This window comes from Python bivittatus, unplaced genomic scaffold (assembly GCF_059951505.1).
Source record: "Python bivittatus isolate LINGU-HERP-01145 unplaced genomic scaffold, Pbiv_v1 ctg000740_np1212, whole genome shotgun sequence".
Taxonomy (NCBI): Eukaryota; Metazoa; Chordata; class Lepidosauria; order Squamata; family Pythonidae; genus Python; species Python bivittatus.
In genome coordinates this window covers 1983863-2259636 of record NW_028277106.1, presented here as the reverse complement: position 1 = coordinate 2259636, position 275774 = coordinate 1983863, and the positions used below count along the sequence as shown (strand labels likewise).

The window sequence follows — 275774 nt, the reverse complement described above, 5'->3', positions numbered from 1 at the left end:
CTGGCGTGGCACGGGGTCCCGCGGGACTTCGTGCGGCTGGTCCAGCTGCTCTACGCCCGGGCCACGGTCGTCCCCCAGGTGAACAACGCGCGGGGGGCGGCCATCCCGGTGTGCTCGGGCGTGCGGCAGGGATGCCCCATGAGCCCCCTGCTCTACGTCCTCGCGCTGGACGTGGCGCTGTGGGCGCTGGAGCGGGACGGCGGCCTGCGCGGCTTCGACTGCCCGCTGTCGCTGCGCCGGGGAGGCCCGCGCCCGGCCGTCCGCGCCGTCAAGTTCGTGGCGCACGCGGACGACGTCTCCCTCCTGGTGCGCTCGCGGGAGGAGGCGCGCCGGGCGCGGGAGGCCCTCCGCGCCTTCGAGGCCGTCTCGGGCGCCCAGGTCAACGACCGCAAGAGCTGGGTCGTGGCGCTCGGGGCGGCGGAGGAGGAGGGCGGGGGTGGTGGCGGCGGCGGCGGCGGGCTGCGCCGCTGGCCGGTGGCGGAGTGGTGGGCAGCACGGGAGGGGGCGGAGGGGGCGGGGCGGGGGCGGCGGCCGCGCGCGGCCCGCGGGGCCCGCGGGCCCGGGCGGGCGGCGGCGGCCGCGCGCGGGAGGGGCGGGGGCCGGGGCGGCGCTCCTCGCGGAGCTCCGCCCGCCGCGCACCGTCCGCGTCCTCGGCGTCCGCTTCGGGCTCCAGCGGGACGCCTGGGAGGAGAATTGGGAGCGGTGCGCGGCGCGCTGGGAGGCGCGGTGGGCGCGCTGGCGGCGGAGAGGCCTGTCCCTCTACCAGCGGGCCGTCTACCTCCGGACGTACCTGCTCTCGCAGGTGGCGCTCCTGGCGGCGGTCTTTCCGCCGCCGGACACCTTCCTGCGGCGCACGTCCCGGGGGTGGTTCGGCTTCCTGTGGGGCACGGCCTTCTTCCCGCTGGCGCGGGCGGTGGCCCACCTGCCTGTGCGGGAGGGCGGCCTGGGCCTCCCGGCGCTGGAGCTCTCGCTCTGGGCGCGCTTCCTCGCGCAGAACGTGGGGCGCGTCCGCGCTGCTCCCGCCGCCTGGCGGGGACGGCGGGGGGGGAGCGGCGGTGGTGGCCGGTGCTCGGGGGTGGCCGGCGGGTGGCTCATGGGCGCCGGCGCCGACGCCGTCGCCGCCGCTCTGGGCGGCGCTCTTCCTCGAGCACTGGTGGGGCAGCGACTGGGGCGAGACGCGCTGGTGGCGCGGCGGCGCCGGCGTGTTCCGGGTCTCTGGCCCGGACCGCGGCTGCCTCCCCGCTTTCCTGGCCGGGTTCCCCGCCGTGCTGCGCCGCTACGCCGTCCCCGCCTCCCAGTTCTTTCCTTCTTACTTGGATGGGGGCGCGGCGAGCGGCGGGCCCGGCGAAGAGGGCCGTGCGGTGGCTGTCCTGCGCCGCGACATGCGCAGGGCGGTCTACGAGGAGGGGCTGGAGCGCGCCGTGCTGCGGCCGTGGCGGGAGACGTGCCGCAGACGGGTGGCGGAGGGGCGGCTGCCGGCCCACCTGGCGCGCCCCGCGGGCCCTCTGGAGCCCTTCACGGACCGCCGGCTGCCTTACCTGTATTGGGAGGCACGCTGGCGGTTCTACGTGCCCAGGGAGCAGGTGGCGCAGCCGTGGGCGCGCGGCGCGGACCGCCTCTGTCCAAGGGCGGCGTGCGCGCTGGCGGCGGCGCGCGGCGGCGGCCCCCCGCCGGAGGACTCCGTACGGCACCTTGCCGCCGACTGCCCGGCGGCGCGCGCCCTCTGGGTGGCGGTGGCGCGCCGCTTTGGCCGGCCGGAGCTCGCCGACCAGCCCTGGCTGGCGCTCGTCTCCGGCCTGGAGGAGTACGCGGTGCCGCCACAGGGCCCGGCTCCAGGGGTTGGCCTCTCCACTGCTCCTCCTCCTCCTCCTCCTCCCGCCCCTCCCGCCCCTCCTGCACCTCCCGCCTCGCTCCTCCCTGGCCTCGCCGGCCCCGCCCCCGTCGCCCCGGACTGGCCCCTGCCGGCGGCGGCGGCCCCGCCCTTCCCCTTCCCCTCTCTCTTCCTTTCGCAGGTGCCACGGGGGGGGGCGGGCGCCGGCCGGGCGCGTCCCCCGTGGCGGGAGCCGGTGGCGGCGGCGACGACTACAGCGACGGCGCGGATGACGGTGGCGGCGGCGCCGGCCGCGGCGTCTCCGGTGCGAGCGGCGAGGACGTGGCCGGAGACAGCGTCGGCGACGGCGACCTCGGCGGCGACGGCGGACGTGGCCGCGGAGCAGTTGCGGGTGGCGGCGGTGGCGGCGGCGGCGGCGGCGCTCCTTGTAGCGCTGCGGCTGGACCGGTGGCCGGTAGAGCCGAGCTCGGCGGGCCCGCGGACGGCGGGTCGGCGGCGGCGACGCAGGCGGCGGGCGACAGACGACGGCGGTGGGGGCGGCAGCGGCGGCAGGGGCTGCTGGCCCTCCCGTGGACTACACGCCGTCTCATCAACACCGTCGTCCTGCACGTCCTCTGCCTCCTGCGGACCCGTCACCTTCGTGTCGAGAGGGGCGGTGGCGCGCTCCCGCTGGACTGGTCCGAAAGGGCGGCGTCGGACGTCGTGGACCGAGTGGCCTGTGTCCGGGAGGCGGAGCGAGAGCGCCTGCCGGAGGATAGGTGGCGGCGGCTTTGGCCATGGCGGGAGCGGCCTCCTTCACCGGCGCCCGTCACCTGACCGTGGGGGGTAGGTCCTGTCCTTTGGACATTCGGGCCCGGACTGTTCGGCTTGGGGCAGCCGGGGGGAGGGGGCGAGTTGGCCTTTATTTTCCTTCTGTGTGTTTCCGGTCGGAGTGCTTTTTGTTGTCTGGTTTGTTGTTGTTTTTTTTATGTTTTATTGTAATTTTATGAGCCCGGCCGCCCGTTTTTAGGGGCGGTCCGGAGGACACTGTAGAAGGGTTTTACTTTATTAAAATATGTCTGTTTCCTAAATATGTCTGTTTCCTAACCCTAACCCTAACCCTAACCCTAACCCTAACCCTAACCCTAACCCGGTCGCTCTGCCGGTGGGCTCCCTCCCGCCAGTGGACAGGAAGCTACGGGCAGAGTCCCGGGAGATGGTGCCAGACGTTGTACCGGGGCCTTTCCTGATGCAGACGACGACGACGATGCTGAGACGGATGACCCTCGTCGCCGTTATGTGTTGCGGTTTAGATACCGTGGGCAAGACACAGGTGTGGATGTGCGTCGCCACATCAAGACCCTTATCCGGGCAGAGCTCCGGTTTCCTCGTGAGCGAGTGGCGGCGGTGATCCACCCCGCGGGGTCCAAGGAGGTGGACGTCTGCCTCATAGATTTCCCGGCATATCTGGCCTTCTCGCGTGCCTGCCGGGATCTCTCCCAGGCGCGGCCGCAGGTCCTTCAGGGCTTCGCGTGGCAGTCACTGGTGCGGGAGGCCACTCGGGAGGTACGAGTGACTTTCCGCACATCCGTCATCGCCGCAGAGGATGTGGCGACGTGGCTCGGCCACTTTGTGATCCTACGAGCAGGCCCGGACAAGATCCTTGATGAGGATGGTTTTTGGACGGGAGCCTTCCGGGCCCTGGTCACCTTCCCTCCCACAGGGGGCCGTCGGCTCCCTAAGTTTTTCTACTTAGGCGGAGATCGGGGAGAGACCAGTTACAACGGGCAGCCGGCGGCATGCTTCAGTTGCGGGGCTTTTGACCATCGCCGCCGCGACTGCGCAACCCCGTTGTGCGCCAAGTGCGGCGTCCGGGGGCATTTGGCCGGGACGTGCCTCGCGGCGCTCCGCTGCAACTTGTGTCAGCGAGCGGGGCATGCATTCGTGTGGTGTCCATGGGCAGTCCACAATCGCAGGTCGGAGGCTCGGTCTCGTCGAGCGGAACAGATGGCCCAACAGGGAGCGGAGGCCGCCGAGAGGCGGGCCGGTGCGGGACGCCAGGGAGGCAGCCGTCATCGTCGAGACGCCCAGATGGCCCGTGCCCCCGAGTCGGACGGCGGTGGTCCTGACGGGGAGCGGAGGAGCCCCCCTGCGAATGGTTGTGGTATGCAGACCGGCAGACCGGCCTTAGATGCCTCAGTCGTGGCTGCCGCTCACGGTGTTAGCGTCCCAGATGGCTCAGCGCCCCACGTGCAGGTAAGTCGGCAGGGTGGTGGAGGGCAGGGGTCCCTTCCGAAGCATGATGTGTCGGGGGAGTTGCCTACTGGCAGTCCCTCTGTTTCTGTCTCCGGTCCTTCCCCTACTTCTCCTGTCCTCTCCCCCCTCCCTCTCCCTCTTCTGGACCCCACCATTGCACCTCACACCTTCGTTGCCCCTACTCCTCCCGCTCCCTTTGGCCCCTTCCCCCGCCCTGTACCCTGGCCTTGCTGACGTCCCCGTCCCAGTCCCAGTCCCAGTCCCAGTCCCTGCCCCTGCCCCTGCCCCTGCCCCTGCCCCTGCCCCTGCCCCTGCCCCAGGCCCTGACCCTGGCCCTATCCCTATCCCTGGCCTTGGCCCTGACCCTATCCCTTATCCTCGCCCTAGCCCTAGCCCTGGCCCTAGCCCTGGCCCTAGCCCTAGCCCTAGCCCTGGCCCTGGCCCTGGCCCTAGCCCTAGCCCTAGCCCTAGCCCTAGCCCTAGCCCTAGCCCTAGCCCTAGCCCTAGCCCTAGCCCTAGCCCTAACCCTAACTCTAACCCTTACCCTAACCCTCGCTCTGCCCGTGACCCTGCGCCTATCCCTCACCCTAGCCCTCACCCTACCCCTCCCCTTGACCCTGTCCCTAGCCCTCACCCTCGCCCTCGCCCTCCTCCTTGCCCTTGCCCTGACCCGCCCCTTGCCTCCCGCCCTGACCGTTCCCTTTCCGTTGGCCCTGGCCCTGGCCTTTGGCCTGGCCCAGAGCGTGGCCATGGTCCTATTTTTCCGCCGGTTCCTTCTCCCGGTCCTTCTTGTGTCCCGGGCTTGGGCCCGGGTTGCCTCCCGAGTCCTTCCAGTGTTTTTGACGTAGGGCTTCCGCAGCGGGACGGCTGGATGCGCCCTCGGAGTCGGTCGGTCCGCAGAGCAGAGGGGGCCGCCAGGGTCACGGGCCGGAGCTCCGGCCCTTCCTCGGAGGACACCGGTAGGCCGGGGAGTTTGTCCGGCATCCCTCTGTCGAGCAACCCCTTCGCGACGTTGTCCGATGACTGCGACGCTCCGGGCCAGACGTGGGGCCCCACGCAGGCTGCAGCGCCCGACGGTCGGAGCCCATCGGAGGGATTTGGTTCGGTGGCAGTGGGCACTTTTCTCCACTCGTGGCCCCTCCTCTCCTTCTACGACACCGAGCCCGCAGGTCGGCGGGGCCGGCAGGTCGCGGAGTGCTTCGTCGGGTTCGGAAGGGGGGGTAGTGGCCTGTCCCTTCTCTTTGGCGCTCTCCCCTTCTCCGCCCTGCTCGGCGGAGTGTCTCGGGTCACGTGAGGCTGAGGACGCCTCGCGGGGTGGATCTCGGTGAGCTCTTCCTTCCTCGCTATGGCCTTCCCACAGACAGGGCAGACCCAGGGGACGCGGAGGAGTGGGGCAGCAGCGCGCCCCGATTCGGAGCGGGAGGGCGAGCTGCAACCGGCTCATGGAGGTGGGGGTGTTTCCCCGGAGGTCGGTCGTCTGTCGGCTTCCTCCTCGCCGGCTCCTTCCTCCCACTCCCTGCGTCTTTGCAGCTGGAATGCGGGGGGACTTCGACAGCCCACCCGCCGGGAGGAGATTCTCACTGCCCTGGCGGGCCTCCCCTTTGACCTGGCTGTGCTCCAGGAGACGCGCTTCGTCTCCGAGCGCCAGAGGGCGGCGGCCCAGCGCCAGTGGCGTGCCGGCCCGTCCTTCTGGAGCTACGGGGATGAGGCGTGGGCGGGCGTCGGGGTGCTGGTCCGAGCGCGGCCGGGCCTCCGATTTGGCCGCTTCGTGGAGCTCGTCCCGGGGCGGATGGTCCAGTTGGACTTCTCGCTTCCGGGGCGGGAGCCGGGGAGGGCGGGCCGGCGGCGGTGGGTCCCGGGGCGACGGACGCCGGCCCTGGCCCTGGCGGGGGACAGGCCTTTCGCCTGATCGGTGTCTATGCCTCGGCCTCCTCCGCGGGGCCCGCGCTGCCCTGTGGGGACGGTTGCGGCGGGCGTGCGCCACGTGGCGGGACGTATTGGTCGCCGGGGACTTCAACAACAGGGCCACGATGTCTGACCGCGTGTCCATCTGCTTCGGACGCCGCGGCCCCGGCGGCGGCCCGGTGCTCTTCGAGGCTGGGTCGCGTCCCTCGCAGCCGTTGGCGGTGGAGGAGCGCTCGCTGGAGGCCATCCGGCGGGCTCGCGGCCTCGCCGATGCAGCGGAGGTTGCCGCACCCAACGTCCTGGGCTTTTTTCCGGGGCGGCGGCGGCGGCGGCTGGGGCGGGACGCGGCCGCGGGCGCCCGTGCCGTGCCGCGCGCAGGTGCCGAGACGTCTGCCCCTCCCCGGCCGCTTCTCACGTGCTACCTGGCGGGCACGGCGAGCCGGGTGGACCGGGTGTGGGTGCCGGGGGGGCGGCCGGTGCGCTCCTGCGAGGTCCTCGTGACGCCGTGGTCGGTGCACGGGGTCCTCGCGGTTGCGCTTGAGATCGAGGGGTGGCCGGGGCGCAGCGGCCGCTCTGGCGGCTCGCCCCGTCTGCTCTCGACGAGGACGGCGCCCTCCGCGAGGCGCTGGCGGGCCTCTTGGAGGACCGGGCCTCGCTCCTGGACTTGTATGAGGGGGAGGGGCGGCCTCGCCGCCTGGTGGGAGCGGGTGAAGGTTGACGTCCGGGCCTTCTGCCTCGCCTGGCACCGGCGCCGGCAGGACGCAGAGTTCGCCCGTTACCGGGCGGCGGTTCGCACCTTCGTGGCCTGTCACGCGAGGGTGCGCGAGGGACGCCCGGTGCTGCTCGAGGACCTGGAGGCGGCGCGCGTGGGGATCGCGCGCTTCCACGTCCGGCAGCGTCGGCGGCGCCTCTGGGAGCGCTGTGCCCGCTCCAAGGGCGGCGTGGTAGGGGAGCGGGAGTGGGAGGCGGGCGCGGAGGGCGGTGAGAGCCGGCTGGCCGGGGAGGACGTCTCCTTCGTGCGCGTCCCCGTCTTCATGGAGGCCTTGCGCGATGAAGTGACGGCCCCGCTGCGCACGGACGTGCGCGGCATGTTGGCCGTCATGGAGCGTTATTACCGGCGGCTCTTCGCGGGGCGCGGGGACGTGGCAGAGGAGGACTTGGCCGCCTACTTCGCGGCCTTGCCGGCCCCGGGCGCCGGGCTCTCGTGGCGGGAGGCGGAGGACGTGCGGCACGCACTCGGCGGCCTGGTCGCTCCTCTGAGCGCGGAGGAGGTGCGTGCGGCGATCGCGCGCGGCGGCGGGCGGCGCTCGGCGCCCGGGCCGGACGGCCTGGGGTGGTCTTTTTACCGAGCATTCGCGCCGCAGCTTGCCGGGCCGCTCGCGGCGCTCTTTAATGAGAGCTGCGGGCGGGCGCGGGCGGCGGGGGAGGGGGGCGGCGGGGACGCTCCGGCAGCAGAGGCGGCGGGGCCCGCGGACGCCGGGCGCCTGCCGGGCTCCATGTACGAGTCCTCCCTGCTGTTCTTTGGGAAGCCGGGGGGCCTCGACCCGACGTTGCCCACCAGTTGGCGGCCCATAGCCCTGACCAACGTGGACTACCGCGTGCTGGCGCGCGTGTTGTCCGACCGGTTGGCCGGGGCCGTGGCGCCACTGGTGGTGCGCACCCAGATGAGCGCGGTGCCGGGCCGCGCCCTGCCCGACTCGCTCTGCCTCTTGCGCGAGGTCTTCGGGGCAGCGGGCGCGGGCCGCTGGTCGGGGTTCCTGGTTCAGGTAGACCAGTCTAAGGCCTTCGACAGGGTCCACCACGCCTTCCTGTGGCAGGCGCTCCGCTGGCACGGGGTGCCCCCCGGATTCGTGGCCATGGTGCGGCTCCTGTATGCGGAGGCAACAGTGATGCCGCAGGTGAACGGCAGCCGCGGGCAGGCCCTGCCAGTGCGCTCCGGCGTGCGGCAGGGGTGCCCGTTGAGCCCGCTGCTGTACGTCATCTACCTGAACGTGGCGCTGCGCGCGCTCGACACCGACGGCCGCCTGGCGGGCTTCCCATGCCCGGTGCGCCGGCCGGGGGGCGCGCGCCAGACACAGTCGGTCAGGTTCGTGGCGCACGCCGACGACGTCTCCCTACTGGTGGGGTCGGCGGAGGAGGCGTGCGCCGCCTGGGAGGTCTTCCGCCGGTTCGGACGGGTCTCCGGAGCGGAAGTGAACGCCCGGAAGAGCTGGGTGGTCGACTTGCGGCGGCCGCGGACGAGCGGAGGCAGGGGGGGCCTGCGGCGCTGGCCGCTGGAGGGCTGGTGGGACGGGAGGCCGGCGGGGCGAGGACAGGTCGGTGGCCAGGGCTGCGGGGATGCCGCAGCGGGGAGCTGCGCGCAGGCGTCTCCGGCGGGGGTGGCCGCTGCCGCCGCTGCGGCCCCTCCGGCGACCGTGCGCGTCCTGGGTGTGCGCTTCGGCCTGGGGGCCCAGGACTGGAGGGGGAACTGGGACCGGGCAGCCGAGTGCTGGGAGGCGCGGGTCGCCCGTTGGCGGCGCACCGGCGCCTGCCGCCTCAGTATCTACCACCGCGCCCGGTACATCAGTACGTACCTGCTGCCCCAGGTGTTGCAGCTCGCGGCGGTGTTCCCCCGCCGCGGGCCTTCGTACGCGCCATGACGGAGCTGCTGTTCCGCTTCCTTTGGGGCTCGGCGCGTTTCCCACTGGCGCGGGCGGTCGCCCACCAGCCAGTGGCGGAAGGCGGGCTGGCGGTGCCGGAGCTTTCCCTGTCTCTTTGGGCGGTCTTCCTCGCCCAGAACTTCGGGGGGGCGGCCGCGGCGCTGGGCGGGGACGCGGCCAGCGGGGAGCGGCACGTCGGAGTACGGGGGCTGTTGGGGGCCGGGGGGGACTCGAGGGGCGGGACGGGGCTTGGGCTCGGGGGCGTGCCCTCTTCCTCCTGCTCCTCCTCCTCATCTCCCGCCGGCGTTCATGCGGCCGGCCCGCTCTGGGCAGAGATGTTCCTGGGCCACTGGCGGTCAGAGGAGTGGGCTGGCCGGGAGTGGTGGGACGAAGGTCGCGTGGGGTTCCGCCTTTCGGCGGTGGCACGGCGTCGCCTGCCGGACTTCCTCGCGGAGCTGCCCGATGTACTGCGGCGCTTCGGGATACCGGCCGCGCACTTCCGTGAGTCGTTCCGGACACGCACGGTGTTGCCCCCGTCGCCCCCCTCTCCTCCTGCTCCGCGGCCCGGTGCCGGTCGAGCGGGCGCGGCCGGGGCGGCGGGGCCGGGCCGCGGCGACGTTGAGGAGTCCCGCCTCCAGCGGAGGACTGTGCGGAGGGAGGTCTACGGGGAGGCCCTGGAGCGCGCGATCGTGGGGCCCTGGCGAGCAGCCCGAGTGCGCGCTCAGGGAGATGGCGAGGTGAGCGGGAGCGGGGCGGCGGAGGCTGAGCCGGGCGGTGCGGATGACCCGCGCACGGAGGCGTTTCGCGACCGCCGCGTACCCTACTCCCTGTGGGAGGTGCGGTGGCGTTTCTTCCACCGTGTCCCCGGGGAGGTGGCGGCCGCGGTGCGGCCCTGGCGGACGGGGGACGCGCGCCTATGCCCGCGCGCCCTGTGCCGGCGGGATGCTGTGGCACGCGGAGTGGCGCTGGAGGATACTGTGGCCCACTTCGCCGCGCAATGCTGTATCGCGCGGGCTGTCTGGGCGGCGGTCGCGGGCCTCCTGGACTGGCCGGACCTGCTGCGGCAACCGTGGGAGGCAGTAGTGTCGGGGTGGAGCCGGCTGGCCTGCTCCCCCACTGCGCGGCCCTCGGGAGCGGCAGAGGGCGGCTGCGGTCGCTCGCGGGCAGTCTCCCGCTCGCTCTTCTGCTTCCTTTGCAGGGCCAGGGGGCGGAGCGATGGCCAGGGGTGCGGGGCACCCGACGCCCGAGGTGGCAGCGGTGGTGCCGCACTGGCGCGTCGGGGAGGCGGCTGAGGTGGAGGAGGAGGGCGAGACGGAGTGCGACGCTGGAGTCGGGAGTGGAGGATGGAGAGGTGGCCTTCCCGCAGCGGTGCCCGCCGGGGCGCGGAGTGAGCAGCGGAGAGAGGGGCGGCTGCGGACAGTGCAGCGGCAGCAGCAGCAGCAGCGGCAGTGGCCTGGGGTGCCTCGGGTGCCCAGAGGGCCAAGGCCAGCGGAGCGTGGAGGCGACGGGTCAGGGGCCTGCGGGCTGCGGACGGCGCCTTCTGGAGCGACAGCAGCGCAAGCAGTGGAGGGTCCCTCCCGGCCCATGGAGTTTCCAGAGGGAGGCGGCGACGGAGGCGGCGGCGGCGGCAGGTGCCGCTTCTGGACAGTGCCCTGGAGCACCGTCCGCCTCGTGAACTACGTGGTGCTGGCGGTGCTCTTGGCTGAGCGACGACGGGAGTTGCCTCGGGAGCGGCGACGCGGCTGCGCTTCTCCGGACTGGTCGGCCTCCCGCGCTGCGGCGGATGTGGTGGCCCGCCTGGACGTGTTGGCCGCCGCCGAACGGGACCGTGGCCCGGCCGCGCGATGGTGGCGCTTCTGGCCATGGAAGGCAGCCGCCTCCACTCCGCCCATCACTTGAGGGGCTGGCCGGCTGGCGGTCATCCCTGCTGGCATGCCGTCCTGCCATGGACTGCGTGGGACTACTGTGGGCCTGCGGTTCGCTCCCCTCCTCTCCTTGGGTACCCTGATTCCTCCTGCTCCTCCTCCTCCTCCTCCTCCTCCTCTCCTGGGTCCTCTCCGGGGATTTTTGGGGGGTGCTTTTGAGGTGCGGGTGGGTGGTGGCTTCGGTATCGTGGGAGTGATGGGGGAGGTGGGGGAGTTTGTCCGGTCCCGGGGAATGGACTGTTCTGAGGTTTTTGGTTGTGGGGGATGGTGGGTGGCATGGGATTGGCATCGGGGGGGGACGGGGGGGGTTTGAGTGGGGTTGATGTTTTTCGACTTCTGTTGTCAGGAGGTGTATCCCTTTTGTTTTTGTTTTTTTTGTGTCTGTTTGTCGCCCGTCCTCCTGCGTAGAGGGGGTTTGGGTGTCTGTAGCAGGGTTGCTTTGCAATAAAAAAAATGGTGTGTTACCTAAAAATGGTGTGTTACCTAACCCTAACCCTAACCCTAACCCTAACCCTAACCCTAACCCTAACCCTAACCCTAACCGAGTGGCCTGTGTCCGGGAGGCGGAGCGAGAGCGCCTGCCGGAGGATAGGTGGCGGCGGCTTTGGCCATGGCGGGAGCGGCCTCCTTCACCGGCGCCCGTCACCTGACCGTGGGGGGTAGGTCCTGTCCTTTGGACATTCGGGCCCGGACTGTTCGGCTTGGGGCAGCCGGGGGGAGGGGGCGAGTTGGCCTTTATTTTCCTTCTGTGTGTTTCCGGTCGGAGTGCTTTTTGTTGTCTGGTTTGTTGTTGTTTTTTTTACGTTTTATTGTAATTTTATGAGCCCGGCCGCCCGTTTTTAGGGGCGGTCCGGAGGACACTGTAGAAGGGTTTTACTTTATTAAAATATGTCTGTTTCCTAAAATATGTCTGTTTCCTAACCCTAACCCTAACCCTAACCCTAACCCTAACCCTAACCCTAACCCTAACCCTAACCCTAACCCTAACCCTCTGGGCGGCGGTGACGCGCCGCTTCGGCCGGCCGGAGCTCGCCGACCAGCCCTGGCTGGCGGTCGTCTCCGGCCTGGAGGAGTACGCGGCGCCGCCCCGGGACCCGGCTCGGGCGGACGCCCCCGCCACTCCTACTCCTGCTCTTCCTCCCGCCCTCCCTCGTCCTCCACCTGCCCCTCCTGCCCCTCCTGCCCCTCCCACTTCGCCCCTCCCCCGCCTCGCAGGCCCCTCCCCTGGCGCCCCGGGTCCGGCCCCCGCCGGTAGCGGCCCAGCCCTTCCCCTCCCCCCCTCTCTTCTTCCCGCAGGAGCCGCGGGGCGGAGCGGGAGGCGTCCAGGCGCGTCCCCCGTGGTGGAGGCGGGCGGCGGAGTGGATGGTGGCAGCGCCACAGCGGACGGCAGCGGCGACGGCGCGGACGGCGGAGGAGACGCTGCGGATGGCGACGGGGGCGGCGGCGCAGACGGCGGGGGCGGCGCGGCCGCGGCCAGCGATGACGGTCGCGACGGCGCTGGCGGCCGCGGCGGCGCTGGCGGCGCCGGCAGACGGGGCCGTGGAGCACTGGCAGGGGACGGCGGCGGAGGCGGCGACGACGGCGCATGTAGCGGTGCTGCGGGGCCGGCGGACGGCGGAGCCGTGCTCGGCGGGGCCACGGACAGCGGGGCGGCGGAGTCAGCGGCGCGGGCAGCGGATCGCGGACGGCGGCGGTGGAGTCGGCAGCAACGGCGAGGGCTCCCAGCCCTCCCGTGGACTACGCGCCGTCTCCTCAACACCGTCGTCCTGCACGTCCTCTGCCTCCTGCGGACCCGCCACCTTCGAGTCGAGCGTGGCGGTGGCGCGCTCCCGCTGGATTGGGCCGAACAGGCGGCGGCGGACGTCATGGACCGAGTGGCCTGTGTCCGGGAGGCAGAGCGGGAGCGGCTGCCGGAGGACAGGTGGCGGCGGCTCTGGCCGTGGCGGGAGCGGCCTCTTTCACCGGCGCCCGTCACCTGACCGTGGGGGACACGCCCTGTCCTTTAGACATTGGGGCCCGGACTGTTTGGCTTGGAGCAGCCGGGGGGAGGAAGCCAGTTGGCCTTTGTTTTCCTTTTCTGTGTCTCCAGTCGGAGTGCTTTTTGTTGCCTTTGGTTTGTTGTTGTTTTTTTTTTTGTTTTTTTTTTCCGTTTTATTGTAATTTTATGAGCCCGGCCGCCCGTTTTTAGGGGCGGCCCGGGGGACAATGTAGGAGGGTTTTCTTTTAATAAAAATTTGTCTGTTTCCTAAAAAATTTGTCTGTTTCCTAACCCTAACCCTAACCCTAACCCTAACCCTAACCCTAACCCTAACCCTAACCCTAACCCTAACCCTAACCCTAACCCTAACCCCCTCGGCGCAGGACTGCCCGGGCCTCGGGGAGCAGCGCGGTGCCGGCGGCGGCGGCGGCGTCGGCGAACGGTGCGCGGCGCCCTCGTCCGCGGGGGCCGCCCGCGCCCCGGGGCCCCGTCCGCGCGTGCCGCGCGCTGCGCCGCGCGCACCCCTCGGGCGCTTCTGGGCGGCGCCGTGGTCGACGGTGCGGCTGCTGGCCCTCCTCGTGCTGCAGGCGCTGGTGGCGGACCGGCGGCGAGAGCTGCCTCGTGAGCGGCAGCGCGGGACACCGTCGCCGGACTGGTCTGCGGCCCGCGTGGCCGACGGGGTCCTCGCGCGCTGGGACGTCATCCGCGAGGCGGAGCGGGCGCGCTGGCCGCGGCGCAGGTGGGCGCGCTTCTGGCCCTGGTCGGCGGCCTCGGCCGACGGGCCCATCACGTGACGGCCGCCTCGGCTGCTGTGGACTGCTTTTTCTTTCTTTTTTTTGCTGGGTGGACTTTGTTCCGCTGCGGCGGTGGACGTTGGGCCCTCCCCTGCGGTGGTGGGTTTTTGTTTTTTTTTTGTTTTTCTCGCTTCCCCCCCTCCCTCCCTGCCCTTCCGTTTTTTGGTTTTCGGTTTTATTGTTTCTCTATGAGCCCGGCTTCCCTGTTTTAGGGGGAGCCGGTTGACTTTGTAGCAGGGTCCTATTTTACCTAATAAAAAATTGTGTTGTCCTAAAAAAAAAAATTGTGTTGTCCTAACCCTAACCCTAACCCTAACCCTAACCCTAGCCCTAGCCCTAGCCCTAGCCCTAGCCCTAGCCCTAGCCCTAGCCCTAGCCCTAGCCCTAACCCTCACCCTCACCCTCACCGTTGTTACAAAAATGATTGATTGAATCCACTCCAAATTGAAGTTAAAAATTAGTTCTTTTATTCTTGTGTTATTTGGACAGAAAACAAAGCAAGTGTTTAATCAGTGTTTAATCAAAGTTGATTAATACATACAATTTCTTTAGTTTCCTGTAATATGTATTACAGTAAAATATATGCCCACCAAGGCTAGCAATAAATGTAAGTGCCCGACTAGGCTAACAACAGTGAATCAATAATCAATTGCCCAACAAGGCTAGCAATAAATGTAAGTGCCCGACTAGGCTAACAACAGTGTATCAATAATCAATTGCCCAACAAGGCTACCCAAGTTGCTGTAAGTATTCTTGCCCAACAAGGCTACACATTCACACAGAATACTTACATTCACTCTCAACACAGTTGATCAGGCTATGCTAGAGTGGGCTGGGAATCAGACTCAGGGCGTCCCCTGCTCCAACAAGAGTCGTCTCGCACTTCCAGGTGGGTATAGTTTCCATACTTCCTTTTATACCCAACCTGTTTACTTAGAATTCATCTAAGTCATCTCCATCCATTCTCATCCAGGTACGGTACATGCCAGGAACAGTTCGTGTTTGGTACAGCTGGGTAGCTTGTTACAATGGTACCTCTCGTCCTGTTTTCTTATAAATTTATGATGTGTCACTTTATTCCTTACACCCACCAGCATTCCAGCCTTATCAGTGTTGAGAACTCATTCGTACAAGGTATCTAGCGTACATTCCAACATTCCTTCATGCCAGCAACGTGAGTTTCCTAGTAAAGTTCATGAATAGGATAAACATGGCTGTTCTATGGCTATATGATTATATAGATTTATATATATATATAAGGCTTAAATTCATTACACCGTCACCCTAACCCTCACCCTCACCCTAACCCTAACCCTAACCCTCACCCTCACCCTCACCCTCACCCTCACCCTCAACCTCACCCTCACCCTCACCCTCAACCTCACCCTCAACCTCTCTCTCTATATATATATACACACTGTAAATATATATTAAAGGAGATTGAATTGGAGGAAGATGAGTGTGGTTTTAAAACTGGAGGAAAAATGTCAATAGCCTTTGCTTGTTGATGACATTACTCTAACTAAAAATGCTACTGATCTGCAAGTTCTAATAATAAAGTGCAAGTGATCTGCAAGTTCTAGTAATAAAATTAAGGAACACAATGAAAAAAATGGGACTATGTTTAAATATAAAGAAAACCAAACCAATGACAAGAGCTTTAGAACTGACAATAAAGACACTGAAGTGGTGGAGAGCCTCTGTCTTTTATGATCAACTGTCAACAGTAAAAGAACCAGCAGTCAAGAAATATGCCACAGACTGGTATTTATTAGGGTAGCTACCTTAGCAGGAAAAGATATCAGAATCCTCTACCTATTAGTCAATTAAAACCTATAGGACAAGCCCCTCATCTGAACTATGGGAGGGGGACTATCTAACAGGAGGCATCTCTGGGGAGTACTATGCACTTGCTCTATTAATTTGTTTTCTATTTCATGAAACTGCCTCAGCTAAATTTTCTACCAATGAAGGGGAAAGTCTCCTTAGGTAAAGGCTCTAATTTTTCTTTGGACATTGCTTTTGCTACTTTCTCTTCTTTGATTGGTAATAGCGGTAAAGATTTCTCCTGGAGTGTGGAAAATGTAAAAAAAATGCTATAAGAACAGGAACCATGAAAGACAGTCCTAAAGTTGTTGAAGTTATTCCAGGAAGCAAACAAGAACTTTGCCAGCCTAAATTGCTTGTATAAAGAATCTCATCTGAAAGCAAGGTATTCACTGGAATACTTAACCTTCCTTCTAATAAATGCTTTTAATCACATTATTTGGATTGCTTCCACTCTAGACTGAAAGGAGTGGTCTGATGGTTTGTATTATAGAATGAAAAGAATTATGTCTGAGAGTGTCAAGGAAAGAAGTTTCCCTGGTACTCTGAAGGACAGGGTGGCATTTGACCCGGCTTTGTAGGCAGGCTTCGTCAGGTGCAGCTGCTGGCTTCTGTGTCACCTCCAGGCTTCCAGGATAGAGCCGTCACTGGCCCTGCCTGGGATGAATGCAGTCTGTGATTGTGATGTCACATATGACATATAGTACATTGGAGGGAGTTGGAGAACCGAGTTGCCCTCAAAGGTCTGGAAAATGTCAGCTGGGTTGAGGCAGATGACACAATTCGCCAGAGAACATGACTCTCTGTGGGAGGTAAGTAGAGAACCGGGGGAGGGGGAGGGTTCGGGGTCAGGGGCGCAGCAGTGGGACTACCAGCTAGAGCTTTGCCTACTCTTTTGAAAGGAGGGGTGATGCTGTATGGGAAATGTGCTTTGCTTCAATTTAACCTCAAAGCAATAGCTGAGGAGTGCTTTGAAGTTGTTTTCTAGTACTGTGACCACAGGGTATCTGTCTCAGGAGAGGACAAAATGTACGTGTCCTTTTATCAAGCTGGTTATACATGTCATCTTCTTGTTTACCTTAATAGCAACTCACAATAGTTATTAAACTGTAATTGGTTGATTTGGGAAGAGAAAATCCTTACCCTTGGTTATAGTCAGTTATCATGAACTTGTTTCTTTCTCAGGGAATGAAACAAAGACAGGATAGCCTATGCTTCTCATCAGTTATTCCCTTCCCTGCTGACACATTGTCTTCTGCACCTTATCTGATTCCCAATGGCTTCTAGCACCCTTTCTTCCTCTGGAAGCCCCTCTTCTCGTCTTCTGTCTTATGCTGTAAGTGGCTTCAGTTTGCTAACGTTTGCTGACTTGGACAGTAATAAGTTGGAATAAGTCCAGAGAAGAGGTACCAAGATGTTGAGGGTTCTGGGAATCAAACCCTATGAGGAATGGACCGGTGGGCATAGCTGGTGGTTGTGTGTGTTGCCCCTTCACCCAACAGGGTGATTGAGGCTGTCAGAGTGGCAGTATGTTGAAGGAGGCTTTGAATGTGCTGTGCCGGGGAGCTGCCATTTGACATAGTGAAGGAACAAGACGATACAGAGGGAAGGAAGCGTGGGCTGCTCATTATGAAGAGACCAATTCTTGAGTTGGATGGTGGGTTCTCTTACCCTGGCTCATCTGCAGAGATTTCATCAGAAGTCCACCAGTTTGAAGATCACAGAGGGTTGGCAGGAGTAATTGTGACAGGAAGGCTGGCAGCTGGAATGTGTTGTTTCTGTGGCAGGAGAGGCCCTGTTGTAGTGCTACAGTGAGAAGCTGGAACAGGGAGACCAGGGTGGGGTGGAGGTACCAGATCTAGAGTCGTATGATTTGCTGGGTTTCCAGCCAAGATCCTGGCTGCCTAGCTTATTTTCTGTGAGCTTGGTTGTTTCCTTGCAGACGTTTCATTACCCGTCTAGGTAATATCTTCCCCACCAACACTGACAGGGCAAGCTACTGTATATAAACAGGGAGCAAACCCCACTCCCTTCTAGCACTGAAGATGTGACCTAGACCTTTTTCTGCTGCTCTGGGTTACTGCAGTGTGTTTGTGCTCATCTGAATAATGTTCTCAGACCAACTCAAACTGGTGGTCACACTTTAGATCTGGGTTTTGTAACAGGGCAGTCGCAATGTGATTTGAAGTACATTACTATTAGTCACTTGTCATGGCTGGATCACTCTCTGATTGTTTTTGGCTTGCTGCTGCTGCTATTCTCCCCCCACCCCTACCCTGTCCCAGGGAGCATGGGCCTATTAGATCGGCCCATCCCAGGTGGCTAATGGTATTTGATGGGTTTCAGGGGGAGCATCGGATATTCTAGTCCATACCTAGTTCAATTATTGCTTGTAGCCTAATATAGTCAGACAGAATACCCAAGACCCCATAAACTAATAATTCACAGGAATAGTCTAGACCAGCCAGTTTCAGGCTCTCCAACTGATATTTGAGATGACCATAATGACCATAACATAATAATAAATAATAATCATTTATTAAATTTATATGCCAGCCAACTCCCAGCCACTCTATAATGGAAATATGAGAAACTTCTGAACTGTCTGACATAAAATGTCTTTACCTGGAGGGGAAACATTTTGTTTCTCAATTTTGTTCTAGGATCTGCTCAGTTTTCAAGAGAGTGAGCCATAAGAAGAACAGAGTTCGTGCTCATCCTTTAAGGGAGGAGACCTGCAATTCAAGCAGAGATTGTGCCTGGCAGAAAGAAAAGGCAGAAGCCCCAGAGGAAGAACTGAATGAAAATGGTGATGAACTTTGCCTTAGACCTAAGACATAAGCCCTTAAAATCTCATGAACCTACTACACCAATAGCAGCATGTAAACACACTGACTGCCTTTGTTTCTGGAGATATGGCTGCCAAACAAGAACAACTCTTTGTCTGGTATTTACAGTATTAGTCTCCTGTCTCTGACCGTAGACAGGAGAACAGACCCAGAGATGCTGATCTTAAATCTCAGGCAGGTTTGATGGGATCCGAGCTGGCCAAAACTGGCAAGTCTCTACTCATGGGATATAAATGTGTGGTGCATCAGTACTTTGGAAAAATTGCGCCACTCTGGGAACAGTCACAAAGATTCGATAATGCTTAAGAAAACCCAGACAAGGTTAAATAAAAGAGCCGAGTGTCAAGTCCACAATGTCCACGCCCCAATCCCAAAGAATTCTCATGCAACCAGGCCTGGTTCAGAAAATGCTTCTTTATTTTGTGGTACATGTAGCTTTGAACAAAACATTGCTAAAACTAAAGCCTTGACAAAATTCCCTCTATTTATCCCCCCTCCCCTAATTGCCCTAGCGTCTCAATTCCTCTTCACCTGGTGGTGACCTCTTCCCTTCCTCCCACGGATACATAGCTCCTTCCTGGCCAGCAGGCCCCCACTGGCCTTGCCTGCAATTCGACCCGGCCTCATTGCCCATATAAGGTTAAGCTCCTCAACATCTCCCGTGACTACTCCTATTACAACCCTTAACTACTAGCCCCCCTCCCCAGTCACAATTGGCAGAAGCAAATCAAGCAAACTCCCATTGACTGCTGTTTTGTAAATTAACAATTGTTGGTTTGATGCAGGTTCTGACACCGAGAGGCTGGAACAACTTCCCAAGAAAGGTGACAACAGTTTGAGTTCTTCAGCACAGAACAGTCTTCCTCAGTCTGGACACCCTTCAGTTTCTAGCATTCTCCACCAACATGGCAGTAACTGAGAATGTTCAGGGTTGAAATCCACATACCTACAGAAGATTATCAAACATTGTTGCTGACTTTTTTTTTTTTGTTTACCAGAATCACAGGTCTGCTTTTGCAACTTGAGGAATCTTCGAGAAGGAAATGGCCCTTCCCTGGTACAAGAGTCCACCAACAATTTATGCATCTTGGCAGAGACCAAACTGGCTGGAGTCTTGCGGGCCATTTGCAAATATCGTCATAGCATCCATAAGGTAGACATTCTTTAAAGTGCTCTGAACACCTCAACATAGGTGTAACCCTGCTGAACCTGCAACCTCCAGTCAGCAGCCTCTTGGAGCAGCTGAACCTTCTGGGCCATCTTCAAAGGCAGCCCTAAGTAGTGTGTGTTACAGTGCTCTGTATGTGAGCAACAAGAATTTGAGTCAGTGTTACCAGGGCATCTCAGTCCAAAAACTGAGGCACCAGCCAGGGCTGGGCAAAAATTCCCTGGCCATGATCGCTGCTGAAACCTGGAGTCAAGCATCAGTACAGGACACCCAGACTGTGAGTGTAATTACCAAGGTTCTTGAGAGAAGGAAGAGTTTCAGAAGTTTGGGGGTGAAGCTTTTTAATGATAAGAAAAGCTAAACAGTGGCATATTCATCTAAGAATAAATCGTGTTTCTCATCTCACGATTTCAGATTTCAAACACTGATATTGATTCTCTTTTGTATTCCTGCAGATCTCTCCAAAACACCGGTTGCATATCAACCAAATCCTGCAGGCTGTGATCAGATCTGCCAGTTACATAGACCACAAATTAGCCAAAGTGATAATCAAGCTGGCTGCTGAAGATATGCTAAGAACCACAGTAAGGACTGATGTGACAAAAGAGAGATGCTAGATATTCCATGAGCCCTGCTTCCCCTCCCCACTTCCCTTTGAGTAGAATCCTCAGCCCCTGGGGATGTGGAGTCCTTGGGGTTCTCTGAGCTTGGTTCTTTTCTCAAAAAGAACCCCAAGCTCAGAGAACCCCAAGGATTCCACAGAGCTACATATATTCACCTCTATTGGTACCTGGGCATGTTCACAGCCCAAGGAAAATCTCACCCAATCACTAAAGGAATGCCAAAGGATGTGGATCCCCAAGAATTCATGGAATGTATATGCATGCGTATGTCACAGTTCTGATGGAAACAGGAGCTCCACCTTGATCAAGATGGAGAAGGCTAAGGGGAGGCAGGATCGCAGCCTTCCAGTACAGGTAGGGATGTCACAGGGAAGAGGGAGTAGATTTATCCTCCCTACCACCTGAGGGTAAGACAAGAACCAGTGGGTGGAAGCTTTACAGGGAGAGATGCAAACTTGAACTAAGGAGGAATTTCCTGACTGTGGAAGCTATTAATCTATGCAACAGCCTCCCTTCTGAAGTTGTGGGTGCTCCATCACTGGAGGTTTTCAAGAAAAGGCCAGACAGCAATTTGTCCAGAATGGTCTGAGGATTCCTGCACTGGGCAGGGGGTTGAACTAGAAGACCTCCAAGGTCCCTTCCAACCCTATAATTCTATGATTCTATGACCATTTTAATTGAACAAACTGAGTCAAGCATCAAACCTGACTATGGCAGCAATTCATCGTGTATGTATTTAATTCTTGCCCATACAGTTTTGTTTTTGTTTTTTTAATCTGCCAGGTCAGTGTTGAAAAGTTCAGTCTTAGGTGTCTTAAAGCATGCTTTAGTTAACCCGAATGTATCTCAAGTCCAAGCACAAGTTGGACAGCCATCTGTCAGAAAGCTTTAATTTAGATTCTTGCACTAACCAAGGATTTGAACCCCATGACCCTAGTGTTCTTTTCCAAATCCAGAATTCAAGGTAATAAATGTTTTTTGGAGGGGATGGAAGGAAAGTTTGAAGCCATCATTTGATCTAGCAGACTTTTAAAAACCACTTGGGCAAGCTCTGTCACTGTGATAATAAACCAGTTCTAGATCTTCCTGGAAGAAATATTTATTAGATCTTCTCCAGTCTTGTTTCTGGAGATCAACATGGAGAGCAGGCTAGATTGACCATCCTGGGCTGATTTATTTACTGAAGGATTCCATCATGTTTTTTTTATCTTGACACAAATATTTGGGAAGAAATATTTTAATTTGGTTATCCTAGGCATCAGGGTGCAGCTAGTTCTCAGGCTTGAAGAGGCAGCAGAGCTTTGAACCAATTTCTGGTGCCATTTTGTTAGGATTTTCTCATGGGAAAGGATGCAGCTCGTTATCTTCACTGAAAATGTTGTGTCTAGAGAGAGATTATATTGCTATTTACTGCCACCTATTGGCGTGTGTATGCTAGTTATTCAGTGGGGGGGGTATGAAGTGGCAATATAACTGGAGCATTATATGCCCAGCCTCGCAGCAGTTGTTTTAGCGTTAGCCACCATGTAGTTATGTAGTTTTGTGGGCTATGTAGTTGTAACTAATAACCAAGTAATGTACCTCTTCTCTGAGAGTTTTTGGCTAGAGACTTTATGTTTGTAGATAAGTCTTGGATGCTGAATTTATGAGAAGACATGTTTTTTCCTATATTTTGTATACAACTTGTATTTTATGAAGTTTTGCATTTTTATCAATAAACAGCCAGATAGTATATATTTTCTGGCTGAGTTTCTTTGGAGAACAAGATATGGACATTGCAGTTTGCAAACCTCTCATGCTGGTGTGTATTTTTTCCCTGGGCAAAATTTTTCTGGGAGCATTGCTGCACTCTGCTCAATACATTTTGGATTGTGTGAGAGTAAACAAGCAGAACCACCAGCCAAGAAAACAAAGGTGTTGTTTAGATGTTCTGTGCTTCTCCTGCTTTTTAAAGTCTCATTGCTGGTTTTCTGTTGAATTTATACTGCATTTATCAAAACTAAAGGATAGTTTCTTTCCCAAATAATTTATCTTTAAAAATGGGATGGCCAGGTTAGATTCCCTAACAATATGGAACAGAGGCAAATATAGCCTTTATTCTGTTTAATCTTCCTGGTGAGGGTGGAGTTCTTTTAAACTTAGATTACTTTTTGGTAAATGTGGTAATTGTTCTTACAGTACAACTGTGTGTTTTGTATGATTTTTTTTTTAATTGTTCAGTTGTGTCCGATTCTCGGAGACTGCCTGGACAAATCCCTGCAGTTTTCTTGGCAAGATTTAGAAGGGGTTTGCCATGGCCTCCTTCTTCCTAGGGCTGAGAGAAAGTGATTGGCCCAAGGTCACCCACAGCTGGTTTCATGCCTAAGGAGGAATTAGAACCCATGGTCTCCCGGTTTCTAGCCTGATGCCTTAGTCACTACACCAAACCAAACTATAAAATATCTAATTTTATAGTATTTATGGTTATAAATATGGAATCAATAACCTCTATTTCAGGTATGCACACCTAAGGGATGATTACAGGAACTATAAAAGAGAGGATTAAAAGTTGGGAAGAGATTTTATTGAAAAAATGGAGAGATCTAAAGGAGACTTCTTAAGAAACTAAAAAGAGGTGGCACTGCACTGGTGTTCTGTAAATCACAGAACTTCAAAGTTGAAAGCTACCATAGAGATGATCTAGTCCAACCCCACCCAGTGCAGAAATCAAGTACTCCAGTATGTGCCAAAGATGGCCATCCAGCCTCTGCTTGAATTCCTTCAGCAAAGGAAAGTTTACCACCTCCTAAGACAATCTAGTCTATCACCGAACCCCTCTTACTGTTAGAAAAATATTCTTGATGCCCGACTCAAATATATTTCCTTGCAATTTAAACAGATTGCCTCTTATCCTATCTTCTAAACAACTCTGAACAATTATCTCCTGACATTTACCTGAAACCAACTTTCATGTCTCTTGCAGACTCCTCCAAGCTAAACATACCCAACACCTCCAACTGTTCCACATGAGTTTTTCCTTCCAAACTCTTTATCATGAAAGTTGCTGTCTTCTGGGCATACCATAGATTGTTCATGTCCCTCCTAAAAAAATAGTGCTCAGAGCTGGACAAAATATTTTACATCAAGTCTGATCAGCACAGACTACAGAGTAACCACGATTTTCCTTGATCTTGACACAGATGAATCCTAGGACTGGATTTGCGTTTTTTTGCAGCTACATCATGCTCGTGGTTCATGTTCTGCTTGTGCTCCACCAAGACACTCAGATCATTTTTGCATGTGTTATTGCATAGAATGATCCCTTACTCCACTTCCTTTGCAGAGACTGCATTTGTCTCTGTTAAAAGTAATCTTGTTGATTTCTGCCTATTGTTCCAGCTTGTCAGGATTGTCCTGTACCTTGATACTGTCCTCTAAGATGTTTGCTATCCCCACATCTTTGTGTTATTCAACAATTTGATATTCATGATTTGTTACCTCCTGTTGTCATGGGTTCTTTTTTAAACTGTATCCAATTACATTGACACAGACTCAAAAGATCCACCAAGAGCACTGGATTGGAGATTTTTATATCTCCCTATAAGGGTTGGGGAGATGTTTCATTTTGAAAAAACCAAGATACAAAAGTGAAATATGAAACTTACAAGTCTAAACGTGAGTGTTTTCTATTGCCTCTATTTATATTTCATCCTATTGCTATTTTTCCTATAGTACTATGGCATAACAATTACAATTACTACAATCTATTACTATTTAATTACTATTATTATTTCAATATTTCCTCTATATTCTATTGTTTAACTATTTTTAGTACAACAATTCCTCTTTACTATCACTATTGCTATACTACACTCTGTAGCAATACTGTTGTTATATAACAATGCTTTCTTCTTACAAACCCTGTTCTGCCTTAATTCCTCTCTTGGGCATTTCTTCTGCTTTCTTCTTCTCTGTTCCTGGCCAGCATATAGAGCGTTTGCAACTTTCCATGTTGTGCTTTCAGACTTGCCCTTTTCCTTGCTCTGCCTCTTCGTGTCTTTTCCCCTGGACCATCCAGTCTCTGTGAAGGAAAAACGCCTGCTTTTATTCGGTTGCTGCTCTCTGTCTTCTGCTGCTGCTGCTGCTGCAGAGCTTCCAAAACACGTGCATCTCCTCTGGTCTGCTCCCCCACCTGTCTCAAGGTTGCTGCTTCTATAAGCAACTCTGCCGTGCTGATGCTGGGGAGGAGGCTCAGATAGGAGGGGAGGCAGGCAGCACAGGGGCCTGCCATGGTTCTCAACAGACTGCTCTTCCACACTCATCCAACTCATTTATCAATATATTGAATAGTATACAACCTCTGAGAGAACTAACAGAGGTGATTGCAGAACTAAGTAATCTTTGAGAATTCTTGTTGAGATCCCAGAAGACTGTAGGAGAGCAAAAGTTATCCTACCTTCAAAAAAGGGCATGAGGAGAGCCTAGGAAACTATAGACCTATACTGGACAAAGAGATTTTGAACAGATGATCAAGCAGCATGTTTCTGAGCACAGACAGACATGCTGCTATAAGCAGAAGTCAGCATGGATTCATTGCAAATGACTTATGCCAGACTAACTTCATCTCTTTCTCTACTAATGTTATTAGCTTAATGGATCAGGGAATGCCATAAATGTAGTGTACCTGGATCTCAGCAAAGCCTTCAAGAGAGTCCTTCATGAGATTCTCCTGCATAAAATGGTAAACATGAGCTAGATAATATCAGTGTTAGATGGAGTCACAGTGGACTGAATGGCCGCATCCAAAGAGTGCTTGTTAACGGCTCCACTCCACTAAAGCCCTCCAAAACATCTCAAGCAAACCAAAAGACCCAGTAGCCCAAGAAGAAAAAACAGGAGTCATCTACAACATACAGTGTAAGGACTATAACAACCACTATGTAGGACAGACAGGCAGAAGGCTTGCCGAGTGCATCCCTGAACTAGCGATCAGAAGACAGGATGAAAACTCCTTAATCTCACAACACATGGACAGACTCAACCATAGTTTCAACTGGGAAACTGTCAGCATCTTAGACCAAGCTAAATCCAAACATGCAAGGGAATTCTTGGAAGCTTGGTATTCAGACAAGGCAGCCATCAACATGCACGTAGTGTCAGATTCAGCTGGCACTGCACGCCTAGGAACTTGCCCAGCCGTGCTTCAGTCAATTTCACCGCTCGAGCGCTAGCGCAGAAAGAGGAAATGCGAAACCGCAAGCTAATGAATGGGCCCCCTGGCGCCACTTCACTAATCTGGAGCGGATGCCGCGGGCGCTATAGACAAAGGAGAGAGCCGCGGAATTGAGGAAGAGATCAGCGCACGAGGGGATGCTCCCGGCTGGGCGCGCGACAGAAGCCCCAACGAAGGCAACGACCATGCAACAATCAAAGAAACAAGAGAACTGGGCTGAACCTGCCATTCCAGTAGAAGCGGGGGATTACAGGGGGCAATCTGCAATCTAATTTGTAATATGTAACCTAGCAACGGGGCCCGCGGGGGGGGGATTGAGACAACTATAAAGGAATAATGTAAATGTACCAAGCCAGTCCTGGCTTTGCTTGTGACTGCTACGTTACGCATGAGTAAACCTCTTTTGTGAACCACACGTGTCACGGGAGTTTCTCTGTCGAACGGGGCAAACCTTACACGTAGAGATAAACAACAGACCAGAAGATCACCTCACCAGCAATCATCACCCAGATAAGCAGAGATTACCACCAGGCACACAATCAAGCAGTAAACAATACCCTAATCAAGGAACTACCAGAGGAAAAAAATAAAACAAAACCCCCACCCCCACCAACACTGGCAGGGCGTGCCACTGTATATAAACAGAGAGCAACCCCATTCCATTCTAGCATTGAAGGTGTTACCTAGCCAGGTAACGAAACGTTTGCAAGAAAACAACCAAGCTCAGAGAACCCCAAGGACTCCACGGCTCCACTTCAGTTTGAAGGGAAATATTGAGCGGAGGCTACAAGGTCTGTCTCTATCCTGTGCTGTTTAACATTTTTATTAATGACTTGCATAAAAGAATTGAGGGAATACTTAAAAGTTTTCAGATGACACAGAACTGGGAGGAATGACTAATACTTTAGAGCAGAGAGAGGTTCACAAAGATCTGCACAAGCTTGACCAGTGGGTTGAAAATAGCATAATAGATGGTAACAGGGGAAGGGGGAAGTCCTGCATTTGGGTAGGAAAAATCCAAGACATTGGTATATGTGAACGGGATCTGGGTGTCCTCACTGACCACAAATGGAACATGTTGCAGTTTCTACAAAGGAGAATGCCAGCTTGGGTACATTAACAGGAACGTAGTCCAGAGCGCAGATCACAGGAAGTGATTGTTCCCTTTTACTCTGCCCCGGTCAGACCACCGTCTGAAGCCCTGTGTCAACACCATAGTTCAAAACAGTGACAAATTGGAGCAAGTTCAGAAAAGGGCTATCAAGCTCACAAGGGGTCTGGGAAACAAGTCCCATGAGGAACATTTAAAGGATCTGGGAATGTTTTGACTACATCAGAGGGGAGGGGAGGTGACAGAATAGCCATCTTCAAATATCAGAAGGTTTGTCACACAGAAGAGGGCAAAACCAAAAGCTGTAGGTTAAAAGTATGAAGAAAGTATTTCAGGCTAGATGCAGGAGGAACTTCCTGACTATACAAACTGCCAGCCAGTGAAAGAGGCTGCTGCAGTAGTGTTGTAGTAGTAGTGGATTCTTTTTCACTGGCGATCTTTGAACAAGGCCTGAATGGTTATCTGTCAGAGATGACCTCGTGGGTCCTGCACTGGTTAGGGAGTTGGACTAAAGACTCCTAATGACCCTTCTGATTCTGTGATTCTTTTAGTCTGGTTCATCGTGGGACGGCATTGGTCATGCTTGTGGATGGCCTCTGGAGGACTCAGGATGAGGATGGTGCCACTGTCCAGGCCCTCCTGGATCTCCCAGTGGCCTTCAGTACCATCGACCATGGTATCCTTCTGGGCCGGCTTTGGAGATTGGGAGTGGAAGGCACTGTTTTGCGGCAGTTCTCCTCCTTTCTCTGTGGCCAGTTGGTGTTGGGGGAAGGCATGTAGAGGTCGAGCCTTGTGGTTGTTGTTGTTCAGTCATTAAGTCATGTCCGACTCTTCGTGACCCCATGAACCATATCACTCCAGGCCTTCCTGTCCTTCACTGCCTCCCTGAGTTGGCTCAGTTTCATGCTCATTGCTTCAGTGATGCTATCTAACCATCTCATCCTCTGCCGTCCCCTTCTCCTTTTGTCTTCAATCTTTCCCAGCATCAGGGTCTTTTCCAAAGAGTCCTCTCTTCGCATTAGGTGACCAAAGTATCTGAGCTTGAGCTTCATTATCAATCCTTCCAATGAGCAATCAGGGTTGATTTCCTTTAAGATTGACTGGTTTGACCTCCTAGCAGTCCAGGGGACTCTTAAGAGTCTTCTCCAGCACCACAGTTCAAAGGCATCAATCTTTGGCGTTCAGCCTTCTTTATGGTCCAGCTCTCACAGCCATGCATTACTACCGGGAAAACCGTAGCTTTGACTATGCGGATCTTTGTCGGCAAGGTGATGTCTCTGCTTTTTAATATGTTATCTAGGTTTGCCTAGGTTTGCTCCCAAGGAGCAAGCGACTTTTAATTTCATGGTTGCGGTCGAGTCTTAGGCCCCTGCAATGTGGGGTCCCTCGGGGGCAGAACTCGCACCCCCTCCCTTTTTAAACTACTAGGTGAGGTCATTTGCCAGCATGAGATGAGCATACTGATGATACCCAGTTATATGTCTCCATCCCGGGCTGGACAGGTGATGCTGTTGTGTGCTGACTGAGTGCCTGGGGTCTGTGAAGGTCTGGATGAGGAGGAACCCACTTCGATTCAACCCTGGCAAGATGGAATGGTTTTTGGACCTCCAGGGTCTCGTGATATGTCATCTTTGACTCTGGATGGGTTGCACTCCCATAGGCTGAGCTGATGCACAATTTTGGAGTCCTCCTGGACTCATGGCTCCTGCTCAAGCAGCAGGTGGCAGCTGTGGCTGGGGGCGGTGGGGGCTTTGCACAGATTTGTCATATATGCCAATTGCTCCCTTCCCTGGACTAGGAGGCCTTGCTGACAGTCACTTTCACCTTGGCTGCTTCCTCTTTTGGTTTAATGCAACACACTGTATGTAGAGCTGCCCTCGAAGACCACCTGGAAGTTATAACTGGTCCAGAATGCAGCAGCTCATACCCTGCTAGGTGCCCTTTCATTTGCCCATGTTACACCATTGCTGTGTGAGCTGCACTGACTCCCAGTTGTTTCTGAGCACAATTCAAGGTGCTTGAAAGATTGTTATCACCTTTAAAGCACTACATCGCACAGGGCCAGGTTATCTGTGGGACTGCCTCTCCCTGAGGGTATTTGCCCATTCAACCAGATTGGATAGAGTGGGCTTGCTCCAGATCTCTTCCCTAAATGTTGCCATCTGGTGGGACCTAGGAAGCATGCCTTTTCCGTGGCAGCCCCTGCCCTGTGGAACATCCCCTTGAGATCCAGCAGCCCCACCCCCGCCCCAACCTCCTGGAAAGCTGTAAAGTGTCAGCTTTTCCCCCAGGCATTGGGATAGTAAGGTTGGAGGCCAAGGACTGCATAGATGAATGGGTGGAGATGATGGATGAGGCACCTGGTCTTTCTTGATTTTTTGCTTTATTGTTTGTGATTTGATCACTGTGTTGACTGCCCCTGTCTTATGGAACACCCTCCCCCAACAATCTGGCAAGCCCCCACCCTCTTAGCTTTCCGGAAGGCCATTGAATCCTGGCTCTTTACCCAGGCTCTGGGGTAGAGTGGGGGAGCCTGTGGGTGGTTGTTGGGGCACCCTTGGAGGATGACTGAGGCGCTGGGCTTTACGTTTTTTTATATGGTCTTTATGGTTTTTGTAGTTTTATTGTTGTTGTGAGCCGCCCAGAGTTGTTTCAAGATAGGCAGCCATGCAATTCTTTTAAATAAATAACTAAATCACATTATATAAATGAAAAAGCTTTTTTTGAATATAGACATTTGCACAAATTGCGAGCTTTTGCAACATTGGAGAGCTATTAGAACAATTTCCCCCAGTAACTATAAGCTTCAGAAATATTCCAGACTTTAAAGTTTTCAGTGTTGTATGATTGCCACTTTTGCTGAGGACCCGAAAATCCAGCAAGCTGATTCAATCTCATCCAAGCACCTTTGGCACAGAGTCTGGGCAACTTCTTAGTATGCCCTTGAGTTGAAGACAATGAAGCAGGGTAAGAAACCCAGGCTGAGTGAAACTGGGTAGAGAGCTAATGATGGGTCCTGTTCTGGGGTGAAGATGGTGGTGGACTTCTTTCTAGCAGCAGCAGCAGCAACAACAACAACACAATTGCAACCACTCTGGAAGGAAATCAAAGGCTCATCTAGCCGGACAAGCTGCTCCCCACATTGGCCAGCTATATTTTTTTGATTAAACCCGTAAGTAGGACACGAAGGGAATAATACTGTATACATCACTTCCTGTTCTCCAGCAACTGGTCTTGAAAGTCTCTCAATACATATCCTCTGCTGATTTTGTACTGTGTTACATCTTAAAACTTGTATTATCTTATTTTCATATCTGATGGTTTAAAGTTATATTGTAAGACTGAGAACCTTTCATTATTAGACAGTCTCTGTCCTTCCTTTGGAAGAAAATCTATGCTAAATCCCCTGTATCTTACACAAAACCTTTGATACGGAGCTTCTGCTGAAGCAGAGTGAGACAGAAGAAGACCACTAAACCATTTCTGCCCTCTTTCCTGCTGCAGGATCTTCAGGACTTGTATCAGGATGCAGCTGGTGACATCCTGGTAGCCCTTTGGAGCCATTTTCCAGCAGAAGTGCTCACTAAGCTTTTGGAGGGCTTTCAAGGGAGACTGATTCCATATCGCAGCATCCTCTGTGTGTTGGGGAAACTGGCAAACAAAGGTACAATCTCTCTCTTCTCCTAGAGGCTTTTCAACTTTGTTTCCAAATCATTGAAATAAAGTTGGCCTTGAGTTCTTATATTTTTTGGAGTAAGGGGTGCCCCAAGAAAGGTGGGGGCAAGCCTGAATTCAGAACCTTTCCAGGAGCTTCAGTGATGATTCTGCCTTCTGGGGGAAGGAAAGCTTCACGAAACATAGGGAGACCCTAACCCTGATGTAGCCCAATAGAAGTTCTTGCTTTTTTTGTTTATTTAGAAAATGTATATGGCTGCCCACCTTAAATGAGTAACTCTGGGCAACTAACAACCAATACTGTACACCCCCCAAAAAACCACTATTACAAAGCCCGCATAAAACAAACAAAACAAAACAAAAAATACAATGAAAAAACAATAATTTTGATACAATAATTGAGGCACCACAGGGCCAGTTCACCACACAAAAGCACACATACGATATCAGCTCCACGAATATCCTGGCCCTAATGCCTGGTGGAAAAGCCAGTTCTTCACAGCCTTCCAGAAATTCAAAAGGGTTGGGGCCATCCAGATCTCTGGGGGCGGGGGGGAGGCTCTTCCATAGAGCAGGTGCCACAACAGAGAAGCCACGTCTCCTGGGTCCCCAAAGCATGCCCATCCTGTTGGGGCTGGTGGGAGAGACAGAAAGCAATAAGAGGTCCTGCAGGTAACCTGACCCTGTGCCTCCCAGTAAATCCTTTGGGGGCTAGTTCATTCCAGTAAAGATTTCCTTATTGAGAAGAAGCATACAGCGTTCCATAGATTGCTGAAACTGAAAACCCCGCGGTCAGAGGCTTCCTTTTAACCCCCTTCCCTGCTTTTTTCCTGCTTTCAAGTTCCAGTCCTTTTCGCACCTTTCTTTGGATCTCTTCTTGGTCTCACGCTTGCACGACCTTGCGGATTCCTGAGAACCTGATAACATCCCATCTGTCTCTTACTGTCTCCCCATTCTCTCCCTCCCCTGTTTTATGGCAGGAACAAGCAAGCAGTCTATGTAAACTAACATTCCTAATAAAACAACACTTCTACTTTATGGCCGGAATAAGCAAACATTCTAACTAGGTTAATAGCTCTAATAATTCTACTAGCTGGACCCAACTGACAATTGATTGCGAGGATCCTGACAAACACAGGCAAACTTTGTTGTACCAATATTACATGTGCTGCTGCATTCTGGACCAGCTGAAGTTTCCAGATGCTTTTCGTGGGCAGACCCACATGGAGCATATTGCAATAATCCAATTGGGAAGTGACCAAGGCATGAATGACGGTGAGCACAATGTCCTAATCCAGGTACGGGTGCAATTGGTGCACATGATGGATTTGTGCAAAGGCCCCAGAGTACTCACCAACACTATCTGGGGGAGTGCTTCCTTATCAAGAGTTAATGATGGAAGATCTCCAGATCTGGGGACCCAAAACCCACAACCACTTGGACTTGCTAGTGTTGAGTCTCAGTCTGTTCTTTTTTCATCCAGACTCTCACCACCTCTAGGCACTGGGTAACAGCCTCAATAGCATTACTTCTGTAGCAGGGGGATAGGGGGCTATCAAAATTTGCTGAGATCCAGGAGAGCAAGGACATGCACACCACCTCATCCCAAGCCCTTCAGAAGTCATCCATAAAAGTTACCTGTGCCATCTCAGTATGATCACTACACCTGAACCCCAATTAGAAAGGGGTTCTAGATAATTCACTTCCTCCAGGGCCCTTTGAAGCTGCATGCCTATCACCTTCTCAACAACCTTCCCTAAAAAAGGAAGGTTGGAGGCTACATAAAAATTGTCCAGTGCTGTTAGATTCAGGATTTGGCTTCTTGAGGAGTCATCTGCTTCTGCAAATAAGCATTCACCACCACATGGACCCACTATATGCCACCTACTGAGAGGACTTGACCAACCAGAAGGGGTGTGAGTCTAAAACACAGGTGGCAGAGCCCCCAATAATATGGATTAGATTTGTGGTTGCCATAGTGGCCATGAACCCCAATCCACCTCTGACTCTGTGTCCAGAGCAAGTTGAAGCAAGTTCTCTGGGTCCATAGAAGCAAGTCTCCCAGACCCATCAGACTTGGGACTGCTCAAATAGGGAAACCACTAGGCAGCAGGGAGGCTGGCATGTGAGCAGCACTCCCAACTGACCCCTATAACCCAACTTCACAAACAGGGTCTCACATACAGTTACGTCCACAGCAGCACCCCTGAAGGCCACTGGGGATTCCCAGATAACCACACCCCCACCCAGCCCCCAAATTGTGGCTGCTGCAACACTTGAAATACAGGAGCAGAACCCGCCCTCGTGCCCAACTAGGTCTCAGTAATGTATACCAGGTCAGCCCTCTCTCACAACTAAAGTACGGATGAGGTGAGTCTTACTACAGACTGCTCTTGCATTAAACAGTAACTAAGACTGGGGCCACTGAAGCTCCTTGGGGCTGAGCACAGGATAGCTGCAGTACTAAATACCAAGGCCCCTGTCCCCAAGAGCAGACCACTCCGGTCTCCTATCATCTCTCTGCTTCTCTATCAGCATCCTGATGTAGCTGCCTGTCCTCTCTCCCTCACATCATCCAGCACCCCCAGCCACCCTCCCTCTCCCATCACAACCTCTCTAATGCCACACCATTCAGAAGCAAGATATAACTAACCAAACCTAGCACTTGGGCGCTTCTGTCTAACATTCAGCATCTGTAATGTGGGGGTGCAGCCACCTCCGACTCCACCTTTAAACACCACCCACACCATTGCCCAGCCACCCACTCTCATCCAGGTCATCAAGGGAAAAGACAAACAGGCTGTACCCTCACCAGGCCAGATGAGCAAGATCTTCCCCCCTTCACATCTGTCACCTGAGGGGGGCAATCAACTCCAGTTCCACCTGGCCCCCTCTCCCAAAGCTGCCTTAACCAATGGTTGTCAGCCCGGTCCTTGTTCCTCAGTCTTCCCAAGCAGCTGATAGAGCCAAATTGGGGCTGCCCCAGCCCCAGCCCCTCTTTCCAGAGTCCAGAAAATAGAGCAAAGGAGACCACCAAAACAGCTACTGCACCACATGATTAAAGCATAAAACTATATCTCTGTAAAAGAAGCAAGCTTCCATAAAGAGTCTTGTCTCAATGATGACACAGAAATTCTATAGTATCCTCAGTGTCTCGCAGATGCTCTAAAGGGCTTCTGTCTCAGGTACCTAGTATCCCGTTTCTCTCATATGCAGCTTTCACAGAGAGTGACTCCCTGAAGACTGATGTATGGGAACGAAAGCTGGTGGAGGTAAGGTGAGAGCTCTTCTACCTTAACACGTGGTCTTTTTAGAAGATCTAGGCATTTCAGCTGCAGGGCTGTGCAAAAACCTTTAAAAGCTAGTCTTCAGGTACACCTGCATGAAGGTGATGGGAGCAGGAAAAAGGATGCCTAGAAACAGAATGTAGTAAACATTCTGCTGGATAGTTTTTCCAGCAAAGTAGTGGCTGATGGAAGTGAAGTTACAAACTTATATTTGGTGGTGAGCAGATGACCAGCATTGTGCTTTCCCCTAAATTCTCTGGCTGACAACAAAGGGTGTGAGATAGTAAGGCAAAACTCAGCAGATGTTTACTTCCAGTGATATGGTTCCCACCCAGGTAAGCATTTCCCTTCCTTCCTCTGGGGTAAAAAGTCCTGGTACATTCTTGTGCCAGCGACAATACTGAAAGTCGTTCCCTTACAGCTCTTGCTACAGTACTGGTCTTATCTTGCCCAACCTGGAGCTCAGACCAGATCTGTACACCTTTTTCTTCTCCTCTCACATAACGCCCTGTGACTCCCATACCTCTGGTTCATCAGTTAGCCCAGCACCCAGGAACACCACTCTGGATTTCCCACCTTTGGTAAACTCTAAACTCCAGGAATGTCTGTTACCAAAATGGGCCCAAGGAATATCTCTACCAGGAAGAGCTCCACCAAGACTGATTCCAAGACACCCTGCATTTGCTTTCTCTCTGACCTCTATCACGTTAGGGCCCTCTTAATCAGTCCACTTCATCTGGCATGTCCATGCTGCAAACGTCCAGTAACACCTTTCATGCTCTTTAAGGAAGTTGTGCTCATAAGAATTAAGAATTAGAATGTGTGTTTTTTCCCCTAAGGCTTCATAGATGGCTATAAGATTTGACACCCTAATCTCAGAAAAGGGAAAGAGGAGAAGGTCAGGAGGAAGCAAGTCATGGGGAAAAGTCTCTAAAAATGAAGTGGAGTGGCTTCCTTTCCATGGTCGGATGTTAAATCCTCACCATCTGTGGCAAAGTCAGGAGACTCTTACATTGCACTTCGTTGGTCTCTCCGAGGCAAGATTAAATGGAGGAGAGGTTGCTGGGGAAAAGCAGGAGCCATGAAGCCAGTCCATCCAAGGGAGTGAAGGAATCTTCCTTCCGGCATTGCACTGGACACAGAGCCACATCTTGGCACACACTTCTCACTGGGCCTTACTCTACCCTACTTCTTCATATAAGGGGCCACCTCCTGTCTCCTTCTTTCAAACGCTTCTCCGCTTGCACAAGTATTTATCCCAGCGGCTGGCTGCTGTCAGACTCTTGCTTCCTGCTTTAGCTTCTTGTGGTCAACCAGCATCCTGTTAGGTACTTACAAAACCTATAGAAGGCATGGGGAGGGAGGGCAGGAAAGTAGCTCAGGGGAGGGGGCCTAGATTCTAACAAAATGCACTTTTGCAACCATGTATCAAAGCAAAGCAAAAGCTAATATTTTACACATCGCTTATTTCATTTGTATCAATCAGTCTCCTAGAGGAATTCTATAATCATTGCCCTTAGCAGGTCAAGCAACTGCAGTGCCTCAGAGGAGGAAAGCTGCAAGTGTAAATAGTGCCTTGGTTGAAGGTTTGTCATACTAACGTGGCCATGTCCTTAGCCTTACTTTGAGCCTCTCAGTCTCCCTGGGGATGCTGGGCTGAAGGATCATCTTTCTCTTTCTTCCATGTCCTTCTGACAGTTTGCAGAGCGACTTTTAATTGATGTCACAGACAAAGCTTGTTTTGAGGAGCTCAATCAAGAACTAAGGAAAGTGGACCAGAAATACAGCTACCAAGGCCCTGAAAGGGTGAGTGAAAACTTTGTTGTTTTCTATCATAAAATCATAGAACGGAAGGGTTGGAAGAGGCCACCAAATCCAGGTGTGCCACCTGTGCAAGAGGAAGGCCATGAGTGTTTTCAGCCACTTGGCCAGCCTCTCACAGCTCCCAAGAGGTACCATGCAGCTTCTATATCAACACCCCAAGGGAAGAAGACTCGCCCACCTCTGAGGCTGCCTGTTCCATTGTGGGATAGTTCTTAGGAAATTCTTCCTCTTGACCCACCAAAATCTACTTCTTTGGAATTTAAACCCATTGTTTCTTGCCCTGACTTCCCCTTATCTTGACTCTGTACTTGCATTCATGCTGCTCAGAATTGTGTTTGTTTTTCTTGCAGCTGCATCACACTGTTGACTCATGTTCATCTTGTGATCCACCAAGGCAGCCCTTTATGGTCCCCCGGACATCCTATAGTTATGCCTTTGATTTTTCTTACACAAATATAGAACTTTGCATTTATCCTTGCAGAAAGTTTGCCTGATATTCCAGTTTGCCAAAGTCATTCTGAATCTTGATACTGTCCTCTAAAATATGATCTGCAAATGTGATAATATATTGATACGTTGAATAACACGAGGCCTAAAACAGAGCCCTGTAGTTTGCCAGTTGACACTGCCCCCGAGCTTGACATGGAGCGATTGATATACACTTGTACAATTGTTCCATCAGTCATCTGTCCATGTAATGATAGTGCAGAGCCTAGTCTATATTTTGCCATCTTCTGTATCAGAATCCCACAAGAGATTGTATATAATGATTTGCAAAATCAGATCCACAAAATTCACTAAACTGGACATTCTATCGAAAGAAAAGAGAGTAGGTTGGTTTGGTATTTGATGAACTCTTGGGGCTTCCTGCCAAGTAATGCGTTCTTTTCTGAATGCTCACAAACTGCTTAATAATTTTTTCCCAGTATTGACCTCAAGCTAACGAAATTATAATTCCCCACGTCCACTTCCTTCCCCCACAGCAGTTTCCCCACTCCAAACCTCTGGCACTACACTTGTCCTCTATGATTTATCAAAGATCCCAGAGATCTGAGGTGGCATCTGCAATGTCCTTCAAGACTTTGGATGTCCTGGAAATTTAAACTTGTTTATGATTGCCAGCTGCTTCCTTACCATCTCTTTATCTACCTTGCATTATATTCCCTCCTTCTGTCAATTATTCTGCTTAGATCCATTTGAAGTAGGGCATCTGCAGGGTGGGGGTCAACTGTGCCAAAATGGTGGGCACAACTGGTGCAATCAAAGTCCTGCCCCTTTTTTACATGTGTGTAATGCATGCAATGCATGTTAAAAAGGGATGGGGCTTAATTGCTCTGTCATGCCCACTATTTTGACATGGTTGATCCTCCCTGCGAACATCCCTGGTTTGAAAATAGTTCACCTTTGAGAAGGAGATCTATTCTATTGTCTTCTCCTTGCAGTGGGCCCACCCCCTCTTTTATCTTCCTTTTTCTTTGGATTGGTTTTAGCTGTGCTTGCAAGCCTAGTTTCTTTTCTGTGGTACCTTTTTTAATCTCCTTCTGCAGTTCCTAGCTACTTGCGGCTTGTTACAAAATTCCCAGGTGTGGCTTATGGTTGCTTGCTCAATTCATGCAACCTGTTGAGGCATGGGGATTCCATAGCCCCCCTTCTTCTGTACCTGAGTGATCCAGATAGATGCAGCTAGAGTGTACAGAACACATAGCCCTGGCTGACAGTGGGGAAATAATTAGGAACACTCACACATGACTTTTAACTGAATGCTGAGGCACTCAAGATTCTAATGGAATACATGTAGACCTGCCAAATCTAAAACCACAGCAAAGCTTTACTGATTTAAGTGTGAAGTTACTCTCACACTCACTCACACATACACCTCCATTTAGCCCAATCCTGCTCAACTAGGCTAGTGTTAGCCCTTAGAGGTAGTCCAGACAAGAAGCACCAACCATGAGTACTAACACTACCTTTATTGTAAGGTTACAGTAACAGAATCTTGCAAGTGTGAAAGTACATCTCTCCCCCTTTGCCTTTACAGTCCAGGAAACTAGGGAGGGCTTCTTCTGAGACATTTTCTATGCCCCAATTACTTCTGTGGGCTAAGCTGCCTCTAATCTAACCATTGCCCAGTCTGCAGCTTCTCCTTCTCCTCCTCCTGTGTCTCAAGGACATTCTCACAGACCATTACAGCTGGCCAAGCACTAGCTAGAGGATGAAAGCTGCCAAGGCCAAACCCAGAATGACTCAAAAACAGTGGGTGGGTTTCAAGACCCCTTTTTATCCCCCAAAGTCTTTGCCTTATTGATTTGCAAATCCAGTAGCTGTTGATGGGATTAGGGTTTCCTTGTGCTCCTCACCCAGCTTCTTTTGTTGTTTTCTGATAACATTTCTTTGTCTCTTAACAACTTGGTTCCTTCTTATCTATTTTCTGAAGGGATCTTTTTGACAAGATTCCTGGTTTTTGTCCTCTCTGATTCATTTTTAGATTATGGCTGCAGTTGTCCATTTCAACCTGGTCTCACATTTTATCACAGGATATACTTTGGTAGACAATGGCAAATCCTCATTCACTCAGACACGGCATGGCAAGCCCTTCGTTCCCCCACATTCACTCAGACATTTGCCCCAGCACACTCAGACATTTGCCCCAGATCCCTTCAAGCCAGCCACAAATCCACCTGAGGTACAAACTTCCAAGGAGCAAAGGTTAAGATGAGTCATGGCCAGCAGTATGCGCACAGGTGAAGGAGTTCACTGCTGCAAGGGAACAAAAGGACATTCTCTCAGTTCTACTCCTGCTGGTTAAAACCTGAAGTTCATGGCAATCCTCAGACACATACTGATGAAGTTCATGGCATACTCAGACACCCTTGCAGCATGCATAGCTCTTGTTCTCTTCAGGGAGGAAAACATACCCAGTCCACCCCCTGCTTGTCACTCAAGCAGCTCCCTCTTTCTCTCTTTCCTCCATGATGAACAACAAACATCCATGTCAAAGTGCCTCTCATTGACCTTCCCCCTCACATCCTGCTTGCCGTCCCTGTTCTCTGGCTCAGCAAGCTCCCTGAGAAAGCAGATCTAGGTTGGTAGAGACATGGCTCATTGCTTCCATGGCCAAATTAAAGTTCAGAATGATGAAAGTCAGTATGACTTTCTTGTCCTTTCAGGCAATTATTAAGGCATTTCTTGGCATTTCTTCTCCACTGAATAAGATCAGAAGTGTAAAAGAAGGACATTAGATGAAGACTTGGAGGCTGCAGAAGGAAGCGGGAGTGTTGCTGTCCTGGGACTTAGGGTTAGGGTTAGGGTTAGGTCTGTCTCTCAGGGTGGGATCGTCAGCTTCACCACCTCGCAGAAGCTATTTTCATTGGATAGACTTGTCGTTTGATCCCTTTCTTCCTCCTTCTCCAACAGGCTTTTTTCCAGATCTTCACCCAGCTTCACTTCAAGAGTCTTGCCCCAGGGTTTCCTGGAACTAACAAGCCTTTATCAATCAATGCTATCTAGATGCCATTTTGGTTTGTCAGCCACCCCTCCTTGAGACACTCATTCTCTCCTCCCTCTTGCCAGCATTGCATCTGCCCCCCTGATCCTTTTTCCTATAGGAAAATTACTGCGTATCAGAAAATATGCTTCTTCTTTTCATTTCTAGTATCAGCTATGAAAGAATAGTGTGTGTATCTGCAAGCTCACATGATGGGATGGCAGATAGGCTAGCCCTGGGCTATTGAATGGTATCACAGATATGTAGATTCATTATTAAGCAGTAGGTCTGTGAGCATTTAGAAAACAATGCATTTTTTGGCAGAAGCCCGAATGAGGTCAGCAAGAAGAAACCAGCCTGATTTCCTTTTTTGACAGCATGACCAGTTTAGTTGACCAGGGGGAAGTGGTAGATATAGTGTATCTTGACTTTAGCAAAGCATTTGATAAGGTCTTCCATGTAGTTCTAGTAGGAAGATGACAAAATGTGGGCTGAACTATGCTATCATGACATGGATATAGGTCTGGTTGAACAAATATCCCCAATTAACGTATGTCAGTGGCTAAGACACAAATTGGAGGAATGGGTCAAGTGCTATATCACTGATAAGTTATGTGGAATGGCTGGAGGTGTTGGATTAGAAGCTCTTAATGTTTTGGAAATAAATGTCATGCTAAAGATGACACCACAAACAGAACTTGGAACAATATGGAGTGCACACACACTGAGGTTTGTCCCAGTTTCCCTGTTGTGTTGGATAGCTACTTATTTCTTCTTTGTGCAGATCTTCCTATATCAATACTGCGGAGCCATCCTGCGTGCTTCAGATGACTCTCAGCTAATCCAAGACCAACTGTCTACTATCTTGGCCATGTCTCAGCGAGGACCCCTGGAGGCAAAGGTGAGGTGGCAATTATTCAATGGGTAGGCAAATTACCACCCTCAATCTCCTTCTGCATCTAGGTTGGAAAGAAGGGAGAAACAGGAGATTATGGCAGGAGGAACCAGAAGACTCTCTGAAGGAGAAAATGAAGGCTGAGGTGGGAGGCTGCAGGAGGGCTATCCCAGAGGATAGAAACTCCCCTGCAAGATACCTCTCCTAGGACTAGGTGACCATCTTTCTTAAAGCTGCATGTATTTCAGAGTTACAGTGAAGAATCTGAATGTTGTCAATAGACCCGGACAATCCCAGGAGTACAAGAAAAAAGAAATGCCTCCTTGAGTCTACTGAAAACCTTATAAGTTTCTTGTCTTGGGTCACCCAGTGAGAAAGAATTAGTTTTTCTTTTTTAAAAAAAATATTTTTATTAAAGTTTATATATATAAAAACTAATACAGAACTAAAAAACCTACAAACGAAAAGAAAGAAAAACATAAAGAAAAAATATAAAAGATTACTTCCCCCTCCCTCCAAACAAGCATATGTATTAACAGTAATTTAACACCTTTTCTAGCATTACTAAAAAAAAAAAAAAACCCTCTTCATCCCCTTTCTCATCCCTAAACAAGTGAATTTTGAAAAATATTCAACAATCAATCTAATCAACAAAAGCATTAAGAGTGCCAGTAATAATAAACTATATATTTTAAGCTTAAACAAATAGGTCTATTTTGCAGTTTAGCTTCTAAGTTTTTCTGAGAAGTGAAACCTAAAAGACCTCTCCCCTTAAGCATATAAAAGACCAATAATAATCACATATGTGTTTTAAACTAAACCAAATAAATCACTTTTACAGGTATAGTCCTGGTCAGAAAAAGAAAATCCAATATTAACAATCTGAGATCAAAATATGGACAATTTAACCTTGATCTGATAAATCCACTTTGAATTCCTTTCTCTTCTTTTTGAAAAACTCAGTCTTCAGTCTCTTCTCCAAATAAAACCCCAAATAACAATCTTTTATCGTTCTCTTCCTATCTATTTTCAGAAAAGTTTTCAGAGATTTGGTATTTTCCTTCTGTATGTCCAAAATAGGATAATTCTCAGTCACTCTTTCGGTCCATTGCAGCTCCTTTCTCTATATCATTCTCATAATCAAGCAACTTTGAGTCCTTCTTCAGATCCACAGCATCTTTTTCCATATCTTCCATTTCTCTCTTATAATCTGGCATTTCTTTAAAGTCCATTTTAGAATCTTTATTCAAGTCGTCCTCCATTGTTATTTTATCCAGTAAAATCTTTTCTTTTCTACAACGTCTGTTAGTCCCAATTTTACAAATAGTTCCTGGGCACACTGATTCCAAGCAGCTAAAAACTCTTCTTTGAAAGAAGAATATGCCTCCATTATGTTAAAAGAGATGTATTTCACTAGTCTCCATTCCCTCCGACCATGAAAACTCAGTCTTATCTTGTGTTTATTTTCAGAAGCAAAACTTTCGCAGGCAGATTTTCTTGCAATTAAATCCAAATTCACTTACTGTACTTTCTTAAACATTTAAAACAATCCTTTAAAAAAACTGTTTCAAATCCATCTAGCCTCTTAACTGTCCCCAATCAACATTCTTAATTCCCTTTTGTTGTTTCCTAACGTTAAAATATTTCTTTTTGATCTTTAAATTTAGTTTGGTCTTCTTTCTCCCAGGATAGTAGGAAATTCTCCCAGCGTACAACAATTTGTCTTTCAGGAGGTTTTTGATTGCCAAATAAATCACAAATAGGCAGTTTATGATGTAGTTAAAAGAGGAAGTAAAGCAAATCTAGTATCCTTTTGCAGGCTCTGCACCACAGCTTGGGGTCAGGGTTTCCCTCAACTCCCAGAGCGCTTTACCCACTAGAGATTGCTAGATTGCAATCTCTTCACATGGAAACTCTGTAAGGAGTATCTGTGGGTGCTCCTGTCAATCTCTTTTATCTGGAGATTATTCTGAAGAGCTGGACCAAGGCCAGCTCCTCTAATTGACATGGGTGTCAGCTCCACAAAGATTGGAGCTATGTTCAGTTGGCCATTTCTTTCCCAGAAGCCAGTGGGAAAGAATTAGTCATGGAAGTGGATGTAGGGGAAATGTGACCTTGGTGGAGTTGCTGGAGTTCTTCATTGTAATGAAAGCTGAATGTAACTGAACTTATATTTTAAGCTTCAAAAAATGGATATTAATTAACTCACAGCAATGATGAGCAGGATTTCTCGGAAGGAGAAAATGGGGAAATGGAAGTGAAAATCTGAAAACAAAACAATACCACTTCTCCATTAAAAGAGTAACCAGGGAAGAATATGCAGAGGTAGCTCAATAGCATCAGAAAGGCAAAATGAGCTGACATCAGCAAAGGACAACAAAAAAGCAACAAAAAGAATTCTTCAAATATTAATGCTCAGTGAAGAAAGTAAACACTGACAGGTAACAAAAGGTGGAACTCCTGATATAGCTCAAACCTCTTCAACTAGAGAGTCTGTGTCCCACCAGGCAAGTGTGAAAAGCTGAATGAAGAGACAGGACTCAAGGTGGAGTCTATTAGAAACAAGGAATATCTATTGACTTTGGATTTCAGTTTCCAAGACCAGATTAATTGCATCTTAGGACAATGAAGGAACTACCTGATGGTCTGGCCAGACACTTTTATATTTGTATTAGTATTATAATCCTAGAGAACAAGTGACATATTGTTAGATGACCAGTGGATATTATCCCTCTCTTCAAAAAAGGGGAAAAGGAGAATTGAAGTGTTTATGCAATTGAAATATGAAATCAATATGAAATTGATACTTGGGAAATTTCTAAACCAACAATTTGTAAGCATCTGCAAACATTTTAACACTGATTTGTCAAAAGTTTTGCCCCATTAACCTTATCTCATTTCTATATTGAGAAATTAATATATAATTTGCTGAAATTAACATATATTATGAAATTATATATGACTATAGCTTTCTCACAATTTACTAAGTATTTATCAAAAACAAAATATTACCAGACTGATCATGTTTTTGATTAGGTAGTCTTTTTAGTAGATTATGGGAAAGCTGTAGACATAATTTATCTTGATTTCAGCAAAGCATTTGATGAAGTAGATGTTGTTGGTTAGATCACAGGTGACAAACGGGAAGAGTGTTTAACCCTGCTAAATTTGTAACTTTAAAGTTTTCACAAGTAATGTCCAGTTTACAAAAACCCTTATTCTACATAAAATACTTCTTTCTAATATTAAATATATCTTAGTCTACGTGCCCAGTGGCCACTTTAGTTAGTCTTGGCCTGCAAATCTTTTGGTTTGTTTCCCAGACATAGATTTGGAAAGGGGCAAGGCTTCTCCTTATGCAAGCTTTGCCTCTCAGTTTAGGCCCATTCAGACCTATCCCTTCCATCCTGATTTGGCCCTCTGAGACCCCTTCCTGCAGCTGCAGCCTGATGCCAGGATCTTTGCGATCTGCAACTACAGACCACTGCTGATGCTGTGGTGTGCTACAAGCGTTGGCAGTGGCTGGAGGCTTGTTGATGCATTGCTGCCGATGCTGGAATTAACTGGTCACTCCTGGTGGTGTTTTGGTACGTCATTGCAACTGCTACTGTAGCCAAATTTCCAGGTCCCCTGAACTCTCTGCTGCTGTTCCTTGCAAAGTTTTCTGCACTGCCATCAAACCTCTGGACCTTGTGAGTTCCCCACTCCCCACTGTTGATACCAAGTCTTCTAGATCTTACCTTTTGACACTTCATCCTTACTGCCACTGCCCAAGTCACAAGGAATCCACTTCAAAGAGGGGAAGATGGAATCACACTCTACCCAGAAAACACTATTTCTTCCACAGATTCCCATTTCAAAAGGGTAAACTCAGTGACACCATATCTTCAGCATCTTATGACCTGGACCCACAAGGCAGCCAGTGGTAGATTGAGAATTAGGGATTTATTCTATGTTCTCTCTTTGTCTATTGCTCTGCCTGTTCTTGTGTATGATATTGTTTCTGCTTTATTCCCAGCATGGAGTACTCGCTGCCTGGCCCTCCTCCTGGTGGGATGTGGTTAGCTAGGTGCTAGGCTTTGCTATCGCTATAATATATTTTCTTAAATAAATACCTTTTCTTTTAGATTCTGGTTAGGTCAGAAATGCTCATGAACATTACAAACATCAACCTCTAACAAGGTTATGGGCCAAGGACTGAAGGGGATATATAAAGAGTTTCCATAAAATTTCCATATCCTTTTAGTCTTCTGGAAGGCCATGAAGACCTAACTCTTCCCCCAAACATTGGGCTAGGGTGAGGTTGAGTCAGGAGGTCAATATTTTGGTTGGTCTGGCACCTGGTAGGAAGGGTTGTTCTGTTTTTATTCCATTGTTTTTATTGTCCTATAATCACTATGGCCATATTAGTTCTATAAATGAATGAATGAATGAATGAATGAATGAAAGAAAGAAAGAAAGAAAGAAAGAAAGAAAGAAAGAAAGAAAGAAAGAAAAAGAAAATCCTGAACATTTAAGGAAAAAAATAGAAAAGATAGCAGACAACTTTCAGAAATGGAAAGTTTCAGGCCTTGGAAAAGCTGTAGGGACTAGAATTCTCTCACCAGTCCTTCAGAATGAAAATGTTTCTGAAGTCCCAAGGAATTACTTTTGTGATGAACCAAGAGAGACCCCATAAGCACGGGAAACTGGAATGCTGCAAATCACAGAGCAGCTGGGATGATCAGCATAATGTGAGTTATTCAGTTCTTATGTATTTATGGGACTGGGATAATGCCAAAAACATTTGAAAACATTCATGATTTCCAAAGTGTATCTTTTCAAAAAGCTGTGTAATAGGTATCAACTTGAAAGGCAAAATATGATTTTACAGCCAGAAATTTGATTTGATTTGATTGCCTAAGTGTTAACAAGCTGTGGTACATGAGAGGAAAGAGAAAGAGAGAGAGAGAGAGGAGAGAGAGAAATAATAAACTGCTTGCAAGACACTGATTTGCATAATTTTGAGGATAGGATGAATCTCTCAGTCAAAAACCTGCTTGTAAGGCCAGTAAAGCAGAAATGAAATGCTTCCATCTATAATGGCTCTGATTATAAAAAATCAATTGTCCTAGGAAAAGAGGACAAAACAAACCTGTTAGACTGCATTCCAAAAATAATGACTCATCTTAGACAAGTGTAAGAAAAGGTCACAAAGGAAAAAGAGCAACAAATGCAAATAGATCAGACAGCCTCTGTTTTGATTTTGCTGCAACCTAATTTCATTAAAGAGAAAGCAGTATATTGAATCGAATAGGTATAAACCCGCCATTCACTTGGCAGACAGAGAAAAGATCACTTCATTCAGGAGATGCCCTGTAAGTTTCTGTTATGCATTAGACAAAGGAGAGGTGCATGCTCAGGAAAAATTGACTATGATGACAAAACAAATACAGCAAAAAATTACAATCACAAAAGTTGCAAATGTATAGTATAGGAGGTTGAGAAACAGATCCAGAAGCTGACTATAAATTGGAAGGCTTAGCCAAAGTACTAAAGTTGCTACCATGTGTAAATCAGCCTAGATATGCTAATGGCCCTAAGCCAATAAATGTGAAAGGAAAAGAACAACAAGCCCAAATTGCTAGGCTGCCTCAGTGCTACCTGAGCAGAAGACAGGACAGGTCAAAAGTCCACAGGCTTGGACAGAGGTAGCTGCATGGAGATGGAGTAATCAGTTAGGTGAACGAAAAGCAGTCAGCTCTTACCCTGTCCGCTGAAGCAGAGTACGTATCTGCAGCACAAGGATGCCAAGAGGCTGTGCGGCCCATAAACTGTTAAGAAACTTTGGGATAGAGCCCTGCTTGAAACTGTCCAGCCACGATATATTTACAGCCCTTTATAAATAGATAAGTTCCAAATTTGGGGAATATAACTTAACAGAATATCAACATCTTTAAATCGTCATTTGAAGAACCTGATTCAGTGTAGTGATGATATCCTATCAAAATGGAACCAACAATGGACATGACCAAAGCATATATACTAGTGTACCTTCACATTTATGCTGTGTCCAATATAAGAAAAACAATTACCAAACTTTTTAAACATTTACTAAGGAATCCAATGAACCTGATTTTTTCTTGCATTAACCTTGTTTTTAGATAATAAATATATTTAAAGTTTCTCAAGATATGAGACTATTGGTTTTGTAGTATAGGAAACTTCCATTCTCTATTCCAAATTTCTTGTGTATTAGCCAAATTTATTTTGTGAAAAATGTCTTAATTGTTGGTAGCTTTGGATTGTTGGTTCAGCCTCTATTTATTACCCTTTTGTAATACCTTCAAAGCTGCCAGGCAGCCAAAGCATCAGGGCCAAACAAGGAACATAGCTTTGGTAAATTTTATTTATTTTGTAAACTTTCAAAGGTTTTTGAAGTATTTTTAATAATTGTATCATGAATAATTAACTGAGTAAGAGTAACCATCCCATTTTTTTACCCATGTTTTCCAAAGAAAGGTTTTTCCCATTATTTCTTAAGTAAGGGTTATTCAAAAAAATAATAATAAGAACTTTGGTCAATTTTTTCTTCTTTTTTACTCTATAATGCCCCAATATGTCTAACTGTCTTTAGTATTGGAAATACCAGAAAGTCCCCACTATACTTGCAGCCAAATTCTTACTGGGATTTCAAGGCGGCCAACTATAACTCTGTAATTGGACCCATAAATGGTATCATTTTCATCCCAATACATTAGAGAACTTGTTTATAGTAATTTTATTAAAGATTACATTTTACAACAATAAAAACACAAACTAAAAAAATAAAAGAATAAAAAGAAAAATAGAAGATAGAGAAAAGAGAAAAGAGAAAAATAGCAAAATAAGAAAAATAAGAATATAGTAAAGAAAAAGAAAAGAAATAAAGAAGTGACTTTCCCGTTCAAGTATAAACAATTTTAGTAACTTATCACTTTCTCTTAAAATACAACAAATGATCTCTTCTTCCCATAGCCTATCTCTTATCTATAAACAAATCCTTAAAGCCTCATCATTTCAGCCCTGATGTCAGCAAAAGTCCATTAAGGGTTACCAGAGATAACAACCTATCTATTTTAAGCCTGATCAAATAAACCAACTTTATATTCCTTTCTTTTACTTCTAATAATCTTGAACTTTAGTCCCTTCAAATAATGTCCTAGAACTTGATTTCTTTTCATTTTTTCTTTATTCCTTCTCACAAAATTCTTCAAAGCTTTAACAAGCTTCTTTTGTAAATCCAATATAGAAAAATTACCCAGGTCACTCTCTTGGTTTGTTATCTGTATATCCTTTTTAATTATTAAAACATCAGCCAGTTTCTTTTGTATGTCCAGTATAACATCTTTTTCCATGTCATTTTTAAATCCACTTTCCGATTAGTTTCAATCATGTTAAGTTAGTACTTGTTCCTCTTCCAAAGCATCTTTTAAACACAGTCTATCTATAGAGGCAGACACTCTTAAAACTAACTTCTGGATCCATTGTTCAAAAATATCCTTTAGTATGTCCAATATTAAAATATTTTGCTTCATTCTGTATTAGTATGTCGAGTTTGAGTTTCTTCTTGTTTAATTGTAATCTTTAGTTCCTTCTAGTTCCCTCCGTGCCTAGTTTTTAAAGTCTTATTATATTTTTTTAAAGAATTTAAAACAAAAGCATTCTCCCATGGGAAAGATTCTTTATAATTCATTCCAAAATCTTAATTCAAATTTATCTGGACTCTTACTCCATTTGTAACTTTCTAAAAACAAAGTTTTAATCAGCTTTTTGCTGTTAATTCCAGGGAAAAAAAATTAAGTTCTTAAACTTGTATTTAAAACTTATTTCGCTAAGGATTGAAGGAAACTCACCTGGTGCTGTAAAACATGTTGATCCAAAGGTTCCTAACAGCTGAAAAGCAGCTAACAAGCAATTTCCAAAAGTGATTAGAAAAAGAAGTACGCAAACCCAGTGTCCTTTTAAAAGTGCCGACTGTAGTTTGAGCAAGATGGCTAATCCCTCATCTCCCAGAGTTCTAAGCCCTCCAGAGACTGCTGTCTTGTGGTCTCCTCGTGGGAAGCAACTATCTGGAGCATTTGTGGGTGATCTCAAGTCCTCTCCTTGTCTGGAGAGGAATTATGAAGAGCCAGCCTACTCGCTGGCTCTTCATTTTACTGTGGTCATTGGCTCTGCTTTTTGCAGAGCCATCTTTAGTTTGCCATTTCTTCCCCGGAAGTCCCAATACATTAGAGAAATTGACAAATATGCCCAAATGCATTATTTAAAATCAGGAAAATTAAAGTCTCCAGTTCCATATGAAAGCTGTAGATTTGAAAGGGAGATTTAACTAGTCAGATTGTTTAAAATATCTGAATAGAATCTACATAACCATATTCTCAGCATCTCTCTCTCTCTTTGTATCTCTTGATGCAACATTCAATTCTTTCCTCGCAAACTCAGTTATTTTCACACTATGTTTTTACATCCTTGTTTATCTGGTATTTTTAACTTTAAAAATTCTTATTTATTTATTTATTTGATTTATAAGCTACCTAATCATTAACTACTCAAGGCAATGTATGGAAGTTTAAAGATAAGTCATAAAAAAACAAAAAGAATGAAACCAATAAAATATACTACAGGGAAATATCAAAATAATTGTAAAATCATGTCACTCGTGCCCAGGGCCTACCGGAAGAACCCATTTTTAAAGTTTAAAAACAGCAACAGCAACAAGAACAAAAACAACAAATAAATAATTACTTGGATAATGTCTAGCTGCTGTGTTTTATTCTTATTTTTATATTGTGTATTTTATGTATTGTGCTTATTTTATTGTAAGCTATCTAGAGTCATGAATGTGAGTTGAGCAGCTATATAAGTTGTATATATAAAAGAAAACTTTCCTAAAAGATAGCAGGGTTAGGGCCACGCACACCTTGGCAGGGGGCGGGGAGGATTCTATTCCCACCAAACAAGATGTTTTCCTAAGAATAATTATTTGCTGAGAGCCTGAACAAAAAAACAAAAGACATTTTTGCCTGTTTCCGTAGATAGTTTATTGCCAGCTGGCAGTTCTGGAGGTGCTCCAGTGTGTTGCACAGCCAGAGTAGTTACCGCCCTACTGCAGCATCTCACGCGTTCACCTTGCCTGGGCCCTTGCTGCAACAGACCCGCGGATATCGCCTAGCACTGCTGCTCGGTTCCAGTGCAGTGGATGACCGGAAAGGGCAGGAGCCCCTGCCCCCCGCCCCATGTAGGAGGAGACTCCCCGTGGGCCTTTCCCCGCGAGGGCAGCCCCCCCATCTGTGGGCTGCTCCCTCCCAGAGAAGCAGAGTGCCAGCTTAGCTGTTCTAACTGCCAGCTCCTCCTCCGCAGGGCATTGCTGCTGCCTGTGGCTTGGCTGCCTCCCGCCACCTTGATGAAGTTTTTAAAGTGCTGGAAGATTTCAGCAAGACTCTTTCAACCACAGAGATCCTTGTGTCAAGAGCCACCCAGGTAATGTTAGAAAACAACAACTCAATCCGCAGAATATCACTAATTCTCTTTTTTTTGGTCAAAGCTTGACAAGCTTGACAGCGCTTGTTGGGGGATATAAAGTTGGGTGTGGAACACTTGTTTTCGTAAGATTAGCTCATTCCTGGAGTGCTGAAGAGGAGCAACTGGGTTAGCCACGATCCTGCTGAAGCTTGCTGCTCTCCCTGCATCTGCTGTAGCACCTTCTCAGTTCCCTTGGGCAAAACTGCCTGATTTGGACGGGCTCCCCTGCGGGCACAGATTCACCAGGCCACTGCACGTTTCCTCGGTAGCCGCGTTGCCTGGAGGAGCTGATGGACAGCTTTGGCTTCTTCCCCACAGTTCTGCCAACGGAACACGCTTCTGCTCTGCTACGGACGAGTGGCTTTGGGGATCAAGGAAGAAGTCCTCCCACGAGTGGAGCTCATTGTCGCCAGGCTGATTGAGTACTTCATTATCAACCCCTCGGTAATGGGCACCATTTTCAGACTCCACACCAGAAAACTGCTTTGGGCATCATTATCCAAAAGGCAAAGGGGCAAGAGAGCTTGTCAGGGGAAAGATCAGCTGAGCCCCACCCAGATCCTCGTGCTGCCAAATGGGGCCTTGAGGGTGCACCTCGGGGGCCATTTGGTGGCCAGGGCAGTAGTTTCTGGACTTGGGTTTTGTTTTTTTATTCTGGGTAAGATTATCTCTTCATAATGGGTGGCAAAAGGCAGCAAACCAAGCTGCTTTGTTGCTTGATGTGAACACCAGATCATTTAAACGAATGCAGGTTTTGGAGACAGCTGTGTCCTGCTTGGTTTCTCCTCCTGGTCCAGCCTTCTCACTGCAGAGCAGGCAGAGTGTGGGTGAACCACAGACCCTGGCAAGCCGGCATTTCAGTCTGCTGCATCAGAAAACCTCCAGTTCTCTGGGTGTCCCCTTAGCACGGGAGGGAAAATCCACCTGGTATAGTGAATTGTGGGGGAAGGAGCAGTAAGGAAAGGAGGGGAAAACAGGACTCAAAAAGGAGTACAGAAACACAGTGCTGCCGCCACCTCCTCCTTCCTCTTGGCCACCTGCCAGCCTGGGGTAGCAGACTGATGTGGCAACTCCTCCACCCCAGTCACCTCCCCAGACCACAAGGCTCCCCTGCAGTAAGGCGAAAAGGCCAACACTGGATTAGCCTTCCAGGATTCCCCGGCCAGCAGGGCCATTTCTGAGGATTCTGGAAGTCGCCTGCACTCCTGGAGGGCGCCCAGTTGGGAGACGCTGGGCTAGACCGAATTACTGGGTGCGCCTGATGTAGCTCCTTGATCAGGCTTGTCCACTATTAGGTCTGAGCCATTTCCCGCTCTTGGATGTAGGACCTGAATCTGAAGAAGAGCTTCTTGATTGCTGTGCTCATGCTCCTCGAAGCCATCACAGCAACGGGGAAAGCCAAAGTGATACGGCTGCACCTGAAATCGCACCTTGTGGAGTGTCTAATAGTAAGTAGGCTGCCTTGACTTCCTGCTGAGAACTCCCAGGACTCGCCCTGGGCAGCTTTATCCAACCCAGAGCCAGCTGGGGATGGGGCTGGCAACAATCCCGGAAGCACACAGTAGAGACACCATCCAGTCTAGCTCATCTCACCAAAGTGGTTGGCTTAAAATATTTATTATCATTTATTAGTCACAGCACAAGATTCATAAAAGGTTTCAGGACCAAGCTCTAGGGTCCTGTACTCAGAACCAGTCAGCCTGTTTTAATTTTGCTGCAGCAGGACACAAGGGGAACTTGAAACAAACTGTCCTCCTGTTGGTTCCTAGGACAGTGGGTCCCAACTTGGGGGGCACGTTTGGCATTTTGTGACAGGCTGTGGTTGCTCTCCCAGGCTGGGGGACAGAGCCAGTGGTCAAGAACCTGTTGTGGAGGAATGAAGCTCTGGCCTTGAGAAGGAGGGAGCGGGGAAATGGTTGGTCGGCCCTGGGAAAGAGAAAGCATGAGAAAAGGACTGGCCTCCTTGGCCTTAAAAAGAGCTTTCGGAGAGGCCTTCTGTTGATATAACAATATAGTAGCATTCCTGGAGCCCCTGCCATGTCTGCTTCTTGAGCTGTCCTACCTCAAAGAGCTGATACCTGTTTACCAATTGACTCACATCTGCCTAGGACAAAAGCATCATTTCTCCCATATGTCTTCCCCTGGGCGATGAACGCATATGATAAGTGTGCGGGGGAGGAGAGGGCGGCAGGATGGAGGAATGCAGAGAAGGGGCTTATCCCCCTTGATGAAGGCCTTGATCTTAAGATCCTACACACTGTAATAGGAAGTGGTTGTTCTTCAGACTGCAGCTCAGTTTTCAGTGATGTAACGTTCCCTACTTGTCTCCGGTTCCTGGATACCTGCAAAGGTGCATCATCCCTCCCTCGTTCTCTCTCTCCCATGGCTGGCAGGTGCTGATAGAAAGAGAACCCCTCCACATTCTGGGCAGCACAGTGCGTCAAGATGCGATGTATATTGCTAAAGAACTCAGGTAGTGAAACGGGAGATACACTTCATGTGGTGTGGGATAGTGAGGGAAAATTTCAGTCAAATGGTCATTCTGCACATTCAAGAGCACCCTGAATACTCTGGATCAGATCATGCCTGGCTTTGGATCTAATCGTGCCTATGTGACCTCTCCCCTCTCGTGGATCCCATCACTCCCTGTGGTTTATGGAGGAGCTGAGTGAGATGAAATGGGAGAAGAGATGTTTAGAGCATCGCTGGCGCTCATCTAAGGACGAACTCAACCAAACACAGGTTAGAGCCACTATTAAGGCCTACCTTGTGGTGACCAGCAGTACTCCTCCACCCTTATTACATCTGCAGATTGCCATCCCACAGCCCTGCTTTGGGTGATATGAGCCCTCTTGGGTAAAGGGGGCCTGTAGAACCTTTTGCAGGGTCATGCAGAGGAATTTGCTCAGCATCTGTCAGATAAAATTGCTCAGATTTGTTCACAGTTGGATGCTGGCTTTGCTGCAGGTCTGGGGGAGATGCCAAGGGAGGATTCTTGCCCAGTTATTTGGGGACAGTTCGAATCTGTTAGACCTGAGGAAGTGGACAGGGTCCTTAGAACTGTGAATTCGGCCACCTGCTCCTTAGATCCATGCCCCTCCTGGCTCGTGAAAGTGGCTCAGGGGGTGTTATATGGGTGGGTTCTAGCAGTGATGAATTCTTCTCTGAGTGAAGGGGTTGTCCCTTTGCCTCTTAAGGAGGCTTTGGTTTGCCTCTTCCTCAAGAAGCCATCACTGGACCCCATGATACTGGACAATTTTTGTTCAGTATCCAACCTCTCCTTTTTGCGGAAGGTGATTAAGAAGGTGGTTGCACAGCAGCTTCAGAGGACCTTGGATGAAGCGGATTATCTAGATCCTTTTCAGTCAGGGTTCAGACCTGGGTATGGTATGGAAACGGCATTGGTTATGCTTCTGGCTGGTCTCTGGCATGGAAGGGATGGTGGTTATGCGTCCATCCTTGCCTTACTTGACCTCTCAGTGGCTTTCGATACCTTCAACCTTGGTATCCTTCTGGAGAGTCTCAGAGGATTGGGAGTGGGTGGCACGCTGTTGCGCTGGTTCGCCTCCTTTCTCCAGGGTTGGTTGCAGTCAGTGGTGATTGGGGCGGAGAGATCCCACCCTCAGCCCCTGCTATGTGGGGTGCCACAGAGGTCAATGCTCTCTCCTCTCCTATTTAACATCTACATGAGACTGCTGGGTGAACTCATCCATTGCTGTGGGGTGAGGTATCATCAGTATGCTGATGATAATTGTACATTTCCCACCTGGTGAATTAAGTGATGCTGTGCACATCCTATTCTGGTGTCTGGAGGCTGTGAGGGTCTGGATGGGGAATGACAGGCTTCAACTAAACCCTGACAAGACTGAGCAGCTTTGGGTTTTGAGCCCCTCTGGTTCTAGGACTTTAACATCTTTGGTATTAGATGGGGTCACACTGCCCCAAACAGACTCTGTGCGCAATCTGGGGGTCTTCCCAGGCTCACGGCTCCTGCTTCATGAGGAGTGGCTTTACACTTCTCGTTACTCCTTATGGCTAGGAGGGCCTTTATACACCTTCGTATTGTGTGCCAGTTGCACCCGTTCCTGGATCAGAGGGACCTATTCATGGTCACTCATGCCCTGGTCATCTCCTGGTTAGACTACTGTAATGCCTTCTACATGGGGCTGCCCTTGAAGAATATCTGGAAACTTCAGCTGGTGCAAAATGCAGTAGCGCAAGGAATTATGTGTGTTTCTGGCAGAACATATGTTATACCTCTGCTTCAAGAGCTGCATTGGTTACCAGTTTGTTTCCGGGTCCAGTTCAAGGTGCTGGTGTTGACCTTTAAAGGCATGGGATCAGGTTATTTGAGGGACTGCCTCTCCTCAATTTCATCTGCCTGTCCTACCAGATCCAACAAAGAGGGCATCTTTAGGGTTCTGTCACCTAGGGAGCTACATCTGGTAGGCCATAGGCAGCGGGCCTTTTCTGCTGTAGCACCTGCGCTGTGGAATCTTCTCCCCCCTGAGGTGAGGTTGACCTCACCACTGTTGAGTTTCTGGAGGTCCCTCAAGACCTGGTTATGCCTGCAGGCCTGGGGACCCCAGGGGACAGGTGAACTAGTGAGGTGGTTCTGTGATTTTTAATATCCCTTCATCTATTATTTTTGTTTTAGTTTGGTTTTTATATCTTTTAATGTATTTATTGATTGTTTTAGCCCTGTTGTATGCCACCCAGAGTCGCTTGCTTGTGAGATGGGCAGCTATATAAATTGTATAAACAAATAAATAAATACTGTAACAACACAAATATTTCTTTTAAGGAGACTAATTGTAGTTAATTTTTATATTCCCTAATAGTATTGACATTTACAGTATGCGTTAGAGTTACCCCTGTTTCTATCGATCGATTGATTGATTGATTGATTGATTGATTGATTGATTGATTGATTGATTGAAAAGATTTAAATGGCCACCCATCTTATGGCACACAACTCTGGGCAGCCAACAACATTGATCAAATCACAAATAATAATTAAAAAAAAAATCAAGAAAAATCAGGCACCGAACCCATCACCTCCATCCATTCATCTATGCAGTCCTTGGCCTCCAACTTTATTATCCCAATGCCTGGGGGGAAAGCCATCACTTTACAGCTTTCCTTTCTTTTTCTTTTTTTTTAATAATATTTTTATTAGAGTTTTACATAGTTAAACACTAATATAGAATTAGAAAAGATACACAAACAAAGAAGAGAACAAGAGAAAGAAAAATAAAAAAGAAAAAGGCATATAAAAAGTGACTCCCCCTTGTCTCCAAACAAGTATAAGCATTTACAGTAACTTAACACCTTCTCTAATATTACAGAAAAAAACACTCATCTTTCCATTTCTCATCACTAAACAATAATCAAATTATAGAAAGTTTCGTCAGTCTTACTCAGCAAAAGCATTAAGAGTACCAGTAGTAATATCCTTTATGTTTTAAGCTTAGACAAATAAATCTCTTTTGCATTTTGACTTATAACTTTTTCTAATAAATAAGACATAAAAGATTTATCCCCATAGGTATAAAGAATATCAATAATAGTAACATATATATTTTAAACTAAATCCAGTAAGTCCCTTTTATATTCTAACCCATAACTTTCTCTAACAAGTAGGAGGTAAAAGATTTATCCCCATATGAAAAAATCTTTACATCAACTTGCAACCCTGGTTAAAAAAAAAAATAATCCAATAATAACAACCCAAAATCAAAATTTATACAATTTATCCCTGGTCAGATAAGTCCATTCTGAACCCCTTTTTCTTTTTTTTAAGAGGCCTAATCTTCAGTCGCTTCTTCAAATAAAGTCCCACATAGTGATTTCTTATCATTTTCTCCCTTTCTGTTTTCAGTAGCAACTTCAGAAATTTAGTGCTTCCCTTCTGTGGATCCAGAATAAGATAACTCTCCAAGCCACTCTTCTGATGTATAATCAGGATATCCCCTTTAATTGTTAAAACATCAACTAGCATAATTTGTATATCCATTACAACTTCTTTCTCATTGTCACTCTTAGTCAAACATTTTTAAGTCCATTTTCAAATCCACATCTTTTTCCATATCTTCCATATCTCTTTTGTAGTCTGGCAATTCTTTAAAGTTCATTTTAAAGTCCCTATTCAAATCATCCTCGCCTTCTATTTTATCCAGTAGAATCTTTTCTTCTTCTATAGCTTCTGTTAGATCCAATTTTAAAAATAAGTCCTGAACACATTGTTCCCAAACAGATTTAAAGTCTTTTATAGTAAAACAACGTTCCTCTATTACTGTTAGGAAGTATCTTTTCTTTTAATTGCTCTCTGGTTCCCTCTAGTTAACCTTCAAAGCCCAGTCTTATCTTTTGTTTATTTTCAAAGCCAAAACTTTTCCACAATAAGTTTTCTTACAGTTAATTCCAAAATCATCTGCTGTATTTTTATAAAATTTAATAGTCCATAAAAAAACTATTCCTTCAAATCCAGTTGGCCCCTTAACTGTCCATACCCAACATTCTCAACTCTTTTTCACCGTTTCCCCAAAATATTTTTTTTCTTTTTAATCTTTAAACTTATTTAAATCTTATTTCTCCCAGAATAGAAGGAAATTCTCCTGGTGTACAGCAACTTGCCTTTCAGAAGGTGTTTAATTTCCAAGTAAATTGCTAATAAGTAATTTCCAATGTTAATTAAAAGAGGAAGTGAAAGCAAATCTAATGTTTCTTTGGAGGCTCCAAACTTACAATGTTTCCCATGACTCCGAGAGCACTCAACCCACTGGAGATCACTAAATTGCAATCTCTTCACAGGGAGCCTCTGTAAGGAGTACTTGTGGGTGATCCAGTCATCTCCTTTGTCCAGAGATGGTTCCGAAGAGCCAGACTTTTCACTGTTTCTTCTTAACTGCCACAGTCATTGGCTCTGCAAAAACGGAGTGAGCTTCAATCCACCATTACTCCCCTGGAAGTCCCACCCATCATTTTACAGCTTTCCAGGAGGTTGAGGAAGGGGGGCTGCTGGATCTCAAGAGGGTGTTCCACAGGGCTGGGGCTGCTATGAAAAAGGCATGCTTCCTAGGTCTCACCAGATGGCAACATTTAGGGAAGGGATCTGGAGCAAGTCCACTCTATCCAATCTGGTGGAATGGGCAAATACCCTCAGGGAGAGGCAGTCCCACAAATAGCCTGGCCCTGTCCATGTAAGGCTTTAAAGGTGATAACCATCTTTCAAGCACCTTGAACTGCACTCAGAAAAAACTGGGAGTCAGTGCAGCTCACACTATTGCTGTGTGAGCTGCACTGACTCCCAGTTTTTTCTGAGTACAAACACGGGCAAACAAAAGGCCACCCCACAGTGCATGAGCTGCTGCATTCTGGACCAGTTGTAACTTCCGAGTGGTCTTCAAGGGCAGCTTCATGTAGAGTGTGTTGCAGTAATCCAAACAGAAAGTGACTGTAAGCCAAACCACTTGGTCCATGAACAGGCACAATTGGCACATATCTATGCAGAGATCCTCTTAGCCATGCCTACCACCTGCTCCTCAAGCAGGAGCCACAAGTCCAGGACTACTCCCAAATTGCTACCCCATCAAGAGTCAAAGATACAGGGGGGCCAAAAACCCAAAGTCACTCCAACTTGCTAGGTTTAGCTGGAGCCAGTTCCTCCCCATGCAGACCCTCATAGCCTCCAGGCACTGGGTCAGCATTAAAACAGTATCACCTGTCCAGCCAGGGATGAAGATGTATAACTGGGTATCATCAGCATACTGATGATACCGTACCCCGTGCTGTCAGATAACCTCACCCAGCACTTTCATATAGATGTTAAAAAGGAGTTCTTCCTGGTAACTAACCCTTGGTGGGAAGTTGGATGTGTTCTCAAAACATGTGGAGGATAAAATGGTATAATGTACATCCTATCTGTGAAGTACATGCAGCTCATACTGCTAGATTACTTCCAGGTTTTCAGACCCAAGAGTGTGGGTCCTTTACAGCCCCAGAATTCAAGCATTTTGTCTTCATGTTCAATGTTCATTTTGAACTTGAAAGCAATGTTGTAAGTCATTTGTTTCATCATTTCTTGTGGCTGCTAAATCTCAGGTGTGTTTCCGTTCCATCAGCAATCTGAAGCCTCTCCTTGATCCAGAGAAAAAATCCAGTCTTCTCTGTGCTTCTTTCAAAAGTGTGTTTTGCCTGGCCCCAATGGAAATCCTAGAAGGACAGTCTTGTATAGATGAGAAAACAACTGACATCAAGGTGAGTCCTGCTCTCCTTTGAGTGTCTTATTCAAGCCAACGTGATCTTCCAGAATGGGGTTTTTTTCCCCTGATTGTTTCTGGATAAGAATTACTACAGAAGTTATGACTCTGCTTTGAGTGCTCTGGCCTAACCAAGATGCAAATCTATGCATATGCATCCAAATTTATTTTCCAGCTTTTCATAGAATCATTTCAAAAAGCACAGGGGAACAAAAAAGGACTTCCCATGGTTGTGTTATAGAGATGCCTGTGGCAGCCCTAACTACTGCAGGAGAGGGTTATGACTCACAGGGTGTGACATCTCTTCCCACCATCTTTTCCCGAGTGCTCAGGGATGCACTGTATGAATCAGGACTTGTTAGGTGTGGTTTGGCACCAATCTGACCATCTCAGGGTCCAGCTGGTTTCCCTCTACCATGTCGGGGCGCGCCGTGCAGCTGGTAAATATGTTGCACGAACAGCCTCGCCAACCTCTCTGCCGTGGGGACTCGCCGGCACGCTACAAAGTGCACTTGTTTGGAGAATAAGTCCGTAACCACCCAAATGGCGGTCTTCCCCTTACTCTCCGGGAGCTCTACTATGAAGTCCATGGCGATCTCTTGCCATGGGCCGTCGGGGTCCGCTACCGACTGGAGTAACCCCCTAGGCTTGCCTTTGGCCCCTTTCGCCGTCGCGCACACCGGGCAACCCCCCGAGTATGCCTCCACGTCCTTCCGGAGTGTTGGCCACCAGAACTGCTGCCGAATTAAGTGGAGTGTCTTCACGAAGCCGTAATGCCCCGCGTTCCGGCTGTCATGGGCTCTTTCCATGACCCTCCGTCGGCACCCCTCGGGCACGTACAACTTCCCTTCATGCCACCACAAACCCTCTTGGCTGGTTAGCGCTTCTCGGTTTTGCTTGAGCCAAGCGTCCCGCTCCGCCGCCTCCGCAAACCCTTGCTTTACCTCAGGCGCCGCGTCCCGTCGCTCCCCCTTGGTCTGGCTCCGGGTCACCGCCTTTGCAGCCAGCCTGCTGGCAGGGATGATGGAGTCCACGATCTCCTCTCGTAGGCTGGCGTGCTGGGGCATGCGAGACAACCCGTCTGCTAGGAAGTTGCGCTTCCCAGGGATGTGTTTTAGGGTGAACCTGAACCTCCTGAAGTATTGGGACCACCGCGCCTGTTTGGGGGAAAGCTTACGCGGGGCCCTCAGGGCCTCGAGGTTCTTGTGGTTCGTCCACACCTCGAATGGTTCAGCTGCCCCCTCCAATAGATGCCTCCACGTGGCTAGCGCCCACTTGATGGCGTACGTCTCTTTCTCCCACACCATCCACCTTCTCTCTGTCTCCGTGAATTTGCGGGAGGCGTAGGCGCATGGGTGGATGGCCCCCTCCGGGCTGGGCTGGAGCAGGACCGCCCCCGTTGCCACGTCTGACGCATCTACTTGTATGATAAACCACCGATCTGGGTCGGGATGGCGCAGGATCGGCTCCGCTGTGAACTGCCATTTTAGCTCCTCAAATGCCCCCTGGCATTCCGCAGTCCACGCGAGTGCCATGCTGGGCTTGGGGGGTTTTCCACTGCCCTTGGTTTTTAGTAAGTCTGTCAGGGGAAGGGCGATTTGGGCGAAGTTCGGGATGAACTGTCTGTAGAAGTTTGCAAACCCCAAGAAGCTTTGAAGTTGCCTCCGGGTTCGCGGCGCTTCCCAGCCCAGAACATCTTTTACTTTCACCGGGTCCATCTCGATTCCCCGACTGGTTATCCGGTAGCCGAGGTAGTCCAGCTGCTCCCGATGAAACTCGCATTTTGATAGCTTCGCGTACAGCTGCGCCTTCAGCAGTCTCTGGAGCACTGTGCGCACCAGGCTCACGTGCTCCGCCAGGGTTTCGGTGTAGATGAGGATGCCGAAAATGTACTCCCTGTCAATGAGGGAGATGGGGGCTCTGCGGGAGTTCATTGACAGGGAGTACATTTTCGGTTTGGGCAGCTTTGCCCCTGGCTCTAGCTCGATGGCGCAGTCACTGGGTCGCTGTGGGGGGAGCTGGTCGGACTCCTTCTCCCCGAACGCCGCCGCCAGGTCTCGATATTGCCTCGGGATTCCACCGCTCGTCGTGGGTTCCCCGGACTCTGGCCCTCGTTTTGCAGCTGTTCCGCCAGTCGCCGCTGCCTTCCCATGCCTCGGGATTGTTGCGAGTCTCCGGGTCTCCGGCGCTGCTGTTGCTGCTGTCGCCGCCCGGGTCTCGGGCTTCGTCTGCTCTCGTCTCGCCTCCCTGTGCCTCGGATCCTCCACTTGCCCTTCTGTGGTTGCAGTCGCACCCGTCGCCACGGCCCGGTCCCGTCTGCTCTCACGCTCCACCGGCCTCTCGACCCCGAATCGCACCGCCTCCGCCGTCCAGTCGACCCATGGGTTCCGTCGCCACAGCCACGCCAAGCCGAGTACCACTGCGTAGTCGACCACCGGGACCACCACAAATCTTAGTTCTTCCCGGTGACTCCCGATCGTCATCTGGACCGGCTCAGTGTAATACTGAGCTGCCCTCCCCGCCAGCGAGCCGTCTAGCTGGCTGAATGCAATGGGTTCCCAGAGGCGCCTCAGCTGTAGTCCGAGTCCCGAGACCACAGCTGGGTGCATCAAGCAGTGGGTGCAGCCTGAATCCAGCAGCGCCTGCAGCTGTGCCTCCCCTCCAGACCTCACCCCCCAGATGTGTATCCTCACCCAGAACGGAGGACAGTCCTCATCCCCGATTGGGTCCGCGCGCCTCGGTTCCCCTGCTCGCACTGGGACGCCATTCAGTGCGAGCGCGCCTCGTTTCCCGCCGGCTCCGAGTCCTCTCCGGAGGACGCCGTCTCCGGGGTCGACCACCCCATCCGTCCTTTTTCGGTCACTGCCGCCACTGCACTCTTCCGCGGTCAGTCGCCGGCCCTTTTCCCAGTAGGATGTGGGGGCTTGACTTCGGGCCGTGGTGAGGCTCCTTCCCGCTCCATCGGGCACTGCGCCGCTCGGTGGCCTCTGCCTCCGCACCGGAAGCACAGGTTCGGGGTTTTGGTTGCCTCTCGCCCCCCGGTGGACTGCCGCCGACTGCTCCGCCTTTCCTCTGGGGGGTCTCTCCCTCGGCCGGTCCCGCGTCTGGTCCCGTCGCCTCGCGCTTTGTTGAATCTGCCGCCACGCCAATTCCGTCGTTCCGGCCAGCCAGATCCAATCTTTCACTGTGGACGGGTCATCCCGCCCCAGTGCCCGCTCTAGGATCTCCGGATTGAGCCCCCTCTTAAAATACTTCACCCTCAGGGACTCCGGCCAGTCCGTGAGCTTCTCTACCAACCTCCGGAACTCCAGGGCGTACTCCGATACCAACTTGTCCCGCTGTCTGAACTGCAGGATGTCGTCCTCAGCCCGCTTGGCGCTCAATGTGTCCTCGAATCTGTCCCGGAGCGCCTGCATGAAGTCCGGGAAACTCCGCAGTTCCACCACGTTGGCGTCGTACAGTCCGACCACCCAGCTAGCCGCTTGGCCATCTAACAGCTCGGCCACGTAGGATACTCTATCCTCGTCCCTAGAGAATAGGTGACCACCCCTCTGCATGAAACCCCTGATGTGCGTCAAGAAGTGCGGCAGCTGTTCAGGGTCCCCTGAGAACTTCCCGGTGATGCCTCGAAGTCTCAGGGCGTCCGCCGCCCGTCGGTCCCCCGACCGGGGCATCGTGGGCAGTGCCAGCTGGGGTGCCGGGCTGCCACCCCTGTTGCTCGTGCCATCGCTCACCGCCGATGGTCCCGCTCTCTGTAGCAAGGTCTGGAGCATCGCCTCCACGGCGTCTAGGCGCCGCTCGACCCTCTCCTCTAGTCGGGCAAGCTTCTCGTCCCGCTCGCAGTTCCGGGCCCCCGAACCCCGGGTCATCGTGACGCCTGAGCTGTCTGGCCCTTGGTTCACGCACATCGACCACCGCTCCGTTGGAGGGTCCCCGGCCCTGGCCGCTGCCCCGTCGCTCCCGGGTGGCTCCGACCGTCCCTCCTCGAGTCCAGGTTCCTCATGTTCCAGCTGACCCACGGATTCCTCATCGCTGGTCATGCCTGTATTAGAAAGGGAAACGCTCCTCAGTGGCACCGGGTAGCGCTAATGGTGAGTCCTGGCTTTATGTAAGGTTTGCCCCGTTCAACAGAGAAACTCCCGTGACACGTGTGGTTCACAAAAGAGGTTTACTCATGCGTAACGTAGCAGTCACAAGCAAAGCCAGGACTGGCTTGGTACAATTGCATCACTCGTTATATTCCCCCCTTCCCGCGCTTCTTCCGCCCCGCGATCGTGTTACCGTTGCGGATTATCGGCCCCCCAATAATCCCTCTTAATTGTCCATGATGGCAGGTTCGGTCAGGGTCCATTGTCCTTGATTGACAGTCCCCCTCCGGCTTGGGTTGGTCCCCCCTCCGTTACGTGCAAGCCCGAGGGTTCTGTGTTGCACGGCGATCTTGTTTCGCTGCCTGCGGCCCCGTTCTTTGTTAGCTCGCGCCATTATCAGTGTAGAGTTAAAACTTCCGCTGCGGTTTTCCTGTTTGGCTGGGCGCAGGTGGCCCATTAATTAGCGGCGCTTTCAGTTCCTCTTTCCCTCGCTAGCTGCCGCCGGTGGAGTTCGCGTGGTCTGGCTGCGAGCTTCCCCGAAGCCCCGTGCTGACCGAACCTGACATACCATGGGTAGCAACCTCACTCAATGAAAGGATGGTCACCACAGAAAGAAAGTCCTGGTCCCTCCTGAATAAATTAAATGGCCTGACAAATATAGAGTTGTGAAAGCAAATGGTGAGTGGCTGTGGTTTGTTCATGTGTAGGAAAAAGGAGGTTGCAGTTTTCAGCAATTCTGTCCTGGGAAGATCTCCAGGGTGCAGGAGGGATTCTTGGAGTTGCACCCAACCACACTGGGCATCTTATTTGCCCCTCCCAGGATAGCTCACACATTGTAGTATGAATGTTACCTGTTGTGCTTCAGGGCTTCTACCAGCAGACCATCGGCTGTTTTGAAGAGATGCTGCAGGCTTTACTCTTGGAGAACCCACACCCCAATGAACTCAAACATATGATGGAGGTATGCAGAAAGGGTTGTAAGGAGAGGGAACTATGCAAAGGAAAGCTGATGCATGAAGTGTGACCCTCTGGGAGTTGTTAGACTATCTCCAGAGCATTCCAGGACATGGGGGTTGGGAGGGGTCTTCGGCAGCCACTTTGTTTTAGCTAGTCAAGGGTCAAGGCCTGCACCCAGGGCTGGATCTCGACATGTTGGCACCAGGCACAGTCATATTCTGGCACCCCCTGTGGTTTGGCTCATCTTCTGATTTTGTTGGGAATTTCAAGAAGGCCCTTCTTGTTTCTTTTTTTCTTCTAGTTATGATTATGATTTTCAGCCCAGGACAATTTTTTTTCCCTCGGGCATTTTCACCCTATTTACGCTGTGAAATTACATTTAACCCTCGAGCGGGTGCACTAGCTCACAGAGAGCTTTTCGCTTTTTTATTGTGTTTTTCAGAAGTCCTTTCAATTTTGCCACCCCCTAAAATTTGGTGCCCCTAGGCCTACTCAGCCTTAGCTTAGAGCCGGCCTGCGTGCCACATGTAACAGCCACGTTTTCCTGTCTGCCTTTCTTTCGACAGCTTATAGAACCATGGATGATATCAAAGTTAAATCATGTGCGTGAAAGAGCTGTGGAGACGGCAATGAAGCTCTTGAAGTTTGTAGCTGAACGTTTCCATCTGGACGTGAGTATCCCTAAATCTACTGCCTGCCTCCCTAAATGGAGCTTCCCTTCCTTAAGTGCTGGCTAGGGCTAGAGTTTCTCTTAATGTGGTACAGAATACAGACAGAACTGCATTTGTTTTTCCCACAAAAACTGTTTTATTTTATTGTACAAAATTAAACTCATACTCCTTACTTCTAAAGTCAATGCTAATACTATGTTTGTTTCTATTTTCCTATCTACTATCTTCCTATTACTATAAGCTTACAACTATTTCTATCTTATTTAATCTATAAATTTCTATCTCTGTGCCTACTCACTCTGGGGGATGAGTTCACTTTTCCACCGCTAGGAGGCAGCAGGAGGTGCCCGACTTCCATAGTCCTGCTATAGTGCAGCCATGTTTCCCCAAACAAAGTAAGGGCATCTTGTTTGTTTGTTTGCTATTTATTGCCACAACTTTTAACCCCAACTTCTGGAAAGCCTGCCCTTGAGTCTTTGGGAGACTGAAGATAAGACACGCTGGTTCTTCCAGCATCCGGCCAGGGGCGCCTTTGCACAAATCCCACTTGTGCGCCAATTGTGCCCATTCCTGGACCGGGAGGCCTTGCTCATAGTCACTCATGCCTTAGTCACCTCCTGCTTGGATTATTGCAACATGCTGTACTTGGGGCTACCCTTGAAGACCATCCGGAAGCTGCACATGGCCCAGAATGCAGTGGCATGAGCAGTTTTGGATGCCTCATGGCTCACCCAAGTAATGACACTGCTGTGTGAGCTGTACTGGCTCCCAGTTGCTTTCCAGGTGCGATTCAACGTGCCTAACCCTAGCCCTAACCTTTAAAGCTCTACATGGCACAGGGCCAGGTTATTTGCAGGACTACATCTCCCCGAGGATATCTGCCCATCCTACTAGGTTAGATAGGGTGGGCACGCTCCAGGTCCCCTCCCTTAGATGTTGCCACCTGATGGGACCTTGGAGGCATGCCTTCTCTGTGGCGGCCCCGGCCCACAGAATAGCCTCCCACCTGAGATCCAAGAGATCCTTACCCTTTTAGCTTTCTGGAGAGCCATGAAGACCTGGCTGTTCCCCAAGCATTGGGTTAGGGTGGGGGTTGAGCTGGGAGGTTGTTTGGTCTGGCCTACGGAGAAGGGTACTTTTGGTTTTAGCTATGTTGTTACAGATTGTTGTGAGCCAGCTAGAATCATTATATGAGAGAGGCAGCCATATAAGTCCAATCAATCAATCAATCAATCAATGAGATGGCCATTCATGCACTGCCTCTGAGAAACAGAGGACATTTATTGAAGGAGCAGCACAGGCTCCAGTGTTGAGAGAGAAGGCAGATCACCTGCCAGGGTGGAATCAGTGCTCTCCGGACACCATTGTCTAAACCTGTTTCCCTCCCATCCACCACCCACCCAGCAGACTGAGGCACCTGGCCAATCTTGTCTGGGCTCAGAAACTATGCTGGATCAGGCCCAGTAAAGACTTGGATGGGAAACTGCAGAAATCAGAGCCAGGATTTCTGTTGGTTTTCATGGAGTTTGGGAGGTTTCTTAATGAAAAGCAAATGATAAGCCAATTTCAGTTTTATGAGTTTCTTGTTTCAGTAAACTCATGCCACTTCAATTTTATTCATTTGTGGTTAGGATTCTTATTTCAAACATTGCAAAGCAATTTATAATAATTACAAATGCAGGGTTGCAAATAAAAACAATCTGCAAAAAGACACATACTGTATTGTGGGGGGTTCATGACTGAAGGTCATTATGCAAAATTAAGCATGGCTTGGCATACCACAGATAGGAAGGTCTTCTCAAATTGCATGAGAAGGTTCTCCAAAGGCCCACCTCTATCCTGCAAAAAATATTTATTTATTTATTTATACCATACATACACACAAACACACACACACATACATACATACATACATACCATTTATAGGCTGCCCAATTCTCCCAGTGACTCTGGGCAACTTACAATTTAAAAAGTAAGAAAAGCACCAAAAAAAAAAAAAAGGAAAGATCATGAGCAGTTCGAAGACAAACATATAGACAAAGAAAAGCCCATCCGGCAGGGGTTCAACCACCACCCTGCCCCAAGGCCTGGGACAACAACTAGGTCTTCAATAGCTTCCTGAACATCATCAGGGTGGGAACCATCCAGATCTTTGGGAGGATAAAATTCCAGAGGGCAGGAACTGCAATTCCACTAGATGACACTGTTTAATTGAAGGGACCTCAAGTTCACCCACTCTGATAGATCTTACTGGATGGGCAGCACCCCTTCCAGTCGAGAAAAAATACTTCTGATGAGCCCCATTTAATGCATTGGCCAGCTATGTTGTGACATGGGAGCACTGGGGGTTTATAGTTTCTATCTAGGTAACAGAAGGATTGGCACCTCCATGAAGCAGACTGACTGCGTATCTGACTGCCAAGCCAGGTATCTGGGGAAGAATTTCAGGAGCGGTGTTGTGTGCATGCCCAATTCAGATTTCTTGAGATGTGAAGGCATCCCATTAATTGTCTTTCCCCTTTGAATCTGGCAAAAAAAAACCCCACAAGATGGCCATAATTGCTGATGACAGGAAAATAAAATATGATCAAGGGCAGTGACTGCCCATGTGCTTCAGCTAGCAAGAAATGGAATTGGGTGGAGACGTGCCCAAAGTTGTGCCCCAGCAGCATCCTTGGATCCACACCAAAAGCTTGGTGTCTGTCTTGCTTCAGTGTGTGTAGACTGAGCTCTTTGCATCCTGTCTAATGTAGAACAGATCACAAACCATTCTTGTAGTTGAGACATCATGTTGACCTTTTGTCACAACTACCCAACCGTGCATGCTCCTGGAAAGTTTGCCAAGTGATGCTGTCAAGGAGGCAAAGTGCCTTACTTGACTTCATGAAGGCTCCAGTGGCAGAAATATTATTCTTCCCCTCCAAGCCAGCATGTGGGTGTTTTCTGATGGAAGTTTTAACATTTGCCAATCCAGCAACCCAGAAGTCTTGCCTGAAGACTTCCAGTACAGTCCATAGTGGGTGCTGTTGAACATGGCATTGGAAGGTTCTGGGCCTGTCCTAATGAAAGATAAGAATGGGCCTCACACAGGAGCTAGCTAAGGAACATCCACAAACACCTTCAGTCAATGATTCCCACTTTTCACTGTTATTTCTTTAGCTTTCTCGGGAGTTCAGCAAGCTGGCCCACCTGACAGCTGTTTTGATTGGTTTGTGCAATGACCCGGTGCCATGCATTAGTTCTTTTGCTGTGCAAGGAGTCAGCTGTCTCTATGAGCTCTTACTGCGCCGTAAAGGTGAGGTCTATAATACTGGAAATCTACACCTGTGTTTCTCTGCTGCTGTTCTGATAATATGTGTGGCAGATTCCACAGCTTGGTGCTCTGTGAGAAAACAACCAAGCTCAGAGCACCAAGAACCCAACAGTTCAACCCTGAGCTACATATATCCCCTTTTATTGAGATTCCACAGTAGCCCATCACAACCTTGTGAAAAAGGCCCTTCATTCAGAGATGTTTGTTTTCTAGGATGTAATGGCCCATGGCTGGATCAGTGGGTGGTGAATCTCTCCCTTGTGGAGTTGTGGATTGAGTATGTCTGAATCAGCAGGCCTGTGAATGCCTGCTGCCTGCCCATTCCCCAAATGGGAGGTTACCCATAATCTTGTAGTTTAATTCATATTTACTATGATGGACAGTGGTTTGCAGCTATTTTAATTGCCCATGATTAACTTCTTATGAAGTGGCCTGTTGAGAGAAATTGACTATCCAAGAGAGAAGGCATGTGCCAAAGGCCCTTGAGCACTGTTATTTCAGACAGCTTCAAAAGACCAAAATAGAAGGTCCCTTTGTGACGACAAAACCAGGTGGGACTACAGGCAACCCTATGCCAATCAGCTTTGTAAACTGTACTTAAAATTCAAGGCCCAAACAGTGAGCACTTTCCAACTAAAGGAAAATAGACACGCTATATAAGAAGCCTTGAAGGATGCTAAATCATCTGCACAGATAATCATTGCAAGATGCAAACTGAGCTCTGTTGCTATGACAGAGAAAATCTTCAGAAGCTTGTTTATGGTTTAACATGTTACAGCTCCATCTAAACCTCCAGCAGTTCAGCTCATTAAAATACCTTTTTCTAAGCTTCCTGCTATATACTAACGTGGCCCAAACTTTAGAGAAAAGGGAAGAAGAAAACTTCATATTTTTCTAATTCACAGCAGGAATGAAAAGGATTTGGATGAAGGTTGGAGGGATCTCTTCCTGCTTAGAAAGCAAGACCCAAATCCTGGTTAATTCTCCTGGAAGGCAGGAGGTTCCAGTGCTGTTCTGCCAGCCTCTTCCCTTCAGTTCTGTCCCTGCCTTCCTGCAGGGGAAGCCTTCACTATTTCCTTATCCAATACTCCCAGGCTCTTCCCTCTTTTTGGTCTCAATATCTCTGCTACTCTAAACAAAAATTAGCATCTTCTTCATGCTCCACAGAACTTCATTTATCTATTTACTAAGTTTTCTATGCCGCTCCATTCCAAAGTAACTGTGACCATTTTTAAGAAAAACTTGACCTATGGAAACCACTGTTTTTCCACTATCAGGTGCCCTCTAGAATGGCCTCCTGCAGGAAGTATATTTTACCCCCAACTGATGGGCTTCATTTTTGTCATGTATTTTGGTTACATCATTTACATTTACTCCAACTACTACTACTACTACTACTACTACTATTATGGTTGGTCACACAGTGAGCCAGATGTTTAGACTGGATTTGGCATTTTTGTCCACCTATCGAGTCTTTCCAAAGGACCTGGGATAGGCAGCTGTTGTTTAATAATATTAAAGGTATCATCGCAGGATATAAGCCGTTCCAAGTAAAGCTGTCTTTTGCAATTGACTGATGGTGATTTTGTCCATGCCAGTGGTATTCAAGTGGTGCTCCAGATGTTTTGGGATTGCACCCAAGGCGCCTATAACTATTGGTACTATCTTCGCTTTCTTTTGCCATAGTCGTACTACTTCTATTTGCAGGTCTTTGTATTTTGTGATTTCCCTTGTTCTTTCTCTTCTCTTCTGCTGCTTCCAGGTTTTGCAATGTCCACTATCCAGACATTTTTTACTTTTTTATCAACAATTGTTAAATTTGGGGTGTTGTGTGGCAGATGTTTGTCTGTCTGAATTCTGAAGTCCCAGAGCACTGTAGCTTCTTCATTTTCTATGACTTTGTCTATTTCGTGGTCCCACCAGTTCTTGCTTGCAGGCAAATGGTATTTCTTGCAGATATTCCAATGCACCTTTGTTGCTACTTTGTCATGCCGTTGTTTGTAGTCAGTCTGTGCGATCTTCTTGCAGCAGCTAACTAGGTGGTCTGCTGTTTCTTCAGCTTCTTTGCAGGGGCAGCACTTGCTGTCTGTTGCTGTCTTCTCAATGCTGGCTTTGTATGCGTTTGTTCTTGAGGGTTGGTCTTGTGCATCCAGAATTAGCCCCTCTGTCTCTTTCTTCAGCTTTCCTGCCAGGTCTTGTTGTTATTTGCTTTGCCTGCTAGATTTTTTCTTTTTTTTTTTTAATGTACTGGCCATGTAATACTTTGCCTTGCCCTGTCTCTTTCTGTTCTTCATTTGGTCTTTCTTGTAGGCCAGTTCGGTCTCTTTGGTGTTCAGTGAGCCTTCATGGTGTACTAGCTTCAGGGCATCGTCTTCACTGTCCTTCAGATATTCTTCCAATGCCCTTTTTTCTTCATGAACTGTCTGGTGTACTTGCAACTTTCCATGCCCACCTATCCTCCTTGGTAAGTAGAGTCTGTCAACGTTGCTGCATGGATGAAGGGCATGATTCATTCTCATTATTTTTCTGGTCTCCCTATCCAGGGCTTTTAGTTCAGCTTGAGTCTAGTCCACTATTCCTGAAACCAGGAGGCCTCAGCACTGATGCATTGATGATGCAGAAGCAGCTCACAGATGCGGGGTAGTTGAAAATCCACCCACCCACCCAGCCCACCTCACCTGCAAGAGACCAGGGCGCCATTATATTGCAGCAACATGATTTTATTCAACGATTCTGGCACTGGATGCCCAGTAGCAAAGCCCAGAGCGGGGTGGGTTACAGAGCCTCTTAGAGGAGGATGCAAATGAATTCCTCCCTTTGATTCACTATATTATTACAGTATGATTAGTTTTTATCATTATACTTTGATAATATTGCCCCTATTGATTGGTCCGGATAATACTTATTTTTGTAATATAATGAGGGACAGGATAAATGAGACTGCCTTTTCCTGCCCAATAGAAGCCTTTACTTAAACAATAGGTCTTTAGGGTGTATCTTAAATTGGTCAATTTCCTGAGCCACTATCTAGAAAACCTTGATTCCCAGCGCCTTTTCTGTACACTCCTAATGGCTGGCTTGCCTTCTTGCAGTTAAGACTTTCCCTTGTCTTTATACAAAGCCAGGAATGCCGGGCTCCAAGTGGCCTGGAACAGCTCGCCACCTGAGGTGCGGGCTGCCCCCACCCTCCTGGCCTTCCAAAAAAGTGTGAAAACATGGCTACTTATTTATGTATTTATTGAACCAATTTATATAACTACCCATCTCACTACAGGTGACTCTGGGTGGCATACAACAAAGCTAAAAACAATCAATAAATACATTAAAATATAAAAAGCAAAATAAAACAGAGAATAAAAGGATGTTAAAAACAAGGGAGCTGCCTCAATAATTCCTGGGGGCCTGATGGGGGCTCACATTGTTGGAATTGGCTGGTGAGATGATCAATACTCCTCCCCCACCAAACATCTTGAATTGTATGTAGGCTTTTTACATAGAATTGTTATTAGTTATTTTAATATGGATATCTATATTTTTATTGTTTTTATTTTCTCTTACTGATTCTACTCTAAAGGTTGTTTAATGTTTAGCACTGGGGTTTCTCTAAAAATCCCCCAAAAATTCTACTTCAGGGGCAAGGAGAGACAAAGATGTATGGGAGGACATGTCAGCCCTATAAGGTAAACCAAATCAAGAAACAGACACTACGTGGGCCAAAATCTACTTTTATTAGAACAGCTATAGAAACAGAAGCTTGCAAGTCTGAATGTGCTTCCCCTCCTCCTCTTTTATCTTCATGTGAATTAGGGGGGAGCCTGTCTTAGGCATTTTTGTAGATCTCTGTCTTTGTATTAAGCCACATTTATCCTTTCTTTGCCTCGGTAATGGATGTTCCTCTCTCTGTCAAGGCCACCCTCTGTTCTCTCTACAGGACACAATCATGCAAGCTCGTGTACAGGTAGCTCTTGCTTAATGATGCTAATTGGGACCAGAAACTCCATTGCTAAGCGATGTGGTCGTAAATCAAAAAACATGTGACCGTGCCACTTAGCGATGACAGTTCCAGCAGTCCTGCTTGCTATCATTAAACGAGGACCACACAGGTCGTTAAGCAAGGACCTCTTGTGACCCTGACTTACAACTTCCTGCTGCCTTCCCCATTGACTTTGCTTGTCAGAAACTGGCAGGGAAGGTTGCAAATTGTGAACGCATGACCGTGGGGACTCTGCGACAGCTGTAAGTAAAAGAACCCATCGTAACTACCACTCATTCAGCACCATCGTAAATTCAAACAGTCACTGAACAAGCTGTGGTTAAACAAGGACCATCTGTACTTCTGTTGTCCTTAATTTTTTGTCCATTGTCTGGACAACGTATACTCAACTAGCCTGAAAGCTTGAGAAAGGTCAAAAAGAAATAGCTGCTTTTCTATTGGGGGGTTTAATAAAACAGTCCTGAAGAAAAGGGCATGATTCTGCACTCGTGACCAGTAGCACTTGTGGGATGTTTGTGTTCCTGCCCTCAAGCAACCTGTCATGTAGTTGCAGCAACTGCAAGTTTGTGACAGTGTCAGAAGAAAAAAAGGTAACAATTAGAACAGCCACACTTCATCTTATCACGGAGGGCCCAGGGAGGATTTTTAGAAGAGATCATAAACTCAGTTTATACGTACTTTGAAACCAACTTGGAGCAATTTATTTATATATTTATAAAATTTGTATGGCCACCCATCTTAAACACAACTCTGGGTGGCTCACAACAATAATAGTAATTGCCTAATCTTGCCAAATAATCTTTAGATACCTTTTTTTCTTTTAATTGGGCAACATCTTAGTAGATTGTGGGAAAGCTATGAAGATAATCTATCTTGATACGAACAAAGCATTTGAGAAAGTACTCTGACAATCTGAGCAGTCAGCTAGTTAGGTGTGGACTAGATAGCACAATAATCAAGTAGATAATAGACTGTAGCTCTAACCCTAACCCTGTACTGGTCAACATTTTTACAGGTGCCCGCTTGCTTTAGCTGAGCAATGGGATGACTTTCATTCCTTGGGTGACCCTGCTGGGAATAGACACTCTGGGCATACACTCCCAGCATTCTTTGCTCATGCTTCCCAGGAACACTCCCACCCTCACCACAATGAGGCAGGACTTGGGGGGTGGTCAGACTGCACATAAAATATTGCATCCAGTTCTTAATCCACATTACATTGACAACCATAGCACCTGAAGGAGCCCAGTGGGGCCTGGATTGAGCCCAGGGCAAACATTGCAGAACTTTTTTCCATTTCTTCAGACTCCACAAGCTCAAGTGATTTCTGGATGATATTGCCAGATGTTGCCACAGTCACCTTATTAGAACCTGCCCAACTGGAAGCCACTGTGAATTATTTTACCTAAGAAGAATCTTGAAACCATGTCACAACAACCAGCAAAAAATATATATAAACTCCTCCACTCTTCCCCAAGAGACTGCAGTTATCATGAGCCTTGAGAAGCCTGAAAGGCTGTTGTACAGAAGAAGACCAACATCCACTTTCCACCCTTCCAGGGGCAGGACAGGAAAAGAATGGAGGGCACTTGGCAGTTGGCTGATAGGAAAACTGTCCAAAGTGACAGAGAACTTTGACAGGGGAACCCATCGCCCCACGAGGCTGTGGGATTCATGTGCTCAAGGAGCAGCTGGACAATGATCTTCAGTGATTCCTTAGCTTGAATCCCTACCCTGAGCATGAGATGGGCCTCAGCCTTCCCAATTCCCCTGAAACAGAGCGCCACAAAGGGACGGCAGAGTATGCGCCTATAGCCTGTGGCAAAGATAAAAAGTTATCTATGTGCACTGCATTGTTCCCTTCTTCCCCACCAGTGATGTGCTGAAGATATGGGTTTGTATGTGTGTGTGAGATCCCTGGGTATGTTATGTCCCTGAACGGTCACACGTGTGTATTCCTCACATCCCCAGGACAGAAAGCGTCTTCAGCACTGAACAGGTCCGTCATCCGTTCTGTATAAGTCCTCGTGGGCATCCCGTTTGTTTCCCCTCTTAAAACATTTTCTCTGTTGTGTGGAAAAATCCTCCTTCCTCTCTGCCTCCCGCCTAGGTAACATTCTCTCCTTCCATTTCTTCCCCACTTTCTGCTCCAGGTCAGCTGCTGTTCTCTCCTTCCACATCCTCCGTCGGTCTGCTTTGCCTGTCCTCTTGCCTTCTCTGCTCATTTCCTGCAGCCTTCCTTTCCCACATCCACCCCAGCTTCTTTGCCTGGGCAGGGTTCCCTCAGCCCAGCCTTCACCCAGCCTTACAATCCCAGGTGCTCACAAAGCTTTGCACGAACCCATTTCCGGATGGCATCGCTGTCCTGCCTGATTCCTCTCCTGGCACTCCCTTCTGCCACTGTGCCAAATAATAACAGCCATTCTCTTCTGCTCTAGGCATGAAGACAAGCAAGCAAAAGAAGCTGAAGTGGTCGATGAAGAGGAGCGTGAAACTCCAGGAACAGGACTGCCCTGCTTTTTTAGCACTGGATAGCAGTTGGCATGTAGCAATGGTACTGTGGCTGGCTCCAAGGGGTGTTGGGTGCTCACTCTGGGCCAAACGGCATATTCTCTCTGGGCAGATTAACTCCATCTGGAGATGTGTATTGCCAGAGTCACAGATTCCCTTAGGCCAGCAGCCTTTGTCACCCAACATATTTCACAGGGTCAGTGCTGGAGAAGAGTATGGCAGGAGCCCCTGCTAACCCAGTCAACAGAAGAGGGACATTTTAACTAAAAGCTGTGCTAGGGCACTGGGAGTCAAACTGTGGAGCTCTGCTTGATAAGCCCCCAAACCCAGTGAACTGAGGGGCTGGGCCCAAGGCCTGCCTTTTCAGTCCACTAAGGAAAAGAGACAGAGTTGTGCAGCAGTTGCAAAAGCAAAAACTCTCGGCTGAGTCCTGACAGCCTTGTGAAGAGGCTCCCAAGCACCAACTGCAGTGCCCAAGCTAGGCCCTGCACGGAGAAGGGCCCGTTGGAGCAATGAATCCTTGCTGGCATTCTCCTAGCACAAGGGCTCATGGGCAGGAGGTTGTAGGCAGGAAAGGTATGTTCCCCAATTGTCCCATTAGCATGCTTTGTGGTGGCGGCCATTTATGTGCACTGGCAGCTGTCTAAGCTAAGTGCGTTTTGTAAGCCAGGCCAGAGTCTTCTCTCTCTCTCTCTCTCTCTCTCATTTTACTCACTCTGCAGCTGCTTGTAGAGTCATACAGTCAAGAGGCCAAAGGACTCTTATCTGCAAGATCTTGAACTTGATGACTGCTCTTTGGGTTCCAAAACATTTAGACGGGGTCAGAGCAGGACACACAGAAGCCCACTAAACAAGCCCAGAGCAGGTCAACCAACTTCAATTACTCTAGCAGAACCAGGGCCAAATTAAGGCCAACTGATGCCCTAAGCACAGCTCCCCAAGCCTTCCATTGCCTAATAGACATCAACATGTGCTGAAGATGAAATAAGAGATTAAAAATTCAGTTTTCTTCCAGGCCATCCCTAGGCCAGATCCCACAACTATATTAAATATAAACTTTTAATAATATATATATTTATTTAACACTAAATAACAGTAAGCAATATAAGCAAATTATTTACTTATAGCTAGGGCAATAGAAGAATTACTTATTACCCACCCCCACGGGTCCCCCACCAGATATGGGGGGAAGGGACCGAGGCCTGCAGTGTAGCCCACAACTTTGTGGTGGCTCCACAAATTACAAAGGCATCACTCTAATGCATCACTGGCTTTGCAAGTCATACTTTTGGAGGAAGTGCAGGTCAGAGGGGAATTGCAGCAGAATTTGAGAAAAAGGTTTCCGCTGAGCATGGAAATCCTCAGAATAGAATGCCTACATTGCAACAGCCCTCGTGTGTCACAATAACCTTTTTCTTGTGCACAGCAAGTACACATTTACCTAGAGCCAGTATCCTCCTTTCATGCTGTTCCAGGGGATTTTAAAATCCCCTGCTTCTTTTAAAAAGTGAGCAGAGCAGACGAGGAAGAATTGGAGGAGCCCTAAGTTCTGAAGGGGTTACCAAACCGCCTTTTCTTTCTTTCGTAGGTATATCTTGATACAATTTCCTATGCTGAACCATCTCAGAGTGGTTTACAGTTACAGGGTTGTCACAACTGTCACATTAGGAGTTCATAACAATCATTGTAGTTGTTTGTTTGTATGTTTGTTTGTGTGATCAAACTTATAGGGCCACCCTACTCTACTGACTCTGGATGGCTTACAATAAAAATGTGCAATGCAAAAGATAGCAAGACCAGATAAAAATGACAAAAACTAAAAAGAACCTGGTCTTATAATAAAAGATGCCCCTTACCCCAGGCCTAGGAAAAGAGGCAGGTCTTCAAAGTGCATTTAAAGGATCAGGGCAACACAAACCTTTGGAGGGATGCTGTTCCAGAGGGCAGAGAACATGCACTTCCTTGGCCCAATGAGGTGACTTTGTTCCAAGGGGTGCCCACTCTGCTTGACCTTACAGGGAGCAGAAACAATGGGAGAAATGCAGTCCCTCAAGTACCAAGCCCTATGTCACAACCAGCACCTTGAATTGCACCTGAAAGCACATTAACAACCACTGCAGCTTGCACAGCAGAGATGTCACATGGGCGTGCCCAGCACACCCATAACTACTTGCACAGCTGCATTCTGTTCCAGTTGCAGCTTCCAAATGATTTTTAAGGGCAGCGCCATATTGTAGAGGGAATAGAGAATGGCCTTGAAGGACAGTGGGAAGATCCATTACCAAGGCAACAATCAGACAAGTACAGCTTAAATCCATTCCAAGAATCTAACTTGATAAAATGTCTCAGGCCCCTCCCTAATTCACTCGAAGATAAAGTGAGGGAGGAGGGAAGCACATTCAGACTTGCAAGGATCTGTTACTATAGCTGTTCTAACAAAAGTAGTTTTAGATCGATATAGCGTTGGTTTCTTAGACCGGTCTACCCTATGTGGTGACACATATAGAGTGCATTATAATACTCCAAACATTTAGGCACAAGTGATTGAGAGGAGGGTGTCCCTGTCCAGGAAAGGTCACAATTGGTGCACCAGGAAAATCTTGCCCACAGCTGCCACCACCTCCTCAAGCAAGAGCTGAGATTCCAGGAGGACTCCAAAACTGCACACCAGTTTGGGATGGGAAAGTGAAATCCCATCCTGAACTAAAAATGTCAACTCCCCAATACTGGAAGAACCAAGGACCCATAGCCACTCCATCTGGTCAGGGCTGAGTTTACCCATCCTGTATCTCACCTAGCCAAAAGGCTCTTCCCTATCCTCTTCTGGCTGGTCTTCCATATCTTTCACTGGAGAAGCTCTCAGGGAAGGGTTCAATGCTGCCTGGAAGCTCTCCGGTCCTGTCTTCTCCAAAGGAAATGATGAATGCCTGTCAAATCTTGTGCTTCTCTTTGCAGCATTGTGGTGACCAGCTCTTTTCAGCTCAGTTGACCAACCTCCTGCTCTCCGTGCTGGACTATTTGAGAGGGTCCAGTCCAGAAGTACTGAAGGCAGCAGAAGAGGTCCTCAGTGCAGTTCTGCAGAACCATGCCATGAAGGTGGAAAGGGTGAGAGTCTTTAGCTGCGGTGTCCATCCCCTCCCTTACATTTTTCCTGCTACTTAAAATGCAGTGGTTTTATTTACAGTATTTGTTTCTTGGTTGCTAGCTCTGAGCTTAGAGGCCACTCCAGTCATGAATGATCTCATTCGATTTTCACTACCTGGGTGAACAAATGGGTCTGTCAGGAGAAGTCCTTGTCTTTTGTCTGTGGTGACACTTGTTTCCTTTTCTGTTCTGGTCTGACCAACACTGGCCTCCACTCAACTGCCACTGAGTGCTACAATTCAGACCACAGGAAATACATTCTCAAGTCCTAGGATACAGCAGAAGCTTGCCCTTTCTTTACTTGCTAAACTGATACCCCATCTTTCCTCTAGGATCTTGAAGAAACTTACCCGGGGATGTCCCTTCTTGTTCTGCCCTGTAAAATGGAGAGGGGGGTTCTGGGGGGGCGGGGGGAAGAGAGATACGTGACTGGCCCAAGTCACTCAGTGAGTTTCCGTGGCTGAGGTCTCCTTGTCCAGCTGCAGTTGGGTCTCCTTGTCCAGCTCCTACCCTCTACCCTGCCCTAGCTCTCAACTGCTCTGGTGGCACATTTCAAGAGGACAGGTATGCAGAGCAGCCAAGGCAGCAAACAGCCTTTGGATGGCTAGCAAGACACCCTGTTAACATAGAGCATAATCTCCCGGGTGACCCTGACAGAACACCCCTTTAAGTGACACACCCGAAGGGCCTTTGCAGCTGGTGAAGCATCGGGTGGATGAATTACCCGGAACCAGCAAGTCCACAGGAGCTACTGCTTCTAGGCTTGGACCTAGGCAGCCTGTATGCAGAGACAGTCTTGAAGAAAATATGACAAAGACATCAGCTTAGCCTGGAAAGATGGGGAGGGGGGAGGAAGAAACTTGAGGTGGCCCCCCTTGACCCTCTTGGGTATAAGAGGGAGGGAAAGAGAAATCCTGTCAGCCTTTCAAGATTCTGTTATGGTCCCCTATCTCAATAAAGTAAAGTATTGCTTGTGGTCTACCTGGAAGAGCTGATGCAGCCTTGATGCTCGATTTTTGTGGTTCTGGGTTCTGCTGATTATTTTCAATGCACTTGTTTTTATCATCTTTGCAATTACTGCAAGCCCCCCACCTTCTGAAGTAGGGCAGGATATAAATGGCTGCACAACTGACTAATAGAGGACGAAGGATTGCAGTAAGCCTAAAGCCCAGCGTGACATGAAACAGTGTTCATCCTCAAACGGTCTGGCCATAAAAAGAAAGCAGAAACCAGCTGGACGGCTTGTCCAGTCTTCCCCCTGCTCAGGGAGGCTGAACGTACCAGTCCTTGAAGCCAGTACATGGCTCTATAAGCTGCCCCCTCTTTTGCAGGTGACAACTAAACTCAGTGTTTGTTCTGCTTGGGGCAGGTCAGAGATGTTGTTGGAGGCATCTACGTGTGCTTGCAGCTACGCCACGCTTCCTACTGGACCCGGAAAGTGGTGCTGAGGGCTCTAGCCTTGATGATCCCTTATCACCTGGAGGAAGTGATGCAGTGCTGCCTATCATTTTCCATACCCCTCAACAGGTAGGACCCCTAAATCAGCCTTACAGGCTGGTTCTGCCCTCTGAGTACCCCTCCCCATTTGCGACTTTCAGGCTTATTTCCCAGGCAGGCCAGTGAACTCTGGACGGCCATGGCTTCCAGTCCCAAGATGGCTGTGCAAATCCTCCATCTCTTACTGAAGAACCTGCAGGTGAAGGACCGTTCTGGGGACAGCGAAGACAGCACAGCCACATCTCTGGCGGTAGGTGATATCCCACCGAATGCCACTGGCCCTGGTCCACGGGATTGGCCACATCCCTCTTCTGAGCTGCGTTTTGTGGCCTGCTGGAGGCTTCGCTTCCCTGATTAGAACAAAAAAAAAAGCCCTCAAAAGCACCCCTTCTCTCATGGGGGAAAGGCAATAATTGCTCTTTCGTTGTATTCTTTAATTATCCTCTGTCACTTTACATCTGTTCCGAACCCTGCCTAGAATCCATCTCAACTGAGTGGTAACTAAATCTCATCCATTAAAAACTAATAAATAAATGTCCTCCTTGGCCAGTGAGCCCCTCAGGGCATTCTATATTGCATACAGTGCCCCTTCCACGTCACTTAGATAGTTATGTACAGCGGTTGTCCTCGAGGCCTTTCCTCATAGCCCCATTAAAGGGATAGCCCCTTCTCCCAAGTCAGCAGAAAACTGGCTGCCCGCTCCCAGGATCTTGGGTTCTAGTGTTGCCAGCTCCAACTCTCATGCAGCGTTGCGACTTCCAAGTGGACAGCGGCTTAAGCAAAGGGGTGGCTGGATAAACCCTCTGGGTTCATTGCCCTCCCCCACTCCTTTTTAATGCATTTTTTTAAAGACTAAAGGTTACTTATCTGAACAAATTTTACAAAACGAAATACACAGAACTAGGAAAAAAGAGGAAAAAACTTATAATAACCCAAACAAAGGGGAAAAAAACAAAAGGAAGAAAGGGGGAAAACGATGTATGCATATCAGATATCCATCCAATATCAAACAATACTTAAAAGTTTCTAAATCTGCATTAAAGAAAATAAGTGATAATTCATTATTGTTATAAAATGTCATGACATTTATGCCAAAGGAGAACTTATTGTGTCAATTTTTGCTTATAAATAAAATTGCCTTTTCAAAAATAAATAAATTATGCATCCCTAGTCATCTTCCGTATAGACTATAAACTATGTAGAATGTGCTCTACACGGGGCTACCCTGGAAAAGTATCCAGAAGCTTCAGCTGGTTCAAAATGCAGCCGCACGGAAAATTTTAGGTGCCCCAAAGATGGCACATGTTACACCTTTGCTGCATGAGCTGCACTGGGTCCCAGTTTGCTTCCGGATCCAATTCAAGGTGTTGGTCATCACCTTTAAGCCCTACATGGCATGGGGCCGGGTTACCTGAGGGACCGTCTCACCCCCATTATATCTACCTGTCCCACCCGGTCAGGCAGGGAGGGTATGCTGCGGACCCCGTCGATGAAAGAATGTGGACTGGAGGGGTCCAGAAAGAGCCTTCTCTGCCGTGGCCCCCGCCCTATGGAATACCCTCCCCCCAGAGGTGAGGCAGGCCCCAACTCTCTTGTCCTTCCGGAAAGCAGTCAAGACCTGGCTCTGCCAACTGGTGTGGGGCGAAAAAAGGGGCAACCAACCCTGGGGCTGGGTAGCACCTTGAAGATGCTCCTATATGTTAACACCTTACTGAACATCAACATATTGGAAGATATTATTATTTGCGTAGATGTCTAGTTTTATTCTATTTTTACTGTATTTTATATTGTTTTTATTGTATCTTAATTAATATTTATTGTTGTTTTATTGTGAACCGCCCAGAGTCACTTTTTCATGAGATGGGCAGTATCTAAATTTGAAATATAAATAAATAAATAAATAGATAGATAGATAGATAGATAAATAAATAAATAAATAAATAAATAAATCTCTTGAATCCAGTGCTTAATATCAGGAAAACTATTTTCATATTTCTCAAAATAATTCTCTTAACAGCACTCCAGGCCTGATGCAAACAAAACTCGTCAAAAATAGTCAAATTCCAAAGTTTTGGAACATAGTTTAGCATAGCATTAACATCTTTAACATTAAAAGATTTCCCCATAAATCTATTACATATGTTAAAATATGATTGATTGATAAAACTTTTTTGAATTATTTATTTATTTATTTCAATGTATTATAGCCACTCAAGGCCTATGGACTCTGGGCAGCAAACAAAATTTTAAAAAAACACACAATAAAAACAACCATTGAACACAATAAACAATGAATGACCATGAGCAGTACTCCCTGGTCTAGGAAAGGGATGCACAAGATGGATTTGTGCAAAGGCCTCCCGGCCCTGGCCCCCACCTGCTCCTTGAGCAAGAGCCAAGAGTCCAGGAGAACCCCCAGACTGCATTCCCGCTCTGACTGATCACCCCAGTCAAAGATGGAAAATCACTAGATACGGGACACCTTAAAACCCACCACCACTTAGTTTTCTCAGAGTTGAGCCGAAGCTAATTCTTCCCCATCAGGCCCTACATCCTCTGGGCGCTGGGAAGGCACCTCGATGGCATCACATCAGTGGCCCTGGGCAGATATGTACAGCTGAGTATCATCAGCATATTGATGGTACTTAACCCTAACCCGACAGATGACATCATCCAACAGATTCATGTAGTTATTAAACAGGAGCTGGGAGAGGATGGAGCCTTATAGCACCCCACAAAGCAGAAGCCTAGGGCTGGACCTCTCCCCCACCCCCCATATAACACAGACTGGAACTGGCCTCGGAGGAAGGAAGAGAACCATTGAAAAACAGTGCCTCCCATTCCCAACCATGATTGATGGTATTAAAGCTGTTGAGAGATCAAGAAGGGTCAGGATGGATACACCACCCACATCCTGGGCCTGCCAGAGGTCATCCATGTTCAATCACTGCTGTCTCGGTGCTATATCTCGGCCTGAAACCCAACTGTAACAGGTCCAGATAATCCACTTCCTCCAGAGACCTTTGAAACTGTAGGCTAAGCACTTTCTCAATAACCTTCCCCAAGAAGGGAAGTTTGGAGACTGGACAAAAATTGTCCAGCACTGCTGGGTCCAGTGATGACCTCTTGAGGAGGGGATGGACCACCACCTCCTTCAAGGCAGGCAGAACCACCTTCTCCCACAAAGAAGAATTTACCACTGTCTGGACCCAGCTACATGTCACCTCTGGGGAGGTCTTGACCAGCTAGGAGGAACAGGGATCTAACATGGAGGCAGCAGAACTCAACAATCCAAGGACTCTGTCCACTTCCTTGGCACTAACTAGACTGAATTGAACCCAGATTACCAGGCAAGACTCAGACAGACCATAAAAACATACAAATAGACCATAAAAAACAACTTTAAAAAACATACAAACAGTACAAAAATGAATATTATTATGAAAACACTAAGAGAGAGCATCAGACTATGCACAATGGAGTCACTCATCAGATTACCGTTCCCTTGCAACCCCCAGGCCTGTTGACACAACCAGGTTATAAGGGACTTCCAGAAGGTTGGGAGAGATGGGGCCAATCTCACTTCAGGGGAGAATGATGCTCCCCAGGGCGGATGCCACAGCAGAAAAGGCTTATCTCCTGGATCCCATCAAATGTAACTCCTTAGAAGAGGGGACCTGCAGCATACGTCTTCTGCTGGACCTGATGGGACAGGCAGATGTGATTGGGAAGAGGCGACCCTTCAAATAACCTGGCCCCATGCCATGAAGGACTTTAAAGGTCAGAACCAGCATCTTGAATTGGACCCAGAAGCAAACTGGCAGCCAATGCAGCTTGCAAGGCAAAGGTGTAACATGTACTGCCCTAGGGGCACATATAACTGCCCACACCACCACATTCTGTACCAGCTGAAGCTTCCAGGTACTCTTCAAGGGCAGCCCCATGTACAGCACATTACAGTAGTCCAGTGGGGAGGTGACCAGGGCATGACTGACCATGAGCAGAGCCTCCCGATCCAGGAACGGGTGCAACTGGCGGACAACATGAAGCTGTGCAAAGGCCCTCCTAGCTACGATTGCCACCTGCTCTTTGAACAGGACTCATGAGTCTAGGAGGACCTCCAAGTTGCACACTGGACCTGTTTGGGGTAGTGCAACCCCAACCAGCAGCAAAGATGACATAGTCCCAGAATCGGCAGGCCCCAAAACCCAGAACCACTCAGTCTTGACAAGGTTCAGCTGACAGCTCACAGCCTCCAGGCACCAAGATGACATTCACAGCATTATTTAATTCACCAGGGGCAGAGGTGTATAATCATCAGTATGCTGATGATACCTCAGCACCCATGGCAATGGATGAGCTCACCCAGCAGCTTTGTGTAGATGTTAGAGGAATGGAGAGAGCACCGAACCTGTGGCACCTCACATGATAGGGGCCGAGGGGGAGAATCACCCCCACTGGTATCAACCCTAGAGAAAGGAGGAGAACCAGCACAACACAGTGCCGCCCACCCCCAATCCCCAGAGCCGATCCAGAAGGATACCATGGTCGATGGTATTGAAGGCCACTGAGAGGTTAAGCAGAGTTAGGAGGGATGCACAGCCTCCTGACTGAAAGGGCTCCAGATAATCTGCTTCATCCAGGGCCCTCTGAAGCTGCTGTGCGGCCACCTTCCCTAAAAAGGGGGAGCTTTGACACTAGATGGAAATTGTCCAGCATGGTGGGGTCCAGCGATGGCTTCTTCCTGAGGAGGGAGTGATGAGGAGCATCTTTTATTCCAAAAAAATGTCCATAATTCACAAAGCCGAATCATATGAGTCAAAGATCTTTCACATTTTTTACATTACCAACAAAGGAAATTTGTCATCCATCCTTTCAGATTCATTCTTTGGACATCCAGTAGACTTGAAATAAAATATGTTGATTATCTTAAATCCATTGAAACAAGGATGATGTTTTTTATGACCTGCAACCATCAATGTTCTGTTATTGGGTGTTCCAGTTCTTTAAACCGTGTCATTAATATCAACTTTAAAAATATAATTATACAAATACAATGTGGGTTTGGTTTCAGATATCAGCTTTATAAAAAAATGAAAGCCCCTCAGGTTTCTAGAAGTAGACAGAAGATCCAATCCGTATTGAGTCATTAAAACAATTTAAGCTGATTAAATTGCCGCTGTTCTGAATTAGGGAGGCAAAAGTGTATTTGAAGTGAGAAAAACTGTTAAAATAATCAACACAAAGAAATTGAAATTGATTTATCTCACAATTTAATGCAAAAACCTCTTAAATAACTGCAGTGTATAGTCAGTCTTAGCTACTGATTTTAACAAACTGATTTGCCCTTGACTTCAAGAGTACATATATTTCCATCCCAATTTATAGCCATATTTTTCTTTTTCTTCCTGCTCTTTCATTCAATAAAAGAACTATGTGTGGTATAGCTACAGCTATAAAGAAAATTAGAAACAGGGTTAGCCAGGGACCCCAAAGGCAGGAGCAGTTTTCCAGGCTCAAGTGAAGTGAAGAACCAGTGATACAAAACCAGTCCTGGGACCAACCTTTAGTACTAAAGCACATTAGCACCCCAAATACAGGTAGCCCTTGCTTAGCAACCACAACTGGGACTGGCAACTCCATCACTAAGACCACATACATGATGATGGACTTACAACATCACTTCCCATTCAGTCATTGAGACATCATGTGGCCATGTCTTGCGATTTTACTGCCAACTTTTCCATTGACTCTGCTTGTCAGAAGCCAGTTGTGAAGCGCCTGAATATCGATCATGAGACTGCGGGGATGCTGCGATGGTTGTAAGTGTGAGGACCAGTTGTAAAGTTACTTTTTCAGTGCCATCATAATTTCAAACAGTTGCTAAACAGAGCAGTCGTTAAGCGAAGACTACCTGTACGTCAAGGATGACCCCTTCTATCTTCAGCAGAAAACCACTCAGTGCCCAAGTAAATCAGAAAATTCCTACTGAAAACTCCTTTGAGTCCTAATTAACCTAAAGTAAGGTGACTTTAAGGTCAGGGTCAACCTAACACAGTAGACCAGACTAAGAAAACAGTGCCATTAGATCAGGACTACTTTTTTTGGAACAGCTACAGTAACAGAAACTTGCAAGTCTAAATGTACTTCCCACTCCCTCCTCTCTATCATTGGGTGAACTAGGGAGGGGCCTGTCAGAGATGTTAGCTTTTTGGCCCAGGCTCAAGCCCCTCTTATCTTGGTAGCAGCTCTTCCTCCTGTCCCTCAACGCCATTTGCTCTTCCCCCTGCAATCAGCAAGAATAAAAGGGAGTTGCTCCATGGGAGCCTCCTTCCCTGAGGGTCACATCTCCTGATTTCTCTCCGTCAGGCAATGAACGTCATCTATGAGACCTTCCGTATCCCAGGATATCGGGCAGCCTTGGCAGAGATGCATCTTCAGCTCTTCATCCCTCTACTGAAGCAGGTCCTTTATGTGATGCAGCTGAACTTGCCGGAGGCCTTAAAAACCAGGCAGGAGATCATCCTGAGGGAAAATCCCACGGCACTCAGCTTCCAGAGGTACCAAAACTGCACACAAGGTGGTCGTGCCCTCTCAGCACCAGATGACCCCTAACTCGGCCCCCCACACAGTGCAGGATCTGCAAGGGGAGGTGGGGCTGCCCCTGCCACCCCACTTGACCCCTCCACCTCAGGACAGCACACCAACTCCCTGCACCCCCCCAGCAGCTTCCCTGCTGGGCCTAGTCCAAGGTTCCCCAACGTAGTCAACATCGACCCCCATAGTTTGATGGGATTATCCAAGGGGTTGATAAGTGGTTGGGGGTCAAAAGGGGGTCAGTAAATGTCTGGGGGTCAATAGGTAGTCCATAAAAGATGGAAGGTCGATTAGAGTCGATTAATATTTTGGGGTCTCTGTAGAGCTCCATGCCAGTCCCTAGTCCTGAAGGTGAGATGGCTAGCAGAAAGACAGTGTTACCCAGGGTTGGATGGTCAGCCGCCAGTGAGAGCAGCCTTGAGTTGTCATTATGATGATGATCCATAGTGCTATTGGTTAAAGTAGTATTTATGAAATTATTTTCATATAATAAATGTTTGGGGGTCTGAAACAGCAAAAAGAGGTCGATGAGCTGAAGAATTTAGGGACCCCTGGTCAAGTCTCTGTCCCCAGGAGAACCCCACAGCATCATCTGCTGGGCAAAAGAAGGCAGCTGCCCTATTTCCCTTTCCCTTCCTCCCCCTGCACTCCTGCAGCCAGACCCCTCGCAGCCACTGGGCCCCCCCTTCTGTATCCTTCAACTGCCTGGCCAGAAGGGGACAAGGTATTCCAAATGTACAATCATCAGCTTAGAAGGACCCGGGATTCTCCTACAGCTTGGAACCAGATGCCCTGCTGCTCTTTGGCCTGATGCTGCATTTTGTAATGAATTGATTTAATTGATTTACCAGTTTCATCCTGTTGAACCTGAGGAAGTGAACAGGGTCGTCCAGATGGTCAATGCCACCACTTGTCAACTAGACCCATGTCCCTCCTAGCTGGTCAAGGCTGCTCAGGACATGACATGTGGGTGGGTCCAGGAGCTGGTGAATTCATCCTTGAGGGAGGGAGGGTTCCCAGCTGCCTTTAGAGAGGTGCTGGCACATCCTCTCCTCAAGAAGCCAACCCTGGATCCTACCAAATTGGACAATTTTCATCCAGTCCCCCACCTCCCCTTTTTAGGGAAGGTGGTTGAGAAGGTGGTGGCGTTGCAGCTCCAGAGGATCCTGGGGGAAACAGATTATCTGGACCCTTTTCAGTCAGGTTTCAGGCCTGGATATGGGATGGAAAGAGCATTGGTTGCACTCTTGGATGATCTCTGGTGGGAGCGGGAGGGCAGTAGTGCATCCATCCTTGCTCTTCTTGACTTCTCAGTGGCTTTTGATACCGTCAGCCACGGTATCCTTTTGGGTCGGCTTGGGGAGTTGGGAGTGGGTGGCACAGTTTTGTGCTGGTTCTCTTCCTTCCTCCAAGGCTGGTCCCACTCGGTGTTGATAGGGAACGAGAGGTCCAGCCCACGGCCCCTCCTTTGTGGGGTACCACAGGGTTCTGTACTTTCCCTGCTCCTTTGTAACATCTACATGAAACCACTGGGTGAGATCATCCGCCACCATGGGATGAGATATCATCAATATGTAGATGATACCCAGTTATACATCTCCATCCCAGGTGATTTGAGGCTGTGGCTACCTTTTCACAGTGCCTGGAGACTGTGGGGGTCTGGATGGGGAACAACAGGCTTCAGCTGAACCCTGGTAAGACGGAGTGGCTGTGGGCTGGGGGCTCCTCTGTATCCAGAAGTTTATCATCTTTGGTTCTGGATGAGGTCACACTACCCCAGACAGACCCGGTGCGTAACCTGGAGGTCCTCCTGGACTCATGACTCCTGCTCAAAGAGCAGGTGGCAGTCATGGCCAGGAGGTCCTTTGCTCAACTACGTGTTGTGCACCAGTTACATCCTTTTCTGGATCGGGAGTCTCTCCGGTCAGTCACTCATGCCCTGGTCATCTTCCGTATAGACTGTTGCAATGCGCTCTACATGGGGCTACCCTTGAAAAGTATCCGGAAGCTTCAGCTGGTTCAAAATGCAGCCATGCAGGCAATTTTAGGTGCCCCAAGGATGGCACACGTTACACCGTTGCTACGTGAGCTGCATTGGGTCCCAGTTTGCTTCCGGGTCCAATTCAAGGTGTTGGTTATCACCTTTAAACCCTGTTCACTTCCTCAGGTTCAACAGGATGAAACTGGTAAATCAATTAAATCAATTCATTACAAAATGCAGCATCAGGCCAAAGGACAGCAGGGCATCTGGTTCCAAGCTGTAGGAGAATCCCAGGTCCTTCTAAGCTGATGATTGTACATTTGGAATACCTTGTCCCCTTCTGGCCAGGTAGTTGAAGGATACGGAAGGGGGGGCCCAGTGGCTGCGAGGGGTCTGGCTGCAGAAGTGCAGGGGGAGGAAGGGAAAGGGAAATAGGGCAGCTGCCTTCTTTCTACATGGCATGGGACTGGGTTCCCTGAGGGACCGTCTCACCCCCATCACATCAACCCGTCCCACCCAATCAGGCAGGGAGGGTATGCTGCAGACCCCATCAGCAAGAGAATGTCAGCTGGCAGGGCCCAGGAGGGGAGCCTTCTCTGCTGTTGCCCTTGACCTTTGGAATATTCTCCCCACAGAGGTGCACAGGCCGCTACCCTCCTGGCTTTCCAGAAAGGGCTAAAGACCTGGCTCTGCCAGCTTGCGTGGGGCAGTAAGAACCCTAATCAATCCTGGGGTGGCTGGTGCCCTGATGATGCTCCCCGAGCTACGTGCCAATTCCATCATTTCTTAGAATTTATTTATTTATTTAAGACTGTTTTTATATTGTATTTTAATTGATTTTATCTTCTCTGTAAACCGCCCAGCATCACTTTTTAATGAGATAGGCAGTGACAAATCTGATATATAAATAAATGAATATATAAATGTGATTTTTACCCTGCCTTTTCGCCCTGGTGGGCTGATGGCGACTGAAATGAAAAACGAAAACAGAATATAAAAAGATAAAACTACAGTTGTAAATTGATCATAACATCAATACTAAAACCATCTAACAATTAAAAGCCAAATGTTAGGATTCTTAGCAGCTTCTTGTCTAAAAAAGGAGAATGGATAGCCTAGGCAGTAAGGAAGGCTAAAACGTTGACCATGTTGTGGCTGGAAAGGGAAGCCAGGGGTCACAGCTTTGTCTGGCTGGTCTGAAAAATAGGCAAGAAACTAAGGGGGCCGATCCTCACCCTGCCAGCTAAAAGGTCTGCACTTGCAACCTTGCCAGGTAGGACAGGCCATCAGATCTCCTTTTAAAAATATCTCAGAGGTAGAGACACGTGGACAGCAATTAACCTACCCCCACCCTCCCGACCTTCTCTAGTGCCCCTTTCCCAGGCTTGGCTTAAACCTAAGCCCCTAGACCCTGAGTGGCTTCGATTCCCAGTCCAGGACATTGGCTAAAGTCACCTGCAGACAGGAGTCAGAATGGTCAGCGGCAGATGAAAGGCCCCAGGAAGGTCTTCCTGTCAAACTCCAGCCAGCCCAATTCCCTGAAGTCTGGGCCTGTATACAATTCTGTTTGCACAACGAAAGCCCCTTCTCAGCAGCCTCTTCCCCACCAAGAGTGACTCCTAAGTGATGCCCCCCCCAGTAGGGCCATTCCAAGGTCAACCCCCGCCCATGGGCTTTCTGCTGTGGCTCTGGCGGCGCTGTCCAACAGGCGAGTGGAGCTCAGCAAAGGTGTGGGAAGCCTGGCTTCGGGCCTGCTAGCCCCACAAACACCTCCCGGCAGCCCCCACCTGAATGGCAACCGAGGAACCCCATTCCCAGGCTGAGCCTCCCCCCTGGGTGGAACCTAAACTGCTTCTGAAAAGGGGGGGCAGAAGGGCCGCTTTGGCCCTGGAAAGGGCAGGCACAGCACAAGAGGAGGACGGCGCAGGTGACTTCTACTTTCCATTTATAGCACTTCGGTGGAGATTGTGAAGAATCTGTTCTCGGTCACCGGGGACTGGGCAGTCTATGCCTGCATTGAGTTCCAGCAAGGATGGAGGGTGCTTAGCACCCCCCAGCACTTTTTGCAGGGCACACGTCTGCTGGCACGGTAAGAGGCCTGGCCGTAAGTCCCTTCCCCCCGCCCCCCCCGGATGGTTCAGCACAGTGTTGCTCCCATCCCGCCTTCCCCAGCCCCCCCGCCACTCCCCTTTCTCTATCGGGGTCCTATGCTGCGACGCCAGGTGTCAAGGAGAGAGAGACACCAGCATGGTGGTGGCCCTCCCTCTCTGCCTAGGCCCAACCTCTGGGAAAGACTCTGGGGCCAGACCCTTTCTCCAGGAGGGGGGCGGGGAACCTTCTTTTCTGGGGCAAGGGATCAATTTGAATCAGCCCAATTGTGAGGAATGAGAAAGTGAGCCGAAAATGAGGTTGGGCTGCCCTTTGGAAAGCACCCCTTTTCTGTCCTTCTTCCTACCGAGCAGCTCGGAGGCTGTCTGGGGGGACAGGGCATGTGAGGTCCCCTTGGGCCCCCCCCCCGGCTCCCTTGTGACAACAGGGCAACCAGGGCAACCAGGAAGCCAGGGCAGAAGGGCAGCGTCCCTCTCTCCCGGCTTCTTTGCTAAGGGGAAGCAGCCAAGCGAAGCCCTCCGGTGCCAGGGGAGTGCCTCGAGGGTGGCTTGCTCCTGAAAGAGACACCTGATGGAGGGGCCCAGGCAGCTCTCCTGGCAGCCCTCTGCCTCTGCCTAAGCGCTGCCCTCAACATGTTTGCCAAGAGGATCCTCGCCCCTTTGACTTCACTGTTCCATCACGCAGGGCCATGACGGAGTGCAACAGTGCCCAAATCCCAGGAGTCTTTGGGGAGGCTGCTCTCATTCTCAGCAGTGAGGAGGACGAGCTGAAGAAGATGACGGCCTTGGCTCTCGTGATTGAGGTGAGACCTCTCGCCTCAGAGGCTGTCTCTCATCTTCACGCCACCAAACAAGGTTGGGCTTTGTGGAAGATGCTGCCTCCAGCTGAGCTTGTTCAAGCTGCCCCATTGTTCACACACATGTCCTCCCATATCCCAGAGCCTGTTCATGGCCTTCAGCCCTTCTGTCCGATGCACGATCATTTGCTAGTACAGAAACGTCACAGGGCTGATCTCTGTTGCCTTTTGCCTCTTCAGTTTCTTAAAAGTCCATCTGCCATCAAGATGATGAACAGATTCAGCCTCAAGGACCATCTGGAGGAGGGCTTGGCAGCACACAATCCCGTGGTCCAAGATCTCTGTGTGAAGGGGCTCAACAGTTTTGTTTTCCAACAAGGGAAGGTAAGAGCTGTTAGAAGAAATTTCTTCTCTGTGATTCATTCCCTGCTCAGGTCAAACACCAGATTGCCATAAATCAGAGTTCAAAAATCTATTAGCACACAAGGCAAGAGCGCTGAGCCTGGCCCCGGCCTAGTGCAAGGGATGTGATTCCATTTTATAGTCAGGTATAAACAACCAGGTTGCACGTGCTTAATTCTAAAATCTTCAAGTTTTACTTTCCTAATATGGCCTGTTTCTCACTGTTCTAACTGGCACATCTTTTCTCTGCTACTACAGCATAATAGTTTCTTCTCATTCCTTTCTTATCTGCCTACATGACTCACTCTCTCACTTCTGTATAATGGCAAAGCATTGACTTCTCTTCAAAAATGTCATTAGTTTAGCTTCCTAATAATTACTTTCCAATACTTCCCTCTTTAAGCCTTTAAAGAAACATCTTTTAAAGGTTCATCTTTAATTCATACTTATCTGCTTAATTTCCTGAATCTCCACGTTCATAAGCATAGTGTGTTCGTAACCCTGTGGTACCCCACATAGTAGGGGCCAAGGGTAGGATCTCTTCTCCCCAACTACCACAAATTGGAATTGGCCCCAGAGAAAGGAAGTTAACTAGCACAACCCCATGCGGCCCACCCCCAATCCTCTGAGCTGCTCCAGAAGGATACCAAGGTTGATGGTATTGAAAACCACTGAGAGGTCAAGTAAGGCAAGGATGGACGCACAACCTCCATCCCTTCCACGCCCGAGACCAGCCAAAAGTGCAACCAATGCTGCTGTTTCCATACCACACCCAGGTCTGAACCCTGACTGAAAGGGATCCAGATAATCCGCTTCATCCAAGGTCCTCTGAAGCTGTTGCGCAACCACCTTCTCAACCACCTTCCCCAAGAAGGGGAGATTCAATCCAGTATAGTGGGGTCTAGCGATGGCTTCTTGAGGAGGGGGTGAACCATGGCCTCCTTAAGAGGTGAAGGAATAACCCCCTCACTCAAAGAAGAATTCACCATTGCCCAAACCCACTCACACGGCACCTCCCAGGCCACTTCAACCAGCCAGGAGGGGCATGGATCTAAAGAGCAGGTGGCCAAGCTCCTGAGGACCCTGTCCCCTTCCTCAGGTCTAACAGGTGTCCAGATAACAGGACAAGACTCCTTCCTAGGCATCTCTACCAGACCTGCAGTGTCCAACTGCGAACAAATCCGAATGACTTTGTCCAACAGATGCTGAGCAAATTCCTCCACACACCCCTGCAAGAGGTTCTCCAAGCCCCCTTTACCCAGGAGGGCTCGTGTCACCTGAAACAGGGCCGTGGGGTGGCTATCTGAGGACTCAATAAGAGCGGAGAAGTAATTAAGCTTCACTGCCATTACTATTAGGCCTTAATAGCAGCTCTGACCCATGTTCAGTCAGGTTTGTCCCTCATCAAGCACCAGTGATGCTCTAGACATCATTTATTTATTTGTTTGTTTGTTTGTTTGTTTAATATTTCAAATTTGTCACTGCCCATCTCACTACAGAGTGACTCTGGGAGGTTTACAGCAAAAACAGAATAAACATGAATTAAAATAGATTAATATTAATTAATTAATTAACATATATTACAATAACAAACTTCCTATATAATACTTCCAAGAGGCTGATGTTAATTATGTGTTAATAAACTCAGGGAGAGTCTTCAAGGCACCAGCCATCCCCAGGATCAGTTGTATCTCTTCTTGCCCCACACAAGCTGGCAGAGCCAACTCTTCAATTCCCTCCGGAAAATTGGGAGGATAGGGGCCTGCCTCACCTCTGGGGGGAGAGTATTCCATAGAGCGGGGGCCATGGCAGAGAAGGCTCTCCTCCTGGGACCCGCCGGTTGACATTCTCTCACCAACGGGATCCGCAACATGCCTTCTCTGCTGGACCAGGTGGGACAGGTTGACGTAATGTGGGTGAGACGGTCCCTCAGGTAACCTGGACCCATGCCATGTAGGGCTTTAAAGGTGATAACCAACACCTTGAATTGGACCCAGAAAGAAACTGAAACCCAGTGCAGCCCCTGCAGCAAAGGTGTTACATGTGCCATCCTTGGGGCACCCAAGATTGTCCGTGTGGCCACATTTTGAACCAGCTGTAGCTTCCAGATACTCTTCAAGGGTAGCCCCATGTAGAGTGCCTGGCAATGGTCTAACTGAGAAATTACCAGGGCGTGAGTGACAGACCGGTGGGCCTCCTGATCCAGGAAGGGGAGTAACTGGCGCACAACATGAAGTTGAGCAAAGGCCCTCCTGGCCACGACTGCTACCTCCTCCTCAGGCAGGAGTCATGAATCCAGGAGGACCCCCAGATTATGCACTGGGTCTGTCTGGGGCAGTGCAACCCCATCCGAAAGCAAAGATGGTAAATTCTCAGATACAGAGGAGCCTCCAATCCGCAGCCACTTCATCTTACCAGGGTTCAGCTGAAGCCTGTGGTTCCCCATCCAGACCCCCACAGCCTCCAGGCACTGCAAAAGGGTGGTCACAGCATCACTCAAATCACCCAGGATGAAGCCGTATAACTGGGTATCATCTGCATATTGATGATCCCTCATCCCACCATGGCAGATGATCTCACCCAGTGGTTTCATGTAGATATTAAAAAGAAGTAGAGAGAGTACTGAACCCTGCAGTACCCCACAACAGAGGGGCTGTGGGCCAGACCTTTCACTCCCAATCAACACCAATTGGGACCTTGGAGGAAGGAAGAGAACCAGCACAAAACTGTGCCACCCACTCCCAACTCCGTAAGTCAGCCCAAAAGGATACCATGACTGATGGTATCAAAAGCCACTGAGAGGTCAAGTAGAGCAAGGATGGATGCTCTACCCCCCTCCCGCTCCCACCAGAGATCATCCATGAGTGCAACCAATGCTGTTTCCATCTCATATCTGGGTCTGAAACCTGACTGAAAAGAGTCCAGATAATCTGTTTCCCCCAGGATCCTCTGGAGCTGCAATGCCACCACCTTCTCAACCACCTTCCCTAAAAAGAGGAGGTGGGGGACTGAACAAAAATTGTCCAATTTGGTAGGATCCAGGGTTGGCTTCTTGAGGAGAGGATGTGCCAGCACCTCTCTAAAGGCAGCTGGGAACCCTCCCTCCCTCAAGGATGAATTCACCAGCTCCTGGACCCACCCACATGTCATGTCCCGAGCAGCCTTGACCAGCCAGGAGGGACATGGGTATAGTTGACAAGTGGTGCCATTGACAGTCAGAGGACCCTGTCCACTTGGGTCCAACAGGATCAAAATGTTCCCAGATAACAGGGTAAGTCCGTACCCTGGGCATCTCCATAGGCCATGCCCCATGCTTAGAATCCAACTGGGAATGGATCCGAGCGATTTTATCCTCCAGATGCCCAGAAAACTCTTCTGCGCAGCCCTGTAAATGGGCTACTGGGCCCCCCTTTCCCAAGAGAGATTGGGTGATCTTAAATAGGGCCACTGGGCAGCATTCTGAGGATGCAATGACAGCAGAAAAATATTGACATTATGCCACTCTTACCACCACAAAGTAGGTCTTAATAGCGGCTCTAGCCTGTGTTCGGTCAGGTTCAGTCCTTGTTTTCCTCCAGCAATGCTCTAGATGTCTCTTAATCCTTTTCAGGACCCTCAACTCTTCCATAAACCATGGGGAGTGTCAGGCTCGATGGGTCAAGAGAAGTCACACAGGCACAATCCTGTCCATGGCCTCGGCTGCCTTCCTATTCCAGGCAGCAGCCAAGGCCTCCGCTGGACAGTGCAGCAGATCCTTGGGTATAACCCCCAGCTCCCTTTGCAACCCGACTGGGCCCATCAGTCGCCAGGGTGGACCAGTTAAAAAAGTCCTGCCTCCCTGCAGAGGGGAGTCACCTGGGAGAATCTCAAGGTCACCAGGGCATGATCTGTCCGTGGCAACAGGGACAGATGTAACTCCCCCTTCAAATCATTTTCCCACTGCTCTGACAAGAAAACCAAGTCCGGTGTGAGACCACCGTCCCGAGTCGGGTCATGAATAATCTGGGACAGGCCCATGGCTGCCATGGTGGCCATGAACTCCCAGGTTGCCTCGGAGACACGTCCCAGGGACAGCAAATTGAAGTCCTCCAGAACCATCAGTCTGGGGAACTCCACCGCCAACCCAGAAACGGAGTCAGGGAGCTCAGGCAGGGAGGGTGCTGTGCAACAGGGTGGCAGGTACAACGGCAACAATCCCAACCAATCCCTACAGCCCAATTTAATGAACAGGTGACCTGTGGTGCAGCGCCCCTGAAGACCATAAGAGATTCCTGGATGACAATCACCACACCCCTATCCCTGGACTCTCAGCCAGAGGGAGGAACCCACACATTCACACCTCCTCACTTCCCACTGACATCAAGACACTCCCGCCCTGCTGCTCCCATCAGCTGGTGGAAGCTCCCATCCCAGGATGTTCACCCCCCCCCACACACACACACACATACCAAATCCACCCCCTGGCTCTCACAGAGGAAGGGAAAATAGGAAGGGATCAATGCACAGTCCACAGTGGAAAACCCCAGTCCAACGCACAGGCACTTCACTATTAAATAGGAGCCGCAGCGCATTTTCCACTCGGGGCTACAGGAGAGAAGGCAGAAAGGCCTGCCCAGGGAGGGGGGTTCACAGTAGTCTGCCACACTACTTCAACCCCCCCCCCCCTGTCCTGCCCGCCCAGCTGCTGCCTGCACCTTCAAATCCCCAGCATCTAACGCCTATCCAAGGAGGCCAACTCTTCGGGCAGCAGCCGCTCGAGGCATGCTCTCCTGCTGCCCCTCTGCCCCTGCTGTGTGTGGGCAAGCAGCTCCTTGCCTGGGCAGCCTCTGGCTCTCTTCCTCCCCTCTTGGGGAAGACTCTGCAGCTGGAGGTGCCGGCTCTCTTCTCTGCCTGGGCCGTGAGCTGAGGGCAAGGCAGGCCAGGCCAGGCTCGGAGAAAGGGGTGGGGGTGGCACAGGCCTGATCCAGCAGGCGCCTTGTCTCTAGTTTTCTTCTTGCTGGTCTCTGGCGCCTGCCGTCTCCTTCTCCCTCCTCCGGGGTAGCCCTTGCTCAGGGGGCCTGGGACTGGCACACTCATTCTCGGCTGCCATGGCTCGCTCATTGGGTGCCTCAGTTCTGTGAGATCAGAAAGCTTTTTTCAGTCAGGGCACAAGGTGTCAATCTTGGTCCAGCCCATCCCTGGACATTCAGACTGGTAATAGCCTTCTGGAAGCTGGCAAAAATGGAGCTTTTCCAGAGGGACTTTGATGGCCACCATTGTGGGTGGGATTGCTTTGGGCTTATTACCACAGTCGTTTTTTCATTGTCTGTAAGCTGCCCAAAATCTGACAGTGCAATACAAACTCGTTAAACAAATACATAATCTGTTTGTACAGGCTGTCATTCCATATTACCATTACACGTTGTTCGTGTCTCCAGAAAGCTTCCACCATATTTATGCCTGACAGCAGTAGAAAGAAGGGGGGGCGGGGGTGACAGCAAAAGGTCCCAATGCAAACCTCTGGCCTGCGGTGTCGAGCCCATTTTTGTGCTATAGCGGTAAGGAACAGATGCCTACAATAGAAGCATTTATTTCTCCCTGTTCCCTTTTCAGGTGAGCTGAGAATCTACTGGCTACTTGGAGGGGGGGAAAGGAGGGAGGGGGGATCTGACTTATATCCCACCTTTTGAAGAGGAGGCCAAGGTGCATACAGTGGTCCCTGTGTGGTAATTAGGGCTGAGAGAGAATCACCAGCTAAGTCTCCCAGAGAGCTTCTGTGGCCGAGGGAGGACTAGAACCTGCGTCCTGCCTCTCCTCGTCCAATTGCTGCAAATGCCCTCATTGAGTCCCCTGCCAAATCCTTCCTCCTCCTAAGCTCACCTTCTGGAAATTCTGGAATTCCTCTCGCGCCACAGCCATCCACAATGGCAATCGCAACTCTGAGGACAGACCCCTCATGCCTTACAAGAACAAGGCAGCAGTCTTGTGCAGCCTTGCTAGGCAGGTGATTGGGCAGTTCAGTAGAAGCCACGTAGATGGAGTTCTAAGTCGGATTTGGAAGGGATGTTTCTGAAGCTGCAGGAGGCAACATTTGCAAAGCCTCCTAAATGCTGTTTCTTTTCAAAGAAGAGTGTAGGAAGAGGCGGGGAAGACAACATCCTGTTCTCCATAGGCAGGGGTTGGAACAGCATTTAGGAGGCTTTGCAAATGTTGCCTCCTGCAGCTTCAGAAACATCCCTTCCAAATCCGACTTAGAACTCCATCTAGGTGGCTGCAGTTCCCCATCTGAGAACAAGAACCAAACTTCCCTCTCAAAACCGTGTTTGTCCTCCCTCTTGTCTGCTCAGGTTAAGTCCCTACGAGACCAGCTTCCAACAATGATCAACTCTATTTTCAGTGGACATGAAGAAGATGTTCTGGAAGGGCTAAATGACATAATGACCACACTCTATGAGATGGATGGCCAGGGAATTGGGCTCCTCTGTGTTGATCTTGCTCTGAATGTCCGCTCATTTTTTGAGGATGTAAGTTTTGAAGAAATGGGGTTAGGGTTTCCATAAAAACATAAGAACACCTGCTGAAATGGTCCAGGGATGTCAAGCCTTGAAGGCTAGCAAATTCAGGAAACAAGAACCACTTGGATTTCTGGAATGTTCATCTTGAAAGTGGAGAAAATGTCTGAAACCATTAAGGGCAATTTTCTAAATCTATATTTTGGATAGAGGAATGTTTCTGGTTTTTTCTTTTTTTTCCCAAAGAACTTGAACATTCCCAAGTCAGACCATTAAAATCTCTCTCCTCTTTTGCTGTCAGGTGAAAATTAGTTCAGGATTCCTAAGAACTTCAGAGCTGGGCTGCCATCACAGAAAATGCTGGCATGGCACCCTTCATACAAGCTTCTTACTTTGTGTATCTCCATCAGGAAAGAGTCGATGTCCGTGCAACTGCCATCTCGTTGTTTGGGCAGCTGGTGATGAGAGCCAAAGAAACTGACAAGGCCCTCCTCAAGAAGGAAGTGGTCTACAGTCTTCTCCCTCTGCTGCTGCATTTGAAAGACCGGGAGAGCACGGTTGCCATGGCAAGTTTAGATGCCTGCAGAGATGGAGCTAAGACCATCTCTTCAGCATAATTGAAAGGGTGATAGCTCAGGGGTAGAATATCTGCTTCACCCACTGAAGGTAAAGAGCTCCTGTCCCAGCTGCAATCTCCAGGTTGGACTGGGAAGGACACCTTCTGAAACACTGACTACCATCAGTGTAGACAGAAAGGACCCTTTCAGGTTCTTTTTACACTATACCCAATTTGATTGACTCAGACTCAAAAGATCCATCAAAAGCACTGGACCCTAGACAACTGGATTTTTATGTAAGGGTTGGGGAGATGTTTTATTTTGAAAAAAACTATCCAAGATACAAAAGTGAAACATGCAAACATATATGTTTGTGTTCTTTCTATGGCTATTATTTTATACTATATTCTATTTCTATTACTATTGATACTATACAATGTTCTCTATACTATATTCTACTACTATTACTATATACTATTACTTCTACGTCTATGCTATATTGCACTATTACTAGTATATGACAGTGCTTTATTCTTACAGACCCTGGTCTCTTTAAATCCTCTCTCTCTCTCTCTCTCTCTCTCTCTCTGGGATTTCTTCTATTGTCATTTTTTCTTCTTTATTCATGGGCAGCATGTAAAGCACTTGTACCTTCCCAACATTGGGCTTGGCTTGGCTTGGCTTGGCTTGGCTTGGCTTGGCTTGGCTTGGCTTGGCTTGGCTTGGCTTGGCTTGGCTTGGCTTGGCTTGGCTTGGCTTGGCTTGGCTTGCCTTGGCTGTGCCTCTTCTTTTTCCTCTGAACCCTTCAGTCTCTGTGAAGGGGGATAAAAAAGCCTTCTTCTGGTGTTCTTCCCAGGTTTTGTTCTAGATGAGGATATCATCTAGATACACAGCACAACATTCCCCTTGACCAGGTAGGATCTTATTCATCAGCTGCTGGATTGTAGCTGTTGCCCCATGTAGACCAAAAGGCATTCTCTTGAATTGAAATAGACCTTGTGGAATGGCAAATGCTGTTTTCTCTTTTGAATGGTGTTCCAGTGGAATTGGCCAATATCCTTTGGTTAAGTCCAAGGGTGATGATAAATACTTGGCTCCACCTAGGCTATCCAAGAGGTCATCAACTTAGGGCATTGGATACCTATAGAATTTTGCCAGTTGGTTTATTTGCCAGAAGTCTATGCAAAATTGTATTTCTCCATTTGGTTTTGGTATTAATACAATTGGAGAACACCAGTCACAGATGGTTCTATAATGTCCATTTGAATTATCTTATCTCCTTCACTTTGTAACACTCCTTTCAGACATTCTGGAATCCTGTAGGGATGCTGTCGAATTGGTCAAGTTTCTCCCATTTCTATCCTATGCTCTTGTGATGGAAGACATTAGCGAGAAGGATCCTGGAATGGAGCTTCAAGGTTACAGGGAGGGGAAGAGACATTCCAAGCATCTCCTCAGCCCCAGCCAGAGTGTGTGAAAGTGAAAAGGAGACTGGCCCCTCCCTAAGGGATTCAGGGTTACAGTTGCTGTCGTTGGGGGTTAGAGTTAGTCTGGCGAGATTCTGTCTTGTAGGTGTAAGCTAATAAAGTAACTGAGCTGTTCCTGGACTGTCTCGTTGTGATTCTTGGGCTGAACCTGACATCAATCTCGCCAGACTCACTCTAACCCCCAACAACAGCAACATAACCCTGAATCCCTTAGGGAGGGGCCAGTCTCCTTCTCTTCACTTTCGCACACTCCAGCTGGGGGCTGAGGAGATGCTTGGAATGTCTCTCCCCCTTCCTGTAACCTTGAAACTCCATTCCAGGATCCTCCTCGCTCATGCTTTCCATCACAGTTCTACTAGATCTCTTAATCCTGGTTGTATGGTGAACATCTCTTTAAAGTCCCATAATGTTTTTTCAATACCTTTTTTTTGACTCTCCAATAAGTCCGAATTAATATGTACTTTTCCATATGATGGTTGCAGTATCACATCCCAAGCTTTGTCCAACAAATCTGGTTTTCTTTATTTTAGTACAAGCAAAGCCATCCCAGCTTCAGTTCTATCATGCCAGTTCCTTAGGAGGTTAGCATGGTAGATTTTCTTTCTTCCATTTTCCAGTTCAATTTCATAATTCACTGGCCAGTACTTCTTACTATGTAGTGACCCTGCCAATTAGCTTGTAATTTGCTTTCTTTACTAGGTAATAACAATAATACTTGGTCTCCTACATTGAATTGCTTTGATTTTAAACTCTTATCACCTTGTCTCTTCTGTCCTTCCCTAGCTATTTCTAAATGTTCCTGGGCAATGTGTCCTAGTGCTTTTAACTTGTTTCTCTGAATTAATATATATTCTATTAAGTTCTTAGGACCTTCTAAGTTTTCACAGCATCCTTCCTTAATAATATCCAAAACCCCTCAAGGTTGTCTCCCATAGAGTAATACAAAAGGGCTAAATCCCATGAATGCCTGTGGGATTTCCCTATATGCAAACAATAAAAATGACAGCCAGTGGAAGTTTATCTTGTTCCCCTTTTGGCTTCATTAATTGGCAAACATGTTTTGAGTCTTGGCCCACATATTTCTTAAGCATAGCCCTCAGGGTCTGGTTCATCCTTTCAGTGAGATCATCAACTTGTGGGTAAGGGCTGGTACACACCCCTTTTATCCCTAAACCAGCATAAAGATATTTCTGAGGAGCTGATTGAAAATTAGATCCTTGATCTGTGAGGGTATGCCTATCCTACTAAAGATTTTGACCAGCTCCTCTGCTATACCTTTAGCTGTCACATTCCTTAATGGAACTGCTTCTGGATAGTGAGTTGCATAGTCAGTCGCAGACAACTAGGATACATTCATTGCCTTTACTGGATCAGGGTAGAAGGCCTACAATATCTATGGCTATTTTAGAAAAAGGAATGGGAATTAGAGGCACTCTCTCCAATGGAACTTTATCTTGTTCCCCTTTTGGCTTTATTAATTGGCAAACAGGGCAGGCTCTACAGTAATGGGCCACATCTTTATGAATCCCTGGCCAATAAAATCTATCTAAAATTCTAAATGTGGTCCGATCTCTACCCATATATCCAGATCATGGGTCTTCATGGGCTAGTTCCAATATAGCCTTGCAATATTCCTGCGGAACTACTATTTGTTCATGTGGATGAAGCCTAATTCGAAACCGCAACCTGATTTTTCTTGGAATCTGGTTGTTATTTCCCTATTTCCCTCCTGGTCTGCCACTAACCAACATTGTTTTAAGGTGGGATCTTTCTTTTGTAAGGGCCCTAAGTCAATTTCCCATTTAGGAGAGTCCATCTCTATGGGTTCACCTCTGGCTTTAGAGCTTTCTCCTTTCTCCTTTCTAGGACATCCCACTTCCCTTGTTAATTCAGTATGGCTAGGAAGGATCCCAGGCTCCTTCCCCTTCAGCTTCTGCTCCTTCTTTGTCTCTGCCTTAGACTGAGCTCTTGTAGTTACTCCCACTAGCTTAGCTTCCTCCCTGAAGCCTTTTGAGTGAATCCAACCGTCAGCAATGGGAAAATCTGTTATAATCGCTAGATTACATGGTAATTTAGGGATTACTCCTACCACCATTACCTGTTCATTACCCTTTGCCTGTATCCTGGCTTTAACCAATGGGACCATCTCACTTGTAATAGGCTCTTTTCCTAAAAATACTGCCTTTTTTACTAAGTGAGGACATACTAACGTCCATCTGCTCGCAGTATCTACCAGGCCTCTGACAGTCACCCCATTAACTTTTGCTGGAATCATAATTTTGTCCCCCAGAGGTACTTGCACTATTGCATACGTTCCCTTTTTCCTCTGGTTTTTACAGCCTTTTAATAAATGTCCACTTTTCTCATAGTTGTAACTGTGAGAAAAGTGGACATTTCTCTCTCGCTTCCCAATGTCTTTATTTGGGCAGGAGCTAAAGGCTTCTTTACACTTTTCTCCTTCAACTGTTCCTGCTCGTTATGGTTCCTCCTTTCTGCAACAGGCTTTCTTACTCTTCTTTCTCCTTTTGTATCTCCCTTCCAATCATCCTCTGTCCTTTTTGCTGCCAGGTAATTCTCAGCCAATTCTACTACCCTTTTGCCTGTTTTTTGGGTGGTGTTCCTGCACCCAAAATCTCACTTTGGTAGGGAATACGTGAAGAACGTGCTCTAAAATTGCTTCCTCTACCACTTTCTCGTGCTTCTTTCATCTGGCCTCAGCCATTTCCTTCCTAGGTCTTCCAGTCTCGCCCACAATGCACAGACCCCTTCATGTTTGTCATAGTGTAGCTCCTAAACCGCTGCCTATAGTTATAAGGAGTTATATCATACCTGCATAGGATTACCTCTTTAACATGATAGTAATCTGTTACTTCCCTAGCTGGAAGACTGCTATAAGTTCTTAGAGTTTTTCCTGTTAAACGTGGGGCCAACCTGGCCACCCATTCACTCTCAGGCCATTTACAAGAGGTAGCAACCCTTTCAAACATAGTGAAATAGGCTTCTATATCTTCTTCCTCTGTTAATTTAGGGATTTTAATATCTTTGGGACCACGTCCACACCCGATATGTTCATGAAACCTTAGAGGTGAATGTGTCCCTCCTGCTGGAGCCTGGGCCCCTTTAAGTAGGTTCATCAGCCCCTTAAACGCTTCCCTCCTTGCATCTCTCTCACTCTTTTCCCTTTCTAACCTGTCCTTCCTCTCTGTCTCCCTCCAGAGCTGCTCTTGCTCCTCTTTTTTTCAATTAATCTAATCCTTTCCTCTCGCTGTTGCCTCAGCGTCCCTGATACAATATTGGCCCAAGTATCCTGGCCTAGCCCCTTTTTTGGCTGTTCTACCCTTTTCTTTGGTTTAACCACAGGCTTAGGCTGGACACCTGTCTACGGTGTGGTAATGCTAGCCTCCTCCGTGTCCAAAGGAGGACCAGCCCCCTCTACCTTTCCCACCCCTGCCTGCCCGTTGAAGGCTCTGCCGAGGGGCTCGGTTTCTGCAGCCAGAATGTCGGCTGTTGCCTGCCAGGTCTGCGGTCTGTGGGGGCCAAATTCCCTTCCTTTAGCAGCCAAGGTTTGTTTTCTTTTCATGCACAGTACTTAAGGAGTCTCCTGCGTCTGAGCCACTCCCACCACCGCCACCCATTTGTCACGGATTCTTTTCAAACTATAACCAATCTGATAGACTCAAAAGACCCGTCCAAAGCACTGGACCCTGGAGACTTCTGTTTTACTGTGTATCTCCCTGTAAGGGTTGGGGAGATGCTTTATTCTGAAAAAAACTATCCAAGGTTTTTTTAGCCAAACATTGTATGTGCGAGTTCTTTCTATGGCTATTATCCTACACTCTATTTCTATCACTACTGATACTATACAATGTTTTCTATACTATATTATACAACACTCTATACTATTATTTCTACTTTTATGCGATATTATACGATTACTAGTATACTATTACTATTGCTATTATACTACCACTATTACTAGTATACAAGTGTCTTACAGACCCTGGTCTCTTTAAATCCCCTCTCTCTCTCTCTCTCCAATTTCTCTCTCTCTCTCTCTCTCTCTCTCTCTCTCTCTCGGATTTCTTCTGTTGTTATTTCTTCTTCCTTATTCACGGGCAGCATGTAAAGCACTTGCACCTTCCCAGCACTGGCCTGGGCTGGGCCGGGCCTCTTCTTTTCCCTCTGGACCCTTCAGTCTCTGTGAAGGGGAAAAAAAACACTTTTTATTTGGCTGCTCTGTTTGTTGCTGCCGCCGCCGCCACTGCAGAGCTTCCAGGAGACGCGGGTCTCCTGGGGAGAAGGCTCAGAGAGGACGGGAGGGAGGCAGCACAGGGGCCTGCAATGGTCCCTCAACAGCCTGCTCTTCCACGCTCTGATAGACCAGTGGTCTCACCTGGCCAGAGGCACATCCTAAATCCTCAGCCATATGTCCCAGCATCGAGAAACAAATTAAGCTTCTAGTGAAGAAGCCCTTCTGAGGAGCTGAAGGTTGAACTGGGTTCAATCGCACCAACACACACATAGAAGTAAGAGGATCTTTCAGAAGATTTGAAGGGGGCACAGCAAATCTCAACAAACATGGTGTGCAAGTGGTGCCTAGAATACATTGTCACAACCCAACACTTAGGTAGATTAATGGATGGAACCCCTGGCTTCAGTGGCACAATAATTAATTGGGGGAATCCAGCAACCTTAATGATTGTGAGAGCAAACAATGAACAAAAATGAGAGTTTGGGTGCAAGCTGTTTGTCCTCGTCCTTCTGTCTAACAAACATATCCTGTCACTAGGAGGTACAAGGACTCTAACAGGCATATAAGGTTTAGAAATGGGTGGCCACTTCCCTCATTAGAGGGGAGGGACGTCAGGGAGCTTGGAAGCTGGACTGCACAGGAGCCCTACTGTGCAACACTCTATTTCTTGAACAAAACTGTTCCCTCTTAGGCTGAGGTGTCTTTGGGTGTCTGGGCGGACTGTACTCTTCTGTATCTCAATATGTAACGACCCCCCCCCCCACCCTTTTCTTCCTGGTTGCAGAGCTGTAAGTTGAGTCTCTTGCACTGTGGTGTCTTTCTTGGATGGGCCCACCTGAAGCTGATGTTCCGCAGTCTGGCCTGGGATGACCTCCGGAGCTGTTTGATGAATGTGTGGAAATACTTGGTCAGTGAACGGTTTGCTTGGCAGTTGCTTTTCCCATTTCATTCCTTCCCCTTTGAGCTGAGGGAGAGGGGACGGGTGCAGAGTGTCCTGAAGATCACTAGTTGTGCAACTGCAGAGGGAACCCCTTGTTTGAGCTGCATCCTTCAAAGACTCAGCTCACTATTGGGTCACTTGCCCAGCCCCCTGTCCCCTCATTGGACCAACCCAGAAGATCACAAGCCATGATCCCTTGCAAGTGCAACAGTGGGCAACTTTTGAGGAGCTGAAAACCACACTTGGGGTTAGATCGTGACTCAAAGAGGGGGGATCTTGAATCCAAAGTAAGTGGGACCAGGTAATTCTTTTTTTCAATAAAGCAAAAGAAAATCCCCAAAAATATTAGCTGAAACTAAGAGACTGGTCCTTTGTCAAATAATAAAATTAATCTTTCAGCTTTTCAACAGCAGTTTAAAACCACACCACTGAATTTTAGCAGAGAACCTGGAAACTTGAGAGTGACGGATGCTTGCTGTCCCCCCACCCGTCCTGCTGCATGAAAACAAGCAGCCACAGAGAGGCTCAGTCGACCAGCTGCTCTGGGGACAGGGCAAACCAGGAACAGAGCTACTCCAGTTCGACTCAGTCTTTTCAGCCAAGAAGGGTGGGTCCTCTCCAGACATGGAGAGGGATTGAAGCTGGAGGTCGACAGAGGCATGGCTGAAAGACCTCGTCTAATCTAAGGGAGTTTGAAAAGCCCTTGGGAACTGGGGAAGCACCGGACGGAGGAGAGCCCTAGTCCCTGACCCTCTCTTCCCGAAAGGGAGGAAGGGATCCTCGGCCCATCAGGCAGCAGGAACCGAGTCTCAGGGAGCCATGGGGAAGAGCGGCGCCGCTGTGTTTACTTTGTCCTTGGGCTTATGCCTGGTTTTGTTTCAGTGCAGCATTGCCTAGTATTACCATTCACTGGGCTTGTTGGCAGTTATGGATCTAGGCTAATTGCTTAAATTGATTTTTAAATTCTTAGCTACTTTTAACTCTAATTTTATTGGGCTGGAAGTATTCCTTATTGGCCCGGGCTATTGTGGGCTCATGAGATCTGATCCAACATGCAGGACTGACTCCAAGCACCTCTTGGCCACCGTTCCTTTCAGAATGCAGAGAACATAAACAGGCAACAGCCACTAAGAAGTGAACTTGACTGGAATAGAAGGCAAGAACCCCATTACACAGGGTTTAAGAGGGAGGGAGGATAAATTCTGTGTCAGCCTCGTGATACTCCATGACTGTCCATCGTTTGCCATGGCTCCCATTCCTGAATTGCAGCAAAGGTTTCGTTCCCTGCCATGTTGATCAAGTCCCCAGGGACCCATGTAAGAGGCGTAAGAAATGGGCTAAAAAGAACTGAGTAAAATGTAACAGAGACAAAAAGCAAAGTGTGTCACAGTGAAAAGAGGAACTGCTTCCATGGAGACTTCTGCAGTCAAACAGATGTGTTCATCTCTGAATTTTTCCTGGCTTGAGGACAAGAAGACCAGTGGAACAGGGGATCCTCCTCCCAAAACCCATTTTCATTTCTCTCAAATGCTTCCTGCAGATGTTAAAAATCAGGCTGATGTGCCTCCCTGTTTTAGAAGACCTAGGCGGGATCTGGGAAAAATTCACCCTCCCATGCAGCTTGATGGGTGACAAAAATGGGGAAATAGGACCGCAACTTCTGGCCAAAGAATTAAATATCCATCAATAATGAATTCCTTTCCTTCTTTCTCTGCAGATGCGGAACAACCACGATAATATACACATTTTTGTATCTCAGGCCTTGGGATTCCTCCATCATCCCCAGACAGAAATAAGGAATGCTGCAGCACGGTTCATGGGTGAATCTCCCTCAAATTGCTGTCTCTTCCCCAGTCCTTCGTCCAGCCCCCAGATATTCTCCTGAGCTTCTGCACGTGAATCCACAGCAAGCTGGACAGACCGTGCTCTGGGGGCTCCATGCAGGGATGAGACAGGGAGGGGCTTAGGCCCAAGGGAACCTTCAGGGACCAGAGAGCGCTGAGTTGGGAACACTTCCCCAAAGGTGGCAAAGCAGCTTTTAAACTGATACTTGAGGGAAAACCAACAGGTGCAAGGCAGCATCTGTTTGGGGAGGGCATATGCCCCAGAGGTATTGCATACAGGACTTATTGCAACAAACAGAGCCCATGTTGGAAGTGGGTCAATGGGTGGCCATGTCCATGAACATGGCCATATTGGCATGAGCCCTTCCACAGACTTTTTGGGTGTGGAAAAGGCTCATGCCAACATTTTGTAACTCCTAGAATGAAAGGGCTGGAAAGGAAATCAACTACTCCAATCTACAGCCCAGTGCAGAAAGTCACCGTGGTCCTTTCAGAAGGTGGTGGTGCAGCACTAGAAGCCTCCCAATTTGGGATAAAGTGGGAATAACCGAAACCTGGTGAAACGGAGAGTTGGTGGGATACCATCTGTCACAAACCTTTGTGGGTTCACAAGGTTTGATGCACGACACGGCACATGTGACACCACTTGTGATTTTCTTCTTCTGTCTTAGTAACACAGCCAGCAAGTAAAACAAGTTCCTACTTTCAGTTTTAGTCACCATTGCTTTGCAAGAATTATTCACAGCTAGATAAGGCCCCGGGTCTACTCATCGATCAAAACTCACCTCCTCCTCTGCTGAACATTCCCTGCTGGTCAGTGGCGTGCAGCAGGAGGAGAAACAAGGCCGGGAGAATCCACCAGTCCATCCCACTTGAAAGCTTTCAGGACAGACCGTTGGCCCGCCTTGTTCCTGAGGGACCATAAAGAGCCACTTTGGAACAGAGCAAATGATGCTGCCTGACTTGTCTTTCCTGCCGCCAGCCAGACAGGAAGAAACCTGTTAAGCAGCTGTCTGAGTACATCCTTATGCCAGAGCAGCTGCTCTTGTCCCTCTTCTGGGCTGAGAGACAGGATGAGGGGCACAAGGGGGAAACTGGCGTTGGCAGGACATGAGTTTGCTGTGTTGAAGGGCAAGCGAGGACAGGACCTCTGCTTTTACTTTCTCTTCCTGTAATCCTGTTAATGTCCCGTAAAATGCACATATACAACCTACCCCTATTCACTTGCCTTATCGGGTCAATGCCCTACTTTTTAATAAAAGGCTCTGTTGTCTGATGTATTTTTGCAGGCTTTGGGGAAGGGGGTTTCTACTTGCAAATGATTTAGGTCTTCAGAAACAAAGTAAAATTCTCAAACTGTTTTTGTGTAGGCTACACGCTCAACTATTACAGCTCAGAACTGTCTAAAAACCTGGAACAGGAGGACCTTTTCTACTTGAACAAAGGTAGGAGAATACAAGTATTTTCAGGCTGTGGAGAGAGGGCTGCCTGCCTGAGCGAAGGCGGAGGCTCCTCCCTTTGCCTAGCGGGTCCAGAGGGACGCATCCCCACAACCGATGAAGGGTGGTGCTGTATGCCACCCTCACCCCCAAGCACTCTCTCTCCCTCCCTCCCTCCCTCCCTCCCTCCCTCCGGGGAGAGATGGGCTGAGGGGGGGCCTCCCACGCAGCCCCAGGGCTGACCTCCCATTTCCTGGTGCCTCTCCCTTAGCTAATCATAGCTGAGGTGGGACTGATCTCCAAATGCTCCCCCAGGCTCCTTCTCGGTTATTGTTAAGTGCTCCAAGTGGCTTACAGCAATAATAGGCTCACCTATAACAATGCAGTAATTGACAAAAATTATTGGAAAGTATCTGTGTATAAAAAATTATAGAATCCAAGGATTGGAAGGGCCTTGGGGTCTTCTGGGCAGGACTCCTCAGATGAAGGGCTATCCAACCTTTGCTTGAAAACCTTTAATGATGAAGCCCCCATGACTCCAGCAAGGTGTTCCACAGTAGCTCTGACCGCCAGGAAATTCCTCTATATTTCAAGTTTGGATCTTCCTCTGTAAAGCCTCCACCTGTTGGTTCTTTTCTTACCCTGGATCCCTCTTCCCTAGGACATCTCTTCTAGCATTAAACTATCAAAAATATATTCATCAAAAAAAATGATGCTGCTTTTAAAAACTTCCTGAATATAAAGAAGTCCATAAAGCTCCATCCTTGGTGGTGCTAAACGACCTTTGAAGATGGTATTATTTTATTGGGCCTTGAACCCAAGCAAAGTTGATCAGTGTTCATCTTGGGGGAAGAGTTAATGTCATATTACTTTTGTTGCTTAGTTTGATTTATTGCTCTCTTTATCATTTTGAGGTGTAGTGACAGTCTTTAGAGATGGGAAGGCTATAAAACAGAAAAATCAACCATGGGAAAGTGAGGGGGGGGGTCTTCTCTCTGCAGAGACACCTCACCTCTCACACTTTGCTCAACAAGAATTCCTGACAAGCACAGTCTTGCCATTTGCTGTAGACTCTGTGTTGGCATACTGACTGACCCAACTGGATAATTTTTTAAAAATCCTAATTTTAAATACCTCAACAAATAAAAAGGTTTCAACCTAGGACCAAACTATACACAGCCAGTACTAGGTGTGCTTCTTGAATGAGAACGTGCCAAAGCAAGAGACCCATCAGAAGGAACTTTTCTCTCTTTCACATGCACAGCGAGCTCTTCCTTGAGGTGAGTGTGGCAGAGGACCTCTTCTGGTGTCTTTATGGCACCCTGGAATGAGAAGGGAGTGGTGGCACTTGACAGGGTTGCTCCAGAACAGCCTCTCTGTCCTCAAGAGACCATCACTCAACTGCAAATTTTAGAAAATTATTGACCAGTTTCCAACTTCCCTTCTTAGGGAAAATTCTTGATAAGGTGGTTGGACTATAGTTACAGAGCCTGGATGAAAAACTCTATCTGGATCCTGTTCAGTCAGGATTCAGACCTGAGTGTGGGACTGAAACTGCTTGAGTCACTGTTGTTGACAAGGCTCGACAAGACCAAGATGAAGGAAATGCAACTATCCTGGTTCTGCTGTTTCTCTCAGCCCTTTCAGCACCATTGACCATGTTATTCTTCTGGACCTAATCAAAGTGGTTCTTCTCCTCCCTGAGGGGGTGAGGAGGAGTCAGGCCATTGGTCCCGAGTTATGAAGTCCCACAGGGCCTTGTTCTCTCCTGCCCCCAGCCCTCCCCTCCCCTCCCCTCCTGTTTAGCATCTACACGTGGCTGCTGGGGGAGGCCGTCCACAGCATGGGATGTTATGATATGCTGATGACACACTGTCATACCTCCACCCCAGGACCACTTAGCTCCACGTTTTCAAACCATCCCCTCCTTGCTACATTTTCAAAAACATGATTTTCCAGAAAGGCGTTTAGGGATGAGTAAGATCATGCTACCCCAAACAGGTCACAACTATATTAATTGATTTTTGTTTTTAATCTTCTGATATTACTGTAAACTGCTTGGAATCTTCAGAAGTAGAAGTAAAAATAAATGCATAAATGCACTTTCAGATAAGGGCCAAAGCTGTTCAGAATTTTAAAGGACTACGCTGAGTCCAGCTCAAGAGTTAGCCAGCACAGCTCCTTCAGAGCAGATGTAACACTGTGCCAGCTTGGAAGACTAGACAGAATTTCAACAGGACGCTCCGCTAATTGAATCTCCTGAGCCTGTTTCCACAGCAGCTTCAGCTCTCATGCACTTTAGCAGTAGAGTTTTCAAATTATGAGACATAATTCGATTTCATTCTGCATTGACCAGACTCACCTTGAATTTTCTGAGCAGCTTTAGGGATTTAAACAAGCACAACGGGGGCATCGTTCAGAAGGCCAAGGTCTGCCCTGTGTCCACAGAAGGCGGGGCACGGAAGGGCAGGTGGCAGGCAGGATAGGAGGCTGCCTGGGATGAGAGCAGTTCGGTTAGTGACGAGGGAGGGAAGGAGCTCCGCTCGGAAACGGGTTCAAGGACAGGCCGCTGCTGTTTTATACAGCGCATCAACACACACGCTGTGGGTTGCATCGTTCAGTTCAGATTGTTTCAACTGATTTGTTCTTTGGTGTTCTTAAAACCGATTTAAGATTTTACAAATTAGTTCTACCAAATTTTACATGTTGCATTCTTAGACAGTGTACTGTATCTTTAAGACTTGAAAGGCAACCGAGAAATGCCTTTCTTAGAAATAGTTAAAACAAATGAATTGGGGCACATTAGGAGCTGAGACAACAGGGGGAAAGCCCCTTGCGGCTTTCTAAGTGCTCAGGCAGCCAAGCTGGAGGAGTCGGAGTCTAGTCTGCACCAACTGGCAGGCCACATAAACAGGGAGCAAACCCTACCCTCCTTCCCACTGACGATGGGACCTAGCTGGGTCATGAATGTCTGCAAGCAAACCGCCAGGCTCAGGCAGTACCGAGTGCCGCACAGCTCAATCCCGAGCTACAGAGATCCGCTTCGCCTGGAACGAGTCTTCATTATGCCCGAGGCAAATCTCCTGTAGCTGCATGGAGGAGCAAAAAGCTGTTTTTTGCTATTGAGACTCCCAGACTGCAATCCATGAGGTTGGCCATTTTAACAGTGCTGTGGGAAACCCCATAAAATACTTGGTTCTGAGATTTTGGAAATGCCTGGCAACATCAGCAGAATGGGAGTGCATTGTGATCTGCTGGGTTCACTAAAACCCTACTTTGTATTTGTTTTTATTTATTTATTAAATTTGTATGCCGCCCATCTCCCCCAGCGAGTGACGCTTGTAATCTGTGTACTCTGTTCTAGTTTTTCAGAAGATGGAATCAAGTTCAGATAGCAGCACGGTCCATTTTGCAAAAACCTACCGGGTAGTTTTGCAGAAACTGTCTGTGAAAAGGAGGTGAGGAACAAGAAGGCATTGAATTCAAATTGTGCCTTAGTCAAAGCAAGGAAATGCAACCCAGGTTCTTCTAGTGAACCCGGCCTCAAAACTGGGATGGGGGGGTTTCTATCTCCACACAAAGAACCGAAGCCAAAGTGTGGGACGGGGGGGGGGGCTGCAGCTCCCTGATGGCCCCCACCAAATGCCGGCTCCAGTGAACCAAAAAGGGTAGGGGCCAGCTGTGGGGGAGGATGGCACCCCAGAGGGAGCAGAGAGGATTAAGAGCATTTTGCCCCAACAGGCTGGCTGGAGCCGGAGAGAAGGATGCCCAAACAAGCGACAGCAACGCTCCAGGTGAGGCACAGTTGGGCCCCCGCCCCCTTCACGTCCCGGCCTCCAAACAGCAAGTCCACTGGCCTTCCTTGGAAGAGAACCATTGTAATGCACAAACACCACGCCCCCCACACACGCTGCTTTTCCAGGAGGTAGCTTGCCACGCTCAGGTAGCACTCTGACCTCCTTGCAGAAGAGCTTATTTGGTCCCTATAAACGTACCAAAATGGTGTTTGGGGCAGGGGGATTCCTTGCATGGAGTAAAATGAAGAGCAAATCCTTTGACGTCAGTGAGACTAGAGTTCATTAGGGGTTGCCAGTGAGCCCATTCTAATTACTGGTAGTCCTCCCTTACTGACTACTCATTTAGCAACCATTAGGAGTTGCGACAGCACTGAATAAGGACACTTACAGCTGATCCTCAAAGATGCAACCATCATAGCACCCCCGCAGTCACATGATCGTGAATTGGGCGCTTGGCAACTAGCATGCATTTACAAAGGTCACAATGTCCTGCAGTCACGTGATTGCCATTTACCACTTTCACAGCCAGTTTCTGACAAGCAAAATCAATGGGGAAGCCAGCAGGAAGTTGCAAGTTGCAGTCATGTGACATCACCCTTAATGATCATGGGTGATCTGCTTACAACCACAGCCAGAATTGACAAACTGACATCGTAAGTCAGGCAGAGTCACGTGACATTTCACTTTACAGCTGTGCTGCCTAGCAACGGAGTTGCTGGTTCCAATTGTAGTCGGCAAGTGAGGACTATCTGTACATCCAGACTGGGCTCCAACCTGCGTGACATACTGCTTGCTTTTCACTTATCATCCAAGCTACGGGCCCCCTCCTTGCTTCATTTTGCCTTCTCTTTTCCCACCCCACTGCCCACAACCGAGGATCCCTTTGCAGGGACCATCCAAAACATCTCTGCATTGGCATTACCCTGCTCCTGGGCACCCAAGTAGATAAAATAGCAAGCCAGACCAAGGGCAGCAGTGCCCTTCTCGCCTCCACAGCTCCTGCCCTGCTCTTAGATCAGCTGTGGGATTCTCATCTGCAGGCCTAAGCTTGCTTTAAAGCTTTAAAGCTTCTCCAAAAGTCTTGGGGGAAGCTTGCCCACTCCGTTTCCCTTCTTTCCTGCCCTTGGCCCTTTCGCCCCTCGACCAACCCCCCCCACTGGGAGGGCCGTTCAGAGGACTGCTGAGGCCTCCATCTGGTGGGCGGAGGATGTCTGGCATCCACCTCTGGGGGGGAAAGGTGCAAGCCTGGCCCTGCCCCTGCCCCCCACCCCTCTCCTTGGCTCAGGCAGCCTGCCTGGGGGTGCACTGGAGCAACCCACTGCATCTCCCACAGGCTGGCAGAAGGAATGGCTGGGTGGGAGATGCGAATCATCTTTCTGTAGAGTCGCACAGTAGCACAAGGGGTAAACAATGCTGAAAAAGAAAGGAAATGACATCACAGAAACTAACAGGGAAAAAATAGAACAATTGCAAGAAGAAAAACACACGGATAGATATGCTGAGCTTACATTAAGTGAAGATAGGTTGCTCTTTGAAACAGGTAGCCATAATTTAATGGGAGAAGCACAAAAGGCAGAGAGCCACCCTACTGATCCCCCCACCACCACATTTCAAGTCTGCACAAGAGCAGAGACTGGGCCTCATCCATTTTCTCCAGTTACTCACCAAAGACCAGTGGGCTGCAAGACTGGCTGAAGGATGGTGTTTGCTTCAGGTGTTAACCCTGCCTTTCTTCCACTGCCCCCAAAGAGAAACGACTCAGGGAGTGCGAAAGCAGAGCTGCCAGCCCACTGTACCTGCCCCCTGACTCTCCACGCCCAGGCCGATCCACGCTGGAGGAGAGGGGAATTCTGATCCTGTCCACCCCCAAGCAAGTCAGACGAACACTTGCCCAGCGAGGTCAGTCTGCAAGGCCCTGGCCCAGCTCCCTTGAACCCAGGAGCTGTGTGTTCACGGTGATCCCATCCTGCCTCTACCCAGGACCTGGAAAGGTCCTCAAGAGTCACCGCTACGGCTATGGCAAATGTCTCTGTACCCTTTAACCCCACTGCAGGCAAGCAGCACAGCGAACCCAGTGAGAGAGAGAGGGCACGTTCAGCTGAAGCTCCACCAGGGATCTTCCCTTCCACGTCTGCTGGCACTGGTGGGAAGCAAAGCCCGCGGCACAGAGGCATCTTTCTGAGCCAGGTGGACGAGCAGCCGTAAAGGTATCCGTTTGGGAAACTGCTGCAGGCCTTCACAGGGGTACAAGTATTACAGGCAGAGTCCCAGTGCAGCCACAACTCTTTATCCCCTGAAAGTCGTAGCCACAAAACCCATTTTTTCTGAGCTTCTGAAGCAAGCCTGAAAACATGGGGCCTAAAATGGGACCACTCACTGGAGGTGTTATTTTTATCAGTATGGATGTCCAAATGGAGCAGCAAGGCTCTTGGAGTGCTAGACCCAATTGAGGGAGGGCAGGACCAGCAGGAACAGGTAAGGGGTTCAGACTCAAGACTGTAAAAATGTTTTGCAATGCCCCGTTCAGCCAACAGGTGATGCCACAGGAACCCCAGCTCCAAAGGGAGGCTAACTGGCCAGTGCGCTCCGCCTCAAGAAACCTCCGCCTCACAGTCTTCACACTCCATCATCAATGGCTGACCTATGCAAACCGGCCCTCCAGAGTCCCAGTGCTTGGACCTGACCAAAAGGCCCAGGCTGTATTCCAAGACAGCCCTGCTCTCCAGAACATTCCCCATTGTTGGCCTGAAGCTTGAAGCAGCTTAGGTTGCCAGTCCTCCCCGAGTGAACTCTCCAACATCTTCCAGCCATGCAGTCGGAAGGGGGAAAGCATCTCCTTTTTTTCTGAAGACCTTCCCTCAAGAGAAGATGTTGACCCCTCCTGTTAGAAATGCCGGAGCTGCTCAATTCTTACCCAGGAGAGTTTTCAGCTCAGTAAGACTGCGGAAGACACTCAAGATCAAGCTGTTCCTGGTCTAAAATAAATCCCCAATCTATGAGACTCTCCATGCAGTAGGATGTCATCAAAACTTTCTAAGGAATTGACTCAGAGAGTTGCATGTGTGCTCGGGCATTGCTCCAACTGCTGCTGCAGCAGCAAGAGGCAATGGATTCACATCAACCAGTTCACGAACCAACAGAACTTTGGGGAGCTGCTTCATATGCTGTTTACGTAAAGTGGGGGTTGAAGCAAACTGAGAGTTTCCTCCAAAAATAGGCCATCACCGCTAAAGAAAGAGCTGCCCCGCTCTTCAACTGCATGTGGGAATCTGATCTGGGTGGCTTGATCTCAGAGGATCCTTCCCGTGGATTCAGAGGAACACAAGAGGGTGGCAACCCACTAGAGCCACCCCGCACCAGCGACACATTCCTTGGCTCGCACTGCGGTCCTGAAGGCCTGGGGGCCGAGTCTCTCGTGCCAGCTGTCCTCCGTGCTAGGACAGCAGGCTTTGGGTGATCCTCCTGCTGCGCAGGGCCCTCACCTTGCCTCACCTCTGCCCTGGGCCATAATATACATGAAGCTGCTTGGACTGAATATCACTTTTGTGATCTGCTTTGTTCTTGTAAGACTGCAGTGTAAAATACATACATTTTTAAATAATATGTAAACCTGGGCGGCTGCAATTTCTGAGAATACTTTCCATTATACCAGTGATGCTTATAAGGTTCAAAGTGACCCTAGAGGTCTTTTCATCCAGGGCAGGAATCCTCATACCATCCCAGACAAGCGGTTGCCCGTTTGCTTGAAAATCTCCAGCGATGGACCACCACAACTCGGAAGGTAGGCTGTTCTACCACTTAATAGGCCTCCCGCTCAGGAAATCCCTCATTTTTCTTGGACCTCCCTCTCTAAAGCTTGGTTGTCGTCCTCCTCTCTGGAACTATGGAGAATCAATCGACGCCCTCTTCCCTGTGGCAGCCCTTCAAGTATTGGAAGTCTGCTATCGTGTCTCCCTCAGACTTCTCTTCTTTAGGCCCAGTTCCTTCCACCATTCCTCACAGGATTTAGCCTCCAAGGCTCTCACCATCTTCTCTGCACTCCTTTCAGTTCCTCAGCATCCTTCTTGCATTATATTGGCCAAAACTGGACACAGGGTTCCACTGTGGTCTGACCAGTGTAGCTAAGGCAGAACTATCACTTCTGTGATCTCAACATTCTACTTCTGTTGACGCAGCCCAAGACCGCATTGGCTCTTTTAGCAGCCGTGGCACACTGCTGGCTCATGCTAAATATATGTTCTACCAGGACACGCAGATGGGTACACTTGGCTCAGCAGTAGTACTGCTGGGCCAGATGTGCCCATGCTTCTGGTTTTTCCTAAGTGCCAAACTTTGCATTTCTTATCACTAGACACAATTTTGCTGGAAAGGGCCCAACATTCAAATATATCAAAATTCTTTTGGACCTAAGCCTGTCTTCTATGGTGCTAGCGAGCATCCCTTCTATCCTCTCATTTAAGTCATTCATAAAAATGTTGAAGGGCCCTGAACAGGACCCCAAAATACCCGAATAGATGTCTGTTACAGAACCATTAGTAACTATGTGTTGGGTACATTTGTTCAACCTGCTGCAAACCCACCCAGTAATGAGATTATCTATCCCACATGGTTTCATTTTATCAAGAAGGAAGCTACAGCCAACTTAATCAAATGCCTTACTGAAGCCTAGGTATACTACATCTGCAGTAATACCTTGGTCTATTAATGGTCTATTAGGTCCATGGTCTATTACTCAAGTAATTTTGTCAAAGAAAGCAGTAAAATGGCACAATATGTTTTTAACAAGCCTTCATGGCTTGTTCCCAAGTGTTGTATCAGAACAGCACTGTGTTTAATCCATGGAAGGGAAGAAATCTTTGGCCCAGGCAAGTGCCCAGAAACTCAGCCTGCAGGTCAGCATGTGATCCTCACTGAAGTAGCCTGAAGCCTTGCCAGGTAGACCAACCTGACACCTCTGGGATGTCCTGTGTTGCCAGGGCTGTTTGAAATGCAGAGTAGTGATCCCCCTATGGCTGCCACTGTATTTTATGGTCTTTTTCCTGTAGGGTTAGGGTTAACAACACATCCTATGCAAATAGCTCCTTAAATTGTCCAAAGTTTCACTGCTCCCTGGGAAGTGATCAGGACAGCCATAACACCTCCTGTTCACTCAAGAAGCATGCAAACTGGCATCCTCAGACTTCCGTATCAGAGGTGTTTCTTTGCTACTTCTTGGTCTCTGTCCACTTTCACCCTCTGCCCATCTTTTGCTGGGCAAATCCCAGCAAAGGCTTTTTTGTTTTTTATCACCTTAGCGTGCAGGTCATGGAACAATGGATGCAAGTGACTGAAAGGCAGATTCCCATGGAAAATTATAAGAACCTTCCAACAGTACAAGCAAAGGTAGAGAGAAGGTGGGCTCCCCTTCACTGGATGTGTTCAAGCAGAGGCTGGGAAGCCTCAACAAGGACTTCCACGCTGAGCAGAGGGCCCCCTTCCAAAGCTGGGGTTCACCTGAAGAGGTAGCTTTTCCTCCTTTCCCCAAATAGAGCAGAAAGACGAAAAAGGCACTGGTTTCACAGGGTGCAAGTAGCCCATTTAGTTCTAGAAAGTTCCTGAAGTTTGGAAGGAAACTAGTGCTATTCAACTCTGCCGAGCTGCATTTGCATTAGAACACGAAGACAGCCAAGTGCTTCTTCTTCTTCTTCACCTCTGTCTCCTTTTGGAAACGGAGATGAGACCCTCCTCCTAAGTCCCCACTGGGTTTTGTTACGGGGAGGAGGAAAGCAGGGAAACAGCTAGGAAAGGCCAGCTGAGGTTATACCAGTTCAGGATCAAGGGAGTCATTTGCTATTCCGGCTGGGAGGCAATTTTTGACATTCTACGCTCGGTATTCCAGGCTTGGCTACTGTCAGCCAAGAAGCACCAAACTGCACAGACCCTTGTTTACCTCGCTCATCCCACTCCCACTGTGTGCGGAGTCCGAGTTTCTGTGGCTTTACAGAGCTAGGTGGATTCTTCACACAAAAGCAAGGCTGAGATATCCACCCGCTTCCTTCCTCCAGCAACTACGCTCGCCCTTACTTACAGGCCTCCTGGCTGTTGACCACACAGCCCTCGTTCCTCAGACACAGGCCCGGCCAGCCATCTGTCCATATGCAGGAGACTTTATTGCACGCACCCTTGGCAGGTAGGTATCACCCGTACTCCACACATCTCAGGGTCCAAATGGAGTCCCATGCCTGTCCTAGCCCCAAACGGTACACAGGGGCAGGACAGAATAGTAAGCATGGGAGGGGGGAGGAATGTGGGCCAAAATGGGCAGGCAGCGGGTTAGGGAGTGAGGAGTTGGGACAGCCGTGAAGGCTCTGGGCAGAAGCCATGCAGTCTACACCACCACTAACGGACTGCCTCCTGCTGGCATGGTGGTCTCGGGCTCTTTCTGCTTCTAGCCTCAGTGCAGTTCTGCGAGGTAGAGGTTTCCCCCTGCACCAGCTACAGCCACAGGCTGCCCTTTGGAAGCTGAAGCCACGACATGAACTGGCTTGTTGGACAGCAGGATCTCCCCGATCACCTGCAGACAGCAAGGGACAACAAAGAGTGGGCGTGGACGGAGATCCTGACTGCAGATCTCCAGTCCCGTCAGCCAGCTGCATTAGTTCACAGACTCACCCCCCGGTTCCAACGGTCTCCCTAAATGCTAAGCCAGGCTCTCGACCACTCATCCACCTTACCTGGCCAGTTCCAGTATGGATAATCCCAGCTCCACTGGTCCCACTGCCCCCAGCCACCACCACATCCTCAGTGCAGAACTGAGCAGAATAGAGGAATTCTCCCTGGGTGGGGTTGCCAGGAAAGGGCACGTTTTGCCACAGTCGAGACATCCGCAGGTCCCAAAGTTGGAGAGCGTTGCGGGGTACCCAGGAGGCAGTCAGAACATGTTCTCTCTGTTTACGGGGGAGGCAAATGTGTGACTTCGCTGCCCTCTCTCTCTGGGATGCGATTTTCCTTTCCATTCAGAGTCTTCCGGTAACAGGTGGAGCGTTAAAACCCAAAGACAGAGCATACCGTTGACGCTCTGAACCCATTTGCACCCGATGCTTCTCGCCACAAGCCCAGAGAACGTAGCGCACAGACTCTGACAGGCTACCCTTTCGGCTCTCCTCATCCCCTCAGAGGAGCTTACTCTGCTGCGAGGCGGCTGAGGCTAACCGGCCGCCTGGCCCACGAGAGCCCCGCAGCTGCTCGGCCCGGAGGGCGGCGCCGGGGAAAACGCCAGCTCCGGCAGCGGGCCATTCGGCCGGCGGCCTCCGGACCCTCCAGCCCCCGAGCTCCTCCCGCCCCGTTCTGCCGCGCAGGAGCTAGGCGGGGACGCACCTGGACATCGATGCCGGGACCGCAGATGTGGGGCCCGTTGATCACGCTCTGCGCCCCTTTGGGCACGCGCTTGTCCCACACCTGGCAGAGAGAACAGGCCGCCAGTCGAGGCCGGGCGCGGGGCCGCGGCGGGGCGGGGCCGGGCGGGGGGCGCCGCGGCGGGCCGGCACTTGCCTTGACGGAGTTGTCCCAGCCGCCGGTCAGGAAGAGGTGCAGCTCGGTGGGGTGGAAGCGCAGCGCGAAGATCCGCCGCGAGTGGCCGCTGAAGGGCGTGAACTCGTCCCCGGCCATGAAGTCGGGCGCGCGCACCACCTGCGCCAGCTGCCGAGGGAGAGAGGAGGCGCGGGAGGCGGGGGCGCGCGAGGGGGCGGGGCGGGGGCGCGGGGGGCGGGGCTCGGCTCACCTGGTGGGTGTGGCTGTCGTAGAGGCGGATGTGCCGGTCCTTGCCGGCAGTGGCGAAGGAGCTGCCGTCGCGGCAGAAGTCCAACGCGTGGATCTCGTTCTCCTCCTCTGCGGGGCCGGGGAGGAGTCATCAGCTCCGCCGGGAGGGCCCCCGGGGTCCCCGCGCCCGCCGCCCGCGCCCGGGACCCACCGGTCAGAGAGGCCGCGGCGATCCCCGCGCGCAGGTCGTAGAGGACGACGACCCCGTCGGCTCCGGCGGCCAGCAGCAGCCCGGGCTTGGCGCGGTGGAAGCCGAGCGCGGTGACGGCCTGGCGCGGGCGCCGGCCCGGCCGCAGGCAGGGTCCCAGCGCGCCCGTCCCGGCGTCCACCAGCTGCGGGGAGAGCGGCGTGAGTCCGGGCGGCGGCTCTCGCCCGGGAGGCGGCCGCCCGCCCGCGGTACCTGCACGGCCCCGTCGCCGAAGCCCGCGGCCAGCTGCGCGCCGCCCGCGCCGAAGCAGAGGCTGTAGACGCCGTGCGCCTCCCGGCCCAGCGGCACCCGGCGCGCCGCCGCCGCCGTCGCCGCCATGCTCCCGGTGAGGCGGAGGGCGGGCCGCTCGCCGCGCTTGGTCTCAGCGGTCGCCCGGGCAACGGCCGCTCCATTGGCGGGGGACGCCCAGCGCTGCGGGGCCAGCCGCGCGCGGATTGGCTGCCCGCGGGGGCCCCTCCTCCTCGAGCCTGGAGGCGGGGCCCGGAGGCCCTCCGGCTCAGTTCGCGGCCGGCGGGCGGACGGACGGAGCTCGCGGCTGGGGCGTCTCCATCTGGCAGCCACCCAGCCTGAGCCGGGACGCTCCGGGGGCCTCCAGAGACTACCTGGTGCGCGGGGAGGGGCCGTCTCGATGGCCTGTGGGAGCCCAGGTCGACCAGGGCCCCGGCGGCGGCGACGGCGGCGGCGGCTCTCTCTGGGGACCGTGGCAGGCCTGCGGGGATGCTGAGCGGCCGTAAGAGCCGCTTCAGGCGCCCCCCGCCGTCCTCGCCCATGCGCGGCCGTCTCATTCCAGCAGCCGAGTGGGCCTCGAAGAAAGGGGCTGCTCTGTGGGGTGGGCTCGGCTCCTGACCCGGACCCTCTGCGCCCCTTTCCGTGGTCCCACGGGCAACGGTCGGCAGGACTTCTGGGGCCCAGCTGCGCAGGAACCGCTGCAGGGGGGCAGAGGTCTTCCCCGCGGTGGCCCAGCTGGGCGCTGGCGGGGGCCCTCCAGGCCTGGGCCCAGGGCGCTTCCCAAACAGACCAGAAGATTCGTTGCTCACCCGTTTCCCCGGTGGGGCGGTTTGTCCTCCTTTCATCTGGTTCTCCGTGTATTCTCCAGGTATCTGTTCAGCCGGGCCGGCTGCCCCCCACCCCCAGTTCCTTTCTGCTCCGCCAGCCATCTCCCGGGCCAGAGAGAAAGGGATTCTCGCGCCCCCTTTTTACAGCTGGCGGTGGCAATGGGACAGCCAGCTTGTGTGCGGCCAGGCCTCCTCCAGTGGAGAACCCGGAGGGTGCCTGTGCCTGTGCCTGTCTCTGTCTCAATGAGGCCGTTTGGCCTTTAGCCTGGGCGACCTCAGCCAGATAGTGGGAGCAAAGGGAGGCGGAGCAGAGGGCCCGAAGCGTGTGGTGCAGTCGGTTGCACTCGCGAGAGATCAGTTCCCACCAAAGCTGATGCCTCTCGCGCAGGAAGCAGCCACTACTTGCGATGACTCCCAAAGCGAAGCAGAAGATGCCAACGAGGGCACCGTAGCTACCATCGGCCCTCACCAAATGGTTGGAGGCCCCCCACACCGGACTCTTTGCATGGGCAGGTGCAGCATCCCGCAGGAGCTGCTGCCACAGTAAACTAACCCAGCGCTCTGCAAAATGTCAGGGGAGGCATCCCAGGAAGAACTCTCCCATTTGCAACGGGACCAAGCAACTGGGGGAGGTGAGGTAGGGCCAGCCAGGCAGACAGCCCCACTGGAACTCCGGCTGCACAGGGCTCCTCCGCCAAGGGGGGGAATGGCATGACGTAGCCCCCACAGCAGCCCCTGATTCAGCAGAACTGCAGCACTGAGGAGGGCACCCAGGCTGTTGGCTCCAGGCTTTGGGGATCTAAAGCCAACAACTGCCAGTCTTTCCCCCTGACCTGAACGTTTGGGTCATGCTGGCCGGGCTGTTTCCTGGTACCAGAGTTATCGAGTGGTGCAGGCAAATAGTTCTCCCTCAAATGAGATGCCAGACACTGAATTGTAGGGACAAAATGATGGGGAGATACGGCAGGAGAGGAATCTGCTCTTCTGGCCCCTAAACCATCTGCCTGCCGTGAGTCGCCTGCATACAAAACTGATAGCAGGCCCTGGCTCAGTGGCAGAGCCCTTCAGCATGCAGAGGGCACTAGGGTCAACCCTGGCAAAGTCTCCCAGTGGAACTGGGAATTGCCCAGCCTTTCTGAAGCCTAGGAAGCTATCCCACTGGTCAGCACAGATAGGACCAAACTAGATGGGCCAGCAACTGGGACTCAGTAAAAGGCAGCTTTCTCTAGCCACGGTGCAGAAGCCAGAGGCCAGGATATGGAGGGTGAAAGACTCTGAAGCCTCGTTAACTGAAGGAGCGATTCCTGTTTCCAGGGAACGTAGAGCATGAATGCAGCATTTGCCTCACCATATGAGAGGGGCCAGGTGGTCATACCTACAGGAATCTGGATGTAGCTGCCCGGTTCTTGTCCCTGAATCTGGGCAAGGGCCCTGTGGCATGGCAGAAGGGCCACCTCCTCCACAGGCAAAGTGCTTGGACGTTTGAATTTAGGAAAAGTAACGGGAGAGAAGCAAGCTAGAGACTGAGGTACGGTAGAGGTCAGTACAGTGACATGCTTCCCTAAAGTAACAGGAAGAACTCGAGGAGAAGCTGATTGACAAGAAATATTGAGCAAGCAGAAGAATCAGACACCCTCTTCATCCCCCGCAAACTGGTTGGGCCGTGAGCCTCATTGTCTCAGAGAGAGCCTAGTCTTTTGTAGAGGAGAGCGAGCACTGGTAGTGAGAACAAGGGCAGTGCTGATGTTCAACCGGTGCAACTTGCTGGTCACGCTGCACACCAAAGGCTGCCCTGACCCAGGCCCAGCCTCTTCCACGCTGCACTCCCACATAGTGACATGGTTGGAATACCAAGCGGTTTTTGTCTTTCCCTCCTTCCCTTAGCCCACCCACATCACCTGTGTGCTTTTCTGAGTCTGTCTGGAACCCCCACAACCACACTGAGCAAAGCTGCATTTGCAAAGCAAATGAAAGAGGCTCACAGCCCCCCTTCCCTCCCATGTGGCTTTGCCTAGACTTCCAAGGATTGCCAAGGTGTCTTCCTTACTCCTGAGTTGCAAATACTCCATAGAAGGCAGTGGCATTCCAGCAGCCTGAGGACAGCTTCACCAAGTCCTTCAAAATGTCGAAAACAGTGCCACTCTTAGGATCTGTGCAACCAGCCGTGTCTGCAGGAAACTCGTCCGCTTCTTCTGCAGCACCCTATGGCCTTCCGTGTCTCCATGAAAACCGGAAGCAGTGCAGGTGTGTTCAGGAGGGGCACAAAGAGCTCCCATGTCAAGAGGCTGCCTCAGCACACAGCCGCAATCATAACCCCATGCAAAGAGCTCACTGGACTCCAGGTGGGCAGGACTGAAGTAGACAGAACGGACACAACGCCAAGGCAGCGTCACCTCCGAACCACACCCAGCATTCTTTCCAATCCGAAAGCAGCTCAGCACTTGAACTGTGCTTCAGTGGCATGACTCCAATGCCCATCTAGTGGTTTTTTCAGAGCAAGTGCCAAATGAAGTGCCAGTTACCTTCCTGCCTCACGTTGCAGACTTGAGCCACATCAGGAACCTTATCACATTGAGGCTATACTCACGTGTCATCTCTGTGGAGAAGTAGACCATGTTGTTTGACCTATCCTTACTCTCCCGTAGAAAAGCAGAGGCAACAAGTTCAGGATCCAGCCACAGAGACAGGACTACGTCCATCATTGCCCACGTCTTCCCATCTTCCCAGCCACATCACAGAATTTTCCATCCAGATGACATTTGAGGGGTTTCTCCTGACCCTGCAGGTGACAGGTTCAGTACCCAGGAAGTCCCTGAACAGGGCACCATTTGAACGATAAAAGAATAAAGAGGCATTAAAGGAGGGCAGATGATGGGGGGAAATCTCTCCCAGAATGCACTTGTTTCAACAGGATCCTTGCTACTAGCTGATGGCAAGTACTATTATCCATATTCTGGCTGGATATCACATTGCATTAAGTTTGTTCACTGGCATGGTTGATGCAACATGCTAAGTCAACATTTCTCCAACTGTGGGTCAGTGTTGGAGGGTTGCCAAATATGTATTCATTCACTTGGTTTGTAGGCCTACCCACTTGCCATGCAGTTTGTAAGAAATTGCAGTGCTCAGTTCCCAAGGAAAGCAACTCCCATTGAAACAGATGTAGGTTCAAAGAAAAGCTCATGTATTGAGAAGTAGTGTACAGTTCTAGAGCACTGCTGAAACTAAAGCCCGCACATACCAAAGTTGCTTTTACCCCCTTTTCCCAATTCACTGCCCCCCTCCTCTCTCAGAGCCCCTCTTGCGCGTGTCACCGGTTCTCCCCTGGTCTCGTGCTGGTGCAACCTCGGGCATTCCTGAGAAAGAGGTAACAGTCCATCTGCGCCTAACAGCTCACCTTCTAACCCTTCTCCCCTCCTCTTCTTTGTAATGGCAGAAGCGAAGCAAGCAATTTAGCAGGACGGTGAGTTGATTGCAAGGGGTCTGACATGCCGCCCCTCTGGAAAAAAGGATCAGGTTCACCCTCTGGAGCTAGGGAGAGAGAGAGGGAGAGAGAGATGCTTCTTGGCAACCCATTTGCACTGAGACTTGGGAAATTGTTTCCATTGGATAAGGAACCGTATTTCCCCTCTGTGTTTTCTGGCATCCAAAATCTCCTTTACTTCAAAATGCTGTTCATCTTCAATCATTATGGGGCCTGGGGGTGGTTGAGTCGCATACCTTTCTGGTGGTTCACTGCAGGGTTTCAGAAGGCTACAACAAAATATGGGATGAATCCTTTTAAGGTTTTTTGGCAACTGTAGCTGAATGTGACTGGGTTGATGATGTTCTCTATTGTGAAAGGTCCCACAAACTTGGGTCCCAATTTTTTTGATGGTTGTAGTCTTGAGGTACTTGGTAGATAAATACACCTCGTCCCCCACTCTCCACTCCTTTTCAGGGGATCGCTTGCGATCAGCGTATTTTTTGTAATCTTCCCTCGCATCCTGCAGCACCCTGTGAATTATTGGCCATGAATCTGTCATTAGTTTGATCCATTCATCTGCTGAGATTACTTGGGTAGGCTTTTGGGGAAGTTCTGGGATCAGCACAAAATCCTGCCCGGGAGCTACTTTAAACAGGGTAAACCCAGTGCTTTGGTGCACCGCGTTGTTATAAGCCACCTCGGCGAATGGGAGGAGTTCTGCCCAGTTGTCTTGCTGGTAATTAACAAAGCACCTTAAGTATTGTTCTAATACAGAGTTCAGGCATTCACTGGCTCCATCCATCTGGGGGTAATGACTCAAACTCAGAGCCTGACTTGACCCAGTTAACTTGGTCTATCTGTTGTGCATATATGAGCATCGGAAACTCTGTGTTTTAGTTTTTTGTTTGGTTTTTTGTTGCTGTTTTAACTGGATGTCAGCCATCTGGAACTGTGTCAGAACCCTTGCAATCAATTAACAGTCCTGCTAAATTGCTTGCTTCGCTTCTGCCATTAAAAGACCAGCAGGTCAGGACCATGTGGATCTAGGGGATACGCTGTTCCCCAGCACAGGTACATTCACAGAGAATACATGTCTCCTGGATCCCATCAAATGACACTGGTTGATGGAAGGGACCCAGAGTGCGCCCATCCTGTCAAATCTTGTGGGATGGGCAGAAATACTTAGAGATAGATGGTCCCACAAATATCCCAGTCCTGGGTCATGAGGGACTTTGTAGATGGAATACAACACCTGCAATTGCATCCAGACGTCCCCTGGGAGCCAGTGCAGTTCACAAGGTAATAGTGTTACATGAACATACTAAAGTGTGCCCCTGACTACCTGCGCTACTACATTCTGGACCAGCTGTAGCTTCTGAGTGGTCTTCAAGGGCAGCTCCATGTGCAGTGAATTTCAATAATCAAAGTGAGAGCTAAGGTGAGAGAGAACTAAGATTTAAATGACCAATCCATCTTCTTTGCAAGTCCTTTCCAAACAGGATTATGAGTTTAATGCCAAAGTCTGCAGAATGCAAAGCAGCACAATAGCGCCAGAGCCTGCTGTGGAGGTAAGAAGTATCTTCCCTCCCTCCCACCCCGCCCCACACCACACCACACCACACCACACCACACCACACGACACGTGTAAGGTGCATTCACTACTCGAGATCGGTAGTGGACTGCTTAAAGTGCCCTTGTGAAAAAACATTCACAGCAAGCTGCGTTGACCCTGAGTGGCCATGGGGAGAAGACTCAGTCAGGAACTGTGGTCCAGTAAACCAATCTGTTTCTATTTACTGACCATATCTCAAGAATAGTGTGGCTAGCATGCTGACCTAGTGGGAAGGGACAAATAATAAAACGGTCACTGAAGCGAAGCAGCACTTCTTTTCCTATGAGCTGATAGCCATAGGACGTGGGGTGGGCAGGGGCATCTAATGACATTACTGTGCTAGAAAACTAGTAGGGCAGGAAGGTTTCTAAGAACTTTCCCTCATCCTGTTCCTCTTTTCCCACCCCCGCACCCCCCAGGTTAGGATGTTGACTCTTCAGGTGTCGACGGAAGACAGGCCAGGAGGACAGGCCAGGTGAACGGCGGACAGGCCAGGTGAACGGCGCGCCCGAGCTTCCCGGAGCTGGCTCTCCTCCGGCGGGGCGGTCCGCGGCGAGCGGCCGGAGAGTAGCCTGAAGCGGCGGCGAAGAGCCAGCCGAGACCGCGGAGAAGCGGGCGGGGTGGCGCGGACGCAGCGGCAGGCAGCCTCGGCTTCTCTCCGCGGGCCGGGCCCGTCTGCCTCTCGCCCTCTTCCCACGGGGCTCCGTCTTCCCGCGCCGGCTCGTCCTCTGCGCCCCGGAGGTTTCTCCCGGCCGTCGTCGGAGTCCTTCCCCCACGGAGCGTGGCTTTTGCGGTGCCCCGGCCGGCCTTCCCGCCCTTCAGCCGAGGCGTCGCGGCGCCCGGGCGAGGAAGAGGCACAGGGCAGTGCCGCTGCCGCCTCCTCGCCGGCGCCGGAGGGAGGGAGGGAGGGAGGGAAGGGCGGGAGAGGAGCTGGGTGCCCGCGCTCGTGCTCTTCGGGACGGGACAGAGCCGGCCGAAGGGGACGCTGCGGGCGCCTTGGTCTGTGCGGGTATCTGCCGAGAGTGACCTGGCGCAAAGCTGCATCCTGACACCGATTTAACTGAAGGACTTAGATTTCTAATCCTTCGTTTATGATACGGCTGCTTCGCTGCTAGTTTCTTCCTCCTCCTCCTCCTCCTCCTCCTCCCACCCTTACTCAGCTTCCAGCTTCTCTCCTTCGAGCTCTTTCTTACCCAGCACCTGCACTGGGCTGGGGGCTGCCCTTCGCTTCCTGCGGGTTGTCGTCTTCAGCAGCCTCAGCCCCCTTCCCGGTTCTTCTCACTGGCGGAACCTCTGCCTTCCGGCTCCCCCAGCCTCCTTGTCACCTCACTCCAGCAGCGTCTCGTGCCAACCTGGAAGAAACCCCTTCCTTCTGCCACCTGTCTGGCTTCCTTTGTACTTCATCCTTTTGAACCCCGGCACAGCCTGCAGGTGTTTCTAAGGTGTTTTAAACTTTTCTCTCTTCCTCCCTACAAGTGCCCACCTGCCTAAACTGGGTAACTGACAGTCAACATTACTGCTGAAGTAATGTTTCACCCTTCCACAACCAGTTGACATTTTACAGCCTCACTAAGCTGCTGCTAAACATTTTTCTTTCTTTCCCTTTTTTTTTTTTGAGAAACAAAACTAAACAAAACCTTTTTCTTTTGCCAGCCTCAGTGAATTCTAGCTTTTAGTTTTCTACTACCAATTCTGCTCTTCCTCCTGATCTATTCCTCTTTTCACTTCCCTTTTGCTCCCAATCTCCAGGAAGGTTTTTCTCTCACTGGCTTTGTGTCCCCTTTGTGTATCCCATAGTGTTTGCAATTGTGTACTCAGGAACTCTCACCACCTTCAGCTGTGTTTCCCAATAGCTTTTCCTGCCCTGGAACTCTGCATCTCATTGCTCTTCTGAATTCATTAAATTTTACTTTCTTGTAGCCCAAGATACATGTTTGACTGCACTCAGCTTTAAATTCCCTGTCATGCTTGTGCATCTCCATTTTGTCAGCTGAGTCTGTGGTTGTTAGTATCAGATAAGGACAGAATTGTAGCATCAGAGACACCTAGTAGATCAGAGTTGGAAGAGACCTTGGACATCACCTAGTCAGGTGCAAGAAGGCTGTACTACAACCCGAGCCCCTGCTTAGCCCCTCGTGCAAAGGAGGATCCACCTCCTCCCCAGAGGGCAATGGGTTCCACCATTTCCTTTGAACTGAACCCATGCTTACCTTGCCCCATCTTCTGGAACAGCTGTGAACAAGGCTGTCCTGTCTTCTACAGGACAACCGTTCTGTTCCTTGGAGGCAGTTATCGTCTCTCCCCATAGGCTTCTTGAGGCTAAACACCCAACAACTCCAGCAGTTCCTTGTACATTTTTCCTTCCAAGACTGAATGGTGACTTCTCCTGAACTTGTCACAAAGTTTGTGTCTGTTATTGCAGCCTAGAACTGCATTTGCTTTGCTTTGCTTTCCTTTGCTTTTTTTTGTGCAACTCCATCACAAGGATAGCTCAGATTCAGCTTGTGATCCAGCAAGGCACCCAGATCCCTGTTGTATGAACTGCTGTCCACCATACCCGTATTTTTCCGTCAATAAGACACCCCCATGTACAAGATGACCCCCACTCTTCCAACCCAAAATTAAGAAATCAATATTTTAAAGATAGTGCAGAACACATTTTTATTTAGTCATTAGGTAACATTGACCTGATACACTCGGTGGGAGGAGGTCCAAACCGTCTCTCTCCAGCTCTATTTCCAGGCTCTTTTGCATAACTGATTACATTCAAGCACGAGTGAAACTGCAGATAGCTTGTCTCTGCAATCAGCCTTCCTCTAATTGGTTTGTTCAGCATCAGCTGACATCAGTTACATTAGGCTCGTGATTGGAGGAAGTCTGTTTGGGAGACAAGCTATTTCACTCGTGATTGGAGGCTAGAAATAGGAGGAAGCCTCTCTGCAGAGACAAAGTATGGGCAGTTTTGCAACCGTGCGGTTCTCTCCTTGGCTGACTTCCTTGAATAAGACGCCCTTCGATTTTAAGGGTAAGGATTTTAGAAAAAAGTATCGTCTTATAGTCGGAAAAATACGGTGTTGCCTACACACACAGACGTAATGCTCGTGCCTTTGAGTTTTTCTCCCCAAATGTAGGTACCAATGGAGGCGAACATGTTTATGTTGGCAGGAAAAAAACCAAGCTCAGAGAACCCCAAGGACTCCCCAAATGTAGCTCTTTGCATTTGTTCCTGTTGAAATCCAGAACCTGTTTATTCTGAGGTCTTGACCTTCAACTTCTCATTTTCTGCTATTTATTCTGTTCCTCATGGAGAATCACTTTCTCTGTCATTTCCTGTTGTAGTGCCCTTCTCCCTTGTTAAATGTTAAACCTCTCTTATAAGTTGAAATAAAGCCCTTGGTGCTCCAATTCTGGCTTTTGATTTCTGTGTCTATTAGATTGATGCCATTTTTCTTCCAGGAGCTCCAATGTTTCCCCAAAGAACTGCGTGGAGTAGGTTGAGCTGGGGGGGGGGGGGGCTCTTAGTTGAGAATGGCTTGAACTCGACTCTTCCTGGTCCCAGTCTGGAGGTGCTGCATCTCCACCATGAAAGAGGTCATAGGAGACTTTTGCAGCTGGATCAGGCCAAAGGCCCACCTACTCCAGAGCCTAGGCCTCAGTTGAGTGACTGTCCATCTGAGAAGTTCACAGGGACAGGAAGGTGATCCGGTTGCTTCCTTGGCAACTGGCATTTATGGTGCGCTGCCTGGGACACTGGAGGGAGGGAGAGCAGGTGAAGTTTATGCATATAGGTGGACTACGCAGTAAGGTACCAGGTTTTGAGGGAAAAAATCAAACAAAAACAGTAAAACAGGTGATAGTTTTTTCATGTTTTCCAAACATTTTATAGTGCTTTCAACTGTAATGGCTTATTTAGCTAGTGGGGAACATAGCTTCTCAAACACGTATCTGCTCTCAACAAAAATGCAAGAAAGGCTTGTTGGAGTTGCCACAATTTCAACAGCGTATGAACTTGCTGGAAAACTAGAAAACTGCATTTTCAGACCTTAAAGCAAGAAATGTCACGGCTTAAGAAAAGAGTGGTTCTATTTGGAGTGTTTCATAATTACCCTAAAAATGTGCTGGCAGCTCTCCTCAATCCTTTCCGCACCGGATGCTTCGGGGATGGCAACGGGAGCGGAACAGTCCCAGCGCGACCGGGGATTAGGGGAAAAGCGGGACTCTCCGAGCCCCTCCGGCTTCCTCCCGCGCAGGGCCCCGCCCGCTGCTCGGCCGGCGCGCGGGTTCAAGGCGCCCCCCGCGCGCGAGCTGCTGCACGCGTCTTCGCGGGGAAGCGCCCCGGCGAGCTGAACCCACCCCGAGGGCGACCGGAGGAGACCGATCGGCCGGCCCGCCGGGCGGTCCCGCTCGCCGCGCCGGTCGGAACCCGCGCCGCCCCCGCGGCCGAAGGCAGGCGGGTGAGCTCCGGCCGGCTCTGGCTCCTGCTTGCGCGCCTCAGGAACTGCGCCCCATCCTTCAGGCGAGCCCGTCTCTCCGCCGGGCCTCCCCCCGGCGGCCTGAGCGGCGGCGGGCGAGAGCAGACCCGGACCGGCCCCGGGGGGCGGAGGGGCCCCGGGGTCCCTCGCGGCCGGGGCAGGACCGGCGCGCGCGCCGCGGGCCTCCCCTCCGCCGGGCGGGCCCGGCCCCTCGCCCCGGCGGGCCCAGGCCGCGAGGTAGGCCGCGCGGCGTTGCCCGCGCCGGCGGCGACGCGGTTAGGCCGGGCACCTCTGGGGGGCCTTGGTCGCAGCCGCCCTGCCCTCGACGCCCCTGAAAGGACCGCGGGGCCACGCCGGCCCACCGAGACTTTGGGTTGGGCTGAATTAGGGGCCGCCCGGCTCCAGGGGGCGCACCGGGCTGCGCGCCGCAAAAACCCGCGAAGCCCCTCGCTCCCTGTCTCCGGGCGGCCCCGGGAGAGTCCTCGGCCGTCCCCGCAGCCTTCTGCTTTGAGGCCCCTCCTCACCTTGCTGCTCTCCTCTGGACTTGGGTTTGGGGTGCCCTTCCCAAAATGCGGTGCTCTGCCCTGGATGCAACGTTCTTTGCCCGGTGGAATAGCAGTGCTGCAAAGTTAAAGGAAAAAGTCACGGGCTGGGTCTTGAAAATGATTCTGCTTTTCCTCCCCTTTGCCATTTCCCCATGGGCCATTGTGGGTGCATCCCAGGTATACTCGTTGCAGGACCCCAGCCCAACCCTGACCTAAAGCATTTTATAGATTGCATGGCCCCGTTTGCCCAATTCTGCCCTGAAATCAGAGGTCTGGCCCTTCCGTTGGTAGTTATCACCAGACTATTGGCTCTACAGCTCCCCAACCTACAAACAGCATATTATTCACAAGGAGAAAACGATGTATGGAGTTCCCTCCCTCAAATTCCGCTAAATGCACGAACAGCAACAAACCGTTTTCTTCTGCTTTCCCTGTGGATCTCTACCATTAGTTCAGAAGCTTCGAGTTCCTCCAACACTGAGCATCGCCTTCCTGGCCCTCAACAACTCTTCTCTGCAAGTAGATGGCCCTAGTGGGGAGGAAGCAGGTTCCAGACACCTTTTGCTGAGCGGGAGGATCACTCATTGTATCTCCTGTGGTTGGCGTGGAATGCACATTTTAGAACATTGTGAATATTTTGCCAGCTAGAAGTGAGTCTGGAAAGGACACAAAAGAGAAAGGTTTGAGACTAGTCCAGTCTTTGTGCTGATACAAGGGAGAAGAGTGGAATGCAATGGTTCCCCATGTGTTCCTCTGAATTGCACATTGACAAAAAGACCCTTGATTCGCAATTAGCACTCTGTTGTAATGAAGCCGTACGTAGCGAGCCTAACGCTTGCCAGGGATTCTAGTTGCTTCCTCCTCTCTCTCACTCTGCAGCTGGGTGTCTTAAAACAGGCACCTGAAGGCATCTGCGTGGTTTCTGTAATGTTATCAGAGGCGGGAGTATCTCAGTCAGACCTTGACTAAGTCCTGGGCACAGAATGATGCCCTTTTCATCAGCAACTTTGGTTTCATCAGCAACCTCTTGGTTCGGTTATGGCTGATGCTAAGCACTGTGAATTTCAAGGCCACTTGAAGACTTAGCTGTTCAGCCTGGCCTTGGTTAACCCCAAATAGAGTGATGTCTCACAATTGGTCAGCTCGGGTCTGAATTATAACAGCATGCTGTATTAAGGACTATTTTTAGGCTGCAACTACTGTCACGGCTAGATAGATAACTGAAAGGGAAGAATGCAGAAGTCCCACCTATTCTGAATGCGCTTTCAGTAGCTTCCTGAATGTTCCCAAGCCAAGTTCAAGAGTGAGACACTTGATCTAGATGTTTAATGATCTTTATGTGACTATCATGCAAACCATGATCCAGTGAGACCATCCTCCTGAGCGTTCTGCATCTGCCAGTGGCTCATTGTGTGTTGATGAGGAAGAAACGTCTTCATCTGAGTTCCTGATTGTGTAATTCCCTCTTGGTTCGGTTATGGCTGATGCTAAGCACTGTGAATTTCAAGACCACTTGAAGACTTAGCTGTTCAGCCTGGCCTTGGTATAAAAATGCTGCTGTCCTCTGCAATCCATTTTAACCCAATGCCCCATCCTGTTAACGTTTTTGCTGCTTCTGGTTTTAACTACATGAGGTTTTAGCCACTGCTGGGACTATAGTTAGCAGGGAAGATCTTGAGATAGAAGGGGAAATCTCTCCTACTTCCAGACTAATGACGGCAGAGAGCAATGAAAAGAAAGACTGGAAACTGAGGACATTCTTTCTTCTGCATTTTCTCTTCTTAGATTCAGTGTTGAATCTAACCCAATAAGGGTCAGGGGGAGAAACCACAAAGTTTCCTGGTGGCTTAAAAAACCTTTTAAGCTGGCCTAACACTAACTTGGGTCTGACTAACTCACAACTGCTTACTCGCCATAGAGTAGAGCTTTTTAGGCATTGGTTTGCTTTGGCTGGAGATGCCGTCAAATCTTGAACCTGGAACCTACTGTTGCACAGTAAATACAGGTAGTCCTCGCTTATTGACCACTTGTTCAGCAACCATTCCAAGTTACAACGGCACTGAAAAAGGAGAGTTATGAATAGTCCTTGAACTTGCAGCCATCACAGTGCCCCCACAGTCAGGTGATCGGGATTCGGGCACTTGGCAACTGGCACACATTTACGATCATCGCAGCATCCCACAGTCACATGATCACCATTTGCAACCTTCACGGACAGCTTCCAACAAGCAAAGTCAGTGGAGAAGCCAACAGGTAGTTGCAAGTTGTAGTCACATGACATTGCACTTAACGACCTATGTGATTTGCTTAACGACCACAGCCGGAACTAACAAACTAACATCGTAAGTCGGGCATGGTCACATGAAATTTACTTTACAACCACCTCACTTAGCGATGGAGTTTCTGGTCCCAATTGATAAGCGAGGACCACCTGTACAACAGCCTCTCACATCTAAATGTGTTCCATCACTTTTGATCTTGTAGATCAAGATCTTGTAAGTAACCTCAGAATGCGTTCCTAGCTCTGACTGAGGAGAATCGAAAGGTGCGATGTGGCACAAGATCACTTCTCAACAGCTCTCTGGACAATGTCACTGGGCTGCCCGTGATCTTGAAAAAAATACAGGAAGGTTGCTATCTTGGCAGTCGAATTCACTGTCCCATGCCTGTCTTCTAGAGAGATGTGTATAGTGGAGTTCACACATCACTCTTTGATTTGGATTTGGCTTAACATATTGTGTGTGAACCCAGGCAATTCAACAAATCATGATTAAGCAAACCATAGCTTAAAGTATAAACCTAGCCTGTTTATATATAAGAATCATTTTGGTATTGTTGGTTTGTATAGAAGAACCCCCACATCAGTTGAAACTATAGCAAGCAAGATTTCCAACAAGAACCCCGCTTCACCTCACTGTCCGTGAATCCTGGGAGCAGTAGTATTTACACATCTAGAGGGTACCAGGTTTACCAAATTGGGAGAGACTGAACTAAAACAGACCTCAAGTCAGGAACTGCTGTACGTAATGCCCACTTTCCTACCTCGTGGCTTCCTCTCTTGGGACAGGCGGGGTGCTGCCCTGCCTTTCCTGCCTGTCCCATCAAATATGAAGCTGTTTGCATTTCCAGCCTGATGCTCCTCTTCTACCCCTCCAACATTTGTCTCTCTGACATCCTCTACATCTGTCTTCACAAGTGACAACGCACTACGAGAAAAGAGTCAGCTCTTGACTTCTCCTTTCCCAGGCAGCCACAATCTCATCTTCATTCAGAAAACCATGAGTCCTGGAAGACAGAGGCCTAGTGCTGCCGAGAAACATCCTGCCGCCACCGCTACTCATTCCCGGCAGTCCCCGCGGATCCTGGTGGTAGACATCCATCCCCCGCAATGGGACCACACCTGCCACAAACTCTGTGAAGCCCTGGAAAATGTCTTCTGCTTAGCCTGCAGCTTGACCGGCCCACCCCGCATCCCTTCATTCAGCCTCTATGTAGTCCAGAACCAGCAGGAATGCCTGCTGCCCTTTGTGGTGAGTGAGTGCTCCGTTACACACACAAACCTGTTTAAAGCAGAGCGAAATAGCTGAAGGTACCTGTCCTTCTTTCTCAATGCTGTTCTTGTTCTCGCTCCTGAATAAGGTTATAATCTTTTGAGGTCTGATTTCTTTTCCTTGGGAGCTTTTATGGTTTACATTTAAGGATCTCTCTGAGTTTAGTTTTCCTTTACTCGTGGTGGTTGGCAGACTGCAGGCTTAACAACTAAGATACTCAGGCCTCACAATTGGTGGCCACCTGCTGTTGTGGTGAAGCTCATATCCTGAGCCCACCTTGGCCATGTTTAGGTGTGACATCATTCTTTGCCAGCTCCAGTCTTCATTTATATGTTAAGCTTGGGCTTCCAGCTCTGTTTTATGAAATATGCCCACTAAGCTATATTCTGTCTAGCTAAAGGTCAGAAGTAGTTTAAATTGCGGGGAGACGGGGAAGGGAGGGGAACACAGGTTGGTAACAGAGATGCGGGTCTCCAGTACGCTACCTACTTTAGTGTAGCCACTCAATGTATTTGATGAAGCAAGCTGCAGGTCACAAAAGCTGATGCCTTTTAATAAAATGTGTTAGAAAGGGTGCTACCAGGCTTCCTGATTTTTGGCCACCATAGACTAACATGGGTCTCTGCCTAAACTGTCCAACTAAAGGTTATTTTTAATACTTTATGTCCTCTTTCATTCTTTAATAATCCATTCTGTAACTTTCACCTTTGGAGTCCTTGGTACTCTCTGAGCTTGGTTGTTTGCTTGCAGACGTTTCATTGCCCAACTAGGTCACATCATCCGTGCTGGTGTGTGTGGGGTTTGCTCCCTGTTTATGTACAGTAGCTTGCCCTTCCAGTGTTGGTGGGGGTGCGGTTTTCCCCTTAGTAGTTCCTTGATTAGGGTATTCTTTTCTGCCTTCAGTTTCTTTTGTTAATGTTCCAGTTATAAACCATTGCCAGGTTTTATCTTTATTTATTTATTTATTTATTTTTTAATTTATTTAATAGACTTGTCCCCACTCATCTCCCCACAACGGGGGACTCTGGGCGGCTTACAACAAACTAAAATCAGAAATACAACTAAAAGTTATCCACTTTATCCACTTTACCCTCAATTTTTGTAGAAATTGACCATGTAATGCTTTTGCTTGCCAGCATTTTATTCATGTTTTTATTACATTATTTCGATATTCACATTCTCACAATATTCACAATATTCACGTTTCATTATTTCAATATTCACATTATTATTATTATGGCTGGTCGCACAGTCAGCCACATGTTTAGACTGGATTTGGCATTTTTGTCCACCTATCTAGTCCTTCCCAAGGACCTGGGAGAGGCAGATATTGTTTGACAGTGTTAAAGGTATCGTCGCAGGATGTGAGCTGTTCCAAGTAAAGCTGCCTTTTGCAGTTGACTGATGGGGATTTGTCAGTGCTGATGGTCTTCAAGTGGTGCTCCAGATGTTTTGGGATTGCACCTAAGGCGCCTATAACTATTGGTACTATTTTTGCTTTCTTTTGCCACAGTCATTCTACTTCTATTTGCAGGTCTTTATATTTTGTGATTTTTCTCCAGTTCTTTCTCTTCCCTTCTGCTTTCTCCAGGTATTGCAGTGTCCACTATCCAGACTTTTTTGTCTTTCTTATCAACAATTGTTAAGTCTGGGTGTATTATATTATTATTATTATTTAAACTTGTATGCTGCCCAACTCCCAACAACTCTTGGTGGCTCACGGCAATAAAACAAAGAAATTACAATAAAACCAATAAAAGGTAATAGATTACAAGTGCAGCAGACTGGATGGAATGGAGCGAGGGGTCTCGCTCTTGCTCTCCCTCACCAAAGGCCTGGGAGAAGAGCCAAGCCTTTATGACTCTTCTCAACAATGGCAGAGTGGGGGCCATTCAGGATTCAGCTTTGCTGAAGTCAAGGTTATTATATCTGTAGCATTCCCCTTTTCCACTAAAGTACTTACTTTGACAAAGAAGAAAATTTCATTCCTGATATATAATGCTTCAGCGCTTCCTGTCTTATTTTGTGTTTTCCTCTTTAATAAGGTGTACAAGCCCAATGTTCCACTGATGGAACTCATCCAATGGTTCTTTAATCCCTATTGGGTGATATAATTGCCCTGGTGCCTTATGACATCTGGCTGACTCCTTTTTAACTTCTTCTGATGTGAAACATAGTTTGCAGACAAGCTTATTTAGTCCCAAACATGTGTCACTTCTTTCTGCTACATTTTGCACTAATGGAAGTTCTTCAAGAGCAGTTCCATGTAGACCATATTGCAGTAGTCATATCAGCATGTAACCAACATTTGGGTAACGGTTCTCAGATCCAACCAACCCAAGAAAGGTTCTACGTAGCGTACCACAGGTTGTTGTAGAAGTGCCCTCTCTGCCACTACTGCGACCTGGAGATCCAGAAATCCCTCACAAGAAAGTAACGCGTGCTGCTTCCCCATTTCTCCTGCAGGCTGTTAAAGGAGGCTTTGCTCGGCTCCAGAGCTGCATCGCAGAGCTTTGTGCCTTGCCGAGGGAAGGGGTGTTCCCGCCAAAGGAGGACGCTGTGGTTCAGGCAGTGCTGGATGGACTACAGCAGTTTAAACAGTACACTGGTCAAGGCATGGCAGGAGCCTCTCTGAGCAGCTCTTCTGTGGAGGTAGGAAGTGGACGTGGCAGCAAAGGCAGAGGGGCCACGCTCTTCTTAGGGTCCGGCACATCTGGAGAATGGCCAAAAGCAGAAAACCAGGCAGAATAGCCAAAGCATCTTTTCTCCTCTCACCATTACCAGGAGCCAGCATGGGGGTGTCACAAACAAATCCTGTCATCTCTCCTTTTTGACAGTGATTTGTCTTCCTCACAACTTTCACCTTCAAAGAGTGGAGGAAGGCAAATGCGGACCGGTGGTCCTTGAGTTGATACTAATCATAGAAAGTCTTAGCTGACAAAGAGGAAGTAGCAGGACATTGGGGAAAGACCACACAATGCTGCAGTTTTTGATTTGAAGGGAAACTGAAATTGAGCAGGCAGTAAGCAGAAGATGAGAGAACCTAATGGCAGTGGTGGGAGGAGGGCGAGAATCCAGTGCTTTTCACCTTATGCGCCAAGCTTAGGAAAGAGATTTGGATGGCACCCTGCTCAGCAATACACAGAAAGCCAGTTAAAGCTGAGCTTTGCCACAGAGTTTTTAATTTATATTAAGTATTTGTGATTTTTAGAACACTAGGGGATTTGGAAATTTATATAGATTTGAATTGTTTTAATGGTTTGGTGTCAGTTTTGTAAACCATTGGGAAGCCTTGTAGAGTTGGCAGCATATAAATGGTGTAAATAAAACTGAAGGATCTCAAGGTGAGTGAGAGTTTAAAATAAAAAGGGGATACTAAAAACATCATTTCAAAGAATTCCTATGCTCCCTCCTATTTTATTTCTTTATTTCAATTTATTTATAGGCCACCCAAGTCCAAACAACTCTGGATAGCATTTTTTCCTTGGGAAGTAGACTAGCTTAACCAAAAGCAACTTTGCACCAAGGAGCTTCTGTGAGGTTTCTGACTAAATAAGGGCTTGAACCAATCTCCCTTGGACAACCCACCTCTTTCTGCATTGCATCTGACTGGCATTGTAGCTGCCCACTGGGTGTGGCGAGGGTTGAGAAGCAGCCACCATGCCGGGGTTGTGCTTGGAGCTGGAGTGTACTATCAGGGATTGGGAAGGATATGCTCCCTCTCAGTTGCCACAGTTTGACTTTTCTTCCAGATTACAGTCCTGACTAGCCAGCCCAGCAGACAAGTGGCCAACCAGCTGGATGCTGGCTTGCAGGGTATTGACTTGGTTAGCCTCCACCAACTGCAGGTGGTTGAGATTTCCCAGAGGGAAGTCCAGGAACTCTCCGGTGCCGAGTGGGGCAGAGAAGGACCCAGCAGCAGTGGTGGTGAGTACAGCAGCCTGATGTTTGTGCCTGGATGTTGGAAAACCTGACACAATTGCACCGAATGCTGAGAAGTGCATTCGGTCTGCAAACCCCCACCAAAAATGGAATCTGAGCCCTAGAACACGCGACTGTGGGCCTTGCCCCACTGATTGCCTGAAGGGTTCTCCATCTATCCTTGAACTCTCAGAAAAGCATGCTGGCATCAAAGCGGCTGCCCCTATTGCCAGAGCATGTGGGTCAGGTGCAGGTGGGGAAGGCTCCTGTGACCCTGAGCCTGTTTTTTGGATTTTTTTACTTCTTCCCCCTTTCTTTCGTTTTGTAACATCCTGTTGATGAAGAACTGGAAACTTGGCACAATCTTTTGTGCATTTTAGCTGTTCCTAATAAAAGTACTTGCTCAACTGTTGATTTTGGAATTGATTCAGAGGAAGTTTTTCTCATTTTTAAGAGTGAATCTAAAAATGGGCTAAGGTGCTGATGGTTGCCACCTACTGGATAAAGACAAAATCTTCTTTTGTTCCATCTTACAGTATCTCCCTTTGTAAAACTGTCCTAGACTCCCTAGTAGAGTGGATCTCTTTGGCCATTTCTCCAGCTGCACCTCATCACAGCTCAACTTGCCATGAAGCTTCTTTTTATCCTATTTAGTTCTTATTTGATCTATAAGCCATCACAATTCCACCACAACTCTGGGTGATTTACAAAATAAGACAATATAAAGCAATAACATACATAGCCTGAAAGAAAGCATCTGGAAAAAATGAGAGCATCTAATTTTTAGATTAATTAATTTAATTAGAGAGCATCTAATTAATGAGGAAATGATAAACCCCACTCTCTTCAAGGTTTGGTCCATGGACTTTCGTTGCAGTTTGCTCCAAGTTCTGCCTGGAGTTTAGGAAAAAAACAAAGTCATTTTAAAAGGAGATGCTGAGGTGATCTGACTCAGTACAGGTAGTCCTTGCTTAATGACTGCCCTGTTTAACGAACATTTAAAGTTACGACGGTGCTGAAGAAGTAACTTTATGTCTGGTCCTCAACTTATGACTGTCGCGGCATCCCACGGTCACATGATCACCAGTGAAGCAGAGTCAATGGAGAACCCAGCAGTAAAATCACAAGTCATGGTCACATGATGTCTTGCTTTAACAACCATGTCATTTAGTGACAGAGTTGCTAGTCCTAATTGTAGTCGTTAAGCAAAGATGACCTGTATGTGACTAAGGGCTGCATCTCAATCAAGAGAATATGGATTAGGAATGTATGCTTTCTTTACAAGGGGATTAGTATTCTTCATGGGTTCTGCCAACTGGCAAAGGAACCACACTCACAAAGTCTGCAGTTGGAGCTTTTCCTGATGGAAAATAGCCCATTTTATTTTCCTTACAATCCAGTGGTTCTGAGTTCAATTTCCTTGAGACAAATTTATCAGTGGTAGTTGAAGTGGAGGGAACTGATAATTCGGAAGGAATGCAGACATTTTCTCAGCAGTAAACTGAACTTCCACAGCTCCTTAATTTGGAATGCTTGAGGAGCTGATTGAAACAGGCAGGGATAAGGAGAGCCACACAGTTTTCCAGGTATTCTCCCTCCTTTTTTCCTTCATTTAAAAGACAGAAGCAATTTTAGCACTTTTATCAAAATAGTCAAGTGGTTTCACTTTCTCACCTTAAAGCTTCACTAATTGTTTTGCAGTCTTCTGAATGCAGTTCCCCTCCCAAATGATAACCTGGCACAACCTCATGCCAAAGTACAAAATGAGCAATTTTTTTCTGTTCTAACTTTTAGTCCCCATTCTCTCTACTTTTAGAAAGGATAAGGAAGTTCTATTTAAGCTCATCTTCCCTTGCAGAGAGCGCCACAATCTTGAACACAGAGATTGACCTACACACTGTGGAGAATGATGTGGTGGCCTTAGAGGATTTTTTCAAAGCCTGGCTGCACAACCACGCTCCTGATCAAGAGCACCTTCATCTCCTCCTGCCCGCTGGGACCATCAGCTCCTCTGCTGCACCTAGCACCGATCCAGGTAATTTGCCCTTACTTTCATGTGCCATCACTGGCATCCGTGGCAATCTTGGCGAGCAGCTGAAGGCAGTACCACGCATTGAACGCTGGCTTTTTACCCAGGGGCTGGAGTAGTGGTGGAGTCTGAGGATGGTGGTTGGGGCGCCTGGGAGATGGATTGAGGTGCCAGGTTTTTAGTTTTTGATGTATGTTTTTTATGGTTTTGGTAGCTTTATGGTTGTGAGCCACCCAGAGTTGCTTCAAGATGCGTGGCCCTACAAATCTTTTAAATAAATAAATTTGTCTGTCTGTTTGTTTATTTCAAGCTTCCTTCCATGTTTTCAGCTATGGTATGACTGTATCTTGTCCCAAACAGGTTTAGGGAATTTCTGCTCCATTTTGGTGAGGGTTTCTTAGCTTGCTGTTCAAACCCTGCTGGAAATCCGGCTCCCTCCACCTCCTCAGGCACACAGACCTGCTGCAAGGCCTTTTGCTGCTGGAAGTCGGGTGCTCCGGTCACTGGGGGCCATCAGATGCGCAGCTCTGTGAGAAGCGCAATGGGTGTCTGATCCGGAGGGGGGAGCAGGTAGAGTTCAAGAAAGGAGCAGGCTGAGGACGAGCACCTGGCAGCCGGCCAGCCAGTGGCCAAGCTCAGCCGTTGCTCTGTCCTTCTTGGGCTGACCTCTTTTACGCAAAGCCTTCTTAGAACTGGGCGGGTTGGTGCAGTTTTCTTGGCAAACAAATGTAATAAGCCGAACAGCAAAGCATATAAGAGACCAGCAAGAAAAGGTGGGTGCTGTCCAGGATAATGAACCCATGCGGTGCTTTCTTGCTAGCCAGAGACTGAATATTGTGCACCAGGTGCTCCTGGCTCTCAGGATGTTTTTCTGTACAGCATTTGTCAGAGAGAAGCTAAGAAGACATGGCGAAAGAACCTTTAGGGACATAGGAGTATCCCAGGAAGGAAGGTCTCCCTTGCAGAAGCCCGCGTCATGCTGCGCAATCTCTCTGGGAGAGAGTCAGAGTTTGGAGCAGTCCAAACCGGCAGTTCTGCCTCTCCCTTCCCTGCGCCCGCAGTGCCCCCCCCCACTGCCCCCCCTGCACTGGGTAGGTCTGCATTCACAGCAGCACCACCAACCGCTTAAGACGATCACTTGAGGCACCTTGTCTGTGCCTCGGTCATGTAGGAAGGCCTTTAGGCACGTAGTAGATCACAAGTCATGAAAGCAAATTCTAGCCAATAATGTAGGCTTCCCCCTAGATGTCCTTTTAAGGCCCTGTCCCTACTTGCACCCACAATGCCTCTTGGCCCCCATTTTTGTTCTCTTCTCAACCTTAAACAGATAAGAGAAACCCTACAGTTTCTCTGGCATAAACTTTTTTTTTAGATTTTTTATCCCGCTTTTATTATTTTTATAAATAACTCAAGGTGGTGAGCATACCTAACACTGCTTCCTCTTCCTGTTTTCCCCACAACAACAATCCTGTGAGGTGGGTTGGGCAGAGAGAGTGACTGGCTCAAAGTCGCCCAGCTGGCTTATTAAACTTGTTAAATAAATCAATAACAAACTTGCTGGTAGTAATAGCAGCACTCCGGATGGTAGTATTTTACGCCTTAAGCCAACCCTATCCCACCACAGCCCCCAGTTGTGTAACATCTGTAGCGTTCTGCCCCACGCTATCATGGAGGTGAAATTAAGGTTACCCACTTTGGAATGGTCAGAGGTGAGTTGGGGGAGTGCTGGGCAGTGTGGGCACACGCCCCTCCCTCTCTCTGGTCCATGGCCAGCCTCCCTCGCAGCCATTTCTCTCCCCATTGGCACCTCCTTTCCCGAGTCCCTCTCAAACCCGTCACCTCTCCTTCCCACCTGCCCCACTGGGACATCTGCTTCTCTTCGCTACCGTATTTGGAGAAGAGGAGGAGGTTGTCTTTTTGCACTGATCCACTGTGATGATATTCTGAAATGTATTAGTTAAATTTGGATGCACCTTCACCGAGATGGAAAGAACAGGAATCAGCCTCCTAATCTAAGTTGGCCCTAGATCTCAAATTCATGTTTTGCTAACCATGTTCCAGCCCTCAGGTGGGGAGAGCAGGTCTCTTCCTTCTTTTTTTCCCCCTTTTCTAGCCATACCAGGCTATTACATTTTACAAAACACAGTGAGACCACACTCACTACAACTACATCTCAGGAAAGGTGCAAAGAATGCAAGTCTTCTTTATCCAGTTGCACGTGTTTTCTTTTTTATTCATTTTCTTTCTTTTAATTAGGTAAACTGCCCAGTGTCACTTGGGAATCAGGCAGCCTTCTAAATTTAATTCATAAATTCATAAATAAAAATGATCCTCTCTCTGAAGTAGGGTCATCCTGCAAAGCCATACAATGGGAAAGCAAAGACAGATAAAAGGAAGGACTTCCTCACTTCTTTGGAATTTGCTCAGACCGCCAATTTGGGCAGTTTTAAAAGGGGCTTGGGCCATCTAAAGAGAACAGGCACCCGTCGCAGGGGAGCAAGGTCAAGAGAGTGCTGTCAGATTCGCGGATGACTCCTAGAGCCATCTGGTTAACCCCTGTGGGAAAGGGGGCTGGGCCAGGTGGGACTCTGGGTGGTGCATTCTCAGGCCAGACATCCCCTCAGCTTCACTAGGCTGGTGCTGCCTGTGCCCACGGCCAGTAGCAGCTCCCGCGTTCTTCCACGGCAGCTTCTGCTGGCAGCAGGGCCTGAACTTAGGACCTCTTGTGGCCCAACAGGGCTCTGCCACCATGCTGAGTCCCTCCCCCAGGCTCCCTTTACAGGGAGGGGATGCTGGGTAAAAGCTCTGGAAGCAGACGGTGGCCTTCTGCCACCCACGCTTGTACTGCAGCGATGCGCGAAGCCTCGTGCAGCACCTCTGCAGACACAGCCCTTACCTCTGCTCTCCCGCCTCTGCAGCATGGGTGAAGTGTGATGTCCGGGAGAGATTTCTCAGTCCTGCCCAGCTTCCTGCAGCTTGCGATGGTGGAACAGCAAGAATGGACAATGCCGCCAGTCCGTTCTGGATGGTGTCTGGCCTGGCCCCACGCAGACTGAGAGTCCTCAGGTATCTGGCTGGGTGAGGGTTGTTGTGGCTGCACAAACCTAGGTTCATCACATCCTGCTGCCTAACGGTGTTTTAGAGTGTGCCTGCAGGACGTCTCTTCCAGCTCGTCCGTGGCCCTGCACAGAGACAGCCTAGAGTCATCTTTCACTGCTCTGCCATTAAGGTGGGGTTTTCCTCTTCACTCAACATAAATCTTGCCATACAAACACCCTGCCTTGTTTTGGTAATACTGCTGGTGATGGCAGAGTTCCAGCTAGGAATTGCCCGTCCACATTGGCTCAAATCTGATGCAGGCACATTTCGGTCCTGCCCAGTTCCTGGGCACTGCCTTCCATTGCCATTTTGGCTTTCACTGTGACAGAGACCGGATACCTAGGCTGTGCATCCAGTTCTCGGGTGGGGGGGGGGGATTGGTCATCGGACTATCAATTTCACGGAAGACCGAATGCAGTCTTTCAGGAAATTATTATTCTTACGTCCCAAAATTAAAATCCTGAAAGTATTCAGGGTCCTAATGATCTTCTTATGGATGGCTAGACCTGTCAGTTTCGTGATTCCAGCTTATCCAAGAATCAGCATCCTTGGTGCTACGCTGCCCTCCCAAAGGGCTCTTCCTCGTGGCTGTGCATTCCTCCAGTCCCTGGGTCAGCAGAAAAACCACGCTGCCGTGATTTACCTTGCCCAGACAGCTGAACTCCGATCTGCCTCAGTAACCAGGCAGTCCGTACAGCTTTACTGTGCGACAGTGTAAGAGCAGCCTGTGGTGGATTCCCCTGGCATTACACCCCTTCTCCCCAGTGTCAGCTGCTGAAGGAAAACCCATCACCAGTCACTCTCCTCAAAGAGTAGCAGGGCAGGCCTGGAGAGGTTCCTGGGGAAGAGGAGATGCCCCACAGGTGACCCATGTCAAAAATGGCCCAACTGATAGGCCAGTTGCATGAAATTTGGCTGAGATGAGGGAGGTCTCTCCACACACCATACGAGCTCCCACCCTTCACCCCACTGAATCGCGTCTTCCAGAAAACTAGTAGGTGGGTTTAGCAGCCTTCCCGGAACTTTGGCCAGAAGGGGAAAGTGGCAGAACTCTTGTCAATTCCACACCAGCCCCCAAATATGCCAAATGACTGTGCTGGGAAGTATTCCATGGGGTACCCAGAATGCCGTCTGCAAAGGCAAAGGGGCACCGCCTCCCCCCCACCAGAAGCACGGCCACACAGAACCCTCATGGCAGAGGCAGCAGCGCTCATCTTCTGTTTCAAAGAACCAGCAGCCCTTCTTTTTCACGGATGAGCCAACTGGTGTTTTGAAAGACCACTGAATGTGTGTGGATAACAGGTCTAAGGCTGGTACACCTGGGTGTGCAAGGAGCCCACTCCACAGGCAGAACAGGCCACTTAGGGAGCTTCCCCCAAATTCAAGGTCTGTAATATTTATTGAAGAAATTAGGAAGCCCAGTTTCACCAATTGCGGCCCTGCATTGGCCTGGGAAAGGGCAGCCGTGCCGCCCAGCCTCGCTGCTGAGGTGCAGTCAAGCTCAGCCGACGGAGTGGCACAAGATGTGGCACGATGTGCTTTTCTGTTAACCCCAAGACCAAGGGAAGCATCTTAAGGGGCTGTCTGGAAGGTGGCACTCGGGAGGAGGCTTCTTCCGCTGGCTAGACTGGAAGCAGTTAAACAGACGTGAAAGAATCCGGGAACTTCTGGTTTTATTATAGAAAAGCGAAGAGGCTCTTTTGAAAAGCTTGCAGCAACTGCGGCTCTCATTTTGCCAAAATCAGCATTGCAATTCTCGCATCTCTTCCTCTTCCCCAAGCTGGATGGTCCTTGCTTTGGGGCACAGCTGGTTTCCATCCACCTCCTTAGTAGCAGACAAATCTGGTTGGTTTCCTCTGACCACATGAGAAGTGTTTCTCTTGGGGGGGGCAGTTCAATCTAGCAGGGAGCCACATCTGTGTGGTCAGAGATGTTCTTTCCAAGGGTGGGGGCGGGGGGGTTGCCACAGCCGATGCCTCCTCCAGGCCTGGTCAAGACAAGGACCCATGGCAGCCTTTACTTTACAGCTCAGCCGCCGCCTCTCGTGGGGCCCTGAGGATTTGGTCTGGGGGGGCTGCCTGCCCTCCACTCCCCAGCACCTGTACAAGGCATGTACCATTACAGCATTTTAGGCTGCACAGCTTTTGAGCCTCCTGTTCTTTCTTGTGGGGTCCATCGGCCCACCCATTCATTCCCCTTTGGGTCGTTCAGTTAGCCAGTCCTAGAAGAGCAGAAAGCCCACCATCACCGTGGGCTGCTGTGGAGAGCTGCTCCCTCCCAGCTGAAAGCAGCTTTCATCCTAAACAAGAAAAGGGGAGCAGAGAAGAAAGCTCTGTGGATAAACCTCCTCCTGCTTCCCCCAACCCACCCTAAACGTAGCCAGCCATGTTTGCAAGGCAGGGAACACCCCCTTGCCCCCCCCAACCTTCAGGGGAGGAAGCACCATCACCGTGGGAGTAAGCCTGCCATGTTCTGGTAACTGCACCAGTTCCTGCCCCTTCCTCCAGGTTCATCCCCCACCGAGGCAGGCCCTGGAGGGTCTGCAGAGCTGTGGACAGACAGGGCCTGCTTTCCCCTTTCCCCTCAGAGGCTCTTTCCACCGATCTGCAGGAAGTCCCTCTGTCCCAGCAATTGCCTTGCAGAGATTTTCTTTTGCATCTTCCCCAGATCTCCAGCCACTAATCTGCTGGGTGCCATCTTGTGAGCAAAATGGTTCACAAGAACAGCAGCAGTGTTGAACTGCTCCAGTGAGCCCTCTCGGCCAGCCGCCTGCTCCGCAGATGACAAACTTTGCTATTGCAGGGCACTGAAGGCTGATGGGGTATGTGCGTCAGTGCTTTCCGGTCTCCCACTGGTCATCAGGCCCACGAGCTGCTGGCATCTGAGCTGGGATGAACTGGAGGCCAACCAGCAGAGTTTCCAGGCACTCTGCCATTGCCTACGGGTGAGTCCTAAGCAAGAGGGTATGCAACAGGCAGGGGCAGAAAGGCTGCCGTGCTGCCTCTTGGTGGTGCTCACAGCTGCGCCCACAGCTGGCTAGGCAAGGTGCAGAAAGAGGCGCAGCAGAAGCCACCCAGCCTCTTGGGCAGAGGGGAGATCTTCCCAGAGCCTGTAGGTACTCCGGCAGGCCAGCGGCACCGCTGGCCACGTGGCAATGGCGCCTCGTGCCCATTAGGCAGGAGCACCGCTCTTCTTTGGCCTGTGATCAGCAGACAGCCCCCAGCAAGGGAAGACGCACACACCATGCACAGGACGCTGGTTGTCTTTCAGAAGCGGGAATGGCTGCTGCTGGCCAAGTACGAGAGCCAGGGTGGGCCAGATCTCAGCAGAGGCCTCTCGGCCAGCACCTTCCAAGTCCTGCTTCCCTCGGACTCCTCCACGCTGCTGCTGCACCCAGTGGTGGCCCGAGAGCTGCTTCTGCCTTGCAGCTTTCCTCTCCTCCCTGCTGACCCCCCAGAAGCAGCGCTTGCTAAAATGGAGGTAAATGCTGCCAGGGGAAGGGGCACCCCACCTGCTGCTCCCCGGTAAAGTGGCTTTCCCTGTGGGACCTGCCTAGCTTCTTCCCCTTTAGGGCATCCTCAGCAGCTTGGAGCTGGAGGCAAGCTACGATCCCCTGCAGGCGACCAGTCATCTGTACCAGGCCCTGAAGAGGCACCTTGGTCACTTGCCTGCCTCCCGGGCTCAGCGCTGGGCACCAAGGCAGTGGCCCTGCCAGGTACCAAGGGGCACACGACCTGGGGGGGCAGCCAAGGTGGGCCCAGCAGCCAAGAACTAGCCCAGGAGGTGGGGGCCAGTTACGGGTGCAAGCGAGGCAGCCCTCCCAGAAAGGGCTTTAGCACCCAAGGTGCCTTTCAGCCTTTCTGATGGGCAACACAGCTAACCGAAGCAGGCTTCCTGCCACCCCAGCAGCGGGAAGGTCAGGACCTTCCGGAACCCTCCTTTTACCCCAGCAGTGACCGCGGTTCTTCCCCCACAGCAGGGGGGTCGCATGCATCCCAGCAAGGCCAGGGCCACAGTGGCTCCGCTGCAGGTGGCCCTCCCCCTTTTTCCAAGCAAAGGAAAGGAGAACCCAGAGTCCACGCAGCACCCTTCATCCACGGGTCTCGGCAGCGGAGGGAGCATCCCGCCTTGCTCCAAGCCACAGGGAAAGCGTGGCCGAGGGCTGGTGCCCATCTTCTGCTGAGAACACCAGAGTCAGATGGCCCCAGGCCCCCTTTCCTTGGGAGCAGCCTCCACCTCCCCACCCTCGCCCAGAGGACAGCACGGCTCCCCAGGAAACCTGGGGACCCCTGAATGTTCCCAGCAAGCCTTTGCAGCCGCAGGGGCTCTCCCCACTGCCCCCAGCCCAAACACTGGGCGAGGTGGGGAAGTATCTGCCGAGGCCAGCAGGGGAGGGGGGCGTTGTTTGTGACACTTTTGGCTTCCTCATTTCTGTTGTTCAGCCCTTTTCCGGCCTCGGCTCAGCCACATCCTCTGCGTCAATAAACAAACCTCCTTGTTATAGCCCCAAGCGATGGCGTCTTCTTCAGCTCCTTCCCACAAACACACCGCATCCCGCCCAAACTCTGGAACGGCTTCCACTGCCCCAGGAGCCCTCCTCAGCATCCTGCAGAAGCCAGGCAGCAGCCAGGGCTCCCCGCTGCACCACCAGGCACAGTCCCCAGGGCCTCAACCCACCCGCTCAGGCTGCATCTGGCACGCAAGGGGGTGGCGGGGGTCAGGCATACAGAGGTGGTTTCCCCTGTGCTCCTGCAGCAACCACAGGAGGCGGCGACCTTCTAAATGGTTTATAATGCACTGAGGAGACTTTTTCTGGACTCGCTGCAGAAGGCTGCAGTCCCAAAGAAGCTGCGTCTCGAGGGCAGGAGGAGGCCTCACCTGAGTGCAGCGGCTGCACATTCCCCAGGGGCTCCATCCTGCCTTCGGAGGCCTAGGGCAGAGCACCGGCCTCCCCACACGGCGGCTCAGCCACTGTGGTGCTCCTCAGGCTGGGCCGGGGGCCCTCCTGGAAGAGGCTGCCCTCGGTGCTCAAGAGGGCCACACCCCCCCCATCGCTTCCGGCTCGGCCCACCTCTTCTGAGGGAGTGCCTGGCTGGGAGGAAGGGGCACGGGAGCAGGCAGTCGTCAGAAGAAAGGTCCCCCGAGCTCCAGCACAGCTCCAAAGGTCACTTCATATCTCCCCCAGGTCTTCATACACAGCAGCTGGCCGGCTCTCGTCCACTGACTGCTCGTGTCCTGAAGGGTCGGGGGCCGAGGGCGGCTTGAGCACACGGCTGTAGATGGGGTCTCCACCATTGTTGCTGTTGTTGCTGTTACGGCACCCCTCCAGACCCAGGGCGGGGGCTGCTCTGGGCTTGCTGGCCTCCAGCTGAGAGGACTTCTTGTGTGCCCGGGGAGGCTTGGGGGCAGGGCTGGGCCTTGGGGGCTTCAGCCCGGCCTTTTGGTGGAAGGCGGGGACGGCATAATCGCCGGTTCCGGGAAGGCAGGGCAACTCATAGCCAGCTTGGCTCTCCAAGCCCTGAGTCCGCCAGGCCTCGCGGGGGAGGCGTGCCTCATCATAGATGGCAGCCGAAGCGGGAGTTGGCCACGGGGCCCTTCCCTCGGGCTCGTCGTAGATGTGCAGCTTGCTGCTTGGGAGCCCGTGGCCCCCACCAGTCTGTGACCTTGGCTGCTGCTCCACCAGGCTGGAGTCCCGGGCTCGCCCTTCTTCCTCACGCTGGCTGTCGACCGGGTCGGCATAGAGGGAGTCTGGCCTGAGCCGAGCACCCTTCACAGCATCCAGAGGCTCAGAGTAGACGTTGGCGGTGTCCTCCAAAGGGCCAGGCACCCCGGGGAGGGGGGACCAGAGAGAGGAGCTCGGCCACTGGCCAGGTGAGTCCCAGAGGCTCTGCCCTTTGGCTGGTTCCTTCTCCTCCGCAGTGACGCTGGGCTTGGCTGCCGGAGCGCTCCTGGGTACTCGTCTCTCAGGAGCAACAGTGCCCTCGCCCTCCAGGCTGAGGGAATTTGCCATGGCATTCTGGAGGTAGAAGACGCCAGGGGCCTCCATCTCAAGGGAGCTGTTGCTCTGCCGATGCTCTTCCACCTGGGCCTTCTGAGCCTGAATGGCCGCCTCCACAACATGGAAGATCTCGTTCCCCTGCTTGGTCTCAAAAGTGAAGTTGCCAGGACCGGATTCACAGCGCCGGCCAGCTTCGAAGGAGAACATCACCTGCAGGGAGGAAGTTGGACTCCATGATCAGCCAGGGCCAGCTCAGGGTATGTGGGGGAACACCCTATGAGCCCCTCATTCATAAAGCGAGCATCAGGGATAATAAGCTCATAGGGAGTTCCCCTCTGGCTGAGCAATTCCAACTCTTCCCTGGTTCCCAGGTCTCCACAGCAGGACAAGGCAAAACCTAAACGCCCTCTGCCCCAAACTCCCAGTGCCCTTCCTGCCCAACAAGCTCACCTTGTCCCTGCCATATCTGCGGAGGAGCCGATAAGGCCACGTATAGAGTGGCAGGTTGGAGTGGGCCTCTCTGAGGAGGAGACTGCTCCGAGAGGCCTTCAGCACATATGTCCCTTGCAGCTTGCAACGCTCAGCGGCTTCAGTCTTCTGCACCGTGACCCAGAATTCATTCACTGCAGCAAGGGGGAGAGTCAGTGGAAGGCGGTCCTTGCGGAGGGAAAACCAGGCACCACCACCCCGTCCCTTGCAGAAGTGGGGGTGGGAGAGCACATAGCTTCCCAGAGATAATTTAAGGGCATCCTGTCCTTCCTGCCCACCTCAGTAGCTCCCAATCCAGGGTGCAGTTTTAAAACAGGGAGCAATCCCACCTCCCAGCCGTGTCCTACAGCAGCTGCGCCTGTGCCACTGAATAAAGGTTTCCGAGGGGGACCAGCTGGAACATCCAAGGTACAGAACAGAACATGCCAGCCACCACTCGGCCATCAAGTCCTACCTTCTTCTCTTGAGTAGTAAATGGAGTTCATGGCCATTTCCAGGTCCCGTTCCCCAACGTTCTCTGTACCAGACAGGGTCGTTTTCCCAGGGTTAGTCTGCAATGAGGTTCATAAAGTGTTTCAGCGACAGCCCTGGCCTAATGCTTAAGCAAAAGGAGCTGTATCTTCCTTCATCCCAGAGGCCTTGACAGGATTGGCAACTGCTCTGGTGTCAAGAGTTCAGATCCTAATTTTGGGGGCCCACAAGTTGACTATCTGCTCTGTGCAGGAATCCAAGTAAGCTCCCCAACAGAGAGCTTTCTAGCCTCCAGATGAACATATCTGGTGACGGGGAGCTCACAAGAGCACCAATCTTGCCACAGGGAGTTTTTCCTAACATTTAGCCAGCCTCCCTCCCTGAACTTGCGGTTCCGGAATGAGAGAGAATGAGCCGTGACCTTTAGATGCTTGAAGACAGCCCTTGCATCACCCTCCCAATTTCCTCACTGTCTTCTTACAGGACTCCTGTTACAGCTGGTTCCTTTCCACGAACTTGCTCCAGGTTGGCTGCACCCTTTTTAAAATATGGTCCCCAGAACTAGACATAGTACTAACTTCGGGTCTGACCAAACCCAGAACACCTTACTTGGCAACATAAAATCTGGAGGACTCTCACAACAGGCCAAGTAGGGCATCACTTGGTCACCTCACCCTCACTCCCCTCAGCTTCTGCATGTAGCAGCCCACCCATCAATGTCTCAGGGCCTCCTTTTCCTTACCTCCTGTTAGCTGTTGTTGCTGCCAGTGGCCTTGACTTTCTCCCACCTTCCCACCCCAAAACACATCTGCTCAGAACATGCACATTTCAGGCCCTGACAAGACACCACACACACACACACATGATCCATCCCTGGACAAAAACATCTTCTGGTCTGGGCAGAGGCCACCCAGAAGCGTTTGCCCTTGCACGGGTGGGTCTGCACCCAAAACGCTTATTGTTTTATCTTTGTTTTGCCCGCTACCCCTCATCCACCACCTCACGCTCACCAATCCCCACTCACCAGAAAGGCCGTCTCGCAAAGCTTAGCTACCCAGTCCGCCGCCTCCTGTGGGTCAGTGGCAAAGACGTACGCGCGGTCACTGGTCTCCAGGCGGAAGGCAGCCATGCCCTCCTTGGGGCTGCAGTCCGAAACAGGAGCCACACTCACACAATCTGCCAGCCGCACAATCTTCTTGTCTAGTCTCTTGGTACCAATTCGGTCAGCTGCAGCAGCCCCCTCCTTGCAGTCAAAGAACTCCAAACGAGCAATCCCATGAGGACTCGCTGGGTACAGCACAAACCAGCTTTTCTTCCACCGCTGCAAACAGAGACGGCCTGTGAAACCAGGTCAAGAACAGGGGGGCCAGCAAGAAGGCGGCCTTCCTTCCAAATTCATTCATTCATGCATTTTACATAGATGAAACAATGCCCAACTCTAACCCTAACCCCAACCCTAAACCTCAGGGAACCAGGCCCCATACCATGAAGGTCTTTATAGGTAATAACCAGCACCTTGAATTGCACCCAGAAGCCAACTGGTAACCAGTACAGCTTGTAGAGCAGTGGGGTGACATGGGCATAATGACATATGCCCATCACTGCCCACACTGCTGCATTCTGAACCAGTTGAAGCTTCCAGGTGGTCTTCAAGGGCACTTGAAGAGCATACTGCAGTAATCCATTCATGAGGTGATTAACATATGATTGTCTGAAGGGCCTCCCTGTCCAGGAAAGGGTGCAACTCATGTACTAGATGTACCTGTGCAAAGGTATTCCTGGCCACAGCAGCCACCTGCTCTTTAAGTCCAAGACAACCCGCAAATTGCACACCAGTCTTGAATGAGGAAATGCAACCCCATCTAAAACAAAACATGGAAGATCCCCAAAACTGGGGCTCCAAATTTCTCCTGCCACTCACTACTGTCAGCATGGAGTCTGAGTATGTTCTGTCCCATCCAGACACTGGGACAGGACATTAAACGCATTGTGGGGTTGAGATTTATAATTGGGCATCATTTGCACAGTGACTCCAGACCAACATGGTTTCATGTAGATATGTTGAAAAAGAGAGTGTTGAGCCCTGCAGCACCCCAAAAATGACGGGCTGTGGACTCAATCTCTTCCCCCTCCCCCCAGTACCAACTGGATCTGGCCACTCCAAACCCCCACAGCCTTTCCAGAAGGATATTGCAATCCATGGCCTTGAAAGCTGCCAAGAGATCAAGGGGCACAAGGATGGATACATCATCCTCATTCCAGCTCCGCCAAAGGTAATCAACAAGCGTGACCAATGCTGTCTCAGTACTACATCCCAGCCTGAAGCCTGACTGAGACAGGTCCAGATAATCCATTTCCTCCAGGATCCCCTGGAGCTTTTCCCGGACTACCTTCTCAACAACCTCCCCTAGAATAGGAAGGTTGGAAACTGGATGAAAATGCTCCAGGACCATGATGGCTTTTTAAGGAGAGGGCACACCACTGCTTCCTTTAAGGCTGAGGGAGCCAGCTCCTCTCTCAAAGAAGCTGACACCAACAAGTGGGCTCAACCAGAGGTCACCTCCCAGGCAGCTTTAAGAGCCCAGGAGGGACCTGGATCTAATACACCGGTTGCCAAACGCACCATCTGAAAGACCCTGTCCCCTTCATCAGGAGTCAGACTCAAACTCACTCCAGATAAACCCACAAGAATGTGCCCCAGGCACCTCAACTGGGCTCGCCCAGCTAAGTCCAACTCTGAGCAAATCTGAGCATCTTTATCCGCCAGATAATGAGAATCTTCTTCACAACAATCCAACAAATGTCCCGGTGCTTCGCCCTTCCCCAGCATGGATTGAGTTACCCTAAATAGTGCTGCTGGACGGCTAGTGGCAGACACAATGAAAGTGGAAGAATTAACACTTTAATTCTTAGCTCTTTCAAGCATGTGATTCAGGAATGAGTCAGAGGTCACTGAAGAGGAGAAAAAATGCTCAGATAATTAGGGGCTGCTTCTTAAGAACACCTGCAGACCCAGGAGCTGCACTGGCCAAAGGCGTCCCCAGTTCTAATCCCAGAGAGATCAACAAGATGCGGGAAACCGCCCACCACTCTCTTCCCCAACTGCTGATATCTCCACCCTGCCTACAAGCCACAGAGAGCCTTCTCTTCTGCGACTGGTCTAGTCACTACATGGTGGGGTAGGAATTCCACAACCAGAGTACCGGTTGTCCTTCCTGTCCCCTGCCCTGAAGCGCACCATTCAGTTTTAGGCAGGGCTCTCACTAGACCTGGGGGGGGGGGAACCTCCTCTGTTCAGAGCACACATCCCACCCGTCCACGCCTTGCCCATCTAAGCCGAAAGGCCAAGGATCGCACACAAACTACTGCAGTCCCTTGCTCGCTCAGCTGGCTCTCTTCGGTCCCTCCCACGCTCTACAGTACAACAGCAGCCGTCTAGCAGTTTGGCTCACTCTGCAGGTCTCTATCACGACAGGAGAGCATTAGCCTTTCCAAATTATCCCCAGCATGGAATTTGCCCTTCTCAGGGCAATGCGGGGGGGAGCCAGCTCTCATTTACAGGGTTTCAAGGTCCCTTCCCTTTCTAGTTCAGATCCCACCGGAGTGTCGGTCATATCAGAAACACTTTCCCTCAGGACACCTCTCTTCTTGCTTGCTTACAGGGAGGTAATTCCATTTACCACTCGGAAACCTATTCCTTCCCTTGTGGGAGAGTCGTCAAACTGGCGTCCTCGGTATGCTCTCCCCGATTCCGCACACTTGGGCATTTCATAAATCACCAACGTCAGGACAGAACCATGAAGACTTCTGCCTCTTTCTGCTGCAAGCATTAGGTGCTCATACCCGCCCCAAAGTGGAAGAACCCGCTTCGGCTTGCAGGCAAGGAAGGGGTTTGGCGTGGCCTGCAGAGGAACCGTTCCCTGGGCTCAGGTCGCTGAAACATGCTGAGGCCCTCTTGACCTTCACCTCCATCTCGAGAAGGTTCTTCTTTCAAAATCAACTGGGACTGTTTTACAGCTCCTTATGTCCTGAGCTTGTTGCCACTGGGATCAGCTTCCAATCAATACAACAGCTCTGATACTTTGCAAACAGTCCCAGGCGTCGCTGAGGATCGAGTCCAAAGCTACGCAGCATACCGGGTGCAGGATCGTCACTTACGGCACACACAGTAACATCACCTCTCTGTGACCAAAATGTGGCTGTGTCTAATCTGTGGCCGCTGGGGTTAACCATTATTAAGACATTTCTTTTGGGGTACCTCTCTGATTTTGTTCTGCAGCTCAGTGCTTCCCAGAGTGTTTTGGTCTGGGGGATGAAAGAGCTCCCTCTGTCTTTTTTTCCAATTTTTCACCACCTTCCCATTCCTAGGGCACTAAAAATGGTTAAGCTACTTTGAGGGCTTAATAGGGTCACTTGAAGGTAGTCTGGGGAGCACCTACCACTTTTGAGGACTTTTATTTGTCACCTGTCCTAGCCTTCTTTAAGAGGTTGGATCCAGAAATACCATATCAACAACCATCTTCTCCATCCCACCAGGTTTCCTTTTTCCATGGTACGGTTGCTCCTGATCCACCCTCCCGACCTACAGCCTCCTGGCATTGACATAAAATGCCTCTCAGGAGATGATTTCACCCAACAGAAAGTCCCCAGGGTTCACTTTCAAAGCTAATTAGTCTCCTTGTTGTAACCGCCCAAAAATATATGGATTTATTTTATTAAAATTATAAGGCCACCCAACTCTGCAGCAACTCTGGGCAGATACAGTAAAAATGCCGATGGAAGACAGATAAAATACCAGTAAGAATCCCCAAAGATCTGATCCAAACACATCATTCCTGACAGAAAGACACAGAGGACACCCCGCTCGCTCAGCCAGAGGCCTGAGGAGAGCACCACATTTTCAGTGCTCTTTTAAAACAAGTAAGGTGGGGGTCATGCACGTTTCTGTGGAAATGCTGCTCCCAAGGGCAGGTATGGCAACAGAGAAGACCTGCCTCCTTGATCTTGCCAGACGCACTGCTTGGTTGGCGGGACCAGGAGGAAGCCAGCGCTGCCAGATCTTCCCAGCTGGGAAAAATTTCCCGGTCTGGTCTACACCCCAGTGACCCAGGCTGCTGCTTTCTGGGCCAGATGCACCTCCAGAGTCGTGTTCAAGGGCATCCCCACATCGAGTCCACTGTCACAGTCCAAAGCATGAGTCGGTGTCTAAAGGGTCTCCCGGTCAAGGCAACTGACACGCGAGGTGGATCTGCACACAACGGCTCTCCTGGCTGCAGCCATCCCCTGCTGCTCTAGCGGGAGCTGTGGGCCCAAGAAGACCCCAAACTGTGCACCAATCCCAAAGACCTGGATGTGCTCCAGGGTCTGGAGATCTTCGTTGTTTATTTTGTCTGGGTTTACCCCCACTATAAAACTATTTATTTAAATTGATTAAATATAAGAGGAGAGCGCAACCCTGCTCAGGACTAAAGATGAAAAGTTAACCAGCTCAGTAATCCGCTCTTCGACACTGGGGAACGAACTCCACGGGAGAAACTGAGCCAACAGAATCCTGGGGAGTTCAGCAATTTAGCAGCAACCTGGTAAGTAAGGCCAAAAGATGACATGCTGTAAAGCCCAAGGCTCCTGAGATGAACTGGAAACGGATAAGGCGGGCACCGTAGCCACCAGCAGCGCTGCCCTCTGGCTCCTGCTTTCCTTCTGATTCCCTTGCAACCACCCCCACAAATTGAAGGGCTGCGGGGATGCGCCCCTTTCACAACTGACCTCTGGACTGGAACGGCAGGAGCTGCCTTCTACAGCCCCGGGTCTTGGGCTCCGCCACTCTGGAGACCAAACCCACGTGCAGGAGGGAACAGCCCCACCTCTACAGAACAAGCCCCCCTCCCCAGGTGGGAGATTAGTTCCCCCTTTAACCCGCATTCAGGAAGATCTTTGGGCCCAGAGTGTTACCGGCTCGCATCAGTTCTTTTTTTTTTTTTAACGGTTAGCCTTGGTTTTCTCTTATAATTACACCGCGTGTGTGCTGTTTCAAGCAAACGGAGATACTTATTGCCTACATGGCTCATGTACACCAGCGGCTTTCAAACTTTTACACGTTGGGCAACATGGCCGTTGAAGAAACATTCCTGGACCGCGCAGCCAAGAGGCAGAGCTGCAGGGACAGAAAACGGGCTGGGGCTGAGAGGGCTCGTCTGCGCTCCCCCGTTAGCCTGCCAGGAGCGCCGCCCCACACACGCCGGGGCCGCAGAAGAGTCTGAAGAGCCGAGCTACGCCCCCCCGTGGGAAGCTCTAGAGGACGCGTCCCGAGAAACAAAGCGTGCTCGACCCAGGAGCCAGGGTGCCCTCCGCCAAAGGCCGAGAAACAGCTCCAGGCCGGGCTGCAGAGAAGGAGAGCCAGCCGGGCCGGCAGCCCAGCCAACGGCCGGGCGCTAACTTCAGGCTCGCGACGCCCGATGCTCCGCACAAGTGCGCGCGGCCCTCGCCTTCTCCCGGTCGCAGCGTCCTCTCCCAGTTCGGCCGCCCTGCCGATGGCACAAGGGCGGGGCACCGGCCGCGGGCATTCGCTGCGAACCCCAGCGCGGCTCGTGCCTGCGCAGACGCGCCGAAGACCCGAGTTTGGCTCAGCCTGCCCCGCAGCCCAACGATCAGGAAGTGCGAGCGCGCCCGGCTTCCTCCCCCATCCGGGCCAGCTCTCCGAGCGGTGGGGAAGCCGCCCTCCCGGAGCGCCCCGTCCAGCAAGGGGAAGGGAAGGGAAGCGGCGCGGCGCGGCGTCGGCGGGGCTTCCTTCGCGGCGAGCGCGACCGGACCCCCGGCTCTCCCCCAGCCCGGGAGCCTTCCAGCCGGAGGAGGCGGGCACAGCCCGGAAGGCGCTTCCCCCGCGCAGCAGGAGCGAAGCCAGAAGGCAGCGGCGGGGAAACCGTTTCCCGAGCGGGACCGCCCGCTCCGCCCCCCCCCCCCCGCTGCATGGGCTGGGAGGCGCGCGGGAGCCCGGAGCCCCCCCGCCAGCTCCCGCCCCCCCCCGCGCAGGCTACCTTGGCCCCGAGGAGCAGCCCCGGCGGCTGCTGGAGCAGGAGCGGTCCCGCCTTCACCGGGGGGTCCATTCGGAACTGGGCTGGGCGCTACCGGGCGCGGCGGCGGGCGACGGCGAAGCGGAGCCACTCCGGATCCGTCGGAAGAGGGCGGGCTCCTCGAGGGCGCGTCACGCGCTCCGCCTCCCCCGGGCTGGGGCGGCCGCCAGAGCGGGTCCGCGCGCGAGCTCGTCGGCCTGGGAGGAAACGCGCGCCCCCGAGCACGTGCAGAGCGCCTCGTCCTGCTGGACGAAAGCGGCGTGGCCGGCCCCCTGCGGCGTGCCCGCGTGGTTCCAGACCCGCTCCCTCGGGAAGGCTTCCGCGAGCGACACCAGTCGCGAAGACGCGAGTAGCCCCGGGGCCAAGAGGCTCTTGGGGGAGGCACGCTTCGGTCCGGCGTAGGCGGCCAAACGCCTCGGCCCCGCCCTGGCAGGAGGTGGGAGTGGAGGGAGAGAGGAGAGGAGAGGAGAGAAGAAGCTTCGGCGGGGCGCCTTCAGCCTCGCCCGCCGTTGTGTCCTCCTGGAGGGGTCTCTGAGCCAGGGCAGGGGCCGTAGCTGCGGGCGCTCCCTGCCGGTGGGCTTCCAGGAGGCTCCTGTCACCCCCCTGCATCTGAACATTGAGGTGAAGCCCCCGGTGAGATTATTGGAGGCAGCGGAAGCGTGAATCCGATGTGGACCCACGGACCCCAGGAGGGCCCGGAGGCGTGGTCCGAGGGTGGCTCTCATCCGAACCGCCCTGGGAAGGCCTGTGCTCCCCAAGGGGGTCGCCCGTAGCTTGGGGCTGCCCTGGGATCCCTCGCTGCCATTATACTCTGCCCGCTCTTTCAGGCTCAGGGCACTTGCCACAGAAAATCTGGGGCACGTTTATGAATGATAAACGTCCTCAGTAGGACCTAAACCAACTGACCTCAGGACAGCATAACAATGTCCACAGGAATAAGCCAACCCACCCCAACCAATAGCATCCTTATTCGAATAAACTGAAACCCACATCACGATCCTCCACTTACAGTTATAACGTGACGACATCCCAGCAGCAAATATTGACTGCCACCATCGAGAAGACCACCCTCTGCCCCCAAAGGGCCTTTGCAATCACGCCATCCTCGGGGCTCTCTCAGCGGGGTGAGCTCGGTATCTCTCATCCGTCTGGCGCTGCGGCGGAGAAACTTCACTTCCATGCGTTGCCTCCTAGAGGGGAGTGGGGCACTGCCAGCTGCTTCTCCCCAAGGAAGCACCCCATTGGAGAAGCAGCCTTGGTGTCAGGCTATAGGGCTTCAGAGGCCCAAACCAGCCCTTGCAACTGGTGTCCTGGCTGCCACCGTCTAGGCCTCCCTTGGACAGATGGTCCAGCCAGGGAACGGCAGCTCACTGAAGTGGAATCTGCCCTTGAAAATGCTCTGAAGCTTCTCTGACAGACTGGACCTGGGCGTTTTGAGCATACTACTCCAGTCTTACACGCTCCTCGCTGGAGCTCATTTCTGGTCCCAATCCGGGCGCTCTGGGGCTCAGGACCGACAGCAACACCTCTGAGAGCAACATGGGGGACCTCAGTCTGGATGCCCTCCTTCGGGGCTACCTGGGATTGAGCTGCTCTGTGCCCCCCCCCTGGAATGTCACGCTTAGTGCCAATTTAATTCTGTTCAATGCCAGGTCAATACACTTTTGTTCTCCCAAGCCTTTAAAAAAATATTGTTGATTTCTAACATGCCGCCATTCAAATCTTTTTGTAAATTAAGGCTGTTTTTTTTCTTGTCCTACAGTTTAGTATTCTGCATCTTAATCCTTGAGTTACACAGCACAACTCAAAAATTATCATTTTAATTATGTTAGAAATGTGTCTGATTTTACCTGTTGTAAGCTGCCCTGGGAAAAAATGGTTTTAAAGGGAAGACTACAAGTACTGTACTACAAGTACAGTAAATGAGATGTAATCCTGCTAGTTTTCACACCAGCCACTTCTGTGTGTCCTTCTACACAGGGCCTGACCTGGATGCAAGAGAAAGCTCAGAAAGCAGGGGGTGTCGTGGCCCGACCAGAACAGCTCCCTGTGGCCTCAGGAAGGGAAGCAGCACCGAGACTCCACGCAGAGTCTCTCCCGTCCCGTCCCGTCCCGTCCCTTCCCCACCCACCCCCACTAGGCAAAGCTGCCTACCCAGAAGGAGCAGGGTGCGGAGCCTCGAGAGAAGGCGCTGGGAGGTGGCCGGCCATGGGTGGGCCTTGGCCTGGCTGGCGTGGAACATCCTGCAGCCCAGGAAGGAAAGCGGGCCCAGAATGAGCAATGAGCGCTCGCCAGGGACTGACTCTGGGGGCACAGTATGTTCCCCAATGAGAGTGTGGGAATATGCACTGTGGGAAGGCTGTGCATCTGTCCTGGTTGAGATCTTCCTGGGGGTCTTGCAGAGGTCAAGGGACAGCGTAATCAAGCTTGATTAAAGGCATTTATCAAAGTGCCTCCCTTAGAGTTGGAACGGTCGGGTTACCCTGCATGGAGAAGATGGAAAGAGGGGGGCATTTTGGCCTCACTGCTCTCCAGCATTTAGTTCGCTAGCAGAGAGATTAACAGGAGAGGATTTCTGCTCTCCCGACATTGCTGGCACACGTCCTGCACTGTGCCAGGGTCCCCCTCCAGTTCAGGGAGGCCCATCTTAACCCAAGGCCTGGGAGGAAAGGTTGTTTCTTAAAGAATGCTTGGAAGTGGGCAAGGTGAGAGGCGCTCGGGTCTCCAAAGGGCAGGTGTAGCGACAGAGAAGGCCTGCTTCCTGGGCCCCGCTGGACAATAATGCTGAACCAATGGGGCCAAAGCAAGCCAGCTTTGTCGGAGTGCACAGGATGGGCACACACCATGGGGGCCAGGGGCCCGCTCAAATAGTTCCGTCGTGGGCCATGAAGCGCTTTATGGTGATAACTGGAGCTTAGATTGCACCTGGAAGCCAGCCGGTGACGAGCGCAGCTCCCACAGTAAGGGTGTTATTTGGGGTGAGGAGGCTGCTTACGCGCCACATTCTGCTCCAGGGGTAGCCTCCAGGTGCTCTTCAAGGGCAGTCCCACATACAAGGTAATCAAGGCATGAAGGAGCATGAGGAGGGCCTCTCCACCAGCTGCACCCGTGCACAGGCCTTCATGGGCACAGCTGTCACTTGCTCCTTGAGTAGAAGCAGGGAATCCAGGAAGACTCCCAGACTGCACGCCAGGCCCGAATGAGGATGTGCGACCCCATGCGGGGCCAGGGAAGGGGAGTCCCCAGCAGCAGAGGATTGACCTCCCCACCACCGCCAGCACCTTCCAGCCACTTGGTCTGGCTAGGGTGGAGCCCAGTTCAGGCCCCACAGCCTCCTGGCACACAACAGTGTCTCTTGGCAGGCCAGGTCAGCCAAGTATCACCCATGGCCTGACGTTACCTGACCCCTTACTGATGGGTGACCTCCCCATGGCTTCGTGCTGAACAGGAGACGCAAGAGCATCAGGCTCTGAGGCACCCTGCATGTCACGGGCTTCAGGGTTAACCTCTCCCCTCCAACCAACACCGAGCGGAACCAGCCATCCTCACGCTCTGCCCCTTCTCCCCACAGCAGTCCAGAAAGATACCACAGTCGGTCGATGGTATTGGAAGCTGCTGAAAGATCAAGAAGGGCCAGGACAGCGGCACTGCCACCGTCCTGGTCCTGCCAAAGGTAATCAAGCATACCAATGTCTTCTCCATACATACATAAGGTTTTCCTCTTTGGTGCCCACAACTGAAGAGGTTTGGCTGGCGACAGGTTCCGTGATCCTGCTGAAGAGGCCACGTGGCTGGTTGTCTCAGCAAAGAGTGGGTTCTTGCCCACCCCCGCTGTCTGCTATTGCCCAGATGGGACACACCTGCAGCGGGTCTTCCTGTATCCATCAGCTGCAGGGGGAGCTCCAGGCTGTCTCTGAACTGACAGACAGCGCCTGGCAGGGCAGCGGCTGGGTTGCCCTTCAGGCCCCTTGAAAGGAGGGGCACGCCCAGCTGCCCACCTTGCTCACCCCTCCGCACAATATCTTTCCCTGGGGCCTCAGAGGGAACCGCCCCCAAGCTTTCGGGTTGGCTGCAAGTAACGACTCTGAGAAGCCCCGAAGCGCAGACTCCAGAGATGCCCTGCAGGAGGGTGGGTAGGAGCGCCGGTCCGCCGGCCCGCCCGCCCGCTGCCGGGCAGCTCGTGGCGAGAAGGCGACTCCGCCGCGGCGGCAGAAGAGGCCGCCCTCCCGGGCCCGCGGGCGGCGGACCCTCCGCTCGCTCCCCTTCCCGCTGCTGCCCCACACCCTCCTGGCTGCCCCCGCCGCGCTCCCTCGCTCGGGGCCGGCTGCTGTCGAAAAGCCCCGCCGCCTCCGAGGGGCATCGCGCTCAGTTCCGCCCTGGGCTGGACCGCCGCTCTTAGGACGCCCCCGGCCAGGCCCCGTCAGGACGGGGGCGGGGTGATGAAGAGGCCGGCCGGGGCGGCCCTTAGTCTCTGGCCTGCGAGCGGCGGACGGAGCGGCTGGACGGAGCAGGTCAGCCGAGGGAAGGGAAGGGAAGGGAAGGGAAGGGAAGGGAAGGGAAGGGAAGGGGGTCGGGCCTCTCTCGGGAACAAAGGGGGCTGTGGCGCGGGGGCGACGGGCGCGCCTTCTTGCTTCCCGGCTGCCGGGCAGGCCCGGCGACAGAGGCCGGGGAGCGAGCGGCGGTGCCTCCGCCTTGCTGCAGCTCTGCGGGAACTCCGTCGCGGGGGCGGCAGGGAGGCCTGGCGAGGGTCGCGAGCAGGGGCCCCCGCCCGGCTCCACAAGCGAGGCGGGAGCGGGTGGCCCGGGAAGGCTTTCGGGCGCTGCCTGTTGGAAGATGGGAGACAGAGAGAGCCCGACGGGGCTTCCTCACCGAGCTTTGTCATTCGGCCGGGGGGGGAAGGGGGCTTCGAGGCGCAACGCTGGGCTCCAGAACAGGCCAAGTCTCCTCTCCGAAACGTCCACGCGGGACGTAAAATTAGCCCCGCTCGTGGAGGATAGACTGCCTCTGAGCGGGGAGGTTCTGTTCGATAGCTAGGCTGTCACTGCCTCCTTGCGGGCGCCCGGTGAGCCGGTTCCGTCAGGAGAGCTCGGGGCGGCTCCGGCCCCGCTGGCTGAGCATCCAGGACGTTCCCGGGACGGCCAGCCTCGGCTGGGCTTTAAGAAAGGAGCGATGGGGTCAGCAGCCGCCGCCGCCGCCGCCCTCGAGTTCGGGAACCGTCCGTCGCCCGAAGAGACCCCTTTGCACACCCTCCAAACCCCCAGCACAAGCGAGAGCAGCGGAGCTCGTAGTGGAACGGGGCGGCCGACGAGCGCCGCGCCCACTTCCGCCGCCCCGTCTCTTACTGCAGCCGCGAGAGCGGGAGGAGAACTGCGGCCGCCCCGTTTCCCGAGCCCGCTGGGCGCAGTGCTCAGGCGAGAAAGCCCCGGATGCGGGAGTCCTGCTGGGGAAGCTGCTCCAGCCTCCCTCCCCACCCTTTGGTTCTTCTGGGGGCCTCTGGAAGTGCGGTGCCCCCAGCATCGACACGATTATCCTGGCCGTGGGGGTCTAGTTCCCCTCCTAGGGGCCCCAGGGCTGGCCTTGGTCTCCTTGTGGCGGATGAAGTTTCCCTGCTCTTAAGCCTTTTCCACAGGCCAGCCCTGCCCCCACGCCCCCCGCCAAACTGCAGCACAGTGATGACTGATGACGATGATAGCACTGTGGATCTGCCCCATCTGTGTGTGTCAGGTGGGAGCTGGTGGGGAAGAACTGAAAGCCACTGAACAAGAGCAGAAATCCAGGTGGGGTGGGGTTAGTCTAGGCAGACAGGGACCATGTCGGCTCTCCCTTAGTGGAGCCAGTCCCCTCCAGAAGAGCAGGCTTGGCCATTGTGGGACCTGGGCAAGGGGATTTTGGTCCCTTCTTGCTTTGCAGGCCTTTTGGATTTCTCCTTCTTGAACCTCTAATCTTTCTTCAAGGTGCTTTTCTCTGACACACAAGGGACAGGAGAGGGTTGAGAAAACTCATGAATACCTATGTGGTGCTCTGCTGAATTTCCTGTTCTTTTGTAAAGAGGCTGACTTTGTGTTAGGAAATAAGATTTCTTTATAGCTTGTGGGTGAGTCTTGCCATCTGGTCCATTAATTTCCATGGAATCAATCATAAGAGCCGGAAGAGAGGTTGCAGAGGTCTCCTAGGTCAACTGTCTGCTCGGTGCCAGATGCACTAGAGCATCTCTGTTGGAGACCTCCAGCGAAGGTGAATTGACCACAGCCTGGTCCACTAGATGATGGCTCCTGCCATCAGGACGTTCTAGTATTTAGCCTGAACCTCCTTGTAGTTTTAACCCACCAATCCCACTCCTGTCCTTTGGGACAACCGAGCATCAGTCCACTCCCTCCTCTGTACAACTTTAGGATTCTGAAGATGGCTATCATGCCTCTGCTCTGACGTCTTTTCTGTACAGTGAGCGCAACATGCCCATTTCCTCGTTAGACCGTCACCATCTTGGTAGCCCTCCTCTCAACCCATCCCGCTGTGTCCCTGTCTTTATTGAACTGTGGTGCCCAGAACTGGGAAAAGGACTCCAAATGGGGTCTGACCGGGGCAGAGGGGAACAATCACTTCCCATGATCTAGACTCTGCACTGTCCTGTTAATGCGCCTTAAGACGGCATTTGCCTTTTTAGCAACTGCGCCGCATTGCTGGATTAAGCCCTGCTTGGGGACACTGGATCCCTTCATATGTACTTTTGCCAAGTCAGGTCTCCCCAGTCCAATATTTGTGACCTTCATTTTTTGTGTCTAGAATTTTATATTTCTCCCTGTTAAATTCCAGCGTATTCATTTCAGTGTACTGCTTAAGCCTACGTAGATCTTTTGGAATCTTCTACCAGTAGAGAAATCAAGCTACCGTGTCTATAGTTTCCTTTCTTCTTCCCCTATTTGAAGGTGGGGATGACATTTGCTCCCCTTCTGTCTTCTGGGACCTTGCCAGTTTCCCAAGATTTCTTAGTGACTACGCAGAGAGGTTCTGTGATCACCTCCGCTGGTTCCTTCAATACCCCAGGATGTAATTCATTGGGCCCTGGGGACTTGAATTTGTTTAAAGTCACCAAGTTCTCTCTTATCCTACCCAAGACCATCCTGACGCCCAGCAGCATGAGGACCACCATCCTGGGCTCCATCTGGCAACCCAGGAGTTAAGAAGTACCGTCCTGCCCAGCACCCATTCAGCCTGTTCTGCTCCCAGTGGACCAACACCCTCCTGGGCTTTCCTTTTATTTCTGACATATGCCACGGACACTCTTTTGTTCTGGTATCTCCCACAAACCTCCACTCCTTCAGGAGGCCCTAGAGACCCATCCTTTCTCACCAGTTTTCCATACAGGTGTTCCTTAGACCCAGTTTCCTCAGTGGCCCCATTTGCCCCCCTTGTTAGTTCTTCTGAAACATTTTCACAACCCTTTCCCTCTCTGAGCGCTGTCCTCTCCCTCCCACCAACTTTCTCACTTCTCATGCATTTGCAGACCTACAATCATAGTCCAATGTAAGTGCCCAGGATTTAACTGCAAAATCCCCGACAGATACTGCCCATCTGTGAAGCCCCTCCTGAATTTCCTGGTTGATTTGGGGGGTGGTGCTTTTGCCTGGCCCTTACAAGCTCCCCTTGCCTTGCCAGCATTCATGATCCCTCCCCCAAAGTTCCCTCTATTCTGCTTTTCCACTACTGTACAACCTCTACTATCCTGTTTGCACATTTTTAAATTGGGTGCATACTTTCTATCAGAATTTTAAAATAATCTTAAAGTTGAACAAATTTGACCTTCTCTTTTCAGTTTCAGTTTCCTTTTAACCATAACATTCCTTCTTGGGATTGAGAGAGTGGGCTTCCAGGGCAAATTCTCATGTGTGAGTTTCAGTTGGGTGGTATCATAGAAATTCAGAGTTGGAAGCCCGTCAGTCCAGCCCCCTGCCCAGTTCAGGACCCAAGCTGAAGCACCCCCATAGGTGGCTGCCCAACCTCGTCTTAAAACTCTCATTCTAAAAAGGAGAGGACGGTTGGTGACGGCGCTGAGGCTGCATTGGGGGTCTGGATAATGGCCAAAGGAGGATCTGTGAAGCCATTTTAGGCTTCTAGGGATTGCAACTTTGAGCCTGCCAGGGACGGTTGCATCCTGAAGCCACCCTGATGATAGAAACTCAGCTGGAAAGAATCAGACCCCTGAGTTTACAGAAGACCGCCGCCACTGCCCCATAGAGAGGTTTTTCGGGTATTCAAATTGTGCTCCGTTTTGCAGGTATGTCACAATGTTCAGGGTCGTTGCCACCCCTGCTGGCTCTTCCATGAGACAGAAGTTCTTTCCCACTCAACTTGTAAATGGGCAGCAGTAATCACAGGATGCCAGCCTTCTCTAAATCCCAGCCTGGCACTAGGCCATTTCCTCATTGTGCTCTGGAGTGCCGGCCACCTCCTCCTGTCAGAACAAGAGGCCAGCAAAGCCACAGCTCCATGCCCAGTTTCCCCCAGGACTCGAAACTGTGTAGGTGGCACCACTTAAGAGCTGTAGCATGAATGGCGGGGGTCTGGCATGACTGGGCAACTCCACAATTTCAGAACTCCACCTTGGTTTGTCTGCCATCCTTCGGACATGCTGTCTGGGCATTTCACAAGTGGATCTAACAGAACTGATGGGCAGGTCCCTCTCATTCCTAGAGATACGTCCAGAGGCTTTCTTAATACAGGGAGTGAGGGAGGGGTAAATTCTGGGCAGGGAGAATCAGACTCACCAAGGGAGACACCCGAGCAGGCAGAGTCTGAAAGAGGAGGGGAGCACCTCTGTGGTGGACGCACTGCTAGCCAGGCCTGGTGGAGAACAGAAAGGGAGCAGGCGCCCAGCAGCGGAGCCCAGAGAAAGTGACTGCAGCTGGCAGAGGGATACCGTGCCAGAGGCCAGTTCGGTTCCATTCATTTCCAGGTGGTGCCACGCAGACAAGCGCTGCTTCTGCGCCTTGCGCCGCTGATTCCCCCCCCCCCACTTTCCTCAGTAAATTGCCAGAGCGCCCTGGAGCTGAAGGGAAGGTGGCGGGCTGGGGGGGCCTAGAAACCAGCACTAGCTGAGAGGGTAAAGGGGGCGGGGTGAAAGGGCGGCAGCAGCAGAGGGGAGGGGACTGGCCGAATCACCCCACCTGCCCAGGACACTCCTCCGGCCATGCCCACGAGAGGTCAGTGGACCTCGCCTGCGGGGCCGTGTCCAGTGCAGCACCCGGAGTCTTCCAGGCGTCGAAGCTCTGGCAGAGCAGGGTCCGATGCCAGGGGCGAGGCCGAGAAATTCCCAGAGCCAGAGGCTCAGGCAAGGCACTCAAATTCCGAGCAAGGAAGGGGCCTTAGGGCGGTCGTCTGTCATCCTGCTGGTGCTGAAGATGAAAAGAGCAGCTTCCTGCTTCAGCCAGCGGGATCCAGCCATCACAACGTGAAGCGTAAACTGCATTCTGCTTCAAAGCCTCTTTTCAGGGCAGCTGAGTCGGGTGCCTGCTTCTGGGCAGTGGCGTTTCCAGGGTTGTGGTCGGGCCACTTCCCTCAGGCCTGGTCACTAGCCAGCATCCCTGGGTGCCGGGTCTCCTCTAGCACTGGCCTCTCCATCGGAATGCCTGCCGTCTGCCCGCCCCGCCCCGCCCCGCCCCGCCCGCCCTTCTCTTGCATCGAAAGCCGGAGGACGTTTAGCGTCCTGTAAGCCTCCATACTTCTTCCAGCCTCCCCCAGAAAGGGAAGGCTTTACTGAGCGATGAGATATTAGTCAAGGAAAGGAGGAAGGGATATTTCAAAGTCGCAAAGAGAATCATCACTTTCAGGAACTTTCCTTAACACGATGCAGTCGTTTTCGCCTTCCAGGCAAACCGCTCCGTCCTTTGGCCCCGTGAGTCCCTAAAAGTAAAAGGAGGAAGATGGGGGGGCAGATGAGCCAAGGGGAAAAGGCAGGAAATGGTGGCTGGGTAGCTGAGCAGCCCCTCGGTCTTGCTCCTTCCCCCTCCCTCAGTTGCGCATGTCTCCCACCAGCAGAGGAAAAGTGCTTGAAGCGGGGAGGGGGCTGCACTGGACACTCCCCACAAAAGCAAGGCAGTCGGGCCATCCCACAGCCAAATGGAGTCAAGGCCCAGACCCCCACATTTCTGAAGAGGACACCGAAGGGGCGGGGGCAGCCGCCTTGGGATCCTGAAAGGGCCGTCAGCGGGGATGGGATTTGCTGCTGCAGTGAGGCAGCCACGTGCCTGCTCTGCTGCCTGGGGGTACCCTTGGGGGCTGGCTCCACCTTGCCAGGCAACTCCCATCTTCTGCAATCTCGGGTCCAGAAACAAGACTGGCATAGCTGCTGCCCCTTGCAGGGCCACAGGGCAAAACGGAGGCCCAGAAGGCCCATAGTGGCCCGCCAGCCAGCAGAGCAGTTCAGGCAAGAGTGAAAGTGGGTCAGCCACAGGGAGGAGGTTTTGCAGACTTTCTGCCCCTCTTCTGGGTTGCCCATTGGAGACCTTTGTGACACAGGCAGGACTGGAATCTGCCACCCCCAGGGGACTGGCCCAGGGGGTACTTGCCCCAGGACAGTGCCCAAACAGGTGCATCCTGAGGCCATGGCACCCCACATGTACCAGGCTGAACTGGAAATAAATCACCGAGGTGGGACCTCACCCAGAAGGGTGGCTCTGTCCTGCCTTCTTCCTCCCAGATCTCGGAAGGGAGGACCCCTGGCCAAGGAGCTCCGGTCACAATCCAAGCCCGGGGGAGCCTAGGTCCCTGAGCTCCCCCCGTGGCTGCCGCACGGCCAGCTTGCTATTAGAGAACAGCCCTAGCAGCTGGAGCAAAGCTGTTTCGGATTGCGGGGGAGACTAGCTGGGCCCACCCTCGATGTGAAGTTTTCCAACAGGCAGTGCTCGGAGGGTGGTGGAATTGTTTCCAGAAAGACTCAGTCACTCAGACTGAAAGCTGCCGTGAGAAACTGCACGTCATCTCCCCTCCCTTCCCTTCCCACACAGATCTAACCCCCCCTCCCACCCTTGAGTAGGCCAGGAAATTCCACAGCGGGCGCTCCAACTTTCTCAGCCTGTCCTGGCCCCATTTGCTGAAGGACCAACCCTGGGCTGCCCAGGGACTGGCACCAGAAAGCTGGACCAGGAGATGCACCTCCAAAGACTGCCGGCCTGGTGTCTTAGGTGCCCCCACCCCACTGTTTTGCACACAGGAGCATCTCTCTCCATCACTCATGGAAACACAACTTCCTCCCTCCGCTGCGCAGGGGTGGCAGGAGAAAATACCGAGATGCCTCGGCAGCAAATGGATAATCATTTCTCATCCAGCACGTCTGCCATCTCAGACACCAGAAGGGCCTGGCTGCGCACATTAACTAGGCTTGACAGTTGGGCCCACTCACTTGCTCCACCATAACAGAAATGGCCTTATTCCCTCCTCACCAGTCCCCTGCTCCTTGGGGAAGCTGTTGCCCTCCTGAATGCAAAGGGCTCCAAGGAAGCTCTTGGAATGCACAGGTGTGAACAGCCCCACCACGCTGTGTGCCCAACGTATCTTCTGCAGCCAGGGATGAGGAATGTCCCTCCTGCAACCTGGGGCTGCCTTTGTGTCACTGCAGGGCTAAGCTGAGGGAGGGGCGGGTAAGGCGGGAGGGGGAGAGGGAAGGGGGCCAAAGAGGAGGCAAGAGCAGTGCTGGGGGGGGTGTGCATGTGCATGTGTGTGTGTCAGGGAAGGCGAGGAGGAGGAGGAGGCCGCCTGCCGGTTTTGCCAGATGAACCCGAAAGAGGTCCTCCTGCACCGTCAGGGGGTGGGGTGTGCTTTCTGAGGGCTCTCAGCTCTGAGCACTGGCAGGCTGCTGCTGCTGCTGCTGCTGCTGCTGCTGCTGCTGCTGCTGCTGCTGCTGCTGCTGCCGCCGCCGCATGGAGGGCAAGGCCGAGAAGGACCCGGGCAGGCGGTCCTTGCTCACTTCCCGCCCCACACAGGCCCTGGCACGAGGAAGATGCGTGCTGTTCAGCGGCCGCTCCTGGGCTTCCTGTGTGGCCCCTGGCTGTGGGTGAGCCTGGCCCAGCCGCCCACACGGCCTCCCACCAGGCAGAGCCCGGTGTCGCCCACCCTGCACTTCCGACTGGCCGGCTACCCCCGTAAGCACAACGAGGGGCGCATCGAGGTTCTCTACAACCAAGAGTGGGGCACCATCTGTGATGATGACTTCACGCTGGCCAACGCCCACATCCTCTGCCGGCATCTGGGGTTTGTGGCTGCCACGGGCTGGACTCACAGTGCGAAATATGGCAAAGGTGTCGGTAAGCATCCCTGAGCTAGGGCAAGGGAAACCATGGGACAGAGGGTGGGCCATTGAGGGCAGATCTGCCTGATCCTAGGCACTGGGGCTGGGCAAGTTGTGTTTTGACCGGACAGCCCTTCCCTCAAACTCCAGGGCTCAACCCCGAAGCATACTGAAGGCCTTACCTGAAGTAATAAGCATGTCTTTAAGCATGTGCAAAGTGCCTCCCCTATGCAACGGGGCCCCCAAAGGCCTGACCCATCGGCCCCTGGTGCTTCTGACTCCCAGACATCCTCCTGGCACGTCCCAGGCCTGAGTTCCTGGTGGTCACTCCACAGGGCGCATCTGGCTGGACAACGTGAACTGTGGTGGCCACGAGAAGAGCATCGCGGAGTGCCAGTCACGGGGCTGGGGCAACAGCGACTGCTCCCACGACGAAGACGCAGGCGTCGTCTGCAAGGATGAGCGCATCGCCGGCTTCATCGACTCCAATGTGATTGAGGTGAGCTGGGACAGAAGGGCCTTGAAGAGGGGATGGCGCCTAGAGCGAGATTCCTAAGAACAGCGTAATGAACATCAGACCAACACAGAGCAGTAACACCCTATCTGCAGTTACACCTCCAACCATTTCAGGGATATGGCAACCCCGTTAGAGGCCTGCAAAGGAAGCCGTGGCCAGGAGGCTAACAAACCCTCCCTGTCCCTATTCAACCTGTTCTCACGGGTGCTGATCCTGGAGTGCAGGCTGGCCGAGGTGGTCCTTCAGGCCGTGTGATCTCCAAAAGCGTGGAACACAAAAGGACCGTTGTTAAACTGAGCCTGGGAGCCACCCTGGCTGAAGCTTTCAAGACCTCTTGAAAGACACCCCCCGCCCAGCAAGACCTCCTCTGGGCTGCTGGCTCAGTCTGTAGGGGGCTGAGAGACGGGCCCTCCCTGTGCCCAGATAGAGTGGCCCTGGAGCGGTCAGAAGCACACCGAGGCACCCACACCCCCCAAGCTTCTCTGCTTAGCATGCATGAGGCTACCCAACATGCAAATTAAAATGGGGTGTCTTTGCTTCTGGCTTATTGTGTTGTGCAAGTCCAGACATAGCAGCTTATTACACTAACTGCAGTTTAACGTTATGGGTTTTGATCAGCCCAGTTCCCACATTGTCTCAACTGTGCCTTTTTGTCTTTCAGAAGATAGAGATTTTTAGCCTGCTTCAAGGCAGCCACAATGTCTCTGTCTTGTCTGGGTCGATTCTTAGTTTCTTTGCCAAAATAGCCACTTGTCATTTCCACTGGCCAGATGTTGAGGTGTCAGGGGTTGTATCTAGGACAAGACCTATGTCCTAGATACAACCCCTGACACCTCAACATCTGGCCAGTGGAGGCTAGTAAAAGGCCTTCGTCAGCATCAACCATCCCACACGCCCTTCCCTTTCACCAGGCAGATAACACAACTACTGCATTTAGCTCGCTGTGTTCATGAAGAGATGTTTGACAGTTGTTTGGAGGCAATGATGGCCAAATGTGGGGCAACAAATGAAAGTTAAGTGCAGATGATGGAGTTGCTCTGGATAGGTGGTTCTCAGGCCTAGGAACTGAGAAGTTGGCCTGTTTTGGATAATACAACATACATTCCAATGGAAGAGGTAAGTATCTTGAAACGTGTGCTTGGCTCCAAAATGTCATTGGAGATCTTTGTTCTGGCTGAGACTGGCATAGTGCTATGGTCCTGCTAGGAGCAAGATCCTTGGAACATGGAGTGTAAGGGCTGGAAAGGGCCTCGGACATTAGCTAGTCCAACCCCCTGCCCAAGCGCTACAGCGTTACTACAGCATCTCCATCCAGCCTTTGCTTAAACAGCCACAGTCAAAGAGGGCCCACCAGCTCCTAAGGAAATCTGTTCTGTAGTTGAACAGCTTGTAGTCTTAGGAAATTCATCCTTATGTCCACCCAAAATCTACTTTCTTGTAATTAAACCCCTTGTTTTTTGTCCTCTCTTCTGGAAAACCTCCAAACAATTATCTCCTGTCTTCTACATGGCAGCCCTTCAGACACTTGGTGACAGCTGTCATGTGTCCCCGCAGTTATCTTCTCTAATCCAACCTTCTGCACTGTGCAGAAAAACCATTTAAACCAGGAGTCCCCAAACTCTCCAGCTCATCAACCCCTTCATGAAGCTTCAGATTGTTCAGCAACTCCCAAACATTTATTATATGTAAATAATTTAATAAATGCTACTTTAATAGTACTACAAATAATAACAACAACAACAATGGATAGTCCCATCAACCCTTGGGGGTCGATATGGTCCACTGTGGAGAAACCTGATTTAAACTATCCATGGACTGCCTCTTCTTAAGAATCTCAGAAATGGAGAAGCCACAATCTCCATAGGTAGATTGTCCCTAGTTGTACAGATTTTATCATTTTGACGTTCTTCTTTATATTTAAATGAAATCTAGGTAGTGCGACTTATACTGTTATTTCTGATTTTAGTTTCTATGGCCATGAAAAATAGTTCTTTGCCATCTCCCCTTTATGCACCTAAGCAGAACTATCATGTCTCTCCTGAGGGTTTTTCTTTCCTCAAACTACATATTCCACATTCCTTCAGTCAGACCTCATAGGACCGTCTGTATCATCACTGAACCTGTACTGACCCATCAAACACCGGTTGGAAATGAGGTGCCCAGAATCATACACAGGACTTTTGGTGTGAGCTCAGCAGTGCTGCGTACAGAGCAATAAGGACTTTGCGTGTTTTTGCATGCTGCTTCTGACGCAGCCCGGGACCGTGTTAGCTCTTCTGACGGCTGTCCCTCACTGCTCGCTTATGTTCAGCTTGTTGTCAGCAACCTCCTCCCAGTCCTTCTCAGATGTAGTGTTCCCAAATCATCAACCCCCACCCAATGTGTGTGCCCTATATTTCTCCACCCTAAATGTAATACTTAATGCTTCTCCCTGAGAGGACCTCTCCTTCCTCTCAGCCCACTCTTCAGCCTGCCCAGACAAGATGGCAGGGTTGCTCTGCCTTGGCTCCTCCATTCCATCCAACACCTCCAAATGGCCTGCTTCATTATTTGCTCTAACATCTTTCCAGGTATTAATGTCAGACTTACCTTCTTTCCTTCTTGCAGGAATCACTCTCTTGCGTGCATTTCCTCCGTCTATAATCTCTTCCAGATCCTCATTCCATCTAGCATCCGTTTTGATCCTTCCCCTTGTGCAGATACTTCTGTGACATTGGCAGTGTAATTCATTTCACTCTGTTCCAGGCTGCTTCCACAGCCTTTTTCCTTATATCTGTTGGCAGATATTTATTCTCCACTCCCTAACTGTAGATGCTCCTTAATAATTGGGGGTGGGGGGTGGGAGAGAGAAAGTGTTTCTTGAGCCGAGGGCCACGAAGCTAAGTACACTGAAGGAATGCTTGCATATTGGGGAGGGGGCAATTCCTCCCCGGAGGCTCCCCTGGCTTGCCTCCCTCTGCAGCCCCACGGAGCTCATGGTCTCCTCTGGCGGAGGAGCGGAAGACTCCCATCAGCCGCTCTGGCCAGGAGAGACCAGACGGGCCCTTCCTAGGTGGAGCCCGGAGCTGGCCTGGCTGGGGTTGGGGATGCTGGCCTGGGTGACGCCTTCTCCCTTCTCCAGGCAGAGCAGAACCAGGTGGAGGAGCTGCGGCTGCGCCCAGTGGTGTCCCAGGCCAAACGCCCACTGCCCATCACAGAGGGCATCGTGGAAGTCCGCCACAAGAACAGCTGGGCCCAGATCTGCGACGAGAACTGGAGCGGCCGGGAAAGCCGCGTGGTCTGCGGAATGCTGGGCTTCCCTGCCGAGAGGAAGGCCAACCGCAACTTTTACAAGTGAGCATAGGGAGAGGGCGCCACTTGCTCAGCAGGGGGGGAGCATGGGAACCTCCAAAGGACACCGTGTCCCCCTTCCCTGTTTTCTGTCCTGGTGGTGACCTTTCCGTGCTGGCGACCCTGGGCTGCTCACCTGTTGCACAGCAAACTGCCTTGCAGGAAGAAAAAGGGAAGGGGGTGTCACGGACCTCACTCTAAGCTCCTGGGGAAACAAGGGCTTGCTCAGGAGTTGACAAATCTAGCCCATTGCTGTGGGGCTGCCAGTCAGGGACAAAAGCAGGGGTGGTCACCAACACCACCCACCCCCTCCCCCGAGCTTCCATTTAATAAAACTGACCAGCTCCTGGAAGCACGGGCAGTGGGAGCGCCTGGGGGGAACCCAGGCGTGTTTCAGTGGGGCTGTCCTCCTGAAGGTCTCTCTTCCCTTCGGGTCCAGCTGAGTGTGAAGGGGGGGGGTCTTCCCTGGAAACTGCCTGGAGGGAAGGCCAGATCTGGAGGGAGGAAGAGGCGGCCAGGGTTCCTGAGACAAGGGCAGCGCTCCCACCCATGAAGGGGCTCCTGCCTCCCCTTTTCCAGGCAGCTCAAACAAGGAAGCCAGGCCCCCCCAGCCAGCATATGGGCCACGCAGCTGGGCTGCCTTGGCCCCACAGCCTCTGAGCCCTTCCCAGATGTGGCTGAGACATGCTGCGTGGGGATGGCAGATGCAGCCTGGAAGGGCGCAAGCCTCGCCCCCACGGCATCACTTGGGGCCCTCTTCCAGCAGACTGGGCCCCCAGCAGCCTTCTGGATTGGTGGGCGTGAGGTCCATCACACACCATGGGGGCTCCGCTCACCTCCTGGCTGTGCTTTCTGCCCCTCTGCTCTCGCGGAGCGGCATGCTTCTGGAGAGCAAAGGGCCCCTTGCTGGGACCTTCACAAGGGCATGTCCTGGGCACTCTGTTCCTTCGGGGCTTCCTTAGGAGCACCAAGATCGCCCTCTTTGGCCCACGAGACCTGAACTGGGAACGGTCCCAGGGTCACAGAACAGGGGCAGGCCCTTGGTGCCGTCCAGCCCAGCCTGCTGCTTGGCGCAAAAGTTCTAGTTGAAGCCTCCCGTGCAATTGACTCTCCAGCCCTCACTTCAGCACCCCCACGACCACCCTGGATCATCAGTTCCCTGGGAGCAAACACCGAGAGGAGCCTCCTGTTCCTGGAACCAGAAGGCACCTGACAGGTGATGGCTGCCATTTGGTCCTACCCCCATGAGGTCAACCAGCTCCGGAGGGGGCGCTAAGTGTAGAGCTTTGCAATTAAGTGTGGGATGAAGATTAATTCACCTAATGAGCCTCAGAAGTGACAACTTTAAGTGGGGCTGGTGGGCTTGCCAGCTGTCCCTGATGGGCACCACAGTCTTTTCTGCTATAAGGTGCCCAGCCAGGATCCATCCAGAGAGTCACTGGGCACAAGTGCAGCATTGGCACTTCTGAAAAGCCGGCTGTGCGAAGGGACTTCCTGGCTGGGGCACCAAGAACCCTTGCAGCAAGAGAGCCATGTTGGTCTACAGTACCAAAAATCTGGAGGAATCTGGTAGCGCCTTTTCCAACTAGCCAATTTTATTGAAAGGCAGAAGCTTCTGTGAGCCGTTAAGAGAAGCTTCTGCCTTCAATTAAACATGTCAGTCCGAAATAATGTCCTGATTCCAGAACTTTTGTGGTGAAGCGCACGTGGGAGGCCTTTCCCTCTGCGCAGAGCCAGAGGGGAGTGCTCAGAAGTCAGGAGGCCCCAAGACGGGCGTCTGGAAGCCGCTTCCAGACAGAGCGGGCAGTGTGTTCTGTCTCGCCCAGAGGAGCTTGAGCGGTGACTCACTGGTGAGACAAGGGCCCTCCTCGGGTAGCAACTGCATTTGGAAGAAAGGTGCTTCTTTGCCAGCCGGGTGGGGTGCGAAGAGAAGGCCCGGATCCAAGCAAGGTGGCCTTCCGCCAGCCACACACAGATGACGGTGGTGTTCCGTCCTCTGCCTCTGCCCCCTTGCAAAGCAAGGCAGCGGGCCAAAGCATCTGTGGCTTTCCAGGAACCGGAGAGCTCCAGGATATCGGGAGAGCTGCATAGGTGGAGATTCGGGGCATTTTCAAGAGACCGGCCTACTGTGCCACATTCGGTGGGCTGCTCTGAGGGCTGCTGGTGGCTACCACGCAGATGGCTTGAACAGTGAACCAGTTCTCAAGCTCACCTCCTCGGTTCGCCTACCGTGGCAGCACTTCTACCGAAAAAGGGCTTCTCTGCAGAAGCTGGGCTGAGCTGTGGATTTTCTGCATGCAAATCACGCACTGTGCCAGGAAGCAATGACCACATTTTTTGCCACGAGCCACGCGGGTTGCACGAGGCACCTGCTTCCCTGGCGGCAGCCATTTGTGACGACCTGTTGCGAGGGACCAAAGAAAAGCAGCCGTTTGCTCTACTTCGACCCTTCAAAGCTCTCGAGCAGCTGAGCGGCCCATTTGGAGGCAATGCTGCAGCATCGCACGCCAGATCCTGCAAAAGCTTTTCCTGGGCGTTGGGGGCAGCCCAGGGCCCACAAGCGGGGTTGTGCCTTGGCCTTCGCTTGCCTCTCACACCGGCCTGCTCCAGTCCAGCAGGGCTGCTCTGCGCATGGCCAAACTGACCCTTGGCCTGGACAACTCCCAGCTGCTGATGGCGATGCCACAGAGCACTTGCAGGAAAGCAACTACCATTACTTTGGCTTTTGATTTTCCTGGGCTTGCCAAGCCTTACTCCAAGGAAATTGCAGGGAGGTCTGTAGGGTGCCAAGAGGCAACTGAGCAGTCCCTGGGTTCAACCAGGCATCTTCCCAGCTGCTAAAGGGCCCAGCGCCTGCTAAGGGAGACCACCCGCAGCCCTCCAGCCCTCACCCAGCGTTCTCGGTGCCCCTGGCGCAGCTGAGGGGTGGGGGCGGAGGAGCCCAGGGGACCTGTCTGTGGCCCACGAGGCTCCCACGCAGCTCCCCAGAGACCTGCTCTTTCTCCTGGCAGGTTGTACCTGCAACGCCAGCAGCATAACTACCACCTGCATTCGGTTGCTTGTGCTGGGAACGAGGTCCATATTTCCACCTGCTCCTTCGAGTTCTACAAGAGCAATATCACTAGTGTCTGCAAGGGCGGCATGCCAGCTGTGGTGAGCTGTGTGCCAGGCCCCCTTTTTGCTGCAGGGAATGCCCAGAAAAAGAGGCGGGGGCAGCAGCAGCAGCAGGGACAGGTGAGCAAAGGGGAGGGTGGAGGTGGGCTGCTGGCACATGGGAAGCCACAGGGGTGCCTCTGGAGAAGGCAGGCTGGCACAGGAGCCCCCTGGAGCTGAGCCTCCCTGTGCTCCCCCACAGCAGCGGGTCCGGCTGAAAGGGGGGGCCAAGGTTGGCGAGGGCCGGGTCGAGGTGCTGAAGAACGGCGAGTGGGGCACCGTCTGCGACGATCGCTGGAACCTGCTGTCAGCCAGCGTTGTCTGCCGTGAGCTGGGCTTTGGCAGTGCCAAGGAAGCCCTGACAGGAGCACGCCTGGGCCAAGGTGAGGAGGGGCATCAGCCAGATCCTCTTGTGCCCCCAGCTCAGGGCTTGAGGCATGGCTCCTCTGGTGGGCTGGGGGTGTCACCCTACCAGTGGGGGGGGGGCTGCTGGCAGGGTTTCCCCTTGTGCCTCCAAAGGCCTTCCAAGCAGCCCCCCCCCGAGGACCTGGGACGTGGTAGGTGGGGGGGGGTCTTGGCTGATTCCCCTCTCCTGGCAGGAATGGGCCAGATCCACCTGACCGAGGTGCAGTGCCGGGGCTCAGAGAAGTCGCTCTGGAGCTGCCCCTCCAAGAACATCACCCAGCAGGACTGCAAGCACTCAGAAGACGCAGGGGTCCGCTGCAACGCCCCTTACATGGCCTACGAGACCACGGTTGGCTGGACAGCAGGAAGCAGGGCCAGGGCAGGGCAGGGCAGGGCAGGGCAGGGCAGGGCAGGGCAGGGCGAGCACATTGGCCTTCCCTCTCCAATTGCCTGCTCAGCCCAGCCAAGACTCTTGGGGGCAGCCCCAGAGCCAGGGACCCCTCTCCCCACAGCCCACCAGATGGGGCAAGGCGCCCTTGGCTCCTGAGTGCCCCCCAGCCAGGCTTCTTGGGAGGGATGGAGAAGGCCTCTTATAGGCGAGCTTGCCTGAGCAGCCCACCCCCCACCCAGCTGGGAGCAAAAGCTCTCAGGGCACCCACACCCACTTTTAGGGGGCACCATCGGCAACCTGCAGCAGTCCTGCACGTTGCTGGGCACCAGCCAGCTCGAGGGCTTCTTCCTTGAGAGTGGCCCTCTTCCCCACCAAAGCGTGACTGCCACGTGTCTAAGAGTAGTCTCTCCCCAATGGCATCCCAGGAACTCTCCTCACCCCCAGCTCTGCAGTAACCCCTCCATTGCTCCCCCCTTTTACATTTGGGCCAGGGTCCAACTCCGGTGCCCCTGTGCCATCCTTGCCACCCAAACCTGCTCCACCCCTCTTGCTCTCTGGGAAGCAGGGTCCAGATCCAGGCTCAGGGAGGAGGCTTGATATGCATCGGGGGGGGGGCTGCCTTTCCTCCCCCTCTCCCTCCCCTGGAAGTCTCCGGCAGACTAGAGAGAGGAGGCTGCAAAGGGGCACCTGAGGGCCAACCTGGGAAGGCCAGAGAGGAGGGGGCCAATCTGATCGCAGGAGAGCCTTCCCGCTCCTGGCAGACTGAAGGGATGGCAGCCAGGAGGTGGCGCGCCATCTGCCCGGGCGACTGCCACATCCCCAGCTCAGGCACTGTCGCCTCCCTCCCACCTTTCCCCACAGATCCGCCTGAGCGGGGGCCGGAGCCGTTTTGAGGGACGGGTTGAAGTGGCCGTGGGGGCCAGGGGCAACCACGCCCGCCAGTGGGGGCTGATTTGCGGAGAAGGCTGGGGGACCCTTGAAGCCACGGTAGCCTGCCGCCAGCTGGGCCTGGGGTATGCCAACCATGGCTTGCAGGTACGTTGCTGTCGCCGCTGCCGCTTTGCTGCTGAGGTGAAGCTCGCCTGCTGGGAGGGCCACATGACCAGCTACCCTGCCTGGCCATCTACTCGCTGGGGGAGGATGGGCCCAGCCCAGGGAGAGGCAGGGGCCCACTGTTGATGCCCACAGGATGTTACCACAAGGCCGCATGGCCCAGAGCCAAGCCAACTTGGAGGGGCAACTGGGGGGGGTGTCTGAGTTTCCAGGGCAGGCTGCAGACCCTAGAGACCTGGTGGGATGTTGCCAGCGGGCCTGGGCTACACCATGGGTGGGCACCAACAACTGGCCTGAAGGAGAAGGCAGGATGAAGGGTAATCGTTCCCATCACATGAAGGGAACCTGAGGAACTCCCCGCCACAAGCCCAGGCAGGGCAGCGGGAGGAGCACCCAGAGGGACGAGGCAGGGAGGGGGAGGCCACCCCAGGTGGGATAGGAGGGCAGGCTCCCGTGGGGGCTGGACCGTCCTGGAAAACAGAGGCTGGGGTCAGGCCTGCTCCACCATGGCTGCTCTGTCCTGGGGGGGCGCTGGAGGGCCAGCCACACCAGCCAGCGAACACAGCTCCCGCACCTGGGCAGGCCAGCTAGTGGCCCAGCGCCCCACTCCCCTTCCTCCTGCACTGTCCCCAAGGAAACCTGGTACTGGGACGGCAGCAACGTGACCAGCATGGCGTTGAGCGGGGTGAAGTGTGCCGGGCACGAGATGACGTTGAGCCATTGCCGGCATGACAGCAGGGTTTCCTGCCAGAAGACAGGGACCCGCTTCGCTGCAGGCGTCATCTGCTCAGAGAGTAAGAGGACTGGGGCCCGGGGGCCCATAAGGGGGCCATCTTCTCAAGCACAAGCTCTCCCCACAGCCCTCTCCTGGCAGGGGGCTGGTAAGGGGCTCTGCCTCTATCCTTCAGGGAGCTTTGACCCGCTTCATTCAAGGAATGGGAGGGACTGGGGTTCAGGGGCCCTCTGGCCAAACCCTCCCACCCCAACCTGCTAACCAAGCGCTGGTGACCTCCTGGAGGGGCCCTCCCTCGGCTCCCCCAGGCACCACCTGGCTCCTTCCACCCTCGCAGCTGCCTCAGATCTGCTGCTCCACGCGGCGCTGGTGCAAGAGACAGCGTACATAGAGGACCGCCCTTTGCACATGCTCTACTGTGCTGCGGAGGAGAACTGCCTGTCCAGCAGCGCCCGCAACGCCAACTGGCCTTATGGGCACCGCCGTCTCCTGCGCTTCTCCTCCCAGATCCACAACAACGGCCGGGCTGACTTTCGTCCCAAGGCGGGCCGCCACTCCTGGGTCTGGCATGAGTGCCATGGGTAAGGGCAAGGAGCAACAGCAGTGGCCCAGTCAGCTTGGCAGGCTAGGCCAAGAGAAGGCGGTGGGGACCCACCCTGCCCCTCCCCGCCAACGCAGGGGCTGCTCACGCTCCGCCCTCCCGTTTCAGACACTACCACAGCATGGACATCTTCACCCACTACGACCTCCTGACACCCAATGGGACCAGGGTGGCCGAAGGACACAAAGCCAGCTTCTGCCTGGAGGACACAGAATGTGAGGAAGGTAGGTGACTTGGGTGGGCAGGGCAGGGTAGCCCAACAGGGCCAGGGGCCAGGCCACACCCGCATCTGCAGGCAGGGCCTCCCCACAAGGCCCAGCCCAGCCCCAGCCCAGCCTTCCTTCTTTTCCCCCCCCCCCCTTTGGGCAGAGGTGGGCAAGCGCTACGAATGTGCCAACTTCGGAGAGCAGGGCATCACAGTGGGCTGCTGGGACCTCTACCGGCACGACATTGACTGCCAGTGGATCGATATCACAGACGTCAAGGCTGGGAACTACATCCTGCAGGTGAGGGCTGCAGGGATGGGCGGGAGCAGCCGTGGGTGGCTTCAGTCACCAGCGCCAGGAATCTGGGCATTGGGGGTAAAATGCAGACGCGGCCTCCGGCACGCAAGGCCTCAGCCACAAAGCTGGGCGCAGGGTGGAGGTACATCTAGAAACCAGGCCTTCCATCCCAGAGCTGGCTCGGAGAAATGGTCCATAGATGAGGGGGGAAGCCCTACCTCAACCCCCACCCTGTGGCCCTCACCTTCTGTCACCTTGGATACGAGGCCCCCATCTCACCTTCTGCCCCCCAGGTGGTGATCAACCCCAGATACGAAGTCGCGGAGAGCGATTTCACCAACAATGCCATGAAATGCAACTGCAAGTACGATGGGCACCGAATCTGGGTACATCGCTGCCACATAGGTACTGCAGAACCTGAGGGGGGATGCAGAGGGAGCAAAGGGGGATGTGCAGAGCAGGTGGCCAGGGATGGGGTCTTCAAGGTCTCTCACACCACAGCAGTTCACACCTTCCCAAATGCCTTGCTACAGGTGATGCCCTGAGCAATGAGGCCAACGGGGTCTCCGAACAGTATCCAGGACAGAGCAACAACCAGATTGCGTAGGCGGCGGCTGCCTCCTCCTGGGCAGCAGGCAGACCTAGATCGTGCCAGTGGTACAGCAGCAGGCAAGGGGGTCTGATGGCCCGTCTCCCAGCAATTGTCTTGCCCGAGGTAGGAACGTTTCCTGGGCAGCTGAAAGGTGCCACCCACCGCTGGCACATTGTCATCTCACAGAGCAACCAGGACCAGACTGCAGCCAACACAACTCTCCTGGCTTTCTTCTCGGTGCTGACCACAAAGAGGACCTGCTCCTGTGCCCAGCTGGGAGGCAGAAGGCAAAGGAGGGCATCTCCTCAGCCGCCTGCCCAACTGCCCTTCAGCACTGCCTGCACTGGGGCAGGTCTCATATATAAAGTTAATTGTTTGGGTCCCAACGTGTGTACTGACTTGGTGTCTGGGAGAGGGTCCAACGCAAGCGCCCACAGGCATTTCCTCCATCCTGCCCCAGGTCGGTGCAACATGATGGGGCAGCCCCATGGGAAACCGCGGGGCTTACAGGCTGCCACAGGGCTCTCTGCAGGGCAATTACAGGGGAGAAAAGCTGACTGACACAATGTACCAGTTCCCCTGAATTACTGAACGACCCACAGGAACCTAAGAAAAGGGGTGGACGCTGCCGGAGGACAGCACACAACCACCCTGTACGTAAGCCCCCCACCCCCACCAGGGCTTAGCTGCCCCTTCTGTGGCAGCCCTCCAGCCCCCCGCCTGGCTCAGCCAAAAAGAAATGCTCTGTTGCATGATTTGGGAGGAAAATTCTGTTTGGGCTACTAGGAGGCGAGGCACGGTACCTCCCCCACTGCCCACCCCCCAAAAGCCCAGGATTCAATCTCTCTGGCTTCCTGCAGGGAACCACAGACAGGGAGGATGCAGCACCAGCCAAAGGGAGAGCCACCCGGATGCCCCACAACCGTTACCTCCCCCCGGGAAACAGAACGGCAACCAGAGATAAAACAGAAACTCTGGCTTCGAAAATGTAATTGACTTTGGCCACACGCCCCCAGCCCTTACATCACTCTTTCCAGAGTTCACAGCTGCCAGAAATGTTGGACTCCAACCCCCAACATCCCCAGCCGAGACAGCTAATGCCTCTGCAGATGGGATACAATTCCACAGGCTGGCACAAGTCCAGCACCCTTCCTGCTGCACAGCCCCCACTCTTGGTTCAGGCAGCCCCCTGCTTCAGAACACGCAGAGCCCCCCCACCCAATTCCAAGGAGAGAAGGGGAAGCCAACCCAGCTGGCTGGGGGCTTCTCTCTCAAGCAGGGCAGCCTCCCACCCGCACCAGGGCAAGAAGGAATTCCCCTGTGGCAAACCAGTCACACCGCCTTCTCAAGGCTGGCGCCCAAGTAGAGTCCCAAACGCCCAGATTAGAGGGCTTAAGAACACCCCAAGGGACAGGCCGGGCAAGGTTGCGGTCCAGGAAAGACCAGCTACGGCCAGGTCCAGCGGGAGCACTTTCAGAAGATGCTGCCTTCACGGGCAAGGCCATCTTCGACAAGTGTTCGTTACAAAGGCAAGATGCAGGCTCTCCACCAAAAGCTTTTGGGGACAAAGTGCCCCGTGCGTCCCCTGCCCCTCTTTGGGAAGGGCACTGTGCGATCCTTGAACGAGGTGACCCCAGCAGAGGGACGAGAAGCTCTGCCGTGCCAGCCGGGCTCCGGCCACTTCCAGCCCACAGCCACGTGGCACCGTCAATCCCCTGCCAAGGTCATAGGGAACAGAGGCCCAGCCCACCCTCTGCTCAGGGGAAACAGCTTTTGGAATCCGGGGGGGGTTGGGGGGGCCGAGTCCTGCCTCGACTCCCCTACTCTGTGACTTCCGGGGTGATGGTCAACAGCAGCACCTCATAGCCACGGTGGACCAGCAAAGTGAGGCGGGTCTGGGTCCGCACGGCCTCGTAGATGTCTTCTGCCCGCCGGGAGGCCTTCCCATTGATCTCTGTTACCACATCGCCAGCTTTCAGGCCCGCCCTGCCAGAGAAGAGAACAGCCCGGCAGAAGAGTCTTTCCGCTGGCCCCGGCCTGGGGTACAAAGAGGCCCAGCGACCCTTCCCCCCAAAAGCCCAGCACCTACTGATGAGCAGGGGAGCCCACAATGACCTTGTGGATGAGGACACCGTGTGGGACATCAGGGAAAGACGGATTCCTCCCTTTCAGCTCTGACAGGATGCTGGAGAGGAAGCAGAGGGAGGGAGAGATCATAGGGCCTGCCCGGTACAGAGGGGATCAGCAGCAGCCCCGCTGCACCAGAGGGCCCGTCCCACAGCCCCTTCCTCTCTGTGGCCAACAGCCACCTTGGCTCCTAGGCCTGAACAGGCACGCACCAGCCCCCTCCCTCAAGAGCTGGGCCTGGCCTCCTGAGCAGGCCTCCTCACCTGGCTCCCCCAAGCAAAAGAGAAAGGAGAACAACCCCCCCCGGCCCCCCAGAGCAGCATCGCCTCTTCCGCTGTGGACGGCCCAGATGTCCCCACTGTGCTGCCACCGCCACCGCCGCCGCCCCCCCCCCCCCCCGCAGCTATGGCCAAAGAAGAGGCAGAAGTCGAGGATGCCCATCTCCACCATCGGGAGGAAGCCAAGGGAAGCCAAGTTGCTCGGGTACTGCACCGAGGCCCTTGGCCGAAAACAAGCCTGGAACAGCCAGCTTTGCCAACAGAAGGCCCGCCCCACCGTCTGAAACTGGATCGACTCAAACCACAGGTCCTACCTGGGAGTCAAGGTCAGCATCATCACGCCAATGTAGCGGCGCTTGCCCTCGGAGCGACCAAACCAGGACTCTGCAACAGGAAAGGCGATGCTCTCTACAGGGGCACTGGCCTGCTCCCCCGCCCGAGCCACGACTCAAGCACCTGAAGCGCTGCTTCAGGGGCAGAAGAGCCGAGAAGAGCCAGGGAAGAGGAGCAGGGGAGCTCTGCAGCAGCCTTTGGGATGCCTGCAAGGAGGGAGGGAAGCTAAGCCGGAACACCGGTCCCCCACCTCCCCAATCGACCTCGAGAAGCAACCCCGGTCCAGCCTCTTCTTCCCAGCTGCGCTCACCCCTCTGCTTCTCCTCCTGCTCCAGGAAGGCTCGGAGCCGGTCGGAGGGAATGGCAAAAGAGATCCCAGGCGTGACCTTCATCGTGTTGACGCCGATCACTTCCCCATCCTAAGAGATGAAGGGGGGGTGTCGGGAGGGAAGGGAAGCCCTCTGGTGCAGGAGTCAGTCAGGGGCGCCCACCAAGGCAAAAGAGCCAAGAGCCCTCAACGAAGCACCCATGCATCAGCCCTTCTGGGCCTGCCCAGATGAGGGGGGTGGCGCAGAGCGCAGGATCTTTCCACCTGGGCACTCCAGCTCCCTGGGCGCGGAGGAACCAGCTCCCGGATCTCCCCAAGCCACCTCCAGGCAGAAAACTTACGAGGTTGACGAGGGGGCCCCCGGAGTTCCCAAACTGCAGAGGAGAAGATGGGGTCGGCCAAAGCAGCACCGGCTCAGGCCCGCCTCGCATACGACGCCCCGGGTAGCCCCCGCTTATTCCCCCGACCGCCTCCCGGGGGCTTACGTCGATGGCGGCGTCCGTCTGGATGTACTCCATGTCCGAGGACGCCAAGCCCAGCTCCCGGCCTCCGCGCTGGGCCGAGCTGACGATGCCCGAGGTGATGGTGTTCTGCAGGGCGAACGGGCTGCCCATGGCCACGACGAACTCCCCCTGCCGCACCTCGGAAGAGCGACCCAGGCGCAGCGTCGGCAGCGGGTGCTGCGCGCGGGGGGAGGCCTCAGCGCCGGAAAGCAGCGGCGGCGGCGGCGCCCCCGACCCCAACCCGTCCCCGCACCCGCCAGAGACGGCGCCCCTCCGCCGCGCCCGCCCGCGGTCACCTTGGGCTCGATCTTGAGCGTGGCGATGTCGGCCACCTGGTCCACCTGCCGCACCACCGCGTCGTACAGCTCCCCGCTGGCCAGGCGCACCCGCACGCGCCGCCGGTTGGCCACCACGTGGGCGTTGGTCACCACCAGCCCGTCGGCCGAGACCACGAAGCCGGACCCGTTCGAGATGGGCACCTCCCGCCCCGAGAAGGGGTGCCTGCGGCGGAGCAGAGGCGTGGCTCAGGCGCGCCGCGGCCCCGCGCCCGCGCCCGCGCCCCCCCGGGCGGGCCGCCGCCCCACCTGCCCAGGATCTCGATGTAGACCAGGGCCGGCGCCGTCTGCTCCACCACGTCCGCGATGAAGTTGTAGGTGCTGCGCGGGGAGCGCGGCGGCGGCGGGGTCGGCACGGCCGCGCGCAGGGCCCGCAGCCGCGCGGGGGGGCGCTCCCCGCCGCGACCCTCGCCGGCCGCGCCGCTCAGCAGCAGCGCCAGCGCCGCCCCCGCCACCGCCCCGCCGGCGGCCGCCCACCGCAGGGACGGGGCAGCGGAGCGCCGCTCCCCGTGCGGGCCGCCGCCGCCGCCGTCAGGCCCCCCCGCCGCCGCCGCGAGCGCGCCCCCTCGCTGCCCGGGGGCCGCCCGCAGGGCCACCCGCGCCGCCGCCGCCGCCAGCCTCGCCGCCATTCCTCGCTGGGCTGGGCCGGGCCGGGCCGCGGGGCAGGCCGGGAGAAGCAGCGCGGGCCGGGCCGGCCTGCCCCGCGGTGCCGGAAGAGGCGGGGCCGCACGGACGCGCTTCCTCCGCCCGCCTGCCAGGTGCCTAAGATGGCCGCCGTGCCCGCGGCCCGCCCGTGAAGGGAGGCGAGGCGAGGCGCCCTCCGCGCAGGCATGGAGCCGCACCCTCCCGCCGCCGCCGCCGGCCCCGAGCGCCTCTTCGACTCCCACCGGTGAGGGCGGGGCGAGTCCCCGCAGGGGGAGGCAGGGGCCCGCCCGCCGCCCGGGAATCTCCCGCCGAACTCCATGCGCCTTTCCCCGCAGGCTGCCGAGCGACGGGCCGCTGCCACTGCTGCTCGCGCTGCTGCTGTACGCGCCGGTGGGGCTGTGCCTGCTTCTGGTGCGCCTCTTCGTGGGGCTGCACGTCTTCCTGGTCAGCTGCGCGCTCCCGGACGGCGCCCCGCGCAGGTGAGCCGCACACCCCTCTGGGGGGAGGGGAGGGGGAGAGGAGAGGAGAGGAGGGGGCCGCCTTGCGCCTCCCCGCCTGCCCGCCTGCCTCCCTCCCGCCCGCAGGTTCCTGGTGCGCGCCATGTGCTCGGTGCTGGGCCTCTTCGTGTGGCAGAGCCGCCCGCGCAGCCTCCGCGCCCGCGTCTTCGTCGCCAACCACGTCACGCCCTTCGACCACAACGTCCTCAGCCTGCTGGCCTCCTGCAGCGCGGTGAGTGCGGCGAGTCCGTGGTGGGTGGCCCCCCTCCCTGCTCGCCCCCCGCCGCCCTGACCGCCCGTCTCCCCCGCAGCCCGTGCTGAACGGAGCCGTCGGCTTCATCTGCTGGTCCCGCGGGTTCCTGGAGGTCGCGGGCGCCGAGAGCCGCGCGGAGCTGCTGGAGTCGCTCAAGGGCTACTGCTCGCAGGGCAGCAACCCGCCGCTGCTGCTCTTCCCCGAGGAGGCCACCACCAACGGTCGGGTGGGGCTCCTGCGCTTCAGGTGGGCCCGGGGGCGGAGGGGTGGGGGGCCCCCGGCGGCGGCACCCGACCCCCTCCGCCCCGGCTAACCTGCCCCTTCCGTCTGCAGCTCCTGGCCCTTCTCTATCGCAGACACGGTCCAGCCGTTGGCGTTGCGGGTCTGGAGGCCCTTCGTGGCCGTGGTGAGTGCTGCTCCCGGGAGGAGGCTTTGCGCCACCTCGCTTACCCTGATCCTTGGCTTTTAACGGCTTCCTTTTTTCCTTCCCTCCCTCAAAGAGCGTGGCTGGTGCTTCCTGGGTTACCGAGCTGCTTTGGACTTTCTTTGTTCCCATCACTGTTTATCAAGTAAGGTACTAAAACTCTCTGATTTTTGGTGGGGTGTGGGCTAGAGGGCCCCTTTGGATCCAGTCTCAGATGTCCCTCAGCCCGAAGGACAGCAAGGAGTTGGTGGTGTGGTGCTGAAACTCTGGGGGCTCCTCTCTTCTCTAGGTGGCTTCCATCTGTGTGCAGACGAGCCGAGGAGACCCGGGAAGAGTTTGCCCTGCGGGTTCAAGAGGTAGGAGCAGCAGCCTGGGGTGGTGGGGATGGACACCCGGCTGGCAGGCGGTTCAGAACGTCTCAATTGTGTCTTTGCTCTTTGCAGCTTCTAGCTTTGGAGCTCGGCGTGGTGTCTACGTGTCTCACAGCCGCCGACAAGGCAGAGCATCTGAAGCGTCTCCGCCACAACCCTCCAGCTTCCCGTCCTCCCCCACGTGAGTCTCTGCATCCGCTCCAGGTGGATCATCCGGCCTTGTTAATAGCTGCTCGCTGCCTCTCTGCTTTTGGGTGAGCAGCTCCAAGCTGCCCTGACAGTTTGTGTGTTGCAGCAGCAGCAGCCGGAAGTTCTCAACGAACCTTTAATCTCACCTTGTTGGAAGAGGCAGCCAGACAGGATCTGCCAAGGATGGTACCAAGCTCAGCAGCGGCTGGGAAAGGAGTCCATGCTGCAGGGGCAGGGGGGCTGCAGGAATCAGCCTCACTCCTTCCTTTCTTTGCAGCTCTAAGCCAGCCCGCTGGGGGCCGGCCTCAAGCCTCCCGCAGCGCGGGCTCTACAGAGGATGTACGCTTGATAGGCATGGCTCAGCGTGTCCAAGAAGTCCTGCCCCACGTGCCTATGGCAGCCATCCGCAAGGACTTAGGTGAGGGATCCCTGGAAAGGGAAGAAGCAGCAGCAGCAGGAGGGTCTGCACGTGTCCTCGTGCCCTTCGGCTGAGATTGTTCCTGGGGTCTGCATAAGAGAAAGGCACGGGACGGCAGTGGGAAACCCAGGAATAGTAAGCAGCCTTTTGCAACACAGAGGGCTTCAGGCAAATTTTGTGGCACTTTGTCAAGCTCTAAAGAGGGCAGAGCGTGTCTTTCCAGGATGTACACATATCTATGATGGGGCAACGGTTGTAGGCGGAACACAGCAAGCAGGTGGCAAAGGTGCATTTGGGGGAGAGGAAGTATTTCCAGCGATAAAATAGCGTGTTTGTTTCTGCCGTTTTTCATTTGAGGTATTTCAGGAATATTGAGAAGCGTTTTCTCTGTGCGCGGGCACGTGTTCGACTGAGTTCCTTAAGTACATGTGCTTCATCCTAGGACAGAGTACAAAGCAAAGAACGTGTAGGGCATCAGCGTAGCTCAAGCGTTTGTGGGGAGGGAGGCCTTTGCTATGCGGGATTGTGTGGTTATGAGAGGGACCTTGAGTCACTGCTTGTCTTCACTAAACAGGGCTGCTCATTTTTTCCTTCCTCAGCTCAAACTAACTGCGTGGACGCCACAATTGCCAATCTTTTGGAGGGGCGAGTTCCCTTCGCACCCGAGGCAGAGACTGAAGATTTTTCGGCTGCGGCTCCATCCTTCTATGGCACTCAGTGTCCTTCCACCTCCCAAATAGCCCCGGTACTTGAAGTCAGGCCCAGAAGGCTGCGTGTGTTTTTCTGTGGGAAGCATGCATGGGCGGGTTCCTAAAGAGGCCTCTGTTTCCCTCAGGCAACGGGGAAGGTCTTTGCCAGGTCTGCGGAAGTGAGGCACCTCTCTCTCCAGGAACGAAAGCAAGCGCTCTGGGACTATGCCAGGAGGTGGTGGACCCCCTTTTTCTGTGGGCAGAGGGTTGCACGTGGAATGGGAAGCAGCCCCTCTAGGGGTGACAGAGAGTGGCACCTTGTGCTGAAAGTCTTTCTGTCTCTGTCTTCGCAGGAGATACAAGGAGAAGTACGGAATGGCCCACGCTGAGGGGGGCTGCTGACCAGTGCACGTTGTATCTTGAACTTGTGGCTCAGTTAACAATGGGTCTTTGTGGGATCGCTGCTCTCCTGGGGTGACCGTGGTGGCAATTCTCGACAAGTATTGCGTGTGCCGTCCATGGGCTGTCTCTGCAGACAAGGAGGCTGTATCTCCAGCCAAGGGGAGGCTCTCGGCCCGCCTCTATTTTCCATCACCACGCCTGGACCTAGCATTGTTAGGCCCAGGAGCCTGCACCAGTGGGGGGGGCGGGGGACTTTAAATATCAAAATAAACATGACTCTTAGTGCTCATCTACTTGGTCAGGTGCTGTTCTTTTGGTATGAGAGAGATCTGGAAAGGTCGCAATCCCTGTAAAATGTTTGGAGGCTTCTGACCGCCACAAGCATTCCCCTGCTTGGTTTTCTGCACTACCTGCATTATTGTATCAGAGGAAAGATTCTAGCCCAAACTGCTAACCTTACATCGATGATAGGTAGGCAGGACGGTTCTAGGGCTCCCACTGTGTTCTTCGTGGGCTTCTTTACGGAAAAGGTTCCTGAGAAGCGTTCTACAGTCTGAGGATCTTCCAGGCGTCTACACCAACTCTCTGAATTTTTAGGAATCACAAAACTGGCTTGGAAATTCTGAGGGTTGCTTCTGGAAGGTGTTCGATTGTTACCAAGTGCAGAGAGGGATTTTTGTATACTATTGTTAGCTGCTCTTGCATTTTGTTACCCGTCTTCTGCTGATGGTTACTATTTCCATGGGATGAGCATCTGCCTTATTGTTTAGGTGGTCTTATCTAGGCTGCCTAGTTTACTGGGCTTCACTGTGGTTGGCTGGTTTGTGGCTCTGAGTTGTGTATGCCCAGGTACAGAGTTGGAAGTTTGTAGTTGCTTTCCAGACCAGCTGCCTGCCATGGCTGTGCTTAGAGCCCTCGGGGTTGAAAGGGCTTTCTGCGTTGCTTGCCAGCAGCCAAGTGGGTTGAGGCTACTGAGAGCAGTAGTTAAGTTTGATTGCCTAGCTGCTAGTTACCAGTCCCTAACTTAACAGCTGTGTTTGCATAGCAACTTTACCTATAGATTGCTTAACCTAGACTTTGAGGGTTGTGGGGCACCTTGAACCATACTCAGCTGGACTGACTGGGGTCACACAGTGCACGAAGCTAAAATAGGGTTGAGTTGTTTGCAGTTCAGCACCATGGGGGAACCCAAACAGTGTTCTGGGCACACCTCCCAAGCAAGGCCATTTCTGGAAGGGCTTTTTTTAGCTTCCCCTCTTTGGCTATTATTGTTCATTGTGTTCCTGTCCAAGAGCTCACAAGTGCACTGTGGTTCTGTCCAAAGAACTTGCCCCATACAGTGGGGCAAAAAAGTATTTAGTCAGCCACCAATTGTGCAAGTTCTCCCACTTAAAAAGATGAGAGAGGCCTGTAATTTTCATCATAGGTATACCTCAACTATGAGAGACAAAATGGGGGGGGGAAATCCAGAAAATCACATTGTCTGATTTTTAAAGAATTTATTTGCAAATCATGGTGGAAAATAAGTATTTGGTCAATATCAAAAGTTCATCTCAATACTTTGTTATATATCCTTTGTTGGCAATGACAGAGGTCAAACGTGTTCTGTAAGTCTTCACAAGGTTTTCACACACTGTTGCTGGTATTTTGGCCCATTCCTCCATGCAGATCTCCTCTAGAGCAGTGATGTTTTGGGGCTGTCGCTGGGCAACACGGACTTTCAACTCCCTCCAAAGGTTTTCCATGGGGTTGAGATCTGGAGACTAGCTAGGCCACTCCAGGACCTTGAAATGCTTCTTACGAAGCCACTCCTTCGTTGCCTGGGCGGTGTGCTTGGGATCATTGTCATGCTGAAAGACCCAGCCACGTTTCATCTTCAATGCCCTTGCTGATGGAAGGAGGTGTTCACTCAAAATCTCACGATACATGGCCCCATTCATTTTTCCTTTACACGGATCAGTCGTCCTGGTCCCTTTGCAGAAAAACAGCCCCAAAGCACGATGTTTCCACCCCCATGCTTCACAGTAGGTATGGTGTTCTTTGGATGCAACTCAGCATTCTCTCTCCTCCAAACACGACGAATTTAGACCAAAACGTTCTACTTTGGTTTCATCTGACCATATGACATTCTCCCAATCCTCTTCTGGATCATCCAAATGCTCTCTAGCAAACTTCAGACGGGCCCGGACATGTACTGGCTTAAGCAGAGGGACACGTCTGGCACCACAGGATTTGAGTCCTGGCGGCGTAGTGTGTTACTGATGGTAGCCTTTGTTATTTTGGTCCCAGCTCTCTGCAGGTCATTCACTAGGTCCCCCCGTGTGGTTCTGGGATTTTTGCTCACCATTCTTGTGATCATTTTGACCCCACGGGGTGAGATCTTGCGTGGAGCCCCAGATCGAGGGAGATTATCAGTGGTCTTGTATGTCTTCCATTTTCTAATTATTGCTCCCACAGTCGATTTCCTCACACCAAGCTGCTTGCCTATTGCAGATTCAGTCTTCCCAGCCTGGTGCAGGTCTACAATTTTGTTTCTGGTTGACAGCTCTTTGGTCTTGGCCATAGTGGAGTTTGGAGTGTGACTGTTTGAGGTTGTGGACAGGTGTCTTTTATACTGATAACAAGGTCAAACAGGTGCCATTACCACAGGTAATGAATGGAGGACAGAGGAGCCTCTTAAAGAAGTAGTTACAGGTCTGTGAGAGCCAGACATCTTGTTTGTAGGTGACCAAATACTTATTTTCCACCATTATTTGCAAATAAATTCTTTAAAAATCAGACAATGTGATTTTCTGGATTTTTTTTCTCATTTTGTCTCTCATAGTTGAGGTATACCTATGATGAAAATTACAGGCCTCTCTCATCTTTTTAAGTGGGAGAACTTGCACAATTGGTGGCTGACTAAATACTTTTTTGCCCCACTGTATGTACGTATGTATGTATGTGTATATATGTATGTGTGTATGTATCTCTGTGTGTGTGTGTGTGTGTATCAAGATTACAGGTCTGTCATTTGCTGGGTTCTTCTTCCCGTTTTTTGGCAATAGAAACAATACTTGCTCAGCGTTCTGGGACCCCACCAGTTCTCCCAGAATTTATTACACCATATGCAGGATCTTAAAGGCAATATGGGACACAGACAGATGGTTCCACCAAACAGTCTAGGAGTACGATGATGCAAACAGCTGTGGCTTGTTTGTAAATTGCAACCATATTCTGCAAACAAGCAGGCAGAGACATCCTTTCACATGTGCACAATACGCATACCGAGAAGAAGAGCAGAGAAAAAAATAGAATAACTTTCTCCTCCGCCAGCCACAGGAGCAAAAGGGGGTTGGGAGATATCAAGATTCTTTGTGGGAGAATTTCAACCTTTCCAATGCCAGGCTGCCATGCTCTCTACTATAACAGACCATGTGCTGATTCTCACAACTTTGTACATTTAGTTCTGGCCTTGTTCCTTTTCTCCTTTTGTTGTGTTGGTTCCTTTCTCAAGGAAATAAAGATTTATTAGTTTCGGCCAGGCAACCATGATAGAGGTTTCCTTTCATTTGTTTCTGTTTATCAACTCTTAATATATTTTCCAGCTCTCTGGTTCTTTCTCTTTGCTCTTATTTTTGGCCAGTGAGGAGGAGGGGGAGGAGACACACACAGCATAGTATCATTCAGAGGGAATATATAACAGGAGGATACAACTAGCAAATAGAATAAAGAGGGACACGTTATAATGAGAACGCAGCTATACCTTTTGCATCACGTTCACAATGATGACAGTTTGCAGTTAACCTGCACTAATTCCTACAGTACCCTGGGCGCAGAGATTTGATTTCATTTAAACTAGCTAAGTTCTCTCCTTGTTCCCTGGTCCATCCTGACCCATGGTTCCCTCCTGCTCCCAGTGCCATAAGGAGGACCAGCCTGGGCTCCAATTCTGTCCTGGGTGAAGACACACATAAGAGGAGTTAAAAAATTCTGCCCTCCCACCAGCACCCAGCACCAATTCAGCCCTTTCTCCTCATAACCAGGAGGCTGGCTTTTCCTTTTTGGTGACCACCTGAATTCTCCTTTGGAAGGACCTCCTCCTTTCATTTCCTATACAGTACATCTCCTTTTTTTGCATTTTAGAAAGCTCAGTGTGTATTCATCCTGGTCTCTTTAGATATTTCTCATTTCTACCAGTAGGAATTGTTGGCAGTTGCCTTATCTCCTTTAGAAGGATTTCCCATCCTTTCAAGGCACTTTTCTCCATGGATTTCAAGCCATTAGTTTGGACCTGCCTTCTGCCTGAGTTTGTCAACCTCCACTTTTCTGAACCCCAAACTCTGTGTCAGAATCTGCAGCAATCAGAATATATATCAGCTAGAGGACTGTTTTATTAGCATAGTAAATGCCATTTGTATACTTTAATTATAGGGAATGTTTTCTCAGCTTGGATTCTGCCATTCTCATTGGTGGGGGGGGAGTGAAAGAAGACAGAGCCGGAGGAAGATTGAAGGCCAGGAAGAAGACATGTTATCAAAGTGAGAAATGCACAAGGTCACACCTCTGTGAGAACCCAAAAGTGGCGCCTAGAATGAGTGGGGGGACTACGGGGGTAAAAGTAGAGGGAAAATTACGCAGGCTTTAGTTTTAGCAATGCTTTGCTTAGAGCTGCATGTATCCTGCAATAAATGAAATCTTTTCTGAATCTACTTTGGATTTCAAGAGATATGTCTGTACTGGGGTTTGAACATCGTAGACCTGACACTGTTCCTCTCCCCTTGATTTCATGAACATGAAGCCAACATTTGCCCAAGGTTTCAGTCACCTTCACTTCGACTAAGGATTATGTCCAGCGGGGCAGATCATCTTTTTCGTTCTTCCGCCTTCTCACCAATGAAATCAGCAAACAGAAACAGGAGTTCCTGGACTTCTGATTCTTGGCGGACGTTCATTAGGCCTCTGAAAAGTCAGTCCTCTTGACACAGAAAGAACTTGTCCATGTTGTTCCTCCAGGCAACCTATAATAAACCCCCTACTGCTTTTGTTTCTCCCCTTTTTTATACCCAAACCCTCTCAACAGGATTTTTCTGTTCCAGTTTATGAACTTATGTGCAGGTCTTCACCTTCTCTAGGCACAGCCCTCTCTTTCTGAGGAGCCTGTCCTTTGGAATATGCTATGACGTTTCAGGGATGTTCCAGTTGTGTGCCACCCCACCATCTTACAGGGATGCCTATGACATATGGGTCCTTGTGTGTTAGGACTTCAAATAGAGATCTACAAATTAATACATCAAAAACCAAGTAGTTGAATTTGACAAAAGGGAGTAAATTATTTCATTTTGCAAAAATGGTGAAAAACCAGTAAATGAATTTGTGTATGCCAATTTCCTGGGACGCGATGGCGCAGTGGCTTAATGACGCTGAAAGTTGCCGGCCAGAAATGGTCGACACTTCAGTGGTTCGAGTCCAGCCTTCACATTAACAGGGTGAGCTCCTGTTTCCTCCCCAGTTCCTGTCAACCCAACAGTTCGAAAACTCACGTGAGTAGATAAATGGGGACTCTCACTCCGGTGGGAGGAAAAATGCTGGCGGCGCCTTGCAAAAGGAGTCGGGAGCAGTTGCCGGTAAGCGCGAAACCGTGCTCGCCCGAAAAGGGCACGAAGCAACGGAAACCCCACCTCCTGCGCTCACCAGCTGGGCTCTGCTCTAGGAAGGAGGCTCTGGCAAACCACTTCCGAAACACCTTGCCTTGAAAACTGCAAGGACTCATCCAAGCAGTCACTGCAGAGTCGGTAACAACTGAGCGCAGATTAAAAAAAAAAAAAGACAATTTCCTAAAGATGGAAAATGGATGGAGAAGTATTTACGCATGCAATTGTTGAAAGAAAGATGGTGGGTAGAATGTGGTCTCATGTGAGAAATGAATGTTTGCCAGAAGAAGCAACAATAGCGACAGTGTAAGAGTTTCTGCCCTCTTTTATACAGGAGTGAGTTGGGTTTGGTTCATGCAAAAATTGAATGCAGTGGAAATGGAGTATTTAAAAAGTATGTGTGATAAAATACAAAGCGATAGAGTCAAGAATGAATTGGTGCTGAATAAAAATGGATTGAACAGAAGAACTACTAGAATGGAAGAAATACGTTGAGATGATCACATCAAGAGAATGAACAAGGGTTGAATTGTAAAACAAATATGTGAAGGAAAAGTGAATGAGCTGAGAGAAAGGGAAGGCTGAGGAAAATTACAATTAGGTGGAATTGATGAAATCCTTCGAAAAAGGTTTCGATAAGCAGAGACCAGTGTAGGAAGTGGTATATAGACAGGGCAGAAGCAGCGATTACTTGCAAGAGTCGAAATACATAGTTAATGCCCTGGGGATTTTTAATCTCTTGCCTAATTCCTTTGTCTTGCTACTTATAACTCTTTTTTTCTATATTTTGCACATTACTTACTTAGAAAGGTAAGAATAATACAATTTACTTATTTTCTGGGGCTTATGTGCTGCTCCAATCCAAAAGGTCTTTTGAGTAGCTTTCATTCCCTCCTTACAGTAAAAGGAATAAAATGCAAAAATAGTATAGTACAATGGGAGACAATAACACAAGGTAATAATAACAGTGTAAAAGAAAGAAACTAAGGCTGTTGAGAACAAATCATCCAACCATGATCCAAGTGCTGCTTCCAGCTTAGACTGGACCCCCTCTAAGACCTTTTTTAAAATGATATCAGCCACACACGCACATACAATGGGAGGAGGACTTACGTCGCTATGTGCCTTCTGCCATCTGGCCTCTTTTGACACCGCTGGGGTGCATGGAGAGAAAATAAAGGGTTCGGCTATTGACCTAATTCTGTCCAACATATAAGAACCGTTTGATGGACTAAGACGTCAAGCACCCTGCGCAAAGTGGACCCATCTCATCACAAGTCCATGGCAAGATTGGGAGGAAAAGCTGTCCTCGCTCACCACGAGAAGCAGAAAGAGACACCAGGAAGCAGGTGCAGATTGGCGGACAACAGTCAATGCCAGTTTGTAAGAAAGAATAGCAGCTGGTAGCTTGAGCCTCTGTGGGTGGAGTCAAGAAGGCTACCGCTTGGAATGAGGCGAGGCTGGCGGTAAATGCAAAAACGAGGAGACTGGAGAAGTGTTTGGATTTAAAAAGCCAAGGAAGCTCTTGCTCTATCATGCAGGGAACACAGTGGGGGCTAGGGAGAGGGCAGAACACCTCAGCACCTTCTCTGTGTTGTTTCGCAGAAAGGGAAGGCGCCCTTCCCGTCAGAACTTGATGCACGAGTGGGATGAATAAGGGACTCTTGGAGAATCCTCCTGCTTTGCCCACAGGTCGTTTCCAGCAGCTCTGGGAAGTTCTGTGCCTTCTGATACAGAGGTGGATCTTGTTCATACCCTCGTTTCTCCCTTGTTTTGCCTGCTTCTTGTCTTGCTTTTGCCAGTTAACTGTTTCTGGCATGTGACGGATTAAAGCCAAGCTATGGTTTTGCTAGCCGAACTGAATGGCATGTATGCTTGCTCTGAGCTGGCCACAGGGACTGATGGGGAGTGTGCTGGGTGCAGGCTAAACTGGAAGCCACCAACAATAATTCAGCAACACTCCCCAGTAAGCCTCTTGGATCTATACCCCTTGGACCCACGCTGTACCCTGCTTGAGATTAGTGACTCAGTAATTCCCCCATCACACCCTGTCTTCCAGAATCACCTCACCTAGTGTTTCCCCCTAACCCCAGTGGGTGCCAGAAAAACAGCTGGGCAGCTTTTCCAGCAACAAAAAATAAAAATGAAATTTCCATATCACAGTGCCACTTCCTGGCCATATAGTGTTGTGGCCTGTGACTAAAGGGACCAACATCTCTTCTATCCGTCCCCCCTTGGGAAACAGAACAAGCTTTCACAAGAAAAATAAAACCAAGTTTTAGTAAACAAAGTAAAAACCACTTTCTAATTTTAAACATTAAAATGCAAATATTCATTTTGCAGCCGAAAAAAAGGAAGGACAGAACTGTTACAGCAATAGGGACGCCATTCTCCACCCTTCAACCAGGGAGGTGTTTTATTTTTTATTTGTACAAAGGTAATCCTGTGTGAGAAAACCACTCCTCTGCAGATGCCAGAAGTTCAGTTTCCAAGTCCGTTCTGAAATAAGAACCTTCCCAAGGTCTCCAAAGGCAAGGAGCGGTCTTTGAAAGGTTCTCCCCTGAATGTCCTCAGGGTGGAGAAGGTGGGCGTTTAGGCTTTGCAGAAAAGTAGAGGGTGGCTGGGTTGTAGGGGCTGCATTCAGCTTCCACGAGCATGCAACACCTCTGCTCCCAGATCCCCCCGGTATTTAAAATAAAAGAAAACCAGCTCACCAATTCCCTCTTAAATCTTTTTTGCTTTTACTTCTGCCAGCTTAAAGAAGAACTTCAAAGTTCCCTCTGAGGGTCAAAGAGAAGAGATGGCCGTTTTCTCAGCAAGAAACCTCTAATTCTGAATCTGTGGCCCAGAGAAGGGAGGTTGGTGGATGCCCCCCCGCCGCCGGAGCTGAAGTCTGGCACACCCAATTGAGTGGCAAGGGAGCAGCGCCCCCAGGAAATGGGTTGCGGAGATCTTTCACCCGTGCAGGAAGTTAACAGAGGACTAGGAAAAATGGGGAATGAGCCCCTCCTCCCAATAGCAGTCTGTGGGCAGAGAAATGCCCTCCCCATTGGAGGAAGGCTGGGTCCATGGGGCAGGTGTAGGGATCTCAGAAAATGGAGGTTATGGCCAGCCCCTCCAGAAGAACGGCCATGATGCGGACAATGAGTCCTCTCCCCGGGGATCTAATGCTTCGACCCAGCAGCTTTTTGGAGGAAAGGAAAGCTGCTGTAATGGCAGCGGGGGGACCTTGTGAGGGAATTGTCCAGTGAAGATGATGAAGGATTCACTAAATGGCTCTAAAAGGGATGTGAGTGGGGAGGGGGGTAGCCGCGGTTTCTGGGCTTCACACGGGACCTTCAGAGGTGGAGAAAATCCACCGCTAAAGTGGGAAATGCTGCTTCCAGGCTGGCTGTCCCTGTGGAAGGCCTTGGGTGTCATTCAGGCCCCTTGTTTCCTCACAAGGCTGAATCTGAACTAACTGGGCAGGAATGGTGAAACTCCAAGCAAGTGTGGTGGAGCAGCCCCTAAGGTCCGAGATTCTCAGAACAGCCTTGTTCTCAGGCATGGGCCATGGGGCTGCTCCCTTTGAAAGGGGTGCCCCAAACCACTGGGATGCCTGTCATGTCCTGGGTGACAAGCCAGAAGAGGAGACCAGGAGGAGAAGGTACCCTCTCCGCAATTCTGCTGCCCACCTACCCCAACCAGTCCTGCCATTATCCTTGGTCTGGTCCTCTGTGCAGCTCCCCACCCTCCCCACGCTTTCTTGAGCTGCTGGAGCTTCCCCAAGGCTCGAGGGAGCCACCTGTGGGTTGGCTAACGAGCAGGACCACCATGGAATCCCCATCCCAGGAAATCATGCCCTCAAGTGAGCTGAGCCACTGCCAGACACCCTAAGTGCAGATCCTGAGAGAAATTCAGACTGACTGTGGAGAATCCGGGTCAGGAAAAACTGGTGTGGCTTATCCCCATAGCCACCCGGCCCCCCACCAGCCAAAAAGCCAACTCTCACCGGTTTGAAAAGGGTCCCAGGCGTGGAGGAGGAAGAGGGGCACCAAGTGCAGCCTGGGAAGAAAGTGAGCAGGTTGCCCCCACAGGCTCCCTCCCAGACGCAGTCCGGTTTGCTACCATCCTTCCCAAGATGCAGTGCCCAGAAGTGGCCACAACATTCCAGCTGTGGCCTGACCAACGAAGAACAAAGAGGAACAGCAACCTATCTTGATCTCGCCACTTGACTTGGGTTGTGCAGCAAAGGACTGGCCTTTTTTTGCTTCTCTTTTGCAGCTGCATCAAGCTGTTCAACCTGTGATCCGCCAACACACACATGCTGCTGCCCGGTGCGGTTCCTGCCACCAGCCTACGCTCACGCCTTGGATTCGTCCTACTCAAATGTCGGGCTTTACCTTTATCTCTTTTAACATTCACCTTGCTGGCTTTGGCCCACTGCCGACCTCCTGAATCTTGATACCCCTCAGTTGGTAATCATATTTGCTGGTACCTCAACAAAAACATTGAAAAATGCATTGAGCAGCTCAGAGCCCTGTAGTTTCCCATTCCAACTTTCCTTCCAGCTCGCTCTGGAACGACGGATAGATGTCCTCTGGGTACGATTGTTCAACCAGCTCCACCTACGGATAGCATCGTTCTGCCAAACACTGTCCTCTTCTTTGTTGTGGGACGTGACAACAGTGTTGGCGCGGTGACCTCAGGCAATCTCTCCCTCGTTCAGGTGGCCAAGGGAGACCTCCCCCAGACAAACCTTGCAGTGGAGCTGGGGGTTGGATGGCTACACCTAGGCCCCTTACAAAGTGCAGAAGGCAGGTGAATGCCACAGGCCGCAGCAGCCGGGGGTGTCCTTGTGCGATGGGAAGGGACCATTGCTCTGCTCCCTGGCTCCTACACCACATCATCTTGGAAGCAGCAGAGGGCCCATGTCTGATCTGAAGACTGAACAACCTCACCATCATGACTCTTGCCCTTTCCACCCAGGTCCACATCACTAAAGCTGAACTTTAGGACTCTCTTTTCTCAACCAGTTTTCAGCTGAGTTGCTTGATACTCCCCTGGTGTTCTTGGTCAACCAAATTCCGGAGGAAATGTCATCTGAAGCCAGCCCTCTTTGCTTCTGCTGGAATTGGAGGGTGGGCTGCCCCCTTCCTAGCTGCCCCATAGGTGCCTGCAGTGGGTAATCCATGGCCGCCCAAGGGGGGGACTGGTGGGGGTCACCTCAAATTTGCCCCTTTAATCCAGGCCCGGCCCCTCTGGGAGCCTGGGAGCTAGTCAGCCAGGGTCTCCCTCCTCAGCCTGGGGGCTTCTGGTTCTGGACGGGAGGCCAGGGCCTTACACTGGCTGCAGAGGAGGCACAAGTTTCTTCTGCCCTTTCCTCCCCTCCTGAGAGACCAACCTGCCGACTGAGGCAGCCCTGGAGAGTGTTCTGGGTTCGGAAGGCCAGAGTTGTCTCCAGGGTGGGCAGCCGGGGCCTGCTTCTGCCCGCTGAGTTCAGCCGCGGCTCCTGAGGCGCTTGCATCCTGCGGGCGGGCCCCTTTTAGGAAGGAGAAGAACCATTCGGTCTCTCTCAGCTTTATGAAGTGAAAGCCGTGATCCAAACTGAAGTGGGCACTTCACCAGGAAAAGGTTGCCCATCAGAACCTGGAGCTGCCCTGCTTGCCCACTGCAAACCAGCCAACCCACCTGCGTTTCCTCCCCTCCCTCCAGAGCTGCCAAAGGTAAGTCTGGAGCATCCGACGTTCGCCTCCCTTTCATGCGCCTCCTCGTAGCGAGAGAGGCCACGGGAGGCGCCGCGTTCAAGCGCATCCGTCCTTCTTCGCGCCTGCCCGGGACGCTGCTCCGCAGAAGCGACGGGGCCGCAAAACCAGGCATATTTCTTCGGGCTCGCCTTTCGCTAGCCCGCCACCTCGTTCCGCGCAGGCCGGGCAGCTCCGGGCTCTCTGCCTCCCGAGGCGCGGCGCGAGAGGAACTCCGGGGGCGGGGCTTCGGAGACCTGCCCCCGCCAGGTGTGCGTGGCGCGCAGAAGGGGCGTGGCGCAGCGCCGTAGGCCCCTCCGCCTCCGCAGCCTCCCCGAGAGGCGACGCGAGGCCGCGCGAGCGCCGCAGGTGGAGGCGGCCCGGCCGGGCCAGCGCGTCGGGGACCTGCTGTGAGCGGGCGAGGGGCAGGGGCAGGGGCGGGGGACGGGGCCGGCCGGCCCTCCAGCAGCCGCCCCCCGCGCAGGATTCCCGGTGCCAGGCCTCGCCCGCCCCACCATGGCGGCGGCGGCGGAACTGAGCGCCCTGCCGCTCCCGCGGGACGAGGCGGCGGGCGGCGGCGACCTGGAGGTGAACCCTTTCGACGGGCTGCCCTTCTCCTCCCGCTACTATGAGCTGCTGAGCCGGCGGCGCCGCCTCCCCATCTGGGCCGCCCGGTTCGCCTTCCTGGAGCAGCTGGAGGGCGGCGCCGGCGCCGGCCCCGTCCTGGTCTCGGGCGAGCCGGGCGCCGGCAAGAGCACGCAGGTCAGCTAGGCCGCTGGGGGGCTGCTGCGGGCGGTGAGGCCGGGCCGGGCCGGCGGGGCGACCCTCGGCGCGGCAGGGCGCGGCTCCTCTGGCCTCGGCGAGCGAGCCGCGGCGGCGGGACTTTGCCCGGGCGGGGCCTTTCCCTTCCCTTCCCTTCCCTGGCGGGCGAGGCAGGTGGGGGACCGAGTGGAAGCGGGGTCGCTGCGCCTCCGAGCCGCCGCGCCGGTCAGGCCCTGGCCCCCGGCGAGGGGTGTCCGTGCCCCGCGGCTTGCAGGATGGCCGGGCTGGCGAGGCTTGGGGCCCTGCTCGGCCCTTCGCTGCGGACTTCCCAGGCTTGCGGGTCTGGAGCTGCGCGCAGGGCCGCGACGCCCCGCAGTTCGGCGCGCTGGGACCGCTCGGTGGCCTTTGGGCCCCTCGCGCGGGACCCAAGGAGGTGCAGGGTCGCTGCCTGGAAGGAGACGCTTGAGGCGCCTGGAGGCCTGGGCGGGCAGCGTTGGAGCCGGTCGGCGCAGCTTTTCAGCTGCCTTTCTTCAAGGGCTGGGGCGGCGGGCAGTTCGGTCTTTCGGCGGATGGACTCTGCCCATTAGCAAGCCCCTTAGCAGAGCGGGGACCGTTTAGCATACCTGACCTCGTTTATTTCCTGTGTCTGGTGGCAAGGAATTGGGGGTGACATTTGCAGCGCTGAACTGGTCGTCTTCTCCTTGCTTTCCTCACCCTCCCTCAGGCAGCCTGGGGGTGGGGGGGTGCGGCCGAGAACCGGGGGCTTCCCTACTGGTCACCGCTCGGTGATAATTCCTCTGCTTTGGGTGCAGAAACTGGCAAGTAAAAAGGGTCTGGGTCTACAGTGATGGCAGTTGGCGTCAGCCGAGTAGGCCATCCTGGGCTGAGGCCTGGCCTGGTGGCGGGCAGGAGGGTGTTGGGATTCTGGCTAAGGATCTGCGGAGCCAACCTCAAGATCCCTCCCCAGCTCCGTCTTCCTGGCGTGTCCATTTGCCGTACTGAAGCGGGCAGCTTTTCTCTCTCCAGCCCTGAGCTGACCGGTTCTGCCTGTTGCTGGGGCGGCAGGGAACCGCCGCTCTGCTGGGCTGGCGCATTGCGAGGGGAACGGTGCTGTGCCCTGCCATTCTGCCCATTCTTCCCAGGTGCCCCAGTGGTGTGCAGAACAAGCCCTCTCAGTGCAGTTTGCCCATGGCCGGGTGGTCTGCACCCAGCCACATAGTTTGGCAGCCCTCAGTCTGGCATTGCGCGTGGCAGATGAGATGGACCTCAACGTGGGCCATGAGGTTGGCTATTGTGTGCCCTATGAGGACTGCTGCGTCCCAGAGACCCTGCTCAGGTAAGTGGGATCCGCTCGTCTAGGGCATTTGCATTCTGGGGAGCCCGTTTCCTCTCAATTCTCTTTGGCTGTCTGGGTTGGGGCCTAGTGTATCTCGACCAATGTTGCTTGCGCTGAAAAAGCCCTCCATTTTGGGTAAAGGGGGAACTCTGGCTGGAGGCCAGGCTGGCAAAGCTGCTGGGCTCGTCTGCTCCTTCAGACCGGCTGCCCGTGCGATGCCCCATAGTGCTCTTAGTGCAGCGCTCCCAAGCAGGATGAGGAGCTCCCCGGAACTCCGGTAAACGGTCCCCTGCCCTGCCCTGCCCTGCCCTGCCTCGCCTCCCTCATCGTTGGTGTCTGTCAGCCGGAGCATTTGCCCTCCTGACTGGGGGCAGCGAAGTAACGGCAGGTCCAAGACTTGGAGATTACGTAGGGGGCCCAGACTGAACTGGGTATTTGTAAAGAGGTGACTGGCAGCCATGTTTCTCAGACAAACCAGCCTCAGATTAAAGGAAAATTATTACTGTCATTAAAAATAAACGCGAGAATATTAATTCATGACCGGGAACTAGTAGCAGTTAAAAAACCGGGAGACCGGGAGTTCCAGTCCTGCCTTAGGCATTAAGCCAGCAGGGTGACTTTGAGGCAGTCCCTTCCTGTCGGCCCCAGGGAGGAGGAGGCCGGGGCAAACACCCCTGAAAATGCGACCAGGAAAACCGCAGGGACTTGTCCAGGCAGTTGCCAGCCAGCAAAAAGCCTCGCGCTAACTCACAAAAAAGCCCTAAGAGAGAACACTAAGATGAAGCGCAAACACTTCCAGCCCTCGCGTTCAGTCGTTCTTTCAGAGAAGACGTTTGCTTTGACAAAGGCACCCAGTTGTCCAGAAGGGGCTGCAGGAACCCGAGCGCAGAGGCGGCGGCGGCGGCACCAGAGCCTGGCCGAGGAACCCCCCTCTTCCCCGGCTTCTGGCCCCTCCCCTTCTGCACGTTGCGGTGGGTGGCTCCTCCGGCCCCTTGCTGGTGGGGAGGCATGTGTGTGCTCCTTTCCTGTAGGAATCAGGAGGGTGTGTGCAGGGGACGCCCCCCGCCCGCCCTCCCATGTTTCTGGGCCGAGAGTCCCCCAGAGGCACGGAAGGGTCTCCCTGCACACGGGCCGGCTGCAGCCTTCGGCTCTTGCTGCACGTGCAGGACAGGGGACTTGTGCGCTGCAGGTTCTGCCTGGACGAAGTCCTGTTGCAAGAGATGACGTCGGACCCGCTGCTGCGGCAGTACGGGGTGGTGGTGCTGGACGAGGCTCAGGAGCGTACCGTGCCCACGGAGCTGCTGCTGGGGCTGCTAAAGGACGTGCAGCACCAGCGCCCGGAGCTGCGCCTGGTGGTGGTGACCGAGCCCCTCCTGGAGGAGCCGCTGCGTCATTTCTGCCAGGATGCCCCCGTGGTGCGGGTCCCGGGGCTCGGCCCGGCCCCACGCCTGACCTACAGGGAGCCCCGCCCAGGGGGGCACATCCCTGCCACCTGCCAGGCTGTGCTGGAGCTTCATCGGCAAAAGGAGGTTGGCGACGTGATGATCTTCGTGGCCAGCGAGCAGGTGGGATTTTGGGTAAAGCCTGACATGGTGCAGAAGCTCCCCTCTAAAGCAGTATCGCAGGAAGCTCCGGGCACACTGCCGACCTGTGAGGGCGCTTGGGAGGAATTTGGGCTCCTGAGCTTAGTTTCTTTGCGAGAGAGGACAGTGTGGCCAGCCTTAGAGGAAGATGGCGGATGGGCCCTTGGAGAGGCAGACAGGCTGGGCGACGCATGACTGCGGCCAGTTGAAGAAGCAGCTTCGGCTGTCTTCGAGCATCCTGCCTGGGGCTTTCCTGGGGTGGGGGCGCTGGTTCTGTTCACAGCGGAAAGGAGCATCCTTTAGTCCCGTGTCCTGCACGTCTTCTTCCAGGAGATCAGTGAGTGTTGCGAAGCCCTCCAGACAGAGGCTGTGACCTTGGAGCCCAGCCTGGGACCCCTGCTGGTGCTGCCCCTGCACCCGGCCGTGGGGAGGGACATTCAGAAGTTGTATGAGAACAGCCTGGGTGACCGGGCACGCCGAGTCATTGTCACCCACTGGCTGGCCGATGCAGCCTTCTCTGTGGGCAGCGTCAGGCACATCATCGACACGGGGATGGAGCTGCGCAACGTGAGTCACGTGAGCGGGGGGGGGAGGCGTGGGGTCAGTAGCAGCCAAGGAATCTGCTGCTGTTGCGTGCTCTCTGGGACAGCACTCTTGCCCTCTGACTCAAAGGAGAAGGCCTGGCGGGCCTCCCAGTGTCTCTGAGCGCTGGCCAAGCCTGGCTGGGACTAATGGGAGCTGTTGTCCGCTAGCACTGGAAGGGCCTCCCGAGCCCACTCAATAGAACTGAGACATCTCTGGAAGACCTGGCAGCCTCAGGGTGTAAGGTGGAGGGGCAGCACATGGGATCCTGTGGCCCATCCCATGCAGGCACACCCCCCACCATCTCCATCCTAGCACATTAATGCCCTCCCATTCTGCCTGCGGGAAGCTCCCAGGGGCTTTAATCCAGCCCTAGGAACGCTCCAGGCAGTCGAGGTGGACACAGTATCCCTGGGACCTTCCTCTGTGGGCGGGTAAGAAACGAAGGCAAATGCAGCCGTGGGTCCGCCTCCCAGTTTCTTTGTTTCCTCCAGCAGCCAAAGGCACCAGCCTGCCGTTGCTCCCAGCCACTTTGGCCCCCCAGCTGTGGACGAGAAAGAAAAGCCCCCTTCCCACAAGGTCTTCCCTCCCTCCTGCCCAGCCCCTCTTTAACAGCCACCTCTGGGTGCTCTCTCTGGACAGGTGTACAACCCACAGATCCGGGCTGCATCGCAGGAGTTGCGCCCCATAAGCAAGAGGCAGGCAGAGGCCCGGCGGCTCAGGGCTGCTGGTGTCCCTCCAGGTGAGCCCCTGGGGTTGGGGTGCCGGCTGCTCCTGCAGGGCCCCTGGCCAAGCGGCTGCTTCCTCCTGTTCCCTCCTCGAGAGACTGTGCCCTGCCCCACAGGAACCTGCCTGCGCCTCTATTCAGAGGCCTGCTACGAGCAGAGGCTGCCAGCCGTGTCTCCCACCCACCTCATGGAGGCCGACCTTCGCCGCCCCATCTTGCTGCTGAAGAGGCTGGACATCGCAGATGTGGGCCAGTGTGATTTTCTCGACAGGCCAGGTGCAGCCAGGGTTTGGTGCAGCGTCAGTTTGGCTTTTGGAGGGGCAGCCCAAAGAGTTGTCCCTGCCAGGCTCCAACAGCCATTTCATGCACATCTCTCCTCCCCTGCCAGCCCCCGAGTCTCTGATGCAGGCCCTGGAGGACCTGGACTACCTGGCGGCCCTGGATGATGATGGGAACCTTTCCGAGGTGGGCATCATTATGTCGGAGTTCCCTCTGGACCCCCAGCTGGCCAAGGCCCTCCTGGCCTCGTGCGAATTTGATTGCGTGGAGGAGATGCTGACTCTGGCCGCCATGCTGACGGGTACGGGGCTCGGTGCCTCAAGGGCCAGTTGGACCACCTGAGGCAAGACCCTCAGCCCCTTCCTCAGAGGGAAGATGGGTGCTCCTTGCACAGCTGTGGGAGAGGCCCCATCCAATCTCCTGACCTCTGCTGCCCTTCCTTCCTGCAGCCTGGCCGTGTTTCCAGACCCCGGCTACGCGCTGGGAGGATGCTGTGGTGGCCCGGCGGCGAGCCCTGCTCCATCCCGCAGGGGACCATTTCACCCTCATCAACGTCTTCAACGCATTCCACCAGCGTGAGTGCCAGGCAGAGGGGAGGGTGGCTCTGGGGGGGGGTGGAGGGTCAGCGGCCAACCCCCCCCCCCCCGATGCACCTCTTCCATCTCTTTTCTTAGAGAGCGACCCAGAAAGCTGGTGCCGGAAGCACGCAATAAGCGAGGCAGCCCTGCAGCTGGCCGGAGCCGTGCGGACAGAGCTCTTGGACGTGATGCAGCGAATTGAGCTTCCGGTCTCCCCACCGGCCTTTGGCACCGACAGCAACATCCTGCAGCTGAAACGAGCCCTCCTCACGGGCTTCTTTCTCAAGGTAGAGCTCCTGGCACGCCCCAGTTTACAGGCAAGGAAGATTGGCACGCCTTGTTGCCGCCGCTCAGGAGACGTGGGTGTCCTGAAGCAGGAGCAGGGTCCCTGCAGAGGGGAGGGCCAGGCCTAGCTGCTCGCCAGGCAGAGCAAGAGCCTTTGAGGAGACCCAAGGCGGGGCCAGAGCTGTGGTCCCAGGAAGGGCCGATGGAAGCCCTGTGGCAGATTCCTCTCCAGCGGGGCAGGTGGGAGTGGAGCTCTGCCATCAAGAGGGAGGAAGCGACTCAGCCCAGTCAAAGAGGAAGCATTTCAAAGTATCCCAACTGGGCGGGGGGTTTGCTCTTCTAGCTTCCAGAGGTCCCTTGCCACAAGGTCTTGACCTCACCCAACTGAGGGGTTTGACTCTCCTACTGAAGTAATGGAGATGACCCTCCCCCTTTCCAGGCTTACTGCATCGGTGCTCCAGAGCCGGCTGGGGAGAAATGGTGGAACGGCCCCTCCCTTGCCTGGGGCCACTGCGGCCCTTCCTTTGCTTTCCTCAAGCTGCAGCCTGGCTCTTGGGCACACTCGAAGGTGCCCCTGAGTATTCCCCCGTCTGAGGAGCCCACCCTTTTCCCCTTGTGCAGGTCGCCCGGGACATCGATGGCTCAGGCAACTACCTGCTGCTGACGCACAAGCACTTGGCCCAGCTGCCCCCCGGCTGCTGCTACCGGCTGCGCCACCCACCCCCACGGCCCCCCTCCTGGGTGCTGTACCACGAGTTCACCATCTCCCAGGACAACTGCCTGAGGATTGTCTCTGAGATCCAGCCAGACTTGTAAGCTTCCACTGGGGACCTGGGGGGCGGGGGCAAAGTCATGCATTTCTGTGCTCGCTCCCTCCCTCCCAGAGGTGTGGAACACGGTGTCTTTGGGTGGCCGAGGGGCAAAGCGGATTCCGTGCCATGCGCCAGCGCTCAGCTTGGTCCAACTGTTCCTTGACTCTAGCGTGGCTGAACTAGCCCCCCAGTACTTCCTGACCAATTTGCCCCCCAGCGAGAGCCGGGACTTGCTGATGGAGCTGCGTGGGAAGCTGGCAGGAGATGCGGAGTTACCTGCCCCCCTCTCAAGTCAAGGGGAGAGCCCCCAGGCCCCCAGTGCTGCTGAGGACGGGGAGGATTCCTGTGTGCTGCAGTGACTGTGGAGAGAGAGAGGAAGATGGGCTCGGCGGAGCCGCGTTGCCCCTCCAGGAGAGCGAAGGCCTTGGGCCTGCCAAGAGTTGCCCGGGTTTCCCCCAGCACACAACTCAGGCTGTCCAAATGCCTGCCAGGCTTTGGGAAGAGGGCAGAGCAGGGGCGTTGCCACCCTGAGCGGCGGGGCCCCAAATTGGCCGCTTTGGGGATCATGCCTTAGCTGGGCATGCTTGGACGGTAGAGGGTAAGAGGCGGCCTGGGCATCTGGCTGTCTTGCAGCCCTATCCCTCTGGCCACTGCTCCTGCTCCCGTCTGGGCAGAGACGGCTGGCTGTGGGTCTGCTGTCTAGTGGTGCCAGGAGGTTCTCCACTGGGTCTGAATAACCTTTCTGCCCCCACCCCGTTCCTCGGGCAGCTGGGTCTCCCTCAGCTCTCCTTGGTGTCTGAGGTTGGCAGCCTCGGCGAGCAGCAGGGCTGCTTTCACCTCTCCACTGGGGGGTTGTGGCAGGCCCCGGAGACCCCCATAGCACTCTTCTGCTCAGTAGGGGAAGAAGCTGCCAGCCCCCCCAATTCTCCAAAGGGGCCCTCTCCCTTTTTCTCAGAAGCAGTGTGCTGGGAGGGGGCTTTTGTTGTCCCGCCCATTCGCTTTCAGCTTCAACTGGAGGTCCCCGCTGAGCTGTCTTCAGTGTCTTTGTTAATTGTGGAGGGGTGGGGGAGAAGCCTGGGCGCGGCCCTTGCCTTTTCTGTATGTGCCTAAAAAGCATTTCCTGCGCCCTTGGGAACAGTGGGCATGCGTCCACTTGTGGGGCAGACCCTAGCAGGCTCCATAGGGCCTGGGCTTGCTCTCCCCCTGCTGCCCCGGACGATCCTATCTGCAGGGATTAAATTCTTTTAAACATCCAAATGTGTCTGATGCAGATTTGAAAGCGGAAGGGGGCCGATGGCCCTCTGGCCGTCAGGGCTGAAGCGCTGGAGAGAAAGAGGAAGGGGCACAGGGTGGGTGGGAATAGGGCTGCTGGCCCTGGTGCCCTAAGTGGCCCTGCCCTGCCCTGCCCTGCCCTGCCCTGCCCTGCCCTGCCCTGCCCTGCCCAGGACCAACGCCATACCTCCAGTTTGAAGGGGAGGAGGGCTTCCTGCGCAGTTTGCGGGGGGGGGGGCTGGGTGTGAATGGAATGCCCAGGCCCTGCGAGTCTGGCTGGGCCCCCCTTGCGCTGGCTTTCTCCTGCTGCGCCTGTCCTCAGTGAGGCAGCCGAAGGGGAGGGGACAGGAAGAGCGGCCGCAGCTGCCCTTACTCAGCTCCCCCAGGGGCCAGCCTGGCCAGGCGGCTCCTCTGACCAGGACTGGCCTGTTGGGAAGCTGGGGCAGAGCTCGCCGGAGGCTCCTCTCACCAGAGGCCGGGGCTTCCTTCGCCAGGCAGGCTGGAGGCCAGACCTGGGCAGTCTGTGCCCCTCTAGGCCTTCATGCCCAGGAGGCCCCGTGGGGCAGGTGCCGCCAGAAAACAGCCCCAGCCCTCTGGGGGCTGGCCTCTTACGCCCCAAGGCCTTGGGCAGAAGCAGAGGGCAGGCCGTCAAAGTGGTCTCAGCCCCTCGGAGAAGCTGAAGCACGTCCTTGCAGGTCCCCGGTGGTGCTGCCTGCAGTTGGTGGAGGCTGCCCTCAGCCAGTGCGTGGGGTGGCCAGGATCTCCACCTCCCCTCCACCGGGGCTCCTGGGAGTGCTGGGCTCCGGCCATTGGCAGCTTCCTAGGCCCGACGCCAGCGTGGTCGTGTGCAGCTGGAGGGGCGCTCGGCTGAGGAAACAGCCAAGGCAGCCCCACTGAACCGCTTATCTAGAGCATTTATCTCCAGGCATCGTTCCGTGGGGCCGGGGTGGCACGACTTCCTCAAGGAGGTGGGCAAGAAACCACAGATAGGCGTCAAAGTAATGCTCGTAAGCATTTCAAGGAAGGCAGCGGGGGAGCCAAGCCACGCAGCGGCATCTGTTTTGAAAGATCAAGCGATGGGTCATGTGGGAAACCCCCAAGCCAGCTGAACCCCTGGCTGGGCTGAGAAGACGTCCCCTGCCCCGGTCCCTGGCAGCCCAGGGGGGCTGGCTCCCTCTCGGCCTCCAGGCGGCCGTGGAGGAGCATTTATGCAACAGGTCAGGGCTGCCCTCAGGCCTGCTGTGGCATGAGAGCTGTCGGGTCAGGTGGCTGCAGTCCTCCCCCAAAAAGCAGGCGCTCCTCTGCGCTCGCGCTCCTTCCGTGTGGCCCGCAGTTCCTCTCTGCCCAGTGCCTGGCAGACGGCAGGGGATATGTGGGGCCCTGCAGCCTGACTCCGAACCTGCTTCCTATGTCTGGAATGCCCCTCCTGAGTCCTGCCCACCTGCTGGCAAGAGTCCCCAGAGAGAGGGTTTGCCTCCTCCAGACCCGGATGCCAGTAGCAGTGCAGGGCTAGATGTAGATTTGTGCTTAGAGGCGTAACTAGGAAGGCAGGCTGCAGTGAAGCCCCAGGACCCCTGCCTGCCCTGGCCTCTCTGCAGTTGTTCTTCCGTGGTTCATTTGGAAGAAGAGAAACAGCTTTTCTGCGGGGCAGCCGGAGGGTCCCTGGCACCCTGCCCGGACCCCTGTGGTGTCCGTACAATGAGCTGAGCTGGGAAAGTGCGGTCTGCAACCCGGATGGGCATGGTGGCAGAGAGGCCTGTTCCGTGAGAAGGAACCCTAGGCTACCCCACTCCTGTGGGGAGAGGGAGGGCAGGACGCTGAGCCCTGAGGGCCCAGGGGCTTCCTGCCACTGCTGCTGCCCCCACCAGCCACAGGCTTCCAGGACCACGCCCTCAAAGCTTTGGGAAACGCACCGCTGTGGGGATGCGGGCACGTGAGCTGAGGACGACAGGACAGGGTCGGGTGGAGTTCCCCATCCCTGCCACGGTTTCCCCTTTGGCAGAAGCAAGCCAAGGGCGGTAGGAGTACGTGGGCGGGCAGGGAAGCCCCTGGAGGCTCAGAACCATCCCACGCAGAGGAGCCTGTCTGAACCGAGGGAGCGGCCAGGAAAGGGCTCCAAAGCCCAGGGACTGGCATCCGAGGAGTCCTGGCCACGGCCAGCGAGGTTGGTGTCTCTCGCTTCGTCTTGATACGGCCAGCCAGGTTGGTGTCTCTTGCTTCGTCTCACGGCAGCCGACTTCCGCAGGCAAGCTCGGTGTGGCATGAGGTTGCCCCTCCTCTTGGCTACTGGAGGACCCCCTTTAAGAGGGCAAGGGGGATTAACTGTCCTCAGCAATCGTGTGTCCTTTTTTCCACGTCCTGTATCAAGTCGCATTTCTTCCCACGGAGGAGCTTCCGTTCTTTCATGGCTTCTCTGACGCAAATCTAGGTTGGGCGCCTGAGGCCCTTCCAAACGCGTTTTTCCGTTTCCCACCCCACCTCATGGCAGAAATCTTCCACCTCCGAACTGAAGAGTCCAAGCAGCTCCCGTGGGCATCGTCGGCCTGGAGAGCTGTTCAGTGCAGTTTTCTGTCTTTTTGTGGGCCGTGTCCTTCAATACAGAAAATACAAGTGGTTCCAGCTCCTCATTTTCCTGCCTAACACTCCGTAGTTCCTTGCAGTTTCTTCAAGGTTATGTTGTTTGTTCCCCTGCGGATTGTAAGACAGAATATTTGTCAGCCACGTTTATGAATCCGGAGGGCCGGCCACCACGTGGCCCTGGGAGGCAGCCCCGCCGACCGACCGCTGGCCCGAGGTCCCCCCCCGCTTCACCCGAGGCTCTTCATCCAGGCGTCCATAATCGCCGCCTGAAGGCCTGGAGCTCTTCTCCGCAGCCCTGCCCCCTGGCGCTCTCCTCTCCCCCCCGCGAGCACTCCTGGTACCAACCCCGAGATTCACTGCCTTCTGTGATGTTGGGGGGTGGAGAGCGTTGCCTCTGGCCCCCTTGCTTTCCCTTCCTGGAGGGCAGTCGGCCCACGCTCGCAGTCTGCGTCTTCGGGGAGGGGAGCAAGCGTGGCAGATGTCACGCGGGCAGCTCCCTCGGCCTCCGGGCTCCTCTGATGAGCGAACAGCACTGACCGCAAAGGCCTCCCCCTGGACCCCCCTGCCGGCCCCCGCCAGGCTCCTGCGCCTTTGCTCAGTGAACCCTTTGCTAGCTCCCCTCCTTTGGTCGCCGCAGAGTCGGCAAGTCCTGTCTTCTGCCCCTTGTTTTGTTCTGCTTTTAGCAGTTTATAAGGCCGCTCAACTCTACCGTGACTCTGGACAACATACAATAAAGCCAGTCATCAAACGGACAAACCAACCAACCCGAATTCTTCCAGGACGGCCACTAAAAAGCAGGACCCGCCACCCACTCTGAACCCAAGCTGGGTTTCCAGGGCTCTCTCACCCACGGCCCCATCTTCAGGGGCGGCAGCCCAGAGAGGGGGCGCTGCGGCAGGTCATGGAGGCACGCGCCGAAAGTCTCTCAGTTGTTACTTGACCCACACCTCTGGTGTCACACAGAGCCATTGATGGACTTCCAGAAGGTGGCTCCGCCTCGCGGCAGCGCGGTCACCCCACATTCTGTCCTCTTCTCCTGGGCGTCTAATCCTTTGCTGAAGTCGAGGAATACCATGTCCAGGATATTGCCATGGTCAACTAGACTGGTCACTCAATGAAAAGAGAGATCAGTTCATTTCGGCATGATTTCTTCTTGATAAACCCCCGCCGGCACCTGCCAAGAAATGCATTCTTTAGGCATCTGATACTGTAATTTATTCCTCCTCACTGCTTCCTGCTTTTTGCTGAGGAATTTGGATTGAAGGATGTTGTGAAAAGCCATTCAAAAATATGAATAAAGTATGCTAATTGGATCACCTACATGCATAGACAGTACACATTTCTGTTAGCTCCACACTGTCCTATTTGAGTTCCTTAAGGACTCAGAATTGGATGCCACAGTATCTGGACCAAATATTTATTTTTAATTTTTGAATAAGCTGTAGAATACTTTTCATGACATTACTATTGGTTTTGGCTCTTCAGGCTTTATTTCCTGAAACTATTCATTTGTAATTTATTCATTTATTCAGTTTGTACACCACCCAGCTCCTAACAACTCTGGGTGGTTCACAAGAAAACATAAACTATAAAGTGAGCGATTAGGAGCAAGACATCCACATCCCAAAGACTCTGCCAATCACATCTGTTGTCCCTCAACGAGCCCATCATGTTAGTGAGAGACGCAGCCACCCTGGAAGACATTTATGGGGTCCCCCCAACCAACTTTCTAGACTGAAGAAGCTGCTCGGACGAGCAGCAAAACGTATCAAGCCAAAAGAAAAGAAGTCCGGTTGCCACGACTCAACCTCCAGACGATTCCACCTGGATGGCTGAGAAACTTCAACACGTAAACTATAAGCAACACAACAATAAAAGAATGGCACAGCCAAGAAGCAACAAAGCACGGCTGCTCCTTGAAAGGGGCTATGCCCCTCCTAGCCAGAGGCCCGGGTGAAGAGCCAGATTTCAGGGCCCTTCGAAGTGGTGGTGGGGTGGGAGCCACCCAGATCTTGGCAGAGCCTCGTTCCAGAGGGCAGGCACTGCTACAGAGAAGGCCCGCTTCCAGGGTCCTGAGAGATGGCACTGCTTAATTGGAGGAACCCAGAGCGCGCCAGCCCTGCAGGACTGAATCGGCCAGGCAGGCGGGCCCTGTGGGAGACGGGCAGTCCCCAGATGACCAGGCCGTGAGCCGTCTCCAGCTGTCAGCCATACGCTTTCGGCAGGGCAGGCACACGCAGTTCGTTCCACTTCTCAGCACTCTCTCAACTGTCCTTCAGCACTCGTACAACGCTTTTATAATCTATTGGTCCAGTGATCTGTCTAGCTGGCTTTACTGTTGATTTTCATATAATTATCCATGTATTCCTCCTCAAAGCCAGTTCTGTGTTCTCCCTTGTTCTCTGTTTTCATCTCCTTCAGGTGAGCTTTAAAATCCTTTTTGCTGGCATCAGGGAAAGACTTGTTGTCCTGTCTCTGTGTTGAGGGCGGCCGGGTAGGACCCCTTCGGTATTTCCTACTGAAATATCAGTTGAGGGTCAGCCTGTTCCCAGTAGGTGCAACCAGAGTTGCATTTGGCGTGAGGTCCTGGACGCTCCTTTGGACAAAGGGCAGTTTTCCCTCCATTTCCCTAAGGCTTCTTTTACCTCTGGGCTGGCTCCATCTGGGTGAGAAGAACTGAGGTCATCCAGCACAAAATCTGTTTTCTTAAAGCCTCCCTGATGTCCTTCCCCAACTCAAGATCACACTGAAAGTTTTGGTCAGGAGAATGAAAATGCTTCCCAGAACTAAATGACTTTCCCCCCAGCTTTTTCATCCACAGCATAGATCCCATTGCAGTTTGCTCTGCCACCTCTTGTAACAATTGCCCCTTCCCTAGAATCAAGGACTGTTAGAAAAGGGGGTCTTCTATCCTGCACTCAGCGAGGCTATGGATAAAGTTCAGTGGAGATGACCCAAGGCAAGGATCTTCAAACCGTGTCCCAAAGGACCTGGTGGGGTTCAGGCAGACCACAGGCAAAAAAAGTTTCCCTCAAATACAGCCCATTTTCTATGCCTCTTGGTTGGGGGTTCTGGAATCTTTTTTTTAACTAACAGGCTCCATGGCCTAAACAAATTTGAAAGCCCCTGCCCCAGGAATCCAACTGGCACAGCAGGAACATCCTTTAGCTCAGGGGCCCAGGTTTGCTCTTGGAAGAACGCATGCCTCTGGTAGAAGGAGCTTTCCATTCCCCATCCCAACACATTCTCTCAGCACCTCTCACTTCACCATACTCCAGAGCAGGGTGACCTGATGCCCTCCAGAGTTCTGAATCCCAAGCTCTGTCATCCAGCCTGAATTAAACTTCAGAGACCCCCTGGTCCCCACTCTGTAAGCCCAGAACAGGTCTCTATTGGGTAGAGTCAGAGTCCAGGAACTAAACTGGCCAGCTCTTCAGGTCCTTTCATGGCATCATTTCTACAGCATCCCCATAGCTTTGCTCACTTAGGCATTCACAGCCCTCTCCTTGGCTTCCCTCTAAGGGCTTCTGCAGTGCTGATTCTCATCGGCTGCCTCATTTTCCAGTCATTTCCGTGGGACCTTATCCTTCTCAGTCCTTTGGTGGTGGGAAGAAGCTCAAAGAACCAGCTCTCATAAACTCTGAGGATTCAGTGTACAGTTTCTGGAAGTCTCCCTCCCTCCCTGAGTCCAATTTTATCCAGCTCCGGCTTTTCCTGCTTCCACTTATGCACATTGCTGAAACTCATCAGTGGAATGTGTAGATTGAAAGGAATGGGACAGACGAGATAGGAGCAACTAATTTTACGTGAAGGAAAGGCTTGCCTGCAGTCAAAAGCATTTGGATCAGAGAGTAAGGGAGGTGAAACAGCATGATGACCAGGAGGTGTACAATAGACTGCTGATCCAGGCCAAAAATCCAGACTGGATTACATAATTTCAGGGAAGGAGGAACATAGTAATAATAGGGGACCTCAGCCAGACATCCCAAACATTCCTCAGTGGACTTAAGAACATAAGAGCATACGCAGTGCTCTTCTGGGTCAGTCCGGCAGCCTGCTCTCCCAGTGGCCAATCAGCTGCACAAGGAAGCCACTGGTCTCCCAGCAGATGGCTGTCAGAGACTGTCCCACCGCCATCAAGGCTAAAGCCATGGATCCTCAGGACTTCCATGAATTGGTCCAACCTTTTTCTGAAGCCAGTATCATATCTCGTGGTAGCAAATTCCAAAGTCTGATTATGTGTTGTATAAAAAAGAAAATCTGTCCTAATTCTTCCAGAATTCAGTTTCACTGGGTGACCTCTGGTTCTAGATTTTGAGAAGGGAAAAATAGCTTCTCCATGTCCACTTTATCCACGCCATGCATAACTTTTTATACCTCCCTTCAAGACTAAAAAGCCCCCAACCTCCACCTTTCCTCATAGGGAAGCTGCTCCAGCCCCTGGATCATCTTAGTTGCCTTCTTCTGAACCTTCTCTAGCTCCACTATGTTCCTTTTGAGGTGCAGCAACCAGAACTGCACCCAATGCTCCAGATGCAGTTGCACCATTGATTTATAGCAGGGTATTATGATATTGGCATCTCTATGTCCACTACTGTTTCTTATTGTCCCTAACATGCCATCAGCCTTTTTTACAGTGGACGCACACCTTCATTGAACTGTTTCCCATTACTCCAAGATCTCTTTCCTCATTGGTCACCGCTAGCTTTGATCCCATTAATTTGTACAAGTAGCTAGGATTTTTGGCACCAATGGGCATCACTGTACATTGCACACATTGAATGACATCTGCCATTTTGAAGCCTGCTCCCCTAATCTGCAGAGGACCCTCAGGAGCTCTTTGCAGTCCTGTATTGTTTTTACTACTCTGAACAATTTAGTGTCATGAGCGAACTTGGCTATTGTACTGGTCACGCCCAATTCCAGACCATTTATAAACACATGAAAAAGCACCAGTCCTGGGACAGAGCCCTGGGGGACCCCACTAGTTACATCCTTCTGCTGTGAGAAATGTCCATTTACTCCCACTGTTGTTTTCTGTTCTTTAGCCAGTGGCCTGCCTTCTTATTCCATGTCTGTCTTGCCAACTGTTTTCTTTGCAGAAGGTTTCAAAAGACACAAAGGGGCCAAGGCAGAGAGATTGAAGTGGTTAAAGTCTGTAGGAACGTCTCAAGGAAGTGACCACATTGTCTTGGGTGTCACAATACTACCAAAAGGGAAATTAGACTTTAGTCATATGCACTCAGTAGATTTCAAAATAGCCAATTTCAGCACACTTAGAAATGTACTGGATAGGATCCCGTGGACAGAAATCCTCAGGTCAAAGAGTGTGCAAGAGTTTATTGTATATTTATTTATTTTATAGATTTATCTGGCTGCCCATCTCACATACATGATTCTGGGCAGCTAACAATATTAAAAAGTGATAAAAAACATGCAAAAAACATGAAACCCATAGCCACAATCAGACATTCAACGTAACCTGGAGACAGGCTCCGTCCCACAGGCTCGAGCACAGAGCCGCGTCTTCAAGCCCTTCCAAAAGGCCAGCAGGCCAAGGCCCTGAGAGCCTCCAAGAACCTCCACAGCATCACTCAGGCGGCCTGGGCTGCAAATGTAAAGCTGGGAGTCAATCGGCCTGCTGATGATGCCTCTGGATGACCTCACCCAGCAGCTTCATGTAGTTGTTAAACAGGAGAGAAGAAAGCACTGAGTCCTGAGACATCCCACAGTGCAGGGGCCACAGGCTGGACCTCTCCCCCGATCAACATGAACTGGAACAGACCCTGGAGGAAGGAGAACCAGCACAATACAGTGCTGCCCACCCCCAACTCCCAGAGCCGGTCCAGAAGGATACCATGATCAATGGTGTTGAAAGCTGCTGAGAGGTCAAGAAGAGCAAGGACACACCACCCCCATCCCACTCCTACCAGAGGTCATCCAAGAGCACAATCAATACAGTCTCAGTCCCACACACCAGCCTGACCCCCAACTAAAAGGGGTCTAGATAACCTGATTCTTCCAGAGTCCTCTGTATTTGCAACACGATTACCTTCTCTAAGCAGGGAAGGTTGGGAACTGAACAAAAATTGTCCAGAACAATTGGATCCAGCAAAGGCCTCTTGAGGAGAGGACAAACCACCACCTCCTTGAGAGACGGTGGAACCACCCTGCTCCTCAAAGAGGAGTTAACCACCACCCAAACCCAGCGTCATGTCCCTTTCTGGGTGGTCTAGCACAGAGGTGGCCAAGCTAACACCCACAAGAACCCTTTGATCCCAAAGGATCAACCCACCCACCCCAGATAACTGAACCAGTAACCTCCACAGGACCTGCATCAAGTCCAATCTGGAGCAAATCCAATCGACTTTATCTGTCAGTTGCCTCACATATTCTTCACAGTGGCCCTTAGAGTAGTATTAGAAGTCAAGAGGATCATGTCAGGGCGAAATGATGGGCCAAACCCAGCTAGCTGACTTCCAACAGGCACATTTGCAGAGGAAAAATCAAAGGCCCTTGGATAGGATTGGAGGGACCCTACTGGACCACAGTACTCGTGAAAAGGGTGGCATACGGGTATTACTTCTTAGGGAGAGTTGTTAGTCAGCAAATGCCTATTTGATAGCTGCCCTTAATGCGTGCAACTGGATCTATATTGATGGTGTTGCTTTCTGAGGTGGCCCTCGCTGTTATTTTCTGCCTGTACCTACCTGTCTTCCTTCCATGGATCCCGGGTTCAGGGTGGATCTCCAGGGACGCCGCTGGGCCAGCAAATTCTCCACGGTGTCGGAAGGGAACGGGCTCCAAATGGCTTCCCTTCAAACTCTGCAGAGGACTGGAGTAAACGGCTCCGGCTGCCAGCGGGTCCAAGCAGAAAGAAGCAATGCTTCGGCGTGCTATGGCTTGCATCTTGATAGCAAAGAGGCATGGGAGATTTGCCACATGCTTCATTTCTCACAGGAGCGGATAAGCAAAAACTGCAAATAATAATGGAAAAGTTTGCTGCATACAGTATTTTGTTCCTAGAAGAAACATTACTTTTGAGAGAAAGATGTTCTTTACTAGAATTCAGAGAAGCAAAGGAAAGTACTTTGCATGTTATAAACAGACTTTCCCAAACATGTTCATTCAGAGAACTCTGTGAGTCACTTATAAAGAACAAGGTTGCGTGCGGTGTGCATTTAGCCATGCTGAAAGGGAGACTGTGGAGAGAGCCTGATGTGATTCTGGGTAAAACAGTAGAGATAGCCAGGGCAGGAGAAGCCTAATCTCAAATGCAAATTGTGGGCGCCTCTGGAAGCAAGATAAACCCCTTGCAAGTCAGCTCACTTGGGGCAGACACCCAGTGGGCAGCCTTCCAGGCCGCTGAAGCCTGCGGAGGTTCTGGCTGAGTCAACAGCTTGCAAGCTCCCAGCAGAAGCGAGAGGCGGTGCATCGACCTGCAATCTGTGTAGAAAAGCTCATGCCCCAAGAAACAGGCCAGGTGTAGATGCTGTGTGGCACAAACACTCTGGCAAAAGCGTGTGAAACAAAGCAAGCCTGAGTCAGTAGGCCAAAAGAGATAAATATGTTGTTTGAGGGGCTGCTACATTCAGCACATCAAGCACACCAAGTCTCCCATGTGCCCCTCTAGCTATGGCTGGCACGTCAGGTTAGATGTAGGACCTGAGCCCAAAGTTCTTCTTCAGCAGACAGAAAAACCACCGCCAGAGCTGGCATGAAGGAGGCATCCCTTGGCAAAATTGGGGGCAGGGGAAGGGCGTGGATAAAAGCAGTGAAGTTTATGTCATTAGAATAGGGGGAAGTGCAGTTTGCACACCTTAGGTGCTGTTCAGAGAATGTATGACATTACCATGCCCCTCTCAACTGATTGATTTATTAAAGACCTGGCTCTGCCATCTTGCGTGGGGTGATAACAACCTTACCCAATCCCGGGGGTGGCCAGTGCCTCGATGACACTCCCTGAGTGACTGCAATTATTCTTGGATCTATTTATTTTCTGTTTATTATTGTAATTTTGGAATTTTAATTGATTTTAACTGTTTTGTAAACCACCCAGAGTCGTTCAGCAAGATGGGCAGTGACAAATTTGATATATAAATAAATAAAATAAACAAATGTGCCATCAAGTCGGCAACCACATAGGTCGACTTCCTCCAGGATGAACTGTCTCCAACCTTCAAGTCTCCCAACAGGGCGCCCATCTTTGCCGTGACTGAATCCATCCCCGTCTTCTCTTTCCTTCCACCTTTCCCAGCATTACCATTTTCTCCAGAGGGCTAGGTCTACACGTAACGCATCCCAGGTGGGAGAGTTTGAGCCTGCCCATTTATGCCTCTAGAGAGAACTCTGGATGGATTAGTTCTGTGATCCAGAGGACAGTCAAGAGGCTCAGATGGTTCAGATAAAATCTCCCCCCGGTAAGTTAAATACAGGCAGCTCTGCTGCTGGTGTATCAAGCTGTCCACGCCAGTAGTCCTACTTCCCATTCACAAATGCGTGTTTTCCCTGCAAGATGACTTGGCATACCCTGTGCCATCAGTAAGGCCAAACGTTGCCTCTTTTTAGTTTATTGAGATCTTTGGGATCCAAATACAAGCACAATGATCCGTTTTCCTTTTGTGCAATGACTAGGCTGTTTACCCAAGGCTAATAACAAGGGATATAATTCCTGCTAACTTCAATCTCTTTATACTCACTTTTAACAGCTGGTTGGAGAAAATCTATCTCTGTGGTTGCTAAGAGCTGACACCAGCTTTATGGCACTTAATCATCAGTCAATGTAGTTGTAGTCCACCGGAGTTGGGCAGCTAATATATTTAAATTAATAATAATAGTAATAAAGAATTCTAATATAGTAAAATGTGCACAATACATGTATGCAATAATGTATGTAACAATGTAATGCATAGATTAATGTAATATATGTAATAATATGTAAATGTATTATATAAATGTAGGAAAAACTTTCTCTCTTGATATGAATTAATCCACAAGTGCTTTGAAGTGCTATCGATCTGTAGCTATAGGATGTCCTCTTAGAGGAAAAGACAACATTTACATACAAACAAGCCTTTTATCAGGTTGATTACAGATGTCACATGCCTACTTCCCTTATTAGGAACAAATGCTAATGGTTAATTTGGGAAAAGAAAAGCCTCGATCTTGACCACACATTTCTATTTCTAGCTTGCTTCTTTCTCTGGAAAATGTGCAAGGCAGCAGATCGAACAATGAGCGGCTTGTTTCTAATCCTTGTTCAGCCTGTGCTCCTGACCGGTTGTTGGTGCCACTCCTCCGCCACTGCTATGGCTTCTGGATCTTTCTCTTGTGCCTATCTTGGCTCATGTTTGCTGATTCTGGGGTTCTGGAATCCCCAGTTTGTATTCATATATAAGAACAACCTTACCCTATTGCTATTTGCAAAATGAACAACTTCCTGTTGAAATTCCTCCTTTCCTGGCGTTGGTGTCTCATCGCTTTCAGAGGTAGCATGAACGATTGCCTGCACCAGCCTTATCATGGAAACTCTGACTTATTCTAGTAATAGTATTGTTTTCTATTTCTAGAAAAAAAATCACACCCCCACAAGCCAGACTGAGTAAGAATCCCCTCCCAAAAAAATATTCCTCCTCTTCCCCACCAGCCTCCAACATCTGGTATCCTGGGGGTTAGCCAGGACCAATCATCAGTGTGGATTTTCTTGGCAGCTCCCTTGTGGGTCAGCTGATTGCACGGGTCCTGCGGCTGGTGGCCAGCTCCGGTGATTTCCCCTCTGTGGCTGGAATACAGGTGCAACGACAGCACCCATCACCCCCTGGACTGCTAAAGCCATAACTGACACCGTTCTGTTCTGGAGAACGGCTTCCCAGCTAATTCCTTCATCAGTCTTTGGGGTCCGCGTCACAGCTTGCTCTACTGCATTACTTACCCTGCTGCCTCCGTGATGCATACTGCAGCCTCAGGAAAAAGGGTGCCAACCTATTTCCCCATGTCATTGCATTACATATGAGGCAGATCTAGGCCATCCATGTTTATAGCCTGCTTAAGTGCACGGAGATTACCTAGCTGAGGAGGGAAGGTGAGGTTTGGAGAGAAAATTCAAACAGGTGGCGGAGCTCCAGCCACGTGACACCTCCCACCCCAGGGTTTGGAGGGCCACTTACAAGCCTTCCTCCTGCAGACCCCGTGCCACCTCCGCCAGACTTTCATGGCATCCAGAGTAAGACAAGTGCCTCTGACCCGCAGGGTGCCGCCACTGTCACGTCCTTTGTCCGAGGAACGGGGGGTAGGCGGCTGCTCCCTCCCGTGGGCATTTTGCCATTCTTTCCTTCATAGCAGAGTGGACTTGGGGCGGGTGGGGGGGGCTCAGCAGTAAAGCAGGAGGTCTCTTGGTGGAGCCGTACCTGGGAACTCCTCTCCCCCCCCCAATATTTATAATTCCTTACCCACACCCCTTTCTTGCAACAAACTGATATTTTAGTTTGTGATCTGCTGGTCCAGGTCTGGGGAGACCACAAAGGATCCACCTTCTGCTGCCCCAAGGAAGAAATGAGCACAGACAGGTTAATTATCTTCCCCATTTCATGGGCATCTAAAATCAAAGAATTGTGAAGGCATCTCAAAGCTCAGTGAAAGGAATGAAAGGTAAGAGCAAACACAGAGCAGAGTTGGCCTACTCCGCCCAGCTCGTCAGAATTTCATAGCTGAATTTCACCCTTTTCCATCTGCTTCCTGGGGTGAATTCACCCCTGCACTGTTCCCACAGCTTCTGTTTCTCTCTTTCATTCGGTCCCAATTTCAAGGCGGCTGGGTGACTGGGTCAGCGGCCTCTGCCCATGGAGTGACCATCTTCCCCGTTTCTCTTGGCCTCTGGAGGAGCCACCTGGGACGTCTGGGCCTTGGCTGCAGTGTCCGGGGCGAGAAGGCCTTGGTGGGGGCCCTTCCCCGGGAGGCAAAGTAGCTCTAACGTTAGTGGACCTTGACATACACTCATTTTGCTGGCTGGAGGTCAGTGGCTGGTGCAGCGTGATCAGCCGTGAGGGTCTGACCCACAGCCCTGAGCCATGAGCTTCTCCCTGTAGAATTGAGATCAAAGCTCATAAGTAAGACCAGATTATACACATCTACCATAGGAAGGGAGAAATCTGGTGTATTTGGGCCAGTTGGGACCTGTGGCATCCCGTTAATATCTCGTGTGAGCTAAGTCAAAGGATTCGGCTAGGATGGCTCCTTGTGCTCAAAAGGGTCAAAGGAGAGCCCGCTTGTGGCACATTTGGTTCGGTTTCTCCATAGGGACCAATGCCCGAAGGCATGAACTTGGCTGGATGCCTACGCCCTTGATTGTGGACCCAGATTCACAGGAGAGCTTTGGGGATGATGCTGGCGTCAGCAAATGTCACAAAAGGATCGGGGTGTCTTGCTGGACCACAAGCTGAGCATGAGCCAACAGTGTGATGCAGCTGCAAAGCCAAGCCGATGCAACCCCAGCTGCACCAGCAGAGGTCCAGTATCAAGCTGATCAGAGATCACAGCTCCTTTCTAGTCTGCATTGGTCAGACCGCGCCTAGAATACTGTGTCCGGATTCTGGGCATTGCATTTAGGAAGGACATGGACAGACTGGAGTGGATCCAAAGAAGAGGAGCCACGTGGATCGGGAGCCTGGAAAGAACAACCCACAAGGAATCGCTGGAGGCAGCAGGCGCGCTTAGCCTGGAGAAGGGTCATCTGCTGGGGACGTGGTAGCCATCTTCAAATGTCTGAAGGGTGTTAGGCAAAAGGCGGGCCAGAATTGTTCAGAGACGTTCCAGACAGCAGGACAAGAAAGAATGGGGCTAAATGACAAGGAACAGACTTGTCCAGGCTGGATATTGGCAAAACTCTCCTAAGAGTCAGGTCCTTCGACTACGGAAAAGACTGCCTTGGGAGACAGAGGATTCTTCTTCATTGGAGGTACTTAAGCCACAGCTGGACAGCCATCCGCTGGGAATGCTGAACCGCAGTCAAGAATTTCTCACCTGGCAGGAGGCTGGACTAGATGATCGAAGGTCATCTCCAGCCCTTCCATTCTACGGTTCTAGTGAAGCTCTGGGATCGAATAACCCCGAGAACCTGGCCCAGAATCCATTCCGAGCCCACCAGGGGTTCATGAGGATGCCCAGCAGCCCCTCCCATGCGGACCTTCCCCCAACCTCAGTCAGTCCACCACCTGACTTTTACTGTGGCCGCGACGGGTCCTGAACAAGAAGTTCCATTCCCCAGGGTGCCGGTTGCTGGAAACGTGACAGACGGGGAAGGACACCCGTTTTATTCCTGCCAATACCCGGTGCTTCTGCCATCGGAAGCCCCCTTTGGGCATCAGCCCCAGGCCCAATTGTCAGCCGGGTGGGGGGGTCTGCGGAGGCCGTAGGGAGGGTCTCCGCCAGGCATCCCCAGCACCACCTCTGCAAAAGGGCAGTCCTGGGGGTGGGGGATGACCCACCGCAGCTTCTTCCTGCCCTGCCTGCCCCCTCCTCCTGGGTGAGAGGTTTCCTTTCCCCACCCACTCTCTTCATCCAGAAAGGGTATATGAGGCCAGTCCTCCTCCACCCTTCCTCTCACAGGGACCCGCGGAGAAGGTAAGTCAAGCCGGGCGCTTGAATGTGCTCTGGAGGAGGAAGAGCCTTAAGGGCGGCAGCAGGCGCTCTGGAGGGCCCACGGCCCCCTCTGCTGGGGGCCTCGGTTGACAGCAGGGAGTCCTCGTGGGTTTCGGGCTTTTTCCCTGTCTTCGTGCTGCCTTCAAGTCATGTTGGCTCCTGGCAGCTGATCCCTGCGCTTTCCTTGCCCAGGTTTCCAGAAGGGGTTTGCCCGGGCGCCTCCTCCCTGGGCTGAGGAGAGGGGCCGGCCCAAGGCCACCCAGCCGGCTTCATGCCTGAGGTGGGACCAGAACTCGGGGTCTCCCGGTTTTTAGCCCGGAGCCTTTAACCAAACAGACTGCTAGAAGTCAAAAGGAACTTGGTACCACTTTTTCCAACCAACCCATTTTACTGAAGGGCCTCAGCTCTGGAGGGCCACAGGGAGTGGCTGGACTGGTGTAGGATTCAAAGCGGGGCGAGTCGGGGGTGAAGGGAGGGGAAGACGGGTTGGCCCGGCAGCATACACGATGCAACAACACAATGGAGGTTTTAATAATAAGTAATGTACCTTAAGATTGAAACTGTTATTGTGAAACAAATACCTTGATGTATGCTCTTTTCTCATTTTTTCATTTTATTATATATTCATTACACAATATTTAATTCTGAAGAAAAGTTAAATAATTATCATGCTTGGAACATCGTTATTTAAAATTGTAATTAATACTTACAGAATATCCATTTTTTTCTTTTCTTTTTACTTATTTATATGTAATGCTCTAAGGCATTTGCATAATAGAATATGAAGAATTTAAGCATATTATATAAATATCACTGTGTCAGAATAACATACTGTACTAAGATTGAGAAGATGGAGCAATAGATGGTCTATACAACTAAATTAAATAATACATTAAAGGACTGACTATTAACATTTGATGGTTATACTCTTAATTTCTTCAAATGTTACTCACTTATTCATTATCTCATATATCCTTTTCTGATTTTACTAGCACTGTTATAGTTTTGGTTGTACTTTATCATATCTTCTGGTTGTTATACTTACCAATAAATATATACCACCACCACCCCCAAAAAATCCTATGCCTGTCTAGCCACTCTGCATCTGATGAACCAAGCTGCAGATCCGGAAAGATTCAGCCTTTTCATAAAACTGGTTCGTTGGACAAGGTGCTCCCAGACTCCTCCTGATTTGGGGCCACCACAGACCAGCACAACTTCCTCTGACAAAGGTTGTGCGAGGTCTCTTCTCTTCTGAAAGAACTGGCAACAGAATGGCAGAGCTAAAGGGTGAAGGGCATGGACCCAAATTCTTGGGAAACAGCTTGCAGACAGAATGCAAATCTTCACTGAGAAATTGATTAGGTTTTCAAAATGCGAGCTGCATTGTTTTTCTCATTGTTGCTGCTGGAGTTATCTGCATTGTTGCCCATTTTACCACTTCTTGTTCTGTGTATAGTGGTTTTACTTTTAGGCATTATGTGTAGCTTGGCCGAATTTTAAAATTACGAAATGAAAAGGCAGCCTGGGAAAAGAGCAAGCAGCAGGAAGACCCAGTGGCCCCAGGGTTGGGATCGTCCCCTTTGCTCTAGGACCACGGGAGCCAGAGTTCTGCTTTGCTCTTCTGGGGATGGGGGAGAAATGGGTGCCCGGGAGCTCAGTGGACGCCCCTGGAATCCCAAGGCACCTTTTCTCCCCACCAGTTCCTTCCAGCAGGCGGCTCCGGCCAGTTTCTCCCAGTCCTCTTGCACAGCTTTGATTGGTCTTTGCATTTTCTAGCTTGTGACCCAGCGTGGACTCTGGAACCAGGAGGCTGCCATCCAAACAGCTGCTCGCTGAAAAGGTAACTCTGCTAGGGCCTCTCAGAAGAGGTTGGGTAGAATTGCAGGGTAACCCTTAGCATCTCACGGCTGGCCGCAGCGGGTTCCAGGTCATGCTGACCAGCCCTGGCCTGGGGTCATTTCGGCAACTTTGAGAGGTGACTGCTCAGCTGGGAAAGAGGAGGTCCAATGACCAGATGACCACCAGATGATGTTCCCTGGCAGGGTGGGACCTTTGCCTGTGCCTTTACTTTCCGTTGACTGAAACTTGAGTTACATCCTTTGGCCTCAGGACCCAGTCTTCTCCCCCTTGACTAGTCTCCGGGGACTGCTCAGCCACTGGGTGTGAAACAGAAAGGGGGTTGGGCTAGGACAAGGGGGGCTTCCTAGCTGCAACTTCACCGCAGAATGTCTCGCCTTCCTCCCCAGTCAGGCCAAACAAGCCGCTCAGCTCCTGCAGGTCTCCTGTGGCCTCTGCTGGTGGGCTCGCCTCGCACAGATGCTGCTGGGAAAGTGGGCAGCCCTGCTGGCCGTGGTCGTGGTGATGGAGGGCACGGCTGCTTTCCCCTCTCCGTGTAAGTGCCTTGTTTGCAAGCTCTTTCGTGTGGGGGGGGCAGCCCTGCTGGCCGTGGCTGTCGTGATTTAGTGGCAGGGCCAGGAGGAAAACACAGATCTCTTTGGTCCTCTTCGGGTGTCTCTGACCAAAACACACTCTCTAGAGGTCTTCCTCTTAGACGTGAATGAAAAAACCAAATATTACCTACCCCAGAAATGGTGGAAATTTTACTTTCCGACAGAGAAGAGATCATCATCTTTAGACAAAAAGATGCAGGAGAGTTGAGCCGCCTACCCTCAGAGTAAATTTTGCATTTTTGCCAGAATTAAATGAGTGTTGCAGCTCTGATAGGGCCACTAAAGATTGGGCCCATAGGCACAGGAGTCTTGGGGAGGGTTAGAAACGCCCAGCCTCCCCTTGGTGGCACATGAGGTCAGGAGAAAGGCAGAGAGGGCAGAGCCCAGCCCTCCCCACCTTCTCTCTGGTAGCACTGCCACAAGGGGACAGCTGGCAGGGAAGGGGTGGCCAAGCTTGGGGACCCCTCCGGGAAGCACAAAACTGGGGGGAGGCATTTCTGGAAGGACAGGGGCTGCCAAGCCCCTCCTGGATTGCGGCAGCCCTTCTGAGATGCTGCACTGAGCAGACCGAAGTGAGGACAGGGCAGTGCGAACACCTTCTGCACGAGGGGTGCCCCTGGGCCTCGTGATGGCACCAGCAAGCGTGCTCCACTGCAGGAGCAGCAGCAGGGGCCACCCCTATACTTATTTTGCACGACATACTCTGTAGACTTTCATCACAACACCTCCCCACCCAGAAATTTGGGGGAGAGGTGGAGCCTAGAAAAAAAGTCTGGCCAGTCCCGAATGCTCACATCCGAAACAGCCTCAGGGGTTAAAAGCAGACCAGCCACAGGAAGCCGGGGAGGCCCAGCCACCACTGAGTCCCCGTTTTGCCCTCAGTGCTGATTCGGAAGGTGGGTGAAGAGGCAGCCCTGGACTGCACCGGTGCCCCTGGAGAAAAGGTGGAGTGGCAGCATGAGGGCAGGACGCAGCCGGAGTCAGGCCGGCACTTTTCGCTTCACCACCTGGACATCCCTTATGCTGGGAACTACTCCTGCTGGGCGGAATCCCGGCTGCTCCACAGCGTCTACGTGGCCGTGTGGGTTCCGGAGGTCTACCTCATCGATGAGCGAGAAGGTGAGCAGGGGGGTCCCTTTTGGCCAAACAGAGGGGGGCCTCATCCCTGGGGCTGCTCCAGCACCAGGCTTGCAGCTAAAAGCTCCAACATCGCCCCCCACCCCCTTCCCCCACCGCCCCACGGCCGGCCAACTGCAGACGTCCTGGACCTGGCCTTCCAAGGAAGGGGGAGAGAGGCTTGGGGCCTTCTGCCCCTCCTCCTTGGCCCCCTTCCTGCTAATCCATCCTAAACATCCGCCCCTCCCAGAAGGCCAGAGGAGCACCTCCACCTTCGCTTGTAGGCTGTGTCTCCAGGCCCCTGGGGAGGACAGGTGGGGTGGGGGTCCCTTCCAGCTGGGGCCCAGACTGGGGGAGCCCTATGCGACTCGTGCACTTTGGGCTGGCCCTGGTGCACCTGCCTTTCTGCTCTACGGGTACCACCTCCACCCCTATTGCTCCAGATTTGGATTCTTGGGGCACCGGAGGTGGGGGAAGCCCCATGGGCATCTCGCGTCTTGGGCTGCTCCAGGAAGAGGGGTCTGGCCTTGCCCTGAATTCCTTCACCCGATTCTTGCAGGAGAAGAGGGAGAACCTGCCATTACCTGTTGGGCTCCGTCTTACAGCGGCATCTTGAACTGTTCTTGGAAATCTCTGCACCAGGCCACCTTTCAGGTCCACCTGAGACGCACGTTAGTAACACACACCCTCCTCTTTTTCTGCGGCACACTGAGCATTGCCACAAGGAGAAGGGAGCCTCTGAGCACAGGGGGAGCATCTGCCCATTACCGCTGCGGTCAGCAGGTGCCTCGGAGTTGAGGGAACTGAGTGCTCACTTCTGCTTTCTCTCTGCAGAGAACCAGACGCGGCGCTGTGCCCCTCAGTGGAAGTGGCTGTCCCTGGGAACAAAATGGTGCACATTCTGTTGGAAGACTGTTCCTTCTGTCCATATGCTGAGGAAACGCCCCTTGTTCTGGTGTTAAAGGGGCTCGCTGAAGACGGTGGCTACACCGAAGTGAGGAAAACATTCTTCTTGCGGGAGATTGGTATGTGTGGCACCAGCCCTGCCCTCTCCCCTCATCCTATCCCTGACCTTTGAAGGCCCAGCCAGGGATCTGGCCTGAGCCAACCACCATTACATCTGTGCCCCCCCCATCCCCTCCTGCTCTCTTTTCCCCGGCTCGCAGCTGATCTCTAACCCAGGTTATTTTGCATGGTGCTTGCAAAGACCTAAAGTCGATAGAATTTCCACTTTTGCAGAGCATATTCTACCTTAACTGGCAACCCTCTGCCTTAGGAAGGATGATTTGGGGAGGGTCTTTCCAGGAGGGGTCTCCTTCCAGGCTGGCCAAGGAGTCCCTTTTGCCTTTGGCCTCTTGAGGGAGGAGGGAAGGGGGACCGGCTGGATGAAACCTGATGGGGCTCCTGCCCTCCTTGCAGTGAAGCCTGATGCTCCCAGCTACCTGAGTATCGTGGGGCAGAGGATATCCTGGGCTCCCCCAGTCTCCTGGAACCTGCCTGCCGCCTACTTCCCTCTGCAGTACAACCTTCGCCTGGAATCCAGTTCCAGCAAAGAGGATCTCTTCATCGTGAGTAACCCTCACGGGCTTCTTATTCGTAACATTTAGGGGCTGCTCTGATACCTTCTGGTCCATGAGAAGCCTCTCAGAATCACAAAATTTGTGTGAACCACTGACTCTTGGGGTGAGGTGGTATAAAATGTGTGCAATCAAGAACGGATATGTTAATTTCCCTCCTCCACCGGCCAGCACCTCCTGGCTCAGTGAGGTCCCCAGCTAATAGCCTCCAACCAGGGGCCTGGGACAGGCTGCCCGGCATCGCCCCTACGGTGGTATCCTGCCTCTGCACGGAGACGTTCTGTTGTGCTGCTGCAGCTCCTTCTGCAGCTGCCTAATAAAGCAGGACCCTCCTTTTAGTTGTGCCTGGTAGTGGGTGCAGGTGCTGGCCCTGTTCAAAGGGAGCAAGGACAACCAACCTTGCTGGTTGGGGGTATTGGCCCCTTCCCTGCCCCAGTTGGGAAGCACGTTGCAGGACTCCCTTCTGCCCGTTCAGCTGCGCCCTCTTTCTGTTGCAGGATGGGCTGGAGCTGACCACGAAGCAGGAGAACTGGCAAAAAGGGTGGATCCGCTGCCAGGACCGTTTCATGAACTCAGCCTGGAGCTCTTGGCGGGAATGGGTGTGATGGAAAAATAATGAAATAAAGCTGAAAACTCTTGCCTCCTGCCTCTCTTTCTGCAAACTCTTCACCCCCCCCACTCTTGCTCCCCCCACTTGCATATGTGAAATAGGACCTGACCCAAGAACAATCATGTTTCTGCTGCCAAGAAAAGCCCTTGTAATCCTATCACAGCAAAAACACAGAGAAGGCTCTTACCTGTCTACCTAAAGGTTTGTCTAGGGGGCAGCCCACCCAGTGAGGACCCTTTGTTAACAAGGTGAGAGACCCGGGCATTCCACCTGATCAAGCGCGGGCACCCGGTTATCTCAAAGCTCCGTCCTTGTTAGCGCTGGAGTCCTTACTCACTGTCTGTCTGTCTGTCTGTCTGTCGCAGAGGTGGGACTTCTGTTTTACAATAGAAACACACTTTCCCCCTGTTTAACACCCATCTCTCTTCCCCCAAAACTTGCTCGCAAATCAGACCCCGAGGATTTCCTGCCTCTCTACCTTTCTACTGTTCTGGGTCCCTTTTTCTTGGAAAGCAGGCACCCAGCAATGGTTGCAATAAGGTTTGGTTCTTCTCCTCAGCGTTGTGCTCCTTCTGATAAATCCACAACACGGAAGCCACAGAGCTCTCTGAGCTGACGATGTGACCTAGTCAGGTGCAGCCCAGCGCAGAGAGCACCAAGGATGCCACAGTTCAGCCCTGAGCTGGTTCGCTTTGGTTGGAATGGAACCTGCGTGGGATTAGCCTCCCTGGACGGCTCCCGAGGACCTTCCCCCTCCATGACCGTCCCCGCCCATGGCAGGCCCACACCTCTCACCCCAGTCAAAGGGCTTCTGCTGCCTTCAGGCTGGGCGCCCTTTGCCGAGCTGAGAGCCGCTGCAACAGCGCTTCTCTGCCCAGTCAGGGCAGACTCCAGGGGCCAAGGGAGCCTCAGAGTGATGGGAAGGGGGCCATCCAGGCCAGAGCCCCCTCGGGCACACAGGCAGGGCTGTCCTACGCTGACAAGGAAGCGCTGGCTGGGGACCCGGGCTTCTCGGAGTCCTGCAGGGCAGCCCTAGTCCAGATGGCTGTGCCAGCTCAGCTGTTCCTCTCACAAGACCCCAAAACACATTTGAAGGGAACCTAGTTTAACCATTCCACTTTTTAATTATTTGTACAAGAATGTATTTAAGCAGTGTCACATTTTGCAGAAGAAAAGGGTAGCCAAATTAGCAGCTGCCAAGGAATTTGCTTTTTATTTGTGTCATCCTCCTGGCTGAATTGTTCTAAATGGCTGCTTTTAACAGTCTTGTTTTACAGTACATATTTATATCTGTATGCTTTAATTCTTTGCACCAGCTATTTGGAAAGGAAGGGAGGTGCCAACGCAGACTTGCCCATCAAGCATGTTCCAATAAAGCGGGTGATGCTCGCCTGCGGCAGTTCTGTGAGAGTGGCATCTCCGTCTCCTCCTTGGCGTCTGTCTGAGTCTAGAGCCCTTTCACACTCCGCAGGCCTCAGGGCCAGCGGGTCCTGCTGCGGAGCACCCCAGACAGACCCTTCCGGCCGCCTCCTTCCCCGGGGGGCTGGGGCACTGGAAGCCCCCTCGCACCAGGCCGGTGCTGGGGCGCCGCGCGGGAACACCGCCTGGGCCCTCAGCCCCTCGCAGCCTGGCTGCCCCACCTGCGGGGACCCTTCCCCGGGGGGCGGCTCTTCGGCTTCAGGAGCGATGCCCAGCGGGGGTCCAAGCGGGGCGAGCTACCCCGGAGGGACGTCGCCCTTCGGCCGTCGGCAGCCCCGAGGCCCCCGCCCAGCGCCCCCCTCCCTCCAGGCCCAGCGGGGCAGCCACGCGCGGCAGCCCGCCGACCCCGGGCGGCTCTTCCCGCGGCCGCTCTCGGCCAAGCCCGGATGCTGCCCCCCTGCCTGTGCCCAGCGGGCGGGCGAGGGCTCAGGCAAGACCCGGCGCGCGGAGCGGGCGAAGAGTCGCTCCCAGGCATCGGTGCCAGCAGGGGGCAGCGCAGGCCGCGCGGCTGGCAGGGAGAATGCCCGGCGCCCCCGCCTCCGGGGCACAGCGCCGCAGCACAGCAGGCCGGCTCGCCCCGTCTTCCGGAGGGGGCGGGCGGGTGCGCCCGGTTGCGGCTCCGGCCTCCAGGTGTAAATGCGGGAAAGCGCGAGGAAAGGCCGTCCTGCTGCTCTGGAAGGCAGGCGGCGAGAAGGGGCCGAGGGGCGTGAAGGTGCGCCCGCCCGGAGCCTTTCCACTTAGCCCTCCTGCCTGGAGAGGGAAGGGGTCCGTTGAGGCGCAGCGCGCTCTTCTCCCTCCAGCCCCGGTCAGCAGCACCCTGCCAGCCCCAGCGGTGCCACTTCCAGAGAGAGGGGCTTGGACCTGGGGAGGGGACCCTGCCCGGCCTGAAGGCCAGGAGAGGGGGCTTCCCCTCCCTCGGGGCAGCCGCAGGGCGAGACCAAGTCCACAGGGGGTGGGTGGAGCAGACCTTCCCTCCCCTTGCCCTCCCCATCTCGGGCCAGGGAGGCCCTACCATCCCACGGCCAGCAGGGGGTGCACTGGGACAAGCAGCTCGATGAGATGAATCAGATGCCCGCTTGCCCAGAGGAGCCACGTGGCTTTCCTGGGAGTGCTGGGCAACCCCCCCTTCTCCTCTCCTTCCACCAGTTTCTGAAAAAGAGGTGGCAAAGCTGTTTGTGCAGAAGCCCCCGGCGTCCATCCCTTTCTCCAGACCCCAAACTGTATCTCACCTCACAGCAATTGGCCAGACCTCCTGCCGCAGCGCCACATCTTGTTGTGCAGCAACGGGGGGGGGGGGGGGGGACTTGTACTCCCTTATCCCCAAAGTCCACCTGCAGCTGAGTGCTTCCCAACTGGACGCACGATGGATCCAGAGCTCCTGATCCCCCCTCCCCACAAGAATCATGCTCATTCCTGGATCCTGAACTGTTTTGCCTCCATGCCAAGCCCAAGGCGTGGGTCTGAATCCTGGCTTTGTCCAGGTTCTCCTGCCTCAGGTTGGCCTCGGGTAGCCTGCCGACGGCTCCCTATCGTGCAGTCATTTTGATTTGCTCCACAGGTCTATTTCTTTAAACTAGAAGCATTTCTTTGGGAGCCACCTAACTTTTGTTTGGCTCCCAGATGCTCAGAACCGAAGCAGGTTGATATTGTTCAAACCACAAGGAACGTGGGGCTGCCCTGGAAGACCACCCAGGAGCTGCAGCTGGTCCAGAATGCAGCAGCGCCAGCGGTTACAGATACCGCCCATTTGCCCACGAGGCACCTCTTCTCTACAAACTGCCACCGGTTACCAGCTGGCTTCCAGGTGCCGGTTGTCACTTTCAAAGCCCTTCCTGGCCAGGAGGCTGGATACTGGCAGAACCACTTTTCTCAGATTGTTTCTGCCAATCCAGTAAGATCCAACAGGGTCAGGATCCTCCAGGTCCCTTTGGCGAAGAAGTGGCAGTGCCACCTTACAGCACTCTGGAGGCACCCTTTTTCTGTGGCCACCCCTATGGCCCTAATCCTGTTGCCCTTGAGGAAAGCCTTGAAGACCCTGGGCAGGGTTTCATCCTGCTTGTGATACTGGTTTGTACGCCATGTAACCAGTCATTTCTCTGATGGGAGCGGTGTCCTCCCCACCACCCATTGCTTTTCTGTTGGATTTGCCTTTAATCTGTTATAGCGTTTAGAGGTGCTTCGGCAATTGAGGTGGCCAATTAATTGACAAAATCAATCAATCCAATTAGCTATCTAAACAACAGTTGCTGCCCTGCCTGAAATGTGATGCCCTCTGATTTGCGGGTGCGCCAGTCATTCTAGCCAAGGCACTGGCTTCCTCTTCAGGCTGCCAGCTGCCCCTTTCAGCACATCGCTAGCCCTCACAAAAGCATCCACCCACAGGAACCTGGCAGAACAAACAAGGTGCCCCTGCCACCGTTGCACCGTGGCACAATTTCAACTCTTCTAGCTGTTTCAGGATGGTTTGTCTGGTCATCATCCTACCCCTAATGGGGCATCTTACAAACTAAAATGAATATGACATTGAGACGCATGGGGGTGACAGTGACTATATAAACCATTTTAAAGTAACCGAACAAATAGATTCTCACTGAGGCAGAGAAAGACCAGGGCAGGAACAGCACCAGATGGGAAGGAGGGAGATCCTGCTGGGGTGGAGACCTTGGTCCTATGGAATGAGAGTACTGAGGCTGACCAGCTGTTGAGCAACCAGTTTCTTCCATGCTGGAGAAAGGGACTGAAATTGACAAAATACAGGGAAACTGTCAAATAGACTCAGAGTTGAAACTGACCTTAGAGGTGACCTTGTCCAACCCCCTGCTTAGTGCAGGATGGTCCTGGACAGACGCCTGCCCTGCCTCTGCCTGAAGACTTCTAGTGAAGGAGAGCTTGCCATGGCTTGTGGCGGCTGTTCCCCCGGTGGGCAACTCCTACAGTGAGGAAGTTCCTCCCAATGAACCTCCTTCCTTGTAGGTTTAACTCAATGGATCTGGTCCCGCCCTCCAGGGCATGGAAGAGTCAGTCCGCTCCCCCAGGGAAGCTCATTAAGCCCATTTAACACCCTCCGTTATTTCCAAGAAGGCGAGGCACGCACAGAGGAGAATCCCAAAGCCCAGCTCTCCACCCCCTTCCTGGAAAGGGCAAGAGAGGAGAGGCACCAGCTCTGAAAGAAGAAAAACCCAAACAGGGAGGACGAACTTCAGAAGAGGTCTGGCTGTCCTGGAGGCCGGCCGGCTGGCCGGCCAGCAACCAGGGGAGAGGGGCTGGCCCACACCTCGCCCCGCTCCCTAGCTCATCTCGCAGGCCAGCTGAGGGGCAAAGTGTAAACGATTACACACATCTGGAAGCTGGAATGGGATAGTGTTGGCTTAAGGGGGTGGGGCGGGGCGGGGCGGGGCGGGGGGTCACTCTAAATTGCAAGGACCTGGCTTTTCCCGCCAGCCTTGGGGTGATGCGAGGCTGGAGCTTCTCCGCATCTCTGCTGGGCTTGGGGCACCGGATAAGGTCCGTTTCGTTGCTTTTTGCCGGTTGCTTTTATTCCCACATGAGCAGCCCAGAGTTATGTTACATAAGACGGGCAGCTGCATGAACCTTTTCAATAAATAAATTAAATAAACATCCAATAACAACAAGTTAAGGATTCATTTCAAGAGGTTCAAACACTGAAGGTGTTAAGAGGACAGTTAGCTAAAAAGTATCCGAAGACTGAAGGGGGGGCTTTTAAAAGAGGGGAGGGCAGCCTCTGTTTTGGCTTTCTCTTTCGTATTTTGCGTTTTCAGGATGAAATCAGGTTAAGGTAACCCCAACCAGCAGCACCCAAGCCAGGATCAAAGAAACCAGTCATGGTTATTTTAGGAGTTATTTTGCACTCCGGAGCTGAGGGAGCAGCTCCTTCAGAAAGCCACGGCGGTTCCTTCTCCATTTTCTTTTTCACTTTCTGTGACCTTGCTAGGTTCAGGATTCGGAATTCTTAATGATGGGGGGGGCGATGGGGAGCATCCACTACCTCATCCTGGGAAAAAGAACTGGCCCCCAACCAGCCTGCCTCCCTACCAGGCCAGCCGGCCAAGGCAAGAGCGCTCCCGCTGACTTCCTTCCTGGGCAGCCGGGCCAGAGAGGGTTTTCTCTGGAGTAAAGAGGCTGGGGGCAGCGCACCAAACTGGCTCTCCGCAGGAGTGGGGGGGGCGGGATGCAGTAGGGAGCATCCCACGAGCAGGAGCCAGCCACCTCGGTCCATCCAGCACGAACCCGCTGTGTCCGTTACAGCCGGAGCGGAGTCGGAGTCCTGCTTCAACTGACGCATCAGGTGTGCCTGGTGGGATGAAGACGGTCCCACTGGCCTTACCTGTATGCTGCTCCCTCAAGGTCTGCTTAGCAGCTCCTGGCAGCCAGGCCTTTCCTCCTCGGTCTCCAAGGTCTCTCCTTCCAGGTCTGCCCCTCGTTCCTGGGGAGAGGACACAAAAGGAGCTTGAAGTCCAGTGCTGACCACAGCCCCAAATGTTTGTGATGCGTCTCCACAAACATTACCCTGAGGAAGCACTGCAGGGAGCAGGAGGCAATTGCTCCCCTTCCAGTGATCCCGTGAGGGATTCTGCTGAGTCCTGTCCCTAAGGGCCAACGGCGCCTCGATCAGACAGCCAGGAAGCAGAGCAGCTCTTAATCCCAGCGCTGGTGGGGAGGGGTCTGATTCCTCCTTCCACGCAGGTGCCTGCACCCTCCTATAATCACCAGAGGGTGCAGCAACGCCATTGGCCTGTTCATGCACGGGGTGGGGGGCTCATCAGTGACACAGGGGCCAAATTGCATCCAGTCTCACCAAGAACTGCAACTTCAATCTGAGCCCCCTTCCCACCCCACCACCCATCTCAAGAGGACACACCTTTCTGCTCTTGTTGCAGATGGACTTTTGCCAATTGCAAAAATCCCCAGATGGATATTTGCAGGCGGCTTCCTAGAACAAAATGAACAAAGAATTTTGTGGCATCTTAAAATGAATACATTTATTATAAGCAAATGTTTGTGGACTTCAAGCCGTTTCACCAACAGACACATCAAGATATGTCCTTATTTAGGTCTGTATACATACATGTGCATGTGGTTTGGAAGGGGGTGCAATGTGGACAATGGATGAGGTCTGAGGACCTTGTGTTAGGGGTGCACATGCTCTGCTTCCTGCCACGAGAATAGTTTTCATTCACAAACCAGCTGGGGAACACTCAGACATCCTTGAATTGGTGAGCTGCAAAGCACATGCAATGCCATATAAAAATCTGTGTGTCCTTGTTCGAGGAAGGAAGGTTGAGATGAAGCACAGGATCAGCTGGGGCTCATTTGTGTGGTCGTCCTCCAGGAATCTGCACTTTCTTCCAAAAGCCCCCCCCCCCCAAGGGAGTAAAAGAGGCTCCTGGAGAGCAAACATCCTTTCAGAAAGGCCCTTTTCCTGGAGAAGGATTTTGTATGAACCTTTCCGCACTGGATTAGACTTTGTGGCAGACACTGCCTGCCCCGCCCCACAGCATAGATTGCAGACAAACAGCAAGAGAAGAACAGCTGCTACTGGGGCTCCACTACGGGGGCCCCCATTTTGCAGTCAAAGCTAGAAGGAATCACCCTGTCTAGTGAAGGGGTCTCCTACAGTAGGAGCAGAGGATCAAACGGATGCACAGATGTGCCAGATCACCCCACAGCCGCGGGCACTCACTTGACACCACAGCAAGCCAATCACAGTGGATACCTCCAGAAGCCATTCATGGACCTGAGTGCTGAATGTCCTGGACTTGCGGGAGAAGGTCCCCTGGCCAACTCCTGTAATACTGTTCTCTCCAAAACATTGGCAGTTGGGCCACAGGTGACAGAAATTCATTAGCTGTACAATGCAGAGTCTAACTGTCCCTCAGCGCAAGAATTCAAACTGAAAGATGGCTATCCAGCCTCTACTTGGACGCCTCATATCAAGGGGAGCCCCCCCACCCCGGGTCATCAGCTTCACTGTCCAACAGCCCTTCCTGTTTGCTAGATAACACTCAACCAGAACCTGCCTTCCTGTAACCGAAATCCATTATTCCGCGTCCTGCCTTCTGGAACAAGTCAGAAAGAGGGGGGGGGCTTCTTCTGGGTCTCATCAGTTCAAGCAGGGGGCTCTCGGCTCTCCCCTCAGACGCCCTTTCCCAAGGCTAGCGATTCCCAGTTCTGTCACTCTCTTTTCAGTGGCTTCGCTTCCAGTCCCTTCTCCGAATCCACAACTTCAGGGGCTCACCTCCCCATGGAGCATACCTCCTTCCCCAGCCCTCTTCTTAGGACAAATAGGCCACTTGGATACAAAAGCTCAGCCTGCCTTCAGCAATGGAATATCCAAAAACTGATGGGGAAGCCCACCCCAGCCCCTCAAGTGGCCATTCTCCAGCCAAAACAGGAGGAGTCGGGCAGATGAGCCAGTAGATCAAGAGGTTGGCTCCATCCTCTGTTCATTTTTTGCCACTCAGTAGCAGCTTAGCCTTGTAGTAATTGCTCATTTTAATTCAGCAATTACTACAGTCTGTGCTTTCTAGAGTTCATTGCCCAGAATTCATCAGGATTCCCAAAACCCACTGAATTATAAATGAGGAAACTCCGTTTTGGTTTAGTGCCACAAGTGGACCCATCTGTCCATCATTTCCTCACTTGAGATTTCTAGCTCCTTCTAGCCTCAGCCGACCATCCTTGGGCCTCAGCAACGCTGTGTTCATGGTGGTTGCATCTGTACAGGTGTGACCTGCTCTCCTGCCCCTTCCCTCTGCCCCAACCCACCTTGCCTCCACAAATACGACCCACTTCCAGAGCCTGCGAAAAGGTGCCGGACCCTCAGGTCATGGAGATGGGGGAAGGCAGCTCTGCGAGGAGGTCGGGGATCCAGGCCGTGAAAAAGAATTGCCTCGGGAAAGAAAACTGGTCTTCCCACCAGGCCCAGAAGTCCAACCCAGACACTGCAAGGCAGGCCAGAGCCACGAGCAGCAGGGGATAACCCTAGGCCCTTCCTCAGCTGCTGGTGCAAAAGGGTGACCCGGCCCTGAAGAGAGGTCGAGGAAGAGATGCCAAGACCAACTCCTTCCTGGGATCGTGCCCCAGGTTTTCCGCTCTGGCCTTTCCAGCGGAGAAAACAGGCCTAACAGACAAAATGGCGATTGCACCCTTTGCCCCCGCCCCCCATAGGCTCAAACCCAGTCCATCTCCCTTCAGACCCAAACTGACCTAAAAAGGGAATTGCAGCCTAGGGGACCCCAAGGCTCCATCCTCCATCTGGGACACCCAGCCCCCATTATCTCCACATTCCACCTCCTTCACGAGGGGCTTCCCCAACTCTGCTGCCCTCCTGAAAGGCCCGTTTTGCCCAACAACAGAACTCGCCCCAGAACTCACCCTGGCCAGGACCTGCCCAGCTTCCTCAGACTGGCCAGCCAATCTAGGATTGCCCACTTGCAGCCCTCAACTTCAGTAAAAATCTTCTACTGCCCAGGGTCCCTCTTTCTTGCAAGCAGGCACCCAACAGTCATTGCAATAAACATGGCTCTTCTCCTCAGCGTTGTGCTCCTTCTTCAGGCCGAATCCACAACAGCTTTTGCTGGCAAAAAGTGTCACAGCACCTAAAACGCCTGAAAGACCTGCCCCAGGAGTGCTCAAGAGGCACAGACCTATCCCCATACTATGCTGCGGGCCTGCACGGGAGGGGATCGGTTCCCTGAGCCCAGCACGCTTGCCCTTGTACCCACAGGCAATCAGAGGAAGTGGGGGAGGAACAAAGGGGGCACAGATGAAGGAGGTGGCACTCTGTCCTGGTGCTCAGCCTGCTGCGAAGAGTGATCAGCTGGAGCTGCAGGCAGGGAGAAAGACGACGGGAGCTCCTCTGCCCTCATCTGGCAGCAGGCCATCGCCCTGCTCTGCCATCTCCAGCTGCTTGTCGAGCCGGCGGGAGGCCGCACCCAGAGCCACAATCGCTGCCAAGTGAGGCTGCAGCCGCCGCCCATCCCGGACAGCCTCCCACCCACTGCCGTGCGCAGCCTCCTGATTGCAGCCGATGGCCTTTGCTAACAGGCAAATTGGGAGCAATGCCCTTTTCCGGCATAACCTTGCTTATTGCCTCCAGGCTCTCGTACTGGGCGCGAGTGGCATGCAGAGCCACAGACAACTCAGGCTGGTCTGTGTGGTGCCTCCAGCTGCTGAGTGGCCAGAGCCAGCTGCTGTGCCTCAACCTCTGGGACAAGCTCCAGCACTCGAAGTCCCGCCCACGCTTCACAGGGGTGTCCAAGCAGCCATGGAGCTCCATCAGTGGCCCCTTCTCCTGGGCCCACAAGTTCGGCCTTCAGGTCACCAACCTACACTAGGTCAAGGTGCTCTGGCAGAGGGGAAGAGAGCTGCCGATGCCCGGGCCCGGGAGAGGCAAAGCTAACCAGGGGGAGTACCAGTGGCCACCATGCCCTCCCTGCCAAGCCTCTGCCCAGCCAGCACAGCAAAAGCATCTGCTGATTCCCAGCGTGACACTGGGAGGAGAGAGCAAAGCACTCTGAAGACCAGCAGCCTCGCGGGCAAGGGTGCTAGTTGGGGCAGGCACCTTGGCTGGTGCTTTTGCAGACCTTGACGTCACGAAGAGCCTCAGGGCTCACATCAAGGAAGACGCCCTCATGGATGCCACACTGTGCTGTCTGACCTCTAAGGCAGAAACCCAACCGTGGCAACTCCGGAGGTCACTCCGTTCCTCCTCCATGACGATGCCACCTGCCACCATACAGTATTCCTCCCCAGCCAGCTTCAGGCCTGGTCCTGGGGGAAATCCAGAGAGCGGCAGGAAAGCAGGAGCAAGCAAGAGGGGCAGCAGCGGTCTGGAGGAGCAGCTGGGGTGTAATTTCCATTCACTCCGCAGGGCCGGCCATGGGGGTGAGAACGGTGACTGCTGTACTTCGGGCCGGCTCCCGTGCAGTCTCTTTGCAGGCTGCTGCCGATCCAAAGAAGGCGGGCTCATTAATTTCTGTCAGGCAGAGGACCAAGGGGACAGGCAGCGTCCTTTGGACTTTGAAGGGGAGAGGCAGATGTCCCATTCCCGGCTCACCGCACGAGGCATTCAAATGGAAGGTCATGGAAAGACACGCTGGCCAGAGGAATGGGGCCAAAACTGCCAGCCCTCCCCGTCTGCCTTGTGTTGGGCTCCTGCTTCCTGGACTATCCGTGTGGAGGGAGAGGCAGCCTTGAATCCCCCTGTAAGCCCCACATCTCCTGTGGGTGTGGACTGCGGAGCACACAAGCCTGGCTCTAACCCAGCCGCTCTGCAAGGTGTCCTTGCCGCCTGGCATCTGGGGCACTCTCTGCTGGGCGTAGGGGGCTTGGGAGACGCCCTGATGAATCCACTCCTTCCCCAGCAAGCTACTCCCTGTGACCTGATAGCAGAGGGAGTGCAAGTTGCCTACGGCAGCCAGCAACATGAGCGGAAACTGGGCCAGCAAGGTGCCCCCAAGTCCTCTGCACACGGCTCTGCTCACACGAGGGCAGCGGCCCCTGAGACTGAAGTGACCTCGTGGTTCTCTGCCCAGGGCTGCAGGTTCTGCAGGGCAAAGAGCGAGGCGTTGTGCAAGCAGAGAGGGTCCTGCTGCAGCGGCTGCCCCAGACTCTTCGGGAAGGCGTCCGGCTGGAGGTGCAACATCAACCGACTGGCCTGCTGGCGCTCCGCCTCGCGCTCCTCCGCCGTCTGTCGCCTGTTGGAGAGACCGGCACGGCGGCGTCAGCGCCTGAAATCACGGCTGACGGGACGCAGGAGCTGCTGCTCTGGAACCGGCGACGGGAAGGGGACTCCGAGCATGAGCAGAAGGGAGCTCACCCCGCCGCCCGCCCGCTCGCCATCGGCCCTTTATCCAAAACCCTCTGAGGGTGCTGGAGCGTCGGGCGCCTCCCCTTCTGAATTTAGCCCCGCCCGGCAAAGTCGCCGGACGAGAATCGCGCTAAGCAGCCATCCCGGCCCCAAGAATCGCCGCAGACGAGGAGGGGAGCGACCGCGCAGCCCAAGCGCCCTGCAGGCCGTCCCCGCGGCTCCTTCGGCGCAGCCCCCTCCACCGCCCCGGTACCTCCACTTCGTACGACGATTCTGGAACCACGTCTTGACCTGGCCGTCGGTCATCTTGAGCGCTCTGGCCAGGGCAGCTCGCTCTGCGGACGCCAGATATTTTTGTCGATGGAACCGTTTCTCCAGTTCGCAGATCTGCGCCCGTGAGAAGGACGTGCGCGGCTTCTTGCGCTTGGGCGGAGTGCGATTCTGGTACGGATGGCCGACCCGCCTGGCCACGGAGAAGGGCTGCAACGCGGCTACGGGCAGACCGAGAGAGCGGAGATCCTGAGGATTCGGAAGCGCCGAAGGCGACCGCGGGCCGCTACCGATGGCAGGCGACCTCAGCTTCCGGACTCCTCCCCGGGACGCGCCCCACGATGTTCCGTTGGCCTCCGAGAAAGAGAGGAGGGTGGGCTGTATCCCTGCCACCGGGGAGGTGGGGCGGGGGGGTCAGAGCGATCTAGGCGCCGGTAGCTGCCTTCCGTCTTGGTGGTCGGCCTCGTGCTCGGTCTGGGGCCTGGCTGCGTGTCCCACACATGCAGAGGGACTGCCGCTTGCCTCCCTAGAGAGTGGCGCTTCGGGGTGTGGACTCTTCTCGGGGGGGCTCTAAGAACCCTACTTCTCTGTCGGAGCCACAAAGCTGGAGAGTTGGGATGAGCCAAGCCCAACGCGCCCCCCCGCCCGCCAAATGCAGGTCTGCTTAGCAAAGACTTGCTGGAGGAAGATAGAAACGCCCTCCCCCCTCCCCCAAGAAAGCGGTCCCTGCTGCTCCCAAGGTCTCTCACGAGCACCTTCCTCGGGGCCTGTCCCTTGCCGGGCCCCGAGCCTCAAGTCCCCTCTTCCTGCGCCCCTCCCAAACCCTGGTTTCTTTCTGGGGCAGCTTCGGGGAACAGTTCCTGGTTCTCGGAATGGAGGCTTCGTCCGGCCCGGCCATTTCCACAGGCGCTGCTCCCCGGCCAGAGAACGTGAGCCTTTGTTCCCGGCCGTCTTAGGAAGTCCTCCGGACCGAGGCAGAAAGGTGGAGTACCCGACCTTCGAGCGCCAAGGCAAGACAAAGGGCCTGGGCTTCCCTCTTCCTCCCCCCCACCCCCCCAGGACTGGGAATCGGGCTGCTCGGGGCGAGTTTCACTGGGACCCGCAGGACGCGCCTTATCGGCGCTGCGCTCCCCACACTTGGCCAGGCGCTTCTGGTTAGGATGAGCTGGGGGCGCGCGGACCGAATCTAGCCCGGGTAGGCCCCAGCGGCCCTGGCGGAAGCGGGTGGGGCCAAGCCCTCGGCCTCCCGGGGAGGGGCCGGAACAGCCCCAGAAGGGCTCCGAGCGGCTGATGCTGCTCACCTGCCATCCGGTCCTTAGTCAGCCGCCTGTTGTGCTCCGTCCAAGGGAACGCGAGGCTGGCTCCCGCCGGCGGAGGATGGACCGACACGGAGGGAATCGGCCGGTGCGCGGGCACTCGGATCACTCCGCTGTTGCCGGCCGAGGCCCCTGGGAGGCCGTACGCCCCCAGGGAGCACGAGGGACCATAATCCATCCCGTAGCCGCTGCTTTGGAGGGCCTGGTCGGGTTCCCCGGGTGCGTTCAGGGCAGCGGCTCCGCCGCCGCCGCTCTCCTGCGGCGGGCAGCCCAAGATCTGATCGATGCCGAAGCGAATGGGCTCGTGGGGCTGCGGCGGTGCGGGGCCCGTCTCCTGCTCCAGCTCCGGGGCTTCCATTCTACGCCCTCAGCTCTCACCAAGCGCCCGCCGGCTACCCCGTTCTGCGCTCAGACGCACCGCTTTCCGGGCGCCACGCCAGGACAAGGACGCCCCAACTTTGTGGAAGACAGCATCGCCCTGCGGCCAGGGACAGCAGGGCCCGTCGGAGGGCCACTTGGGCCAGCACAAAGGCACGGGCGTGCTCCCGAGAGGACGGGCACTTGGTCGCCTCCACTCGGTGCCTGGGCATACCCGGAGATCGCAGGGGGGCACGAAGCTGCAGGCGTTTTTCTCTAAGACGCCATCTCCGCCTGCCAAAATTCTCTGGCTCCAGCCCTCTGATTGGTGGCCGTTGGCAGTGATTGACAGGCCTTTGCCGGGGGTGGGCGGGTCGCGCGTGTCACATCCAGAAGAAACCGCCTGTACCTCGGTTCTTCTCCGCCTTCCGCCTATGTGCACCCCCTGGAATGAGGGGAGACTCCCACCCGCTCGGCCTCCCCAAGGCCGCAGTTCCCCCTCCAGACCCAAACAGACAGCAAGACCCAGATATGTGTACAGACAGCGCCTTCTCTGGGACGTGGGGCTGGGAAGACCGAGTCTTGGCCGCAGGCGCTACCGTCTAGCCTCGCCGGCTCTTTCCATCTGCAGCCGTTCCTCGGGTTCCATCATCCGGATTAGCAGCTCTTCTGGCGCGACGGTCGACGGTCGCTTTCCTTCTCAGGAGAGAGAAGCCCGGCCGCCCTCGCTTGCAGCCCCGGAGTTTCCTGTTGACGCTCTGGATCGGCCGCCCCCCACCCGGCCATAAGAAGGTTCCCCAGCTCAGACGGCGCTCCCGAGGCAGGGCCGGGAGACCGCGCGGAGACACGGTCTCCCCCCGCTCATCCTCGCCCAATCCCCAAACAAAGAATCGCCAGTCCTGGCGTCCGCGCCTTTGCTCCCTGCTGCCCCGGGGGCGGCCCCTCACGCGCGACATGGAGCACCAGTGCAGAGCCGCGAGTCAGCGGTCTCTTGCCGCCCTAAGGGGCAGGTAACGCCTGGGCGTGAGAGGAAGCGCTCCCCCTTCTCTCCCCGGCCCCGGACAAGCCAGATTCGCCCTCTCCGTTGTAGATTAAGTAGCGGCGGCGCAGGAGCAACATCGGCGTCCCCGGTGGGATGGTATCGCGCCCCTTCATGAGCCTGGTTCCCCCGCCCCCCCCCCAAGCCGAAGGAGCCCTTTCCCTCCGCTGAGCGGGGATGGTGGGGAGGATCCTCTCTGCCCTTTCGGCCGCTTCATAGACGGGAAGAGAAAATAGAAAGCCGCGAAACCCCGGAGGCGGTGAACCGGAGCAGGACCGAGACGCCTATCCAGTACGGCTCCTTGCATGCGCCGGATCCCACCTTCGTTTCGATCAGTCTGAAATCTCTTTTCCCTGCGAACAAAAGGAACAGCGAGTGTCTGCCAGACAGGTCCGAGGCGGCTGTGAAGCTCCTGACCGGTTCCACACCCGAAGCCTTTTTGCCCTGGAATATAAATTAGGATCAGAACAGCAGCGCCGAAGCGGTGCAAGGCGTGAAGTGAGAAGCCAAAAGATAATTCAGAATTCTTCAGCCGGACGACCTACCCATTTCAGACACCTAGTTCTCTGAGTCGCTACAGAAACGCGCCCAAGTGCCTAAAACGTTGCGCAGCACCGCTGCAAAAAGGGGCGCCCGGAGCGGCCACCTGCGGAAAAGAGAGCGGCGAGGAGGGAGAGACCGCTCCGGAGGAAGAGGCCGCAGCCGGAGAAGCCTCGGAAGGGATCGCGGCGGCGGTCAGAGGTTCTGATTAGCATTATCAATTTAAAGTCTCTGATACCGTTTCTCATTTATATAAGTCTTGAAGCCGTTTACAATAATGCGTAAAATAATTATGGAATAAGCAATCAATAACAACAACAGTATCATAGCAACAATGTATAACAACAACATAATAATAATAATAATGGTCCATTGGAATATCTGCAAGAAATAACAGTTGCCTGCAAGCGAGAACTGGCGGGACCACAAAACAGACAGAGTGGTGGAAGGTGGGGAAGCCAAAGTGCTCTGGGACTTCAGGATTCAAACAGACGAGCCCCTGCCACACAACACCCCAGACGTAACAGTTGTTGGTAAGAAAAGCAAAAAAGTCTGGGTAGTGGACATTGCAATGCCTGGAGACAGCAGAACAGAAGAAAAAGAACTGGAGAAAATCATCAACTACAAAGACCTGCAAACAGAAGTAGAATGACTGTCAGTAGTAATAGGCACCTTGGATGCAATCCCAAAACATCTGGAGCAGCACTTGAACACCATCGCCATCAGCCCATTGCAAAAGGCAGCTTGACTTGGAAGAATCGACTGCAACATAGCTTTAACACTGTCAAACAACACCTGCCTATCCCAGGTCCCAGGGAAGGACTCGATAGGTGGACAAAAATGCCAGATCCAGTCTAGACACCTGGCTGACTGCGTGTGCGATCAACAACAGTATAGCAGCAGCAGCAGCCCATTGGCAGAGATAATAGGTCCTTTCACCCTCCGGGTTTGCTACAAAAAAGCAGCCTAGAGCCTGCCTGGTGCGGCATTGCCCCCCCCCCCCGGTCTTTCTAGAGCGATCCTATCACGGGAGGAAACTCCGGGCAGCTGTTCTGGGGGGTGCCCAGGAAAACTTTGTCGCTGTGAATTAATGGAACCTGCGAAGGTTTGCGCCAAGAAGGGGCAGGAAAGGAGAGAATCCACTTTCAGTAGTGGTGACCGGCGACCGCCCCCCTTCAACTTCGGAGACGGCAGAAACGTGGGCCAGCAAGGTCTCGGGGCCCCGCAGCGCTTGGAGCAGGCGCACACAGGTCCAGCCCTCCTTGCACCACCAGGAGGTTCAGGCGGCCCCTTCCATGACTGGCGCGGGGGAGGAGGCCCACCAGGAGCGCTGGGCCCGGGAAAGGATCCGGGAGGGAGAGGCGAGGGTCAGCCAGGGCAGCCACGCATTCTCCTGCTCGCTGCTTGCCCCTTTGGAGCCTCGGGCTCTGCCTGCCCACCCCTTGGCCAAGGGCCTCCTCCCGCTTCGGGTATGGTGCTCTGTAGGGGAACCGCCCGTCGGGAGTCCGGTGTCCCTCCCGCTCCACCGTGGTGCAGCCCCTGCTCCTCCCTCCCTTGTTTGTGGTCAAGGGCAAGGTTGTTTTTTTTCCTATCAACCCAATCCTGCTTGGCAACGTTGTCTGTTCCTAATAAGACAGGTGAGGTATGTGAGAAGATGAGGTCTCCAACCATCTGGACCAAAATGCCTGCTTGCTTGCTCGCCCGGTGTGTCTTTTCCTGAGAGGGACTCTCTGTGATCACAGTACAAAAAAGCAAGTCCACAGCACTCTTCGGCTGTTGGTTTGCAATTAACTGGGGTTAAGCAACACCCCCACCACCCTCACAAGAGCAAGGCAGAAGAAGGAGTGCCAGCAGGAGAACATTTCGGGAAGCTGGGCTTTGCCATGGTTCTCCCTTCAGAGCAGGAAGGGAGAGGAGGGAAAGCGGAGGGACGGGAGCCCCCCTCCCCACCAAGCTGCTTGGAAGAACATCTCCAGAGCAAGCCAAGACTCTAGCGGAGGTTGGAAGAGGTGAGCCTTTCTTGGCATTTACATCTGCTTTAGATAGCCTGACAACTTCAGTGGACTCTGGTCATAGGATGCCTGTCAGAGTCTCTCGCACCCTCTGCCCAGGTCTACGCTGAACAGGTCCTTCCTCTTTTGGAAAATAACCAGTGTTAGGCATGGTGTATAGATGTGGTTGGCATCCCGCTTCTGGGCAGGGTTCATGTCGCAGACCAGCCATGCTGTTCTGGGCTTCCCTGTCTGCTGGACCCACCCTGGATAACCAGGAATGCCTACTCCACCTCAGAAAAGCCTCCCAGAAGTCCTGTTGACAGCGGCAGGGGAGAAAGCCGTGGGTTCTAGGGGAAAAAACACCTTCCTGTTTAAAGGCACCCTGTTTTGACTGGCTGTGGAGTGCTGGGGGCAGCCAACCACTTTCTCTTCTACATCCTCCAGTCCGAGGGGGGACGGCAAATATGGTTGGGCCCCTTTAGTCCCCAGCTCCATCCATCATGAATCTGACTTTTTTGGGTGACCTGAAATTCCTCCTGGAATTGTGACCACTCTGCAAAGGGCCTGTCCCACAAGGACAAAGATGGCTCCCCCCTGCCAGTCCTCAGCTGCCTGGCATTTAGGGGTGCCTCTGCCTCCCTGGCAGGTTAAGTCCTGCAGGGTTGCCAACAGTCCCCCTTTCTCAAGGAGGTGTCCTGGAAGAAAAAGCAGTCCTTAGGAAAACCACCCAGGGAGACAGGAGGGGGTGAAAAAGAAACTCAAGATTGCTCTGCTTTGACTCTCTTTGGTATAAGGAGGAGGGAAGGGGAGACACTGGCAGCCGTCAAGAGTCAAGAGCCAAGATCAACATAGCAGGGTTTTGCTCCTTCTTGTGGTGCCTGTTTCCTCCCCCAGCCTATCTCCACCCCACCCTCCTTCAGGCCATTTGGAGAGAAGGTCATTTTTGTCATCCTGGCCAGTGTCCAGTCATCAGGGTGTCTGGTGACAATGAAAAGGGCAAGGAAGGAAAGGGTTGTGGACAAACCACTCATTCTTGGGCCTTTGGCTCACAGGCAGTGCTTCCAAAACAGGTTTTGTGCTTCCTGGATTAACCCATTTCCTAGACTTGCAGAATACACGAACCAACTAATCAACCCAAATACAATACCAGAAGAGCCCTAACTAGGAATATTCAGACTCAGCCTGACTCGCCAGGGACGTGTCACATCAAGGCAGCTGTGAGCCTCATTTCTGCTGCTGAGGGGAGCAGAATTCAGTTCTTGCCCAGACCCGCACAATTGGTGAGGGGGTCTGTCTCGGTTCTCCCCCACCCAGGAACACCACTGATGCCACAGCTCCCCACTCCAGCTGTGACATCAAGGCTCTGGTGTTGCAGCCCCTGCCCACCTCCCTCGCCTGCTGCAGCGGAGTGCTTCCTCCCTCAAGCCTAGTGAGGGGCCGCGGCCGTTTGCGACAGTCTGGTGAGTGAAAGCAATTCTGTGCTGAGCAAGTGCATTCCCTCTGAGTATTGTAGGTGGGATGGGTGAGCCAGCAACCTCCCTATCCACCTTGAGCCTGCATCTGGGCACAGCACAGCGGGGGGGGGGCTGCTGCTCCAAATTCTCCAGCCTTCTCGGTGCCAGGGCTGGAGCCCACTGGACTATGTAGCAGGTCAGGCAGATCCCACTGGAGACCAAGGCTCAGAGACCCAGCCGAAGCAATGAAGTGGGCTGGATGGTCTCAGCCCTGTAGGAGACATTTCCTCCTTTTAGGAATGGGAAATGGATCTCTGGACATTCCAGTAGAAACAGCGCTGGGGCCAAACCAAAGTCTTCCCAATTGGTAAAGAGGGCGATAGTATAATTACTGGGGTGTGCACCAGTTCTGGTGGCAGTTCCTGTTAACCCTTTATTCATTGTCCCTTAATGGGATTTAAGCAGCATCCGCATTTGCTTTGCCAGAAGGAGGGGCAACGCTAAGCTGAAGAGTGGCTCTACTTTAGCAACACAATCTTGACTAACATTTCTTCTCCTGCAGCCCAGTCCCCAGCCTTCTCTTTACCAGGCGAGCAGGAGAGAGACCAGTTCAGAGCGGCTTCGCAGCGCCAGAGGAAGGGACAAGCCACCTTGCACTCTTGTGCTGAGAAGGACACTGCCAAGTGCTGGGCGGGGTGGCCTTCCAGGGGACAGCCCCGGCTGGTGAAGCCAAGAGGAGGGAAGTCAGCTGGCCACCCGGCCCACTAACTGCCCTTGCCCCCCCCAGGGCAGTGTCTTCTTCCATAAGCAGTCTAGACGTCCCAGGTCCAGGATGCGACTCAGCAGGCAGCTTTGCAGGGATTCGCTTGGCTTTAAAAGAGACAGACTGACTAGCTGAAGGTCTCTCTCTCTCTCTCTCTCTCTCTCTCCCTCCCTCCCTGTTGAGCTGGCCCAGGGCCTGGGCAAGGACAGGGAGGAAAGCTGTGCCCCCGCAGCGTCTTATCTTTCTGCCACCTTATGCTCCTGCGCCAGACGTCAGGGAGTGGCAGGTTGGCTGGACGCTGGACGCTGCCCCCACGAAGGCTCCTGGCTGGCCTTCACAATCCCTTTGCAGAGCGTCGCTTCTCGAGCCAGTGGCTTGAAGCGGGTGGGATTCCACAGGACCCGAGTCTTGTTCTTGGCCAGGGCAGTTCGTGTGGCCCTTTGCTGGCTTGTGGGAGCAGATGAACCTCCGACAAGGGCGACCCCCATGAATGGCAGATTTTGCCTGAAATTCATATCCACAGTCCTGCTGTTGAGAGACTGAGTGTGAAAGTCAGGGGGAAAAACATTTCAGCGTGTTACAAGAACATTTGAATTTTGAAAGTTATTTGTAAATATTGATTTTGCTTGAGCTTCTTTCTTCACTGATTACCTGATTGTGTGTATGATATGATGAGCTGCTGGTCTTCTATTATCCTGTGTTTGAAGGATGTGAGTTTTTCTGTTCTGCTGTTAACAGCAAGTAAGATCAATTCACCTTCCAGCTTGTATTAATTTGCAAGCCAAATATAAGCCTTCTGAAGCACATTTATTTTTGCCAATCTTAGTGTGCTAAGGTTTATTTTATTTTTATTTATTTATGTTTCAAATTTAGATACCACCCATCTCATGAAACAGTGACTCTGGGCGGTTCACAATAAAACAACAATAAATATTAATTAAAATACAATAAAAACAATATAAAAATACAGTAAAAATAGAATAAAACCAAACACATACACAAATAATAACATCTTCCAAGATGTTGATGATCAGTAAGATGTTAACATATGGGAGCATCTTCAAGGTGCTAGGTTGCTTTCAAGGTTCAGTTTGCTTTGAGGGTTTGCAAAAGTTATGTCCTGAGATTGTCTCTTTTATCAAGACTCTGAAATCAATCAATAGAACCCTGTTTTATCTTGTAAGGTCCTCTGAAGTTTACGTCCTTATTGTTTTATATTGGTACAAATATTTATCACTGAAACTGAATGTTTGTATTTATTTGTTTGGTTATTTTGCTAAAGGCAATTAAAATACCAGCTAAACTCTCATCTCATAAAAAATGTGTTTGTCTTCCTAAGAATATACATATTTATTGATGACTCGGTTTTTCTCATGGGGTCTGTTGACTGGAAGGGGGAGTGGTCTCTGGGGTTCTTTAGACAGCTGCCTTGTGCAGTGGGGGGCAGTTTTCCTTCCATTCTGCTTTTTTCAAAAGGGGAGCAGCGGCGCTAACAAACAGGCGCTCCTGGCCTCCCACTGCCCTCCCTACAGGAGGATCAAACGCACAGGGTGGAAAAAGATGTCCCCAAAAAGATGTCAGGGATGCCACAGGTCCGAGGAGCAGGCCAGAGCAGGAGGCCCCTGTGCAGAACCTCTCCCCTTGAGCGATCGAGGGGATCAGCGGCTAGGAGGCCAGCTCAAGATAGGAAGCCTGTGCTCCCCCCGAGAGTGGAGAAGGGGTCTCTGTGCCCATAGTTTTCTGGGCAGCGAACTCCTCCTCCCAGCCTCATCTCCCTCTCTTGACATAGAAGCGGGGGTCATCCGAGCCACTTCTCCTGAGCAGCTGCCCACCAGGTGACGGCGATCCTCAGGCGCCTTTCTGGCGCCTGCTCTCTTTCTGGAAGCAGGCTGTGGGATTCAAATGCTTTCTTGGTCCAAAATCTGCAACCCCATTTAGCAGATATCCTGAGAGTTTGCAGTTTTTAGGATATTAAATCTTTCAGACTGCCATCTCCTAATCAAATGCCCAGAGAGCCAGTCCCAGCGGAGGCTCTGCTTAGGACAATACACTCCGTTCTCTTGTTTGCAGATAGGAAAAGCCGCCTCGGTCACCCCGCCACTGGGAAACGCTCGTCTATTGTGCGTGGGGCGCAGAAATCATCCAATCCCCCCACCCCCGGAAGGAACTACGCCGATTCTCCAGGTCGGAGCGGCTGAGCTTCACTGTCCGGGGCGAAACGTTGACTCGGTAAGGTCGGGCGCGAGCAGAAACCCTAATGACCCCCGCAAAATTCATTGATTTAAGCTTGCCTGCACTGAACTTCCGCCCCACCCCACACATGAAGGCTGAGCAGGTTCTTTCCGAAAACGAGGCCTCGGCCCCCACCCACGGAAGCAGGCGGGTGGGGCACGTCTCCCAAGCACGCCGGACTCCCAAGCACGTCTTTGGAAACCAAAGCGGCGGAGACCGACGCCTCCCTTGTCTTCAAGGAACCTGTGGTCGCCGAGGGGAGAACTGGCCTACCGCTTGGCTCCGGGATTGCCGCGCCTTTGAACAACCCTCCAAAAGCATCCATTAAACCTTGCGCGGAGCCTTCCTCCAGGCAATCGCCGTTCTGCCTGGTCCTTCCAGTCGAAAGAGCGGCCACCTGGGGAAGAGAGGGGTCAGGATACTCCCCCCCGCTTCTCCCCCACGGCAGGACGTCTTCCATCAGGGGCCCAGAAGAAGCGGTTTAAAACTAGCCAGCCCCCGCAGCTTCCCTCGCAAAAGCCCAGACAGACACGGCTGGGCGGTGTTCCCACACCACACGAATACGGGGCCGACCAAAGGCCATGGCTGTGTTCAGGAACCTGCCCTGCCAAAGCAAAGAAGCCTATTCTGGCTTCGCAGGAGGGTCTGGTTCGCACAACCTTACTGAGCCTACAGCTGGGTTCCAGCACACAATAAATCCTTGGACTGCAAGCTAGCCTTGGGGATCGTGGGAATGCAGCCGGGCCAGAAGTGTATCGGGCCAAGGGAGCGAGGGATCACCTTGACAGATCCTTTCAGTCAAACGAAGAAATGAAAATGGTTCTCGGGCAGCTGGAAGAGAAAGTCGGGGAGCGAGGGATCACCTTGACAGATCCTTTCAGTCAAACGAAGAAATGAAAATGGTTCTCGGGCAGCTGGAAGAGAAAGTCGGCTCGCCGGAGTACAACTTTCAAGGACTCCGCGCCTGGGCAGTAGCAACTCGCCTCAAACAGGAAGCAAAAGAGCTGGTCACAGAATTGGCCGGCTGGCGATCGGCCCCGGGGCCCCTCCCTCCCCTTCCCTTTTTGTGGGGTAGAGAAGCAGGGCGAGAGCGGCTGGCTCCGGAACCAGCAAAGGCGCGGGCGGTGGGATTCGGCCACCTGAGCTCAGGGCGGCAGGCCTAGGGCAAGCGGCGACCAGGGGGCCAGGTCGCCTGTCGAGAAGCTCTGGAGTGGGGGGAGCCCGGAGCTCGCCAAGGTTCTCCTTCACCAGAGCCCGACGCGAGCCTGCGCTCCCAGCAGGCAAGGGCGAAGGTTCCTTCGGGCCAGGACAGCTTGAAGTACCCAGGAGCGCACCCGGAAGCCAGCCAGGCCAGGCTTCTGGTGTGTTTGGAAGAGATCGGAACCGGGAGACGGACAGACTTCCAGGGAACCTGCAGTCGGCCGCGTCCAGTATGTTACAGACGACAGGTTCCGGGAGGCCATCCAGCCTGACCTCCATGGGCTTCTCTGCCATGGGTCAGCTGTGCCTTTATTGCCCAAATGAGGGAAGGGCTTAGGCGGAAGGACACTCTCCGACCAAACCTGCCAGGCCCTCGGGTGTACCTTTCTCTCGTCTGTCTTGGCGGCGGCAGGTACCTGCCTGCCCTGGGTAGGGAAACGCCGCGGCACCCGCTTGCTCCAGCCCATTCCGGGTGTGGGCAAAGGTGCTCCCAATGTCAGGGCTCTCCTGCAGCAGAAATAGGCCCTTTCCCGGGAATCTCCTTGCCCCTCCCTTCCTCCCTCCGACCAAGCGGGTTGCTGGGCACGCTGGCTCTCTCCCCGCTGCTTTGCTGCTGCTGCTGCTGCTGCTGCTGCTGCTGCTGCTGCTACTGCTGCTGCTGCTGCTGCTGCTGGGTTAATTCGAGGCTAATTGAATTGCGGCGGCCGCAGATTGCATTAGCCCAGCCCTGTGCGGGGTCCTTGCCCTCCCGAGGGAGCGGCTGGCGCCTCCTGCCTCAATCAGACACTTCGTAACTGCAGGAAGCGCCCCGCGCCCGCACCCCCGCCCCCGCCCAGCAACACGCGCAGCGCTCCGAGCGGGCACCCTGGCACCCACAGGGTGGGAGAGCCAAAGAGCCGGCAGGAGGAGGCAGGCCAGCCCAGGGCCCCCCGGGCTTTGTTCCCGGCAGCTGTTCGCCGCAAGCCTGGTCCCTGGCGCGGCGCCCCCCCCCCCCCGCCGCCTCTGGCCTCCGCTGGACGCTTTCCGTCGGTCGAGCAAGTCCAGGCCTGCCCAGCGAAGAGGGCCAAGGCTTTCCGTTCCCTGTGGCCCGGTGGGGGCGGGAAGAGCCACCATCTGGAGAAGACCTGACCCAGTCTAGGAGGCAACGCTGCATTGAAGTTTCCGAAGCAGAGCTTAAAGGGGGTCTTTAGCCTGCAGACCCTTCATGAAATCCCTGGTAGGGGAAGGGGGACGTTTTTGGCTGGCCCTTCATGACTGGAAAATATTCCAAAAGTGTTAGCAACACAGTTGGGAACATTCTCTATTTTTGGCTGTTTTAATGGAATGTGAAAGGAGGTAAATTTTGCAGTCCCTGAAATTACAAGTGGTCTAGCATTGATCTGTGATTGCTAAAGTGAAGTGCCGCACAGAGCCTGACCTAAGGGCTCTCCACCCCACCCCCACCCCCACCAACTGATCCACAAAAGCCTGACTGGCCCTGAGGAGAGGGTTAGGGTTAGGGTTAGGGTTAGGGTCTGGCCTTTGCGTGGCGCTGCTGTTCCTGGCAGCCTCTGCTGAAGGACTGGGCAGTGGCACCCGTGATGGGCTGGGACTGCTTTCCCCTCTGGCTCTGTTGCCAGCCCCTTGGAATTGCCCCTCTCACTGACAGCTCCTGGAAAAAGGGGAATGAGCCTCACAAATCCAGTTCAACAGTGCTCCTTATGTCCTGGATGCTGAGCAAGGAAAATGGGCCAGCTTCCTCTGACAGTCAAAATACACTGCAGAGCCATGTTAAAGCAGAATGGCTTTCTCTGACCAAAAGGAGATGGACCGGTCGCTCCAGAACAGCGGAACAGCTCCAGTGCTTCACAGGCTGTGCTGGTGGCCAGTATGCTGCCAGTTATTGAAGATGCCAGTTATGACCTATAAATCCCTACATGGCAGAGGGCCTGGTTACCTGAGGGACTGCCTACCTCCTGCAGTATCCCCCCAGCCAGCTCCATCCAACAGGGCTGGCACACTCTGAGTCCTTTCAGTTAATGCCACCTATTGGGAGCCAGGAAGCCGGCTTTCTCTGCTGGGCCCCTGCCCTCTGGAATGAGACACCCCCCCCCCCGCAATATCCCTGTGGCGCTCACCCTGAGAGCTGGCTGTTCTGCCAGGCCTTGGGGTGGGGTGGTTGGGGCCCTGTCAGATGGTTTGAGAGCGTAGGTGTGGTTAGCCAGATTCGCCATTGGTTCTTGTTTTTATTTCTTACTTCTTTTATAATTGTTTAATTTTTATTCTGTTTGGGTTTATTATACACCACCCAGAGTCAGTTCAGGGTTAGGCAGTGCCTACATTGAATAAATTAAATTTAAATTAAATTAAGTGAGGCAGGACCTGGGCTGAATTAACTGCACTAAGCCAAAATGGACCTTGCTTGCACCCCCTTGGTATATTCTGGGAACTGAAGTCATTGTAGTTTAGTCACCCCACCGCTTAGCTTATCCATGGCCTCAGCTTTGGGAAGCTGCTCAGTTAAGCAGCCTGAGATAATGTCTGCATCAGATGCAGATGGCTGAATGGCTCCTGCACTGGATTTGCTGCTGATGGATATTTATTTATATGCAGTGAGTATGGTGTATATTGACGCTGCTGAGATACTGAAAGAGAGGTTGGAAACACTGAAGTGTCATCATGCTGGACTCTCCCTTACTTGCAACAGAGTCAAGAGGAAAATCAAAATCTTTTCTGCCACTCTAAATGTCTTTAATGTTAAACAGGACAAAGTGATGTGTGTAAAAAAAAAAAAAAAGGTTTTAACTAGAACATGCTTGTTTGTGCCTGTGGATCATATTCCAGCAATGTGCGTATTGTCAGGAGATAGTTGTGCCTCGAAACTATTTAGCCACCTTGAGTGCTTACCTAAGGTGGGGTATCAGTTTAACCGTCACCACCACCACCGTCTTATAGTGCAAGCCTGCCAGTTAGATTAAGCAACCAGCAGGGCTTCCTCTTTGAAGGTCAGTGCAGAATCTCACCTTCCTTGGCTCAAAGTGCTGCAGTCTGAGCAGCCGAGGTGGGTGGCTGGAAACGTCCAGGCCAGAGCAGGGCACCCCTGCTGGGACCCTTTTCACTCTGACTGAACCTGCAGAATGCAGTTCAGTCATGGTTGGTTGGACAAGCTTGTGATGGTGGAGGGCTCATCGCCTCCTCCCCGCTTGACTCGTTCACAGGGGATTGTGGGGAAACAGCTTCCTATAGGACTCTGAGTCAGACCCCCCTGACCAATGAACTCCATCTCCCAGAATTCCCCACCACCCTCATCATAGTGGCTGGGGCTGCTGGGAGTTGTAGTTTGGCAAAGGTAAGTGTCAAACCTGCATCCTGCTTCCTGCCACACTGCTGAAGACATGGGATGGGGGGCAGGGGGTGGATGAACCTGAATGAACCTTTGCCAGCAGGATGCCCTGGCTGGAGGCTTTGGCCTATGAAATGGCATGGCAATTTCTTCCAATCTGATGGGTGGCCTGGCCAGCATACAAAGCTTCATTTGCCTCTGGCATTTGGCTGGGCCTCAATCTGGGCACCCTGGAGACAAGCTGAAGGGAGCAGGGGACTGCTCTGGGCTCTGCTCCTGTGGGTGCCCATCTGCTTGTGAGCCCCGGTCCTGGAAGCCCCTAGAAGCTGCGATTGGCCTCCCCCCTCTCCCCCACATGTGTCTGGACAGCTGCCCCCCTTCGTCTCTCTCTTTTGCAGTCTCCAAAGTGCAGGGAGGGTCTCTCAAGGGGTCTCCCAAGTATGTAGCATGACTCCTGAGGCCAGGTTAACTCTAGGCAATATCTGGGTGAACTGCCCCTGTCGCTGTAGGCTTTACTAGCTCCTGCCTGTATTGCCAAGCTTATTGGTGTTTTGTTTGGGGTTCTGTTGTTGATCAGTTCCTCCCTCCCGAGTTGTGTGTGCCTTGGGAGGAACTGTGATGAGTACAGAGGATCTGGAAAGGATCCCCTCCTCCAAACCTGCCCCCAAATTCTGCAGGGGGGAGGGGAAGGAGTAGGGTCTGGCAGCTTCATCTCCCCAAAGTGCCAGTCTTGGAGCCCTTGGCCAGCAACCCCAAACCACTTGACTATCAGAACCACCCAAGAGCTTGAAGTTGCTTCTTGGAGGGGCTGACTGGGGACTGAAAGAAGGGGAACCCGCATTTCTTCCCCACCTGCTTCCTCCTGGAAGACACAGGCAGTGACCAGTGGATCAGAGCAGGAGAGACAAGCCATCTGCCACGGCTGGCTGGAGGGAGGGAAGGTGGCTCTTTGCTGCAGCAGAAAGGAAGGGTCGCTCCCCTCCTCCCCACCCTCCAGATGAAGGGAACAGGGTTGAAGAGCTTCCCTACCCTCAGGCTACTGTATTTATGAGTACAAGCTGGTGTCCTGCAAAACCAGCCCCTGTCTGGAATAAAAAGGAGGGGGGAGAAGGACCCCCCCACATCTGGGTGCTGTGCTTAAGGGCCTCTCCTGAGTCAATCAGTGCGCCTGACTCGAAGAAAGCCAGAAGATTTATCTGCTCTTTGGGTGCTGAAGATTTCTGGAAAGCAGGAGCCTGTCCTGCGGTTGTGGTCGCCTATCCCCTCCTGAGAAGGAGCGACCACCGCTTCCTGGACACCCCACCCCCTCCGTGGGGCCAGGTGAGCTCCTTTGCCTAGCCTGTGGGAAAGGCTCTGCTGAAGGCAGCAGGAGCAAGGTCAGAAGGAAGCCCCCTCCAGCACACTCCAAGGACATCAAGCCCCTCCACTAAACTGTGCTACAAAATCCTTCTGATTTAGGACAGCGGTCAGGGCTAGAAAGGATTTGTTGCCACAAGAGAATCCAGTAGGTTGCACCCTTTTCCTCTGTACCCTCACAGGTGCAGCACAGTAAATTGCCCATCATGTTGCACTTCATTATCCGAGGTGTGCAAATTAAGGAAAAGGAAAGGAGTTGAGAGAAAATTTTGCTCAGCTGGGTTTAGAAGCTTACGAGTGGGAGGATTCCCCAGGAGCTCTCAGTCCAGCCCTGCACAGGTACAGGGCCTTAAGTCCCTCTCTCCTGCCAACCCAGACCTTGCACCTCCTGCCTCCTCTCCCAGATGGCAAGCGGAAATCCTGCAGGCCTGCCTGAAGGAACTGAACAGCATGGAAGAGGAGCTGCGGGCAGGCCAGCTGAGCAGGGCCAGGATGCTTGCTTCTCCCAGGATGGCAAGCAGGAAAAATGCTGCCCCTTTGCCCCGTTAGTCTGACCCACACAGGGGAGCAGCTGCCCCCTTCCTCTTGGCTGGGTGCCACCCTGGGACAGCAAGCTGAACTTGTACATTCATGAGGCCTTAAAGGAGGCGACCCTTCAGGTTCAACTGACATCTCCTTTTCGGAGAAAGTGTCCTCTCCTTGCCTTTCTGTGATTTCCCCCTTTCTCTCTTGTGCAGCCTGAGGCTGGGAGACAGGGCCAGCCAGCAGGGGCAGGGTGGGGGGCGGCAAGCCCAGCTCCCCTCAGCCCTCAGCCTCTGCTTCAAGACAGGGCTCCCTCCATCTGCAGCTATTTAATGAGTTTCTCAGGGATGGTCCCAGACAGAGGAATGACAGATCATCTGGAGCGGCTCGTGCATGAAGGGGCGCTGGGGGCTGCGGAGGCTTGCCTGCCAGCCTGCTCAGAGGAGGGCGGCATCAGCAGGAGGCGCCGGGCGGGCGATGAACTGCCGCAAACCAGGGAGACCCTGAGCACACGCGGGTCAGGACTTTTCCCCTCCATTCCGATCCTCGGGGGTTAGGAGTGCCCGCCGCCCAGAGCCGAAGGGGAGCATCTTCTGAGCCTAGGCCTGGCCAGGGATGGGCCGTTCCAGCCGCAGCGGAGGCGCCCCTTCCCCCGCCCCCGCCGTGCCCCTGGCGCTGCTGCAGTTGAGTGGGAAGCTCCAGCCTCAATAGGTCGAGCTGAGCGGCGGGGAGACTCCGGCTCTTCCTCCGGGACCCACCGCCACCTCATGCCTGCCGCACCTCCCGCGCGAGGCCCGCGCCGCTGCCTGGAGCCACGCTAATGGCCCTGATTCGATCAGGCCGGCTAATGCGAAACAGGCCTCGTTCCTGGCTGGAGCGGGTCCGGAGAGAGGCCGCCTGGCGAACCGAGCGCAGCAGTCTGGCCTCCAAGGACTGCCCGGGGAAGGAGCCGGCCCGCCAGGCAGGCAGCAGAGACAGGGGCGGCGTGGGGCGCAGGGCCCGCGGGTGGGGAGCTCCTGCTGCTGGGGAGGGGCGGATGCTCTGCCGGTCTGCCTGGGCTGGGCGGGGCGGGGCGGGGCGGGGCAGGGCAGGGCAGCACCTCCCCGGCGAGGCTTCCGCTTTGCCGGAAATCTGCCTTGCCCGACGGACCGGAGCGGGAGCCGGGAGGCGGACGCTACCCTAAACACGGCCTGCATGGAATTAAGTGACTACCGGCGCTGCGGAGGTCAGGCCGCGCGCCGCCAGCTGCCCCCAAGGTCTGTCTGCGCTCGCTCCGCCGCCTTCTTCCTCCGGGAGTGGGAGTCGCGGCTCCCAAACGCCGGCGGGGTCCATCGCCGCGTGAAGAGCCTGGAAAAACCAGGCTGCCGGGCCGCGGCATCCAGGGGCAGGCGCCGCTTCCGCGAGGGTGATTTCGCACCTGAGCCCCCGAGAGGCGGGTTCGGGCCGGGGCTTGCCGGCGCGGTCGGCCTCAGACGCTCAGAGGAACGGGGCTGCAGTTGCGCGCGGGGTCGTGGGTGGGAACGCTCTAGCGGTCGAGAGCACCCGCGGCTTCTCCTTGAGCCGGGAAGAGAGCAAGTTGGAGGAGCGCGCAACGGCGGTGGGCCGAGGCTGGACCGGGAGGCGCCCTGGCCTTGCTGCGGGCGGGGGCTTCTCCGGTCCAACAAGCGAACCGCCGGCACCGCCCTTCTTCCTGGCAGAAAGGGCAGTCGCGGGGGCTCAGGCAGAGCGCTCCCTTTCCAGCCCCTTAGAATGGGGCGCGGAGAGCAAGCCGCTCTGCCCCCGGAAAGCCCTCCGAATCGGGCGAAGCCAGCCAAATGTATCCCGCTGGCCGAAGCAGGGCGTGGCCGAGAAAGTGCGCCCTCCCGGTCACTCTTTTCCGCCTGGCTTGCACCGGCCGAGCAAAGGAGAGCAAGTGCTGCCGTGAGCCGGTGGACCCGTTCCTATGCCTAGCCAGCCGACATCTGCTTCCTTGTACCGGTCTTCTAGAGCAGCGCTTCCCTTAACCGCCTGAGCCCACAGGCTGGGAGTGCTCTGAAGCTTTACAGGGTCTTCTCTTAGAGGAGAAGGTAAATGCTACTTATCTGCTCATTGATTCAGATTTATCCTGCTGCCATCTTGCCGCTGTTACAAATCACAAGCCTGCTCCTGCATTGGTAGTGCAGGGATAACACACCGCCAAAGGAGAACCCCAGTGTGCACCTAGCAACTCTGTCTTGCTTGGGTTCAATTGGAGCCTGCTCTCCCCGATACAAACACCAGGAGGGCACATCAACAGCCCTCACAGCCCTAGACAACAATATATAGCTGGGTATCCTCAGCATATTGATGATGCTGTACCCCAAATTGTCAGATGACCTCCCACAGTGGATTCATATAGATGTTGAAAAGCAAGGGGTGAGGACTGACCCCTGTGGTAGCCTGGAAGTGAGGAGGCACCAGGCCTCTCCTCCCCACTACAACACACTGAAGCCATCCACAGAGGAAGGAGCACAACCACACTCAAACAGTGCCCTAAACCCCCAACCTCCACTGGCGGTCCAGTAACCCATCCAGGTCTCAATACAGGTCAGCCAGGAGAGCGGGCAATGCTGTTTCAGTCCAGATGAAGAGTGCAGATAATCCGTTTCCTCTGGGGTGCTGCATAGCTGACCTGCCATCAGAAGGGAAAGTTAGAGATCAGGTGCTAATTACCCAAGAATGCAGGATCAAGAGACAGCCTCTTCAGCATGGAGCGCACCAAAGCTTCCTTCAAGGCAGCCAGAGATGCTCCTCAGGTAAGGCAGCACTGACAATCTCATGGATCAACATGGTCATTGCTCTACCTGCTCCCCAAAACAGCAGGGTGGGCAGGGGTCCAACCTATATGTGGCAGAGAACAGTCTAGACAGGACCCTGCCTACTTCCTTGAGGTTCACATGTAACAAGCCAAGATGATGTTCCAGTCACCACCATAGACTCTGTCTACATGGAGTCAGTTCTGCTGTGGATCCAGGTGACTCTGTTGGCAAAGGGCTGTACAAATAAATCTCCCACAGCGGTCAGTTGCCAGATGAGTCCTCCCTGGAAGGGAGTTAGTAACCTTAAACAGAGCTTCTGAATGGCAGAAGGGGAGACCTAAGTCCACTTCACCTTGCTTATCACCACAGTGTTGGCCCAAGCGTAGGCGCATACCTGTGCTCAATCAAGTGCACTTTTCATCTTTCTCCATCATCATTTGCAGGCATCATTTCTGGAGCTTTATTTCTGGAGGGTCTCTCATTAAATCAAGGCACCAAGTGGGAACTGTGTCTAGAAAAAGGCTGCTTGGGGGCAACAGAGGTCAGTACTCGATTCACCTCCTGATGCTGGTGGTCCACCAGACACTGAACTGCCCACTGTAGAGCTGGAAAACACCCAAACTGCCCACAGGAAGCATTGGGCACCATCTGAATCAGTCCCACAATCCCACAGAGGGCACACAGGTAGCTCTTAATTGCCACTGGAGCACGGCATGATCTGACCACAGCAATGAGGTAATAAAGAGTCCATCCATTTCCAGATCATATAATATCTGCTCAGGCAAACGCAAGGTCTTAAAGTAGCATGCCTCAAGATGAGCCTGTGACGGCCATGGAGACCGTGAATTCCTGAGCCTAGCCAGAGACAGCCCCCAAGGCAGGAGGTTGTCACTCCACCACCAGCTGAGAGACCTGCTCCAGCAGGCTGGACAGGGATCCCACTAGGCACCAGGGTGGTCACTATGCCAGTAGGACCCCTAACTTGTCTCTATAGCCCAACCTAGCCTGCAGGCACTCACCCTCTGGAGTCTCAGGAACAGTGTCCCTCACTACAGGTGAGGTGCCCTCGCAATCAAGGCACATATACCTGACCTTGGCATTGAGCCTGCAGAAGGAGCCAATATCCAGCTGGGCAGATTTTAGTTAAGCAACATTGTTGCCCAAAGCATGCCATGTCTACTGCTTCATCCATCACCAGGTAATGGATGGAGATGTTCATCTTGCAACAGACCTGGGATTAACCAGCAGCCCCAGACCTCTGCGCACAACTTGGGGAAAAAACCTTGCAGTGCCAGCAGCCACCTCACAAAGGGCCAGGCCGGGCGTGCTTCAGCAGCAGCAGGAGCAAGAAGGCGAAGGTCAGCTGGGGACATGGGGGGCTGAAAGGGTGGGGGGGATAGGCAGGGGGGAGCTGAAGTGCCCCTGCGGTCCTAAGTGCGGGTGGGCTGCCAAGCACCCAAGTTTTGATCACATGTCCGCGGGGGCGCTGCAATGGCCTGTCATGGCATTTTTGTTGAAGAGAGGAGCACAACACTGAGGAGAAATTGCCAGCTCTTTATCTTTATGGTTGGGTGCCTGTTCTCCGAGAAAGAGATGGTAGAGATTCTTACACACTTTGGGACTGAGAGGGAAACACAGGAAGATTCTGATATTGTAGCCTACCTCAATAAAGCAAAGTTCTAGCCTTCCTATGGAGTCTGCTTCCTGATCTGGTCCACCTTCTGGGGCTAATTTCACGTAACAAGAGACCCCAAACAACAGTTCAAAGTAGAATCAAGTATTAAATTTTGGATTACAAACACGAGAAACATTTCATGCAATTCAAGGAGTCCAACGTAGTTTTATTTTGGGGATGTTGTACAGTATACCCAAAGTCCTCTGTATGCCCAAATAAGTCATATACAACACAGGGCGCCAGAGACACGTGCAGCATTGATACGAGTGATGGGGCGATGAACTGAAACCCCTTTCACGCTACATTTCCAAAGCATCCAACTCCAGAAGCTGTTCTGGAAAACAGGTGGCCAGATGCAGCGCCTGACCTGTTGCCAAATGTTTCTGCTGCTTCTCACCTATTCCTGGTGCTTCCTGTAGCAGTGCGTGGGGAGAATGTGGCTTCTGTAGGTGGAAGTTGATAATAAAACCATCTCTCTCCACCACAACAGAGGAGGAGGGCTGGCTTCGCTACCATCCCAACAGCATGAGCTGACCCAGACCGGACCGGATCTTCAGGAAGCATTTCCCAGAAGTCACAGAAAACCCCGCTTGGGTTATTCAGACAGATAAAAATGCCAGGGTTGAGATGAGAAAAGTTCTCTTCCCTATTCCGGTACGGGAAAGTGACGTGAAATGTTCGAGGACCACCTTTCAAGTGCTTCGCTTCCCTTTGTTGGGGTAGCAACGCAGTACCTACCCGCCGAGGACCTTTCAACCCTTAGAAGGCCGCTGTCGCTCGAATTCCCTCGGGGGGGCGGGGGGCAAAAGGTTGGCCGGCACCGACCCTGAGACGCTTCATCCAGCCGGGCGACCGGCAGGCGCCGCTCCCTCCCTGGCAGGGGAAGCGGACCCGGCGACGAAGACCCGCAGACGAACCCCTGCGATGGCTCGCCTTGGCCACGTGAGGGCGCCGCACCCACGCATTCAGGCACTGAGGACGTAGGCGTTCGCCTTCCCCCTCCCTCCGGCGAGATCGCAGAAGCGGGGAGGGGGGGCCATGCGGGTCCCGCCCGGCTTCTCCCGCAACCCCCCCCGCAGGGACTCCGTGGGCCGGGCCGGGCCGGGCGGGGAAGGCTGGGGGGCCCGCGGGGACGCTTGCCGCCTCTCGGGCTGGGCGGGCACCGCCGGGAGACTGCGCCAATAAGGGCGCTGCCCCCGAGAACGGCGCCCGGCAGGCCCGCTTAGGTGACTCCGGCTCGGGAAGGGCGCCGGAGAAAAGTAAGGCCAAGCCCAGCCCCGCGGTTCAGCCGCTCAGTCACCGACCCAGCCCCGCGGAGAGCGCGAGAAAGGCCGCCGCCGCCGCCGGGTCCGCGTCCAGCGCGGGGGCTCGGCCTCGGCCTCCCTCTCGCCGGGGACTGCCAGCTGCGAGCGCACGCCCTCGGCCCGCGGCGGTGTCCGAAGCTGCCTCTCTCGGAGCGGGGCGGCCCTCCGCCGTTCGGCTGCCCGGGGCCCGGCAGGAGCGCCCCGCCGTGATGCAGCCCCCGGAGGCGCGTCGTCCCGGCAGAGGCGCTTCCAGCCGCGACGCCCGGCGGGGAAGAGGCCGGGCGGCGGCTTCCCTTCTGCGGCAGCGGCTCTTCCGCAAGGAGAACGCGCCCGCGGGAGCGCCTCCGCGGCCCCCCTGCGCCCCTCGGCCCAGCGGCCTCCTCGCGCCCCGGCAGGGAAGGGCGGGGGCCGGCTGGCAGCGCCGGGGGGGGCGGAAGCCGCTCTCCCCGCCTCGGAGCTTCAGGCGCCGTCCCGGACGGCCCTCGAGCCGCTCGCCTACGCCGAAGACCCCAGCCTCACCCACGCCGCGAAGACCCGCGCTGCTCGTGCGCGTCGCGGGGCCTCGGCAACCTGCCGCTTCCGTCGTCCAAGCAAGCGCCGGCTGGAGACCCGACCCCCAGCGAGAGTCCAGCGCGGCGCGGCTGGGCTGACCCGCGCGCGCAGCGCCCCGGGAAGACGGCGCTTCCCGCAGGGACGCCGGGGGCGACCCTGGCTGGGGGGCGCGGGGAGGAGGCCCCAGCCCTCGCCGGCCGGCAGGGCCGTCCGACCGGCCCTCTGACCCGCGCCCCCCTCCCGCGGCAGGCACAACCCCGCGCCCCGTGCGGCGGCCGCAGCCGGAGGCCCCCGGCCCCCCAGCGCGCACGCGCCGCCAGAGCACCGAGCGCGCCCGGGGGACGGCGGGCGGGCACGTGGGCCGGGGCGGGCCGCGCGGCACGGCGGGAGCTGTAGTCGCCGGGCGGCCACAGGCCCCGCCCCCGCGCCGCGCCGGAAGTGGGCCGGCATCTCCAAGATGGCGTCTCCTCCCGCGGGGGGCCCGATGGCGATCGCGATGCGGCTCCGCAACCAGCTCCAGGCCGTCTACAAGATGGACCCGCTGCGGAACGAGGTGCGGCGGGGCGCGGCGGGGCGCGGCCCTGGGCGGCGGCGGGGCGGGGGCGCGAGCCCGCGGGGGGCGGCCCCCGGCGCTCCCGGGCGCGGGCCGCGGGCCCCGGGCAGCAGCCGCGGCCCTGACCCGCCCGGCCCGCCGTCCGCAGGAGGAGGTGAAGGTCAAGATGAAGGAGCTGAACGAGCACGTCGTCTGCTTTCTCTGCGCCGGCTACTTCATCGACGCCACCACCATCACCGAATGCCTGCACACCTGTGAGTGGCGGGGAGGGGAGGAGGGCGCGGGCCCGGGCCTCCGCCTTCCCCGGAAAGCGGGCGGGCAGGAGCCGTCGGGGCCCGGGTCTCCCTGCGGCGCGTCTTGAATCTCGCGGGCGTTCGATGCCGCCCGCCCGTTGGCCCCCGGGGCGGCTGTCCGTCGCTTGAGCGGTTCCGGGCAGGGTCCGCCGGAGCGTCCGGCAAGAGCCCTCCTGCTGCCGTCGGGAAGGCTCCGGCAGGGAGGGAGGGAGGGCGCCCGCTCCGCCCGCTGGCGGCTCCCGGACGCGGAGGCTCCTCCGGATGACCAGCCGCGCGCCCTCCCTGCTCGTCCGGGCGGCGCTGGGCGGTCAGGTCCTGGAGGCTGCTCTCGCGACCCCCGCCCCGCGGCCATCTTGCTGCAGGTTGAGCGGACCGGCCGAAGGGCCGGAACTCCAGTCGCCCCCTGCCAACCGCTCGGTCTGCCGCTCCGGTTTCGGATGCCCCCGACCTGGGCCCGTCTAGGCAGCGTAGCGGGGGACAGCTCCTCAGGTCCCCTAGACGGCGTTGGCTTTGTAACCGCTGCGCTGCCGCTGCTCCTAGGCTGGACGAGGCGCCTGGATCTCTTGCATGCGTCTAAGGGCCAAGCCAGGCCCCGCCATCCCACGCTTGCGCCTTTCCCTTTTCCCACCCGGATGGGGCACATTCCTTCCTCTCCGTTTCAGCCGGCCGCTCTAGACCTTCTCTCTTTCCTCTGAGCCACGGGCCACCTCAACCAGTTCCGCATCATCCGCGAACTTGATGTCTTTTTCCAGGTCCCCCCTCCTCCCCACGGATCAAGATTTAGAACAGCACAAGACCAGGGACAGACCCCTTGGCCCCCTATTCAGTGGTTCTCTCTGAGCTGAAGGGGAGCAAACTTTCTTGGGTGTGGTCGTTTGGCCAGCCGGGAGTCCGTCTAACATGCCCTCATCCAGCCCGTGTTTGAGCGTTTCATGAAGGAGGATCTCGTGGGAGACCTTGCTGAGGTCCAGATACCCCGGGCGGGCCTTTGACGCTCCCCTCATCTGCTAAGCTAGTAACTCTAAGGCAAGACATCCATCTGAGTGCTGTGGTTTTAACGTACGTGCTATAGGTTCCTTGGAATCTACTGCACCAAGGGCAGCGAACTCTGTTTTAAAGAGGGTTCTCTCCGTTGGCGAGAGCTAGTGCGCAGCGCTTGGATCCTACCTCCTGCCCCGCCCCCGTACTCCCAGCTGTGTAGCCATGTTGGTCAGCGAAGGAGGAGGCAGCGCAGGGCCCGAGCTTGCCCCGTCTCCCTGGGCCGTGGGTGGCGGTTCATGGCAGCTCTTCCCTCCTGCAGTCTGCAAGAGCTGCATCGTGAAGTTCCTGCAGACCAGCAAGTACTGCCCCTTGTGCAGCACCAAGATCCACGAGACGCAGCCGCTGCTCAACCTCAAGCTCGATCGCGTCATGCAGGACATTGTCTACAAGCTGGTGCCTGGCCTGCAGGAGAGTAAGTGGGGAGGGGCATGCTGGGCCCTTGCAAGGCCCGTCGGCTCTCGCTTGGTGGTGGCAGGGGTTTCCTGGGCAGGGAGGGTCTGGCTGGCCAGGGGTCACCACAGAAGCCCCTTGGAGGGCATGGGATTGTGGGGTGGGGCCGCTTCCCTGGTTCGTCCGTGGGGGTGGCGGGGGCAGAATATCATAAGGAGGGATAGGCAGGCTGCAGCCCTGGCCTCATTTCCCGGCCACACAGGGAAGCAGTGGAGGCACTCCCCTTCCCCTTCCAGCCTGCTGCATGGTGAGGAAGACCTGGGGGGCTGGAAACAGCCCCCTTGCTTTGGACCCGTCCCATTTCATTGGCTGTAGCCCCCCCCCCCCATTATCCCCAGGGAATGCAACTCCTGAGAGGGAACCGTTTTCCTATGCCGCTGGAAAGAAAGGTTCCTCCCATGTACATACAGCTGCTTGGTCATTTGTGGGGAGGGCTTCCAGGCCCCTCTCAGGGCCCCTGCAAGGTGAGTCTTCTCTGGGTCCCCTTCACAGAGAGGTTTGCCAGGTGTCCACATTGGCAATATCTTGCTGCTGCTGCTGCTGCTGCTGCTGCTGCTGCTGCTGCTGCTGCTGCTGCTGCTGCTGCTAGACATTTTCAAGTTTAGATTCGAGTCTCTTCAAAGGTTTAACGTCTTCTATTAGAATACTGCAGTTTGATGTTTATTTTACAGCAGGATTATTGTGGAATGTTATTCAGTAATGTTTATTGCTTGGTTAAACCATTCAGGGAACTTTCACAAAAGGGTGACTTAAATAGCTAATCCATTGTAGCAGCTTGACCTTCTGTTTCCAGGCAGCTCCCCCCCACCGGGTTTTCTGCTGGGCTGGCAAAGGAGGGAACTTGCCCCTCACCCCTTGCTCTCTTCTCTTCTTTCCCCTCCCCTCCCCCCCCTTCCCTCCCCCAAATTGTGCCAGGTGAGGAGAGGAGGATCCGAGAATTCTACCAGTCTCGGGGGCTGGAGCGTGGCACCCAGGCCAGCCAGGAAGGTAAGGAACTTCCCCTCGCTGCTCCCTCCTCCTCCAGGAGACAGCAGGCTTGAGGGGCAGCCTCCCACGGGCCTTTGGCAGGCAAGAGCCCCCTGGCCTGACCGCGTGCCTTCAATCCCAGACCCTGCTTCGGACCGCGTGGGCCTGCCATATACCACCTTTGACCATTCGCGCGCTCACTATTACCGCTTCGACGAGCACGTCATGCTCTGTCTGGAGAAGCAGAGGTGAGTAGGAGAAGGCAGGGCAGCAGCTGGGCAGAATCGGGCTCTGGGGGGAGGCTGTGCTCCCAGGAGGCCAGGGCGACTTCTGCCGGACTTCCTCCTGTGCCTTTGCCGTGGAAAGCAGCAGGTGGAACTGGGAAGAACGCAGCTCTGGGAGGCTCTGTGGAAACTTGGCAGGGCTGAGGTAGGGAGAGTTGCTGGAGTGCGGTGGACAGAGGCTGCCGGCTTTGCTGCGGCACTCCCCGTTGCCTCAGAACAAGCCTGGCAGGCTCAGAGGGCGTGAGTGGGGCGCGGGATGAGTCCCGAGGGCTTTCCACCTCTGTTCCTTTTGGGAGAGCGGTGTGGGCCCAGGGGTTCAGCAGATTCCCTCCCTGCAGGCTAGCAGGGTGCTTCCCTTTGCTAGGCTTCCCCCAAACTGGTTTCCTTACTGAGTTGGGCCAGATTCAGGGTCTCTTCTTCTTTCTTCCTCTCATGCAGCAGCTCTGGGAAGGAGAAGAGCAAACATGTCCTGCAGGTGAGGAGCTTCTGGGGGACCTGGAGCTTCGGGGGGTGGGTTCCAGCTCCATTCCACATTGCCATGGGACCCCCTTGCCACCAATCTCCCCTCTTCCCATGCAGGCAAATCCCTGTAGTGGGAGAGGGTAGTGCTGGCAGCCCCCCCCCCCTTCCTAGAGAAAAGGTAAGCAGGGTAGTTGAAGCTCTAAAGAACTAATAAAAAGAGCACTGGAACAACGGGGAGGGAAGCACACGGGGGCAACAGGGCTGAGGCTCCCCTAGCCCGGCTGGCTCCATCACCTTGTTCTGTCCTCCTCCCGCAGCAAAAGTATGTCCGCTGTTCTGTGCGGGCCCAGATCCGCCACCTCCGCCGGGTTTTGTGCTGTCGACTGGAGCTGGCCTTGCAGTATGTGAGTGAGGCTCCGCCTGGCCCAGGAGGGTCTGCAGGGCGTGTCTTGGAGGCCCACGTGCTGGTGCCCCAGAGACGGGGCTTTCTGGCCCCTGCTAATGGGTGTGCTGGGGGCTTCTCCCGTGCAGGTACAGATCCTGTTTGACAACGAGGTGCTTCCAGATCACCTGACCCTGAAGCAGCTTTGGCTCACCCGCTGGTTTGGCAAGGTGGGGGCACATTCCAGGGTGGGCTGCCCCGTCCCCATCCCCGTTCCCCCCCCAGGCAGAACACTCATACAGCTCTCCTTGTCTTCCAGCCAGCCCCTCTGCATCTGAACTACAGCGTGAAGGAGAAGAGGAGGTAGGGGGCAGCTGGCTGTGACGTCACTTCCCAGAGGTGGCACTCTCCCCCCAGCCCTTTAATTTAAGCATTTCTGCTCTCGAACAGGCATTTATTTTTGTAATAAAAAGACTGACAGTGACAGTGGTCTCTTGGGCTCCTCTGCCAGCATTTGGTTCCTTGAGGGAGCAAGACTCTCTTCCTGCTGTGGGGGGCTGGCTCCTGACACTGCAGTGCTCCAGGCTGGCCAGCTGGGGGCAGTCACTCCTAGCCCACCTCTGGCTTGGAGGATGGATTCCCTCTGCTGAGAAGCGGTGCCTCTCCGACCCCCATTCGGGGGGGGGGGGTTGGTTTAATGTGCCTCAGCTTAGGCAGTTGTTGTGGGGCAGGCTGGGAAGATTAATCTCTGTCAGGCCTCCCCCACCCACCCACCCCGTTCCAGGTATCCAGATTTGGAGGAGGAGCAGCAGCAAGCAAGGAACGATCTTCCTGCAGTTGGTCACCTTCCCTCTCAGTGAAGTCTTGAGGCTTGATTGGGTGGAAAGCGTCCCCCCACAGACAGCCAGTTAGGACCCATTGCTTGGGCATCTGGGACCTCCGCTCTTCTGGATTCCTCAGGCTGGCAGGAGGGTCGGCCTTGCAGAGGCAGGTTGCCCCGTGGGTCTGAGCAGCTGCTCCACCCTCTGGTCCTGGGACCTGCCCAAGCTGTGCGGAGTCCTGGAGCGGAGGTAAAGGGGGCCTACTTCGTGGCGCTCTGAGCAGGCCTTCCCCCGGCTTCGGGATTCCTGCTCCCATCTGCCAAGAACTCTCCCTCGGAGCCCCTTCTCGACTCACTTTTTGGAAGTCCTCCCTGCATCGATCGCCAGGACCAGATGAGGCCCCTGAGAAAAGGACCATCCTCATGGCCTCTCCCGCATCCAGTTCTCCCAGAGGCAGAAGAAAGCCTCCCCCCAAACAGCATCTCCGCTTTGAATCGACCACCCTCCCACTGGAGCTTCAAGGATGGTGTGGCGTGAACTCTGAGCCTCTTCCAGCACCCTTGCTATGGGATGTCCCATCCTGTTTAGTCAGCATGAATGCCAGCTTCGAATCAGGTCAGGCACAGATGGGGTCATGCTGATCACACACTGGCAGGGAAGTAGCCCAGCCTGTGCGTTGTGCCTGCTCGGTGGGAATGGAGCTGCTCTGAGCAATTCTGCCCAGGTGTTCTTCCCGCGGGACCCTCCAGACCCTGCCTTGAGCCCCACCCAGGCATTGTCCTGGATGGGCACAGTCCTGCAGCTCAAGAGAAAAAGCTGATTGCATTTGGCCAGAGGCTGCGAGTGCAGCCTTTCCATGCCCCCAGGCTGCATTCTCCTAATTGTTGAGTCCTTTTCCTGGGCAGGGAACTCAAGGAAACTCCCCCCTTGTTGGCATCCTGATCCTCTTCAGTTTTCCTGACTTCTCCCTCTGGGAGGGGGTTCACCTACCCAGGAGAGGACCCCTGCTCTTCCTCTTCCCCTTCCTCCTCCTGGTTAAAGGGCCGAGTGCTATCCTATAGCTCTGACCCCTGCCTTCCGTGTCTTGCTCCAGCTTCCCCACCTGAGCCAACTGCTGGGACATGGAGGGCTTTGGGCAGGAGATTGCCCATTCACACTGGCAAAGTTCCTCTGGACTCTGGTCCTAAAGCCTGAGGTGGCCCACCTGCTCCCTCCCCAGCCGCCTGGGCTTCTGCTTTCCAGAAGGCCACTGGCTGACCATCCACCCTCTTTCCTTGAGTGAGCCTGGCGGCTGCTGCTACCACTACCTGCCACTCCGGCCCCAGCGGGCCTTTGCCTCTTGCAGATCTCTCGGGGGATCTGGTTTCCTGCCAAGCCCAGCTGTTGCTATTTCTCACCCGCGGGCCCTTGGGTCAGGCTGCCCGTTCCCCCACTGGGAAACCCCGCCCTTGCTAAGTAGCTGGTGAAATGGTGGGAAGTGGGGGGGTGTCTTGGAACCTGAGGGAACCTGCCTGTTTTCTGGGGGGGGGGGCTCTTGTCTTAATTTTATTGCTCTGGAGGCCACAAAGCCTTTTATACATGAGCAGGGGCATTTCATTTTTCATGGATTGGGAAGGCTGAACTCCTAGACCTTTTCTTTACTAAGGGGGAGCTCTTCCCCCCTTTCTGGAATGTGCGTTATGGAGGGGGAACCGCATGCGTGCAACCCTTTGATGTCACCCACACGCGGCCCGTCATGCTCTAGGCTGCTAATAGCCGGAGGCTCCAGGGGGCGGGGATGGGGTAATCGGAGCCTGCTGTCTCCCCGTCAGTGGAGCAGCCTGTGGCGGGAGGGGCAGGGACGAGGGGCGCCACTTGCTTTCCAGCGGGAGGCTGGCAGGGCTGGGCGGGCTGGGGCAGCTGCCACAGCACACTCAAGTGCGCGCTGGCAGGTGCGCGCCGGCTTCTCCCCGGGCCCTGCTGCTCCCAAACAGCCACCTATCCATGATGGCAGGGAGCCGCCCTCCTAACCTAACCACACCTGGCTCCAAAGTCCTGGGCGAGGGGCTGTTTCATCAACGGGCTCACCTGCGCCCATCCTGGCGATGGCCACCGCCGGCTTCCCCCTGCAGGCTTCCCTGGGCTGGCGCGCGGGAAGCAGGGCGGGCTGGAGGTGGGATGCTTTGTTCAGTTCAGCACACCCCCAGCTGAACCTCTGCAGCAGCCCCAGGCGGTAAGGCTGGACCCATCCTTTTGGCGCGCCGGCGGTGCTGCGGCCTTCCCCCATGCTGCTCAGCCGCCCTCCAAGAGCAGCCCCAGCCTTGCGGAGAGCCCCACCTTCCGGACTCTTTCCAACCGGGAACCCGGGCCCAGCTCATAGCCCTGGCTCTTGAGTACAGCCCCGCAGCGCCCGCCGCCTCCGCCGTTCTCTCCGCCCGGGGAGACTTCTGGCTCTGTGTCAGGCTCGGCATCCTTCGGGCACACCCAGAGCTGCGGCTGGGCGCTCAAAGCACGGGTGCTTCCAACGGAGGCCCGCTGCTGCGGCTCTGGCTTCGTGCCTGCAGGAAAGGCGGCGGGAGCAGCGGGCAGTTGCGAGCGCAGATGGGAGAGGAGCTGCGGCCGAGCAGGACACTCTGGGGGAGCCGGGCCCCACTTGTTGGGACTCAGAGGAGTACTGACGCCCTGAGCCCCGCACTCCCAGTGTCCTCCGCGCAGGGGGCCCTTCTGCAAAGGAAGTGGCATGGAAGAAGATCAGAAGCTGGTGGACCCACAGCAAACCTGCCCATAGCTTCACCATGGGGCTGCTGTCTGTAGCTCTGCCCCCTGCAGAGAGGTGCCCTTGGAACCTGCATTTCTACAGTCTAATCACACCCATGCATGCACACAGACACGTGTGTGCTCCTGAATTGGGTGGGAGGGTTACAAACTGTCCAGGGATCTTCTGGAAAACTGCTGGATTCTTGTACCGAAGCCACCAGGGAAGTATCTGTACTACAGTGGGGTTGCTTTCCCAGGCAATACTATTGGGAAGGGAAGGGAAGCAGGAAGAATGGCTCATCGCCCACTTTATGGGGGAAGTGGGTCTTTTTGGTGCAGGGACTGGCACTGCCCCTCCTCTCCCTGCTTTTCCTGCCATCCCAGGCTGGCACACTTTCAGTAGCCTCAGGTGGCTATTAGCAGCAGGCTAGGGCCCCACCCCTACCCTAGCTTCAAATGGTTCCCACTTTAAGAAGCACCCATTTGGGCAGGGAGCAAGAGAAGATCAGCAGAAGCTGCCCTTGCACTGGGCTCTGGTGCCCCAGGGTGGAGTCGTGCCTTCTGGTCTTTGACACCAGCTAATGGGCATCTTCACACCATCAGAGCAAGCGGGACAGATGGTGGGCCTGTGGATTGCCTTCGCAGATCCTCTATGTAGTTGTCCTGCCTCCTTCCAAAATGGGAGCCTCTCCATCGCCTTGCAGGAAGGGGCCACCTGATACTCCCAGGCCCCCAGGCCCAGATGTCAGCTGAGGCAGGGCTGGGGGAGCAGGGGGGAGACGGTCTCCAGCCAGGCTGGGCTGGGCCTGGGCTGGAGTAGGAGCTCAGGGGCCCGGCCTTTGAGGCCAGATGTAGAGCCGCTGGCTCCTTCCTCCAGCTCAGGCTCAGGGAGAATAGGGGAGCCCTGGAAGTGGCTTCACCCCAGAAGAAAAACAGCCCAGCCCAGCCCAGCCCAGCCTGGGGCTTCCCCTCCCCTCCCTGGCACAGGCAGCCAACTGCTGCCATATGGCAGTCAGGAGGGAATGAGCTGTCAGAGCAAAAGCGAAATGGAGGCTCCCCATAACAAGCTCATTGGAGACTCAGCTAATGAGAAAATCTGAAGGTAATTTTGTCAGAAGTGTTGCCCAATTGGCAGCAGGCAATGACTGCGCAGGAGCAGCCTGAGCCAATGCAGCCATCCAGAGCTGCGGGGGGGGGGGAGGGAGGGGCACGACTCAGCCCGGGACAGGTCACATCAGTTGCCCAGCCAAGCCCAAAGGACCTCAGGATCCAGAGGCTGGGAGAGGCCCGTAGTAGTGCTGCTGGGCACTGACCGCAAGCTTCCAAAAGGTGGGAGTCTCAGGACAAGGAGACCACCACACTCCTGTGCACAGGCAGAACGCTGCTTCCGTCAACCCACGGGTTACTGCAGGCAAGGCAAACTTGGGGGTCAGGTCATTTCTGGACAGCAGCTTTGAAGCCGCATCTATGTGCCATCAGTATTCCTTGGGCGGGGGGAAGGCTGTGGGAACAAGCCTGACTCATTCTGCCTGTCTAGTCTTGGAGCTTCCCCACTTCCCTAGCCCTCCCCAGGGAGCCAGGCCCTGTGAGGACAGGAAGAGCCCTGCGCTGGGCTTCCTGCATGCTTCCAGGATGCTCTGCTCACAGATGTTGGCACCATCTCTTCTGGCTCCTGATCCATTGTTTCTCCACGGGGGGAGGATGCCTGCTCAGACGAATCCCATGTCCAAAGACTTGGCAACTGGACCTGCTAACCCTAACCCCACTGTGCGTTCCTGGCCAGGAGCCTGCAGGAGAAGCTGAGGAAGCAGAGGTCTTCAAAGCAGCCAAACGCTTCTCATGGACATGGCCCCAGGAACAACACCTGCACTGCAGAAGGGGAAGGCAGGCGGGGGCTGCTGGTCCAAGAGACAGGGCGCATGGCTGTCAGCGAGCCAGACTGTACGGTGGCACAGGTTGTTGTCCAGCAGGCCAGAGCACAGCAGTAGGATCTCAAGCGGGGGGGGGGGTAGTGTCAGCTGTCCCCTGCTTTCTTCAGTGCTGGTGCAGGCTTATCTCGGCCAGCAACGTTTCCTTCGGAGGTTTGGCCATACAAGGCCTGCCTTCCCTGGCTCCGAGAGGCACAACCCTTGCTCACCAGGAAAGGGGCAGCAGGGAGGTCTTGGACCAGCCATCCGGACCTGTTGCAAAAATGGCAGGTATATGCCATTGTATATGCAGATGTATTCATTAACTTTGTTTGGCTTATGTATTTATTGTTTTTTATTTATAACATTTTTATAGTGTAAAGATATTTCAACCCAACACAAGTCAGAAAAACTACTTGTGACACACGGCAGAAAAGGATGGGCAGAGGTTGCCTTCCTACTGGGCTGAGAGTGGGTGGAGGGTGACACTGGGCATTCCTGCCCTCACACAATGGTCAGTGGCCTGTACTCCTGGTGAAGCAAGTTGGTCATGCCCTTAAAATCAATATCCCATGGCTGAGGAAACCAATCCCTCAGTGCGCTGTAGGAACCCAGTGGGTTGTGTGAATCAGGCTCCAGGAACAGGTTTTGACCTCACCCTGGCTGTGTCTTCTGAAAAGGAAGTCCTGGTGAGTTCTCTGAGAGGTTCCAAAGCCTGCAGAAAGGCATTTTTCCAGAAAAAGCCACTGCTTACTTGATCGTTCCAGAATGCTTTTGACAAAGTCACTTACCTCTGAGCAAATGTAGCCTAGGCCTGAGGAGAGGAAAGAGTAATTCAAGCACCCTAGCTGGCTGCCAAACAGAAAAAAAAGGGGGTGGGAAGGAAAGGGCAGTTCTTGCCATGAAAAGGTGGGAGCTGAAGGCCTCCTTAAGGATATGCGCTTCTCCGTTGTTCATTGATGTCCAGGATGGAGTGAGATGTCCAGGACTGTTGATGATACCAAGTTATTTTGGCTGGATAAAATACAAAGAAAGAGAGAAGAGTCCAAAGATCTCTCCAAGCAGAGGATTTGTCTTTGAAATGGCCAACGTGGTTAGTGCCCTTAAGTACAAAGCAGTGCGCAGTGAAACCAAGGCATTTCAATTCCACAGCCACACCAAGGCACGTGAACTAGGAATGTGCACATCATCAGCCTTGATTCAATTCAAATCGGATACTTGGAATTTGCAGTCTGACTTGGCTGGAATGCGTTATCTGAGATTCAGTGGTGTCCTGAGTCATTTCTGAGATTCAAGATTCAGTTTAAAAAACATATTCATAGGCTACGGCAGAGAACTTCTGGGCACCTGAAGCTGCTTCTCTTAGTGGAACAGCATGAAAATAGCAGTAGCGGTAGATCCTTCAAAGGAAGGTCCCCTCCAGGCTTCAGTGGAATATCATCAAGGGTTTTGCCACGATCCCTTCACTCCTTTCAGAACAGAGATGAGGAAGGGAGCAAAGACCCACAGAGAAGTTGGCTGAATCAACGCAGTTTCAAAATACACTCCTTCAAGCCTCTCTTTAAAGCATACAGAAAATGCTCACCTTTCCACTTGCTTTTTGGGGTATTGCACGATTCCATTTTGATCCCTGAGCAGGAGGGCAGCCCAGCTGGTTGGCAAGCTCAGCCTGAGAACTGGCCTCCAGGGCACTGAGTAGGTTGCGAGGGGAGCAGCAGAAGCAGGATGGCATCTAAGTTAGTGGGGCCACCGTGAAAGAGACATCTGTAGGCTCACCAGTGCACCCCTAGTTTTAGAGCAGACACACTTGAGCCCAGCTGTGTTACCCAGACTTAAAACGGTCCCCCTCTTGCAGAACTTAAAAGGAAGGCCAGCCTTCAGTCCTTATTCAGTCCACGGCACCAGGCTTGGGGATCTGGAGGTGTGGTTGAGCACAGGCAACTATGGCCACTTTGCTTTCCATAAAGACATTGGAATATTGGCAGTGTCGTTTTCAGTTCCCTCCTGACTGACCCTTGGCCAATGTTTTGCTCTTTCATATGTGTGTTTTGGCTTCCTCTCCTTCCTGCAACTGAGCTGAATTCTCTATCAGCCACCACCTCCTCTCAAGACTTCCTCCTTGGTCACCGCTAGACCAAGTGTTTATGTTAAATTCCATTCGCCTTTAAAATCGTCTCCTTTTCACTATGTGAAATAATTCTCTGTCAGATGCAACTCTGGTCTCCTTTGTGCTATTCAAGAGATCACCTATTAACATAGTAAGAAACTCTGGTGAACCCCAAACCTCTTCAGAAGTTTTTTAAATTGCTTTCTGTTCTTTAATAATTACTCCATTATAGGAATGTCCACTGCCACATTGCCACAGGAGAGCTTTTCCCAGCGCCTTTTATATGCCAGCTTTTCTCTGAGTGTTCAAAATGCAAACCCTCCACCAGTTCGTTCATCCTTGCAATGGCAACACTGCTTGGCAACCGGGCTGAGAGAGATGACCAGTCCAACCAGCTTGGTAGCTGAAGGGGGGAAGCTGGGGTCTCCTCAGTCTCACTTCAGGTCATGACTACCCCCCCCCCGCTCCTTTCCCTTTTTATCTGGCACTGCTTTTGCCAGTCTGGGAACAGGATGCTGGTTGAAGCCCCAAAATCTCACCAGGCAGGACCTGCAAGCCTCTCCTAAGACCAACCTTCCTCTTCCGCCAATTCTGTGGCATGAGGTGAGCCAGTCAGGAGACCACGGCCTGTCTCCTGCCTCCTTGAAAGAAATGCTTCAAGCGCCACAGGTGCCAAGGCCAGCGCCCTGAAGCGTTTTGCCCAGCCGGCTGCCCTTTGGGTGCACGCCCTGGAAGCCCATTCTCGTGGGGGTGGGGGGAGCTAGGCGCAGCAGCCCCGCGGCACTCCCTCCACGGCACCGCTCCTGAGCCCCAGGGCAGGCATCGGCGTCTCTCCGAGAGCCTCTGCAGGGAAGCAGGTCCGGAGACCCGTCCAAGCTCAGCCCGCTCTCCGTAACCGCAGCTGCTGGCCCGCGGCCTTGTGTCCTGCCTGGCCCGGGGCAAGGGAACGGCCGATGCACAGCGTGGCCCCGTGGGGGCGGCGGAGGAGCTCCCCTGCAGACCTCGCCCGCGCCGCGTCCTCAGTCGGGGCGTGGGCCGCCCCACTCGATCGCCGCGCACCATGCGCCCCACGTGCTGCCCAGCGGCTCCTTCGGGGGAGCGGGAAGAGCCTGCGCCTCCCGGCCGCCCCTTCCTCCCGGGGGCCGGGCAGGAGCCCGGCCGAGTCAGCGCTTCCTTGGCCGATCTGGGGGCCCGGAGGAAGGGGGAGCGGGTGGCTGTCGTCGGGGCAGCCCGCCCCTCCTTCGGCTCTGCGTGGCCGTCGGCAACCTGGCAGGCTCCACTCGGCTCTCACGGGCGGGCTCCGGCCGTGGAGGCGATAGCCGGGAGAGGCGTCCTGGGAGAGCACCATCTGGAGGCGACGCGCCGCTGGCATCGGCGGTAGAGCCGGTTCTGCCCTTGAGATGCCAGGAAGGAAAAGAGGAGGCGAGAAACGAGGCGCCTTCCTTGCAGGACGAGGTTTCGGCGACGGAGCAGGCCGCTGGAGGGGCCTTCAGAGGCAGGCCGAGCGGCTGGCCTCAGCGAGTCCGGAGCCGCGTGCCGGCAGCTGGTCAGGCAAGGCGTCCCGCGGGCAGCTCGGGCAGCCTCACCCCGCCCTCAGAGGGCGCGGCTTTCTCGCCCAGGGATTGGCCCGCGTGCTCCCCCCACCCCGGCTTTGGGGGCCACTTGGTTTTCCTCCCTGCAGTGCGAGCCTGAGGCTGGAAAGACTTGGGGAGAGGCTGGGCGCAGAGGGCAGCTGGCCAGGGAGAGCTGCTGGAACCATGTCTCACACACACCCCGCCGCCTCTGGGGGGGTGCATGGCCCCCCCACGGGGTTTGCGGGGTCTTGCGCGCGCGCGCACACACTGGCCACCACAACCCGGTGAGGGGAGGGAGGGTCCACACCCGCCCTCCTCTCTGCCTCCCCTCCTTGACTGACAGGAGAGCCATGAATAATTCAGCGCCGTGGTGAGTTCAGCCCCTGCAGCCGCCTGCCTTTGGAAGCATCGCATGCAATTAGCTGCCAGGCTGGGAAGGAACATTTCAATAACGGGAAATTGCTTTAGGGAGCAACTGAGCAGCCACTGAGGACAGAGCCCAGATAAGGCCTCCATCGCAGGCCGACCTGCCTGCCCCCCCCCCCCCGAGCTCCGCCCAGATGGTGGGCAAGCCTGGGCCTGCTTCACAGTCAGCTGCGCA

At 53.2% G+C, this 275774-nt stretch overlaps 11 protein-coding genes and 1 long non-coding RNA gene across 26 annotated transcripts; 8 read left to right on the top strand and 4 right to left on the bottom strand.

Annotated features, from left to right (window-relative positions):
* The first annotated feature begins 75519 nt into the window (after window positions 1-75519).
* Window positions 75520-112138, top strand: LOC112542417 (maestro heat-like repeat family member 5). The gene is made up of 13 exons (XM_088128765.1): window positions 75520-75705; window positions 77114-77271; window positions 77356-77491; window positions 83611-83801; window positions 87771-87908; window positions 88613-88730; window positions 88965-89108; window positions 95453-95629; window positions 96028-96183; window positions 104571-104673; window positions 106068-106142; window positions 111683-111832; window positions 111987-112138. Exons 1-13 carry the CDS (start codon window positions 75520-75522, stop codon window positions 112136-112138), a joined length of 1884 nt encoding a protein of 627 aa, XP_087984891.1.
* A 1079-nt stretch (window positions 112139-113217) lies between these two features.
* Window positions 113218-118298, bottom strand: LOC148214072 (uncharacterized). 3 transcript variants are annotated; one of them, XM_088128733.1, is made up of 7 exons: window positions 118131-118296; window positions 117882-118062; window positions 117693-117799; window positions 117464-117610; window positions 117290-117370; window positions 116647-116859; window positions 113219-116486 (listed from the first exon to the last, which is right to left on the bottom strand). In XM_088128733.1, exons 1-7 carry the CDS (start codon window positions 118254-118256, stop codon window positions 116367-116369), a joined length of 975 nt encoding a protein of 324 aa, XP_087984859.1. In that variant the 5' UTR covers window positions 118257-118296; the 3' UTR covers window positions 113219-116366. The 3 variants fall into 3 exon arrangements, with proteins under 3 accessions (XP_087984858.1, XP_087984860.1, XP_087984859.1); XM_088128732.1 differs by having other exon boundaries at window positions 113218-116486; window positions 117290-117610; window positions 118131-118298; XM_088128734.1 differs by lacking the exon at window positions 117464-117610 and having other exon boundaries at window positions 113218-116486.
* A 9860-nt stretch (window positions 118299-128158) lies between these two features.
* M1AP (meiosis 1 associated protein) lies at window positions 128159-145871 on the top strand. 3 transcript variants are annotated; one of them, XM_088128728.1, is made up of 10 exons: window positions 128159-128525; window positions 132339-132618; window positions 135106-135291; window positions 136392-136566; window positions 138419-138595; window positions 141508-141655; window positions 144491-144632; window positions 144959-145168; window positions 145260-145403; window positions 145665-145871. In XM_088128728.1, exons 2-10 carry the CDS (start codon window positions 132367-132369, stop codon window positions 145869-145871), a joined length of 1641 nt encoding a protein of 546 aa, XP_087984854.1. In that variant the 5' UTR covers window positions 128159-128525; window positions 132339-132366. The 3 variants fall into 3 exon arrangements, with proteins under 3 accessions (XP_087984854.1, XP_087984852.1, XP_087984853.1); XM_088128726.1 differs by having other exon boundaries at window positions 128160-128525; window positions 132335-132618; XM_088128727.1 differs by lacking the exon at window positions 128159-128525 and adding an exon at window positions 128971-130631 and having other exon boundaries at window positions 132335-132618.
* On the bottom strand, window positions 141650-157671 carry DOK1 (docking protein 1). 2 transcript variants are annotated; one of them, XR_015793514.1, is made up of 6 exons: window positions 155681-157671; window positions 149671-149967; window positions 148630-148726; window positions 148137-148309; window positions 146760-147896; window positions 141650-143987 (listed from the first exon to the last, which is right to left on the bottom strand). XR_015793514.1 is itself a non-coding variant. In XM_088128725.1 (5 exons), the coding sequence occupies exons 1-5, from the start codon at window positions 155747-155749 to the stop codon at window positions 146859-146861; spliced, it is 1674 nt and encodes a 557-aa protein (XP_087984851.1). In that variant the 5' UTR covers window positions 155750-157671; the 3' UTR covers window positions 146168-146858. The 2 variants fall into 2 exon arrangements, 1 of the variants encoding a protein (XP_087984851.1); XM_088128725.1 differs by lacking the exon at window positions 141650-143987 and having other exon boundaries at window positions 146168-147896.
* A 2169-nt stretch (window positions 157672-159840) lies between these two features.
* LOXL3 (lysyl oxidase like 3) lies at window positions 159841-179655 on the top strand. 2 transcript variants are annotated; one of them, XM_088128768.1, is made up of 14 exons: window positions 159841-160227; window positions 167695-168015; window positions 168335-168498; window positions 171638-171849; window positions 174858-175080; window positions 175202-175382; window positions 175599-175753; window positions 176657-176830; window positions 177483-177642; window positions 177919-178162; window positions 178291-178406; window positions 178552-178688; window positions 178979-179090; window positions 179219-179655. In XM_088128768.1, exons 2-14 carry the CDS (start codon window positions 167712-167714, stop codon window positions 179290-179292), a joined length of 2256 nt encoding a protein of 751 aa, XP_087984894.1. In that variant the 5' UTR covers window positions 159841-160227; window positions 167695-167711; the 3' UTR covers window positions 179293-179655. The 2 variants fall into 2 exon arrangements, with proteins under 2 accessions (XP_087984894.1, XP_087984893.1); XM_088128767.1 differs by lacking the exon at window positions 159841-160227 and having other exon boundaries at window positions 175205-175382.
* Window positions 179656-180250: 595 nt separating this feature from the next.
* Window positions 180251-183883, bottom strand: HTRA2 (HtrA serine peptidase 2). 4 transcript variants are annotated; one of them, XM_088128775.1, is made up of 8 exons: window positions 183800-183880; window positions 183143-183347; window positions 182829-183023; window positions 182685-182717; window positions 182326-182434; window positions 181997-182066; window positions 181367-181462; window positions 180251-181263 (listed from the first exon to the last, which is right to left on the bottom strand). In XM_088128775.1, the coding sequence occupies exons 1-8, from the start codon at window positions 183808-183810 to the stop codon at window positions 181098-181100; spliced, it is 885 nt and encodes a 294-aa protein (XP_087984901.1). In that variant the 5' UTR covers window positions 183811-183880; the 3' UTR covers window positions 180251-181097. The 4 variants fall into 4 exon arrangements, with proteins under 4 accessions (XP_087984901.1, XP_087984898.1, XP_087984899.1 ...); XM_088128772.1 differs by having other exon boundaries at window positions 183431-183876; XM_088128773.1 differs by lacking the exon at window positions 182685-182717 and having other exon boundaries at window positions 183431-183878.
* Window positions 183884-183905: 22 nt separating this feature from the next.
* AUP1 (AUP1 lipid droplet regulating VLDL assembly factor) lies at window positions 183906-187358 on the top strand. Its single transcript, XM_088128771.1, is given in 12 exon segments — window positions 183906-184070; window positions 184162-184305; window positions 184411-184566; window positions 184568-184822; window positions 184910-184982; window positions 185077-185150; window positions 185290-185356; window positions 185444-185552; window positions 185838-185978; window positions 186578-186723; window positions 186814-186902; window positions 187021-187358. Coding segments are annotated over 12 exon segments (1362 nt in total). The 5' UTR covers window positions 183906-184011; the 3' UTR covers window positions 187070-187358.
* An 11209-nt stretch (window positions 187359-198567) lies between these two features.
* DQX1 (DEAQ-box RNA dependent ATPase 1) lies at window positions 198568-206626 on the top strand. Its single transcript, XM_088128770.1, has 11 exons — window positions 198568-199187; window positions 200330-200523; window positions 201713-202088; window positions 202437-202673; window positions 203331-203430; window positions 203533-203691; window positions 203804-203995; window positions 204144-204269; window positions 204369-204559; window positions 205179-205369; window positions 205539-206626. Exons 1-11 carry the CDS (start codon window positions 198942-198944, stop codon window positions 205726-205728), a joined length of 2202 nt encoding a protein of 733 aa, XP_087984896.1. The 5' UTR covers window positions 198568-198941; the 3' UTR covers window positions 205729-206626.
* Window positions 206627-221060: 14434 nt separating this feature from the next.
* Window positions 221061-227637, top strand: LOC112542313 (interleukin-12 subunit beta-like). The gene is made up of 10 exons (XM_088128764.1): window positions 221061-221417; window positions 221510-221606; window positions 221795-221839; window positions 223637-223700; window positions 224107-224252; window positions 225193-225429; window positions 225986-226097; window positions 226261-226451; window positions 226846-226994; window positions 227501-227637. The coding sequence occupies exons 1-10, from the start codon at window positions 221061-221063 to the stop codon at window positions 227606-227608; spliced, it is 1506 nt and encodes a 501-aa protein (XP_087984890.1). The 3' UTR covers window positions 227609-227637.
* Window positions 227638-232662: 5025 nt separating this feature from the next.
* Window positions 232663-240883, bottom strand: TLX2 (T cell leukemia homeobox 2). Its single transcript, XM_007440963.3, has 4 exons — window positions 240496-240883; window positions 239178-239415; window positions 233972-238811; window positions 232663-233536 (listed from the first exon to the last, which is right to left on the bottom strand). The coding sequence occupies exons 1-3, from the start codon at window positions 240866-240868 to the stop codon at window positions 238595-238597; spliced, it is 828 nt and encodes a 275-aa protein (XP_007441025.2). The 5' UTR covers window positions 240869-240883; the 3' UTR covers window positions 232663-233536; window positions 233972-238594.
* Window positions 240884-242902: 2019 nt separating this feature from the next.
* Window positions 242903-252836, top strand: LOC112542314 (uncharacterized). Its single transcript, XR_003086112.2, has 3 exons — window positions 242903-244455; window positions 245755-245900; window positions 246457-252836. It is a non-coding gene; the product is annotated as an uncharacterized LOC112542314 (long non-coding RNA).
* A 9141-nt stretch (window positions 252837-261977) lies between these two features.
* On the top strand, window positions 261978-266512 carry PCGF1 (polycomb group ring finger 1). Of its 6 annotated transcripts, none has more exons than XM_088128761.1 (9): window positions 261978-262150; window positions 262299-262404; window positions 263744-263896; window positions 264850-264921; window positions 265043-265148; window positions 265626-265659; window positions 265964-266046; window positions 266178-266258; window positions 266348-266512. In XM_088128761.1, exons 1-8 carry the CDS (start codon window positions 262055-262057, stop codon window positions 266218-266220), a joined length of 693 nt encoding a protein of 230 aa, XP_087984887.1. In that variant the 5' UTR covers window positions 261978-262054; the 3' UTR covers window positions 266221-266258; window positions 266348-266512. The 6 variants fall into 6 exon arrangements, 4 of the variants coding, with proteins under 4 accessions (XP_087984887.1, XP_087984885.1, XP_087984886.1 ...); XM_088128759.1 differs by having other exon boundaries at window positions 265964-266050; XM_088128760.1 differs by having other exon boundaries at window positions 265623-265659.
* The last annotated feature ends 9262 nt before the right edge of the window (window positions 266513-275774 follow it).

What these genes read in the sequence shown, in the direction of transcription:
- LOC112542417 (XM_088128765.1), top strand. Translation starts at nt 75,520, where the DNA reads ATGAATGCCTGTCAAATCTTGTGCTTCTCTTTGCAGCATTGTGGTGAC. An exon ending in TTTTCCATACCCCTCAACAG is followed by an intron (nt 77,272 to 77,355) that starts GTAGGACCCCTA and finishes CTTATTTCCCAG; the next exon opens with GCAGGCCAGTGAACTCTGGA. An exon ending in CCTTTTCTACTTGAACAAAG is followed by an intron (nt 106,143 to 111,682) that starts GTAGGAGAATAC and finishes CTGCCCCCAAAG; the next exon opens with AGAAACGACTCAGGGAGTGC.
- LOC148214072 (XM_088128732.1), bottom strand. Translation starts at nt 118,256, where the DNA reads ATGGCGGCGACGGCGGCGGCGGCGCGCCGGGTGCCGCTGGGCCGGGAG. An exon ending in CGCCGCGGCCTCTCTGACCG is followed by an intron (nt 117,800 to 117,881) that starts GTGGGTCCCGGG and finishes CCGGCCCCGCAG; the next exon opens with AGGAGGAGAACGAGATCCAC. An exon ending in GTCCCGGCATCGATGTCCAG is followed by an intron (nt 116,860 to 117,289) that starts GTGCGTCCCCGC and finishes CCCCGTAAACAG; the next exon opens with AGAGAACATGTTCTGACTGC.
- M1AP (XM_088128728.1), top strand. Translation starts at nt 132,367, where the DNA reads ATGAGTCCTGGAAGACAGAGGCCTAGTGCTGCCGAGAAACATCCTGCC. An exon ending in AATGCCTGCTGCCCTTTGTG is followed by an intron (nt 132,619 to 135,105) that starts GTGAGTGAGTGC and finishes TTTCTCCTGCAG; the next exon opens with GCTGTTAAAGGAGGCTTTGC. An exon ending in CACTCTGCCATTGCCTACGG is followed by an intron (nt 144,633 to 144,958) that starts GTGAGTCCTAAG and finishes GTTGTCTTTCAG; the next exon opens with AAGCGGGAATGGCTGCTGCT.
- DOK1 (XM_088128725.1), bottom strand. Translation starts at nt 155,749, where the DNA reads ATGGACCCCCCGGTGAAGGCGGGACCGCTCCTGCTCCAGCAGCCGCCG. An exon ending in TTTGCGAGACGGCCTTTCTG is followed by an intron (nt 148,727 to 149,670) that starts GTGAGTGGGGAT and finishes ACCTCATTGCAG; the next exon opens with ACTAACCCTGGGAAAACGAC. An exon ending in GCAGATATGGCAGGGACAAG is followed by an intron (nt 147,897 to 148,136) that starts GTGAGCTTGTTG and finishes TCCTCCCTGCAG; the next exon opens with GTGATGTTCTCCTTCGAAGC.
- LOXL3 (XM_088128768.1), top strand. Translation starts at nt 167,712, where the DNA reads ATGCGTGCTGTTCAGCGGCCGCTCCTGGGCTTCCTGTGTGGCCCCTGG. An exon ending in AGCAGCAGCAGCAGGGACAG is followed by an intron (nt 175,081 to 175,201) that starts GTGAGCAAAGGG and finishes GCTCCCCCACAG; the next exon opens with CAGCGGGTCCGGCTGAAAGG. An exon ending in GGACACAGAATGTGAGGAAG is followed by an intron (nt 178,407 to 178,551) that starts GTAGGTGACTTG and finishes CCCTTTGGGCAG; the next exon opens with AGGTGGGCAAGCGCTACGAA.
- HTRA2 (XM_088128772.1), bottom strand. Translation starts at nt 183,810, where the DNA reads ATGGCGGCGAGGCTGGCGGCGGCGGCGGCGCGGGTGGCCCTGCGGGCG. An exon ending in TACATCGAGATCCTGGGCAG is followed by an intron (nt 183,348 to 183,430) that starts GTGGGGCGGCGG and finishes GCTCCGCCGCAG; the next exon opens with GCACCCCTTCTCGGGGCGGG. An exon ending in AGACGGACGCCGCCATCGAC is followed by an intron (nt 182,718 to 182,828) that starts GTAAGCCCCCGG and finishes TCTCCTCTGCAG; the next exon opens with TTTGGGAACTCCGGGGGCCC.
- DQX1 (XM_088128770.1), top strand. Translation starts at nt 198,942, where the DNA reads ATGGCGGCGGCGGCGGAACTGAGCGCCCTGCCGCTCCCGCGGGACGAG. An exon ending in GTCCCAGAGACCCTGCTCAG is followed by an intron (nt 200,524 to 201,712) that starts GTAAGTGGGATC and finishes TGTGCGCTGCAG; the next exon opens with GTTCTGCCTGGACGAAGTCC. An exon ending in CTTCAACGCATTCCACCAGC is followed by an intron (nt 204,270 to 204,368) that starts GTGAGTGCCAGG and finishes CTCTTTTCTTAG; the next exon opens with AGAGCGACCCAGAAAGCTGG.
- LOC112542313 (XM_088128764.1), top strand. Translation starts at nt 221,061, where the DNA reads ATGACAAGGAACAGACTTGTCCAGGCTGGATATTGGCAAAACTCTCCT. An exon ending in GGCTGCTTTCCCCTCTCCGT is followed by an intron (nt 224,253 to 225,192) that starts GTAAGTGCCTTG and finishes TTTTGCCCTCAG; the next exon opens with TGCTGATTCGGAAGGTGGGT. An exon ending in ATTCTTCTTGCGGGAGATTG is followed by an intron (nt 226,452 to 226,845) that starts GTATGTGTGGCA and finishes CCCTCCTTGCAG; the next exon opens with TGAAGCCTGATGCTCCCAGC.
- TLX2 (XM_007440963.3), bottom strand. Translation starts at nt 240,868, where the DNA reads ATGGAAGCCCCGGAGCTGGAGCAGGAGACGGGCCCCGCACCGCCGCAG. An exon ending in GACTAAGGACCGGATGGCAG is followed by an intron (nt 239,416 to 240,495) that starts GTGAGCAGCATC and finishes GTCTGCCCGTAG; the next exon opens with CCGCGTTGCAGCCCTTCTCC. An exon ending in AATCGTCGTACGAAGTGGAG is followed by an intron (nt 238,812 to 239,177) that starts GTACCGGGGCGG and finishes TCTCTCCAACAG; the next exon opens with GCGACAGACGGCGGAGGAGC.
- PCGF1 (XM_088128758.1), top strand. Translation starts at nt 262,055, where the DNA reads ATGGCGTCTCCTCCCGCGGGGGGCCCGATGGCGATCGCGATGCGGCTC. An exon ending in GGTGCCTGGCCTGCAGGAGA is followed by an intron (nt 263,897 to 264,849) that starts GTAAGTGGGGAG and finishes AAATTGTGCCAG; the next exon opens with GTGAGGAGAGGAGGATCCGA. An exon ending in TCACCCGCTGGTTTGGCAAG is followed by an intron (nt 266,259 to 266,347) that starts GTGGGGGCACAT and finishes CTTGTCTTCCAG; the next exon opens with CCAGCCCCTCTGCATCTGAA.